At 40.8% G+C, this 261,582-nt stretch overlaps 2 protein-coding genes across 3 annotated transcripts; both read right to left on the reverse strand.

Moving 5' to 3' along the window:
- Window positions 1-10,774: 10,774 nt before the first annotated feature.
- On the reverse strand, window positions 10,775-24,276 carry LOC115794782 (neurexophilin-1). Its single transcript, XM_030750429.1, has 2 exons — window positions 24,196-24,276; window positions 10,775-11,677 (listed from the first exon to the last, which is right to left on the reverse strand). The coding sequence occupies exons 1-2, from the start codon at window positions 24,274-24,276 to the stop codon at window positions 10,889-10,891; spliced, it is 870 nt and encodes a 289-aa protein (XP_030606289.1). The 3' UTR covers window positions 10,775-10,888.
- A 5,670-nt stretch (window positions 24,277-29,946) lies between these two features.
- On the reverse strand, window positions 29,947-225,847 carry thsd7ab (thrombospondin, type I, domain containing 7Ab). 2 transcript variants are annotated; one of them, XM_030750730.1, is made up of 30 exons: window positions 225,476-225,847; window positions 157,513-158,347; window positions 147,100-147,348; window positions 145,877-146,061; window positions 128,539-128,694; window positions 125,787-125,990; window positions 120,868-121,062; window positions 120,454-120,492; window positions 120,109-120,144; window positions 116,989-117,235; window positions 95,914-96,029; window positions 94,450-94,585; window positions 89,979-90,082; window positions 86,714-86,908; window positions 85,202-85,468; window positions 76,611-76,789; window positions 76,012-76,017; window positions 75,403-75,536; window positions 73,947-74,100; window positions 72,459-72,600; window positions 67,221-67,336; window positions 66,550-66,667; window positions 59,556-59,701; window positions 57,654-57,828; window positions 46,883-47,056; window positions 43,613-43,711; window positions 42,002-42,084; window positions 39,617-39,830; window positions 36,301-36,388; window positions 29,947-31,679 (listed from the first exon to the last, which is right to left on the reverse strand). In XM_030750730.1, the coding sequence occupies exons 1-30, from the start codon at window positions 225,624-225,626 to the stop codon at window positions 31,589-31,591; spliced, it is 5,034 nt and encodes a 1,677-aa protein (XP_030606590.1). In that variant the 5' UTR covers window positions 225,627-225,847; the 3' UTR covers window positions 29,947-31,588. The 2 variants fall into 2 exon arrangements, with proteins under 2 accessions (XP_030606590.1, XP_030606591.1); XM_030750731.1 differs by lacking the exons at window positions 120,109-120,144; window positions 120,454-120,492.
- Window positions 225,848-261,582: the final 35,735 nt, after the last annotated feature.

Raw genomic sequence — 261,582 nt, forward strand, 5'->3', positions numbered from 1 at the left:
ATCTCCTCTCCCTGCTGCTGTTTCAGGAAACGCTGTGCACCGTAAAATAGAAACAGATTTTCAACCAGTTGCTCTTTTCCTCTGAGGAGCGGCTGCTCGTGAATCGTTGGGGGGGGCACACTCGTCGCACAGACGCACATGAAAATGTCCACGAGATCAAATACACATTTAACTTTTTATTTTCTGTTCTTAACTGAAATTAAATCTAAACTATTCAGGCATGAGAGCGTCAGCCTTTGTGTGGTGTGGCAGCCTGTTATGGATGGAGATGAGGATTTCTGATAAAGAAAAAAGTGATAAATCAGAGGATAGAAACGGGGCATATTCATGAGCTGTGTAATCCTCTTATATCTTGTGTCATTTTGAAAAGCAAACACATCTTTGCCATCAGTACTTGACTTGACTGTGTCTGGTTTGATAAACCTCACCTCCCCCCTCTGGAGAGAAAAAAAAAGTTAAGATAAGAAACCTGATGAGCAGAAATGTCTAGAGCGTGCATAACTTCTCTCTAAGACACTGCAGTCAGAGGATCACTTGGTGTGTGCAGTGCTGGGAGGATGTTTTAGAGGAGTCATTCTGAGTTGCACGATGATTTTTTAAAATCAGATTTTCATTAGTGGGATTGTGATGCAACTTTCTCCTCTTAGAAATGCGATGCACACAAAATTTTGCCCCTAAGGCCTCTGTCACACATGCCTGGAGACTGGTTGGCGACTCGCTGTCAACGTGGAAACGTGTATTCCCTGACTGGTTGGCGAGGGGTTGTTCACAGTCGTCGGATGAAATTGGTTGCAAAGATGGATGCTCCTTTAGATTGCTTTGGTTGGTAGCAGTTTGTCTCGGTTGCCTGTACTTTGCATGGAAGATGCCAAATTGTCTACAAACATTTGCCAAATATTTGCCAGGTGGGAGTAAAACTGAAGACCGGTCCATTCGGCGAGCTCGAACTCTTTGGTTTGCATCTTTTACCACTGCAACCAGAACACCTCAAAAGAGAAGATGAAGGTTCTCCGTTCTCGGCTAAATGCAAATAATGTCTTTAATTTAAATGATGCATTTTTATTCATTTATAGTAGTTTTTACTTATTTATACTGATTTATCTATAATTTGGGGGTTACCATAGACTCAGCTGACTGAAGAGCCTTGAAGCTGCATTCTTTCTAATGGCCAGCAGGGAACAACTCCTGACCCAGTGCTAGATCCATATATTTAATGTTATTATGAAAGTTGTTTATTTTAAATTCATTTTGGACACAAGAAGCTCAAAATTTTTTTTACCTTAAAAGTGCCACAAAATTATTGTAATTTGAAAAGCACGTTGAATATGGCAGATAAAACCATGTATGTTTATATATATTATATATAATATAATATAATTTTTTTTTTTTTTTTAAATAACCCAACAGTAAAATAATGAAATAGGAAAAACCAATACTTGCATACGTGTTTCATTTACTAATCTGTACTTAACCAACTGCAATGGGGAGCATAAAGATTCAGAATGAGTCTCTGTTTTTAGGAACAATTAATCACCGTTTAAATAATAATTTGTGAGTTGAGCATCTGTTTATCGAGCATGAATCCCTTTGATGCATATTTTATTGCACAGATTCAAATAAACAAAATGCCTTTTTATTTTAGTTGCATCTGAACAATTTACCATAAATGGAGAATCATCATTTTTGATTACCAAATCTTAGTGTTTATAAATCTATCAAAAGAAGCAACTTGAAGACATTATTATTGGCTACAAGATTTTTATGCCCTGTTGTTCCAGATGCAGATCATAATGGAAATTAAATGATTATTTGGTTAATTAAGTAAATAAAACAACTATTGCAGTACGGAAGATTAGATTATAGAAAATAGTTGCTACTTCCAGCCCGGCACACGAGTGAAATGATTAATTGAGCAGATTCCGTCTCTTTCAGTTCACAGGATCAATTGATTTGGTGCTTCAGTCAATAACCATCAAGAGAAAACTGCCGCTCAGTTGATCTCAGTTAATTTACTCAAAAGCTAGTTTTAAGTATTTTATGCTGTTCATTTGTTAAATTATGGCCTCACTGAGACAGACGAAAAAGCCGGGTGTGCAGCATCCTTGGTTTCTCAGTCAGATCCACCTCTCTGTTTGAAAGAAACACAACAAAATGACTTGTACACACACACAAATCTTTTGGGACACCACTGGAACCCACAACAGTGTTCTGACCCAGTGTGAGTGCTATTTTTAATATTACCATATAATTTTAAATGCATTTTATACACAAGAAGCTCAGACTAGCACTAAATAATCCACCAGTAATATAAAACAAAAACTATACATCAATACTCGCTGATTTCTACCCACAGGTAAAGTAAACTCAGCAGTGACCTGATCAATGTTTATGAATGTAAACTGCAGATTTATCAGGATGTCTTACTTCTGAGACTGTAAACCTGTTTTAATTTTATTTGCATTCACTGTAACATGATGAGAACTTTCCCAACACTCGTGCACGTGAGTGCGAAAAATCATGACAATACATGAAAGGGGGGCTTAGCATTCTGGTTAAATGTGAAAATGACTCTTGTCTTATCTAATGGGATAAAAGGTTGGAGACTTGGGAGACATTTGGTGTTGAAAGCAGACACCCAGCAGACAGACATTTGAAAGCGGCCTAATTTCTTTCAGATTCATGATGAGCTGAGCGGCATTAGATCATAGATGTGCACAGAGCAAAATGGGAGAATTAGACAGTCGCTGCTGCTGTCAGCCATTATCCACTGAGGTAAGAATTGACAGGGCTATGGTGTTAACATCCATTAGAGCAATTAGCTGCGGCACATAGGTGTCCTGCATTTTAGGTGTGTGAGGTGGTCTAATAAAAGCCTTAAAAATAATCTGAAATTTCATTCCTTTTCAAAGAAACTGCTCGCCAAATGTAATATAAGCAGTGGGACAGAATTAAATAGAGCGTAAACTTAATTTCATGTTGCCACAATTCATTCGATTCATATGGGCTTAATAGTATTGTTCATTTTCCTGCATATTTAGGGGTGAAGTGTTCGTACCTGGTTATGTCTGGGGGGCATTAATTCTGACTAATGAAATGACTCTATCCTCTGTGGCGTTTTAATCTATTCACTGGGAAAGTAATTGACAAGCCCACAGTATGTGCATTAGGATAGCTCCGGCACCAAAGGACAGCTGTCACTAAAGCAATTAAAATGACAAAGGTTAATTAATTCTCTCCAGTTTTTTACCTGATATGAGACATTCGCAAAGAGTGAGTTTTCATTTTCAGAGGAGTAATAGTGTTTTGAGGAGGGTAATTTATTTGTGGTTTAAAAAAGAAAAAAACACCAGTCATTGTCTGATGGAGCCTTTAATATGTCAATACCTCACACAAAACTGTGCCCCCAGGACAGCTCCAGCCCCAGATTTGAAATGCATTCTGCAGAAGGACATGATCTGAAATGACAATTGCTTGTTTTTGCTTTTTTTTTTTTATTTTTTCAAAGCGAGCTCCTTATTGTTTATCCTGTAGCAATGCAAACAGAATGTGATTTGTTTTTAAATGAGGCGTGCGAGGATGCTTTACGCTTTAATTCGAGCAAAAGTCTGTAAGTAAGTGGAAGCTCTACATTCTCGCTGCGGTTGGGGGTCAAGCGGAAGAAAAACCGAGACGCAAATAATTACTATGCCAACCACCTCTGACACCACGAGAGCAGAACCCAAGAACTTTCTAATCCACCTAAATGTCAAAGCAACGTTCACAGCCCTCCCTCCATGTGAATCTCCACAGGCTGCCAAAAGGCCAGTGGTTAGTCATCTGTTTACTCCTGCAGCTGCTGGGTGTCATTGGGACTCTGAAGGAGAAATCCCATGATTCTCTCTGCCATTTCTGACAGCTCCCGCCCAGACCACATTAATCAGGGATTGTGGGCGAGCTAGGGGATAGAAGGCAGGCATGGATGGCTCCGGCCCAGCACAGCTGAACCGAGGGAGAAGATCTGGGCCCAAAGATAACTTAGCCGTCCAAACGCTGCCGCTCTGCAACGCTGTCGCTTTCATTCATACGCACAGAATTTGTTCAACGGACAAAAGAAACAGCCAGATTTTCCTTTCTTGTAAAACAGAGCTGGGAAGAGGACTCAAACATCTCCTAGTTGTGCACATTGGTGTCTAAGAGAGATTAATTTCTGAGAAGATATATTCCCTGTGTTTTAATTATTGAACTCCACTTCCTACATCTTCTCTGTTAAATTATGTTTTCACTGAGCTGTGCTGAAGGTATAATCTGTGATGTGAAAATGGGAAAAAAAAAGTGCTAAAGCTCACATACAAAGCAAGAAACTGCTCTCGCTTCCAAAATGAGGGACATTTATTAAAAAGATAAATTTATTTAAATATAAGGACTGTTTTAAATCATTAATGTTCTTATATAAATGAGTAACACAACTCCCTATTTGCAATTACAGATAAGAAACCAAAAGAAGGATGTAGCCACCGGTACTGTAATTACAGTCTTTTTTTTCTGTAATGCAGCACGCTGCTGTGCTAAATTCAGTAATCAGATTACAGCTGAAATGATGTCCTTACATGCATTACAAAGGTTCTTCAGTTACCTGCATGATGGGTATAGAAAGGGGGGGGGGGGGGTACCCTTCTCTGCATGTCTGCTCCAGTCAGCTGACTTCAGTTCGTATCCGAGGAGGAGGAAAAATGGTGGCGCGGTCTACAACTTTTAAAGGGTGGAGATGTGGACATTACAGTGTAAATTGCATCCAGGACAGAAACGACTATCTGCTGCCGCTACACTGACTCTTCTGCAAACGTCTGCACAGACAGCATGCTGAGACGAAGGTAGTGTGGAAGAACCCGGAGTGATGTTTAAGCCGAGCGCATGCCGAACCCAGCCAAGCAGCCGGAGCCCGATCTCCAGCAGAAGCAGGGATGAGCAGCCAGGCTTGCAGCATTTCAGCCTCCGTTTCTCCAGCCTGCACCTGTTTCTGTAGCAGAATTGTTGTGAAGTGCTCTTTGGGCTAGTTTTTAACTTTACTGTTGGCTTGTTCATTAACACTACAAGAAAGACCTTGAGTGTGTTCTCATCAGGAGTGGGATTTGTGTCCACGTCTGGGACTGTGGCCTAGCACTCGCGCCATCCATCCATTTTTCTGCTGCGTGTCCGGGTCGGGGGTTGTGGGGGCAGCAGTCTAAGCAGAGATGTCCAGACCTCCCTCTCCCCGGCCACTTCCTCCAGCTGATCCAGTGGGACACAGAAGTTTTCTCGTCCCTTCTGAAGATGTAAACGATGGAGAAAATGATCAGTTTGATGCATCTGGTCTATTATAAATAGTGTCACCTGGCTCTGTTGTTCAGTGACCCAGGAGACACTGGAGAGAGAGAGTCTCTCCAGTGTCTCCTGGGTCTGCTCTAGGGCCTTCCCTGAAAGGCCCTGCTTAGGAGGCATCCTTGTCAGGTGCTTGTTACCTCCTCAACTGGCGCCTTCTGAAGTGGGGGAGTAGCAGCTCTGCTCTAAAACCCTCCTGAGTGACTGAGCTCTCACCCTATCGCTAGGGTATGGACCTTTTAGAGGAAGCTCTTTTCTACTCATTTTCACAGCTTTCGGTCACGACCCACAGCTCGTGGCCATAGTTGAGAGCAGGAATATTGATAAACTGGTAAATTAAAAGCTTCGCTTTCACGTTCACAACTCGCTTCACCACAACAGATCATACAGCATCCTCGCCGCCATAATGCGAATCTCCTGCTCCGCTGTCCTCTCGCTCATGAACCAAGACCCTGAGATACTTCTATATTTTCCCTTAGACTTCTAATCAGATATGAAACCAGACGGTTTGCCCCCTGCTGGCCATTAGAAAGAATGCAGGCTTAAGGCACTTCAGCTTTGGTTTCATGTTTTAGTGTGTGCTGTAAGAAAAACACAAAATGTGAAAAAAAATTTTCATCAAACTTTTAAAATTGCATTAATGAATTTGTTTTTGGCAATTTTGGGGCAGCAAAACGATTTGTAGGTAGAAGACTGAAAAAATAATCATCTCATTGTGTCGATCTGAACTAATTTCTAAATAGAAGAAAATTAGTTTTCATTTGAATCCATTAGGGGTTTAATGGTTCCAAAACAAAGACTGAATTTGTCTTCATGTCCCCCCAGCTCTTCCATCCGATCCACTGCTCATTAACTTACTAATAGAGGAGTTAATAGGACATAAAGTTCCTATAAAAGTTAAGTGCAGAAACTCGGTGCTTGAATGTAATCCCAAACAAACGAGGATGTTTATGAGAAAGTTGTGGCAGAGAACTGCAGGGATCGCTGGTTCAACTGTTAGTGTGGGGGAAGCTGCAGTGTTTAAGGTACAAGATTCTTCAGATGAAATCACCTGAGTCAAAGTGGCACAAATCGGATTTTCGCTCTAGTCGGGTGGCTTCTGCAGGTCCCGAATTTTCCCAACGTTAATTCCAGTAAAATCATCACCTAAATCGGATCATACAAGCCGGATTTTCGCCTACCTCGGATGAAAAATGTGGTCCCATTGTAATACATTACATTGCATAATGCATAAACCAGCTAAAGCCCTCCTTAGCTCCCGCCACGCCCACTTCCAATATCTACAACCTACACAAACTCCATGCATCGGCTCTTCCATGCACAACTACGCACACTAACAACATGTGGAGATTGCCTGAGTGTATAGACAGTCACGTGACGCCTGGATTGGCGGCACTGGGCAAATTCATTTCAAGCGCAGGACTCAAGCGTAAGCTACAAACACGCACTTACAAGCAAAAATATGAGATTATAAAATTTGCAGAAGCAAATCCAGAGATGAAGCAGAAAGACATTGCTGCGAAATTCGACCCCAAACTGTGATATTTTGAAGAATTGGCTTTTATCCGACTTATACAGACTTTTACAAGTCAGGTAAAATTCGATGTGCCATTTGAATTCGACTTAGCCTGTTTTTACTGTATTCCAAAATTAACTAAGAAACATCAGCTACGATGTTGTGTCCAAGACTTCTATGTGCTGCAAAGATATCGGCTGAAATTAGGAGCTATTGCTGGCCCATAATGATCGTTGAGTTAATTTAGCATCCAGTCCACCCTAAAGTGAAACTCTGCACTGTGGTATTTACACGTCACAGGTGAATAGTTGTCTTGCAGTAAATAACATCAGTGACAACCCAAAATAAACTCTTATAAAAGGTTCTGGACCTGCTTTGTTCACGTGTCTGGCTGGTTGGGATGCCTTCATACACAAATCTGTGTGCTGTCCCAGTCATGTATCATCATATTTTTTACTACAGGGGCGGTTATCTGCACTAAAACCTCATTCCTATGGTGAGAGGTTTACCCGCGACACCCCTTAGAGCTCAGTTTTTAGCCACGAGTCAGCTAACAGTTAAAACTGGGGTCTATCTGAGAGAAGAGGTGCAACATCATCTATACAAATATTTTATTTAACCTCCTGATATCTGAACTCTTGTTCGGGATGCCACAGGTCTGTGTTGAGCAGAATGAAGTGTAAGGTGCAGAAGAGTCTTGAGGATGCAGGGCCTTAGAAGGTTAAGAGCCATTTAAACACTGTTAATCACATTTTTCAATAATCAAATCAGATTTTGTGGAACTTTGTGCTGTGCATTAGATTTCTCTCACACACATTGATTGTTTGCCAATTTATCCTGATTGAAACTATACTTAACCATTTATTTCCTTCTGCTTTCATTTGGGACAACCTAATTAAAGTGCTTTGTAATTTGTGCTCTATCAAAGCATAATTTCCTTAGAGGGATACCTACAGTAGGACGGACAGTTACAGGTGGCTGTGTGTAACCTGCCAGGTCAGCTACCAAGCTAAAGCCCCGTGTACGGCCACCCCATTGGTCGTTGCGCACAACAACTGTGAAGCCATCACAGCCTGTAGCCGTTTGTACTGGTTCATTAGGAGCACTGGAGTCACTGCAGACTTCTCCTAAACGAGAGGTGGCGCAAGCTTGTCATTCAGTTTTGAGCGGCTGTGGTTCCACTCGGTGGCAGGTAGCACGTGTACATTGCCCATGAATAATAATTTTAGCCAAACAGTATTTCTTTTGCACTAGCTTCACTTGCTAGTCTGCAAGAAGATCGACTTTTGTCTTTCCCGCTCAGCCTGTAACTGCTCACTGCAGATGGCTGCCCTTCCCTGAGCCTAGTTCTCCTGGGTATCTTTTTAAAAAGGGAGTTCTTCCCTCCCACCGTCACCAGATGAAGCTGAAGTTCTCTCTCTAATATGGTTATTATAACCTAGTTATACCCATCCCTAATAAATACTTAGTTCACCCATCTGTTGATGCTTGCACCAGCTTTTAAAAACATTCTTGAGTGAGCTGAGAGTATGACTCAGAGTATGACGATATGATGAGAGAGACTAAAACGCTCCACAGAGCTGAGAAGGACTGTCCCAAAGGGCAGCTGAGCTTTGGGAATAATCAACAGCAAATAATCACTGAAAGGAGCTCGGAGAGGGAAGTTAGCTGGAGTGTGTGTGTGTGTGTGTGCGCTGAATACCTACCCAAGATATATACAGTACTGTTTGACAATGAGTCAAATCGTTTCACGTATTCAACTCATTGTTACCGATAAATACTGAGCAGAGCTTTAGTTATAATAATGTGTAATTTAAACGATTGTTATTTAGGCCTCAAACAGTCCACATCATAATATGTTGCATTTAGCCTGAGACGACATCAGTCAGGGAACAGATCCATCTCTCAGCAGCTCTCACACCCAACACTTTTGTGCCAGACTGTTTACACTTGTAAGATTATATGCATAATGAGGCTGCATTGTCTCGGGAAAGTGCTGCTTTAATTCTCTGAAGCTGAACAAACTGTCCCTGGCACATTTGGGTAGGGGTGGAGAGATATCAAAGTCACTTTATTGAGATGAAAGAACTGGCCCAAACAGCAATCTGAGACATTAGTCATTCCTTCTTCTTACTGACAGAAACATGCTCTCAATTTACGAGTCAGGTGCTTCCAGTGATTTCTGCCAGCCCTGTTCCTCCGCATCATAAATTCCTTTTTATGCTCACTCATCCCACAGGCAGACCCCTATTCTTCGGCCTGCCTTGTCAGAAAATTCACCCCATGTTGGCATATTGGATGTCATCCAGGCTGCCATTAGCAGTTACTGCGTTGTGTATACCATGGCATACACTGTGAAAGAGCACTGAATTTAAATAGACAGCAGCGACTGTGCCCCTAGGTGCACATTCTTACTTTTTTACAGGTTTTCTATCGGCTCTTTAATTCATTCTTTCTGTGGTGTTGACTCTGCAGAGCTCCCACTTACACTGTGTTCATTTTCTCTAAATGCTTCACGTGGAGCCACTGGCTCCCAATCTATGTAATGAAGGTTTAATAGCCAATTGGAACATCCAATATCATTAGCAGCCGGTGTTAGGCTCATCTCTCTTTTTTTTTTTTTTTTTCTTTCTTTTTTTTTGGATAACCAGAAATGTGAGTGTTTGATAGGTGGGATGTGTGATTAGCACCTGCTGTTTAATGTATGTCCTGCCTCATCTGGAGCTGGGGACCCCTTTTTACCGGTTCTCTGTTTTAACAGTGTTTTTGTTCTGCACTCGATGAAATCATCCTTTCTACAGCTTCCATGTTCTCTTCCATCTTTTCTTCTTCTATGATCTATTTTTAAGCAAACTTTTGACCTTCCTTTTTTCTAATTATCACTTTTCGATAGAAATGATTATTCCAGTGTTTACAAATGGTTATTTTTGGTTTCTGCAGGGCCACCGTGGCTCTGATTTCGTGTCTTCCCACCGGCTGCTTGTCATGTCAGCGATGCAGGAGTCACAGAAATAAAAGCAACACTTAAATGTCTAAAATGGAAATGCAGCACTGAGAAAACCGAGCACAGCGATGTTTGATTACGTTTAAAGAACGGCACAGAAAATGATCTTCTGTTTCTGTCGTCTTGTGTGTCTTCTTCAACTTTTATTTATTGTGACATTTACTTGCTTATGTTTGATCTGTTGCGAGCCCTCCATTTGGTGCCATTTACCGAGCGCCGTCCGTGGCCTTAAACTGCTAAACACACAACACAGAATTAAAATAGAACATACTTTTTTTTTTTTTTTTTTTCTTCTTCTTCTTTCTCTCTCTGTGGCATGACTTGGTGAAGATTATTTTTGACAGCTGCAGTAACAGGAAAATATAGATGGACGTTATTAAGTTGTTTACCACATTCGGGTTCATGCATGGGACATGGATGAGATTCCAACAACAATATCAGAGAGGTACATTCACTCTAACAATCACACCGCGCAAAACAACACCACTCAAAATATGTTTGATTTTTTTCCATTATGCCCTCTAATGCATACTGACAGATTCTTCTTATTTGCATTGACATTTACGTGTTCGCAGTGATTACCAGAGACTGATTGGAGGAGACAGAAAGCATGATTGAGACGGAAATACACCATCAACATAAACAACTAAATTAGCAGGAGAAAACACTGATAAAATTGTTCTCGGGTCTTTGTGTGGAATCCACGATATTTACATAAATACAATCAGCATATTTTTATGGTTGGCTTGAGAATTTCCTTTCGATGTAAGCAGCTATGCATATAAGATGAGTATTGCAAGCCTATAAATGCTTCCCTAAATGCTCTCTTAATGACCTCAGGCTAGGTCTGTTCATTGGAGCAATATCAGTCTTGTGACAAGGATATGTTATTTGTAATAATGCCTGTCGACATCTCAAGTTGGAAATGTCTTGACTCCATTTTCTTTCAAATAATCTGACATTGCTCAGGACCCTGCAGCCTGTCTCTGCATATTTTTTTTTTCCTTCCCCCCCTTTGTCTGGTCATGTGATCACCCAGTAGGGAGGTAGGGGGTGTCACTGTGGTAGTTGTAGTCTGGGCACACCTTCTGCACCAGCTTGTAGTCGGTGCTGTAGAAGGTGATGAAGATGCAGATGACTTTGAAGGGTTTGGAGCACAGCCAGGACACGTGGCTCTGGGTCTGTTCCTGGGGGCAACTCTGCGAGGGGTCGTGGGCACACAGTGAGTTCCTGGTGCCCTTCTCTACCTTTTCGTACTCCACCCTGCAGTTGAACAGCTTGGTCTCTTTGGTCTCCAGGGCCGTCTGCTGCTGCTGCTGCTGGTGATGGTGGTGGTACTGCTGGTGCGGCTGGTGGACCTGGAACTCCACGGCCTTGGTGGGAGGAACAAGTCCCACAGAAACGTTGCCCTGACCGGTCGAGTTGTGTCGAAAGTAGACGCTGAACGTGCCGTTACCGTGATCCACAATTTTGCCAGTGATGAGGAGGTTCAGCTTCACCGTCTTGATGTTGGAATGGAAATCGCCCCAACCAAACATCTTCTTAAACTTTCCAGTCTTGACGATGGGGCGTCTTTTCATCCTTGATCGGGGGTCACGGGGGGCTGAGGTGTTGTAAAGCCATTTCCAGTGCTCCTGCTTAGAGTAAGAGTCTGCTTCATCATAGTTCAGGTCCAGAGAGGTGAAGTTCTCTTTGCCATAGAGGGTTTGGGACAGCAGACGGCTGATGGAGATGGCCTTACTGTTTTCGTCCCAGTAGGCCTTCACTTTGGATTTGGAGCTTTCTCTCAAGTCTGAACTCGGTAAGTCGGCACTGGTGACCTGGAAAATCAAATGAAATGAGCATTAGTTAAAATGTTACACTGAAAAAAAATACTTGGATGTCTTTTAGATGAAACTGAAGTGAATTTTTGCCTCATAATACTCATAAAAATACAGCCGCTGATGTGTTTTTGGGCCCTTTTGCAGTCCCTAATCATTCAATCCAAATGGTCAATAGGAGAACAACTTTCGGGGCGCCTGGGTGGCTTAGTGGTGAAGCCAGCGACCACATACATATGCCGCGTTGCGGTGCAGGCGGCGCGGGTTCGAGTCCCAGCCCGTCGCCAATTTGCCCGTGTGTCTTCCCCTGTATCTTTCCCCCATTTCCTGTCTCTCTCCACTGCCCATAAAAGCTGCTGTGGCCAAAAATGCAAAAAAAAAAAAAAAAAAAAAATAGGAGAACAACTTTCTTTCAAAGTACAATCAATACCTGAAATCAGTTAACAGTAACATATTTTTAGAATTTAACACAAAGATAAATGGAAGAAGATGGATGCGTATACGGTTCCTGTAACGGCCACTTCAGGCTGGCTCCAAAAGCGAGTCATGTGCCACAGACTGTAAGTCCAACCCTACAGCTTTAAAAAGCAGGTTTACAGCCTGGTCCAAAAACAAGGTTTCTGTGGATAATTTCCCCCTTTGTATGAATGATACAGTGAAAGGTACTTCCGGCTGCTCTTATTTCCCAAGGGGCTGCCACAGTGGATGGATCTGCATGTTTGATTTGACACAGATATAACTCCACATGCCTTTCCCTCCTATTTATTCAGGCTTGGGATCAGCTCTAGGAACACACTAGCTTGTGGCTCTCTGAGGCTGTGTTTGCATCTCCTCCTGATCTTGAACCAAGGATCTGACACAGTGGGTGAATTTATTTTTAAAAGATCCATCTGGGTAATCAGGGCCATGCACAAGTGTCCTGATATTGGGACCGATAGCTGTTCTGTTTTGTAGGCCTCGTATCCTCTCGCCTTCTGGATCATTTTTAATGTAATTATCTAAGAAATAAGATGACTTGCTGTGAGTTATAGACCTTTCCAAGAAGTTTGTTAGATCCAGTTAGCAGTGGTGTGTGTCTGTGTGATGCACCTGTGTATGTTATGAAGCTTGCTAGCTAGGCTTGGTAACCTTAGCTGGTATCTTATCTACACTCTTGTCTCTTAAATTAAAAAAAAAAAATGTTTTCCCTTTTAAACAGCATAAAATGATAGAGATCTATCGATATATCATATGAATGTGATAACTGCAGCCTGGCCCATCTTAAATTTTCAGAGCATGCATACATTTGCCTGTGAATAAAAATAAATTTCACGCGAGTCAGACTCGGCCCACAGAGAGATGTCCATTTAAATTAGACTGTCCTCCCAAAAAGGCACCAGTCATTTTCTGCAAATCCCCCAGAACAACATATTTTACATTTTAGAGACAAATCCCTCCAGTGGCGGTTGGAGTTATAAATTTTGCCTGTGAGGAACTAGAGGGAAAATAGTTTGTTGCTGTTTTAACCATGACAGCAAAAGTCTCCGGCAGTCCCCGCTGTAGACAAACCTGATCGAAGTTATAATTTTAATACAAATTAGAATGTTTTCCTAATCTTTCCAAAGCTGACTTTGTGCCTAAACCTTTAAAAGATTTATTTTTCTGCAGTGACTTGTCAAAGAGTTTTGAAAGGCACACAAAAAGCATTTATGCATCGTGTTGGAGGGCATGAACAAATGTCAGATTGGAGGGCTTGTTTAATTACAACTGTCGTGCAGGTATTGCACCAGCTGAGGGTGAAATGCCACGGAGATGTGCATATTTTAATAAATCCTGTAAATATCAGGAATTTGGCAATAGATGGGATATTTTGGGGGCAGGTTATCTGACATGTTTGTATTCAGAATTTGGAAAAGTGATGAAAAACATGTTAGACCAGATAAAAATATTATTTTGTAATTCTCTCTCTATAACATGAATTAATCCTTTGGGGGAGGCCTTTGCAGCTACAGTGGATCCGGCCAACAACACCCTCCATATTACATTCATTGCAGTGGCTGCTGCATACACAAAAAAATTATGATTGAAGATTTGTGGTCAGCTGTTTTATACATGAGATGTTATTTAATACAATCTGCAGTGATGCATTTAATTGCAATCGTGTGAGATTTTAGGGATAAGATATAATTTAATTTATTTATAAGTTGGTCAATTTCTGTGTTTATAGCAGCTGAATCAGCAAACACAATCATTAAGAAAATAAAAATAATAAAAGTAGAATAGCAAAAAAAATGCCTCCATCAAATAGGAGTCGAGTAGAAATGAGCTGAATTCAGCAGAATAAAACGTCACCTATGAAATGAAATAAAATACAGTAGCTCAATAAGTCCAAGATGAAGTGTGAAATAAAAAGCTGACAGTAATATTATAATATAATATAATGAAGTGGCTTTATGACGTCAAATCTCAGAAAATAGAATAAAGCAGTTGAGAGCAGAGTTGTGTTGCGTTGTACAGCGTTAAATATATCCTGCTTTCACCTGCTTCGGGCTCGTGTTTGATCAGCTCAGTGAAGATTGATATCTGCTGTTTGTTCAGCACAGCAGTTGTTATTGTTGTGTTGCTCTAAATTCTTTAACAGTTTGTACTGAAAACAAACTCGGTGCTCCAAATCAGCCGGGAAGCTGCCAATTTTGGAACTTCTGATCAGTTTATGAGAAGTTCAAACACTTTGTGCTCGCTCACGTTGATTGAGACGTTTATTTGTAGAATTTCTATTCTGCTTTGGTTGTTTATTTATTTAATATTAGCTTCCATGCAAGCATAGCCTCTGTGCTTTTTATTATATGACATAAGTGGACGTTCGGTGATTAAATGTTGATCATTTTTTTATGTTAGAAATCACAGATGCATCTTTAATGTTGGTTTTGCCTCATGGCAGGCTGAGGGGATCAATTGGATTTTAATTTCAGTTCCTGTTTGGCTTTCAGGAGTTTTGAAGATGATCATGATACAGGGGTCACTTTTTTTGCATTTGATTTTGATAGTTTCTGTTTTGCCTTCTAAATCAAACAATACTTTCACCCCTCACTCCTCCCTAAAAGCTGAAACTCTCACAGTTAACTTCAGCTCCAGCCAAGATGGCAGAGTCTTTGGCCCACATGATCTGTAGCTGGAGTAAAAGCCATATCCAGGTTTCTGGAGTTGAACCTGTGGAAGCATCGTTAATGGTTTTGGCCCAGTAAACACAGCTGAGGGGTCGGTTGGTACGAGTCCTCATGTCGCCCCCGTCTGCAGCTGCAGACATCAGGCTGGCAGGGGCCCTCGAAACTTTTGGCTTTGCCAGAAACACCGACTAGTCTGGCCCCAACTCACCACTGGTTACTGACTGTTGAAGCTTAACCTCAGGTCATTACTGTAACACTGCTGTGATCATCATTTCAGTTACACTGTGTTTAGACTTTGATCGTTGTGGATGTGTGATATGGTTTCCTGTGTAGCTAAGGGAAGTGCTGAGGTTCAACTGGCTAAAACTCCTGCAGTGATCCATAAATTCCAGCCAGAATTCATGTGGTTATTCAGATGTAGTCCTGTAACTGTGCAGTAATGTGTATTTAAAAAAAAAAAAAAAAAAAAAAACCTGACACGTGTCTTTTAACACACAAAATGTAAATATTGTGTTCAGGTATTCTTAACTTTAGCCGTTCTTTGTGACGGAGTTTATGACTTATCAATCAAGCAGCCTTACTGCTGCTGCTGTTAAAGAATATTATAATGAATACATATCTTTACATGCAATGTTTTTATTAAGCGTAACCTAGGGTTTTTTTTTTTTTTTTTTTTCTTTTTGTAGGGTTGTCCAATATCAGCAGTCTGCCTAGCAACAGCTTTGAGTAGATGTCTGTGCTAACAAGATCAAAATGAGTATCCTTTGCAAATGTAGGAAAACATCAACAAATCCATACGTGTTATCCATCTACAAATACGTCCATCACAAATGGTTTTAATGCTGTGAGAAAGTCTTACAGTGTGTGTGCAACGTCCTAATCAAGATTAAGCCTATTCCTGTCATACATCGAGATGAATGAAGCGCTTCTCGGGCGCAGACGTGATGCAACGGCAGACTATTACCTGCTGAATGTACCCTGAATGGATGATTGATGATTCATTCTGTGTCTCTCCTCTAACAATCACACAGATGAGAGAGCAAAGATTTCCCGCGCACCCCACAGAGGCTTGTGACAGCGATGTCCAAATCCCGTCCGAGGAACGTGACAGCAGATCTATCTGGTCGAAGCGTTTACATTTTGTACCTTCACCCACGATCAATACTCTGAAAATAAGGTCTCCTCTCATTCAGAAAGTTCACCGAATGACTTTGTTGTAGTGTAAGCTGGAGTTCGTGCAGCGCTCTGAGTAAAGTGCGAGGACTGAGATCTTTCTCTGAAACTCCTGTTTATTTTATGCACTTGGATTCAGAGTGGAGGAGTCTGAAAGGATGGCCTGCAGTTGTTTTGAAGAGGCCTCGATGATGAATGACCTGATGTGAACGAAGCGTTACTGGCATTGTGATCTTTCTGCCTCTCTGAATAGAGGAACATAGCCTGAGCATTTTTTTTAAAAGCAGCATGATACTCCAGAGTCAAATCAATACCTTCGTATTCAGCCGAGGTTCAAAGGTAGCAAAACCTTTGCTCTAGTTAGTTTTAATAAGTATAAAGGGAAAATGCAAGAAGCTCACAGCAAGATGTTTGTAGTGACAAGGTGAGGAGAGAAATATGAATTTCAGCAGTTTCCCGGTGCAGTGGGGCAGTTAAACCGTATTAATGAACAGCCCTTTTTGTCTTTCATTGCTGGAAACAAAAGTCTGTCATTGGTGGTGCATTGTAAAAAGATAAAGTGAGTGTGAGGATGAGGGAGACTTTCTTTCCAGGATTTATTGGCACCATTATAGTCAAACATAAAGCTCCTTAGGATGTAAAAGTTCAGTGAAATAGTATCTTGCAGACTGTCAGCCAGGGAGCTGTAAAGTCTATTATGCCATCACAGTTCAGTCCTTTTTCTTTGGTCTGAGAATATTTTACGTTTGCTCTTGTTTCAGTTGTTAAGTTTAAAAGCACCAATGTTTTTCTACCTAATAATAATAATACAGCAGGTAAAGTAATGCATAACCTCATATTTTTAATTTTTATTTACTTTTTAAAACATTGCGTGTTAAAAGGTCAAGTACTAAACTGAACCTGTTATGTTTTTCATTATTTTCGGGCATATTTATACATACTGTTACAAAGGTGGCTGTTCATATGAAAGTTTTAGTTGATGAGGTCAGACTATCCCTGCGAGCCAAAAACTCGGACTGCTCGAAACACTTAGTTTGGAGGCTGTTTGTTCTACTCTCACTTCTGATGTCGTAGAGAGTGGATCTCTTATAGAGCGCAACAGGGACCGCCCACTTTTTTAAGGGCTTCAGTTTCTCCACTGACGCATCAGAAAGTCCTCAGTTTTAAGCCTTGCCTGAAGTCAAACAGGTGACTCATGACCATAAAAAGATATGATTCTGATTTAAAACACAAAAAAAAAATGGAAAGGAAGGACTTTTTTTTTTTAAAAGGCAAAGGTATATGACAGAATTACATAATTACAAAGGTACATGCTTACATTTAGTAATGAACTGCTCATCTTATAACCTATTCCAAATCTCAGATTTTACAGTGAATGACTTGCAGCCTTTATGAGTTTAATCCTTTTCATTATTGTAATGTTTATATGGTTAGTAACATTGTAGCGGTTGCGCTCACTTAGCAGCCCGACTTTGTTGGATTTAAACATTTCCATTCCATTTTTGAATTTAAGAGTGAAGGTAGAGGAGTTCTTTTTGCTGAAACTGGGTTGATAACAGACGTACCATCGTTTCACAATGGCACAGCTTGCCGTAAGTCTGCTTTGGCTGGTTACGACGTTATGGGTCACATCAAAATCCCTATGAAGAATATGAAATGCTCTCAGCACAGAGGAGCTGCCGTTGAGATCTTCTGTTCAGGAGAGAGAGCCAATCAAAAGAGCGCTGCCTGAAAGGGGACAGGTGCTAAATCAGCTTGTTTCAGACTGTGGATGAACTGAGAGTAAATCATTATTTTCAGCTGGGAAGCATACAAAGATACTTCAGAGTTCAAGAATAGAAGTATGTACTGGAAATGAGCGGAGCAGGTCCCCTTCAAGGCATGCAAGCAGTATTTGAATTTTTGTAATTTCTATGTGCATATATAATATAAGTTTTACAATTAGGGGGATGCTGACTGTGAAGTTCTTTGCTGATATGATAAAGGCTTAAAAATGTAATGCGGCCAATAATCATTAATTGATCTTTTTCTGTATATTTTTTTTGATGATATAAATAATTCTTATTTATAAATGTATAAAGACTGTGTTAACATTTACTCAGAAAAGATCGGATGTGCCACAACTGAAAAATGTCAGAAAACAGACCCTATTGGTGCATCCCTAATAAATACAGTGTCATAAACAATAAAGTCATCAAGCCAGTAGCTTGTATCAGACAGTGTATGAAATTGGAGTCTGCATTAAATGAATAAGCATTGCACAACACTAAAAACACAGAATTGTAAATGAGTACAAATACGTCCTCTTTAAGGAAAACCAGGAAGTTGGTCAAATTCAAACTAAGGCCAGTTTAAACATGAATTTGCTTGAAGATGCTTCCAGTAGTAAAGAAAATGAATTAATTGAGTCTAAATGACCTTTGGCCAGTAATCCAAACTGTAAAGCCCATTAATTTTTCTATTCTGAGTTGTTAAAAGACTGTAGTCTCTAATGATCAAATGAAATATCATTTTCAGAGTGCAGTAATTACTGGTGCTTCTCAGTTACAGAGTTTCAGTCTCAGTGGAGTCCCAAAACCAGATCAAGGGATATTAGCAAACTGCTTGGTTAAATGCCTGTCTAGCTAATAATTCAAAGTGTGCGTGTGTGCGCCTGCGTGCGCCTGCAGCATTTTCCGGAGTAAATGTAAAGAATATTTTCCAAACAATGAAAATCCATGTGGGTTTAGGATCTTTATCATTTCTTCAACCAGGAAATTAAATTGCACTCAGTGTGTTGAAAAGCTTCATGATTTCCTGCAACTTCGTGTTTTGAATAATTTTCTAAGAGGATGTGTCACTGGAATCAGATTTTTATTTTATTTTTATTTAAAAAAGGGATTGCTTTACTATTTTCCTCCAAGATTATCAAAATTACATAGCGCATCTGAAGTGTGTGCCCAGTCATCGTCAGACCTAATTCCTTGTTGTGGAAACTCTGCTCTGTTGTCACAGCGTTATGTCTGGTCCCCAAACTGTGACATGCAATTAGCTTTCATCTAAAGCACCTGACAGTCTCTGGATTAGAGCACTCGGAGGCACATTCATAGAGACCCCACTTCACGGATTAGAACCCAACCTGTAATCCAGCCCGGGGAGATTAGGCAGATCAGAGGCAGTCCTGACTAAAGCAACGTTTATATCCAGAACACCCCGACTGACTGCACCAACACTCAGAGGGCCAAGATTTACCTCTCCTTTGCTTTAAAAAACATGCAAGTGGGGCACAAAGAGCGTGTGCTGGATGCATGAATGTGCCTGAAAAAGAGAGCGCAGAGAAGAGAGCGTGAAACTAGAAGAAAGGGACAAACAAACATGGCAGCGTAAAGGTCAACATTCACACTGTGATGGTTCCGGGTTTAACAGATATTGGTTTGTCACTATTGTATTCTGTAAAATATTAAAGTGACAAATAACATTGCACATGGCTAAAGACGGAATTTATTTTGCCTTTTATTAATAGCAAAGCAGTAGTTCACAACCCTAAAACGAAGAAGCGCCCACTTGAGACACTTTGAAATAAACTTTGAGTTAAGTACTTTTTTAGTGATGAGAAACGGCCAGACTATCAGATATTACATGAAAGAAAATCAAAATTAGATCCAAATCTGAAAAAATGAACACATTTGTCTTCCTTTGTTCCCCTTCAGATGAATGCTGTGACCCATTTAGAGGGTCCTCAACCCGAGCGTGGAAACTATCACAGTAAAGGACTTTAAATCTTTAAGTCCAACATAAAATTAAAGATGTTCATTAAATGTTGTCAAATACTGACTGTGAACCAAAATAAGCTTTTTATATAGAAATTGGTCAAATATTATTAATCAAATAATCTCCAACCATTTTGATCACCGTTGAAGCCAAAACATTGATTGTTAAATACATTTTTAAACTAATTTGAAAATGTTAGCTTAAATTTTGTAAAATGCTTTTAAATATAACTAACAACCACAAAAATACACATGAAAAAGAATACCTGTAAAATACCCATAACCATGCGTTTGTGATCCGAATCTATCAAAGATGACCGCTCCCAGTAGTGCTGGGTAAGGCCGTCTCCCCTAAAGGACAAAGTGTGGTAATATTTTAAATTAAAAAAAAAAAAAAAAAAGTTTTTTTTTTTGTTTTGGGATCTTTTTAATCTAAAAAAAAGAATCTAATAAAATTTACAAATATCACTGAAAATAGTTTGTAAATATACAATAAATGATTCAGTCCACAAAAAATGTTTGAATAATAAAAAGTAAAAACAACATAGAACTAGCAGTGAGACAGAATTATATCAAGAACAAGTAAAGAAAAAAAAGATGCATTATGTTCACATAATTGAACCAAATGATTACCTTCCATAGCAGTTAGCACATGGAAGAAAACAAAAACCACAGATCCGTATTTTCAAGATATTTTAATTGGCGGCTATTGACTTCCATACTTCATGTATGTAATATGATTAAATGTTAGCAAACACTTAAAGAGTGGGTCTCATATTTTACATTTTCCTTCTTGCCAACATCCTTGTCCAGAAAATATAAAAAAAATCCACTCATTTCTCTCTTTATTGCACTGAACACAAACTGAACTTTATTTTGTAGCTGAAAATGGCCGGGATAGATGCTGACGAGGGCAGAGTTTGAACTGGAATAAAATTATTTTATTCAAAACTTTAAAACCGAGGGATATTGCTTATCAGCAGCTTTAACTGTTTACCTAAGAACTGCAATTTCATAAAGTTTGAGGACTCAGGAGAGTGAAGCTTTGTCTGCAATATCTGTGTAGCTTCTGTGTTTCCCATAATTTAAACCATTTAAACCCTCCCTGCTTTTCTTCCAAACTTCCTTGGTGGAGGCTAAAAATGTTTTTTTTTATATATATATATATATATATATATATATATATATATATATATATATATATATATATATATATATATATATATATATATATATATGAAATAAAGTCAAAGCCTTGTGGAAAAGCTGCAGTAAATTAATTTTTGAAATGTATAATAAATGCAGTGTTTGCATTCAGAGATACTATATCTCTGTCGCTTTCAAATGCTTTTATTTCACAGCCCAACTTTTCGTCTTACAGTTTGTTATGCAGGAGCCCTCACAAAAAAAAAAAATAAAAAAAATAAAAAAAACTCATTTAACTGTCTGTTAATATAATTCCCAGATTCGGCATATGAGGCAGAATCCCTCAACAAGATAACGCAAACAGCATCGCTATGCACAAGTCCTTTAGGAAATGACTCTGATTGCCAGATGCAGCATATAGGCAGGCTGTTGGACAACTTAAATGCTATCTACTCTTGGCGAGGCTGTGATAAGGCGCAGGCGTCCGCTTTTTGAAACAGGAAGATAAACAACCCCCCCGTTCCCTCAGGAGCTTGGAGGATATTCTATGGGGCCGGACCCCCGAACAGCCAACAAATTCCACCTTTAATAGAACTACCGGAGGAGCCAGATGACTCTGCGGTGGGCTGTACACAAAACCTTGTGAGGAAGAATGAAAGTGTGTGTCAGTTTTCATTTACCTGAATGCTGCGGCTGCTGCTGTGACTGCTGTGCGGGGAGGATTTGTGGGGACGACAGTTCTGCTTTAACAGAGTGAGAATGGAGAGCGGCCGGCCTGATGGCAGATGTGGGTTTCCACTTTGCAATCTTTATTAGGTGCTGTGAGTTCAGCTGCTGCTTAACAGATATTGATTTATCATTATTCTATTTTAATGAATAACAAAAAAAATTGATTTTTTTTTTTCTGCACTTGTCTTTTATTAATAGCTGTGGTTGTTGTGGTTCACCCTGCCTTAAAACATTAGCTCCTAACCTTAAAATGAAGCAGTTCATACTTGTGATGCATCTTTGAATTGCGAGCTGTTCGAGACGTCTCAGATTTTCATTTAAATATTTTTAGCGGTGAGAAACAAAAAGCCAAAAGAATTATATAAAAATGAGAATAAGTGAAGTTGTCTTCTGCAGAGAGATGCTGCGACCTGTTGGCCAGGCCACCAACCCAAGATTGGAAATGAGAAGAGCTGTACCACTGGTTTCAGCCAATACAAATCAGGACTCTATAACATCTATAATCTATCATATTAAAATGTTAAAACCCAACAGAAAATTACAAGATGATCATTAGATGTTAAGTATTTATATAGAGTTTGGAAAAGTTTTGAAAAGTGAGCCCTGCAGCTTTATTTTCTTTTTAAATTTAAGGTATTAAAGTGATGCTCTTATGCAGAGAAGCTTAAAATATGAGGAGCTATTAAGGGGTTAGCGTTTGGCTCAAGGACATGTGGATGTTGTAGGATCAGACTTGTGACTCTTCAGGTGTGAGACTGACTAGCCTCAATAAAAGCTTATATTTAATCTAATTTATGACTTTCAGTTGCTGTGAAACAGACACCTCTAGCACAAGACTCCCACCAGTTGGTTTATGAAATATCTTCCATTTAGAGCCACTTTTCTGTGTTTGACAGTAGACGGAAGAGTAGCGTAAGAGTCCTTAGAGTGTTGATGCTGTCTTTGGAGTATTTTCCAACTGGGCACTTGTCGTCATAGTCATTTACAGTGAATTTAACTCGTCTCGTCTTGTGAGGTCCCTGTGTAGTTGAGCTGATGGACCAGCTGAGGGCATTTGACGCCCACTAAGAGTTTAGATCTGTTTTCTCCCAGTGATATCAAAGTGTTACCTGAGGGGGGTCAGAGATGATGACAAATCACAAAGTGTGTCAAGACATCACAGGCAGCTGTGGATGGAGCTGAGTCCTATCACTGCAGCACTGCTTTGAGAGGCCAGGGCACAATTATTACCATGACTTCTGAGGAGGATAAATACTATACGCGGACAGACTGCGGGATTTTTTTTGGGGGGGGGTTGAAGAAGAAGAAGGGGGGGAGAATCTAGCCACCAGTTTTCCAACTTACCCAGAGGAAAAATGCATAATCATATTATTTCACACACGACTTGGTTCAAAGGCGGCCAAAATAAGTTTGTGAGGTTCCCATGGGTCTGTCAATCTGTTGAAGGAGCTGCAGGCAAAAGCTTAGGATGCACCAAGTACGAAACAATTATGATCATCCCATTAAAGCATAGCGAAGCAATTTGGCAGCTCAGTCTGGGGAAAAAAAAACACACTCCTGTCAAGTGATGCTGTGAGATCAGCTCACACTATCATGATACTATTGTACGTATATCTCACATACTTAATGATTGTTTGTCTTTACATCATGACGAGGGGGGGGGCGTGTTTGTTAATGTTGTTACTTCTGAAACTGAAGAATTGTTGTTTTTCCTTTAAAGCAGGAAGGGCTCCGTAAAGCCAAAAAAAAAAAAAAAAAAAGTGGGAGGGGTGAAATGATTAGTGCGCTTAGTCAGCTGTGAAATTGAGTTTATGGTTTTCAAGACGGTGAATTCAATTCGATAATGGGTATTAAGTTGTAGAGAATAATTAATAGTAATTGACTTCTTTCCATCACTATGCAAATTAAACACAGATAACACCACGGGAGCTTTTTAAGGCCAGTCAAGTTTGTGGGGATTAAGTTTATGGAATTTTTGTTGGAGAGAGGAGTGGCTCCTGTTCTGCTTTGATTGCTTTGTTGACAGATTTATCAGCGGGTGAGGGGTTACTGTCTCTTCAAGGATTAAAGGAATTGGGTTGTCACAAACTGTCAAGGCATTGACTTGGGAGCATTCTGGTATGTTTGCCATAATGGGCTCAGGCTGTTCCCCGCCGTACTGCCAAATATATTCTTATTGGACCGCAGCTGTAAACAGGGGGTGGGGGGTGCAAAGGAAGGATTGAATGAATAGTGCTGAGGGAGAAATATCCAGCGGGTGGATTTGTCAAGATGCAGATTTGGATTTGGAGAGCTTGTTCATGCTGAGATTGGTTAATTCATCGTGATGTTAATGAGTGAATGCATAGATGTGTTAGAAATGGAGCTTCCCAGGACTTAAAAACTGCACTATAACACAGATCACATGTGTTGGAAATGGAAGGAAATATTATCCTTCGATTGGTCACATTATCAGACGGCAACATGAACTCAAAATGATCAAGTCCAGCTTGGGGGACTCATTTGTAGAAATGTCTTTATGAACACTGCAAACATTAATTAAATGGTGTTCAAATCAAAACGACATTTAACTCACCAGAGAGATGACTGACAACAGCATGGCGGCAGCCCACAGACATGTGGTCTTCATGCCTCCTCGTGGAGCGTCTCTCCTCATGCCAAACAGTCCTTGATCTTCTCAGCTGTTGCAAACAAAAAAGAGAGAATCTCCTTCTGACTGAGCCGTTATCAGTTGCCAAACTTGAGGTGGAATAAAGAGTGAAGAAGACGGTCCAGAGGTGCGGGAGAGGAGAGCAGGCTTCTCCAGTTCATTCAGGAAGGGTCAGATGTCTGCTGTTAAAACGCTTCAAGTGAGTACCAGGGTGTTTTCTGACGCAGGGTTTGGAAGAAGCTGCGGTGGGGAACGGAGGTGTTTGTACATCTGAGTGTGGAGGGATGTTTTATATAGCGCGCTCTGAGGTTCAGAGAGAGAGAGAGAGAGTGGGGGAGTGGAGGGGAAGGGACAGAGAGAGAAAAGATGGAACGAAGAAGGGGGAGGGAGAGAAGAGAATGGGGGAGCAGAGAGGGAGGTTCACACTTCTGAGAAGCAACTTTTAACATCATCAAGGGCTGACATCTAGTGGGCAGTCAGCTGCAGTGGATCCTTCTTCTTCTAACTGTACAGCAAACCCAGTGAGATTCAAGAACAGTTCTGTTTGTGTGCATCCTGCACTCGGACCTCCAATTAAGTATTAAAAAGTGCCAATCAAGTATTTATACATCAGCCCTGAGGCAACTGTTTGTTGTGATTTGGTGCTATATAAATAAAATTGAATTTAAAACTACATTTTAACACTGTTGGCACTCTATAATGCTCAAAATACCAATTCATCACTAAGACCATGAAGATATTGTTTTTAAAATTACATGAAGGTACTACACAGTGGTTTCCATTCATAAAAGTCCATAACACCACGTCATTGCACATTCTAAAGCACATATAATCATTGCAAATGCGCTGGGGAAAAAAAAAAATACCACAAATTTGTTTAGTCTGCACTTGGAGAAAGTTTGCAACTTCCGGGAGGTTGAAGCTGGAGAGGTTGATATCCTAACGTTTAATCAGCAGGACGGTCCGACTCTAAAATAATTAGATCCAGTAAAGCAGCTTGATAGCATCTACAGCAGACGCTCCCTGTCCAGGAAATGCCCGTGTCCTTTAAGCTCCACGCCCCCAGTTTGTAGGGCAGGTTATCAGTTTAAAAAGTCTCCCTCAGATCCACAGATGACATCTTGTTGGACACAAACCAAAACCTCAGGACTGATCATGTCTAATTATTCCTACTGATAATATTAATGTCTGTATTTCCACACTGATACAATTCTTGTGTTGTTATTGCCCATAAAAAAAAAAAATGAGTGCTTTCAGTCTTTGGAAGTGTTTCCAGTGGAAGTGGAGTGAAACAAATCCACAGTGCTCATTCTGAAGTTAGTAAGAGGCTTCAGCCGGCAGACTTAAACCAAAATCATGCAGATATATACAGTGTGCTGCAGAGGGCAGATAGGAATACAAAGGGGATTTTGTACTAAAATGCAGAAACTTTGGAAGATCCTTAGGTTATTTAATTAAAGGCTTCTTATCTTATTAACTTTAGATAAACCAAATTTTGCCCCCGTTACTTACATTAAGAGGACGTCCCTTCCTCCCTCTGCTCTGTTCATAGGGGCAGACAGAGCTACATTTACATGATGTCCATGCTGTCTGTGTATTGTGTTGAAGAGGTATCAACTAAAGTTTACTTGAAGCTGAGCTGTACTTTGGAGTAATAGCATGGTGCAGCAAGTCAGTGGCTCAACACTGGCACAGAATTCATGCTATCATACTGAGCCCACTTATTCTGGTTGCTAGAAGAGCACAAAGTGTTTAGTTAAAAGAAAAACAAGAAAATAAATAAACGAACAGTTTGAATAGAAGTCGTCTTTCAAAACAACAAAAAATTACTTAAAATGTAAATTGGAGAAAAGCTCTACAGGCAATTCAATAGAGATTTAAAAAAAACAAACAAAACCTTTTTAAAAACCTTCTATAATGACGGCTTCACCTCTTGCTGCTGATGGTCTTTTATTGTAGTGAATAAATCTAATGGAAACGCCAAATACAGCTGCTTTGTTATTAAGAACTGGTAAAATGAACGACAACATTTTCCTTGAATATTTTCAGCAAATGCACCAAATATGTATTAATACCCAACTGGAAATAGTACTCAAAGAAAGCCCAATTTAGTCCTACTTGAGTAATGTTTGCAATTACCTGAACATGCAGCTGTTAAAGAGAATTATTGAGGCTTTTAAACAAAGAAATCATTTCTGCGTCATCTGTTATTTCAGATTTATGTCTTCGGTATGAACGGACTCTGGGTTCAGAGTCGTGCCGCTGTCAGCTAACTGCAGATACATGAAACTGGATTTAACCCCTCTCTGCGGTTGTTGATTTGGGCCAATTTTCTGCCCGATTTTACATTTCCTCCATTTAATGCTTCATAACTAATGTAACGCAGTTTCTCACAGAACCACGGGAAATGAAAGCGGACGGCTATTAAATTTACAACCATAATTTCCATAATTACTTATCTCTATGAAAATATAAGACACTGAATGCACAGTTTAATTTAAATAAAAGTCTTAGAATAAAATGAATACATTTTAAATTGTTAAACTCTTTAAATTTATTATTTATGGATTTAAACAGATAGGAGTTTGCATTTGAGAAATTTCTTTGTGTTCATGGTGCGGAAAAACTTTGTTGTAATTTAGAAAGTGTGCTCTAGATTAGACAGTGTGTCCACCACAGAGAACATCTTTTCTACCAAAAAATGCAGTGTTCTCTGCACTCTTTCACCACATTTATGTCTCTGCTTTACTCCACTTACCTTTTGTCATGCATAGGCAGTATAAACCAATCAGGCATAACATCATGACCACCTGCCTGATATTGTGTTGGTCCACCTTTTGCTGCCAAAGCAGCCCTGACCTGCTGAGGCATGGACTCCAGTAGAGCCCTGTGGGTGTGCTGTGGTATCTGCACCAAGATGTTAGCAACAGATCCTTTTAAGTCCTGAAAGCTGCGAGGTGGAGCCTCCATGGATCAGGGATGTTTATCCAGCACATCCCACAGATGCTCGATTGGATTGAGATCTGGAGAACATGGCGGCCAAGTCAACACCTCAAACTCATTGTTGTGTTCCTCAAACCATTCCTTTGCTTTGTGGCAGGGTGCATTACCCTGCTGAAAGAGGCCACAGCCATCAGGGGATACCGTTTCCATGAAAAGGTGTACATGGTCTGCAACAATGCTGAGGTAGGTGGTACGTGTCAAAGCAACATCCACATGGATGGTTGGACCCAAGGTTTCCCAGCAGAACATTGCCCAAAAGCATCACACTGCCTCCGGCAGCTTGCCTTCTTCCCATAGTGCATCCTGATGCCAGGTGTTCTCAGGTAAGCGACACACACACACACACACACACACACACACACACACACACACACACACACACACACACACACACACACACACCCGGCCAGCCATGTGATGTGAAAGAAAATGTGATTCGTCAGTCCGGGCCAGTTCTGATGCTCACATGCTCATTGTTGGTACTTTGGGCAGATGATAGGAGTCAGCCTGGGAACCCTGACTGGTGTGCAGCTATGTAGCTCCATACACAGCAAACTGTGTTGTGACACCTTTCTATCAGAACCAGCATCAACTTTTTCAGCAGTTTGAGCCTCAGTAGCTCGTCTGTTGGATCGGACCACACGGGCCAGCCTTCACTCAATAATCCTTGGCCACCCATGACTCTGTCACTGGTTCACCACTGTCCCTTCCTTGGATCACTTTTTGATAGATACTGACCACTGCTGACTGTTTTTCCTGCTTCTGACACATCAGCATTGAAGACAAATGACAAAATGATGCCCGTGGCTGCAGAGGACTTCGGTCCTATAGAAATCTATAGGAAAATGGCCTTTGGCCCTGACCCCAATTAAAACTTTCCTGATGAGTTTATATGTTTTATACCATCTATGGTTTTATTAAAGATGAATGTAGTTGCCTTGAAATCACCCATTGGTATGTGAAGGGCAGAGGGCTGTTTTTTCTATAGATTTGTATGGATCCAGAGGTCTTTTTGCCACACAGGGAGCGCCCACTGGTGGCCATGAGAAAGAATGCATTTTTTTTTTTTTTCTTTTCCCTGAAGCTCCCAAGGACTGCAGATGAAGGCTAAATCTGGCATATTTACATGATGTGCTCATGCTAATTAATATGTGCTGTCCTTTTAAAATAAATATAAACATTCATACTTTTATCCAGAGCATGGTGAAACAGACATGCACATAGAGAGGAGCAGAAGAAAGACTGGTCAAGTAAATATATTTACTCATTCACTGTAAGTCCAATAAGTTTCCCAACAAATATTAAATTATGTAAGACGTAAACATTTCAGGATTTCTGTAAAAGCAGCCAAACAAACGGAAACCTCTGCATCTGAAAAATTAAGCCTGTGTGGAAGTAGCAAGAACTGCAGTTCCTCGACGGGCCACGTGAAGTTGGCTCTAAATCATAGTACATCATAGATGGATGAAGCTTCCTTGATGTCACTCATTCCTGCTTCACCATCATCATCTCGGTGTTCTGAAACCTGATGTGATGAGAGAGGGCGAGTCTGACTGTGAAACTGTGCATGTACCCCAAATAATCCTCCTTTCTGAGAGAGTATGATCTTTTATTCAATGTGACCTGAAATGAGTGGAACCTGCTTTGATGTATGGTCCGAAGACAAGTGGCACTGACAAAAAGACAGGAGGCTGAGCTGGAGATGGCAGAGCTGAAGATGTTAAGATTTTTGTTGGGAGTGACCAAGAAGGGACAGGATTAGAAATGAGTACATCAGAGGGACAGCTCAGTTTGTGCAGTTTGGAGATAAAGTTAAAGAGGCAAGACTGAAATGGCTTGTGCAGATGCGGGATAAAGGATGTTGAATATGGAGCTGCCAGGCAGGAGGAAAAGAGGAAGACCACTGAAGGTACATGGGTGTAGTGGAGGAGGACGAGCAGAGGGCTGGGTGTGACAGAAGAGGATGCTGGAGATAAAAATGAGATGGAGACAGATGATCTGCTGTGGTGACCCCTAAAGGACCCGAAATGAGCGACAGAGACCACAAACTGGAGAGGAAAGTGGTCATAGGTCAAATCAGACTTTCTCCCGTAGATTCCTTTTAGGACCAGAGGTCTTTTTGCAACAGGTATTGCCCCCTGGTGGCCAATAAAAAGAATGCCAGTTTGAGGTTGTGGAAGCAACTCCCAACTGACAAAGCAGTGAGTAAAGGTGGCTAAATCCATCTCATGTGTACAGGTTATTACTCGTGTTTAGTGTATTACTGCCATTATAGTGCTGGGAAAGCGGTGATGGCTGTGATGATGGCGCTCTAGTACAAAATTCAGTTTCCAGCTCCTTTAATGTCAGATTTGATCTTTTTTTTTTTTCCAAAGTGAACTCAAAAACGACTCCGTAACTTTGTGTGTTCACAACCGTGTCCGCATTTATTGTCAGTATTTCTTCCCATACATATAAACAACCTATACAAAATGCCGACTCTTCATTTTCTGCTTCTTTTTGCTTTCCTTTTTTTTTTTTTTTTTTTTTTTTTTGTTTGTCACAACATACAACTGGCATCATGATAACAACAATCAGGAATATCATACACCCAATTTTGCAATAGTCAAACTAAACATTTTCTGTGCAATACAAAATAAATGTACACATACTTTGATCTTTTTTTTTTTTTTCTCCAAAAAATAAAAAAATCGCTGTTATTTACAAAATCCAACAAAAAGAAGTAAACATTCGCCACACCAGTTTGCTTTTACGTTGAACTCGGAAGCGTGTTTTCTTATTAACATGTTGTTATACTTTGTTTGTACAGTTTTCTTTTTAATATTTCATCTCTGTGTAGTGTGAGCACCTATAATACTTACTACGTGAAAAGGTTTCAGAACTGATTCGAACCGTCGACCTAACCTTGAAAGCAAATTTAGTATATTTTTATTTTTTTTTGTCTAAACATACTGTAGTATTGATGTATGCCCCATTCAAGTATTAAAACTGTATTACAGGACTGTTAGTATTCAGTTATCATCAGTAAGGCAGAAAAGACATTTGGATGACATGAATGATTTTAAATTTTGCAGTATCTTTTTTTTTTTTAATTACTCACTGCAAAATGTGAATGTTTGCACACATGAACTGTTATATGTAAAGATTAAAAAAAAAAAAGCCTGAATTTTGATATTTAAAAAAGGTTTTAGAGCAGGCGATGAGTTAATACCTGCTGATATCGTAGTTGCATCTGGGCAGAAATAAAGTGGTGACACCAGACGAAATCTACAAACCACAAAAGCAACTTTACTACAACCAAAAAGTCTGTTGTGAGAAATAAAATCTATACATATATTTACTGGAGATTCACGCCTGTTCTGTTGGACGCGACGCGTCTAAACGTCCCTTCCTGTCGCTGTTGTTTCGCTCGTCATGTTCTCGTGTTGACTGAGGCGCTTCCTCTGCTGTATTATTATTTTTTCTGTCTGTGGAAGAGGCAGTGTTTTATGGCAATATAAGACAGAAGTCACATGTGCATATCATGCTGCACTAATATAGTGCAATGTAGTGCCTGAAACAAAGCAAGGGTGGAGGCAAGCAGGCAGTAGTTTCCATGAACAACTGATTGCAGGCTACTCCTCCATCAGCATCATACAGATTGGTTTATCCCACAAACACAGGCCTGTGTGCCTCCGAATCAAGCGGGGGAAAAAAAAAAGAGAGCGAAGTAATGCCTCCCTTTTGTTCAAGACTGTAAAAGAGATTTGAGTCAAAACCCAGTTGAGGATTGAGAAAAAGGAATCCAAACCTTTTTATGGAGATTTTCCCTCTCCCTCCTCCTCTTCCCTGCGGTGACTTTTGGCAACGTACGAACCGTCGGAGCATCCTAAGCCTCCAGCTACTCAGCATTTTTAGGGACAAGCAGAAAAGGCGCGGGGGAAGAGCTGGAGCCTGTGCTGCCATGTTCAAAGACAGCAGGAGAGCTGGTTCTGTCTTCTGCACCCAGCATTTCCTGTGTCTCAAACAAGTCTGTTAATGCAGGAATACTGGTGTGTAGGGGGCAGGGGAAAAAAAAAAAGGCATTTCTTTGAACACGCTGGAGGTCATGATGGTTCTCGCAGAAGAAAATATTTAAGAAAACAAAAGAGGAGTGAATGAAGCTCTACTTGAAATGGTTAAACCCCACCAGTGTCTCTGCTAAGAGGATTTTCTGTCATTTCTGTGCTCCGTGACGTGCCCGTTCACTGCAAACATCCATGGCCCTCGCTGTAATGGCGTGATGAAGTGGGTCTCTATGACAGGTGAAGTGCTCGGTGAAGCGGCTCGTGGAGGACTACATGTCCGTGTCCCCGTCGTAGGCGAGAGTCAGAGGTTTTAGTCGGTTATTCTGCTGTCTCTGTCTCTGAGGTCTCTTTGGCTTTTTGCTGTATGAAAAGATTAAAAGAGTCAGAAACACAACTGTACTGTAACGTGACACGCTTTATGCTTCGGGTAAATATGGTGGTAATTATGAAACATACAATGCAGGTGGGATAATATCACAAACAGGAGAGGGAAACTGCTTTTGAAAATTTTGATATAAATGTGCTTTGTGTCCTAGTTTTTATTTGCAGATGTAGATTTTTTCTTTTTGTTGTTTTTAATTTGAAAAATAAAGTTAATAGTGAAGCTTCCTAATTATTTCTAGTCAACAAGTTAACCATGAATAAACTATCAAGAATCTAAAGATAGAATTAGTCTCTACTGTTCTAAATCCTGTGAAAACAACAAAACAAGACCTCTTAAAGGACATAAAATTAGTTTACTCATGTGGCAGTCATTTACTTTGGAAGGGGCGTGGCTTGTTTTGACGACTCCCTGAAAGTCGTTCTGACCACTAGCATCGCACGATTTCATTCATTTTTGAAGAAGAGGCCCGAGTTACAGGGAGCCAAATCTGGTGATCAGGGTGGGGGGGCAACAAGTTGTTCTCCTGTGGCCAAAATACTCAATTCGCTGTGAGCCGGCACAGGATGGCACACACCGTAGCTCCTCAGGTGGTTTGTGGTGAATGTTTTCCCTCAGATGTTAAAGCAGGACTCCGGGGGTTATAGCCGGAGACCCAGCTCAGACTATCAGTGATGATCGCTGACGTTAAAGAGAAGCCAGTTTGAAAAATGACCGGACTGATGATTCAAACGCAGCAGCTGCACTGAAAGCAGTCCAAACACGAGAGAACTAATCACCTAACTCTGGATTGCAACTTCTATTAAGTCTTTTTTATTTCAACCACTTCATTATTGGTTTTGATATTTCATGGGATTCAAAATCAGACAAAGCTACAAAAAAAAAACAAAACAAAAAAAAAACTGCAACCAATATGATTTAAAAACTATAAAAAAAAGTGCAGCTGTGCAGCCTAGATTGCACTCGCTGCAGTTTTCAGTTTATTTTATGTGAAAGGTGTTAGTGAGTTAATTTGCAGACAAACTTTTCTACCAGAGAAAAAAAGTAAAGACACGATTTATGCTTTTCTCCGAGCCATCAGTGCTGCCTTAAATATCAGGATGTGTCAAAGTGAGGAGGTGTGTAATGTTTGAAATTTTAATAAGCATTTGATATCCCATAGGGAGTGGCTGTTAAAAACATTAAAGCTAATATTTAGTTCTGTATTGTATCATTTAATTTTTGTTATTAAAATCTATTATCTGGTTTTAGCCAGAAAAAAAGTCTAATTAACACTTCAAAATCTCTCCACAAACATCCTCCCAAAGCCAGAGTACAGAAAAATGTAATGAAATGCTTCAGAGAGGAAATTCAGGACGATCAGAGGAACTCTCGGGGGAATTTCCTGTGAACAGTTTGTCTGAAGAGCTGCAGAGTAAATGACAGCAAACACCTGCATCTTTCATCTGCACTGACTCATGTTCACACTGCAGCTGTAGCTAATGTTTGCTCTTATTGGCAATTAAGCTTTTTCAGTTAAATGATTTGTAGAGCATGTAACTCAAAAGCAGCAAGTGTTGATATTACATTAATAAAAAAAAAATGCTATTGGGACATCTGATCTAAAATAAGTCTTTATAGATTTTTTTTTTTTTCCCAAAGTTGAGAGAAACAAACAATATAAAGTGTTTATCTAGTAACAGGGAAGTGTTACTGTGTTTCCAGTTTTGGCCACAAGTGGGCAGCGTGACATCATTTAACTGAAGCAGCCTCACCTGCAGGCACTATTCACGAGCCTCTTTGAGGTCATCATCTTAGTCTGCTGATATTAACAGGGATTAATAATATTAACCCCTGTTAAAAAGTTAAATGAGGAAAAATGTTTTACATGGCTGCTGAGAAGTATGATGAAAATATGAGCGACAGTGTAGTAATGTACTATTTTTTTTTCTCATTTTCTAAACAAATGGAGTGTAACTATTTTTTTTAATGACTAGATATTGATCTATTGATCAACAGTTACTAATTTAAAACCAACTTTTTATTAACACATGAACATGATTTTTGTCCACATCCTAATAAATGAGGTCATGTGGTTAACGAGTACTTTTAGAGCTTATTGGAAATGTTAAAACTGCTTTTTTTGGCTGAGGTTTCTTTGTGTGGGTATTTTTATTTTGAGTATTTTAGTTTTTTTGTTTTTTTAACTGATGTACAATATTGCTTTGTTCAGTTAAATGAAATGTTATTCATATACTGTAGCGCTTCAAGGCGACTGTGGATGCGATTTCTTGTCAGGGTTTAAGAAGATTTAAGAAGCTCAGTACAGCCATAGAGACACCCCGGTCTTAATAAACACTCACTTTTTAAAATTATATTTAAACATGGCTCTTTTTTTGATGTTTAATTACTGCAGATTTTGTCTGAAGTGCTATATGAATAAACTTTACTTGGTAATGGTATACCTGCTTTTAGTTTAGATATAGGTAACTATAGTAACTGAGACCGTGTGGATGGAGCTGCTGTACCCTTTTGTTTATTGGAGTCCTGTTGTTGAACCCTTGAGCCTGAGTGCTTTGAATGTCAGCATCTTGGTGCTTTGAAGTTTTTTTTTGACTTGACTTTGCAAAATAAGCATCTCACTGTATTCATTAAGACTTAGAACAAAAAGTGATCAAGTGTTTCTTGAGGTCAAGTAACAAAAAAGAAAAAGTTTCAATCTTCTGTTAATGTCTTTGTGGAATTGGAGTCGCCGCCTCCTGCGAGCTGTTAGAAAGAAGGCAGGCTTAAAGCACTTCCATCACTTTACATTTCAGATGTGGAAACTACGTCTGTCTAGACCGAGTCTGTGGGTGGTAGTTGTACTTTTAAACTTTGGTCAGAGCTGACCTTTTCTCCACAGTTTTCAGTCTTTGTTAAGCTGACTGCCTCCTGGCTCCTGCTTTATGTTTAGTGTGCAGACACAGAAGTGGTTTCAAGTTCTTATTTAACGTCTTTAGACCCGAGCTCTTTTTGGGACACATTTTTCTCCTAGCTATTTGGGATTAGTTGGACCTGATGAGTATAAAAACTAACCTTCATCTTTGAATGAAAGTAACTAAATCATTACATAGTTGTTACATACTTACATACATACAAATATGCCCATATGGGGACAGTGGGTATATGTTGAGTATAAAACTTTTCTGCACCTTATACTTCAGTGTATTCAGTAAAGTCCAAATATAATGTCCCCATATGAGGACGCAGGGGCTCAGGAGATTACTGCAGCAGGCAGGTATCAAAGCATGTTTCATTAAATCTAAAAGTGTACCTCCCTCACTGCTGTTCCTCCCAACTTTGTGTTTATATACTACAAAAAATGAGCAAAGCTAAGTGAAAACCCCTGGAGCGAAAAACTGAAGCCAGTGTGGAAGTGTCAAAAACTGCAGGTCCTGGACGGATCACTTGAGGCTGAATCCAAAAGTGAATCGATCCTTTTTACACTCGCGTGTTAAAATGTCTCATTTCCAGCATTAAAAACATGTTTTCAGACTCATAGTTATATTTTCTCTCTCCCTCACAGTGGGTGTTTTTGTTTGTTTTTTTAAATTTGTTTCTTATAGCAAAGCCATTTGTAGACTTATAAGGCATCAAGTTGACGAATGTGTTGACACTAGCTATCTGCTAGGCCTCGTTTCCTCGTGAATACTACGGCTTCCTGTGACCATCGAAACATCTGTACTTCAGTTAAGGTGAAACTCTGGTATTTCATTAGTCTGTTGCTTAGCTCTAATTACCTGATATGTATGACTGTGCATTGCACCTGTACAGTTTATGAATGCAGCTTGTACACCATGTTTTCATTTAAATATGGTATCCTCTAATTTGGGGGAAAAACCTCAATGATTAGGGTTTACTATGCTGTCCTAAACTAATGGTTGATATAATGGGGGTTATGTAGAGCTTTTAGAGACATATTATGGTTTGCAACCAACTGTAATGATAATTTAGCTTTGTGACCTGTGCAGATTTAGTGTGTGATGTAATTAAAATTAAGCAGCAGGTGGAGAAAAGGTGGGGATGTATTCATATCTGTATGTCTAAAAGCTCTAATAGCTCTCTACATAAAGTGAGAGAAACATTTTCTGGGTGGTTTGTCCTCACCTGGACCAGCATCTTCACTCAGCCAGTCAGGCAGGACATGTGACACCTTGAGAAGGGTCACAGGGAAAGCTCAGGGACTCGCAGGTACTTATACTGAAGGGTGTGTCGGGGTGGGGGTGAACCCTCCACATCCTCTTTAGCTGCTGCTGCTTTCAGCTAGCTCTTGGCAATCGGGACAGGTGTAAGTCATCTCATGTGCATTTTGGCCCATCCAGACTGCTGTCCCATTGGTATCAGACTCTTGGGCCTTAAGTGAGCGATGCACCTTAGCACAGTAGCTGCTGCTCTCACATGGGGAGGGGCATGAAGGAAGCAAAAGAAGAAGTAAAGACAAAAAAAAAACAAAAAAAGAAAGCGATAATGTGAAGGAGGGGACGCTTGAACTCAAAGCGGGTGGGGGGGAAATGTGAAGGGTTTGGTTTCATGGATGAGGATGATGATTATAAATAGGGGAGATTAAACTCATCAACTCACCAAGCTAGGTATATCATAGACACTATGAATATGAGGAGCACAAAGGCTCCAGCTGCTACACCATACACCCACATCTTCAGCTTTCCATCTGTGGAGGAGGAGGCCCATCAGTTTGTCTGTTTACACTTGAACACGGCACCAGCAGCCATTAAAAAGAACTCGGTGAAGGTTTCTTCTGCACTTCAGAACAATTAGGGATGCACTGATCCAACTTTTCCCACTTCCAGTAAGGTACAGACGTCTCGGCTCTGAGCGTCTGCCAAAACAGTACTGATCTCATACCAGTGATAAATTAATAAGCTATATTCCTCATGCTAAGGCAGAGACTTGGAGTCATTTTTTTAATGTGAGGAAACGGGCTCAATTTAAGGACCCAAATACAAATAATATATATATCATGCACTGGTCTCCCTTCAGCTCACTGTGAGAGTCATTACTGCATATCCCTGTGATTTACGGTTGCACTAGTTTCTGCTTTTCCTTGTCTGATGTGAGTGCATCATCAACACACACACACACACACACACACACACTAAGTGGAGTAGAACTGACAACTACTTCTTCTGTTGGCTGCTCCACAGCAGATCATGTCTCCAGCTCACCCTCTCCCTACCATCCTCTTGTTATACCATCCCTCTGCATGTCCTCTCTCACTGCATCCGTGACTCTTCCCTGTGGTCGCAGCTCCATCCTCAACATCCTTTGTTCAGTGTATCCACTGTCCCTCCCCTGCACACGTCTAAACCATCTCACCTTTGCCTCTTTAACTTTGTCTCCAGCTGACAAGTGAAATAATCATAAAGTTTATGACACCATGTTTTGTTACTATAATTGTGATTTAATAACTTGCCAATGAGAAGAAAGCATCACTGTTGTTTCAGTCGTGTCGACTCACTCAACCACAGTTTGAGGTGAAATATGTCCAAACTGCTGACAGCTGTGTGATACAGCACAGAAACACTGAATAGATCAGCCTGTTGTCAACAACAACTGATCCAGCTTTTTGGGTCAGGATTGGACCGATGTGATATCCAATCCAAATATTGGATCAGTGCATCCCTTTAAATAAAATAAATACATCAGCCTGTGATTTACAGTGTAATATAAGAATCAGGTACTTAACCGTGGGCACAGTGGAAGAAAACAAGGCAAAAAATACAGCGGACGAGAAACCAGCAGAGCATGTTATTCATAAATTTGTTTTCTCCGAATGCAGCAGGTTGTGTCAGAGCCCGACGGTTAAATAGACCAGGGGCTGATTTCACAGGAGTGATTTGTGATCATTGCTTACACAATGTGTACTGGTGTCCCATTTCACAAACTACTCTCACTCATTCATGGATCACAAGTAGACATTTTTCTTTCTTTTTTTGATTAATGAGTTGAATGTGTCAGGATTACTGGAGTGGTAATTTATTATTAAGCCAGCGTCTTGGAAATCTGGTGAAAAGGGCTCCAGAATGACTTGGAGGACAAAACTACCTCGCTGCAGAGACACTAGCACGGGTGCAAATGTGAGCCAATCAGAAATGCCCAAACAGATTTTAGCCAGAGCCAACAGGAAATCCTGAACACTAGTAAATTTACCCAGTTTTGTTCATTGGGATTTCATTTCCTCACGTATAACAGAAAACAGGAAAATGTCAGATCCTCTCAGAATCGTTGCCTTTAACATATGATGGTTGAGTCTCCCCACAAACACTCATTCTGTGCCAGGACAGTTAGTGACGAGTCCTGCCCAGAACATTTCAGCCTTTAAATTATTATATTTTACATATTTCTAAGCCTGATTGATCAGTATCAGTTTAAAAAGTCTGTTTTAGCTAAACCAGTAACTGTTACTTTATAAAAAAGCAGCACTAACATTGACATCAGAGCAGAAAACCTAAGCTGGCACATACAGGCCAAATCAGTGATGCAGTGGGCATTATAACTGCCAGACCTATACCAATAATTACTTTTCCCAGTTTACAGTTGTGTTTACACAATACCGTAAGTAGCCTGTACTGTAAGTACTCTGTATGTACTCAGGAAGTACCCAGTATTTGCAGATATTAAAGTATAATTTCCTTATGCATACCCAGTAGCTTTTCTCTTGTTTCCAAAATGTATCTGATTCATGCGACACAAAAACACTGTAAATCACAAGCTGTATAATTGAGTAGTACCTTCTTGCCTCTCTATTTAGCAGTACTGCAAAAGAAACAAGCGAGCATTCGGAAGACAAACAATACAAGGGTTACTGTAAGCGATGGCATGTGGATGTGGAAGCGTTTGCTCCGGAGAGACTTTAACTCAATCTGTTCTGCACTCTCGCATCCTAAATGGTTCTTGCATGCATCATCAGTCACAACGCTCCGTGCAGACGCTGCTCTCAAATGTTAATGTAGCGGAAGTCGAGAGCAGGTAGCGAAGCTCCATCCGTGCATCTGAAAGAACTTGTGTGATATTTCATGTGTCGGTTTTATTTCACACACAGCTGCAAGTACAAGCTAACATTAATTCAGCACTGTCAACACTAAATCTGCTGCAAACATACTAAAGTACATTCTGCTGTTATGTGAAAACCTCTCAGCTTTATGTCTTAACTTCACTTCAAGGATTATATGGTGCTCTGCAGGTTGAGAGAACTCTGCAGACGCTGGACTCCGAAATCTTTTTCCCCTTCAGACACACTTAAAGAAACTTGAAATGGAGGCGTTTTCATTATTCTCTGGAGAAATGTTTTATCCACACGTTCTTGACTCGAAGCTTTTACAGATATGCTATCACCGCAATTGGAGGCTTGCTTTGGACGTAATGTGGTAGTTTGATTGTTTCTACTTTCTTCCTGCAACCAATTTAAAATAGTGCCTGGTTCCGTGTGTCTTCATTCCCTTTCATATAGTGGTTATTATAGCAACTAGAGGGGGGAAAAAGGCAGCACATTAAGTAACACATGACATTTAAAAGATTAAAGAAGGGCTGTTATGGCTTTCCTTATTTTCTGTCATATCTCTGTATGATGTCAACGGTGGGGGAGAATTTCCATTATCCTTAATAACTCAGGAAAACCGCTCTGGCTGTGAGCACGCTGCCTCACACATCTTTTATTTAGATCTTCTGTTTGTGAGAGGCTGCCAATCAGAAGGAGACTGGCTGGCAGGGCAGGTGGGCTGCACAGAGGCCATGTACAAGATAAATAAGGATTATTTTGAGCTGTTAACCTTACAAAGCTGCTCTAGTTGAGTCCAATAATAATAAAAACAAAAAAGAGCTGTTTAGTAAACATGGATATGAATCTGCATTAAGTGTAACCTGTGTGTGATGGTCTGACCTGGTCCGTAGGGCTGCAGGTACCAAGTCCGCCCGTTGCGTCCGGGCTGGATGGTGGTGGGCAGTGTGGGGTTAATGGCACGACTGGTCTTCACGTCCCCTTTCTTGTCCCCTGCTGTGGGGATCTCCAGGACGGGGATGGGGGCACACTGGTCCAGCTGCCCAGCCGGTGACAGCACCTCTGTGAAGCCCTCCTCGCACATGCAAATACCAGCCTGCAGGGGGCAGCGCAGATTCATATATAATTTGAGCTGAAGGGACAGTACAGAGCTCGAAGGGATGTTGAACACGGTAACCTGAAAGTGAATTAATTCATGAGGAGTGTTGAGAAGAGGGCCGGCCGTCGGTATGGTAGCGTGGCCGGCCTGTTACTGTTCCAACACGTCCTCAGAGCCACGTGTGGTGACATTTCTCATTCATTTGAAGTCAATCAAGATAAAAGCACAAGCTTCCAGACAAACCCAAAGCGTGGTTTTGACCTGCTGTAGCCTCATTCCCATATACTGTATTTTCTACTAATGCCTGTTTATAATTCAGCAGGAACAGTAATCACTTGTGCTGCAGCCGGAAGCCCATTTAAGCGTTGCTTTGCACCTCTGGTCACACACTGTACCTGAACACTCACAGCTGCACCTATGACCCAGAGTAGCTGCAGTTGTGGTTTAAGTGCTTTGCTCAAAGGCATTTTAAAACTGGTAACTAATGAGGGCTGCTAATTGATTTTCCCCAATGGTCACCAGTTTATTACAGTAACAAGATTTAAACTTGTACTCTACAATATAAGGATGTGCATGAGTAGTCAACCAGACCATTAAATGGTTCTGCCCTCACTAGTCAGCAACAGAAATACTAGACTGTTAAACTACTTATTCATTTTTTTTTTTTTTGTTATTAATGCACACACAGTGGAGAAAGAGCAAACCAGCAGAGCTCTACAGTATTCTGATGTAGAAACTAGCAATGCATAAATGGATTCTGCACAGACATGTGGACACTAACCTGAAAGGAGAGAAGGCTGCTGCCATCACTCGTAATGTTACCTAGAAACGCAGCCTAACAGCATCATATGCACAGTGGTGTTAAAGCTGTGAAGACTGATCGTTGGCTATTAAATGCACCTGCGCTTACAGATGATCCTTAACTTCCATTAGATTGTGTTTAAATTGGACTGTTTCCTGATTTTTAGGGTGTACTCTCACTATGCAAACTGTACCCCCAGTCCACTATTTATTTAGTGTGATTGCTGCATACGGTACCATACCCTGGCCTGCTTGCAGAGGTGGTTAAGGGCACATTTAGGTTGGACACTTGCACACCTAGTCTGACCACCCAAGCATGTAACTCCAGTGATTTCTCAACAACCGCTGCCTCTGTGAAATTGGCCTTAAGTAATAAGGTAGAGAGGATGGTGTGTCACCAATTCCAAAGCAGCTCCAGTAAGGCCACGAAAATACATAAAATCATAAAGTTCGAGATGCTTAGACTGAAGTACAGTATCCTCTGGTTTAGATCAGTAAGCACAGTGTGAGTGCAGGCCGGCAGGAAGGGGGGGGGTAAATCATGGAAGCCTGCTGCAAACACATCCTTTCACTGATTAGTCGGATATTTTGTCAAGGTGTGATTTTATTTATTTATTTATTTGTCGTCATTATCTTGGAGGCTGCAGGTTGTGATACCACAGAACTGCACTCACTGTGCACAGAGGTGTTTTTGTTAATATGCTCTCACTGATATTAACACGGTTGCAAAAATATAAGAAACACCCATCAGTCAGAGTTATGTAATGCAATCAAAGAGCACAGCAGTGACCATAAACGCCTCTCTGGAAAATTGAACAGTATCACCATGATGGATGGAGGATTTCCTGCTGGACTGTTGTCTTACACTGCATTAGGTTTTAGCCTCAGTGTACCTAATAAACTCTGAGTGCAGTTTTTTTTTTTTTTCCCTCCATCCTCGTCCTGGGATTGAATGGGAGACCTCAGAAGTCCTGACCCTGCTTCTCATCTGATCGTTTTGACCCGCTTATTCAGCGGTTACATAAGTCTGCTGGCTCTACGAGCTACTCCAGCTGGTACCCTGCCTTCATTGCTGGGTCAAGAGTTCCTAAAAGCTATCCAAGCCTTTAAAATGGATCGCTTTGTGATTTGCCAGCTGCCGTGTCTGTGAGACACAAACTTATTTACATGATTTTGATGAAGCGCAGTTGAATGACACTATGGAGCAATGGGCTTTACATCTTCATGCTGCTATCATTTTATTCCCTGCTGCATTCAAATTTAATTCAGTGTGTCAGTGTTCATCCAGGGAAGCCGTGCTTTGGGGTTTAAGAAAATTGTTCTTTTATTTCTGATTTTATTGTGATACGAGGATTAAATCCACTCACCTCACTGCAGAAAGACTTTGGCATGAGGCAGGGTGGGTCACAGGAGCCGCTGTCCTCTGGAGCATTCAATGCAGGACAACCTCCTGCGGGGCAAGAGACAACAGCATCAGGCTGAGTACGTGGTGTATGATCAACACAAGCATAATCTGTGTATCCTGATAGATCCGCTGCTCTGTTACTGCATCTATGTGTGTACTTTCATCTGTATCAATAACTCAGTAAAGCCAAAGTGGCCAGGTTTATTTTTACAACAATTTAATGTGTTGATGTGTTAAACAGAGATGAAAAGCTGTACCAGCTGCCATCGCCCACCACCTTTAGCTCCACGTAGAAACAAGTGCTTCGTTTCAGTGCATATAACAGTGTGTTATATTTCTGACATTTAGTGTAAATTTCGCCTCCTACATAAAACTGCCACCAATGGTTCAGACTTACTGTTGAGCTCAAGAGCTGCTGCAGCCTCCAGTTTCTCACTTTAAAGGAAAATTCAGCTGCGCTGTTTGTGCTACAGTATTGTGAATAATAATGTTTAATAATTTTCTCTTAATTGTTCTGTTTTTAAAGAGGACTGAAGCGAAATCCCCTGACAACAGTTTGATCCCTGAAGCTCAAATGTTATCTGATTTTAATGTTTATCTAATTGTTTATTTTATTTATCGAGTTGAAGATGATATATATGAAAATATACTCTTATGAACTAAACAAATTCACTCAATAATAAAGACAATCATTGGTTGCAAAAGCTAAAGTCATACCATACCATAAGTCAAAGGGTGAAAGAACATAAGAAGGAATTCAACTCCTGAGTAACTTTTCTGCAGACCTTTATGCTCATTTACTGCTCCATATTTTTATTCTCTTGCACGACTGATAGGTCATGATAATGCTCATTTCTGTCATTCTGGGCAGCCCTAATTTTATCCATCTAATTAACAGCTTCAGAGCCATCTCTCCTTTGCCACTGCTGTGCTGATGCCACTCAGCCTCTGCAGCCTCTCCTACCGCAGTGAACGCTTTGCTGCTCATGTTTTCAAATGTCCTCAGCAGCTTCTTGCTACATCGGTCCCCTCAGCAGATCATCTGCTAAGAGCCTTGTTTTTTGAGCACACTTTTGAATTTTGAATCCCACACGTCTAAACTCGTCCGGTCTCGTTTCTTTCATCCGAGAAACAAAACTCAAACCTTTTACTGTCAATTTTTAGTACACACTTTAATGTTCTCAGTCCAGAACACATCGAGTCAGCTGCTAACAAAAACTAGCCGGCGCTCACACATCACCCCCATTCTTGCTTCCAGTGAAATTCAGATTGCATCCTAAAGTTTTATTAATTATATAAAAACCTGTGTCTACAGCACACCTGCTAAGACCTTATTCCAGCAGCCGGCCTGTCCAATCATCCGATGTGGGTCTCATTTTAAATTCAAAGGCCGCCGCTCCAAAACTTTGAAACAGTCGTCTGAAGCTCAATCTGCGGTTTCTGCTTTCACAGTTCTCTTTTCTGAAACCAGCTCTTTTACCACCTCCTCACTTTAAGTCACGTTCCTTCTGATTGGTTGCCCCTCTTCAAACAGCGGGCGAGGTCATTGGAGCAGTTTTCTGGAGTTCCTTACCAGTGATGTTGAGTCCGTCTGAGCGCTGACACCAGATCAACGGCCGGGTGGAATTTGGGCCAAAGCTGCTGAACCATTTGTACTCGTAACATTCACCTCCTGAGAGCAAAACACACAAAAACAATCAACAGCTGTTAAGGCCGTACTGTTGAGTCAGGCAGTGGTGTCCATTAATCATACGAGAGACACCAGATTAATAAAGCAGCTGCTAAGTTGTGGTTGTATAATAGTCTCTTGTCACATAATATGACTGTGTCTTCACAAAAGGGTCCAGTTCAATGTTTTAATCTTCAGTAAGAGCTTTTGCTTAATGACTTTTTATCAGTGCTATTATGACTTTATCAATATCTCCATCAGCGCAGTAAATGGCTGTATTTCCCTGTGGAGTCCTGTGTAACCAATCATCAGTCCGGCCAATTCAGCGAGAGTAAATGAACAATTTAACCTTGAACGAAAAAAGAGCTCCATTCTCCACAGAGGCGGGTACAGTATCAGCGCTACGGCTCTATCTCTGCAGCTGAGAGGACTTCACCTTTTATGTTATGTACTTTTCTCATTTCTCTCCTCCTTCCTTGCTCCGCTAGAGCTGAAGTCATTTTTCAAACGTGCTAAGTTATCGTTGAATCGCTCACTTCGGCTGGCACTTCCCACCATCTTTTATGAGCAGACTGGAGTTGTACTACCACAGAAATATTTCTCAGTAGAAGTTTTTTTTTTTTTTTCCCTGGAGGCAGAAATAATGTCAGTCATAGTTCCAGATATGGAAATCTTTGTAAGGGCTGAGAAAGGCGATGGATGGTTTTCAACCATGTTAACTGAAAGGAGAAAAAAAGATTAATTATACCCAAGATTTTTTTTTTTTTTAATGGACTGCATTATAAAGCACTTTTATACCAAACTGTTGAACACATTCAGTCTGCAGTGGCTGCCAAGCAAGGTGCTGTCTGTACCTGTCACAATCATGGCAGCGTGGTCACTAATAAGAGGGGGCGTTAATGTCATTCAGGTTTGCTGGGGCGTGTTTTCAGCTGCTCCCTTAATTCCCAACGGTTCACTGCAGCAGATGGATCCACATGTTTGATTTGGCACAGACTTGCACCCTCCCGTTTATCCAGGCTTGGGACGGTCACTAGGAGTGCTGTGATTGTGGTCTCCTGTGATTCTTGAACCAGAGACCTTTCGTGTGCAAGGCAAATGTGTTAACCACTACAGCATGGAGCCACCTTTCAGGTTTGCTGGTTACTCTGTAAAATCTGGTAACACTTTATAACCACCATGTTTAATAAATGGATATGGCAGTTCATAGCAAATAGTTATTTTACTTCAGCTACTCTGAATTAGACAAGTGGAAGGAGATGGATGGAATCAATGTTATAATTTGTTTTATCTAGTGTGATATAAAACTGTAGCTTTACAAATAAATTTGATTATGAGAGAACATCTATAAATACAGCATTAATGTTGGCATATGTGGGTGTATTTGAAACATCATAAATGTATGTTTGGCTGCTAAAGCAGAAAAATGCTGCAAATCCAGATGTTTTTTCCGCAAATAAGCTGCAGCGCTTCACACACATGTTCAACCAGGCAACACAAAAATATCTGAACAATCACCACAGTGTGCACAATAAGCACCAAAGTTTTGTGTTGCCTATTTATCCATCCATAACCGCTCATCCAGCTAGAATCGCACTAAGCTTGGAGTCGATCCCTGCACCTCTGGGTGAGAGGCGGGAACACCCTGGGCAGGTCGCTGGTCCATCACAAGGATAACAGCAAGAGAAAAATGAAGTCACTCCTACAGCCAATATAGAATCACTTATTAAGCTAACATGCATATCTTTGGACAAAATGATCTCTGCATTGCAAAATTGTATCAGCTTAATGAAACGGTGAATTCTCTGTGAGGTGAGAAAGACCTTTGACACGCGATCAGTGAATCCACTGAGTGCTGATGAGACTTGCATGTTTGTGGTTCCCTGTGGAATAAACGTTACACTGATTTTTACCCGGTCATGTTCTCATCAAATTCTGATTTGAGCAGCTTTAAGCTTTCAGGCAGTTTCAAATTTAAACGCCTCCAAATAGAGAGAACAGTGCGTCATTAAGATTTTGCTTTTATGTCTCTGAAGCTGTTGAGAAGCTGTGAGCAGCTCCTTTGTTGTTTTTGTTCTTCAGATTATTATTATTATTACTGCACTGAAGTAAAACTGCAGGTCAAAATCTAGTCATTCTGTCATTATGGATGTACTGCAGTCACAAAGCGTGGTTAAAAATGAGTGTACTGTAAGACAGCGCAACTTGAACACCGCTTTGCTTTTGTTTTACTGAAGCCTCGAGCTTCACATCAAACCTTTCCCTCCCTCCATCCCCAGCCTCTCTTTCTCCATCACCACCCTCTCCTCTCCTGCCTCCACACTCTCTTCCTCCTCCGCTCTCACTAGTCTTGGATGGGCCACCCCCCCCCACCCCCTCGTGCCTTGAGAGATACTGTGAAACCAGGTCAGGGTAGCGAAGACTGCTGTGGGGCTGTGTACAGTAACGAGGGAGGGAGGTGAGGAAGACTTACAGTATACTGTGTGTTGAGCTTCGTCGTGGTGATTCACAACCTGCGCTGCATCTAATGGGTGATTAATGCAGCTGGGGAGCCGCAGAGATTACTACAGTAAATGAGCATCTGTGTTTCAGCCTTTTGAAAATCTGACTCGAGAAATCCCATCTGGGAGAGCGCCAATTGACCCAGCGTAAAAGGGAAAGAGTAGCAGCCAGTGCTTCATTCTTCTCGATTATGTATCGGATATGATAGGAAAGCAGCCCACTGGTTAGCATTGATGCCTCCAGTGAGGAAAATCTACATGACTCCTGTGTCAGAGCTCTCTTCTCCACGATGCCAGCATGATGTTGTTCAGTAGGTTTCTTTTGGTGTTCTACTTTCCTCTGACAGTCCAAATTCAGAGCGATAGAAGACTAAACAGCCTGCAGGTATGACTCTGAATGTAAGTGCCTTTCTGTGTTAACCCTCTGAAGCACTGACGTGCTCTCCACTGCCTTCAACCCATCACATGCTGCGACTTGACTTCAGTTTACCCTCGCTGTAAATATTACGAATATGCAGATAAATAGAAGGAATAAATGCATCAAAGTTTGGGGCTGCTGGGCTGCAGCGAGCTAATTTGTATTCACAGAAAGTTCACTGTTCAAATAGACTTTGCTTCTGTTAATTTATCAAACTTTCTGGCCAGGAGAGGTTGAAGCTGTCGTGTTTTCCACCTGTGCAAGGCTGGGACTCCCACTCCTGGTCGGGACAGAGCTGCAGGTTTTCAGGCTCCTGAGCCAGCACCGCTCGTGAGCGGACCTGAACCGAGGCGAAGTCGACGCCGGCCTCTTTGGCGCAGATGTTAACGCACGAGCTCCAGTCTGACCACTCCATCAGGTAGCATTCACCTGCAGCAGAGCACAGACAACACACGTCGTATTACTGAGACGGTAGCAATGCTTCACTGCAAAAGGAATTGGACTCCATTTAATTACAGTAATGGATTAATATATATTTTTTTTAATAAAAGCAGCAATTCATCAGTAATAAAATTAATTCACTCCTCTATGACAAAGAAATTAACTTGTACTGCTTATTTTTTTGTCTTTGGCACATCTTAGTTTACAAAACCACCAAAACAGTGACTAACATCATCATTACATTATAATTCAGTGCAAATCATTCAAATTAACAGTCACCTTGCAGTTTTACGCCTCTGCTGATCAGTCAAGTGGTGCTTTTAGTCTGTGTAGTACATAGAGTGAAGACTCTGGAGGGCTACGGTCTCCAATTCAGTATTTAACCAAATAAATAAGGTCACAATCAGACTGTTTTAGAGTTATGATGTTAGATAATGGCCAGAAAAGTGTTGTTTTTTTTTTTCCCCCGGCGATTACGATGAATTGAACCTCTTTTCGCAACCACAGGAGGCGCCCCCTGCTGGCAATCAGAAGGAATGCAGGTTTAAGGGCCTTCCCCATTGCTAGTTATGACCTCGAATCAAATCTCAAATCAGGATCTGACAGGATCGGTATTATCTCTGACTTCACATCTTGATTTACTCCAGCGTTTTGTCGCTCATTAAATTTTTATCATTACTTAATTTTTATCTTCTCATATCTTATTGAACCTCGACTTGTTTTGACTGTCGAACCTACAAAAATATCTGCATTGCAGCTTTAGTGTGGGTGTCTGCAGCAGGAATATGATCTTCCACTTTGGCAGTACAAAAGCGACGAGGTTTAACCTGTTTATCTCTATCTGGATGATCTGGGTGCTGCAGAGATGCATATAGAATATGCATTTAAATATCATATGATAGTTGAGACGCTTTGAAGAGTTTCGTGAGGAGGAAGGTGCAAGGCTGAGTTGCAGGGTGGCTTGGTTTTGATCACAGCTGACAACTGCAGCTCATCAGCGGGGGGAAATAGGACGTGGGTCAAAGGTTGCAGTGCATAAAAGTGTGTGGGGTTGTGACTGTGGAGATGCAACCTGCTTGAATTCCCATGCCAGTCTGGTCTTCCACAAGCAACCCCTTGAATTTCCTCCCAAATCACAGTACAGTACCTCCCTGAACAGAAAACAGGCTGTGCTTTTGATTGCTGTTTGATACTTCAGTGCTCCTGCAGTTTGGCAAAAGGGGCTGGACTGACTTGTTATCTAGGGCACCGTTTCTCAGTGTTTTCCATCTCAGGGACCAGCAGCCATCTGATGAGCTTTTTTTTTTTTTTTTTTTTCCCCCAAATGGGGAAAAAAAAAATTCCCACTAGCGAGAAACACACACCACGCTTAGAGTATAAAATTAATTCAAACTGAGGTACTTTTAAATTAGTCGTGGGTTGAAACAAGGACAGCATGTTTCTTCCACAGTATTATAGAGATATTGAATGATGAACGATCAACGATGAGCCAAAATAGACACACAGCACTTTGGAAATGAACTCCACATTTGTATTTTGTCTCTTGGCAGACATGAGGAACAATAATCCCCCCTTCAGGGACTGCTGACACTGAAAATAACAGCTTTATGTTTAAGCTGCACTATGTGAAAATACACTCTTGTTATCAGGCTGAATCATAAATTGGGGCTTCAGTTTCTCATCTTTTCTTATTGAAATGTTGCAGATTTGCCCTATTTAGCCAAAAGCAGCTCATGTTCACGTCTGCGTGCAGCACAATATGAAGAGCACTTCTGTGGATGTGGGGAGGGGGCAGTAAAGTGTTGAACCTGCAGACCTGATGGACAGATGGAGTCCAGCAGCTGCTGGGCAGAGCGCACTTGTCTGCTCTGCTCTACACTGCAAAGCTACATCAAACCCAGCATCTGACAAGTCTCCATCACCAAACCTGAAAACAACTCATCAGACCCAACCTTTTGAAGTGATAATCCCATCTGTGAGATTTTTTTCCCTTACAGTGGGGGCTGGCATCTCCGGCCCTAAGCTGACATTCTGCTGTTTTTGTGCTGCAGTGCCGAGACATCACCTGTCAGTCAGAGAGCGGTCAGCAGGCTATAGTGACGCTTTTTCTCTTTAGAGGGCAAAATATCTAACAACGCTCCCTTTTTATAGAACAACTGTATTGCCTGACCAGTGCTTCGGCTAAGCCTCACTCACTGCAGGACCTTCATGATTTACTACAACATGAAAGAATGATGACATTTTGTTACACTTGCTTGAAGTGGGAGATTTGGTTACATCTCAGTCCTCAACAACCATGTGACCAGACGAGAACTAACGTGATTTCAGACGGCGCTTTTTTTGTCTCTCTTCTCTTTGTGCCGCCTCCCTCGCTGGAGGAGCTTTAATTGAGGATACACAGGGGGTTTTGTGTGTGTGTGTGTGTGTGTGTGTGTGTGTTTTCACCTGTGACAGATTAAATAAAATGTGCATCATCATGTCATCCTTGTTTCAGACAATCAACTGGTTGATCAGACCTTCTAACCTTCACTTTGTGTGAATTTAATTAATAGTGGCCCTAAATTTTGGTTTTCATGACATTGTTATGCTGGCGTGAGCTCATAAAATACTGCAGTATTAAGCTGTATCAATGCAAAGGCAGCCAGCGCAGCTGTCACACACGCTGCATTTACTTGCTGTAGCTTTGCAGCCATTTTGCTAACAAATACAAAAGAGAACGCAAAGACAGAAATCTAGGATGTGCAAATAGGTGTGCTTAAAATATTAGACTTTTATTTATGGTGCAATAAATAGGTAAAACTTGTGCCTTGCAGTATGTGAGCTGTTTTTTTTTTCTCCCTATTGTTTTCACCCCTGCACCTTCCCTTTGTTGCTGCAGTTTTGTCTGCATTTTTCTAGTTTCTGTAGTAGGAAAAACACGTCTTCAGACTTTCAGTCCTTCGTGCACCTTGGAAGCAGGTGAAGTTGTGCCAGAAACTTCTCCTCTTTATCTGTTGTCTTCTGCTTTGTTTTCATGACTGCTTTCGTAGACAAAACGGTTGCTGCTGCTTTTGTTAAATACCTGCTTCTATTTATTTCCAGGAAAATGCTTCTAGTGCAGCAGGAAAGGACCCACCACTGTTAAAACCTGGGATACCCAATCCTGGCTTTTACAACAACACTCTGTCTCTGAGCTGTAGATACCCTAAAGCTGTGTTCTCAGACTGCTCGCAAAACTATTAGGCCTCCGATGTGTTTAGACTTTATCAGGTTATTTCCATACTGCAAACATTGTTTTCAGCATTTAGATTTTTTTAAGCAGATCTTGTATTTGAGGCAAATTTTATTTTCTAACAAGACTCTAAAATGTGACCAAGAATGGGTTCATTACTTTCTTAGTGTAACACGATGTAACCCTTAACACTAACACACACTCAAATGTAAAGAAAGGTTGACCTCTGCTGAGAGAGGGGGGGGGCACTTTTTCACTTCTGTGGACAGTTTATTGTGACTTCTCATAGTTTTATGAGAATACAAACTTTTTTTTTCTGCTCAGTGTTCAGTCAGCTCCTCTGAGACTTTGACAGTGGCCGTCGGGTAATTTAAGTCCCAAATTTAAAAAAAAGTTATTCAAATAAAGCAATTAATGAGCAAATTAGATTGTAAATTAAACCGTAATATACAGATGCAGGAAGGATAACCAACCTTATTTAGTGCTGTTTCTTTTTTCCTTTTTTTGGGGGGGGGGCTCTACACTCCTGCAGATATTTCATTTTAAAAGCCATCCAAGAGAGGAAATGGCAGGCAGTGCCCTTTCAGCAGCTGGGAAGCGTTTATGTGCAACATCTGCCCAGAAAGCACTAAAGTTCATTGACAGTCACAGTGACAGAAAAGGACAAAATGCATCAGAAATGCTCATTGAGTGTTTTATGATATAAATAAAAACGTCAGCGTGATAGGGCAGATGGCCAGATGTTTCAGTCATCTTGTATTTAAACAAGAAACTTTTAAATGCTGAACTCTACATTAATAACATAAAATTATCAAATCAACAGGAAAAATATCCTAAATATAATTTCAATATAGTATTGTTAAAAACAGACTTTTACACTGACTGGCACCTGTTAAACTACTCGATAACACGAATGTCTAAATCTGCAAATCACAGGGCAGCAGCTCAGTGCATTCAGGCATGTAGACACGGTCACGATGACCTCCTGAAGCTCAAACCAGGAATCAGAATGGGGAAGAAAGGTGAGCCAGGTGACTCTGAATGTGGCACTGTGGCTGGAGCCAGACGGGCTGCTCTGAGTATTTCAGAAACTGCTGAACTGCTGCGATTCTGCTGCAAAACCATCTCTGGGATTTACAGAAAAAGAGAGAAACTATTGCTGAAATCAGAGGTGAATGGCCACACTGGGCTGATGGGCAACATGAACTCAAACACTTGTTAAAACCAAAGTATGCAGAAGAGCATTTCTGAACACACAGCAGCAGAAGACCACACTCGGTGCCACTTCTGTCAGCTAAGAAAATGAGGCTGCAATTAACACAGACTCACCAAAATTGGTCAATGGAAGATGTCCGCATCTTGATTTCTGCTGCGACATTCAGAATTTGGCACGGGGAAATTAGCATCATGGAGGTGTGGCTGACAAATCTGCAGCAACTCTGTGATGCTGTCATGTCAATGTGGACTAAAATTTCTGAGGAACGTTTCCAGCACCTTGTTTAATTTTTGCCACTAAGAATTAAAACAGTTCTGAAAGAAAAAGTGGGACCAGTCCAATTCTAGCAAGGTGTACCTAATGAAGTGACAGTAAGAGTTTATTCCCAGTTCCTTCTGCAGCTCGAGGTAAATAAAGAATTGTAAATATGATGAACCATTGTTGTCACTTTAATTAGCCAAACAGCAGAAAAATCAATTGTAATGACTGTTATGGATTTTGACCTCAAGTCTGATTTTTGTTTTTTAAAGCTGGTTAAATCACACCCCGACTCCTCGACTGTGTGCACTAACCAGAGGGCAGTAAAAAAAAATAAAAAAGGTCCTGCAGTAATTACATGAAAATCTGTGTACAGTATAACATCTCACAGGTTTTGCTTTGTATGGCCATACATCACGTAAATCACACCAGATGTCCGGCACAGCATAAAGACTGCGCAGAGACCTAATCACTCACCGAAATTAAACAAGTCATCCTGTGTGGCTCGACTGTGGGCTGACACTGCCAGATTTGTGGGGTTGTTACTTGCTGGGGTTACCCATGCTGAAAATGCGTGCGCACATGGCACACTAACGAGCGTTGTGTGCAAGCATCCTCCAAAGCCTCAGAGCCTCAGTCTTATTTTTGCTACACTCTGTGTACTTGGGCTCGCTCTGCTTGATGACTGTTACACACCGGAGGGCTGTCACAATACCGCATTTTCAATATGCAATTATCATGGCCAAAACATGTAATAATGCAAAATCAGGCTCAACTTTATTTGTATGTGGTGGTGGCTACAACACTATTACAAGAATGTGAAAAGTGTGCAATTCACTATTACCCTTAAACCAGCATGAACAAAAGTCGCTGATGCATCAAATACTTTGTACCCTTAAAACAAAGCATCACAATGCAGCGAATTAGACCGTCTACAAACTGCAGACGTACCTGTGAGTCAAATGCAGGGCACTTAACAATAGACTGTATACTGGACCCACTGGTTTTTCTGCTTAAATGTTAACAATTAATGTTAACAACCATGTTTGGTAGAGAGGTTAAAGAGCCGAGTTAACTCTGGCAAGCTTGTTTAATGAGATGCATCCAAAAAAATGTATGGCTGCAACCCACAGACACAGATACCTGCTAATTAGCACTAACAGACTAGAATTTTACTCACCAATGAGGCACAAGGGGCATCATTTGCTAACGGTGCGTACACACAAATCTGTGTGTCAATCATGCATATGAATATTTCATGCACAAGTCCGTGATGTATCAATATTTTCATACCTGAATTTATTCGTACGTTAGGGTCAAATTTAGAAGAACGGTCTTTAAACTACTTTTTTTATCGTCACCTTTTGGTCATTATTTATAATTTTCCAAAACTCCATAAGCCACAAAATGCTCAGAATTACAATAAAATTTAAAAATTGCATGTAAAGAAAAAAACTTAATGGAACGGTGTGGGCTTTAATCTTTTTAATTTAAACACGTTACATTCTCTCTTCTCATGCTCTGTAATGGGTTACCGTTCCTGGACTGTGCTGTGCTTACTGAGGAAGGTGGAAGCCTTAACAGTGAAGTTTACCGGGAGCCCACACACACACACACAGACCAGTACACCTACTCTTTGACTCACACCACTCACTGGAACACAAAGTTGAGATGATCAGGGCCTAACGACACCAGGCCAAAAACATTCCCTCTCAGGCAGAAGGAAAAGAAAAGTTACACACATGTAAATAAAGCTTTTAAAACCTGTGGTTATCCCAACTGGGCCTTCATCAGATCTGCTAAGATGCACAGGAAACGATGTCAGACGCCAGCTAAGGAGAAAGAGAATGACAAATGGAAACGCTGTCATCCTTTATGCAGCAGGTTTGTTTGGAGAATTTTCTCCAAGCATGACATCCCAGTGTGCTTCATTCTAAAAACTGGTTCATCCCAAGGGCAAAACCCCCCAAAACAAGCGAAGCAACACAGAGTATGCTGTGCAGTGAGGAGCGCTCAGACCCATCCTTTAACAGCTGTGATCAGTGAAGACTTGGACTCTTTCACATCCTCAAGTTACAGCGGAAGGATTTAGCGGGGTATGGCATTTTGAAATCTTTCCAAAACTAAAACCTCAGCAGAATGAGGAGTAAGAATAAACAGTACTGCACTTTGTACTCTTTGCCGTGTACATCTAATTGGCTTAAGCCCTTAAATAGGAGCCATTTGTCACTTCCAAAGCATTATTCAGCTAAGCCCGTTGTAAGTTCAGAGGTTATATTTAAAAAAGGCCTGTTGGTCGTGGACCCGATCAAGGTCATGGTATGATTAGTTCCTCCATTCTGTTCTGTTTATTGGATTTGGCTACGTTTGCGGCCCCAACCGACATAACCAGGGAAAAAAATATGCTTGGAAAACTCATCTGTCCTCATCGTGAAATTCTGCCCTTAAGTGAGTCAGGGTGTCTACAGGTAGAAGTAAGCAATGCAAGACTTTTTAATGCCACTTTAAATGAAATTTAAGGCCAAAAGGGCAATTTGATTCTTAAGCATTTCCAGGCACCGGCTTTAACCACCAGGAGTAATCGCCATTTCCCGTTAAACCTAATCTTCCCATTTTTGTAGGCTAATGAGCAGCTTGCTAAAAAGGCATTCTTCTTCATCAAGAGGACGCTTTAGTCTCAGATCTGTTCTCCCACAATGCCCTGCATGTGTATTTAAGAGTGATTTCAGCCTGCTCATTGAGCACATGTTAGCCTAACTGTCTCTCTCTTTCTACTCATGAATTTAATTTCCCTGACCTTTTATTGTGAGGTCTTATTTAACAATTTCAAATGCCGCACATAAATCAATTCCAGCTGCCTTTGTGTATGAAATGTGCCATTTTAGCTGGCTCATGCCTCTGCTGCTGCACCGCGTTTCACCCATCTTATAATCAAAACACAAATACATCTCCTTGATCAGCATCTCCATTCATATGTGAGGTGAATAAATGAATAACATCTACACTTCACTGTACAGCATATTGTTATTCAGTGCAGTCATATCTTGGCTCACCATCTTGTCTTTTTTATTTTAAGCCCTGAGGGGTTTTTGTTATCTCGCCCACACAGATTATTGATTGCACCTTTTTTTTTTTTTAAACTATTATTTTATCTGTCTCTCTGTATGTGTGAGTGTGTTTGAATCATTCTGCTTCTGGGTTTCTCTGCTGTACAAAGGAATCAATTGAATTGCAGGGGTCACAGCTTTCATTTAGATTCTCCTCTCCGTCTGTTTCACTGGAAGAGCAGGTGGTCCAAACAGTTTGTGCGTTCCACATAAAACAGAAGATAGTTCCTGATGGCTGTGCCTCTGGCTTGGGCGGACGCTTCGACACACTAACGGGGTTTTGCTGTGGGGAGGGCTGTGAGGGATCGCCCTTTGACTGTCGCTCCAAAGATAACCTCAGCGTGCTTTACTCTCTCCATCTGCTGGGAGAGGTGAAAAGAATCGGTCCTGACTTACAGCTGGAGATAGACACCTTGTAAAATTGGAGAAAATGATAAAACCCCATACGTATGTAGAGTATAGCTGTCGTGATATGAAAAGGTAGAGACAGGAGTGCTCTCTGAGCTGATACAGGCAATGAAACACAGAACCTAAAAGTAAATGAAACTCCCATAAAATGGCACAGTTAGACAAAACTTTGGTCATAATGTAGTCCATTTATTCTGCCTTCAGCTACGCTACTGCCTCTCATTCTAGAGGTCATGATAGATACTGAGCACTGTCAGAATTTCAAGGCAACACAGAGCGCAAACCCACACACAAAAGACCGACTTTCAGTACCTCAAACAACAGCCGCCAAAATCGTTTAGCCATCTGAACTCAGCTGGCTTTTAAAAGTTACACCTATGCCTGTTTTATTGTGTATTTAAGTGCTCATAATGACTTCCTTTTGTGATACATCAAACTGCTGGGAAGTGTCGACTGTGCAGTGCATGGAGATGACGTGTTGAAGCTGAGAGCAGCAACACAAAACAGTTTTGGGGTATCTGTCCGCATGCGACACAATCTCTGCTGCTGTGTTACAAAAACATCTTATTTACAATTTTCTCCTTTACCGTTACTTAAAATGCTGATGTCATAAGTCCTGACCCTTCTTGATTTTTGATTGGTTAGTGAGAAAGCCGTTACACTGCTGAGGGGACTTTTGCAGCAAGAACTTTAACACTGAGCTTTGTAGACTTTACATGGAAAGTATACGACACAGAATCTGCTTTCTGTGGATACAGAGCCTTAAATCACGACTTTAGACTGAAGGTAAATGATTAGTTAAAGGTTTACCTTAACATAACACTTCAGCTATAAGTATGAGCATGTAGACTAACTGACATCTGCATCAGCATCTTCAGTGCATGACAAAAGACCTAAGTAATCGAATAAAGCTCTAGTGTTAACAGCTAATGCTCCTTCTAACTCTGCCTCCTGCTAGCAGTAACAATAGTGAGCACTTGAGGCTGGCTCCAGAAGTCCCCATAGGCTCCAATATTAAAACACCCAGTTTCACAGATATGAAATTATTAGAATTAGAATGAACTTTATTGTCCCACATGGGAAATTTGTCTTGGATAAACAATGCTACACGGCTGCATTCGCATAATAATGCAGCAATTAACATGATTCACAGCCTAGTACAAAAATACACTGTTCAAAACAATTAAAGCACCACTTTGACAACACATCAGATTTCAAAGGGGAAATAAATTATGCTGGATATCTATACTGATGTGGACCGGGTACTGTGTCAGGAATGAAATGATGCCACATCACTTGATGAAAATCAAAGTGAAAAAAATGATGGCAGTCCGCGAGCCGTTCCCTAGCCTGTAGAGGTCTGTGTGTCCCTCCATGGATATGCCTCCCCAGACCATCACTGACCCACCACCAAACTGGTCATGCTGAATGATGTTACTGGCAGCACGATGTTCTCCACGGCTTCTCCAGATCCTTTCAGGTCTGTCACATGTGCTCAGGGTGAACCTGCTCTCATCTGTGAAAAGCACAGGGTGCCAGTGGTGGACCTGCCTATTCTGGTATTCTATGGCAAATACCATTCGGGCTCCACAGTCGTGGGCAGTGAGCGTAGGGCCCACTAGAGGACATCGGGCCTTCAGGCCACCCTCATGAAGTCTGTTTTCATTGTTTGGTCAGAGACATTCACACCAGTGGCTGCTGGAGGTCATTTTGTAGCTCTGCAGTGCTCATCCTGTTCCTCCTTGCACAAAGGAGCAGATACCAGTCCTGCTGATGGGTTAAGGACCTTCTACGACCTTGTCCAGCTCTCCTAGAGTAACTGCCTGTCTCCTGGAATCTCCTCCATGCTCTTGACACTGTGCTGGGAGGCACAGCAACCCTTCTGACAATGATGCAAATGGATGCACCGTCCCGGAGGAGTTGGACTACCCGTGCGACCTCTGTAGGATCCAGGTATTGCCTCATGCTACCAGCAGTGACACTGATTCTAGCCAAATGCAAATTTTGTGAAAACAGTCAGAAAAGATGAGGAGGGAAAAATGTGAGTGGCCTCTGCACGGGCTGCCTCATAGCATATAATACAGCCTGCTCTGTAGTACAGCCCTTCCAAGAAGTTGTGCTCTATTTGCGGTTAGATAGCATCCGTTAACACTGATAAGGCCTCTGTGTACTTATGCGGCAAACGGCAGATTTGTGGGAGCCATTTCTTTTAGAGAATATGAAATCAAAAATGTCATAAATTATTCATTTTAGTCTTTTATAATACAGTTTTTTTTTAAATGATTGTGCATCTAAATGCTTCTATTCTGCCCAATTTTTAGACACAACTTTGTGCTGCATAAGCAACCTTGCAAACCATTTACACCTTGAAGGCAGCATCATTACCTGGACATGGGAGGATACAGGCCTCTTTCAGTCGGATCTGCTTGTCTCCATCGACAGCCAGCTCCAGGCTGCTGCACAGCTCCTCGTCCACCAGGCTGCCCTCGTTGTCAGCGGAGCCATCCGACACGAAGCACGACAGGTTCCTAAAGCGCATGCCGTGTCCACAAACCACACTCTGACAGGACGAACACCACAGAAGACGTGATGAGTTCACACAGTGAGGGAAAGGGGTGTCACACAAACCTGAAGACAGTTCAGTAATCCTAGTAAATTAAACTTATGCCATTTCATTTGACAAACTAAAGTAAAAAAAAAATAAATAAAAATAATTTGCATGTCTTTTAGATTTGGTAAGAGAAGAGGAAAAAGCAGCATCACTAAGCTGAGCTGTAGGATGAAAAGCTGCAGGCTGCACACTTCCAGCTTCTCAGCAAGGTAGCATAACTAATCTGGAAAAATATTATTAAAAAAATGAATATTTTCTATATATTTGCACTGTGTACTTGTACTGTCCTTTATATAAAAAATACAAACACAGATATGTTAAACTGCCATTTTTTAAGCTCTCATTTGTCTGGTAATAACTGTAACAAATGATTAAAGGGGACAATTTTCCACACTTGCATACAGGCAGAAAAATTAAGGTCAGGGCTGGAATCTCATGCAGGACTGCACATGTAGTCCACTTGGTAAAGTGTCTTTGTGGATTTTATTATGTGGGTAAGGCTGGCAGGGAGTTGAGAACACAAAAGCAGTATTGGAAATAACCCCAATACTATAATAATATAGGCAGGCAGGACAGCGTTACTGTCCTTGTTTGGAGTTATTGGGACACTGAGGGAGAGGGAGGGATGGAGAGAGGAAACATCTCTAAAGAGAGGCCTCAAAGATATATCGTTTGCAAACAGAATATCCTGGAGGATTAAATGAAGAATTATGTCTTGTTTAAAAGATTAAAGATTGGGATCTATTAAAAGGTATTTCAAAAATCAGAGGATAATGAGGTTACGCACATATTTTCAATCTAATTTCTGTGTGGAAGTTAAATAAATGGTCCCATTTGTTTTTGTGCAAGAACAAAACCCATCATAGGATCATCTTATCTGACATGTTTTCTGCTCGTGTTTGTATTTGCTTAATTAACATCACCTGGGAGTCCTCCACAGGCCGGGTCCTGATTGGGTTTTAATAAGAGTTTCCCCACCAACGGGATGGGAACGCCACAGGGTGAAGAACATCCATTTCTTTTGGCTGTAGCATTTAAAAGATTAAAAACACTGCAAACTAACACTTTACTTTTCCTGAAGTAAACGCAGACTCCATGAAATGTTGACTGGCTTTGCGTCTCACTCTGAGACACAGTGATAGGCAAAGATTATAAAGGCAGAGATTATAGACGCTTCATTTTTGATTGAGTTAATTGAGGGCAGCAAATGATGTTAATAATAGGTGATATGATACGTCTCTGTGTGTCCCCATAAAACCACATCTATGCTTGCATAGTTTTGCTTTATGTCAAAAGGCATTGCACCGGATGCTTTTAATAATCTGACCTGGTGGCACACAATGCAAAATGATGTGTAGAGACTGCCAAATTTCTTGGCAAAGGTATCGGTTTACAGTAATGCATCAGCATTAAAGATGCATTAGATTGATTTTTTTACTGTCCATCTCTGAAAATAACTGTATGAGTGGGGAAATGATGAGCTTGTTCATCAATACTAAAGACTTCATTATTTTTTTATCAGATGCTCAGACTTCACTCTCCTAAAATCCACCTTTGGCTCAAACTCTTTAAGTATTGATCTCAGCTGAGCCCAAGCTGCATTTCTTGTAGCTGACAGAGGTTGATGCAATTATTTGATGTCCCTGGATTATTGTATAACGTTTGTATTGACGTACCTCTACCCGACACTCGGACCAGGGGCTGTACTGCCAGCGGTAGCAGGGTCTGACAGGACAGGGTTTCCACTGCTCCATCTGAGACGGGCACGGTCGGCCGTCACCCTGAGAGGCCTGAACCACAGACCGCTGCCGCCACATCTTACCTGGAGAGGGGGAAGAACCCACACAGGTTATATTTACCTGTGTATCTCAAATTAGACTTTTAAGTGAGCAGGTTTTTGTCAGCTGATCTACTGGAAAGCCCAGGAACAGTCTTCACTGAGTGAATGTCTGTCCAGGGCTGTTTAATTTTTGGTTTCTATCGTTCTTTGCGATGTTTCCTTCTTCCGGGATATCTACACATATAAACAAGTTTGATTTACCTTTAAAGCATTTCCAGGCATCACCTTAAACTACCAGGAGAAATGATTCTGTTCCAGCCATTTGGCATTACTGTTGTGCTTCGATGCTATGCAGAGCTTTGCAGATGGTCATCTAAATGTTGTAACTGCGTACTGTCACAAGGGGGCAGTGTAAAAAAATATGTGGCACCACCTTTAATGTGGGCTACTCTTGCTTGTATGGGTTTTTTGGAAGGGCTGGACAGTGGACACAAGTACAGTCTTTGACTCTGTGTAGCCACACCTATGTGGAACGTTAGTACTCTTACTGTAAAAGTGGTCTGACAAAATGAAGTATCCATGTGTAATCTTGCTGGAAATTCATGCAGTGACATGGTTAAAAACATCCAAGACAAATCCAAACAAGTTCTAAGACAATTTAACACTTTTTAGACTCAGTCTCAACATTTGCTTTGAGAAGCTGGCGCTGATTTGAGAGAGGGTTTCTGTGTGGGTGAGCGGTGGATGTGTGGGCGGGTGTGAGTTTTACAACTGCTGTGAGCCAAGGTTGTGCTTAGGTTAGGTTCACTGGAGGCAGGTACATCTGATTGCGCCTCCACTCTAGTTTACTTATGCTGCACACTGCAAACTCTCCTGTCATGTTCTCCTGTTTCTCTGTGCAGCTTAGGACCTACTACACATGCTGCAGCCTGAAGGCAGAGGTGGGCTTTCTGGGGCTGGGGTGGCTGTCACACCCTGTGGAAGTTGTCTGGGTGCTAGAGAGGGCAGCAAACTTATGCATGAACTGGCCCTGAACCTGACTTCTATGTTTCTTCCTTTTCTGCAAGTGGGACACTGGACTGGTTTCCCCTAACTTTTTATTTTTAGAGTATTGTTGTTGGGTTTGTTTCCCAGAGTTTAGTGTTTGTATAAAACACGATATTTTACACTCTCCTTAGTCTTTTGCCCATAGCCGACTGTTGCTCAGATCTATAATCGGTGGTTACAATTGTCTAACACTTTAAGAACCTGTAGGCAGCCTGTCCTTCAATATTGGGTCTCATTTTCTTTTGCTGCATAGAGTTTCTTAATTTACTCTGGTTGGTGCACTGTTCACTACTGAAGGAAAGCAACTGATAACAAAAGTCCTGTCCTCTTCCTGTGTTGGTTGCATGATCGAGGCATCATTTTCTCTGGAAATGTAATCAGGATCAGGCAGCATGGTGAAAGTGAGGCTTAAAGGGAACCAATCTAAAGACTAACTGTGTCAATATTCTAAATACACTAATTTGTGAATGAAATATTTACTTCATATGACAAGTTAAAGCAAAAAAAGTCACTTCTGCCTGTTTAAATTTCCAGTGTGTAAATCTCACCACAATTCAAGTGCATAATCCTAGTGGCCTGGCTGTGAGTCTGCTGTGTACCTCAGCTTTTTTTCCCCCTTTTTTAGGACATTCGAACTCAACACTAGTTGGTATAATGTTAGCTTATAACCAGCTGTTGTTATTTTGCTGGAGGGTTGCAGGTCTAATCGGCTGACAGTAAGTAAATGCGACAATACTGGGAATAAACAAACATGTTTATGCACAATCTCATGCGTTAGAGCCATGACTTTAGTTCAGGCTTGAGGTAAGGAAGAAGAGGATGACATTTTTTTTTCTAGTTTCTAGTAGTTCAGTGCAGCTTTGATACTGTTGACCATAACATTTTATTACAGAGATTAGAGCATACTATAGGTATTAAGGTACTGCACTGCAGTGGTTTGAATCATATTTATCTATAGACTCCAATTTGTTCATGTAAATGGGGAGTCTTCTTCACACACTAAGGTTAACTATGGAGTTCCACAGGGTCTGTGCTACGTCCAATTTTACACTATACGTGCTTCCCTTAGGGCAGTATTATTAGAAAACATTGCATCAATTTTCATTGTTATGCAGATGATACTCAGCTTTACCTATCAATGAAGCCAGATGACACACATCAATTAGTTAAACTGCAGGAATGTCTTAAAGACATTAAGGCCTGGATGACCTCTAATTTCCTGCTTCTAAATTCAGATCAAACTGAGGTTCTTGTACTCGGCCCCACAATCTTAGAAACATGGTGTCCAAAACAGATAATCTGGATGGCATTACTTTGGCCTCCAGTAGCACTGAATAGATCCTGGTCCTTTGGTGTTTTCACTTCTCAGATGATAAAACAGGTATGATCTTCATACTGTATCTTGAGTCTGCAGGTGGTAGACATGAATTAAAACTTGCCTCCACGGCACATGAACACTTGAGTTCTACTGTCCTCCACCTTTGGCGTAACAGACATGTAGTTGGTCTCTAGCCATAAAACACAATTAGGCGGAACAGCCCATCTCAGCCAATGTATTCAACATGGTGGCATCCACAAACTGGTGCCCCTCCTATGAATTTTTAATGGATTAATTCTTGGGCAGCACGGTGGTTAGCACTGCTGCCTCACAGTTAGAATACCATCTAGAAGGCCTGGGTTCGATTCCACATTGGCCTGGGCCTCTCTCCCTGTGTCTGCGTGGGTTTCCCCCCAGGTACTCCGGTTTCCTCCCACACATCCAAAGACATGCATTTACTGGGGTTAGGTTAATTGGCCGCTCTAAATTGCCCATAGGTGTGAATGTGAGTGTGGATGGATGTCTGTCTTTATGTGTTGGCCCTGCAACAGGCTGGTGGCCTGTACAAGGTGTACCCTGTACCCTCTCGCCCTATGTCAGCTGGGATAGACTCGAGCCACCCCCCCCCCCCCCCCCCCCCCAAACAGGATAAGCAGAAGAGGATGGATGGATAATTCTAAGTTAATGAGAATGCATTAATTTGTTGGAAGATGTAATTACAAACTAATCATTATATATTTGAGTGCAAAATTCTTTTTTCTATTAAATAAACTCAAAAAATGACTGACTGTACCTTTAAGTACTCCTAAAGTTAGCAAACAGGTTTCTGTGTAACAAACTCTCCATCCCAGCACTGAAATCAGAGTATTTTGTTTTACCAGCATGAGAGAAGATTAATGTCAGGAGGATTTTTCTATGAAGCCTCTGGAGCTTTTGTTTTTTTTTTGTTTTTTTTTAATAAAACAATACAATTAATGCAAGTTCAAAGAGATTTTTTTTTCTGAACAATAAACTAAACACAGAAACACATGCAGTGACCACTGCAGTCACACCATTCCCTCTTATAAACAACTCATTTAAATTCATGTGTACGTGTTTGTTTTGAATGTATTAAATTAATCCTACTGCGCACAATACCACTTCACTTAACAGAGCAGGAGTTTCTAAATGGCATGAAATACTGCACCTTTTTTCCCTTTTGCCATCTTGATTGGTTCTTGGTCAACTTGAGTAAAAAGGCTTTTATTCCACATCACTCAGAAAGCCCTCTTTAAATAAAGCAGAACCCCGGAGACCATTTGATTTAAGTGTAGAATTGATGCTATGAATTAACTGAAAGACTACACAGAAGCCTTTTACACACATTTCTAAAAGCAACCTTCCTGTCTACCTGCTTTAAACTGCCCACTCTCAACCATTTGTTGCATATTCCACTTTCATTTTCACACTGACAATCCAACAAAGTGCTCACCTCAGAATGCACCTTTTCCAACCTACACTGCCTTTCAACACATAGTGTTCCCACACACTCACACACATTCTGTACAATTTCATATCCTACTCCAGTAAAATAACTTCCCCCACACATACAGAGGAAAAAAAAAACATCAAATAAGGTCCCCTCCTTTGGCCTTTTTTTTTTTTTTTTTTTTTTTTACACTATCTTATTCCTTGTGATTTACCAACTATTGCTGTAGTGTCCTTTCTTCAAAGGGCTCCCTCGGCCCCGAGGAGCAGGAAGATATAACGGGACAGAATCAAATGTGTGAACTGCTGGAACAACCACCAAGTAACAGGACGACAAATTTTCTGTAGTTATTTGGAAAGACTGTAACACAGTAACCTTCTCTTAAATAAAGTTTTCCTCCTCTTTGTTTTTGTGAGATTTTCTGGCCAAATGTTTCCAGCAGGAGCAGGAAGACTGACTGTGTGTGTGTGTGTGTGTGTGTGTTTACAATGGTGGATATTAAACATGGCCAAAATTTCAAATAAGAAGGTCAGTGTATGTACAAGTAATCCCCTGTTTTTTCCTCTTGACTCTGTATGTCAGTGAACACATACACTATAGTGTCAAAAGTATTCCCTCACACATCCAGATCATTGAGTTCAGGTGTTCCAGTCACTTCCATGGCCACAGGTGTATAAACCAAGCACCTCGGCATGCAGACTGCATGGGTCGCTCTCAGGGGCTCAGTGGATTCCAGTGTGGTACCGTGATAGGATGATACCTGTGCAACAAGTCCACTCCTGAAATTTTCTCAATACTAAACATTCCACAGCCAGTTGATAGTGTTATAACAAAGTTGAAGCGATTGGGAATTACATCAACTCGGCCACAAAGTGGTAGGCCACATCAAATTATAGAGTGGGGTCATAGGATGCTGAGGGTCATATGCACAGAGGTCACCAACTTTCTGCAGAGTCAATCACTACAGACCTCCAACTTCATGTGACCTTCAGATCAGCTCAAGAACAGAGAGCTTCATGAATGGGTTTCCATGGCCGAGCAGCTGCATCCAAGCCTTCCATCACCAAACTCAATGCAAAGCACTGGATGCAGTGGTGTAAAGCACGCTGACAGTGGACTCTAGAGCAGTGGAGAAGTGTTCTCTGGAGGGATGAATCACACTTCTCCATCTGCCAATCTGATGGAGGAGTCTGGGTTTGGTGGTTGCCAGGGGAACGGTACCTGTCTGACTGCATTGAGCCAAGTGTAAAGTTTGGTGGAGGGGGGGTTATGGTGTGGGGGTGTTTTTCAGGAGTTGGGCTCGGCCCCTTAGTTCCAGTCAAAGGAACTCTTAATGCTTCAGCATATATTTTTTGTATTTTGGACAATTTGATGCTCCAACTCTGTGGGAACAGTTTGGGGATGGCCCCTTCCTGTTCCAACATGGCTGCACACCAGTGCACAAAGCAGCTCCATAAAGACATGGATGAGCCAGTTTGTGTGGAAGAACTTGACTGGCCTGCACAGAGTCCTGACCTCAACCTGATAGAACACCTTTGGGATGGATTAGAGCGGAGACTGTGAGCCAGGCCTTCTCTCCAACATCAGTGTCTGACCTCACAGATGTGCTTCTGGAAGAACGGTCAGAAATTCCCATAAACACTCCTAAACCAGTGGAAAGCCTTCCCAGAACAGTTGAAGCTGTTATAGCTGCAAAGGGTGGGCTGACATCATATTAAACCTTATGGTTTAAGAATGGGATGTTACTCAAGTTTGTGAAAGCAGATGAGTGAATACTTCTGGCAATACAGTGTATATCCATATCATCTCAAACATTTCATCTCTTCTGTTTGTAAGGGGCAGCCACTCAGAAGAAAGCTAGTATAAAGAGAGGAGGGGCTTAAACTGCTTGTTTCAGATGGTCCATGAATGGCAGGGTTGTACCAAGGCCCACTCTAGGATAAATAGAGACTATTTCAAACTCTCCAAGAAGAACAAAAAACTCTCCTACGTGTTTTACTTGCATCACACACATTTACATCTTTGGCCACATGTATTAAGCACTGGCCACTGAGGGTTATTCAGTATCAATTCAGTCTGATTATATGGTGCCAAATCACTACATAATTCTTGTCAGAGCACTTTAGATTGCAAGGTGAAGACCTTACAGTATTATAAAAAGAAATCTAACAATACTATATGAGCAACACTGTCGGAGCACTTGGTAAAAGCTGCCAGAAATAAATTTCCATTTAACAGGAAGAAAATAGAATCAGGTTCAGGGAATGAGACAGAAGATACTCTCCATATGGGGTCACACCAGCTGTGCATGCAATGACTTTTCCTACCATGCCAATCAGCAAACTTGGTCTCATTTTAATCTCAAATACACACCTGTAAAGTCTGTTAAGACTGCATCTTGCATAGACAGAGGGACAGAGTATACCTACCAAAGTGCTAAACTGCCTTTTTGGTAGTTTTTGCTACAGTACAGAGAGACTCAGGAGGTAAAACAATAATAGCTATGTTGTCACAGCAGGAATGTAACGCGGCTGGAAATGGCCTTTTTTTCCCTCATTTTATAGGAAAGTGTAGAGCAGACAGAAAAGTGGGGAGAGGGAGAGAGTGAGTGACACACAGCAAATGGAGTACATGGTACACAGGCCACCTGCTCTCACCTGTGTTAGCTTTATTTGTCTGCTGCAAAGTCAAGAATTTGTTTTCCCATTTGCTATTATGACTGAAGCTTTACAATCTGGCATCCCCTTTTATAACACATTTTAAAACATTTATAGACCATCTTTAATGTATATGTGCTTTATCATTTTTGCCTAATCTTATTTATCTCGTGTGCTTATGTTGGCATTTGCCTGTGCCCCAGTGTTTCCTCATCACTGTACCTGAAAAGAGCGGTGGAAGTAAATCTGTAAGATTATGTGTAATTAATGATGAAAAGGAGGTGCAGTGTTTTGGAAAGTTGTCCTGTTTGTGAAAGGTCACGGATTTTATCCCCCCCCCCCCCCGGTGTCTGATCACTCTGGAAACTGCTCGGGATAAAAGTGCGTCTTAAATTTTTACCTTCTAGACCGCAGGTCTGTGAACACTCTGACCAGGCTGACCACTCCGACATCTGACAGTTGACAGGACACTCGACCACGCAGGAGATGTTCATCTGCCACTTCTTCTCCAAATTCATCTGTAGCATGTGTTTGAAGCGGCATATCATTAAATTCACGTTACAAACAAACACCGACAGTCATTACTCCACAAACTCAAGCTGTTACGGCCAGACAGCAACTTGACCTCTCAGTACCGCAACTCCCAGAAGCCTTTTTTCTGGCATAGGCCAGGCTGCTGGGCAGCTTCCGGCCAGCCGAATCGGAATATAAAGGCTGCTGTGAAAGCCATCCTGACACAGTGCGTTTTTGTGAATGAGCCAGATGATGAAGTGGGCCAAGGGTTAAATAGCTCTGAGCAAGGCTCTGCCACTGCCCGCCGGCTACAATTACAAGGAGCTGACACATTATGAATGAATAAAACGCCCAGCCAGAAGCAACGACAACAATCTCTGCATGGGAATACTCCTGAATATTTCATGTAGCTGTGGGCTCAATAGTACTGGAAGGGTGTGATAATATATTGTAACGAGTTATGTGATTATGTCATTAAGAAAAATTAGTGTGTCAAAGAAAGTAAAATTGGATTTATCCAAGAAACAAAAAGGGAAAGGTACAAGAGGAGACACTCACCTCTTCACAGAATTTTATATCCACCGATTTGCCATCGCTGCGAACACAGTCGAGCATCCGGGTCTTGATGCCGCTTCCACAGACAGCATTCGGACTCAGCTGACAAGTACTCCAGTCTGAAGAGAGACCAAACATATTCACACTTTTTTTTTTAGCAATACTGTAGTAGTTACAGTTACCAGTGCAGCCCGCCATGTATGCATGAACAGCACAGACAGTCCCTTAGAACACAGCATTGGTGATTCTGTGACTTTTACCCACTGCACACAAAGAACATTTTGCCGTTATCCCCTTTGGAAGTAGTCACCTTATAGCCAGTGACACGCCTCTTCCCAGGCTGTGTTTGTTATCCCAGTGGAAGTCCTGTTATATAAATACCACCTGCACGCAGCTTTGTCAAAATGAGGACCTTCAACTTGAAATCCAGAAGCCAAATCTGCTAAGAAAGGCAGATGGGGAGGAGCCAAAAGCCAAAACAAGCTGTGAGCTGCCATGTTGGTTCAGTTCAAGAAGCTGATTCCAAAGAGTCTCCTCCAGACGGTTCAGGGTGTTAGGAGTGAAACTCGGCAATGACGGTCTAATACAGGAAGAAAAATTTGTGCAACACTGGATGTTTGGAAAAAGTGCTACAGAATACTGTAATACTGATCTGAAGGCCTTCGATGGCATAGCCATAGCCAGTCATAGCCAGTGACTGAACATGAAGCTTCTGGTAACCCTGGGTCTGCTGAATGAGATCTTTTCAGTATTCAACGCGATGCACTAAGGACAGTGGTGAAAGTGCAAATATACACCTGGTCATAAAAATGATTCTAATACAGGTCCTGATGTTTGTTTGTGCATCTTCATTTTCAATTCTGACTCCGGGCACATTTCTTGTGTGCAGCAGTGCGGGAACTTTAGATTGTACTTTGTAGTGATGCCCAGCACAAAGTTTTTTTTTTGTTTGTTTTTTAACCACCTGGATTTGTTTTTACACAGTACAAGTATCCGGGGAAAATAATGGGAAAAGTTGCACAGAGAAGCAATCTCGCCTTGTTCCTTTTTCTTTGCTGCACTCAACAAATACAAAATGTCAAGTTTTCTGAGCAACACCAGCTCTCACAGAGAAAACAAAAAAGACCAGATAATAATAAGTTGAATAAATATGCAAAGACTTTGCATCTGCTTTATTTTAAATAGCTAATTTTAGCTTTTTTTTCTGCAAATAACTCAAAATTAACAGCTGTGAACAATCTAACACAGTCAGCACTGCAAAATTACCCTGAATTTTATCAATGCAACTCAAGGAAAAACTAGCAGTGCTGACAGTCAGAGAAAAGTCTCCCACAGCAAGTAAAGTCTGATGTAAATGAGGTCTAAAGTGTTATCACTCTGACCAGATATGATTTGTGTTATTTAACTCAAATGTGTCAAAGTCGCTTTATTCAATTGTGCGATTTCTTTCTAACACTGATTTCTTTTATTATGTTCTACCACAACAACTTAAATAATTCTGCTTTTAATTTTAATGTAATTTTAATGTAAGAAAAGTCCTGAATTTGTAATTTTGGCCACTTGGAGGCAGCAGAAAAAGGTTACGGACACGCTGACAGCAATTTTCACACACCTTTTTATTTCGAGTTTACGTTCCAAAACAATCCTGAAGGAAATTCTGGCTGTTTAGTTACTAAATGCTCCATTACATTTGCCTGCTAGGTGCTAACTTTGTGCACCAAAACCAGCTGCTCAGTCTCAGTCAAATAAAACCTCGATGAGAGCTCTGAGAGTGAACCAACACAGTTGGAAGCTGGAAAGCAAAATAAATGCTCCAAATAACTGAGAGGAATTGTTAAGTTGGGTGATAAGGATCTGTGGGTTTGTGGCTATAAATGGCACTTACTTGATTAACATTAATTTAGCTTTTCATATAGCAGTGTTTGCAGATAAGCAGTCATGTACAAGTTAATCCCAGCATCAAGTGAAATGTGTTTAAAATGACCCTTATAACATGACTGTTATCTGCCGGCTTTGAGAGCACATAACTTCACCACATATCAAATATTTACCAGTGTTCAGCAGGTTGCAGCTGTTGATTTTACCACCCTGAGTGCGAGCAGAGCTGGAAGGCAGGTGAGAGGGTGTCATGATTTAGATGAGAGCAGGAAGGGAAAAGAAGAGGAGGATGCATTGAAGTCACAAGAAACCAGCCTTTCACAAGTGTTCTGCCTCTGTACTTGGATGTATTTTCAGTTCAAGTGAGATGATGTGGAGGGGACAAAACACAAGGAGACGCTGTTCAAATGCTTCAGCTGTCACAAAGTCTTTACACATCAGAGAGAATAAATCCCAAACAGTGAGAAACGACTGTGGTGTGTCTCAGCGTTTTAAGGGGGGAAAACACAAAAATGCATTGTCGCACAATGTTGTCTTATTTTACTCTGAAAGTTGCTTACCTTAAGCTTTTTTTTTTTTTTACAGTGTGCTGATCCACAGTGTCTCCCAGGAAGGACAAGAACAAGTGTTTTTATATAAAACCTCGATTAACTGGCAGAATTTTTTGATATGATTCATTGACACAGTGCAACACGATCAAGTTAATTACTGGTTGCTGACACACACTCAAATTTCCCAGCCATCAGAGAGCAGAAACCAGATAGACCTTTTAGGATACACATGCCAAGCATATAAATGAACCATTTTAGGCTGCCAGATGACTCAGCAGAACAGTGCACATGCCTTATACTCGCCACACTGTTTGACTCCAGCCAATTACCTTTGTTACATTACATACTGCTTCTCCTTCTGCCACCCCTTAAAAATAATCTGTGTGGTTTTGTTGTATTTCTGGAGTCGGACTCTTTATAGCTTCTGGCTGTTTAAGATAACTTTTGATAACAGGTATGTGCAAAGAGGTCATCTAAGGGTTCTAATAGCTCACTTAAAGCCAATAAATCATTGTCTAACTGCATTGCACTGTGTGGCCATTTGGTGTGATTTGAGTTTCCTCCTTTGAAAAATGAGCAGAATCTAAAAGCTGCTTCGGTACAAATTTAGCCCAATAAACATGGAACAGAAAAATTCAGTCTCAGAAGCTGAACTCGGCACCCTGAGAAAACAATTTCTGTGAAGGGAAAAGGCAGCATTTTATTCCAGACTCGGGGTGCCACTGCCTTTAAACAACCACAGTGCTGTTTAAAAAAAAAAAAAAAAGGTGCAACAACAGGGAGGCTGAGGTATCACTCATGAAGAGTGCCATGCCATGAGCGGCTGTTTTTAGCTGCAGTGAGCTCGTTTGCAAGCTCAACTCAGGAAAAATTGTGTCTTCTTCTGCTGAGGAGCTTTGTGGCACTCTGGGGACTGGAAATAGGGAGATCGCAACAAGAAAGAGTGACAGTAAGAGACAGAGAAAAAGACAGCAAGCAAAGGAGAGAAACACTGCAGGAAGGAGCAGCTTGGATGATCTCTGCATCAACAATAGAAAAAGAATACCCAATAATAATTTCTGCTCATGTATTATGTACACAGGATACCTGCATGCCACTGTAAACTCAGCGGTTGGGATAATATGTCACCTCTTCCAAAGAAGAGGGAGGGAGAGGAGGTTGGGCTGCTTGAGTGAGTGCCAAACTCTCCTTTTACTCACTCCTGTTGAAATTGTTTCTTACAGGTTCCAAAATGAAACATTAAATCATAACCTCAATGACGTGTGAGGTGGATCTGTCCTGAGGGTTAGAGGGGGAGGCTGTCGGTTCAAATCTACTTTGAAAATCTTTCTGATTATAGTTAATCGAAAATGTTTTCTGTTCTAAGCAGCCACCACGGAGGTGCCACTGAGCAAGGCATTTAACCACAGTGGCTGACAGCCAATTGCTTTACTTGTACTCTTCCAGGCTTTAATCGTTGTAGCTGCAGAGAAGACAAACATAATCTGTGCTCATTCAACCTCGCCGTGAAAAGATAAACAACAAAGAAAAAAAATGGCCTGCTTTTAGAGATGAGCTTTACAAAAACCAGCTGTGAGCTGGACTCAAAACAGGCCCATTAATGTTGCATAACCATTATACAAGGTTCTGATAAGACCTTGCATGATCTGCAATTATCCTACTAAGTGATAAGGATAATGGCAAAAAATAAATAGATGAACTGTTAATTGATCACTCATCCTGCTGTTAAAACAAAGCGAGTCTGAAATGGATGCTGTGCTTCACAATGCATTTTTTTTTTTAGCTTACATTTAAGGCACTGATTTTCAGATCACTGATTTGGTTCAGCCTCACACACCAATGACAGCAGCCCAAAAATCACACCAGCAGCACTGCTGCCATTTTCAGGAGACACATGACCGTCACATGACAATACAGAGAGGAGTGAAACTAGCCTACACGCTGCCAAGGGGCAACAGTATCCCTGCTAATCATCCTCGTCCACTCAAAGGCATTTATGGAAATAAAGCAGGCAAACCTAAAATGGCCAGAATACTTTTGTTGGCTTTCCAAGGACTTATGATTAATACCACTTTGGTGAGACATCTCAGCTATTTTTAGGAGCTCCTGCGTCACTGTGCCACCATGCAGTTACATCAGTGTGTCTTTGTTTAACATTTACACATTAACTGAACATTAACACTGGTCAGATGTATCACTGCCACAGCAGCTTGGTCGTGGCAGCTTCAGGTAGGAGAGACTCGGGTCCGAATCCCGAACACGCCCAGGAACAAGCTATGCAGATGGTCGATTCCCAGGTGGGATGGAAAAGAGAGCCCTTAGCAGTTCATCTGGGCTAGGTTTTATAGCCTGGAAGGCTCAGGTGAGCCAGGACCTTCTCCAAGGCAGTGTGTGGAGCATCATGCTGTTGTGAGCCATAAATACACATCAAACAATCACAACAATCAGGGACTAAACACAGCCTGACTGCAATAACAACAGCAGAACATTAACAATCCCAGGAGTCTTTGCGTTCTCTGCCACAACACTGTAGGAGACTGCCCCTCTCGGGCTGCTATAATATGTCTGTTTCTTTCTTCCTTCACCATCTTTCTGAGAAAGGACAGTTACTGTGCATTACTGACTGGTGGCTATTTCTTTATTATTAACCAGCACACCATTTTTAGAGACCTTCAGTGTGCCATTTCAACTCATTTGTTGACAACCTACCACTGAGTGTGGATAAGCAGTTAGCTTAGGCTGTAAACGGCATCTGGACTGAATCCAGTGCCCCTGGCTCAGGTCCCCTGCAACTGTATACATTTTCTTTTACCTGTGATGTTGTAGAAGTAGTTGAAACAGTTGAGGTTAAGGCTGCAGGGCTCCTTTTCGCTTTTATCTGGACACTCTCTTCCCACGCTGGGGGGGCGAATGGTGTACGCTGTCCGCATGCGATAGTTACTCCTGGTACAGGGCTGGAACAGAGACTTCCCATTAAAAACCCAAGCCATTAGAATGCATAAATGATTGAACAGTCCATATTGTAGCAAGTGATAAGAAGTGAGTTGAGGCACATCCTTGACCTGGAACAAAGTCATGGTGCTCCTGCAGCAATGGTGTTCATGTTTTTTGATCATTGAAGGCACAAACTGGGTAAATTTAGCTGTTAAAGAATTATTTCTGAAATTATTGGGACAATTAATCTTGCTTATTCCTGGAGGAATGTCTTAAAATGAAGAAATTTCCCAGATCCTGGAATTTGAGGTTTTTTTATCCAGCCGGATATGACAGGAGGGGCTGAAACCGATATTCTGCTGGAATGGTAAATCACCAGACTCTACACGGTCATTGCTCGCAGAGAAGAGAGTTGGGGGGAGAAAATGACAGCCTTTTGAATAACTCCATTGCTGGCACGATGAATAAAACATGCGAGAGGCCCTGCTGGTGCCACTGCAGACTCCATGTCGAGATTGGAATTGTGGGAAGATGGTGCGTCAAGCACTTTGGGAGAGAATGGGGTGTGATTAACAATGGCCAGGGTGCTGCTGTGAGAACAGCAGGTAAAACCAGAGCAGTTAAAGCAGCTTTTTACCATCAAACGGAGGCGTCGGGCGGAGGAGTTGAACAGGATGTTCTGACACCTTTGGAAGTTTTCGCAAAGAGAGGAACGTGCATCGCGTGCGTGCTGTAGCCTGTAGGTGTGTGCTGCCTTTATTACAAATCTGAAGTCATCATTGAAAGGGAAGCTGTCTCAGCTGTAGACCAATATCAGTTATACTTAGAGAAGCTTACGGTGAAATGAATTTTTAATGAACTAAATTCATGGTAGACTTTAGTATCTTATCCATTAATAAATCAAATTCTTTTGTAAGACTGTTTTTGGTTGTCTGCCAAATCATGTTCACAAATTAGCTGTAACATTTTTGGCCCCAGCTTTTATGTTTGCAGCTGAAGTATATGCAGTGTGTGTGTGTGTGTGGCACTACCTGCTCCTGAGTCTTTTCATAATCATATTCCTTCCCTGCAGAATGCACAGCGCCTACAGTGTGATATAGGTGATATTATAAGCCATTTTTCTCCAGCTTCCCAGTTCATATATCTCTTTTATTCCTCTTTGGTGGACGAGAAATAACCTGTTGACAGAGATTCACACACTGCTCACAATGATACAGTGCGGCCACGCTTTGAATTCCTGAACCTCGGAGAAAATATTCCTGACAAGAAAAACGTTTCGGTGTGCTTCAGAGGCATCTGATGTTGCCATATCTGCTCCGTGGCAGACAGCTGAGCTGATGCTTTCTGATATAAGTTCAACTCTCACCAGGGTGCAGCTGCTCCAGGAGCCCCAGTCGCTGAGGACACAGTCCTCAGGGCAGGGCAGCCGGCTCTCCCTGGCCCCCAAGGGCATCTCCTCCGGGTCGCATAGGTAGTCCTCTACAGGCTCAGATGGACCATCGATTGTGTTGAGCATGCACCTGTGGGATTGGGCAAGAAACACTCAGAGTTTGACCTTATTTTAGTAATTCTGCCGTTGTGGTCCAAAGAAATAAATAGTCAGACAGTGTGTTTTAACTGGACAGGGAGCTGGCAGGTACATGAAGTATCTGACAACCTCTGTGCTTCTCACACAGCGGGATGTATCCCCCAGAGTCAGGGAGGTCAGTTCTTTAAAATCTAGTTTCACCTTTTTTGAACTTTTATTTTATGTTTTAAGCAAACAGAAACAAATCCAGCACACAGAATTATTAAGATGATGCAATTTGGGTGTTCCTTTTAAATCAGATCTGGGCTTTCAGAATCTTTTAACATTACAACTCTTTACACCTCAGCAGGCCAGCGTCAGAGATATTTTCACCTGTTCAAAAGAGCAACAACCCATCAGAGGTCGTAAGCATTTTTACTCATTTTGTACATTAGACACTCCAGGAGCCTAATGGACCATCAACAATCATGCAAAGATGCCAAGTCAGTTATTACGAGGGCTGTACATGGTGATATCTTGGCAACCAGAGCTACTCCTGTGTTTGTGTGTTTGAATGCACACAAACAGGTAATTCAGTCTATTTGCAGCAGATCAGCTGAACCATCTGAGACTGCTCAGCACCAGATTCTGTTTTTCCTAAAACAGGAAATTTGAATACAAATGTGTGGGGCAGGAACACAAATTATTGAATAATTAAATATGTCAATAGTCTATAAAGTGTAAAAAAAAAACAAAAACTCATACTCAGTCTACAGTCATATAGAGAAGAGAAGCATCAAATTAACACATTTTGCAACTACAGGAGAGTTTTATTATTTCTTTTCTAAAAGACAAAATATAATTCAGAGAGAATCGCTATAGTGAAAATAAGATTATTTCAATAACTAAAATTTTTTATTTTGCGTTATGGTGGTCTGGGCCTCTGCGCCATAATTCCGTACACATCCATGGAAAGGATAAGGTTTTCCAGACATTGGGCTTTCCATAAGCAGCAAGACCCCGCGTACAGAACAGAGCAGTGTGTTATATGGCATCATATAAAACACTGAATAAGTCAGATTTACTATGAAAAGGAGGCACTGGGGAGTTTGTGGGCTGCAAAGCGGCTTGCAAATGCACAAAAGCTGTAGGCCCCACAGTGCAGCTTAAATAGAGACTCCCATGCGATATTTGCTGTGCAGCAAAAACAGCGGAGCCCTCAGTTACTGTCGGCTGCTGCTGATGGTACCTGTGTACCTGTTATATGTACAAATACTGCAAAACAAATAAAAGCAGGAGGCAAGCTGACAAATACCTGACTCTTCTGGTCTGGACTCCCTCTCCACAGTTTTCTTTCAAATCCACGTTGCTGACTTTCCACACACTCCACGGCTCGGCCACCCACACGTACTGTTTGCAGTCACTCTGACATGGCACCACCTCATACACCTGAAGAAAATAACACACACTTTAAGTTGACAGAGCAGCAAAGCAAATGTAGCAGACTGCAGATTCTTTTCTAAACTTTTTTGCTGCAGGAGAAATCTCGGAGGCTTGCTTAACTAATAAATTTGATCCTCATGGTCAAAAAAGAAAAAAGTGGCCTCTACAAATATATATATATATTTTTATAAATATTTCATCTTAGCCATGCAAGTTTGTCAGTTAAGGTTTGCCTAATACGCAGTGATTCTTTGGCTCAGCTTTCTGAGGTTTAACTCAGCCAACGAGATTATTTCTGCCCCCAGAGAAGCTTTGCCACGGAGAAACGTCTGCATAAATAAAACTCCAGTCTCCTATAGGACCTTGTTTGCTTACAATGATGACATTGTGACTGTGCATTTATCTGTCAGTGACCCACTGACATTGATGACACTTAACATCTGTGATTACATTACAAATACCTGAGGAAAACAGCTCTTACCTGGGCCTGTAGCAATGAGTCATATCCAGCGAGGATTGGGTTGGATTAAAAGGAGACAGATGGATTAATGAGCACATGCCAACTGTTCATACAGTGCAGAACCTATGATTAATACAACTTTCAAGAGGACATAATCAGAAAAGCCCGTGGCGCAAATACCTGTGTGAACTTAGCAAATTCGCACACACTGCCAGGCGTACTTCGACACAACCTTAATCTGCATCCGCTGATACTCTTAGGCCTGGAAAGCATTTCATTTTTGCAAATCACAGAACCTTAAGGAATCAATTGGCACATGTGGGGGCATTAATTCTGTGGAGGGGATCCATTTATAGCACCCGTTGCTTTTTGCAGTGTCGCTGCTCAGAAAAACACGACTGCAGCAATAATGAGCGGAAGGTAAGAGAAAGCGCTGCAGACTCAAGTTTATTGTCATTAATAATTAATTTCTTTCTTTCTCTCTCTAGTACTAGATATGTATAATGTGCAGAATACTTGTAATAACTACAGATATATTGTAGCTCATAAATATTAAAGAAGAAAAGAGCTCAGCCAGCAAATCAGATTCTCGGAGCATCGATGAGTTTCGCTGTCAGTACCTGGTTGATGTGGTCCAGTTTAGGACACGGCCGCCCTCCGTTGTAAGGCTTCTCTCGAAGCCATTTGGAGCGAACTTTGACTCCGCTCCCACAGGACTTGCTGCAGCGCGACCAGTTGGACCATTCGCTGAGTTTGCAGTCTGAAGGACAGGGGATGATGCACGCCTCTTCAATATAACCTGAAAGGGGAGAAGAACTGGTGGGTTTGTGATCTGTAAACTTAAATGGATGATCACCGTGACCTGCAAGTTAGCTGCACACAGCAGAAGAAAAGCCAGAAACACTGCTGTGCCGCTTTTCATGGATTTTCAATAAATTATTGGAGCGCGCGTCGTCTCTTACTAATTATTTCATGAGGAAAAAACATTCACCAGAAAAGATTCACAAGAAATTTCCTTTGAAATAAAACCTTTGTTCTTTCTGCCTCCCACCAGCAGGAGCTCAGTCTCACAGGTTGGAAATGACTGCTTTAGAGAAAAGCATCCACGGTCCCGGTTGTTGAACCCCTTGTTTTCTTTATCTAGTGTAAAGCTATATTTGTCCTAGTTCCAAAAGCATAGTTTTTATTTTCTGTCTAATGTTTCAGATTTATTTAAATGCTGGAAGCAGAAAAAGACCCAGCTGTAAAATATTAACCAATATTTTACAAACTAATCTAAATGCATTTATTGATTTTTAAGCCAAGTGGAATGAAAACAGGGTCCACATTCAAAGACCCAACTGTATGCTCTATTATAGTCAAGTAAAATAAAAATCAAATCTACTAAAGGAGATGTAGGGCCTGGCAGCAAGCTTCATTATTTCAATCTGTTTTCCCACAGCCCACAGAGTCTTGACACCATCAGCAGGGTGGCGCTTTCTTGGATCTTTCTGCATTTCTGGGCTCTGATTTCCTTTGTTTTCACCACTACACAGAGGTCAGGTTTCAGTCAAATGTGATGAAATTTTTCTACAGTCCTGGCTTTGTGTATTACAGCATTTTCAAAAGATTTCTTTGCTCAGAGATGGTCTTTTCGGTGCCTTGAATACATTTTTTTTAAGGCTTATGTAACTGCACTGGTCTGTAAATCAGTTTAGCCTCTGATTAAGAAAATCAATGAAGTGAACGAACTGTTAAAATGTGTTTCACCGGCTGCCTAAACGCTTCCTGTTTCTAATGTGAGCTCCTCCACACTGCTTTTATTTTCAGCGAGAAACATGTGGTGATGATGGGCTCGCTGAGAACACACTTCCCACGATTCAAGAGGAATCCCACACAGGCCAGTCACTCCTCACAAATCAATGCTGTCAAGTGGAGTAGTTTTCTCACTTTTTCTAACCTGGGAAAAGTCTTGCTGTTCCCTCCGTGCTTCACACTGACATCCTAAGCTGCTGAGTACAACACCTGACCACTGAGTGCAGAGTTCTCCAGGATCTCTATGCTGTTAGTAATTCTTCATTCTGTCAGATTTTCTCAATAGGTCCAACAATGTCTCAGTTTCAAAGCTAAACTAAAGTTTAGGCTAACAACTCAGGCCACGACTGGAAAATAACAGGCAGAGAGCTGTGGTGGTGTGATGATGTTGCTTCAAATGCTGGTAAGAAACCTGAGCCCAGTTGGAGCAATATATTCATAGGTTTAGGGCAACAAAACATTACGCAGGTTTGTAATCTTATGGGCAGAGGCTAAAAGGACAGTCACCACCACCACCACCAACCTATGAAATTTGACTGGCCTATCCTGGTGCCTCGTGTGAAACTTCCACATCATCTGTTAGTGGTATTATAACAAAGTGGAAGTGATTGGGAACGACAGCAACTCAGCTACAATGACAGCGCGAGGTCAGCGGATGCTGCAGTTCATAGTGCACAGAGGTCACCAACTTTCTGCAGAGTCAGTCACTACAGACCTCCAACCTTCATGCTGCCTTCAGATTAGCTTACGGAAAAACTATATGGACTCCCCCTCATATGCCTCATGGTAGTGTGGTCTCCTGCCTTCCATTCCCCCAGGACCTTCACATTGCGCCAGTGAACCTAAAGCAAAGGTTGTGTGGAAGGGAGAAATTTGTTATAGAAGTTATTTGGTTTTTGATGAAATGCAAATGCTGGCATGAGCACAATCTTAGCATTGCTTAAGAAAGCCAAGGAACATCCAGACCAATGCCGCCAAAGGTCGTGGCCAAATGGATTGTTAGACTTTAATCATGGGATTTTAAACTTGGCTCAACTGGAGGGGACAGTTGAAGGGTGATCGTGCCACCCAGTCTGCTGGACCAGAACAGAGCAGTGCGTTTTCTTAAAGCTAATAAGATTAGAAAATAAAAGTCTGCTTAATCCAGTCAGAGCTAGAGTTCTGGCAGCACTTTGGCAATAACTACAGTAAATACACCGCGATTCCATCCATACACATGCACACAGTCGTGTCTCCATGGACTTGCATTAATTTGATGAAGCCCAACTTTAACCTTAACCAGAACTATTACTTGCATAATCCGCACTTAGCCTTACCAAACACTAACACATCTCTCCTGAAAATCGAATGATTTACGTAACAGGAACTTGATTTTAGTCCCCACATGTGACTGTAAACAGACTTAGGTCCCCACAACATGAGTAATACCTGGACACACACACACACACACACACACACACACACACACACACACACACACACACACACACACACACACACACACACACACACACACACACTGACCTCCTTTCACTCTGTTGCCCCTGAGCCTGGATCAGCATCTTTACATCCACACCTTGCTGAGTAAAGCCTGACCTCTGAAACAACTCCATTACCTTTGACCCCCACTTCAGTTAAGTCAGGTCATTCTAAAATCACTCACACTATCACTTGGAGGTTCAGGCACTACAAAAGCCACAGCACCTGAGTCTGCAGTCGACTTGTAGTTCAACTTGTTCGGTGTCTTGTCTCCTCTGGGAAGCTTTTGGGTTGAGGCCAGAGAGGAGATCACTCCTGCTGCCTTTGCAAGTAAACGCACAGCTAGGCACAAGTTCCCACTGCAGTCTCCAAAGCAGTCACTGCTGTAGAAAGCTCACTTAGCTGGTAAAAACTGTATTTCACCAAATGATGGGAACAGTCTTAATAATCATATGCTTAAACCTCCTAATAATACCTCTTAAATTGTGTATGTAATATTCTTAGTCAAATAGTATTTATATTGTGTATAAAGTATATAGAATTTATATAGTATTTATATTGTGTCCTTATATTAGTGTTGCTGCAGTAACAAAGCAATTTCTGTAAGGGATCAGAGTGGGGTCAGTGGATGCTGAGGGTCATAGTGTACAGAGGTCACCAACTTTCTGCAGTCAGTCATTACAGACCTCCAAACTTCACGTGGCCTTCAGATCAGCTCAAGAACAGTGTGTAGAGAGCTTCATGGAATGGGTTTCCATGGCCGAGCAGCTGCATCCAAGCCTTACATCACCAAGAATGATGCAAAGCGTTGGATGCAGTGGTGTAAAGCACGCTCTCTGGAGGGATGAATCACACTTCTCCATCTGCCAATCTGATGGAGGAGTCTGGGTTTGGTGGTTGCCAGGGTACTTGTCTGACTGCATTGTTCTGTGTGGGGGTGTTTTTCAGGAGTTGGGCTCGGCCCCTTAGTTCCAGTCAAAGGAACTCTTAATGCTTCAGCAGACCAAGACATTTGGGACAATTTGATGCTCCCAACTCTGTGGGAACAGTTTGGGGATGGCCCCTTCCTGCTCCAACATGACTGCACACCAGTGCACAAAGCAGCTCCATAAAGACATGGATGAGCCAGTTTGGTGTGGAAGAACTTGACTGGCCTGCACAGAGTCCTGACCTCAGCCTGATGCAACACCTTTGGGATGGATTAGAGCGGAGACTGTGAGCCAGGCCTTCTCTCCAACATCAGTGTCTGACCTCACAGATGTGCTTCTGGAAGAACGGTCAGAAATTCCCATAAACACTCAAACCTGTGGAAAGCCTTCCCAGAAGAGTTGAAGCTGTTATAGCTGTAAAGGGTGGGCTGACATCATATTAAACCCTCTGAATTAAGAATGGGATGTTACTCAAGTTTATATGCACATGAAGGCAGATGAGTGAATACTTTGGGTGATTTAACAGGAATGCACCTGTTCTTAGAAACGGTCTTCGTTTCAATAATCACCAACACAATCAACCAAGAACAGCACAAATTATCAGACTGCACACGAGCAGAAGTGATGTGGGTGTGAGTACTTCACACATGCACAGTTTGTTACATTTAACCCGACAAAAATAATACAGTGTAACCATATAGCTTTTATGTGTGTAATAAAGTTAATGCAGCTGTGCCATGTTTCACATTGATCTTATTTTTCCTGCATGCTGTGTGATGCTGAAGGAATTTATTAATGTCAAAGGGAACAAAAAGGACAGCCAATGAATCTAAAGTTTCTACAAAATCCTGAGTATTTTATGCAACGGATACAATGTGGGAGAGAAATAAAAACAAAAAACATTAAAGCTGATTTGTCATGTTCCAAGAGCTCAGTGCGTGCATGCTTTTGAATAAAAATTAGCAAACAAATGCAGTGAAAACCACTTAGTGTAAAAATTGACTGCCTCATATACCTCCATGGCTTGTATGAATCTTATAATCCCCCCCCATCTTCCAATGCCCCAAGTTAAACTCCACTCAATAACAACACTGAGGACCACAAATATTTGGAGCTCTGCTTTAATAATTTGAGATGAGGAAGGATCCAAAGCTTTAGCACCCAGTTCACAGCTGTGAACTGTCCCTCTGTTGTCATTACAAGCTCATTCAAATAACAGCTATCACATTCATCATAAGTGCAGGTGAGGTAAGTAACAGCAGGTTGGAAGAGTCATTAAAACATTCTCCTATCCAAATTCTGCATTCTGAAAGCAAAACTACATACATATGCAACAAGGCCAGCCACAAGAGGAAGTGTGTCCACATGTTTCCTTTGCTAAAGTTTTACTGCATATTTTAATGAGTCACAGCAGTAGTTTTTGCACCAGTGATGAAAACTTTTTCTAAATTTTGCAGTTTTTTTTGAAAAGTATGATAAAAATGTACTTTTGTTATCAGTTTCAATAAAAACAAAAAGAGGAGGAAATTGATTTATTGTCAATAAGGTACAGATAGAAAGACACAAGGCTGAATGCTGCTGGACTGATAATAAGGGGACTTTATAAAAAAAAAAAAAAAGATCTTCTGTTTGCAAGTTATTCTGTCCATCTGGCCAGGAATAAAGTCCAGGCTGCTCACCGTAGCACTGGCATCTGAAACCAAATTTCATCTGCTTGACAGGTGGCCTGGGAGGCTTTAGGTGCACCTTTTGACTCCAGGGATCACCCGACATTACTGCCTGTTACCCCCCTCTGCACCACAATCCTCTTCAAGGTAATAGAGACAGCCTAATCCCTGGATGCTCTGAAAAACAACTGTGGAGGCTTTATGCTCGGGTTGGGGCACAGAGGGAAAAACAGCCGTGACCACAGGCCAGAATGACCCTCTCATGTTCTTTACTAAAATGATCAAACATTGACCTTAGTCCTCAAACCTTCAGGAGATGCTTGCTTTTAAGCTTTAGCCTTTATGACTCCCCCCCCCAAGAACTGCATCCCCTCCTCCTCGTAGTGTTATAGTGCTGAGCCACACTGTAATATGAGGCCAAGGCCCCCTGAGCCACACTGTAATATTAAGTCACAGTGAAGGTCAAGGCATCATGGGTTGTTGATAGCAGCAACGATAAGATATATGAGTAATGTCAATCATATTAGAGATAGGACATTTTCCCCTTCTATATCAGCTTTGGCATAATTTAATGTTACGTATACATTTTTGATGGTATTTGTTATATAATTTGAATAGGTTGTTGCATAGGGTTTTTTTTTGTGTGTGTGTGTAGTTAGACCAATCAGGGTGTGCCTGTTTAAAATGTGGCATTGCAGAAGGGAACACAGGCATCTTTTGCAACAAATTTCCCTCAGAGGGACAAGATTGAACTCAGGAGTGGTGGTTTAAGGAAAAGCTATTTTTTAAAGATTTATTTTGGGGCTTTTTAGCCTTAATTTTCTGATAGGACACAGAGAGGATCGCTGGTGAAAGTATGAGACCTGCTCATCCAAGATCCATACAATTCAGCTGCCAATTGTGGCTTTTTAAGAACCGGAAGAACAGGCAGACACATGTACAGAGCCCCTTCTGTTTATCAGAAAGATCCTTTTGTGGGTGACCGGATTACTGCTGAGCACCAAGTGAATCATGACGTTTTCATTTGGATGTTTCTTGTGCTGCTGATTGCTGCATCCCTGCTGTCAAGGTTGACTTTTGAATTGGCTAAAAAAAATAAACCTGCATAACAAGGTATAATTTGCAAGTCTCACAGCGCTGCTTGCTGTGACTGTAAAAATCTCTGAGTAACAGTTTACTGGAAACAAATGGCACTCAAGACGAGGATTCCCTCATGCAAAAATATTCTCATAGCGGAATAAAGCAACGTGAAAAGTGTGCAAAACCACAAAGCTTGAAATAACACCCACATTTAATGATAAGGCCCTTTTTTCTGGTGATGTCTGTGGAATAAAGAGATAAAAGCAGCACAGTTTGCCTGATCGACGCTGTAGCCGGGGGCATCGTGTCAGCCGCAGAGTCGTGGAAGGACCACGTCTCCTCCTCCATCAAGATTAAAAGTGATGATGGTGGAGATGGAGAGAATGGCTGAGAAATTGAAAGAGGGAGTTGCAGGGAGAACAGTGGAAGACGGCTGAATGAGGGAATAAAAGAGATTTAATGATCCCTTTGAGCTTCGCATGCACTAACGCCAAGCATGTTTTTGTTTTTCTGTGCACCTCAAGGAATATTTCTTTTTTTTTTTTCTTAGCTCAATGATGCTTAAGAACGAATGCATGGCTGCACACGCATGCACTTGCAAACATTCACATAGTGTAAAAATACACAGAATCTGACAAAAGCACACAACACGCACAGCCCCGTCCTTACGATGCGCTCTTGTCACAACCCAAACTCAGATTAACTGACGCATATCTGAATCTGTGACTCACAGAAGGAGACTAAAACCATGTTTATATATGCACAACCCTGATGTATTCATTTGAACATCTCCCGCATTCTATTTCACAGCAATTTCACAACGAGTTTCTGAGCTGGAATTCTTTGCTTGAAGTATTTTGGATCTCAGATAAGACCTTACAATGAGGAGACAAATGATTCTGACAAGAGTGTGCCAGAAAAGGGACACAATTCAGTGTTCAGAATGAGTCCTTAGCATCCATGGGACGGGCTTTCACATGTGCACAAACAAAACATATTTTGCTTCAGATCACTATTTAACAGAATGAAGTTATTCTTGCCTCTGCTGCATTCCATATACTACAGTCTCACCTGAAACCAAGAGGCCAAGGAAGAGGAAAAAACTCCAACTCAAGACTGTAATGAGGATTTCTGAGATCTGCCACCAAATTTTAAACCTTAGTTAACTGAACTAATGGGAAAAAAAAAAATACAAAAACACAAAGTTTTCTCTCGTTTGCATAGACATACAGATAGTTTTAGTCAGAGTGTCTAATTCTAGAGCAGCATCTCTTTTGGAAAACATCATCTTCAGTAAAACGTGCGTTTCAGTAAAACTATCCAGAGTAAATCTTCAGTAATTATGAACATTATTAACAAAAGTGCAGATGGGGGAGTGGATGGCGTGGCTCTGTCTGGCTCAGAGCACCCGCAGGTGGTTTGTCAACATTACTGCTGCACATACATGGAGCCAAAAACCACATTTTACTGGTTTCAGCCCTGATTTTAAAGCAAATGTAGTAGTTAATGATATGTAAAACAGAACCATTTAATGCAGCACTTCCACCCACCATAACGCATACTGTCAATGCAGAAAGGTCTTCGGTGCAGTCGCACGCTGCTGCTACATGTACACTATATAAAGAAGGTTTGACTTTTTTAAAAATACCACTTTAAAGGAAATTTTAGACCAAACGATACATCAAAGCAAATATATGAAAATGAACAAGCAAAGTATCTGGTTGAGTTAGGAACATTGTCCAAAGGTGTCATTGTTTTAAACATATAATGACGGCCTGAAAGTGTTAGATGAACCAACCTTCAGCTGTTCAGCTCATATTCAGTCCACTTATGTTCACTAATTATGACAGACTAAGTGATGCTGTTCCAGAAAAAGCATGGCCTCAGGCACTCATGCAAACAGAAAGATATTCTAATACTACTTCTTCTTTATTAGTAAATGTATCTTTAAAATTTTAAAGCTTTTCTTTTTTTAGGCTCTGTTATGGTTCACCAACTCCTTTGAGCTTTTTTAAATATGCAAAAATATGTTTAAAAAGGGTTGTAGCTCATGTCTAGGTCTGGCTGGGGTCAGCTTTATCCTTGATGGTTTTGTAATACACTGTTAGAAACCCTGTCCAGCAGCTGATGGGGAGAAAACCTGAACAAAGTTCTACTATCCGCCTAATCTGTACCAGACATATTCAGAGGTTTCATTTTACAAAAGGAACAAACTCTGGGACCAAACTCACACACTGACAGCACACATGCAAGCATACCCACCATGACTGTTGCAGCGTGAGGTCTCCACCAGCCTGTTGTCCTGGTCGTAGCACACCATGGCCTGGTAGCGGTAGCCCTGTCCACATTCCTTGATGTCTCCCTGCACCTTCATTCCCAGGACGCTCTCCACTCTGGCTCCCTCAGGCAGGATGCAATCTGACCAGTTCCCCACTGGCTGTGCATTGTACTTATCACAGGGGCAGTACTGCGTCTCACTCAGAGGGTACATTTGTGTGTTCTTGCACTTGTCTTTCTTCTTGCTTCTCCCTGCAGAGCGGAGCAGGATAGAGATTAAGAGAATCATCAGGAGATCTACATGTCTGCTGGCATTGACAGATTTCAGCATGATATGCTGAGGCTGCTTTCAAGGTCTTGTTTACCCACAAAAAAAAAAAAAAAAGGCTAGACAACACAGGAGCTGCTGTGCCCCCATGCATGTGGGATACATGATGATAGATTAGGCTTGCCAAATAGTTTCCAGCATAGTGGGCTCTTACTGAAACAGCTTGATATTTTTTATCCTCACACACGCCAAGCATCGTTAATCACAGATCACTGTGCAAAGAAATACTCCTCTCCTTACAGCAGTCTATAATTAGGAGCTGTTTCCAATGTAAATAAGGAGATAATATGCGGATGACTTTCGCTCTGATGATCCAAGACTTTACCTGCAGTTTTTTGGCATCAAAATAACTTTGAGCCGTGGATTTCCAAATTTATCTTGTGTCAGGACCACAGCTCGTTAGTGCTGATATTGTCTGTAACATGACATCACAGCGACCAACAGGCAGCAGAAATTAATGCATTTTATTCTACCCAGTAATCCAAATCTTACGCTGTCTTCAAGGAAACTGAATGTGTGCAATAAGATTCTTTTAGATTGGGTAGGAAAATTACTAAAGCTAAAAAGAAATACTGACTTAGATATTTTTGTTTCACTAGGAAAATGAACTGGGAGGCACTGGACAGTCGTGGTATTACTAATAATGCTTCTGAACCACAGGATTGTGGATAAACCACAAAATCCTGATGTAAAACTATGAACAATTAAAGCGTATCTTCACTTATGAATTAGTAATGGCTCGTCTGCTCTTTTACACACAGGTGAATGGGTCAAAGGTACTTAACATTCACATCAGGGGATAACAAAACCTTCTCGAATCCACTTTCTCACAGTTTCAAGTTGACTTTGTAACCTCAGTGGGTGCTCATGGAGGCGCCTTAATTCATTACACATGACTGTGATGCACGGGGCATCGCCCAGGTCACAATGATGGATAACAAAGACAGAAGACTTCTTCTAGACTTGTTGCTTTAATCCCAGCTGAACATTTAGCTGTCAAAAACCAAATGCATATGTTTATGACCTTATGTTTCATATAAAGACTCAGCTATTGAAGCGCTGCTCAAATCTTGTGGTGCCTCTCAAATGTTAAACTGCAATGCAAAATAAGTTTGCCTGAAAACGTTTCACAGCAGTGCATTGTTTGTGCCATGCTGCTCTGCCCTCACCTATCAATGCCCTCTTTCTGGTGCGGACCCCCACACAGTCAGCTGTGCAAGACGAGAACTTGGACCAGTTGGTCAGCTGGCAGTCATCCTGGCAGGGGAGCTGACAGCGCTGAGTGATGGCAGGCATGGCCTTGGCAAATTTCAGACACTCGCTGATATCGGCCTGCGTCCCGTCCAGCTGGCGGCAGGACACAGCTGGAAGAATGAGAGGAAGTCGGGTCAAAAGACCCCATTAGAACATTAAACATTGTGCTTTAATGACCGATTGTTCCAACAGATTGATTGGGAGTTTTAAGAGGAATGGAAAGTTAAAGACATTGTTGAGAGGTAATAAAAACTGAGTGTGTTAAGTACATTGGTGTAAAAAAAAAAAACATAATCAAGTAGAGACAAGTCAATGCCATTTTTCATGTTCGATACTGTTACCGAGTCGTAAACAGCACCCTCACATTCCTGTACTCACCTACTGGATAACCTACAGTTAAGAGGACTCTTTGCAACAACTCCTCTGAATCTTAAATTACCACACATTCAGATTTTGTAGACAAAGTCCTATAAAATAAATTGCATCTAAAGCTAAAGATGTCAACCTTGTAAAAGTAGTTAACATTAGTTCTACACTGGGCAAGTCAAACATTAAAAACTGCTTATGTTTTATTTGTGCACAATAAAAATGCAAAAGCAAGGGCCATTCATATTTCATGTAGGTGCTCAGTAGATTCCCTGCAATGAAGCACTTAAATTTCACTTATGTTAAATGTCTAAATTTTACAAACAGTTCAACAAGGTACTTTCAGCTGATCCCTGATTTCCCAAGGGGTCGCCACAGCAGATGGAACCACAGGTTTGACTGGGCACAAATTTTATGCCACATGCCCTTCCTGACACCATCCTCCCATTTATCCAGGCCTGGGACTGACACTTAGAGTACATCAGCTTGTGACTGGCTGATGCTGGGTTGGTATCATCTCCTAGTCTTGAACCTGATCAGTATTTAGGTCAGAAAACTAGACTCAAATAGTTCATTAATGAAATAGTTGAGAAATCAACAGCAAAACAACCAGTTATCCAGTTAATTCTGAATTATTTAAAATATATAAAGTTCAGCTCAGTTAAAGAAGGTCTTAAAGGCAGATTTTCTTTTTTTTTGTTTTTGTTTTTTTTTTAAAGGCAGATTTGGTTACATTTGGAAAGAGCAAAGGTAACTTTCCTCCATTATTTTTGCTCAGCTAAGCAAACTGCCGTCTGTAGCTTCATGATATATAGCTAGTACACAAATAAATGGATAAACTTAGGCTAAAAATGTAGTATTTATAAAAGAAAAGACTGCAGAAGTGATATTTTAGTGATTTATTATTAGCACTATATATATATATATATATATATATATATATATATATATATATATATATATATATATATATATATATATATATATATATACTGCTTGATTCCTTGTTATGGCCACAACCAGAAAACAACAAGTAACTTTGAGGCCATAATTTATAGAGGATACCATACCACTTTATTAGGATGTCACATTGAAGGTTCAATTTACCAACAAATGATTTCACTTATTAGAAAATTATAATTAAACCATTGCTTAGGAGGTGTAAGGAGTCTTAGCCAGGTATGCTATGGGCCCTCGCAATAATTTCTCTATAGAAAAAGCTCTTTCAGGAGTACACAACGCATCTTACATCTGACAGGCCAAGTACTCATTGTGACAAGTAAAATGGCTTTGATATGAGAAATCACTGAAGTGCCCCTTTAATTAGGAGTTCTTAACCCGCTTCGTGAGCACCGTAACTTGAAATATAGATTTAAAAGGAAGCGGATGAAAAATAGATCAGAACTTTACGATTCAGATTAGATCTCAAGGGAGGTTTAATAACAATTAAGAAAAGAGGAGACACAAAAGCATCTCGACCCTCGATTGGTTTAAAGGCCTCAAGTCAATTTGTCTTGGACTGCATCATCCTTTCCTTTGTTCTTTCAATAAAGGGTAGTACTTGTGTTGCTGCAATATTTCATTTTCTTGTGATGCAGACATACTGCAGGGCTGTACCTTCATAGAGAAATCAATCTCTAAGCACATTTCGCTGAACCCCCGTGGGCACTGCTATTGGTTTGGAAAGCCTCCGTCTGCTGTTGTGTTAGGTCAGGTCTTATATTGTGTGTGTGTGTGTGTGTGTGTGTGTGTGTGGGTGTGTGTGAGACAGAGTGGCTGTGTTCAAGAAAGTGAAGGAGAACAGCAGAAGCCCTCTGTTCTGTGTGTTTAATAATGCCACTATAGGGTTGTTCCACCCACTAAGGAAAACCTCTCTCCAGGTAAACAACACAATACAGGAAACACAGACCAGAAAGGACAGCGTGTCTCATTTGATGACAAAATGATTTCTGTCATTTGTAAGTGACAGAAGTGTGAAAACCAGTGCAGGCGAGTCTGAACTTCAGGTGTCACATGGCATCAGGTCACAGAAAAGCTGGAAAAAGAAGGTCTATAACGGACCTTAAAGCATATTCATAAACTGATTCTTCTGTCCATTAATGGAAGCTAGCAAAGGCGAGACAGAAAAATAAGCACTAATAATGGCTTTCCATAGGAGCTGGAACATAATGAAATTGATCATTCTGCGTGACCCCCCTGAAATTGGATTTTTATGAAAGCCTCCTAGGACTGTATGGTGCACCCATTCTCTATAAAATGGCAAGAAAAAAATATGCTTTTAAAGAGGGAGAGCCACAACTCCTTTAAAGTACTTGTCACTTGTGCGTGAAGTCGATATGAACAAGGGTCCTGGCTGCTGCGTGCTATAGGCGAGGTGCAGCATCTTCTCCTAAATTTGAGTACGAGATATTCGATTAAAATTGCATGACAAGAGCCCGAGGTGAAAAAGAAAGCCAGCACTGAAACAAGCCGAACTGTCAAACAAGTCTCAAGAGGAGGATGATAAGGTGTGAGCACATTTCCTTCCTAAACTCTAGAGGATTACAAATAAATAAAAAAATAAAATGAAATATATTTTACTGCTGATGTTTATAGGAGTGTCATCTCCAGTTTGGGCTACGTTGTGTGAGTGGGAGGATTTGATGTGTACTCTAACTAAATTGGCCTATTCTCTAAACCTTGGCACATCCATCTGCTGCTTCATGGCTGGGCTCCAGATGCTCCGAAATGAGCAAAAATTAAATTTACGGTGATTAGGAATGGCTCAGAGAAGATGCAGGGGGAAACAGGGGACAGAAAGATTCGTTTCTATACCTCTTGTCTGGAGCCCTGGTCCACAGGTCTCTTGTGCACCCGGAGTATCCTGTCTGAGAAACCAGGGGACCAGCTGGCACTTCCTCCATTTGTGGGTTTTCCACCTGGAATAAATAAGGTAAGTACAGGCATATTAATGCTAAAATAGTATTCATTATTACTCCAACATCTTGCACTGCATCATGTCAGAGTCTGAATACCATAAGCCAATGTTAGTACAGTAATGCTGGGTTCAGACCACACAGTACCAGCCCAGTTATGGCCACATCTGGATGAGGGACTGGGATAGGGCATACTTGTGAATACTATCATACTTGACAGCTGATGGACTTACCTTCATTCATTCGTGTGTCATCATGAATGAAAACCAACACTGGGACACCTCATGGTTCTCCCCACAGAAAAACAAAGCATGCTGGATTATTTTTAAGCTTTCAACGATGTTTTGTAAGGGTGACCAAAAGGAGCACAGAGTCTTCTACACAGCTGAAAACACGATCAAATAAAGTGGAGTGATGCGGTGTAGCTAGGCAGAACTGTGAAATGCAAGCCTGCCAGTATGATACACACAGCTTTGGTTGCCATTATCAGTTTACATTATTTTCCTGGAAATCATTAATTATCACATACTTCTTGATGACTAGCAGGCCGTGAAAGCGAGCAACTGATTTGGAAACATCGTGTGTCATGTGTCTCAATGCTGAAAAGACAAAAAAAGCAAGTGTGAGCTGCTAGGCAATTATTTTCTTTAGGTGCCAAAGGAAAAATAAGGGGAGCGATCCGCCTAATAAGGCAGGTAACAGTGATTTGTGCTCATAAAATGCATTTTATAAACTAAAAAGCAAGATTTTGACTCTCCCATGGTTAAATGGTTTATCATGTTAGGGTAAGTGTGGCTCTGTGGGACTGTCTAAATCTAGAGTAATGTACAAGCGGCTCTGTGTTATTGTTTAAACTTGTATTCTTCACACAATATCAGGAAACCGTTTCATAAATGTAAAATTCTTTCTGCAGCATGACAACAACCCTGCATGTACAGCCAGAGGAAAAAGGACATGGAGTCCCGCAACAGGTACGCCTGCTGCCACCACCAACCCGCGATGTCATCATCACAGAGTTAGTCTGGGATTACAGACAGAAGACACTAAGACAGCCTAACCTCACAGAAGAACTGCAGTCATGTGTACCAGGAAAACTGGTACTGCTTCAAGAGCAAAGTGTGTTTTTTTCCCTCTTCGTATGATGTTAATTCATCAACAAAAGCTACTTGCAGCACCGCTACTGAATAAATGTTAAACGTGTGTGAAAAAAAGCACATTGCCATTAAATAAAAACAAGGCTGAAATAACTTATTTTGTAAAGCAACCTCTTCTCCATTTTTCAGTGTTTGGACTCTATGTAGGCAAGTAAAGCAGAAAGACACAGCAGCTGTATAGGTACTGTTATCCTGAGCTATGTTATCACAAGTGGCAGCTTTTCCTCATATTGTACAGCCCAAACCTACTTCCTTTGTAAGGCACTAAAAGTACAGCTGTAGTGGTCAAATACTTCCTGTAGTTTACAAAATCAGACGTTATTTGGGAGAACAATCGGAGGACAATTTTTTTTCTAAATAGTGCATGGCTTTTTGTCCTGAGAGGATAGGACAGTGATGCAAAAATTACTGTCTATTTCAATTTTACCCTCTCCTCCTCTGAAATGGCATGCCTTCAGGGAAAATGGCAAGGGTCCTGAACAGAACTTTGTACGCAGGGATCTTTGTCTTTTATTAAAATTAGACTTGACATGAGATTCTCACCCTGTGACAGCTGGAATAGGCTCCGCCCTTCCCTCGTGACCTTGAATTGGATAACCAGAAGGAATTGGATAAATGGATGGATCCAGTTCTACACTGGAACTACTTTTTCACATTTTTTCTTTGTACCATACATCAACCTAACATTTTACTCTAAATGCAATGACAAATTGCCCCTAATCTCCACAATCTCACAAAGTAATCTGTTCTGGACAATGAATGACAGGTTGGGTGAATAAAGGAATGATTTCGACTCATGACCCCAGAGATGACAATGCGCCATGGCCCAGTATCTTTTTAGTGAGTCTCTGATCTTGATAAATCTGTTCTTGAAGCATTTGACACTTCCCATCGCACACATTTAACTTCATTCACTGCAAAGCACAACGCTGTACCCGGAGATTGGGCTGAAAAACTGACAGCTTCTTTAAATGTCATGCGCTCATCCAGCCTTAAGGCAAGATATTTATACTGGTGATCACTATTTGACAGCTCCATTGAACCAAGATTATAATCAATTCACTTCTCTCCAATGATTAAAAAAAAAAAAAATCTAAAATGTACTATTTGTGTTTTGTTTTGATGTCCAGCACCATCCCACAAAAATGTTCAGCATCGGCTGTCAAGTGCAACTAACCCATTTATTATGCCACACTCACATCCCGATTAAGTGAACTATTGCTCCTGTCAGCCTGTCTTTCTTCTAAATATGTCAATAAAAGGAAACTTGCAAATCAACAAATAGGGGTGTTGGTATGAACACAAAGAAACACATCATCACAGTCTTAAAATAATGGCTTAATCCATTTTTTTTAAAGGTTTCTCAGAGAAGACAAAAAACTGAACCAAACATTGAAAATATGATTTATGGAAAAAATAAAACTTAGGTTAAAAGATGACTGAGTTCAGAAACTATGGTGCAAGAGGTTTATCCAGACTCATCTGAAGCTCCTGGAGCTCCTGAATTCAAACTGAAGTTCTTGTGCTCGGCCCCACAAATCATCACAAAACATGGTGTCTAACCAGATACTTACTCTGGATGACATTACTTTGGCCTCCAGTAACACTGTGAGAAATCTTGGAGTCATTTTTGACCAGGATATGTCCTTCAATGCACATATTAAACAAATATGTAGGACTACTTTTTTGCATTTGTGCAATATTTCTAAAATTAGAAACATCCTTTCTCAGAGTGATGCTGAAAAGCTAATTCATGCATTTATTACTTCTAGGCTGGATTATTGTAATTCATTATTATCAGGCTGTCCTAAAAGCTGTCCCGTATTGCACTGAGTGTTTCATTTCATTCACCTTATTTACTCTGTTTATACTTCACTCTGCATTTCTGTCTCTCTTCCACAGCATGTCTTTTCTCCTGTCTCCCCCCTCAGCAGATGACCCCCCCTCCCTGAGCCTGGTTCTGCTGGAGGTTTCTTCCTGTTAAAAGGGAGTTTTTCCTTCCCACTGTCACCAAGTGCTGCTCATAGGGGGTCGTTTTGACTGTTGGGTTTTCTCTGTATTATTGTAGGGTCTTTACCCACAATATAAAGTGCCTTAAGGCGACTGTTTGTTGTGATTTGGCGCTATTTAAATAAAACTGAATTGAATTAAACGACTAGTAAGTTAGTGACCAGGAATTCATGTTAGTTATAGCAACTTGCCACCAAAAGTAAAGGCAGTGCAACTAAATTGCAGAACACACATTTTGATTTATGACATGATTAGACCGTGGTGTGATGGAGAAATTTACCACTTAAATCTTAGAGAACATCCAGGTTTCTTTTTCACAGAATATTACCCCTGTCATCATTTTTTGGTTTACTTTGGATAGCCCTAATAAGCTGCTACAAGCCTCTAAAATTGCAAAAATTATGCTTTTTTTGTCATCTTTAATTAAAATGTCCAGACTTGCACCTTTATTTTCATCTTTTGAATGACATTTATTTAAAAAACTAACAAAAAAAGAAAAAGGTTCATTTGTGGTGGGAAAAAAAAGGTGGTCATTATTATTCTAAAATAAACTCTTGTCACCACAGAAATGTCACAGTGTGGAATTAATAAAGTGGTCTGATTGGATTATTGGATTTTTTCTCCCTCATGGTTCCTCATAAAACAACCTCGTTTCCATTTTCACCATTAAACTGTTCATTTCAGAAAATAGGCTTTGATTTGAACAAAAATTAAACCCAAACAGACTGATCAGACTGGCATAAATATGCAATAAAGCAAAAAGCTGACATTATTTTTATTTCAGTTCAGTGGTTAGTCCATAACCTAACTTTATACTGTTTCTCATGGTGGCAAACAAGGAGTTAACAAGAAAGTGTGCACCTATAAATAAACACATGCAGCTGATATTTTGAGAGGTGGGAGCAGAACGTCAGACTGGCACAGAGTATGCAGGTGTAGAAAAAGTATGTGTCTTTATAGCATATTCAAATATTTTTATATATTTTTTAAAAACCTGGCTGTACATGATAGGTTGCTGGTTTGATTTTTTTGGCCTTTCAGGGCTGCAGTGGAAACCCATTCAAACACAAAAACAAGAACAAACAAAAACTGTGTGATAAGCCTTAAAGGTTTTAAACCCACTCATACACTGTCCACACAACAAAACGTGCAATCAGCAAGAACTGTGCATCTGGCACCAGAAATATGAGACTGTAGTGCTTTTACCTGAAACCAGGACAGATTTTGGGGGTTTCACAGTCCCTCTCCTCCTCGAGCACCTCTGGACATTCCTGCCCTCCGTTAGACGGCGTCTGGATGGTGAGACGTTTCCTCGATTGCTTTTTCTTCACAGCAACACCAGCTGAAGGGACACAGACAATTAATTAATTAAAATAAGAAATGTATGTAGTGTATGGAAAAGTGATGAGAAAAGTGTTAAAGTGAGAAGCTAGCTGCTCTGTTAATAATCCTTAAAGAATGGAATTGGAGACCGCAACTGCCAATTCAAATTGGACAGCTATCGTCGACAACGCACCCTTCTGATTATTGCGAATATCAAGCCAACAACGATGATGCAGAAAAATCCTATTAGACCTTGGAATTGACTCAAATTAAATTTATGGTATTTACATGTGCGGCGATGCCCTCGAGTAGTTCATTAAGTTGAAACAAGCCTCTGGATAGCCCTATATCCTGCTTCAAACCTTTATACGTGGGCAGCATGCAACTCTCTGCACAAGGTTAAGATATCAGCATGATCAAATTAAAATGCACTTCCACCGGTATGGCACGCTTAGACCAGAGAGATTTATGTCACCGTGTCACAAGAGGAGGTCATTAAAATATGGATGATAATGATTTTCAGCTGCAAATCAACTTAATGTTTTTGCCACCACTCAACAGCTTGGGCAATGCCCCCCTAACAAAGGTGACCTCATCTGAAAATGTTTTCCTTTCACTGCTTGAGAACAACACTGAGGAGCACTTCCTGGCCCTTGTAGCCGTGGGCGAGTGAGCTTGCCAGGCCCACTATCAGAGGTCAACCCAGTGGTTGTATTACACGCCAATCTGTCAAATTAATTATCTGTAACGAGACAGGAGTGCATGTGTTTATGAAGCAGCCATTGTCTCCGGCTCAGTGTAGGGCATCTCAACTCTATAGTTGTCCCACTCAGTCAATTAAAATTTGCTTCTGTGTTGTCCACTTTGTAATCTTTTATTATCATGTTATACTTATGTAAGTATGATGGTAAACAGTGTGCATATCTTTTAACTACCAAAGCCTGAATGACTACAAAAGGAGGGAAATTATGCATTTTTTAAAGGTTTCTGGCACAACGTCACCCAGACGGATGAAGAACAAAGTCTAAAGAGGTACAGCAACACTTTTAGCATAAAGAACAACTTTGTTAATGGACTAGTGCAGTTCAGTGTATAAATTAGGGGTGGTGTTTTAAGTACTTCCTCATCCAGAGTTATACACATCATGAGAAAAATAAATGGTAAATTATTTTAAAAAATGGTTTAAAGCGAAAATTGTTGCTGGAGCTTCAACTATGTTCTCTTCTCTTCTCTGTGCGTCTCAGAATCAGGCGTGCCAGAAACTTTGTCTCTACAATATTTCGATTTTTTTAACAGCAGCAAAAAACAATCATCACTGAAGGTGGATCATTTCGCTTTCCACTATACCTGAGTCACATGTAACCGGACACACTGTCCAGTCGCTGAATGGGGTCACAATACAATCCTTCTTGCAGGGCAGCTGGCATGGTCTCATCGTGCTTGGGCGAGGACTGTCTGGACACCTAGGTAAAAACAAGGTCCCTTTATACATTCACCAAAACACACGTGTGAGGTCTGCATACACACACACAAAAAAAACAGTCATGAAAGATTCTAACCCATGATAAAACCAATGGGTCTGTGGGTGCTGAACAAGAGCACTTCTTTTGGACCCATTCACCACATTGGTTGTATTGCATCACCACAGCTCCATGCCGAACAGGCAGCCATATGGAGGTCCACATGGATCCTCACGCTCACCATCTGATGATGAAATTTACATCACTCCGACCCGAGCAGACCCGCAGATGTAGGGAGTTTAATCAAGGCCTTACATCTTCCAGACTTTGGCTTGTGGGTTTAAATTTTTGATAATTTTCAAGCAGCAAAGAGTTATTTTTGTTTCAAGTTTTATTATCCAAAATCACAACATTTTAAATCAGGGAAATCCTCTAAATTCCCCCCAAAATTAATGTAAATCCCTGTGAAAATTAAGAATTCATGTGCAGTGAGCAGAACAGAGCAGTGGGTTTTCAAAGTGGAGTCTGGAAGCCCCTGGGAGACAACAGCCAGGAGTTTCACATAATAATTTAGCTATAAAGTTGTATCACATTACTTAAAAAGGGTCACAAAGAACAAAGGAAGCACTCTTCAGTGAGGCAGGTATTATTATTAAAAAAAAAAAAAGCAAAATCCAGAAAATATTGTTAAGTTTGATGTGGTGCAAGTATAACCAAAGAAAAAACAAATAAGGCACTGTGTTTTCAAGAGAAATTATATTTTTAGTTTACTCTTTGATCACATTGGAGAAAACACACAAAAAAACAGATGACAGGTGCAAATCTACAGATGGGAACCGCTTATACCAAAACAAGCATACTGTGTCCTTTACTCCCACTCATGTTATCTTTGGGCCAACAGAAACCACACAAATCACATCAGTGAGTCTTATTGTGATTAGAACGAAAGCTTTTAGAATAGAAATTGTTTCTGTGGCATCTTAGAGTAAAAATGGTAGCAAAGATAAGATTTAATTATTCAATTATGAGGGAGGTCTTTGGAAAATTGGCTCCCCTGTAAGATATCATTGGCCACAGATCGTTTGAACAAGCATAAAAGGAACTGCAGGATGAAATGTTCATGTAAGTCATCTCACGCTGGGCCCATAAAAATATATCAAGGATCTTTTATTAGCAGTGTTTTTCGGTCCGGTGCTTCATCTGGCTTTATAATAAGGTGCTTTTTAAAAAATGAGGCAAAAGTTGAACTGAGTAACTTTTAGATCTTTTCGCTTCTTTGTATCTTTTACTAAATCATTACACAGATATCAAAGGGGTCGATAATCGTGTTTTTGTGGGTTCTGGCACTGAATTGTAATGTATTTGTGGGTCCACAACAAGCAAATGATTGTGTTGATTTTTGTCCAAACTTGAACCCATTCCATACAGACTTCGGTACTTGTAGCTACAAAGGCTGAGCTGACATTTAACCATGACAGTTAAAAATATAAACCATGAACTCAAGCTGTAATAAATATCAACTGAGAGACTTGATGCACCAACCATCTGGGTACTGCTTGAATACACAACATAATTATTCTCGCCTCAATCTAGGGCAATAAAAACCTCTGTAATTACTTTCACTTTATGACTAATGTATGCCATCTGGATGACAGCACATGAAAGACACAGGAAAGGGATGGTAGTATACCCCAACAGAGCAATGTTAGCATCACAGGAAATGCTCTATACGTTTATTTTACAGTAATTTGTCTCTGCGAGGAAACCGCAACACACTGAGCTAAAACCAGTAGACAGGCCTCAGGATAAAAACTTCTTGTTTAAACGGATTCAGCTATCAGTGAGTAATAATCCTCATGGTCAAGCTGAGGTTTTTCCAGACGGGGGTTATGTTTAATCTTCAGGTCCCCTGTGCATAAATGAGACCAAGATAAATAGGTCACGCCAGACCTGCTGCAAGACATTTATCTGATCTCTCTGCTCCTGCAGTCGAATGTTACGACTCTGTTTCCTCATCCTGCGGCTGACTTTCTGATCATCTGGGTCAGGTTTAATGCTCCTACGAATGAGCGTTCTCCACTGGGTGTTTCATACTCGTTAGCATGGTGTTATCGGGGAAATGATAGGGAGCCTCACTGGCAAAATGTAATAATGCAACAGCAACACAAGGAGAGATTTATTTTTAATACCAATAGACAGAGCTAAATCCCTCTCGAGCGGAACAAATCCTCCGGTGTCTTCACAAAAGTGAATGGTCCCCAGAAAAGAAACAGCTGTGGTGAGGATACATTTATGTCTTCTGCTTTCAACTGATGGCCACGTCCATAAAGAAGGGAATAAACAGATGTCTCTCTCGAGAACACTTCAACATGACGCGAAGCTGTTAAGAACTTGTGAACTCGACCCCAGCACGAATGAAGATTTGATCAATTTCTCAAGAGCCTGTAGGGATCAATATGTTCTCCATCAAGGGAAACCAAGCAGAGAGAGCAGCGTGGAGGCAAGAAACAGCAAAAAGAAATGTTCAAGATCTAAACTGTGAGAAACCAACAGCAGCTCAGTTAGCAAGAAGTAGATCTCTGTATGATCAGTTATTAGGATGCCATGAAACTGGTCTTTCAGCTAAAGGTGCTGAAACATTTCTTACAAATCAAAATGCTACACAAAAATGAACCTTTTCTTAATTTTAAATGCAGGACGTGGTGGCTAATTATGCTTCTGAAAGAAAACACAATCCAGTCAGGACCACTGTAGTCAAAATACGATTGATATTTTATTTGTTCTGGGACCTCCCCTTCCATGTGCTTGCCACACATGCACGTGGAAAGTATTAGGATGGGAGCCCCCCACCCTCCTTGCCCATCTGTGTAGCACAGGGAAGCAGGAAGAGCAGCAGCAAACCCCAGCATGGAAGAAATCAGGCATCAGTGGCAATGGATAAAACATCAACTCAGAAACAGCATGAAAAAGAGGAGCTGGAGGACTTGTCTGCAAGCACTTGCTAACTTCTAGTCGACCAGTAGTAAAACTTGGAAAAAGTGCAACAAAAACTGGAAGCAGAGAACCTCCAAACTAAAAGTTGTGCCACACAGCTGCAACAAACACTTTTCACAAGGTGCAACTTTTACTTTGAAAGAGAACAGTCTCTGTTTCCAGTTTGTGTCACACTTTTTCACAGTTTCTCTGCTGCATGGAGAGCAGCTGGCGAGTACTGAGCATTAAGTGGGCATTTTCCATGCAAAGTACAGGAAACCACGACAATCTGCTAGCAACCAAGGAAAACTGCATACTAGCCCCAGCAAGCATCTGCCAACCCATCGCTACAGAAACATTTTTCCTTAGCGACCGGTGGTCGCTAGAGGGTCACTGACTGTTGTCTGGGCTTGTGTGACTGACACCTTAAATAACATTCCTCATTATGAGATTAACCAAAAGAAAGCTAATGTAGGCTGGCAATCAGATCAGCTGAATAACGCTGATTGATATGCGACCTTGCTAGTAAACACGTTAGTGGGTCACCCAGGCAAACAGAGCCTAGAACATTTGCACGCGACCAGCTGTCAGCTTCTAAGCAACGTGCGGTGAGTGAATCACTTCCAGTGTGTATGCAGCTCAACTGTATGTTTACTTATTGAGTCCTTGAATATTTGTCTAATACAGTCAAACTTTTTCCATCATGCCACGCTTCGCTGGGTAAAATCTCTTCTTGCCCACGTCTGGGGTACGACTCTGTACACAAAAGACAGCAGCCGTGGAGAATTTCGCTAATCGCTATGCTAACATACCTGCTAACATATGCTAATGTGATTTCCTGGTTCCGCCGTGAAAATTAATCCGAAGTTCAAAATTCGTTCTGCATGATTTTTTTCCCAGGTCGTTCGTGCCCCAGCTGTCATGAACCTGTGCCCCACCAATGGGGCGTGCCCCACAGTTTGAGAAACACTAATCTCATACAACCCTCTCTCCATTTCATTTGGGATTACCTTGATATAATGACACAAAGAACTCTTTAACAGAGGAGATTAAACCTCTGACCTCATTAAATTCCATCTTTTTTCTCAAAAATAGTAAAAGTCTGAACACGAGCTAAAGTTCAACCGTTCTGTGAAATCTTAAAAGGGCACATTAGTTCTGTTTAGGTTAAATACTATATCTTAAATACAACTTCACTTTTGCCTGCGATCACGGAGGAACACACTGTGAATACTAAGATAGGCGTTAGAGGATGAAACGACTCATTTCTGAAGTGCAGACTGCCTGCCTTTTTGATTTCACCTTTTCAGTGTTCCCTTTGGGTCTGATGTGCTGGTGAAGGCAGCCTTTAGCACAACAACAGTCTTGATTGGTGTTTCAAATGCCTCAAACAACTCGTGTTTACATTTCCCTGTGAGAATGAACTATGTCTGCTGTTTCTCAGACACAGGTGGAGTCTGATTGAAAAGCACCTTCACATCACATCTTGAGTCAATACTGATCGTTTCTCCCCACAGAAACTGTAATCGTTTCCAAGCCTAAAAGACGTCCTGCTTCCCTCAACAAATAAAACCTAAAAGAGCATTAAACACTTCTTTTTAAAACTTGGAGACAGTATTGCAAACACAACAAAGCATAGGATACTATATCAATTCATTATAAACATGTGGGGGTATATGCTGTATATGATAATGACAAGCTGCTGGTTTTGAGAGGTTCCAAAAGGCACATGAAAAGAAGTGAAATGTACAGTGTTGATTTTTTTTCTGCTGCTGTTACAGGAAAATTGCATCTGTATATTGTAAATTTATGAATGATCTAGTTATAGTATTGTATTTAGGGGATGGAATTGGCCACCCCTGATTCCTCTCATTGTGCTTTTGACCAGCAGGGAAGCAATCTGCTTATCTGTTAATGATTTCCATTTGGGAACCACGCAACAAATTGCCCGGACACATTTCAACCACAGCATCAAGCTAACACTTCAGAAACTTCTTCATACATTTTGACTTTCCTGACACTAAAAGTTGAATTTCTTCAAAAGACCAGGCAGCAAATACGGTTTCCATCTTGTTTTCACAGGTTTAATACACACCTACTCACAGGACGAGCGTCGTTATGATTCGCTTAATTTAGGTGCTGAATCCACCAATTTTTCAAGACGGTCTCATATCAGTTTGTGAAATAGTCACAACCTTTAATTTGTTGAATTTTGTTTCCAGACAAGAAATTTACAGTTGTTTCTTTTTTTGTGTGATCTTCAACATGAATTTCCAAATATTATTTCATGTCCCCGAACATGAGTTTTCACCAATCTGCTCTCATATGTAATGATGCGTCTCCAAGTGCACAAAATTAATCTTTTTATTTTGAAAAGGCGCTAAATTCCACATTTGTAGCTTGCAGGGGTGGTGGGGCAAATCATTTTGATGCTCATACCAGAAACCCAAGTTAGAGTCATACATGTAACCCTAACCCAGATTTACACACAACCTGTGTATCATAACATATGTTATTAATTAAAATGTCACCTGGATAAGTTTAGGCATCAACAATAGAATAGAATAGAATGGCTTTATTGTCATTATACAGGCCGTACAATGAGACTTCGTTAGGGCCAGGAATTAAAAAAAAAAAAAAGCAAAAAAACCTTAGTTAAGGTTAAAAGATTAAAAACTAGGTTTAAGGGGCGCAGCCAGCACGGTGGTCTTGGGTTTGAATCCACTATCTTATCCTCATGTTCTCCCCATGTTTGTGTGGGTTCTCACTGGGTACTCCGGCTTCCTCCCACAGTCCAAACAAACACAGTTAGTGGGGTTAGGTTAATGGGTTATTTTAAGCTGCCTATAGGTGTGACAGAGTGTAAATGGTTGTCTGTCTCTGTGTGTTAGCCCTGTGATCTGTCCAGGGTGTACACTGGCTCTTGCCCTGTGGCAGCCGGGATAGGCTCCTCCACTCCACCCCCACCCCCCCAAACCCTGGATTGGATAAGCAGTAGAAAATGGATAGTTGGGATAGATGGGGGAACATCTTTTATCTTTTAAAAGATAAAGATATTCTACATACAGGGCAATAAGCTGACACATAGCATGTCTCACTCTACAGAGAAAACAAACCTGTTTGAGCCCCACTCCCAATCCCCTCACTTAAGTCTAATTATATTGTAGCCCCACTAATGACGGGTATTATCCAAATTTGGACGATTAAAATTCAATTAAAATCCAGTTTTCAGAAAGAAAGAACAGGCAATGTTTGGTTTTCAGAGCACATCACCAGCCAGAATACTTAGAGCACAATGCCTGGCTGGGAGATTCACTCCGTGTGGGTGTGAAATCAAGCTGTAATATTGTTATTTATGCATTTTTCTATCGTGTATACATTTTATCATTCCAGTGCTTTTTCTTTCTTATTTCTCCTCTGTGTCATTGTTGTTTTTAATATTCAATTTATTTATCCTTGCTTGTCACATTGATTTTATTGTTTGTTCAAGGAGTAAAATTCTTATTTACTAGGCGCTCGGGGTATAACATCCCAGCTGCACAATTTCCAATTCTACAGTTTCCTCTTTCTGCGTCTTCACTTGTGTACATCACTGGGAAATGCTCGTCACTGAAATGAATCCAGTAATAGCATCTGGTTTAAACTGACTTGCTGGTTCCAGTCAGTGTCACAAACTCATTACGATCTTTAAACATAATGATTTGTAGTGAGCCGAAGACATGGAACTGCGAGCTTGTCCCAAAGCACAACATCAAGATGAGCAGCCGGGCTAATGCTCGTGTTTTGCTTGCTGCTATTAACGCGATGAGTAATCTGTTCAGCGAGGGGCTGTTTTCGAAAAAAAATGAGCAGATGGTTGAACAGGATGAAGATTCAAAGCAAAGAACTGTCAGTAGTTTTAAGTGTACATGCACAAAAACATGGTCTGGTGGGAAAAGATAAGGCTTAATTAATTTCATTATCAAAATTATGGACAACAAAACAAGAACATCATTTGTTTAATTTAGCATAAAACTACTGCAGTTCTTCAAGGACCCTTTCACGAGCGTCTTATGGCCCTCTGTCTCGAGGGCTTTTAGCTATCTATTATAGTCAAAAACAGAGTAAACACAACCTCCATTAGAAAACATGGCAGGAAGATGATTGACTGGGCTTAATACAGCCACTGTCGAACATCATAACCATGAATCACTCTTTTTCACAAATTCCACCGCATCAATGTGATTATACAAACACACACAGTCGGTGTGTGTCAGCACACACTGTCAGAATCAATAAGCAGACGTTATTGTTTTTTTCCTCACACCACAACAGCGTTCTCGATGGGGATGATCGCAGCCCAAGCCTGAGGCACTGACATATTTGTCTCTGTTGTGTCTTTGGGCTTTGACAGTCAGTGTTTGTGCATGTGCTGTTTGTGCGTGTGTGTGACTGTGTGTACGAGGGTGACACGCACTGTGTGAGGTTCACTGCCTGAGGCTGTGGGAGGAAGACAGCTCAGATCCATCTGTGAATGAGACAGGACACATCTGCATATGGAGGGTTCAGGCGGCCATGTTTGTTTGTTTTGCTGGGATCCCATGGGTGCACTGATCAAGAATACCTGCCAGTTGGATTGTGCCAGATGAAGACATGTAGACCAGGAAAAAAAAACAAAAAACAAAAAAATCATCCGTGTCTAGTCACTCCTAGGAAATACTGCCAGTGATGAAAACAAGGCCTGGAAACCAGAGGTGTTGCATTATTCTGGACAAGGAAGAAACGGTGCAAAAGAAAGGTGCTTTTTAAAGCACTAAATTAAATCTACAGGAATTAATATGAATTAACAAGAGCAAACTACAGCCAGGTGACAAATTAAGGGAAAAACTAGATACAGTAAATAGTTGGAAAAACGGGAATGCAGATTACTAAGTGGATGAGGGATTAAAAAAAATTGTAAATCTTCTGTTGTGGTCTTTGAATTTTCACTAATCACAACCAAGATGAACATTAAACTTTGGAGCAGTATCAGAGTTCTCCACCACCACTGTAAAATCACCAAATGAGGGAATCCCTCCAACTGTTCCACTGACTTCTGGGATCTATAACATGGGTCACTGAAGCTGAAAACTTGTGATGAGTAAATTCCCACTGTACACACTGGTTCTTATTGATCATCACTTCTTTGCAGGACAAACCTGCAAAATTGGATAAATTCAATCAGAACCACCAAATTCAAAAGACGTTTTTTATTTCCATCTGCAGTAATTTATATTTGTAAGTATAGCTCTGGTCTGAGACCTCCCTAAGGTATGCACAAAGCACAAGTTGGGTGAAATCATTATTTTTTGGAAAGACTGTTTAATCCTTTTAACAGGTCAACTGACGTGCAGGATCTATAACAAGGGTTGCTGAAGTGTTCTCTGGAGCTGTGTGGTGGGCAAATCAACACTGTCACACACTGCTACTAATATGTGTCTTATTAAAAGTAAACCTGATGAATCTTCTCTTGCTCATCTTATCACTTTTTTGGTAATAGAAACATGTTAGAAAGCTCAAACAGCTAAATGAGAGGACATCAGACACTTGTCTGGGACCAAGCAAGAATCATCCCTGTATGTGGAAAGCAGAAGTTGAGGAGCTCAACAACAAAACTGAGCACAGAACAGAGAAGAAACAAATAATAACTGATATGATACCGATTAAGTCATAAAAACAGCTGAGGTGGATTGCAAAGTGGCTTGCATATGCGAAGCACTGGTGGGCAGGCTAAAGCAGCAGCTAATAGCGCCTCCAACAGTAGACTTGCCAATTGGCTGAGCTGCCAGAATTGCAGCAGAGCTTCACTTTGTGGACTCCCTGAATTGACACTATGCTTCATTTCTGCAGGCCCTCTCATTTTAGTCTTTTTCCGGTTATCTCAGGGTGGCAGTTATAGTCCATACACACATATACATTTTCTTCTGCTCATCATTGTAGGGTCTTTACCTGCAATACAAAGTGCCTTGAGGCGACTGTTTGTTGTGATTTGGTGCTATATAAATAAAACTGAATTGAATCTGGGGCCAGGTCATGGGCACAGCAGCATAAGCAGAGAAACCAGGACCTCAGTCTCCCCAACCACCTCCTTCAGCTTATCTGGGGGAACACTGATTCATTCCTGGGCCAGCCAAGAAGTATAATATCTCCAGTATGTCCTGGGTCTATACCAGCGTCTCTTCTTAGTAGGACATGCTCGAAACACCTCACCAACCTCGCCAAGGAGGCATCCTAGTCAGAGGGCTGAACCACCTTAAATGGCTCTTTTCACTGTGGAGGAGTAGTGGATCTTCTCTGAGCCCCTCTCGAATGGCTGCACTCTTCACACCATCTCTCAGGGAGAGACCAGCCACCCTTCGGAGAAAGCTCATTTCTGTCTCCAGAGTCTTGTTCTTTTGGTGACTACCAAAGGTTGTGACCACCATAGGTGAAGGTAGAGCTTTGCTTTTATGTCCAGCTCTCTCTTCACCACGATGGATCGGTGCAGTGTCCAGATCACTGCACCTGCAGCCTCAATCTGTTTATCAATCTTTTGCTTCCCTCTCCAGTCACTCATGACCAAGACCTGAGATGTTTAAACTCCTCCACTTGGGGCAGCACCTCATCCCTGCCCTGGAGTGGTCACTTTAACCTTTTTCTGCCTAAGAACCATGGCCTCTGAACTCTAGTTGCCAATTGTTATACCTGCCTCTTCACACTCTGCTGTAGACCGCTCCAGTGTGAGGCCATGAACTGATGAAGCCAACAGGACCGCATCATCCATAAAAAGCAGCGATGAGATTCTGAGGCCACCAAGGCAGAAGCTTTCCGCCACTTGGCTATGCCTAGAAATTCTGTCCATAAAAATTATGAAGATAATTGGAGACAAAGGGCAGCCCTGGTGGAGTCTAACACCCACCAAAAACAAGTCCGACTTATTGCCTTCAATGGGAACCAAGCTCTGGATATTGCCCCACAACATCCAGAGCCTTTAAGAACTCAGGGTCATCTCATCCACCCTCAGGGGCCCTGCCACCAAGGAGTTGGATGAGTCCTCCTCCTCATCCCCAGACACTGCTTCCTCCACAGAAGGCGTGTCAGTGGGATTAAGTGGGTCCTTGAAGTACTCCTTCCACCACCTGACTATATCCTCAGTTGAAGTCAGCAGCACCCCACCCACACTATACACCATGTGAGTAGAGCACTGCTTTCCCCTCCTGACTCACCTGATGGTTTTCCAGAATTGCTTCGAGGCAGTCTTAAATTCTTTCTCCATGGCGTCACCAAACTTCCCCCACACCCAAGATTTTGCTTCAGCCACTGCCTGAGCCACGTTCCGCATGGCCTACCAGTATCTATCAGCAGCTTCCTTCCCCACCAGAGAGTGGGAATGTTCCATATCCCAATGGTAGGCGATCAGTCCACTAGGCCCTCTGCCCTTGGTTGCCATCTGACACACAATGCATGTCCTGCGGCACTCATCCTCATTCTGAATATACACTGCTCAAAAAAATAAAGGGAACACTCAAATAACACATCCTAGATCTGAATGAATGAAATATTCTCATTGAATACTTTGTTCTGTACAAAGTTGAATGTGCTGACAACAAAATCACACAAAAATCATCAATGGAAATCAAATTTATTAACCAATGGAGGCCTGGATTTGGAGTCACACACAAAATTAAAGTGGAAAAACACACTACAGGCTGATCCAACTTTGATGTAATGTCCTTAAAACAAGTCAAAATGAGGCTCAGTATTGTGTGTGGCCTCCACATGCCTGTATGACCTCCCTACAATGCCTGGGCATGCTCCTGATGAGGTGGCGGATGGTCTCCTGAGGCATCTCCTCCCAGACCTGGACTAAAGCATCCGCCAACTCCTGGACAGTCTGTGGTGCAGCGTGACGTTGGTGGATGGAGCGAGACATGATGTCCCAGATGTGCTCAATCGGATTCAGGTCTGGGGAACGGGCGGGCCAGTCCATAGCTTCAATGCCTTCATCTTGCATGAACTGCTGACACACTCCAGCCACATGAGGTCTAGCATTGTCCTGCATTAGGAGGAACCCAGGGCCAACCGCACCAGCATATGGTCTCACAAGGGGTCTGAGGATCTCATCTCGGTACCTAATGGCAGTCATGCTACCTCTGGCGAGCACATGGAGGGCTGTGCGGCCCTCCAAAGAAATGCCACCCCACACCATTACTGACCCACTGCCAAACCGGTCATGCTGAAGGATGTTGCAGGCAGCAGATCGCTCTCCACGGCGTCTCCAGACTCTGTCACGTCTGTCACATGTGCTTAGTGTGACCCTGCTTTCATCTGTGAAGAGCACAGGGCGCCAGTGGCAAATTTGCCAATCCTGGTGTTCTCTGGCAAATGCCAAGCGTCCTGCACGGTGTTGGGCTGTGAGCACAACCCCCATCTGTGGACGTCGGGCCCTCATGCCATCCTCATGGAGTTGGTTTCTAACCGTTTGTGCAGACACATGCACATTTGTGGCCTGCTGGAGGTCATTTTGCAGGGCTCTGGCAGTGCTCCTCCTGTTCCTCCTTGCACGAAGGCGGAGGTAACGGTCCTGCTGCTGGGTTGTTGCCCTCCTACGGCCTCCTCCACGTCTCCTGGTGTACTGGCCTGTCTCCTGGTGTACTGGCCTGTCTCCTGGTAGCGCCTCCAGCCTCTGGTCACTACGCTGACAGACACAGCAAACCTTCTTGCCACAGTTCGCATTGATGTGCCATCCTGGATGAGCTGCACTACCTGAGCCACTTGTGTGGGTTGTAGAGTCCGTCTCATGCTACCACGAGTGTGAAAGCACCACCAACATTCAAAAGTGACCAAAACATCAGCCAGAAAGCATAGGTACTGAGAAGTGGTCTGTGGTCCCCACCTGCAGAACCACTCCTATATTGAGTGTGTCTTGGTAATTGCCAATAATTTCCACCTGTTGTCTATTCCATTTGCACAACAGCATGTGAAATTGATTGTCAATCAGTTTTGCTTCCTAAGTGGACAGTTTGATTTCACAGAAGTTTGATTTACTTGGAGTTATATTGTGTTGTTTAAGTGTTCCCTTTATTGTTTTGAGCAATGTATATCTAATGGAAGATCAATGAAGTTACTTTATCTTTGCTTCATATTTCATGTTTGTCAAAGCATATTGGATGTTTAGGTCAGGACTGGGATCCTACAAGGTTTGATTTAAAAAAATAACTGTCTCCATAGATACCTTTAGATGGAGAACATTAACAGAAAAAAAGAGGGAATTTCTCTGTGTGAGCTGTGTGTACTCTAATAAAATACATTACAAATGAATGAAAAACAGTGAAGTAAACTTGTCAACTCTCAGTCAACAGGCTGTATATGCCTTATCCTTTTTGATTGCTACTGACGTCTGACTACTGCTCATCCCAGCTGACTGATTGTCTGTGTTTGGTACATGTTGTCACTTCTCAGACTGTCTGTCTTCAAACATGCTGCGCACAAGTTTTAGTTTGTCTTCTCATTGTGTGACGCTGTCTTCTCATTGTGAGAAGCATCTGATTGTTTCTAAATTTATACTGGATCATGACTATCACCACCAAATAAACAGAAATAGCCTATGCTCTGAAAAACAATACAATAAGGAGCCATGAAAGAGATGAAAGTTAATTCCCTTGTGTTCTAAAAGAATCTTAACTTCACTTTTATTCTGTAAAACAAAATGGCTTATGCAACATTGATTATGAGATGACAGAGAGAAGAAGATGATCTGTTATTGACTATCACATGGGTACAGACAAAATGCTAAATGCACAGTTTTGTACAACATTACCATTAAAACTGCTGCTCGTGTTTTTCCCCCTCTATGAAACCGATAAGATTTACCAATAAAACAAAATATGTTTGTTCTGAACCTTTGCAGTCAGTGCTGAGCCCCTTTTTTTATGGAAACTATTATTTAACTGTTTTAGTTTAAGTGGAAACCTGACAAGACAAACTTTAAGAAGCGGTCCTAATTTGAGTTCAAATAAACACTTATCCAAAGCAAGAAACACATTTGAGTCTGGGTCAATAAATTCATGGTTCAAGACTGAACAACAATTATCAAAGTAAAAACAAGAAAACACTGAGTAGATTTAACATGTGAATGAAACAGCTGCCTCATGTGTTAAATTCTATTCAATTAAATTCAATTTTATTTATACAGTGCCAAATCACAACAACACTCACCTCAAGGCACTCTATAGTGTAAGGTAAAGTCTCTACAATAATACATAGAAAACCCCAGTAATCAGATGACCCCCCCCCCCCCCCCCCCCCCTCCTATAAGCGAGCACTTTTTGACAGCAGGAAGGAAAAACTCCCTTTTAACATCTGTGGAAACTGGTTGGGGGTGAAGGGAGTGAGACAGGACAAAAGATTTGCCGACCATCAACCCACACCGACCTCCTTTCAACATGGATTCATTCTACAGCAAATTCTGTAACTCCCTTATCTGCTGTTCATCGTTGTAATTGTCACTGGTGTTCAGTGGATATTCCTGTTGTGTTTCTGCACCTCCTGAAACTGTAAATAACTTTTTTTTATACATTTTGCATCTTCTGCTTTGTCCAAAACTTCTGATGCCTTACCACTCAGTTAATTGTCTCATGTTTCCTTGGAAATTTGTTTCAGTTAAAGTGTTGATTGTCAGACCTCTTTTATAGCAGAGAAATGTACTGGCTGGTATATGCTAATTGGAAACTACATTAAAAGAACCCATCTTGGTGGCAGTCTTTGTCAAGTTAAGCGAAGAGTCAAATTAATTTCGCTGAGAAGTGTGAAAGTTGAGGGCAACAACCAACATTTTTAAGCATTCAAGGCTTAGAAAAAGGGCAAGGTTGTGCAGTCAGAGAGCCTTCTGCTGCAATGCAATCAAGTTTGGACCCCTTCCAGGGACTGTGGCATGAGATAAATCAAACTGAAGACTTTGAACAAGATACAGGGTTTAATTATCATAATGCAACAAAAAATGTACAATGAAACTACAAATGAAATCTCATTATGTTACTCACAGAAAATTATAACGGAATGAATAAATAGCCAAGTCATAAAACTATTTTTGTGGTGGAGTGAGGAGGATGAATTTAATAATTTCACAGCCTAATAAAAGAAACTGCTCTGAAACCTGGTGTAGAGCACTGAGCACATCTGTGCTGCTTGCCAGATGGCAGCTGGGTGAACAGACTGTACAGCTAGAGTGGGTATTGTTTTAGTATCCTTTGGGCTCTGCAGAGAAATCACACCTCACTGATATCACTGATGTGGTTGGGTGATTTTAATCACCTGCTGCAGAACCTTCATATTTTGGGCCGTGCATATCCCTTTCTTTATGTTTGTGATGGTTCCAGTTAGGATGCTTTCTATTGTTCCTCTCTAAAAGTTAAGCACGGTCCTGTTTAAGCTTTCTTTAAGAGTGGAGATGTGTGAGGTTTTCTGTTTGTCCTTGCATCATCTTTTCTAAATCAAACAATTCCTTAGATTTGTTAACATGGTTCTTGTCTATGCGTGACTCTGCAATACCTTTGAGTTTTCCCCCAATTTGAAGTCATATTATTGGCTGTAATCTGGCTGATGAGACTTGGGTAATGTGCAAAATTCACCCTAAAGTTCTCTTCATATCTGTAAATGCAGTCCCAGAGACAGGAACGGGCTGAGTGGATGACTCCTGTGGGCTACAATGTTGAGCAATAGAGTGGAGGAGGTGTGACTACCAATCCAAACTGCCTGCACTCAGTTTGCGAGGAAGTTCAATATCCAATTGCAGAGCATGATATTAAATCCTAGAGTGCAGAGTTTGACAGTCATTGGGGGGTGGGGGGGTATTGAATGCCAAGGTGTTTTTATTTTCAAGGTTTTTGAAGACAGTGTGGACGCAGCATCTTCTGCGGTTGTGTTGGTTCTGAATGTAATCTAGTGAGGGGCCAAGCTGGCAGAGATGTTGTCTTTAATGTGATGAAGAACCAATATCTTAAAGCACTTTTTGTGCCGCAGGGCATTCAGACTCCACACTGCACACCTATGGACAATCACGGCTGTCTCAAAACACTGACAGTGACATGCTAAAAATGTCAGTAATAACATGTTTTAGTACAAGGCCAGGTTATCAGGCCAAACAGACTTACTCATATTCACTCTCAGGAGGATTCTTCTCACAGCCTCTGTGGATACTGATAGTGGCAGGTCCTCTGGAGGTAGAGTCGACTTTACAGCTGACTCTTTGTTGAGGAGATCAAAGCGAGGGCAACATGCAGCCCATCTGGTAACGTGGGCTCACACATGGTGGGGGCGCTCCTGTTTTTGTAGCCTGTGATGCTCTGAATCGCCTGCCACATATCCTTGGTGTTGCTGGTGTTGAGATCTCTCTCCAGTGTCTGCTTTGCCTCCTTGGCCATTAAGTACAAAAGCTTGATCCAGGTTGCTGTGATAGAGCTCAACCTCTGTGAAGATGTGGGCGCAACAATCTCTCGTTTCCAGCTGCTAAGTAAGCCTGAGACTTACTTCATTTTATTTTCCTAGACATGAGCCAGAAGGTAGAGGAATAGCCTTAGGCCTATCTTTTCCCTTTTGATCGCAATGTTTGCGGTGATCTTTGCTTTGGCTGATCTGGCTGCCTTGCCTGAGAATACTGAGGACAGAGATCATCTTAAGGTCTGCTAAACTTAATCCAATCTCTTCAGTTACTTTGCTATGAGTGTATTTCTGTCCAAAATAATCATAAGGGTTGTACAGTCAAACCTGATTTTTAACCCTTTGTCTTCAGGGAAGAGGAAAATAAATAAATTAAATTTTTTTTTTTTTTAAAAAAGGGGGTAAAATATGCAGGTGAAATTTCACCTGCATTATGTGCTTTACAGCTGATCCCAGTTAGTGCACAATGTCATGTGACCTGCAGCCGCGCCATTCAAACAGATTAACGCGGTAGCATACATCAAAACGCGAGCAGAATACACTGGAGGATCGTGTGGCTCTGAAAGTCTGTGCAGGCCAGACATCTAAAACACTGGAGAGGCAGCCGGTAAGAGGAACAGCCTGTAATGCCTCTGATAGAAATGGACATCATAGACACAACGTTCAAGTTTATTGTCTGCTTGCTGCTAATAACCTGTTACATGAATGTGCTTTGACGGTTGTTGTTGTTTACATGTGGGTTTAGCAGTCATTGTATTTGTTTGTAAATTGATTTGGTTCATAGTGGTAACTGTTTGTGCTAGTTGTAGGCTGTAGGTGTTTCTAATTATTTGGCCAATGTTATGCTTTGGAGGGATGGCTATGTCATCATTAAGGTTGTTTGTTTATATATCTTGGTGAATTTTATATATAGTGAAGATACAAGAGGTAAATTCTAATAGGCTATATTTTTAATGGGAGTATTTTTACTTTTGCACATTTTTTGTAAAAATGTTTTGAATCATGTATAATTTTCTTTCCACTTCACAATTGTATACAACTTTGTGTTGGTCTTTCACATTAAATTCCAGTGAAATATATTTATGTTTCTGGTTGTAATGTGACAAAATATGGAAAAGTTCAAGGGGTATGAATACTTTTGCAAGCCACTGTGTGTGTACAGGAAATTAGCAAGAGGAAACCTTCTTCAGCACCATGGACAGCAGCACGGGTCACTGAAGAGAGGTGAAAAGAGCTACAGTACAGGGATAAATGGGAGAAGGCACAAAGACTTCAGGAAGTCAGATGAGCTAGTATCAGGACAGATTCATACTGTACACAGGACTGGGGTGTGTATTATTAAGTGTATTATTTTCTACCAAATTTACTGCCACAGTTTAGGTTTTGACAAGGTTAACAAAAATACAAAAGCACAAATCATGCTTAGGTTTAATTTAGTCCATTTCACAACATTAATCATATGTTACATTAATGTTTCTAGTATGAAGCATGAACACTTTCTCCAAGAAAGCTTTCTAGCAGGAAAGGCTTTCTGCCAGCCCTGAAGGCTAACTTCTCCCACAACCGTGAAAGAATCTGTGGAGAGACTTGTGTTTGACAGCACTCTCAGTATCTGTCATTCTGTTTTTTGCCCCCAGGCAGACAGAAACTCAAGCAGTGATGGTGCATGCACTTTTCCTGAGGTACAACCCATTAAACACAACTCCTAGTTCCATCATCTTTAAGAGGGTGGGACTAGGAGTTGAATGCCAGAAATGCTTCATCCCATTATCTAATGGAAAATCTGGTCTTTCTAATAAATTAAAAAAACAAACAACTGTGTCAGTATATGCTTTTAAGTCCACACACTGCTTATGAAACAAAATTAGACGCCCATACATAAATTCTTCTTCTGGATCTATATTTTAGGTCTCTCTTTTAAGTAGTTTATCTTATGGTTGACAAAATAAGTCCCAGTCAGCCCACTGCTTACTTAATTTAAATTTGTCTGATCTCATGTTCAAGCTCATCTTCTTGTGCACCTCTGGATTGTTTTCAGCACAACTGATATTTTCAGATTCCTCAGATCAAGTCCGATTAAAGTATTCCTTTTTACTTCAGGAATCCGATTGTGATGGTCCATGTGGTGAGTTAAGACTCTGCCTTTGTACACCCCCCCCCAAATAAATGAATTTTCAAAAATCTCAGGATGGCACAGCAGAAGAAAGAATGAAACATCCCCCTCCCAGTCTCACCCCTCGCTTGCTGTAGGGCTTAGAAAACGTAGACTCTTCAACTTAAACTGCTGAAAATGGCACACTCCTGTAGCTGGAGACCCAGTTCTCATTCCCACTGATGATCCTCCACATAAAATTAGGCTCATATGAAGATGACACTGAACATGAGATCAGCCAAATTTAAATCAAGTAAAGTTTTCTGATTTTTATTCTGACCACAACAGACTGGGAGAGCTTCCACTCTGCAGGTGCTACCTGAATCTGTCTGTCAGTCCCCTACCCCATCACCGATATAGGCTACTTGCATTTCTCCACTTGGTGTAGGAACTCCTCCCCATCTCAGATCGAGCACTTCCTCACAATTACAAGTGAGAATCAGATGAGGAAGTGCTAATTCTCATCCCAGCTGCTTTGTAATCAGCTGCCTAGTGTGTGCACGGAGGTCCTGAACATGTTTTCAGTAATAAGGTTTACTTTGTTTCTTTGCTGTGTAGGAGAATTAGTCAAGAATTACAGTAACAATAACCTTTTCAGTATAAACATTATAACAGCATATGATAATACTGATACACCTGACAGACCTTAGTCTTAAATGGGTGTAGATTTGCTTTACAGCCCGGAGTTTGGTCATTCTGTTCGTTTGTTTGCTCTAATGGCCTCTATTTTAAAGCCTGTTACCACGCAGATCTCAGCATCCCCAAAATGATTCACTCATTAAGTAAGTCACAGAAAAAACAATCTCCTTCGAAGGGTGCACAGGCTGAAAATGTCAAACAACTCCTGGGAGTTTTTTAAGGTACCTGTGTGACTTTCATTACTCAAAACCTTGAATAGGGTCAGCTGAGGTTAGTAACAATAACCACCTACTGAGAGGCTGAGCAGGAATCCCCTTTTAATATCTTCTTTTGAATCTTGTCAGGGTTCGGGCAGGCTTGGGGGGATTTTCACCTTTGCTTTCCTTTTCTCTCTATTCTCTCAGGTAGAGAGGTGGGCTGGTCTGTGTTCCACCCGCGGGCGGAGCTGCCTTTCCAAGCTTGCACTCTTGCACCTGCAATGCATCTTCTCATTATTATTAGAATTATTCTGGTGTCCAAGCCGGTGTATTTATGTAACTCAATTCTCTGCCAGATAGTTGAATTGTGGTATTGTGGTAGTTTGGCTCAGTCAGGTTAGTCCTTATTCCTGAGTAATTCATCCTGTAATCTTGAGCCTCTGTTTCTGCCTCAGTTCTTCATCTGGAGCTTTCTTCTCATTCCTAGAAGGCCTTACTTGTATTTCTGTGAAGAGTCAAGTGCTCCCTGCCCATTACCAGCCTTCACCGCTCTCATGAGAAGTCACTCTCAGGACTTACCTGTACCTCACCTGCCTGCCCACTCTCTCCACCAAATCATTTCTGCCAGCCATGGACCCCCAGCCTGCCTCCTGCCCAGCCTGCCTCCTGCCCCCCCCCCCTCCCCCCCCAAGCCAAGCATCTAGACATCACCAAGCAAGAAATTTGGTTTCCACCTCTGTCAAGACAAATCTCAAGTCTACTGGCCCTAACAGCTTCTCTTCTCTCCTGCAGACTTCCCCTGCCCCACTGCTCTCCTGCCCTACTGTAAATAAATCTTTTGGTGATTTGAGTCTGTTTCTTGGGTCTGAAACTGGTAACATCATGACAAATGCTAGTGATATCATTGCATCCTGCTCTTTTGCCCTTGTTGCAAATTATAGTTGATTATATAAAGTTATTGAGCAGTAAAAGGAAAGATGATGGAAACAAATTGACTGAAACCTCTTTCTGTCAGCTACTCAGAGCCATTAGCCTTGACACCTCTGCACCTCCTACTCTCCAAGCCACTGAGCCTGTGTTTATCTGTTGCTCTACCTGTGCCAGCAGTGTGGCTTTAAAATACACACGATTAAAGACTTCCAGGACTTTCACCTCTCATCTGCAGCTGCACTGACTGGGTCAGCTGCTCCAACAGCCACCACTGAACTGGACATTAATCTTCATTTTATCCTGTGTTGTTCTCCATGAATCACATTTCCCTTGTAAAATGCCCAACACGCTCCGACCCTTTAAATAATTGATGTTCCCATCCTCTCCTCAGTGATAACTGTGCTTGGGGATTTTCTTCCGGAATTAGAGCGAGAAACAAAAGAAAATCATTTAACATAAGAGAACACACATTAGGAGACCTTTTGTTTTTATTTTTGCAGAGCCTAAATCAATTTGCTTTGGATTTATTTTCAGCAAAAAGCAACAAATGCGGATCAACTCCTTTTATCTTCTGTTATCAAGCGAATCAACAGAGCATAACGGACACCAGACTAGAGATGAACTTTGTGGCGGATGTTAAAGTAAACGCCCGTGTTTTGAATTCGCCTCGTGCAGTGTGGTCTTCAGAGCTAACCACAAACATCTTGTCTCTCATCTCCCCCATGATTAAATTGCCTTAAAGTATCAATCCCATTTAATTACTGTCATTATCATCAATGAGAAATTACCAGCGCCCAAAACGGCAGGGTTAATTAGACTTTCAGGGACAGAGAGATTATTTATTTATCTGCGGTTGCCTGCAAACGGTAGATAGGACTTGGGAGTTAGCTTCACGTAGCATCTGCTCAGCATCTCGTTGTCATTTCACTTTGCTCCCCCACCCGCCGCCGTCTCTCTCATCTGTCTCTCTCATCTGTCTCTCGCTTTCTGACTTCTCTTTTGTTTTTTAATCTCATCGACTTTCAGCCGCGGTTTTGCAGTGTACAGTTTACCACTGATGTCCTTTAAAGTAAACAGACAAATGATCTACTCAATGTCCCGCCCGCTCCATTACACACCAAAACAAATGCTCATACATTAATGTTTGACCTAGCGTGTAAGATGGGCTTTTTAAATTTACATTTTCTCTATTTTCTGTGTTCATTAAGCAACAACCCAAAACAAAAGAGGTTCTTTAACAAATCATTTCACAACCAAAGCTTCGGCTGTCGGCTTTTTCTCAAAGCTGCTCCAGATTTCACTGATGAGTTTTTTTCCTTTTGAATGTGAAAAGTGTCCAAATCAGCAAAATCAGCTGCTGTAGAGATCTGTTTGAAATGGAAACACACCTCCCCTTGGATCTTCGATAGCATGTGATTGTGAAATACTACTCAAAGCAAGTGGATTTTAGCTCTGAGAACTTAGTAATTTTCATCAAAACGCGGCACTCCAGCAGCTGATTTCACAGTTATATATGGCTACAAATCAGAGAGACAGAAAATAAGCAATCAGTGTTCTGCAGCAGCATTTAAATGGGTATGTGCTGGTTGAACGCCAACATAAACAAGTACTCAAAGGAAGCAGAAATGTAGCTTACTTCTTGGGGGGCACCTGGCCCACGTTCACTCGGACACAGATGACTTTGCGAGTCTGCATTCCCATGGAGCAGGGACCCTGACCGTCACTGCTGGGTCGGACACCCACCGAAGTGTTGAGGGAGGAGGTAGAGGGGTCTTCAGTGCACGGGCCCCAGGGCCCCGTCTGCCAGTGGTAAATCGTGCAGGGGTGTTCGTTACAGTTCCGAACCTCCTGAAGGGCGCTGCTGTTCGGGCAGAGGGCGCCGCCTGGGAATACAAAAACACAGTGAAGATCACAGTTTTAAAAGTGTTTTCATGTAAGGAGGTAAATCCTAGTCAGCCCAGCGCTCTCGGTAATGTAATGATTAAGAGAATCACCCAGCACTACCGCCTTTCAGCAGACTGTGTCAGATTTATGGCCCAAAAGTTCAGTTTTCAGTATAAAAGCTACTTCACATGACATCAGCTACACAGCACCAAATAGCAGACTGAAAGTTTGAAATCAGAATTACCAGCTACAGAGTAATATTTGCATAAATTCTCAAGCAGCAGACATTCCTGTAGCCGGGGTTTTGTCTGTGGACTTGTTTCTGGGACAAATCTGGTCAAATAGTGATGGTGTTTAAAAAAAGTCTCGATTTGGTTAAAAAAAATGACAGTGATAAGTTCTCTTTTCAGTCTTTTACAAAATGCTTTATACCTTACATGTAACAACTTGACAAAAATAATGTTTCTGTTAGCAAGAAAAAGCCAGAGTTTTATTCTTATGGGACCAATCAATATAAAACTTCTAACCCGATCTCTCGATCAATGTCAATATTAATATTATACATATATAGAGCAAGCTTCTAATGCATTGTGACAACCTAATAATCAAAAATCATTTTCTTGCACCTAGGAGCTGGGAACTGTTGAATAAAAAACTAGAACAGAATCTGTAAATGAGCCAGCTTCAAGTCTCGAGAAAGGTGCAAGAATCTGTTTCCCCAGAGGCTAAAACACTGAGGCTGGTGTTGGTTGATTTATATGCATCTGCCTTTTTTCAGGCACTGCAACTACAGCTCAAAATATCATTGTGCTACCCTCCCCCCCAATTTTCATTAAAACTGAATAATGCATAATATAGATGTATTTGATATTGTTTTCACTGACAGCATAATCAGTTCTTGTCTCCTGTTGCCTTTGGGTGTCAAGGTTTTTTTTTTTTTTTGAAGAGAGGGGGGTAAACTTTCTATATTCAGCAATTACATTCCAAAGATAGCACTGGGAATTTCTGATGTTTGAATGAGACATGTATGTTTTTATTTAGAGAACGCGATGGCCAGAAATGAATAAATGTATCATGTTTGTTGACATGCCCAGGAAAACAAAAATGATGAACTTGAGATTTGTCACCTTTTCTTTGGGTTTTTGACCTACAAAGTAGCAGTAAAATAACATCCTTAAATTACTACATACAGTATACATCTTGGGCTGCCAACATTTAATACCTACTACAAATACATGTAGCTACTATAGTTGTAAAGCAGAAAAAATGCTACATTTAACCCGAACAAATGCAAATGTCATGAATTCTGTTTAAGTCAGAATTTTTACAGTTTATTCAGGATTTCGGCTCTTATGCCTATAGGAGGAGTTTAAACGTTTGACAACTATTGCCAGTCACAGGTCAGACTTAAATGAACTACTTTAGTGCACACAACCTTTATCTACTGCTCTTCCCACGGCTGTGCCTACTCTGTGCCCATCTCCCTTGCCCCTCTCTTGTGAGGCAGCAGTCAGTCAGTTGTTGGGTCGATGGGCTGAGAGAGCCATCTCTGTTTCAGAGTAATTGCAGACACTTATGGCTTTCAGGAAAGATTGAGGGGCATTGCAGGACTGAGTTCTTCACACCTGTATTTCTCTGCCCGAGTTGAAAGCGAGCCAGGTCCTAAATGAGCGGCGGCGTGCACACAGTCGGGTCTGAATCACAGACTGCCAACTCTGACAAGCCTCAGCCTAATAGTCACTGAGTATGGCTTCCTTTTTGCTGACTGTGCCACGCCATCTTAACTGACTAACAATGGTGCAGTGCTAGTCCCAACGCTGGCCTGACATGGCATCCCAAATGAGTCTGAGCTGTGGCTGAACGGTGACCTAGAAACTGCTGTTTGCTGGACAATGGGGGAAATGTGAAGCAGCTCACAGGAAACATAACCCACATGATGCAGTAACAAATAAAGCCACCCTATTAAACTGTGTTTGCATATGCAGTTAGGGCCATGCATTTTTAACAAAGATGCAGTTTTTGCAGTTTTGCCTCTGTACACCACCACAGTGGATTTTAAATGAAACAATCAACATGTGATTGAAGTGCAAACTTTCAGCTTTAATTCAAGGGGTTTAACAAAAGCATTGCATTAACTGTATGTACATGGGCTTGAATTAAAGCTGAAAATTGGCACTTCAATCACATATTTATGTGAGCCATTGTGGCAGCCTAAAGAGGAAAAACTGTCTTTGCTCAAAGATTTATGGATCTAACTGTATGTGGGACATGTTGGTAGAGGGTATTTATTAGGCAGGCAGGGTCAAATATTGCTTCTTTATCATTTGTGAGTGTTTCTGGACACTTTTCCATCATTTATTTAAATGCACGCATGTTTGCAAGATAAACTATAATTTGCTGGAGAAACTGCCACTTAGCATGCGCCCTGAATATGATTCAGCTGATGACTATCAAACAGTAAGAGCCACTTGGGCTTTCCAAAGTCCCACCATAATCACCACAGAATTAAATGTAAGCAGTTATGCTAAATAGGTCATTAATTAAGCTTATTAAAATTAGCACAGAATCCCATGCAAACATTGGTGGATGCATATTAATATGAGCCCCATGTCTTATGGTTAGAGTGGCTCCTGTAGTTCCAACCAATTTTTTTTTTTTTCCAAGTCTTCATTAATATGTAACACATGAGCTACAAAAATCTGCCAAGGAGCTCACATTCTAATCAGATAATCTGCTCTGAGGGGGGAAACTTGGTGCAGAGACATAGCTTTCAACTTTCAGGTATTGTTATGTGTTCATAAAACTGTGTCACAGCAGAGTGTGGGTTTAAAACTAATCTAAAGCTACAATTACAATATTTCTACAGATTTACCGTAAAGTTCTGGAAACTTCGGCACCCGTGAAAGACCTTTGATAAATACGGACGTTAGAAATGTTAATGTGGCAGGTGAGGTATGCACCAGGTGAACTAATACTACAGCAGAACAACAGAAAACAGCTAAGAGTTCAGCTATTTCACACATGGCTAACAAGGCTTGACTGAATTACAACTTGCTGAATAAATTCAAAACTCAATTATAAGCTCCCCTAAAGCTGTTATGATAATGTACAAATTTTTTAAAGCTCAAAACAAGCTAACAAGTTTAATTTTTTTGCATGTAGACACATAGCTAGAGGGATACAAGAGCTACCGTCAAACTGCAATTACAAATGTTACCCTCCATCACCGTGATCCACGCCACAACCATCGCAGTGACTGTGAGGAAAACACACACCCAGATGAAACATTCAGACGCATGACAAAAAGGACGGCAGACAAACATGCAGACACTCTCAGAAATTTTAAACCAGAGAGAGAATAAGCATATGCAGAGAAATGATCTTAGAAAGAGATTAAAAAAAAAACCAGTGTCAGGCGAGGAGACAGACCAACAGAAATAATCACCAGGACAGATAAGCAGACTGTTTGAGATAAGGACAAATGCACATGCAGACAAGTGTGAAATCCAGACATTCGAAGACTGACAGCAAAGGACGACTTGAAAGGCTGTGACTAAGCCAATATCCAGGCCTCATCTCCATATATTTTCATACACCATGGACAGAAGATTGTTGGTGGGTTCACATTCACCTTCCCCAGCGTTGTAGGCCAGAACGGAGCGGGTCCTCATCTGCTTGCCCTCGATGGTCTTACTGGAGCACGTCTGAGAGCAAGTGGACCAGGACGTCCAGTCGCTGAGCACGCAGTCTCTTGAGCAAGGCACCTCACAGGTCACAGGCTCTGGAGCTGGGCTAGACGAGCAGAGATTTCTGTCCACCTTCTCACCTGAAGAAAAACAGCAACGCAACAGGGTCAAAGGCGTGCGGTAAGAAAGCAGAAAAGTCGTAAAAATAAACCCATACTGACAGCTCAGTGTGAGGCTGGGGTGACAGCTTGGTAACAGGAGAGCAATCTTGGGGTTTTACTTTTTTGTTTTAATCTGTTTATGATAATCATAAATCACATTTATGCAACGTTGCCCAAAAAAGGCAAAACGCATGCCTGAGTACATTTGGCTGAACTTCCCTTCAAGGCTGTCTGCATGTGCACATCTGGACTACTTTCAGGCAAAAATCCTGGAGCTTTAAAGTATATCATTCAAACTTCTCTGCACCAAAAAATGGTCTATAAGTAAATAAAAAGAACATTAAAAACTGATACAAATTTAAAAAGAGAAATATGAACCAGATAGTGACTCAGCTTTTTTGAGTGTCAGTAAAAAATCCTTTCCTGTATTTTCGAGCATGTGTTCAGTGTGTGGCCCCCACCACAAACACAGTTTATGGAAGCTGGCGTGTCATTTTTGGAAAGATTTGGGAGTAACTCAGCCAATGAAAACATATTTTAGGTTCAAACATCCATTGCAAGAATGACATTATGACCCTCACATTACACTTCAGGACAGAGGAGGCCGGAGCAGCTGAGAAAATGAACAGCTGTGCATCTTAATTGATAGCACAATGTCAAGCACGCAGCCCATTTTAAGTTTTAGAGTCATGATTGTTGTCTTAAGAGGCCTGTTCTCTCTCTGAGATAACTTGGGGAGAAACTTGGGGAGTTTTCCCAAGTGGCAGTATCAACAGAAGGAAATGTGCAGACCAGAAATCATTTAAAAGATTTATTACAGTAAAAGCCTTATTTAATTAAATACTGTATTAGCTTATAAGTACAGTTACTGTAATTTACTAGTAGGTTCCAATTTCATGCATTATCTATTTTGCTTTTTGTCTATTCATACTTCTATTCAGCCAAATGCATTTGATTGCTGTAGTTTCTATTCAGATCAACATTTTACATTAAACTAACACATATCATATGCTTATTAAATACAATGCATTATTAATAATCAAATCAATGTTTGTGGCTTGTCCCACAAGCCCCCCAATGTTAAACTTGTGCAGAGCCTCCAGAGGGATGATGGTAGAAAATTTTATTTTCCTTTTACCTCACAATAATTTGTTCTCCTTTGCAATCTAACCCATACAAAATGACTGCTTTCTGTTGTGAAGCAATATTAAGTATTGGCCTGCTGCTGGTTGTGGTCACACTCTATACTACTGCAGTTGGAAAGATAAATAGAGGAGCTCTCCCAGCTCTCTCCCTGAATGCTGCTGAGGCTGATTGAGACAGGCAGTAGCCGAGATTATGACTGCAGCCATGCGGTGACACAGCTATCACTGTGTCGGCGGCTGCGGTCACAGCTTTGCTTTGGGTGTCATTATTATGGCTATGAAACATTAGTTTATAATGGTTGGGAGTGCACAAATTATTGATATGACTGTGCTGTTTGAGACCTGAGACCTGAAATTAAGCTATTTTTTTCCTGAACTTCTGTGAACTATTGTTAATAAGAAGAAGAAGAAAGAAGAAGAAGAAACAGCCTTTATTGTCCCACAGAGGGGAAATTTGGGTGTAACAGCAGCCGCAGTTATTATAAATATAAGTAAAAATATAATAATTCACACTAAGAAAAGAATATAAATATATATAAAATCAACAAACAATATTAACCTTAATACTACTAATAATAACACTATATACAATGTACATGATGTGCCTGTGTGTTGAACCTTAACAGGCCGGACTATTTACAGTATATTATATATTATCCTACATTGTGTAGGTTATTGTGGTTTTTGTTGGGAGCAGTGATGTTGGGAGCAGTGATGATGATAAATCTGTCATATCTCATAAAAGCACCTGAGTTGTGACAGTTAAAGAGGACCTATTATGTTTTTTGCTATTTCCTCTAATATATAAACTATTACTATGGTGGATTCTTAACTTAAATGTAAAAAAAAAAAAAAAAATTAAAGGTCAAGTATTGACTTCATACTGTTATAAACACTCTGGTTTAGGCTGTTTTTTCCAACTTTTTGCTGTGTATGATGTCAGTGAGACAGGACATTCCTTATATGGTCATCTCAGGCAAACAGATCTGGCTGTCACCATACTGGGATTTTATGCTTCAGCGGGAAATCTACTCTGTAAGTGCATCATAACAGCAAACCCTCTAAAACCGTAGCCTACACTGCAACCTGACCTCTGTAGAAATGTAACTACACGCTGCATCGACGCAGCCGCCAACTACTGCGATTGACCTATTCAGCACTGCTGATTCCTCCCGTGCATTTCCAGCTATGTTTTCACAGTTTTTGAATTTATCAGTGACAGAATAACAATCACCCAGGACACGCTGGGGAGATTGGGGTCCCTCCGGATGAGCTGGAGGAGGTGGCTGGGGAGAGGGAAGCCTGGGCTTCTCTGCTTAGGCTCCTGCCCCCGCGACCCGGCCCCGGATAAGCGGAAGAGGATGGATGGATGGATGGAAAATAACAATCGTTGCCTCAATATAAGGAACAAATCATTGTATGAATATAAGGACTCACAAATGCCAGCAAATTCCTGGAGGGAGATTTCTGAATGAACAAAGAAGTGGAAAAACTTGAGGGAGAAATGTGTTTGCCTTTGGAAAAGACTCACCACACCAAAGAGTAGGGACCCAGAAGGGGAAAAAAGTCCCGGCATTTTGTTAGTTTCTATTGTGGCTGTTAATAATGACACTAATCCTAATAACAGCAATAATAGCAATTTAGATGTAAATGTAAAGTATCACATGATCTCTTCTTTCTGCAGAGAATTTCCCTAATGTGGCAGCGTATTATAACTACACTAATGTCTCCCATATTGACATGACAGATGATTATGACTCTTTTAAATTGATTACTTGAAAAAAATATTCATATTGATGCACTCTTGACTGCGGCTCAGCTCCAAACAAAGTGGCACTGAACATGGAAAGTGCAAATTCACATGGGGTTCCCACATTTTTACACAACTGTTCATGGTTTATTGATGAGCTGCTGGTATCACGCTTAAGTGGATTAAACTAACCCACACATTTGTCTGAGTTGCTTCATGTGCTGCCATGAACGAAGCAGAGAATATTTTCCTCTTTATGCGCTGCACACACAGGAAAATGTAAACCTTTCAATGAGTGAATAGAAATTTCAAGCAAAAGAGAAGCTTCACAAGTCAGACTGGGCCTGACTCTGCATTAAGATGTCACTTTGACAGATACGCAGTGAACCAATCATGACTGAACTAAGAAGGCATGAAAATAAGAAGTGACAAGGGACCCCAGCAGTTTTCAGGCTCACACAGAGGAAACATGAATGAACAGAACACCCACTATGAGAGGAACACCTCCATGCTCAGTATGCAGAGAAGAAACAGCTCCCTGTCTAAGTGGGCAGGCAGTCAGCATGGGGAATATCAATAGCCAGTTTCAATAACATTTGTATCGACCTTCGCCTGTTGTCTGGGGCCCGGCTGTGTGGCCTTTTCTTTTATGGCAGGGACACACTCGGAGAAAAAAAAAATACAGCCAGCATTGCAGTGAAAAAATCTCTGAGGCGAAAAGCAGAGCAAAAAATCCAAACAGAACAAATCAATTTTCATCAGATGAGGGAGTGAATGTGAGCAGGGATCAATCAACCAAAGTCATGGTGAGAAAGAGCAGCGCAGAGTTTCTGGTGTACTCCGGCCGTACAGGGAGGAGTTTCCACCAGACCAGCTTCACTGAGCACCTGCAGCTGATGCATGAAGTGTGATTTGTGGGAGAGGCTAGAAGGACAAATCAGCTTCTCTAGTGGGAAAAACATGAACAAAGTCACTGCACTGCATCATAAATCCAAGATTTACTGAGTAGATTTGCAACTGAATGAGATTCCCAGAGCATCATAGTATAACTTTACATGCTGAATAAATAAACATGCCATGTTATTTGATCTACAGCTCACAGTGCAAAAAACACCCAACTCAATAATATGTTGTGACTTACTTTGTCATACACATGCCTGATAGCTGAAGGCAAGTGGAACTCTAGAAAGCATCTCTGCTCTGTCACCCTTAATATAGAAGATTTACAGTAATAAAGAGAAGCAGTAAAAATCAGGAGCAGCAAAGGGCACATGATACTCCGAGACTCAGGGCCACAGAGGATTGATTTGATTTAAAGTGAGTAAGGTTTAATTGTGCGTGCAGAGAGGAGGACTGTAATGAGAGAGGCGGCAGGAAAGAGGTAGCAACACTGAATCAAGGAAGCGTTAAAGTAGGAGAGGTTTAACAGGGAGAGAGGGGAACGGGAGTAAAGGGAGAGGATTCATCACAAAGTTGATGAATGGCAACCGGGAGCCACGCTGTGGAAATCTCCTCACGTACTGCGCTGTGAGGGTTGCAGGGTAGGTGGACAGGTGACCTTGATAATATAGAATTATTCATTCAAGGTCAAACCTGCAATTTTTTATTGGCGGGTCAAAAACACAACACAGCACAATCCTTGTACTGTGCTGTGTTTTTGACCCAGGAGCAAGCATGAATCTCAGCCAACACACTCTGTCTTTAAGAAAAGTACAGTTAGTTTTTAACAAATGAGTCAGTTTATTTTGAAAATCTGGCTGCTGCACTACTTGAATCATCTACCCGCACATTAAATATTCCTCGCTCACCGTTGCTGTTGACACACTGGACCTGCACGTCCTGAGTGCCAGGGCCGCACTGCTTCGCATCATCAGGAACACACGTATCCAGACTGACCAGCTGCCAGTTGTAACAAGTGGGGTCGTCACACGGCACCGCTTCCACCAGGTGCGGGCAGTTTCCAGGACCTCCCGTCGGCTCGTTTGTAATCTGTCGTTTCCTCAGTTTGAAACCTGCGGTGCAAAGACACTCATCACAATCTTGATGTATGCTGATGACACAGCGCTATATGTACATGGCAAAGATCCTGAACAAGTTGCTGCTAAATGAATGTTCACTATGCAAAAAGTTAGAAACTGGTTGAACAATTCAGGTCTTACTTTGAATCCAGAGAAAACAGTGAGCATGTTCTTCCAGAATAAATGCAAACAAATATTTATGTTGAGGGAAAAGAGTTCAAAAACGCTGATGAGTTTAAATACTTGGAGGTTATTCTAGAGCAGGGGTGACCAAACTCGGCCCATGGGCCGCTTCTGGCCCCAACCCCTACTTCCGGTCCCCGAATTGATGTCAAAAATAACATACAATTTGGCCCTTTAAGTTACTTCTTTGACATTTCGCCTGCCCCTCCAATTAAGAAGGTTAAACGATATACTTTTATGTGTATAACGGACTTTGACTTTTACCAACTTTTTATATTGTGGATTTTATGCTGCTCTGTACACAACCACATATATAAGGGAAAGTCTTACTCCACTACATTTTAAAAGTACAATTCTATTGCTTTATATTTATTAAAACACATAATAAATTCTTTAATCACTGATATTTTAAATACCAAAAAAAAAAAGTCTAGTCTCACCTGTGACAGGTGGGTTTGGGTGCAGTTTTTATAACCAGTTATTTTCCCCTCTAAACTTAACAGATGGTTTCACTTATATAACTGCTTAGAGTGCAACAAAGCCCAGCATGTCATAAAGAAGGATGATTTTGAACTGTTAATAGTTTTATTTTCAGGCAATATTAAAGTAGCGTTCCATGATTAATACTCATTTTGGACTTTTCACATTAGTAAAGTCTGAGTTGATCTGAGCACTTTAAGGCTAATCGATGCTCGTGAGTTTTGTTTGATGGCTGATTTATTGATACAGCTCATTAACGGAAATATGATGAAATCTTCATGATTTCACTTCATGGCATAAGTTTTTGCATGGACATTTTTCTTCATTCACACTGTGAAAAACAGAAAAACTGCCGTATACTGATGCAACAAAGGGACACTTGATACTGAAACTGTAATGAAAAAGTGGCTGCAGTACTCTTCCTGGAAACTGTACGTTTCTTATGCATTTTTAAGAGGATGACCTGCTACTACTGGAAACATTCAGTCATTAAATATTCAGTGTTATTCTCTGAAGCTATGTGGTAAGGTGAAAGCCATTATAAGAATAATATTTTTTCTACTGTAAAAATAAAGATTGCACATTCATTAATGTGTATTCAGACTCAATCAGATTATTATTCTACAGTGTTCTAACTAGAGCGCCTCTTAAAAAACGATAACACAAAGTGATGGATGGCGTACAGACAGCATTTAATTCACTAAAAAAAAAAACAAACACTTTTTTCATTGTTTTTATGCTATAATTATTGGAAACAATAACAAGGAATAATTTAATTTTTGTTGTATTTTCGGCACAAAATAGAGAAACTCAGAATTTATCTCACTGCCAGACGCACGAGAGGGTGACGGAGGAGTGACAAACTATTTTCAGCTTGTTTATCTTCTATAATGAAGACTACACTACAGGCGAGGAGGGGGAGTATTTAGAAAAACACTGAAACAGCTGGTCTGAGATAGTGTCTAATTATTTTAAACCAGTGTAACACAACAGCTTTGATAAAACATAATAATACTTAAAGCGTGACACATTGATCAAAGCATTCAGAGCAAACAAAGGCCAGCAGTTCAGTCAGTCAGAGTACCCCAGTAACCACTGGTCTCTAGGGAAGAATGTGTATTCCCAGACTGGTTGGCAAGTGGTTGCTGGCTGCTGCCAGGTGAGATGAAAGAGGATGCTGCACCAAAAACGTCCTTGTTTGCCTTTGAAAAAGTTTTGCTTTTACTGATGGATTCAATACATTTCAAAAGGCAAAGGTTTTTGAAGGTTAACAGTCTACGTTTGCAATTTGTGTCACACTTTACAGTTTCACTACCACTCGGGAAGCAGCTGGCAGGCGTTTGCAGACAAGTCGGTATCTTCTATGCAGCCACAGCAATCTGCTAGCAACCAGAAAAATTGCAAGGATGTTTTCAGTGCAGCACCTAATTTTAGGAGCTGCCAGCTCCTAGGTGAACCTGGTCCCTAGCATCCTGCGGTTGCCAGGGCGATTTCTGCCAGCAACCACTAGCAAAGAGGTCAGAAAATACACATTTTGCCTGGTGACTGGTGGTTGCCACGGTGTTTCATAAGCACTTTAGGCCTCTGTGTCTGAAGCCCAAGGTGCGTTAGCTGTCCTGCAGTTTCTGCAAAGCTACAGCCTGCTTTGCAGCACACCTCCACCCCAGCTCCTTCTTTGTATGCCATTTCTGATTAAATCAATGTCATGATGCCTGCTCTATTCTGTGAACCCCATGAGGTCTTCCTGCTACCCTCCCAACTTATGCAGAGGTGCAGAACAGAGCCACACTGCCAAATATAAATTAGTGCAATCAGAAAAACAATGGCCTTTTGACTGTAATGGTTCAGACTGAATTATGTATTTGAACCATTTGTGTACCTTTCTTTCCAGCCTGATCATCACAGTTTTCAAAGGTGCAGGGCCCCCAGGCGCCCCATGGTGACACCTCGCAGTCAATGGGACAGGGGATTTGGCACAGCTGGGACCTGTTGGGGATCGGACCCTCGCATAGCCTGTTTTCCACTGGGCGGGAGGCTGTGCAGATAAACAAAAAGGAAACACACAATAAGCAGCAGATAAAATGAGCCTAATTCAGAGGCATTTTTTTTTACCAGCATTGGAATGAGCCGGAACAAGAGACACAAAAATGCTTATTTGCTTTTATTCCTGGCATAAAATCCCTGCAGAGGATAGATGAGAGCCACAGTGAAAAAACAAAACATGCCTGTGAAGTAGACACTATTATCCCTTTGTTTTGTTTATCGTCTCCCTGTTAGCATGTCAGAATGATAAATTAGCAATGATTATCTCGTACAACGCCTTGCTAGCAGCATAAAACATTGTGGAGCCCTGCCCACAGACTCTCAACGGAGACGTGGAAAGAGGAGGCAACAATACAACACTAAAGGTGCAAGAGAACAGGGACAATATCTCGGCTCATGTTTATTCCATGAGGTGTAATTTGGCATCTACTTCTCCTAGTCATGCCATGTTAGATTTAAAAAAAAAAAAAAAAAAGCTCTTTCCATGAAGCTACTGGTAAGTTCACACCGGTCTGAACTCCAACTGCAGGGGAAAAAAAAAAAAAAAAAAAAAAAAAAAAAAGAGATGCTATCACCATGCAACGAACAGCTCTGTGACATCTGTGCAGAATACATTTCTACACGTCTGCGCCGTGATAAATAAATCTGATGTGTGGAGTTCCTGAAGATACTGAGTTAATGCATTTATTCATGCACAAAATTGTGCTAGTGTCATTTGAAAGTAGATGCTTCTGTATCTTCCAGAGCCCCCCACCCCCACCCTTTTGAATCTTATTCAAGAGAGCAGAAGCTGACAGGAAATGTACAGAGAAACAAGGAGAAAGGGGACTTTTGATAGTTTAATTGCATATTTCCCATCCGTATGGATTGCATAAATTTAATGTGATGCATATTTGTCAAACGTAATGCCAGTGTGTTTCAAAAGGGCAATGGCCAAGTTTTTTTTGCTGAAATCAAAGTTGACTGCACAATGTAGCTGCTAAACCATGACACCATCAGCATTTAGACTGATTGCCGTTAAGGTCTGCTTTTACTTTACAATTCCATCAGCCACAGGTACAAAATCTCCTCCGAAAACAAAACCAAACTGCGGCAAAACTGCGACAGAAATTCACTTTTCTTTTGCTGTGGACAAAAACGAACATAACTGTATCAGGTAACGATCAGAGAAGCATTCACAGAAACTACTGTAAATGACCTCAGCTGGAACAGGATATGAACAGCCCTCACACTGAATGTTGGGAGAACTGGCCGATGCTCACATGCCAAAAAAGCTGAAGAGGCGCTCGGAAACCAAATATCCCTCCTCTGAGAGAAACTTTAAAAGAGTGCTGGATATGAAGTTGAGGAGACAACACTTTTCACCGGAGTGTGCAAAAGGAAAAGAAAATGCTTGCAGGTGGTGTACCAGATCCAGATGCTGCACATGTGTTTTTATCTGACAGCACAACCAACAGAATAATTAATTCATGACATGTCCGATGGCAAAGCATACAGGCGTGCCTTGAAATTTTGCCCATTTTTATGCCTCGCACAGAAAACGCTGAAAACTAATTGACAAATACAACCAACTGACTTCGAATGAAAAGCAGTCCGGTCCAACACACTGAACTATTAAATACCCATTTGTTAAACATATGTTTCAATGAAAAATTTTCATTGCATTGTTTTTGGCTTTATTTATGGAAGACCTATGTAATCAAAATAGGATGATCCCACTAAAGCCACCACTCACACTGCAGTTAGCATAAAGTCTGAAACGAGGGGCAAACAGACTGCTCGAGTCTGTAACAGAACATTTTAAGTTTGCTAATTAACATGTTGCACCTTGTTGACTGATTGATTGTTGGTTTGCTGAACCACTCAAGTGTTAAAATGGCAATTTGTCTTGATGACATGAGACATAAGCTTTGGAGGTAATGGAGAGAAGCAGGCTAGCTGTTCCTCCCCGTCTCCAACCAGCTGCCGTCTGTAGCTTCATATTCACCAGACAGATATGAGATTGGGCTTCATCTTTTTATGTAACTTCTAAAGAAAGAAAATAAGTGTGTTGCCCACAATTTTAAATCACCCCTTTAAAGCATGAAGCCAGCAGCACACCAGTTTCATGCTTACAGGTTTCCCTGATTAGAAGGAGTCTGGCTGACTGAGCAGACAGGTCCAACCCTCTGCCTGAAGCTCCCCGCACTGACGGACACTTCTGAGCCTCTTTTCCTGCAGCTACACCAAGAAAAACTGCAAAGCTGAGCCTATAAATCAGGTTTCATTCTACACAGCATTCTGAGTTCAAAATTACAGTACATAGTGGCTAATAAAAACAAGTATAAAACTGTAAAGAACAGTGATTCCCAGCCATAATGACAAGTACCCCAGGAGGAACTTCTGCTCTACTTGGAAATATTAACTTAACAATTACAGGAGGAGACACAATTTAAACTGAATAGCAGCCAAATGTAGTGGATAAATAGTTCAAATACTGAGATATGGATGGTTGAAACTTTTAGCTAACAGTGATTAAAAAGTGTCCAGGTGCAATTTAACATTTCATACTTCAAACTGAAAACAAGCAATGAAAGGTTTTGAAGAGCGCTGTGGGGACATGCCAGACAAGGAAAAAAAAAAGGTTTGGGACCACTGGCTTAACTAAAACTACAGAGATCCTATTTAACAAAATGTTGTTATGCACGCAGTGTAGCATGGTGGTTAGCACTGCGCCTCACAGATAGAAGGTCTGGGTTCGATTCCACCTTGGCCTCTCTGTGTGGAGTTTGCATGTTCTCCCCGTGTCTGTGTGGGTTTCCTCCCACAGTCCAAAGACATGCAGTTACTGGGGTCAGGTTAGTTGGTGATTCTAAATTGCCCATAGGTGTGAGTGGTTGTCTGTCTCTCTGTTTCAGCCATGCTACAGGCTGGTGACCTGTACAGGGTGTACCCTGCCTCTATGACAGCTGGGATAGGCTCCAGCTCCCCCCGTGACCCTGAACAGGATAAGCAGAAGAGGATGGATGGTTGTTATACACAATATAATATCAGGCAAATATTTATTAGTTTTTTCCACAATAACCACTCCGGAGTGTCAGCTATAGGCAGGCTATGTTTTATTTTGATTTGAAGCTGCAGGAGGATAAATTGGCACCATCTGTTGTAACAGGAAGAAGAGCTGCAGTAGTTTTTTGCCCCATAAGGAAATCCACTCACTGTGAAAACTGATTCTTGGTTAAAAACACGATGATGAAAAGTTACATATCAGAATATCAAAGTATGAAAATGGATTAATCTCCAATTTTCAAGTACTGTAATTAATACTGAAGTGGGTTTTTTAAAAGAAGGAATTTAAGGATTCCTAATAAAAAAACATAAAGAACCTCTCCACATGTTCAACCTGAAGCACTTTATTTCCTGTATCCCAACTGTTCCTACAAGACATCTTAAAGCTCTAAAAGTCTCTCATAGGCAGGAGAGCTGAATCATAAATCCCTCAGAACTGTACAGGGAAAGGCAAGAGGGGCTTTTGAAATGCAAAATATCTAATTCCTCTTACAAATACACTGAAAGTCAAATACTGAGTTTGCTGAGCCACTGTTAATCCACATCTTATTGGAGAACTACACTCTCTTCAATCTTTTAACATCAATCCATTTGTGAATACTAAATTGAGGACCAACAGTGTATCAGCCTCTCTGTAAAAAGGAGAAAAAAAATCCCTATATCCTGTTTCTTTGTTAGTCCATTTCATGGTGTACTCTCCAATGAGTTCATTTCTCTATTGTGCAGACTTGACAACGAAAGGGGAAAAAAAAAAATCCTCAATGCGAGTGCGGCTCACTGTCTGCAGCGGTGGAAAACGTCTCGCTCCGTATTCTGTTTGTGGTGGAACAAAGTTTGTCTCACAGTCCCTTCAAAGCTTTAACTTTTCTGCCCAGCTTTATGCAGAAGAAAACAGAACATCGGTGGAGAAGTAGTCATCCCTGCGCTGGATCTGGAAACAACACTGAGCACTCTGACTAAAGAGCAGAAGTCTGAGCTTGTAATTTTGTACAATTGGCTCGCTGTGATTATGAATCTAAAGCATTACAGCAGCTGGGAGAGACCTTAAAGTGCTGTTATAACAAAAAACAAAAAACCCAAAATATTTTGGATTCAATTTTTTGTATTGAAAGAAGGATATGAGAGGAGAAAAAACAGGAAAGGAAGTAGAGAAAGAGTAGAGCAGAGAATAAAAGCAAAAGGAAACAACAACAGAGACAAATAAGAGAAGAAAGGAAAAGTGAGGAGATGATGAGATGAGATGAGATGAGATGAGATGAGATGAGATGAGATGAGATGAGATGAGATGAGATGAGATGAGATGAGATGAGATGAGATGAGATGAGATGAGATGAGGATATTGGGAAAGAAAACAAGTGTAGGAAGAGAAGAGGAACCAGAGAGGACACAAAGATAGAATAAAGATGAGAAGACAAGAAGAGATGAAAGGAGGACTGAGAAAGGACAACAGGGGTAAGCAAGAGGAGATGCAGATAGGTCACAGAAGAGGAAGTAAAAGGAAAAAAAATCGAAGACAACAGGACACATGATTATGACATCACGTGTCCTGTTGTGGAGAGGAAAAGGAGAGTAAGCAAGAGGAGAAGAAACTGAGGATACTGAGGAGAGGAAAGTATTCAGAGGAAAAGAGAGGAGAAAGGAGGCAGGAGGAGAGGACAAGGAGAAGGAGGACAGGCAGTTTAGGATTGGAAAATATAATCAAATACAGGACAGGAGATGAGGGTAGGATGATAGGAAAGGAAACAAGTAGAAAAGGAGAAGAAATATAGAGACAGCAGGAACCAAAGAGGACAAAAGGATAGGATAAAGAAGCAAAGTAAAGACAAGGGATAGAGTGAAGGGGAGTGAAGAAGAGGAAAAAGGTCAAGAGGAGAGGAAATAAAGACTAGCAAGAGGTAAGAAGGGACAGGAGAAAATTAACATTGACAAGAGAGGGGAGGAAGAGAGGGAGCAATGAGAGAGAGGAGAGGAATGGGGGAGAAGTTAGGGAGCAGAGAGAGGGGAAAAGATAAAATGTGAGAGGAAGAGTATAGGAAACAAGGAAAGAGGAAATGGAAATGAGAGAAGAGACAACAAGGATAGAGGAAAAGGATAAAAGTAAGTGGAGGAGGGGAGAATACAGAAAAGGGGGGGGGGGCCCACAGATGTGGGAGGCATAATTTGGGGAGGTGCAGGCGTTGTAACAGCATGACTAAAAACACCTACCTGTAATCTGGAAGGTGATGGATAGGAGAGGGGGGACACTAGGCTTCTGCTGTCTTTGGGTCTGACCCGCTGCAATTACAAGGGAGATAGCGCTATTAGCTACGCACGCACAGGGGAGACAGAGGCACTATCAAGTAAACACAGAGGGAGGGGAAACGGCACGCCAGAGACAGGCAGAGAGCAATGCAACAGCAACAGCAGGAGAGGCCACACAGAGCGGAGCCTCACATCCCAAACATGTTCAATTAAATGCAGATCAAATCTTCAGTTTGAGTAGAAAGCATAAAATAATTGCTGCGTATGGTTCATTTGTTCCAACATGGCCAAATCAGAGGAAAAGCACGTGGACATTGGGAGCATCCCATTTTATCAGGTTAGATAAGAAAGTTGAAACATAAAAAGAAATTAGTTTAGTTTTTTTTTTTTTTTAAACTTAATGGCAGCAGACCAGGTAATGAAAGTGAAAACAGACATTAGCCGTGGTCATGCAGTGTGACTTTTTAGTCTCTCCGTGTATTTAAAGGAGCAATTAAGCAACTGCTGATATGTTCTTGGCTGTATTTGAAAGCAGCAGATCGATTTTACAGCTACAGAGCTAACTGATGCCTGTTTGCTCACTGTAGACATTTTAATTTATTAGCAACAAATCACACCAATAGCTCTTTCAAGGAACTTTACATTGAAAGGTAAAAACCCTAGAACATTATAGAAAGTGCTCAGTGATCCAATGATTCCCTATAAGCAGGCACTTAATGACACTGGGGGAAGAAAAAAAAAATCTACTTTTTATATATATATGCCCACCAACACCTTTAAAGCGGACACATAAATATGTACAAAAAAACAGAAATCCTAAAAAAAGAAGAAGAAAAAAATATTAGTCTCTTTAGCACAAACTGAACTGCAGTCGTGTGTTTGACAAACTCAGCCAGATGCCACAACTCTGCCCAGCTTCCAAGAGTCTTGTCGTCACAGCGGGGTTGCCAGTTTCTGATGCTACACTGTCTGTATATAGACCAAACCCAGAACCTGTCGTTTGATATGATCGCCGCAGGTTGCTGACTGCACCTGCCAGCCCACGCTATAACTGGAAATGCTGCACAGAAGTGCTCTGTGAATGCATAAAATGGCGTTTGTCTAGAAATACTTCCAGCAGCTTTCCTTTTCTCCTTTATGTACACAAATATTCATGAGAAATGGTGTGGCAGAAATATTGTATATTCATCACTTTCTTGGGATTCAGACTGATCATTTCTGTCACTTATTTTGGCGTACACGCTTATAAGTTTCTCACTAAAAAGAAAAACAAATGAATTTGACATGCAAGTCTCCCTAAATTTACAAAATTTGTTTTTTATATTTTTATGTACTGAATAAGAAAAACTCATGAATAAGACTTAAAAGCTTAAAAGATGTTTGTGCACTGAACCATGTTTCTGGAAACAATGGCTTCTGTCTTCAAAATAGACACTATATTGCTCACATTTATATGAACCTGAGTAACATCCTATCCTTAATCCATACGGTTTAATATGATGGTGGTCCACCCTCTGCAGCTATAACAGCTTCAACTCTTCTGGGAAGGCTTTCCACAGGTTTAGGAGTGTTTATGGGAATTTTTGACCACTCTTTCAGAAGCACATCTGTGAGGTCAGACACTGATGTTGGAGAGAAGGCCTGGCTCACAGTCTCCGCTCTAATTCATCCCAAAGGTGTTGCATCAGGCTGAGGTCAGGACTCTGTGCAGGCCAGTCAAGTTCTTCCACACCAAACTGGCTCATCCATGTCTTTATGGAGCTGCTTTGTGCACTGGTGTGCAGTCATGTTGGAACAGGAAGGGGCCATCCCCAAACTGTTCCCACAGAGTTGGAGCATCAGATTGTCCCAAATGTCTTGGTCTGCTGAAGCATTAAGAGTTCCTTTGACTGGAACTAAGGGGCCGAGCCCAACTCCTGAAAAACACCCCCACACCATAACCCCCCCTCCACCAAACTTTACACTTGGCTCAGTGCAGTCATACAGGTACCGTTCCCCTGGCAACCACCAAACCCAGACTCCTCCATCAGATTGGCAGATGGAGAAGTGTGATTCATCCCTGCAGAGAACACGTCTCCACTGCTCTAGAGTCCAGTGTCAGCGTGCTTTACACCACTGCATCAACGCTTTGCACTGAGCTTGGTGATGTAAGGCTTGGATGCAGCTGCCATGGAAACCCATTCCATGAAGCTCTCTGCACACTGTTCTTGAGGTGATCTGAAGGCCACATGAAGTTTGGAGGTCTGTAATGACTGACTCTGCAGAAAGTTGGTGACCTCTGTGCACCATGCACCCTGGGATCCACTGACACTGCTCCTTGATTTTGCACAGCCTACCACTTCGTAGCTACCAGTCACTTCCACTTTGTTATAATCCCACTAACAGTTGAGTGGAAAATATTTAGTAGTGAGGAAATTTCACAACTGGACTCCTGAGAGCAACCCATTCTTTCACAAATATTTGTAGAAGCAGTCTGCAGACCTAGGTGCTTGGTTTTATACACCTGTGGCCATGGAAGTGACTAGAACACCTGAATTCACTGGTTTGGATGAGTGAGTGAATACCTTTGGCTATATATAACTGCATTAATTCTTCATGGCATAGATTCAACAATGTGCTGGAGGCATTCCTCAGAGATTTTGGGCCATTTTGACATGACGGCATCACACAGCTGCTGTAGATTTGTTGGAGACACAACAAATCTACAGTCACGATGCCAATGATGCCAATTCCCATTCCACCAGGCTGTGGTGTTTAAAATGCTCACTTGGTACTAAGGGGCCCAAAGTGTGCCCTTCTGCATACCTTGGTTGTAACGAGTGATTGTTTGAATTACTGTGAGATTCCTATCAGCTCAAAGCCGTCTTGCCATTCTCCTCTGATATCAACAGGGTATTTTCTTCCAGATAACTGCTGCTTACGGGATATTTTCTCTTTTGTGGACCATTCTCTGTAAACTCTAGAGATGGTTAAAGAGGATAATCTCTGTAGATCAGCAATTTCTGAACTACTCAGACCAACCCATCTGGCACCAACAACCATGCCAAGTAACATAAATCTTTCTTCCCCATTCTGATGCTTTGTTTGAACTTCTGCATGTTATTTTGACCACATCCATATGCCTAAATTGCTGAGTTGCTGTCATGTGATTGGCTGATTCTCAGAAGTGGGAAGCAACAAAGTACAAATAATTTGTTACTGTACTTAAGTAGATTTTTTTCAGATATCTGTACTTTACTTGAGTATTTAATTTTCTGACTACTTTCTACTTTTACTCCCTACATTTTTAAACAAGTATCTGTACTTTCTACTCCTTACATTTTCAAAACAGCCTCATTACTTTAGGTTTAACGCGTCTGAGAAAAGTTTGCATTTCTGTCAAACATCAAACGAATATATCTAACGACGAGCCTAAATGGCGGAACAATAACACATAAGAGACAATCGTATTGGCGTATCCTCCATCCCCAGGGATTACTGCATACAAAGAGATTAAAGAGGGAAAACCACATAATTTATGTATCATTTATAGTGCTATAATAGGGGTTACAGTGGGCCGGACCGAGGGCAGATGTCCGTAAGTTGTGCTCGCGGTACATCCAGCATCTTAGCTAGCGCTACTGAAGAGGAGCGAAAATAAAGGGAGAAACTTGTTGCAGGTAATTTTGAATGCAACGTTTCTAAATACTTTTTTGTACACAAAAATATCTGCAGTTTGTCACACAGTGTGTCTGCTAGCTAAAAGAACTGCTGCTGAGAGAAAAAAGAGAGAAGAAAGAGACAGAAGTTCACTCAGAGATGAGACAAGAGGACAGGAGAGGAAGAAGAGAGGTTAGATTTAAAGGTAAGAACTGCAAAACAAACTGAGGTATGTTGACTTTGTGTAATTCAAAGATTGTATGAAAATACTGCAGTTTAGTGTGTGATAAACAGGTCAGCTTGTTGTACTGTATTTACAGTAAAGCTCTGTGTTGGACTGGAGCACAGTGTTTGTGTTCATGGTCAGAGTTACAGGTTACATCAGTGCAGCAGAGATGAGTTTGAATCAAAGCTGCTGATGCTGAGATTCATTCACTGAATCCAACATTTCTACAGCCTGTATGCTGTCAGTGTAGGGGATGGAGATCAGCTCAGATAGCTGTGAAATACTGGGTTACATCTTTGTGACTTCAGTTCATCCACACAGAGCAGTAAACCTCAGAGCAGCAGCAGCAGCAGGTCAGCTGATCACAGCCTGCACACCAACATCATTTACTGCAGCTCACAATAGAAAGCTGTGATCCCCATGCAGAGCCACTACAGCTGATCTTAGGGTTCCTCCACCTTCTGAATCCCACTGTAACCCCTGAGTATCCTCATGTTGGTGTTTAGGTGGAGGCACAGTCACCCTCTACAGAGAACAGAGCTGTGTTTAAATTAACTTTGACAGTTTGTGTCCTACATAACAGATTCAAGCTGAATGCATTCATTAGGAAAAAAATTTAGATTGGAATAACGTTTGTATTCTCATATATAATAAGGTTCAGTTAGCTTTACAGAAAAATAGCTGGTAGAAATGTCCTCCAAAGAGCTACTTTTACTTTCTTACTATGAGTACATTTCAGAGCCTGTACTTTTTTACTTTTACTTAAGTAAAGAAGTTGAAACAGTACTTCAACTTTTACCAAAGTATTTTTTAACTATTACGTAAGTACAGAATGTCTGTATGTTTGCCACTTCTGCTGATTCTATGTTTAAGTTAACAAGCAGTTAAGAGACCAGTGAGTGTAAGTGCACGTATATAATGTTTATATTTACAGTCGTAAACTATTTATGGAGATCATAGTAGAAACACTAAAACATACTATAATGCTTATGATTTATACAGCTTAGAACTGTAACTGTATTCTTACTGTAAGAAACTGCTGTTGTAGATTAATGTAGTTACACTGTAAAATAAGTTAAAAGCCAAAAAAAAAAAAAATGCAGTGCCAGCACTTTCCTGTAATTTAACAGGGAAATGTGATAAGTGTAAGAAAACGGATGGATGGAATTTCTTATAGTACAGGAACATTTTTGAGCTAAGCTAGTTGATCCCCTTGATACTAGCCCGAACGTTAAGCTAGGCTAACTTTGCCCTGCCTCCAGCTATTAATTTAATGGGGAGACATGACACTGATATTCTTTTCATCTTGCCCTTGTAAAGACAGTGAGAAGCACAGGTTTTCAAAATGGAGAACAACTTCTATATGTTCTGCCAGTCTAATCACCTACTGAGATTTCAGTCCCACCTGAGTTCAGAATACATCCACATGCTTCAGCATACCAACTACCAGCGTTACTCATGCTCAGGTGACATTACTGAGGCTGTGATACTGATCTGGGGTCAAATCGATGCTTCTCCCCCATAAAGATTATAGTTAAGATTTAGGAGGTGGTAAGCTCATTTCAGATCCTAGCTTGAGGGCATCTTCTGCCCTTTTGCACAGTGATATTTATGCATGAGACAGGGGGGAACGAGAGCTCTGGTTGCAGCAAACACCACTGAGCCACTGTCTGCCTCTCTGTCTCAGTGGTGTACTGTGAGATTACCCCCTAACAGAGGGAGAAGAAATCCTGCACCAAGAAGATAAGAACTTTGTGAATGTTTGTCTGTGTTCACACGTTCTCACACACAAGTCACACACATCTCTCTCACCTCACTCTCAACATGCTTGTATAGATTATTCTTTAACAGAGTGTATGGACACCTTACATGTACAGCATACTCTCTCTATACATAATAGAACTTCGTCTGGAAGGTTATACATTATTTCTTTTATTACGCGTTTTGAACAGTGTCTGTCTATGGATTTAATCTTGGCTACCTGACTCATTATTCTTTAATCATAGCTGACACACAGAGAACCAAAGGACCACCGATCAATTCGACCACTGTAAAACAAAAAAAGGGTAAAGCAGCTGCACTGCTAACTCTCCCTTTACAACTCATTTCCCTTTACTTTATTCAACATTACATAAAATAAATTAGATTGATATTAGAACCATTCAAGAAATATTGCAAAGCATCAGTGTTGGGACAATAAATCTCTGACAGATGAAACAGCAATGACTTATTTCAGAGCAGTTTTTAAAGCTTTTTCAGCATCAGGTCTAAACACCTGGAGTGGGTTCCACATATTATTCTTCGATTTCTACATTTCTTTCTTTTAAATTCTGAGTCAAACTTATTTCTGCTAACAAAAGCATAAGCAGGGATTGTCTTATGCATAGTCCAATCAGATGGTTTAAGATGGGCTAATTATCTCAAACTTCATTGATCTAGGTGTGATTTTGAAGAATTATATTGTTTAATTAGAAGTTCTGAATAGGAAGCTTACAGTTATGCTAACCTGGCTCACAACATTGTCTACTGGGTTAGTAACAGCATTCTAATCATACAGTTCTCAATAACAAATTATGGCAGTATAAAAATATTTCTGGTGAAACCCGCTTTAGTTGATTGGTGTAGAAATCTCCACTTCTACTCACTTTCTCAGGGAGCCAGTAAATCAAGTGCTTTTGCTAAGCAGTGTCTGTCTGCCGCTCAGCAGTAAGGGTGTACTTAGTCCTCAAAAAACTTTACATGACAATACCTGTTAAAATTACACTACCAAAATTAAAAGAAATTAGTACCAGCACCTGAAAAACAGGTTATTTTATTTTTGACGTTTCTAGATTAAACACCTTCCTTCTACACCTTGACGAAGGCGCAGGTTCATACATGTCAGCATATTTTAATGTTTTTAATGTCTTTATTGGTTTTCAAAACCTAACTAAAATACTTGGACTTGGATGTTTTATCCTATTTTTTGATCATAATCTTGTTTTGAGGAATGTGAGTAATGCTCTAATAGGAACCATATGTTTGGCCAAGCTTCAGTAATTAACCTTTAATAGTATTAAGATATATGTAGCCTGCTTGTGACTAATGTTGAAGGTGTTTAAATGGAAAGTTTGGATGCATCAAAGTGAAGAGATGGTTGTCTCACACCCCAACCCCCCAACACATGTTAGTACCAGATAAGGAACTTCCTGTTGTGTTCAGTTAACGTCACCAGGCAGACAATAGGCAGAGTCGGTTATAAGTAGTGTTCAGAGGAACCGCCCGGTGAGCAGTTCTTTCATGCAACCCTTATTGCGACTTGTTTGTAATTGCTCCAGCTTATAAGTTTATTAAAACCACATTAATCCAGATCATTTCTCCTGGTTATTGTTTAAGAATTTCCTAGAAAGTGGGAATTTTCCTATCATGCTCCTGTTATTTCCTTAACTTCCTCCACCTGCTTGCAAGAGAAGATCATCTTTCTTCATTTGACACCAGCTGCAAGTGGGCATCTCACTTCCTCTTAGACTTTGTCCCTCGCTCTCACGTGATCAGCACAGTTGAGCTCCATAAGCTTAGTTTCAACTAATGTCTTTAGCACCTTCCTTAAGAGGACAGCTTTGACTCTAAGCTGGCTTGACGAGCGTCAGAAATGGAGGCCTTTACACTTGTGTCCACAGACAAGTCAAAGCAGGTCACACAACCAGACAAATCCCAGATGTAAAGGGAGGGGCTGCCGGTAAAAGGTCGTTTAAAATGTTTACATGACAAGCTCACGATATATCCACAGTGTGATGCAGTATTTGAAGACAGAAGATGAAAAGAGAATACTACAGTCACTGTTAATAAAAATCAAGCAGTCATGACACATATTTGGGCATAAACTGAGTCAACATGTTGGCTGCTACAAGCACACGATATGCAGTTATCTGCTACCAACCCACCAAGGGCCTGCAGCTTTTCTATACTATGTGTGTGGGGGATTGGAGGATGCCAGAGTGTCACGTAACAGTGCTTGATCAAATCTATTTGAGTTACCCTTGAGAATTGGACTGATTTGTTTCAGGCTGTGTGATGCTGTAGTATCTGATGTATGCAGCCGTGGGTATACTATAGAGGAAAGACGGTCAACAGCCTCCTGAGATCAATATGTGCTCTTGACAAAATTAGATTTCTTTGACAAATTATCTGTATAAGGTTTATATAATTGAAGAGCAGAGCACAAAAACAACACCGCAAAATAAAATCACTTGGAAAAGCGAGAGCGATCGAGCAGAGGGTTAGTTTAAATGACTTTACTTGTAAACATCCACCAAGTCTGAGTCCCAACTTGGTGTTTCCCCATGCATGTAAGAATAAGCATGTTTCAAATAATCAATTTGTTGCCTAGATTTTTCTGATTGGTTCAAGTAGCAAAACTTGGAAGCCTGACAGGCTTTACAACCCATTCAGAAACGTGTTTATGAACCTGTCAGCAACTATTTGAGACTTTCTGCATGGCATCTGCAACTGTTAGCATGAATGGCACATATACAGCATGTCAATATAAAAGCATACTGATGTTCTAATGTGTTTCTTCTTACACCATCACCAATTCCCAGTGAAATGATCATGAAGTACGTGCTGCAACAACAATGTCACGATACTGTGGGGTATAGAGTACAAGCTTTACAACATAATACTGTCAGTTGTTACAGAAATGGACAGCCATTTATACACCACTTCTCCGGTCCCACTGACCACCAAGTGCTCTACACAATGAGACACATTTACCCTCACATCGTGCTTTATCCTATGCACTTTAAGCACTTTATTGATCTAACACCCACACCTGCAGCCAGTTTAAAAGAACCAGTTACCTCAACAAGCATGTTTTTGGACTGCGGGATGAAATCCCACCAGGCTAGAACACACAAACCCCACACTGCAGCTTCCTGCTGCCAAATTACAGTGCTAACCACTGCATGGAGGTGCACACCATCAAGCTGTCATTCTAGTATTCCTCCTGTAGTGCCTATAGACTTAAGTTGTACTATACACTATACTAATATTACACTAAAGTACTGCGTATTTTAACTATAAACCACCCCTCGAGGTTACTACTGGGACTTGCAGCATGATTTTGCTTAGATGAGTTATGAAAAACGAGACTTTAACTAAAATGAAAAAGAAAACTAGAAACTCAGCGACGCAGTGAGTCATCCGGCTCATGATCCATCACAATTCACAGGTTCTTGTAATATTTGACCCCAGAAAGAAAGTTGTGCTTTGTTGTCATTGGTTGGCTATAATGCACAAACTAATAAGAATTCAAATCCACTGAAAAGTCAGACAGGCTTGGAAACAGTTTTATCCAGGATAAATTAATCCGGTTTCACTAAAACCCGACCAGTCCTCTGGGAGAGTAGTGATTCTTGTAACAATGGAAAAGTGTTGATAAAACAACCAATATGATCTTGACCTTGTGGACAGTTTGGGTGAAAACCCATGATGTGATCATTAAGTCCAACTTTCGCTAAAATCTGACCAGTATTCTGGGAGGAACAGCAAATCTCGTGAACTGTGGAGGGACAGACGATGATGGACACCTCGTCATCTCACAAACTCATCGGTCCTTAAGCCGGATGAGTAAAAAATACTTTAAAATCCTGTAAGACTGCACAGAAGCATCACCATTTTCAGTAAATGTTTCAAATTTCCTGTATTTTCTATTCCCATAATTGATACAGAATATCACTAAAGTTCGGAAGCCATGTTTGCAGAAAAGCCACCCTACTGGCTGTGTGACTCCATATGAAATCAATTAAAATATATGTATAAAAAAATAACTGGATGCAAACAGATCAGAATTTGCTCTGAAGAGAATTAAAATGAAGTAAATGTCCATATTCACATATTAAAACCTCTCTTCAGGTACCAAGGAGCTGGTCCTATTAATAAACAGAGATACAGTAAGAAGAAGTAGTTTTTTTCCCCCCCTTACATTCTGGGGGAAAATGAGAGGAAAACATGGCGCTCCGGCTCTGTCAGATGAGTCAGAGGCTGAGCTGTGGCACAGACAAACTCTGTGCACAGTCACAGGTTGCTGACTTCAGTATATATGTCTGTACAGTCGATTCAGACAAGAGACTAAAAAAAGCAAAAGCTGAAGACTGTGAATGAGTCACTGGCCTCAAAGAAGAAACCTTATATATTAGCACTTTTACAGGAACATATTATATGTTAAAGAGCATATTTTATTACCAATCTGACTTTTCCCTCCATAGAGAGTACTAATCCAATATCAGTGATCTCTTCTTTTCCTAAATGTCACTCTTTGGAATTGACTGGGGCTGTCTTTATGTAATAGAGGGGCACGTCTCTCTTCAATACACCGGGAAAAAGTGAATGCACTGTAGCCCACATTATTTAATCAATCATTAGCAGTCCTGAGGTTAACACCAAAGTAACTCCTCAGAGTTTAGTGTTAGTTTTGCAGTCCATCATTTACCTTTTTTCCCCCCCCAACTAATCCATCAGTTACTATTAATATTTTACTATATTTTTTGTGAGAAAAAAAAAATCCCTGCATGTTTGTTTTGGTTTCTGTCCTTTGCGAGTCACTGCATAGTAGTGTCAACTGCAGCTCAGCTGAGAAGAAGAAAGCTTTTAGTCTGTGGAGGTGTGCATAATTTCGAATTTGTAGGTGAAGAGGACATGAACAACATCACAGTCAAATCATGTTGTACCTGGGTGATAGTAAGTGTCTGACACTTGTAAAGAGATCTACTTCAAATTTTAAGAAGCACTTGCCAAGTAGAGAGGTCTACAACACTGGTGGCCCATTAAGGAGGAGAATGATAAAAGTGCTTCAGCTCCAGCTTATATGTCAGCTAAAAAAAAAAAGTCCTGCTGAGAGTCATGCTAAAATGCTTGTTGCTGGTTATATGGTGGAGGAAAAGCTACCAATATTAACTACCTGTGAAATGAAGCACAGTCAGTACATCTAAAGTGCATCTATAGCAGGCCACACAGCCTCTTTAAAATATAACCAGCCAATGACAAAGGGGTGATTATTCATATCAACTCAAACTAATGACTTTTTTTGAGTTGGTAACAGTGTAACTTTACAGATTGCTTTTAATGTCAGTATTCATGGTCTCAGTCACAAGGCTGAGTCATTCTGAATGCGATATGAGGACCATTTTTTACAATGCGGTTCCCAAAGGATGATCAAGATTTTTTGGGGGGTGGGCCTGCCTTGTGATTGATGCTCAGCTCAGGGCTTCACACTGGGACTTCAGTAACTAGTGTGTGACATCACCGTGCCGACGCCCATCTCTTTTGCCCCACAGGTATAAGGGAACATGTGGTCAGAGATGGATGTTACTCTCAAAAACTGGCAGCTGCAGGCCTCAGTCGCACAGGCCTAGAGATCAGTCAGGTAACCTCTGGTCACTAGGGGAAAATGTGCAATCCCTGACCACTTGGTGTGTAGTTGCTGGCCATCAAATCAATCACAAAGAGTGAAATCAATCACAAAGAGTGTGCTGGACCAAAAACCAGACTGTGATTGCTTTGGTCACTAGCATTTTTGCCTCAGTAACCTGTAGTTTGGAAGACGCTAATTTGTCTACAAATACTGGCAGTGAAACTTTAAAAGGTTCTTAAAAACCTTCAGATTAATAGTTGTTCTATACTGCAACCAACACGTTTCAAAAGGTGAAATTTTTAATTTCACGATTTCACTGAAAATTGGCATCTTCCATGCAAAATACAGGCAATCACAGCTGCAACCAAAGCAATCTTTTATGACCAATTTCACGTAGTGACCGCCAGCAACCATTTTCTAAATGGCCAGTACCTGATCTACAGTATATGATCGGTTCTCTGTCACTGATACCAAACAGGCCAGAACAATCAATACGTTTTTGAGGGTCTGTAATAGGTTCAATGAAGGGAATGGAAATCCCATTTTTTAAAATTCCAAATCAGGCATCAGGTACTAACTCAAAAGTTAATATACATAAAACAGGGTCTTTGGTAATACTGTTGACTTTACCTTTGTCCTTTTCTCGAAGGTCGTTGAGGTATTTTAGAAGCTCAGCGTTGGCCTGGACACAATAAACTTCCCTCGTCTGCAAGCCTCCCCCACAAAGCCCCGTCACGTTGCTACGTCGACGGTCTTGTTGGCTCAGCAATGAGTCGATCCGGCAGTCGCTCCACTCTGTGGTTCTCCAGGTGTAACTACAAGGTGAATGTGCAACAGCACGAAGGATGGACAAGAGTGAGCGAGCAAGCATGGGAGTACTGCAGCGTCAGAATAAGGACATTTACAGTCTTGTAGACCACTTCAGAACAATGCTGCACATTCACAACCAATGTAGTCTACACAGTCTACTGTACAGGCTATACAGGGATGTGGAGCACCATTTTACATCTGCCTGCTTTCCTGTGGTTCCGTAATGATCAGGTCGAGTGGTTATAAACTGGTTTGTTTCGATACAGTCTACTAAAAGCTTGCTAACAACTTCTGAGAGAAAGAAAGAAGTGCTGCCATCTGCAGCCCTGGATACTTGCAACATCTTAGATCCGGCATTAATAAAAAATGAATAGTTATTCTGGCTGTTTCTGGAGCCAACTAGCAGAGGCAGGCACTATTTAATTGTCTAGTTGACTAGTTGCACATATCCTTAACAGAAACATCCAGAAATGCCAGGATGGGATTAGGATCACGTACTCTTATAAGTTGATAAATGCTGAGACTGAGCCATCTGTGAGGACGCTTTTACATTTTTGTGCATGGGTGTGTGTTGTTTGTGGAATTAGAATATCCTCACAGTCTCCGTCCATTTGTCTTTACTCTGTGTCTGGCACCAGCCCAAGCACTTATACTAATCTGTCTCAATATGCCGTCTCACTTACACACATACACACAAATAAACACACACGGGCCACCCAGGAGAGCAAATTAGCTGGGTGGTGTGTGTAAAGAGAACTCAGCAGGAAGCATGTGCAGCCTCAGCCAGGTCAATACCAAACACACTGTATTTGTGCCTGAGCCTTATATGAATCCCTGCAGTGTTTCTTAATCATGCTGTAACTAAAGAGGTCGGTATCATCACAACATTACATCCCTGTGAAACATGAGCTCCTGTTGTGCACCATGCTATGAACCCCACATTTAGACTTTACTCAAAAAAAAAAAACCAAACAAAAAAAAAAACCCTGTTTACTCCCAGCTGTGCTCCCTGAATCTCTTCCCTATCATCAGGAGGAACTCACGTGGCACAGGGCGGTACAGATTCACCCTGAGGTTCACAAGACTCAGATTCCTCGAGAGGTGGGCACTCCGCCCCCTCACCCACGGGGAACTGGAGCACCTGTCTGCTCCGAGTCCGATTGCCTCTGGGAGACTCGGGGTTCACGCAGGTTTTGGTGCAGGGGCTCCAACTGGTCCAGTCGGTAACCTTGCAGTCCTTGGGGAGAACGCATGACTGGATGGTGAGTGGAAGGTCCCTTGGTAAGCACATGCTGGGAAAAGATAAAGAGAGATGACAAAATGTAACTTAGAATATGAATCTACATGAAATCTGACTGCTAGGCAAAATAAACAACTTCTACTTTCAGCTCAAACAGGACTGCTAATGCTGAATGTACGTACTTGTAAATCAGACCTTTGAGAATGAAGTATCATCACCCCCACTAAAACCACAGCTTTCCATTCCTACACTGTGGTATTTATGCAGGTTAATCAAACCTGCGACTAGATGTTTCTCTGTCTGTTGTGCCTGACATACTGCTGCTTTACTCTTAATCCATCCATTCATCCACCCTCTTTCACAACTGCTCATCCAATTCAGGGTTGGGTGGTGGGGTACACCCTGGACAGGCTATCACTACTCTCTTTAAGGTCCACTTAATAGTGAAATTATAAAGTTCACACTATTATTTCCATTATTTACTGTGTGGAAGGGAAAAAAATGGGAGTGAAGTAGCAAACAAACTAATCTCAAATGTGTTCTGTTTAGTTCATTTGCTCAGGTTTTGCTTTACCTTCCTGTTAGCTTGGCGATGCTGTGACACCATGAGTGCAGAGGGTTACTGCATTCATGACTGTCACTGCATCAGCAGACAGGATTGTTCAAAGTAATAAAATATCAGTAACTATGTTTCATTTAGGAGGCTAAAGTGTTAGAATTACAAAAAAAAAAAAATACATATGGAGTTTAGTTGACATAAAAGAGCATCACGGAAAGGGAAAATATTTAAGTTTATTTAATAAGCTCTTTATGTAATCCAAAGGTTTGAATTGGAAAACATTTGAAACGGCCATATTAGAAATGGTCATGACCATATCAGTATGTGCAGCTAATCCATGTGAACCAAAAGCTCCGACCACGCACCGCTTTAAACACGAAGTTTGAGACGGTTTTTTTGTTTTTCCTATCTTTAGCTCTGTGTGATGCCAGTGAGAGCAGACAACCATAACGTGGTCATCTCAGGCACACACCTCTGGCTGTGCGGGGAGAAGCCCACCCACCTGCTGTCCGAGCCGTGGCTTGTTTCAGACAGTGGATGAACTGAGGGGCTGTGGCAAGTATATGATTGTGAATGATGCAAAGCTACTCTAATAGAGTCAAAGAAAAATAAATGGAGCTGGAAATGAGTATAGGAAATCTAGCTTAAGCTGTTCAATTAAAAAATATGAAGAATACTATAAGTCATGCCAATTTATTAGGATAGAATAATCCTGTTGGATATATGTTCACATTTAGCATATAGATACACAGTTCTTGGCAAGAATTGTGTAAGTGAATGCAATGGTATTTTTTTTCTTAATAAAAAAAAAGATTGCCTATCAACATTTTTGAAAACTGCCTGCAGACTCACTGACTTAATGAATCCACTTAACATTTCACTATTATACTTCTTCATCCAAGTAGTGCAGTGTGCAGCTCGCTGACGCGTCACTACAATGGAGCTGCCGTATTCAGCCAGCTCTCAGTTCCACTTTAACGTCAATGTGCCGAGTTGCCCGTCGGTTTATGTCTTTGCATCAGCAGATGCGTGACACCACACATGAAGCTTTGAACTTTCCGCCCTTGACTGCCATTAGCTTCTCATTAGCATACACACCGCATAATCAGTTTCACATTAAGAGTAAAAAAAAAAAGGAGTAGTATGGCACGGTGTGTGTATCAATAAGTGTCAAGTGTTAAGACGGCCAAAACAACCTCTGATCAATCATTCACAAAAATCTTTTGATCATCTAAACAGTATTTAGATGTAATGAATAACCCGTCCTCTTTGGGTGCCCTCCGAATCATTAGAAATTTGCTCTAACTAAAGCCGACTGCTTTCTGGTACTCGTTCTCAATGTCTCTCCCCTTGAGGCAAAGCAGCTGACGAGCTATTAGTGCTAATTACAGCTCTGCTTCATTTAGAAACCTCTCATTTAGACGTTGCCACCACACTTCACCTCCAGCAACTCAGACTTTTGGTATAAATCAGGAAATGTATGAGCTCAGTTGTGCTATGTCTTTTATTTTTTTCTTTTAACTCCTGTGTCTTCACAGATTAAAACACCTCTGCAGTCTTTGAAGTGCTGCTGAAGCGACACTGTGAAAAATCTTAGTTCTGTTTTTCTGCCAAACACGCTCGGTGTGCCGGCTCATCTTGCTTGGGAGGAAAACAATGAGAAATTTAAACAGTGAATGTGGCGCACGGAGGATGATGGCTCGATTTCCTGTCTCAGATGGAACTTCTTGTGTTTTTAAAAGCCCCCTAATGCAGCCAGTGACCCATTTTCTCAGCTACTGGATCCTTTTGAGTCTTTGCCGTTTGTTGTGTGCATGCCCGAGCATTTTGGTGGAGATTTCAAAGTTGTGAAAAGAAGTCATTATTTCTTCATCTCAGTCATTCAGACAGAATGAGGACACAATCAGATTCTATTTAAATAAGTAAGATGATGTCTGAAAAGTGCTGATTCTTATGCCTGTAGGTTTAAAACAGCTGTTTTCAATACTGGACTCCAACACCTGTACATTTGATACTTGAACTTCCCACATTAAAACAGAGCTGCTCTGGAATGGTCAAAAAACATAACTGATGTGGGTCAAGTGATTAAGCAGCCTTTCAAACAATTTACAGCCTCAAAAGAAAAATATCCGAGGGAAGCTGTAGTGCCAAAAAAAGACAGGAAACAAAATGAGCCCCTCCATCAGCGACTTTCTGCATCGAATGAAGTAAGAAATAAGCCCAATCAACAGGACAGAAGCAAAAGTTATAAGAAATTGGCCTGTTTAGGATGAGTCGAGGGCTACGGAGAAAGAAGCGACTCTCTGACAGATGTTCATCAAACAAAATTGTAAATGAAGTGAGCAAGATGTTTGGAGAGCACCCGGTCCGCACACGACTGTTTTTTTATTTGCTGCACTGGGAAGTTTGTTCCACTTTTTTTTTTTTTTTTTTTTGCAAGTGGAAAAAAAAAAAAAGCTATGAATATTTTAGAACAAGAAATAAACAAGTCAAGGATTAATATTTATGTTCCTAAGGGCATGTGAGTTGTTTTCATGGCTCCTTTGAAATATTTGATCCCAGTTAGTGCTGAGAGTTTGGCGCAAACAAAGCATTAATGAATAGATTTAGTACATAATTGATTAAATCTTAGAGAACACGTGGTGTGTGACTGAAATGTGATATGAACAGAGACGTGCTCTACTGACACCGTCACCAAATCCTTCTGAGAGATCAGAGTCGTCGCAAAAGCCCCGAGTGCAAGTTTGAAGAGAGCAGCGATGACATTTTAAGTTAATGTCAGCTGAGGAACAGTAAGTGAGATGATAGATCCAAAGAAGCAGCTCTTTGGAAGAATAATTGATTGCTTTACAGTCCTGTAATAAAGACATCAAAGGTTTACACCAATACATGTTACAGAGTTACTGATACCTGCTTGGTGTGTTCCCCCCCTCACAACTTAAATTAAATTGTCTGGTCTGTGTGCACAAAATCTGCAGATTTGTAAGATCTTAGTGAGCACAAACTTTGAAGAACCAATAAAGTACAGCCTGTTTACAATGTCAAAGTTAGTACATGTACTCGAGCAGTGAAACTTAAAACTTTTCTGTGTTTTCTGTGTTGCAGATAAGATTGCAATAAAATCGAGTTTTACTGTAGTTAACTGTAGCGCGCAGTCATGATCTTGAACACTTGGTGTGAGGTTTTCAGAGCTGTGTGAAGTTACTCTTGTTCTCGTAGCTGCCATGGGGCAAGAGGCAGGGTACTCCCCATACAGTACAGCAGGGCTAACACAGAGAGACACACACTCACATTCACACCTATGGGCAATTTAGAACCACCAATATAACCTAACCCCACTAACTGTATGTCTTTGGACTGTGGGAGGAAACCGGAGTACCCGGAGAAAACCCACACAAACACGGGGAGAACATGCAAACTCCACACAGAAAGGCCTGGATTCGAACCCATACCTTCTTGCTTTGAGGCAACAGTGCTAACCACCACACCACTGTGCTTCTGTCCACCAAGTTAATAATGCAAAATAATCAAGGAGGAACCCAGTTGCGGTCTTGCTAATAGTGACCCTGTGAGAACCCCAGTCTTTGCAAACTCTTACAGTCTGTGATGAAAACCTTATGACATGAATTCTTTAGATGTGACAGAGTACCAGACTTTAGTTCAAAGTGTTCTAGAGCCATAGTAAACATTAGAGGATAAACTGTTTTGTTCTATGATGAAGTCACTGTTAACAAATTGATTTGAAAAAAACAATAAGAAACTAAACTGTTAGGAGACAACAGCATTTCAGCACATGCTTTCCCTATTCGTCATGGGGACTTCTTCACTGAACCAAACCCTGCTCACATGTGATTGGTCAATACCACATACTAGAAAGCTTCTATGACCACAAATTGTGTCCTTCCCCACTGATTCTGCACATTCCCGTCTAGTAAAATAGCGACTGAAAGCCAAAAATCCTCCTGTAGGATTCAGATGTACTCGCTACATGGTAGGAAGAAAAGATGGTGGAATATGGCTGTTTATTTGAAGGATCTGACATTTAACTATAACTAAACTGCAAAGTATTTTGCCTTTGAGCTAACACAAACAAAATAATGACTTATTAATAGACAACAAACAGGACAAAGTTTTGCTGCTAGCCTTTATGGTTGGTGCCCAGTACGGGTCTCTGTTCTGATGTAAAACTGTAGGTTTTCCTCTTGTGTGGCAATATGTGTTAAAAAAAAAAAAATATGATGCATCTTCCTTTGTTCCAACAACATTCATGTCACTTTAGCAGCAATTACAGAGAGAGCAGAAAAAGAAAGCTGCGTGTTACTATTTCCATGCGTATGCATACAGGTGTATCATGTAGAGATGAATGCATTCAAACCACAGGCAGGTAGCAGGCTCTCTACAGCCTCTTGGTGGTATTTACGTTTGGTAAATGGACTGTGTTTATCTAGAGATTTTCTAGTGTTGTAATCTAAAAGCACTTTACTTTGCACTCATTCACACACTCACATTCATACAGCACTTTTTATACTATACAATAAACAACCGTGGTGCACGTCAGATCGGTGGGGAGTGTTTTTGGAACATTTTTATGAAAAAAGAACCACAGTGGGCCTGTGGACTGCAGAGGCTGTTAGAGTATTTGTTATTCACCGCTGCTGTCAATATCAGGTTACTAGAATTAATCAGTGTTTTAACTAAAAGTTGAAGTTTGGAACTTAAAACTGCTGCATCGCAAAATCATTTTAATTTCCTTTTTAAAAATTAGTTTATGCAATATTCTCAATCTTGTTTTGTCCTTTTCTTTCCATCCCACAGGCGATGCAATAAAATGACCACACAAAAGGTTAAATGCTATTTTAACATGCCAGAAACAAATCACCTTTTCACAAACTCGAGCAACATTCAGTGCTTCAATATTTAATATAAAATAACCTCAAAATGCAAACAAATAACTGAATAAAAACCAGGCGGCTACAGTATGTTCACACTTGTCAGATTAAGAAAAGTCTGCTTTACTGACGGACCTCTGACTTCTTTTTTAAAACTATTTCCAGGATTTTTTTAGCGAGGTTCCTGCACACTGTGGAAAACTGCTGCCTCTGAATCCTTTTCATTTTTCTCTGACTTTGCTAGCTGCAGTTCTCACTAAAATAGCCCATCGTTGCTTGGTAGCACACTGAAAAGCTATTCATGGATCAATGTAGATCTATAGCCACAGCAAAAAGAAAGTATAACCTCCAAATTCTAAAGCTTTATTTATCAGGACATAATAAAAGCAAAGTTGGTTCTTAGCAGGTCTTAGGAGGTTTAGGCAGTCTGAAGAGTTCAAATGTTTAACACAATGCGAAGGAGGAAAGACATCAGCAATGATCTTTAAGCAATTGTTGCTCATTAATCTGGGAAGGATTATAAGAGCATTTCTCATTCTACAATGAGAATGATTATTCACAATTAAAGACAAATGCCAATCTTTCCAGGAGTTGATGTCCCAGCAAATTCAGCCCAAGGTCAGACTGCAGTGCTCAGAGAAATTGCAAAAAAAACCCACGAGCAATATCTCAGGATCTACAGGCCTCAGCTAGCATGTTGCTCATGACAGCACAATTAGAAAAAGGCTTATGGCTTGTTTGGAAGTGTTGCCAAGAGGAAGCCTCTTCAGGCAACAGCATAATGATCCCACGCACAGCAGCAAATCTACAACAGAATGGCTGAAAAAAGAAAATCAATGGTCAAAGTCCAGAACTCAACCTGAGTGAAGTGCTGTGGCAGCTGTGCATAATTGACTGAACTTAATGAAATGAAGCAATGCTGTGGGGTAAAATTCCTGCGAAATGATGTGACAGACTGATAAATGATTACTTCAAATTATTGCTGCTAAAAGTGGATCTACAAGCTACTGAATCATTGGGTGCACTTAGTTTCTCAAACACTGCTTCCGCATTTTGGCTTAATTGTTATATAAATTTGCACACGGCACATTGTGTCTTATTGTTCATCTGAGGTTGTATTTACCCAAGTTTAAGAACTCATAAAGACCAGCTATTTTTATCATTTCCTGATATGTAAACTATTGGAACTAACAGTGGGTGTACTTTCTGTTTTACCACGACTGTAATTTCCACATGAGCACTGAAGTTGCAATTATATTGTTTCAACTTGCAGTGAAAAAGTAACTTTATCTTACAGTAGGCATACCTGTTATTAACATAGCATTAAGCACTTTCAAGTAAAGGTAAATTTTGTCCCCACCCAGGACAAAAATAAGCCAGCAGCAGCAAAGATGTGCAGACCAGATGGGGGGAAACAGCAAATCACACCTAGCATACAACACTTGTCTTATCCAGCACACACCCACACAATGACGGATGCACGGGGGCAATTTAGGGGTTCGGTATTTTGCCGAAGGACACTTTGATATGTGACGCAGATAAGCCGGGGACCTTCCAGTGACCTGCTGTAAAACCTCAGCCGCAGTCGCCCGGCTTGGCTTTTTGATTCTGTTACAGCAACGCAATCACGTCAGATCTTCCCAGGATGCAGAATGTGGGCAAGTGTAAATGAGCTCATTAGGGATAATGAGTGATAATATCAATTAGCCAGTCAGAAAAAATAGTTTCTCCCTGACAGTCTGTGGGAGGGACATTAGACTTTAGCACTGCCTGGTATTTACAGAGGAACAATAAGCCTGATGTGTACTTAACAGTTCTGAGAGCAGCATACTGCTATCCTCACTCTGTGGTCATTAATCATGTTTAAAAACATACTGTAAAAGGTTTCTGTTAGTGATGCCCTTCTGTCAGATATAACGATCTCTAGCAGAGAGGGGAGCAAATGTCTGATGGGCATTTCAGGCAGGAGCCAGCGTGAGTGAGATGGAGTTGAGAGCTATTTGATCTATCTTATTTTGAGTCAGACAGTGTAGCTCACAGCTATAATGTCAGGGCAAAAGATTAGATTCCCCATCAGCTTAGCAGTATAAGTGGAAGCACTCGTACAGTTACAGCATGTATTTTGGATAAAAGTACCGACTGAAGGTGTAATTTAGTGACCTATTTGAGTAGTGATTTGTTTGAGATAGTTCCAATTTTTCCCTTTATGATATTGCTTTACAATTACAGACTTCTTTTATCTCCCATTCACAATGGATGCGTCTCTCAAACCAACTTCTTTATCTACATCTTCAGACGTTTCCCTTAGCAGTCTGACTCTTAAATCACACATAATAATACTAGATTGTCCACTTTTGTGTTACATGCCCATGCAGTGTTGTTCTGCAGTTCACGCTAAGCAAAAGAAGATGGAGATTTCCATTTGCAGTAATTGCCCTGGTCCCTACTATGTTCATAATTGGAAAGCTGGAAGTGGGAAGAGGAGCAGGCACACATGACAACAGATCTGACACTGATGAAGTCAAGAAACTGCAAGAAAAGGGGCGCATGGGTGGCTTAGTGGTGAAGCCGGCAACCACATACATATGTTGCGGTGCGGGCGGTGCAGGATCAAGTCCCAGCCTGTTGCCAATTTGCCTGCTTGTCTTCCCCTGTATCTTTCTGCCAATAAAAGCCGCTATGGCCAAAAAAATGCAAAAGAAACAGCAAGAAAAGGAGGAGCTGGAGTGGAGGTGGGTTGCAAAGCAGCCTGAAGTGTGCAGCAGGGAAAAGCAGCTTAAATAGAGTGCCCCCTGTAACAACTGTGACTGCGCTCGGCTTGCCTGAACTAAAGACACGCTCGATTTCTGTTGAATACTTAAAGGTCTCACGGCAGTTCATGAAGTAGTCACAGCTTTGAATGGATCGATTCATCGCAACACAAAGTTTTTTTTTTGTGTTCTGGCACATGAATTTCCCAACATTATTTTCATCAGTCTGCTCTTGTATGTACCAAATTTGTGTCCATGTACAAGAAATGAATATTTTCCACTTTTAGAAGACCAAAAAAAAAAAAAATCTGCATTTGGAGGATGGAGGCATCCGTAGTGGGGCAAATCAATCAATCAATCAATCAATCAATCAATCAATCAGATTTTCACACATCATTTTTGGGCTGACAGGTAAACAGGCAGCTCAACACATCAGGAAAAAGTTAAATCTCAAACAAACCTGCTGACATTCTGGACTTTTAGCCTTCGTCAGAACCCGAGACACAGTGGAGGTCATGTCATTTATACTGGGCCATTTAGCAGGTGATTGGCTTTTAGGGTCATGTGATAATTTACTTCCTGATCTCATAATTTTTTTTTGGATAATATGATGAGGAATAAAAGCAGAACAGTAGTGATTAGGACTGTCGCCTCTTAGGGTTTAAATCCATCTGCTGGTCTTTCGGTGTGGTGTTAGCATGTTCTCCTTGTGCCTCCGTGGGTTCTCTCTGGGTGCCCCGTTCGCCGCCCTATGATAGCGGAATAGGCTCCAGACGTCTCACAATCGGGTTGGATAATAAAACAGACAGATGGATGTTGCAAGTTCTCTCCTGAATATTCAGTGTTTCCGTACTGCATATAAACTTATTTAAAGGAAACACTTTAAGCTAAAAATCATCATTCGGTCCAGCATGTGTCATATACTGAGTACAGAGAGCCAATACGTCTCTCTGTGAGAAGGCAGCTTTGATAGATTGCACCCGCTGGCAGGAAGAGGTACACGTTCAAGTCCAATGAAATGCAGAGTGGCAGGGGAGCCACGTTTAGCCTCGTGATAGTGTTTAGCTGTGACATACATCATATTCCCTGTTTTGTGCTCTCAAATTCCTTTTTAGAGCGCTCTCATTGTTTGTCCAATATAAACTCATCCACATTAGTACGTAAGCATATAGATTACTGATGTTGTATCATAATTAATGAATTGCTTGAGCAACACTTGATTTGTTTGTGCAGACTGGGCCTTTAACTCACATATTCAGCTTACCATAACCTTGTTCCTTCATTGTTTGGCAAGAAAAACATCCTTTTGGTGGCAATTTGAACGATGCTTGATTTGCTCCATTTTTCATGAAACGTATGATTTGAAACCACTGGGCAAAACACTGAAAATTGCCATATTTTGAAAAATACCACACAGAATCATAGTTCAGATTGATCTCATGTCACAAAAAGGAGTTTTTCTTTTCCACTTCCATCCTCAGAAGTTGACGTGAAATACAATGTACGGGGAGTTGTGCCTCATTGCTCTGACAGCACAGCAGTGACAAAGACACAGCAGATAAACATCTTCCCCTGCGTGTCACTTCATGACAGGGTGAAGGAAAACTTTCAGGACAAATTTGGCTTCCTGCTTAGTTGTTAGAAATTCACCGGCTGAAGGACACGTCTACCTAAAAAAAAAAAAATAATTAAATAAACCAAAATAAAAGCTACACAAAAATGTAAGGAGTGGTTGACCTTCTGGCAAAAATAAATAGATAAGAATACAAATACATAGCAGGATCAATAGTTAGCAACACAAAGAAAATATGAAACGAATATGACACATTGTATTGATTACATTAGGCAAAAGGACTGAAAAGCAGGAGGTACATGCTTTAGTTTAAAAATACAGAAAAAGTATTTTCAATAACACCCAACTGTTTAAAAGTTGTGCAGGGCAAAAAAAAAAAAAAACAACAACAACAAAACAAAAAAGAACAAACACACACATCACCAGAAAAAAAGTTGTCACTCACTTGCGTCCCACGGTGCTCCCATTCCTATGGATGCAGGTCACCTCCCGAGTCTGGTAGCCCACCTGGATGTCCCAGAAGGGACTCTCTTGCCGATTAAGGCGGTTCCTGGTCCGCTTCTTCTGGATAAGCTCCCTGGTCTCTGGATCTTTTACTCCTGCCCTCTCCCTGAGCCCCTGCCCTTTACCTTTCCTGCGTTTAGCTTGGCGTGCTGTCCGAGTCTGCTGGAGGGCACAAGGGCTCCACGGTCCAACCCTGAGACTGTACATGCCCTCTGGACCTGTGCAAGGCCCTGGCTTACAAGACTGGAACTCAGTAAGGTTGGGACAGGCAGCACCTCCAAAAAGCGGAGGAACCAGGACACTGCGCACTCTGTTCCTGAGGCCTGTTCCACATGTTTTGGAGCAGGACGTCCATGGCGAGTACTCAGAAACCACACAATCCTGAGGGCAAGGGATCAAACATGCCTGCTCTAGACGGGGCTTGGGTTCAAAGTACTCACAGATGGCATCCTCTGCTGGAGATCCGTCTGATTTGAGTATGCAGCCCACCTCCCGGGTCTGAATGCCCTCTTCGCCTCCACTGCACGTGAACAGCCGTGGGGCCCCAAAGGTCCTTGCTGATACTGGCACACATTCGTTCCAGGCACCCAGTTTCCAGTCATAAAGGTCCTTGTGCCAGTCGCACACACGGAAACAGTTTCTCTGGTTTGAGGGACGCTGGGCTTGGTCACAGTTGGTGTGAAGTGTTGTCCAGCCATCCACATGGGCACACCAGACTGCCCGGCTTTGGCTGCCACCCAGGCCGCAGTCGCTGCCCATACATCTTCCCCATGGACCTGGGAAGGACATGAACAAGCTCAAATCACAGTGAAGAAATATAAAATAATAACTCATTCAGGTTTAAATGACAAGAAAAGCACTTGGGGGCCTTGTAAGAAAACTTGAGAGGAAATTCTAAACACAATCAAGATACAGCTTAAAAGAAGCAGGAAATTATATTAGCAGAAAAAACTTTAGTACTCCAACTGGAGGAAGTAAAACAAAAATAAGTTCATAGTCTGGAATTGTCTGAAAGTGTAGTATGAACAAATAAGCCACAGTTACCCTAATAATGATTAATGGAAGACAATAATGCCACTTCAAGTGTACCTTTAAAGCAAAAATCCATAAGCAAGCATCACTTAATCAAATGTTTGAAACCTAATTCTAAAGAAAGATGGAAAAACCTTCATTTTTATTTTTTCTTTTCTGAGAAAAAGGCACATAATGCATCTTCAAAGATGACACTGTAAATTCACAGACTCCTTTAATACGGCCCTTGATGTAAATGTGCTGAAAAGCTGTCAGCAGATGAAGTGTGAGTGCAGAAAATATGTAATATTAAATAAAAATAACCTGTCGCCTTGATTTCGCATGACACTTGGGTCAGACACAGCGGTTCTTGCTGCATGGCAATAACTGGGTGCCTGCCAAGGAGGTGGTGGTCGGGGGGGTGATTAGGCAATGCAAACACAATGTGCAAAAGCAGAGATTATAGGTGATCAAAGGCAAGCATCTGAAAGCTAATTTGCTGGGGTTGGGAGTTATCTGTGGCATTTATCAAAGTGTATTGGCAATCAGCAGAAATTGCCACAAACATCAATAAACTTATTTATCGGTATGCAAGTATCGGGCAAAGCCTTCCTATTAGCCTCATTTACTTAATGGCAGCACAGACTGAACAAACAGTCCATAACAGGACTACAGGAGGGGAGAGGTCCTGTATACTTGACTTAACAATTAAATATATACAACCAGTATTGATTCAGGAATACCTGCATGGAATCTCAAAGAAAAAAAACAAAAAATGAAGATATTTTATATTTTTCTTACTGGCCGTCATGACATGAGCCCATTAAAATTGGTATTTTAATTTCCTGTTTAGTTCAACTTCTCAACATCCATCAGATCAACAATGACCTGTTTAAAGTTAGGTTAAAATTGCCTATTTGGCTGACCAAAGACAAATATTACAAAGGGGCAAAATGTATGTAAAGGACTCTGTTTGATCGCCAACTTCTAGTTTGTTTAATTTTTTTGTTTTTTTAAAGCATGTTACTAAAGTAGAACCAGACCCCATCCCTAAGTGGTTTACTGGTGGATATCACTGGCCTACTGCCAAAATGCTTTTGAAATAAATGTAGCCAAACTAATTTTGGGTTGCTGGAACTGAAAATGATGCTTAAACTGTCGACCATGATGTTATTTGGTCAGTTCAAAGATCAAAAGTTCTTCACTGAAACCAAAAATGCCTAAAATACATTTTGACCCCTGAATGTTGGGGGGAAAAAACCTGACCAAATGGGGTAGTTGGTAATTTTCAGATGGCCACTCTTCCTAAACTATTTATCCAATTGTTATGAAATTCAGCTTGCATGAATTGGAACTGCATCAAGTATGAAACACAATTTTCAAATTTCACCTCATGGATCTGACCTTCCTAGTAGCAGGAAGTCCATAATGCTGCAGAGTCCTGATATTTTAGGCCTATTAAAATATCCTACAAGTAATATTTTCCATTTTCTATCACAATGTGCTCTTGAGACTACTGTGACTCATAGAACTTACACCGGGGAAATGTATGTAACCTTTGCATTTCCTCTGATCAAATAGGTTTGGTTGTGGAGAAATCCACAGACAGAGTGATGAAACCAACATGTCATAATGTTCTGGATAATTGATGAAAGTGACATTTTGCAGTGCCACAACATCCCACTTCGAGCCAACATCCTGACCTGGTTTGGCCAGCTGGACTCTAAATAAATTCAGTGTAGTTATTTCTCTGCAAATTGATATCAAATGACTGCTTTGTTTTCTAATATGACGTTTCATAAGTCCTTTCTATAGAGACCTTTGTCTGATTTTTAAATTGTTGCAACATTGTAACAATTGTTGCAATGAAAGAAAAGGTGAAATATATCACATGAAGTAACTGTGAACAGATGAGACATAAGCTTTAAATTTATGATTAAAACTCATCCTGTCAAAACTGTCATATCTGGATTCACCACATTTTGACCAGCATGTTACAAGTTAACTTGTTATTGCTCATTCCTTTGTAGAGCATCAGTGAGCCACACTCTAGTGTACTCCTTCACCACAAGGAACAGAAATATCCAATAGCATATGGAAAGTCTTTACTAATCCGCCGCTTAAAATAGTTCCTCAATAAAAGCACCATTTATTTCTGTTTGCTAAAATATGCCCAGGCTTTTTAGGAAAGACAGTTTCTACCTGTGGAACTGTAGAGGCAATAAAATAGTTTAATCAATTCCTTTGTCTTTTCCTAATCACTTTTGACCTTGAAGGAAAGCATCGACATGGAAAGGTAAAAGAGAAATGAAGGGCATCTTACAGGGACTTTGGTGAAGCAGTGAAATGCCATGCTGCTTAATAATGTGGTGGATAACAGTGTAGAACAGTCAGAAATGACCAAACAGGTTCTTATTTCTCAGCCACAGATCTTAGACCTTAAAGGGGCTCCATATTTATTTTCTTGGACTCTACTAAACCAAAGTGTTTGCATGTGGGTGGGGTTTCTGTGTCTGAGATGATCAGATTAGGAATATCCCCTCTGACAGAGCCTAGAGCGGAAAACTGCCTAAAGCCGAGTGTTTAAAGCAGTCTGAAGCCTGAGCCTTTGGTTCTGACCTCATTATTTTAAACTTTTGCCACATTTAATACAAGCATGCACCACTGTAACAGTATAAATATGACAGAAAACATAAGGAAAACTTCCCATTTAACTGAACTTAAAAAAAAAGAAAAAAAAAGAACAGAGGGTCTAATTTATGTTTCACTGCAAAGAAAACTTAGCTGACACTACTAAAACCATCTTAACCCATTCAGCTTAACTCAGCTGGTACACCAAGGAGGCTGGAGAACACTAATTAACACAGGGTGGCTGCACTCTGACCGTTTTATCCAAAGGCTATTGATACTACAAAGGAGAAGAAATCAAACTAATTGGGAAGCTTCAGTTGAACCCCACATTAACCTCTGAGCTAATTGATTTCTATCCATGGCTGGAAGCTGACTTGACTCTTTGCAGGAGATGGACAGTAAGGTACGTCTTGCTGACCTAGGTGCAGATAAAAATCCTGCCCGGCAGACAATCAGGAGCATAATTTAAAAAAAATGAAAGCCTCTGATGAGACTCCTTGTAGCCTCGTCTCCAATGTCAGCAGCTAATATGACAGACAGGAGTCAGTGTGATGCATCATACACAAGAGCCTTAAAGCATATTCAAAAAGGCTGGTTTACCCCTCGGTGTATCCACACATTTGATCTAGAGATCTCTGCCCACTGGGCATCTACAGGCCCAGCTCACTCATTAGTAGAAACTGTGGACTTGAGAAGAAGAAGTGAATTTAGCATTCCCAGTGTCTTCAGGTGTTTGAGTCCATGAGCCTTATATGATGCTTATTTTTAATCCAATAACTGAAACTGTGGCCCAGAAGTTGTTTTCTCCACAAAACAAACTGTCACAGAGAGAGAGAACGTTATCTCGAGAGCTGATATTGAGTTTTCAGGCAGGAGAAATAAAATGAATCCAAAACTTAAAATGCAAGAAAAATCAGACGGGGTCTCTGGCACCAAAATAAAACGCATCCTACTCAAATCTAATCTACCCCAGACAGAAGTTATCTCCTCTAAGACTACTCTCTGGCACTACCCTTCAACGCTCCTCAAACTTAGGCATGTGGAGTTTAAGAGTGAGCAAAGGTCAAAATGCTTTCCTTACTCAACATGATCTAAGCAGGAACAATGGGAGTCTTGTCTGATGCTGTATCCTGACTTATGCATCTTACTCTGCCTCCCAGATGCTGAGACATGTTGCTATGTCTGATCTGTACAACTGCTCCCGTGTTCTGTCACTCTGTTCAGACACAAAGCTGGAATGAGGCCTTTTTTCTCCAAATGTAAATCAATGTGAAAGTTGTGTAGCCTACAGCTAACTTTTCAATATTGCATGCAGGCTGACAGCTTCATTTAACATTCTGAAAACAAAGTGTGTTTCACCTCCATTTATCACAAAGTATTCAAAGAATTATCCATTACTGTCACTGCGTTATACATGACATGTTTTGACAAATGTCTGATTACTAATCTTCTGACACCAAACAGAAAACCAGCGGTTATACAAAAGAGACTTGATTTTGCTGAAGAGACAGTTTTACTTTGGTGATTAAGCAAATCACTCTACTGTGTTCCATTTATATGATTTCTTACTGGATTTAACTTGACTTTAGAAGATAAATACACAAACGCGAGCCCACATTTTGGTGAAACTTAACATTTGCAAGCACTGTGCACACTGCTGCATAGAGTGCAGTGGGCTAGACCACTAAATCTATAACCTAATAAAGCAAAAACTACCTCCGAATTGTTCCCCCTTCCTTTTAGTGTACAGACGTTTAAGTACACATTTAATCTCTGGGATTTCTTAAGAGAAACAACACTTTCACCAAAAATAGTTACAGAAGTAAAGCAAAAAGCCACATTAGTCTTCTGGCTTACAATTAAAAATAAATGCATACAACTACAGAAAAGGTCCTGGCAGCTCATTACCTGAACCTTTATACTGTACTTTAACAGACAGAGTACAGGGCAACAGGCAAAACTGCAACTTTTCTGTTATTTAATGGAATACCGATAATAAAAAAGACTGAATAGTTTTATTGAATTTGGTGTAGAGTGCCAGGCCATGGGTGATGTCTAAAAGTGATGAAAACAGAAGTTTGTGCCCCCCCTTCTTTACAATGTTCACATTTCTGGTTCTGCCATTTCTGGTCATGTTTGACGTCCCTGGTTAACACACTGTGGCTGCAGCAATGAATATCCAAAGTTAAAATGTTCTTCAGCGTGCTCCGATGAAGGCTGAAACATTAGATTTCAGCCTTCCAGTCAGCCAAAACAAATTGGTTGACAGGAGTCTTGTCACCTTTTCCCTCAAGTTTTATGCAAATGCTACCTTTTTGCCTTTGTCTGATTTCTCATATGGTTTTCTGTATTAAATATTTTAGAAACATATTTGATTTATTTCAGACATGCAACGTGTCCACACCTGATGATGGAGATAAACAAAGTGCTGAAATTAGCTCCCTGTGATCCTGGCTGAGCATGAAATATGCAGATTTAAACATTACTCAGTGTGTTTAAAACAGTCAGTCAAAGTAATTACACCTTATTTTTCTCTTATTTTATTAAGCAACAGACATAGTATTACCACAATGAGCTGTAATGCTTTCCTCTGCTCTGATTGCCACTGCTCCTTCAAATAAAAACTACACCCAAAACCTTAAATGCCCACATCAATGTGATATGGGCATTTATGGGTGTTTGACAAATTTACAATACAAAAACAAAAAAACAAAAACATCTAATTAACTCTGAGATACACCTGCCACATTCAATAAAACATTGGAGCAGCTGCAGATGTATATTTTGGAAACTTGTTGATATTTGTTAGATATTTGTGCTCCACCAGCCACCTCTCATTTGCTTTGGAAGGCAAATTAAAAATGCATGCATGTCTGGGGCAGCGACCTCTGTCAGAGTGCTTGTGTTTCTGCTATATAAGCTGTCACCACGCCATAGTAAGACACGACCAGCACTGTAAGAAGGTATGAAGAGATGGTGGCCGGTGACAGAAGGGCTAGTCAGATGACCTGCATGATTAATGTATGAGGGAAAGTGTGGTAAGAGCATAATGCAGTATAAGATAGGAAAATTTATGTAAGCATCATAGTGATGCTATATGAGGTAAATGTCCGGATCATGTGAGTTTCTTAAAAAGGACCCAAAATGGCAGGTAACAAAACCAAGGATTTAATTTCAAGCTAATCAAGACAACAGTCCAAACAAACAGCAGGAGCACAATTACAAAACTCTGGAGATGAGTTTGAGGTGGACACAGCCACGAAAGGCGGATTCTAAGCAGAGAAACCAGCGCTCTCTCTCCCCGGCCACATCCTCCCGCTCATCCCCGGGGACTCAGAGGCATACCCAAGACAGCCGAGACATATCATCTATCCAGTGCATTCTGGGTCTCCCCCAGGGCCTTATCCCAGTAGGACATACCCAGAACACCTCACCTGAGAGGCATCCATGCGGCATCCTAGTCAGAAGCCTGGACCACCTCAGCTGACTCCTTTCGATGTGGAGGAGTAGCAGCAGAATGCAAAACACAAAAGGCAAACCATAGTGTGACACACCTGTGACTTAGGCCACTCCCACCCCTCCAACCACTTAATGCAGGCACTGTAGGTCTCTAAACTGGGACTATATTGTCACAGCTTGTGATAACAAGGAGACACAGGCGGCATCTAAACAAGACTGAATTATATCACATCTTGTATAGTATTATATCGAGAATTACTCTGATTTCCACTTCTGGTTCTGTTTTTTCATAATTCATGACTGCATTGACCATGGAAATATAATTCCTTCTTTCAGAGCAATGCAAAAGCCAAAAGTGCATTAATATGCAGAAAATTAAAAAAACTATAAGGTACTTTGAAGATGAAAAAAAAAAAAATAATAAAAAACCTGAAAGTCACCAAAAAGAAAGGAAATGATCTGCAGGCTCTTTTACCTAACTTCAATCATAACAAAATTATCTATTCTCTGTAATAGTCAGGCCCCAGCAGGTCTCCGGGGAGTCCTCGGGCCTCATAATGGGATCTTTCCTCCGAGCTCTATATGTGAAGTGCAATATCCTCACTGTTGGGGTGAGAGTGTGATCTCTGACTGGGCCTCGAGTGTCTATTTAATGAACAGCTTCTTTGTCCCTGCGGGGTCAGCTTCACTAATGAATGGGTCACTGTACCGCTCGCTCTCGTTCTCTCTGCTTGTGTTTGTTTATTATTTCTCAAATCCGCAGCAACTGGCTCACGCACTCAAAGACAGGACCTCCGGGGTTGAGGTTCATCTCAGGATCATCTCTGCTGTCTGGCTGCCACTTCACTGCGATGTTATAGCCAGCGAATGTGTCTCGCCATCATGTCTAACTATATGAAAAAAGGTCAAATCAAACACAAGCTGGTTTGCCACAATCAGTAAAAATTAGGTTTTCTTGAGACACTCAGGGTCAGCGCACTCTTATATATATATGTGGAAATTTAGCTGCAGCTGAACAATGTCGAAACTCCTGCAGCAGCAGGAGAGCGTCTGAAAGCTGTGGAGTAACACGAAACAGCAGTCTGAAGGGTAAAAGTGAGGTAATGTACACACTGGGTAAGCCTCGGGACTCGGAGCTGGCTCTCTCACACAGTCCCAGTGAAAGGGAATGAATTCAGTCAACTCGTCAGATCAAATCAAATCTCAGAAAGATGATTTTACACAGGTCTGATTTAATGGATCACTACATTTGTTTTATGGATAAGGCTAGTCATAAACAACCCTTGTTTTAGCATTTTCATAGTATTTTAAGGTTTGTAAAAGTGCATCACTCAAATACTGCACTTGAAGCTTCTTTCATGATGAAGAGAGCGCCGACGGTGTTTTAAGTCTCACGCTTGGAAGTCGATTCATCAGTTCCACAGCAGCACTGCAAGATGTCAGTTTGATTATATAAGCTTCACGTTTTTTTTTTCTAAGCTCCAACGCTGCACTTGTGCTGTTTGAGCTGTTGAAAGGCTCCTTTCTAAGAGTTCAGCTCTCCATGCAGCATCACAGTTTATACAGAATTAACCGTTTGAACTACAATGGGATAATTGCATGTTTGCATAGCCTTTGGGAGAACTAAGCATTACCACATTGAACTTGCCATGTTGAGTCACATTAGGCTCCGCAGAGCATTTGTTTGCCAAGAGCTACAAAACAAATCTGCACAAGGCAAAGGCCAAATGTGCATTGTTATTGTGTTTAAAGAGCACAGCCAGCTATAAAAACTGTCCCCAGACAGAAAGCAATGCCATTCATATCATGCCATTTCTGGTGGGGCATGGTCAAAAAGTAATTATTTACAGCACCAGATGGACATTGGGCCTATAGGTCTTAATGGGCCACAGCATGCCTCAAAGGTTACTGTGGAAAAGAGCAAAAGTTAAAGGAGAATAGAAGAGGACCAAAGGCTAGCACTTAACATCTGAAGGAATACTTTGAGCGGCTTAGCATTCATGGATGATTGTTAACCGTGGCCTGCCTTCAGTGTGATTGGTGCCCAGGGCTGTGCAGCACTAAGCCACATTGACTAAAGCTCTCCGCTCACACTTGATCTAAATTTCATTAACTGTAATACCATGATTGTGCTTGCATGGCTTCAAGGAGCTCCTCTGACTCTTTATTCATCGCGTCCAACAGAAGCAGACGTTTTAACAAGTCACACAATATGAAATAAGTCCTCTCCATTTTTATCTGGGCTCCGTTCTGCATGCAGCATCTGCATACGGCATATTACAGCTTAATAAGAGCAACAGGGTGCTGCAATCATTTAATACGCACATCAACTTATTTGTTTAGCCTTGTTAGCATTAGCCAACTTTTCCCAATAGATGACGAGCTGCTGACATCTGTTTTTTTGTCTGACTGTACTGTCCCTCTTCTTTAGGTGGTGAGCCCTTCTCATTAGCAGTTAGTTGTGGTTTGCTCCACACAAGAAGAGATTTTCCTCCTCTCTGTTTATCGTAGGGAAGTCCAACATACTACAGCCCAGGAGCCATAGGGTCCAGTCCGCAACAGTGGTTGGCTTTGCAAAGAAATCATTAATAATTCCCATTTTTTCAATAAAATGCACTATAAGTCGTGATGTGATGCAGTACTACACAAGAGGAGGACTGTATAGAAAAGTACTTCTGGATCTCGACAAGTTTGAATCACAAAAAAAGTCAAATTCTATTGTTGTAAAGTTTGGAAAGACTGTATATGGGACGATTTTGTGCCTGTAAAGATTCACTGTGGTTTGTACATTTTAATGCACCTGTAATGAGACACACTGTTGAAACTGCACTCATTTCTAAAGACATCTCAGGCTGCTCATTACCTATTTTGTAATACATTTTTGTGTCACACTGTTATAATTTCCACCATCTGGATACTGCACAGATGGATATAATTTATTTTTTAGGGTACAGAATCTGCCTACGTGCGAGTGAGTACAAAGTATGGACACAGTAAATCAACAATCATTTACAGCTTTTTGCGTACTGCAGTAATAATGCATGGTAGTCACACAATCTAGTGAAAAAAATGCGCGGCCAGAATAATTAATAATCATTCATTTAATACTTATTACTCCATCTTACAGATGAAAAAGGCTTTCGCTGCCTCAAAGATGTGGTAAGCATATGTTACTGTTTACCTATCAGCCTCTCATTGCCAAGCTACCATTTTACATCACTTCTACCTGGAGTGGTGCTTGGAGCCATATCCAACTCCTGGCCGTCTCTGCACATCCTGCAGATTTGTACTAATCTTAGAACTGCTTCTTATGCTCCAACCACCTGGAATTTTTGCACCCCACAATGCACATTAAAAATAAACTCTCTGGTAATGTTTGATCAGTTTAAATTTATGATCACAAGCCACTTAGCTTCTGTTTGCACCTCGTTTTAAGCGATTTGCCTCTAAATCCCACATCCCTCAGTTCTCTGCTTAACGCATATCTTTTGTTGTTGTGTCTGCACTTGACAACACTGTAAATGTGGGCAAGTCCTCAATGATTTTTTTTTTTTGTTTAAATACATTTTAATAATCTAGTTTTTTCAATGTACAGTAAGATATGGAGCACGAAAACAACACCCATGCAAATGATTTCCAACTTCACCCCCAACACGAGGCTTTCAGCAGGCACAGATCATCTTTTTTTATTACATTTCCATTCATGACGGCAAACAGCATAATTATGTTTCTAAACATCTGGATTTTAGCCGTGGCATAAGACACGACAAACAGCAGAAGCAGCCAAAAGTGAGAACTGGATGACTATTTTCTGTGGTTTACAGATAGTTTGTGTTTTCCTGTTAGCTCACAAACAGCCTCAGAGGATGGAAGAGTGACAAGATAAATTAGAGAACATGCTCCAATCCTAAAAAACACCCACATGCTTTGTGGTGACGATAACGCTACTGGCAACAGCAAAGAAATTCTCAGAATTCTTTGAGTCAAAGGGTCAGGGCCAGGCACAAAGCCAGAGTGAAACACCTGCAGCTTGGAACTCTGCACCACCGTTTGTCACCACAACAACGGCGACAAGAAAGCGTCTGACTTCAAATGAGCCATTCTTGCTTTACAATTTAGGCTGTCAGTGTGCTACACAAACAGTTTCCCACAGCTCTCAGGCAATGGTCTGTGTATGAATCTGCCTGGGAAAATGTCAACACTGTCAGAAGCCAAACTAAAATTAACTCCATGACCTGCCATTGTTACACACTTTCTTATTCAGCCGACCGACATCAACAAAATATTTGCATTTTTAAGACAAGTGGGGGTGAGATATAAAAATAATTGCTTTTGTATTGATCAAAATACGGCCGATGTAAGGAAAATCAAATGAAAAATAAAGGCATGCGCAACGTAATTTTCTTCCAATTAAAGCTTTACACGAGGCAATCTCAAAATATTAAAAGCATGCTAATTAAAAACTGATTGAAAAACTGTAATATCTGACCAACTTGCTTTTATGAGCTGATTAATCACCAAATTCATCAAAAGATTCATTTCCAAAGCAAAAATGCCCAAAACAAACTGCTTCCAGTGTCTGTTTCCTGCACTGTTTGGAGTTTTTGAACTGTTTGGAGGGGTTCTCCGATTGTCTGGGGACAGGCACCACGCGCCACGACAAAATTAAATACAGAATATGAGAGGCACTCCCGTAGTTCAAAAGACACGCTTATTAGGTTAATTGGTGATTCTTAAAGCGGTTGTAGGTGTGAGTGTGAGCTTGAATAGTTATGTTGGATCCAGTTAGATCTAAATTGCATAAGTGGTTAAAAAGAAATAGATGGATACTTAAGAGGAATCAGTGTTAATTTAGACAATCATATCAGAGTTTTTATTGGCCCAGGGGTAAAGTGGGTTGGAGCAAAAGAAATGGCTCTTATAGTATCTGTAGATCCTCAAAGAATAAACTATTACCTGAAGACAGGGTGCCTAAATTGTTCTCTTTTTCTCCATATACCACTTAGCAAGATTTCATGGATTTTGTTTTTATACATTTCCACCTACCCCACTGAAAAGCCTTGCATGGCCATCAGAGCCATGCAGTGCTCCCCTCTTTCTTTGTGCACCTTTTTAATATTGGAGCACATTTGTAAAATCTGTAGATAATATACACGTATAGATGTGAGCATCTTCTTGTGTACCTTGCTTCACATCCAGCGCAGGGCTCCTACTACCAACACTAACTGGAGAAGATTTTCTACTGGCCCAAAGATGATGTGAGTAGTGGGACACAGTTAAGTACATAATATGCTATTGATAGCATATTTTAATATTGGGGTACAATTTTATAATTAGTTGTAAAATAATTTATAATTTAAGTTAATTTGAGGATCCTGCTGGCTATGGGCGTGGATCCCTGTTAGTCTGTAGACCCAACTGTGTCCAGCATGGTGGTGTGCTTGCAGACTGCAGGTGCTCTGCATGTTGTTATTTTGTCCCATTTATGTTTGTGCTACTGTTGTTCATTTAGCTTAGTCATAACATACAGAGAAATTATTTGGAGTTGAGAAATGAAACAGAGTGTTAACAATCAAAACTCGAGGCTACCACGAAAGTGCACCTCCATATGATAAATCCCATAATGCATTTGATTTATAGAGCACTTTCCTACTGACAACTCAAAAGTCACATTTTAACCAAACATTTATACACTTAAAGAACTTTGTCTACCTCACGTTCACGGCCAATTTAGAATCACCAATTAACCCGACATGCGTGTCTGTGGACTGTGTGAGGAAAACACGCAGGCACAGGGAGAGAACGCCTCATAGAAAGGGGGTTTGAACTGGGTACCTTCTTGGTAAAAGACAAATTTAATAACTAAGTGTATCAGACTATTTGTAAATGTCTGTGTTAGAGCCTGTGGTGTAACGATGAACTACTTTTAAATCCATATTTCCAAGGTCATCCATCTGCCATCTAAGAAATGCTGTTAAATTTTGATATTCACCTATAGAGACTCCATAACACATGCTTTCACTTCCTCTCAACTCGATTACTGCAACAGCCTCTTGACCATCTTAATCAGAAATCATTACCTAAACTTCACATTGTGAGATATTTAACACCGACTAAGAAAAGAGATGACTTTTAAAGTCTTTCTACTGGCGGCCAATTGATTTAGAATTGATTTTAAGAGCCTACTCATCACATTTAAAGCACTTCATGGCTTGGCCCCAGATTACTTATCAAACACAGTCTGAAGTCCTCAGAAATGCAACAGCACACCTATCCAAATGGTTATTTTAAATTTTTTACTTGCTCATGTGTTGCAGCAGTCTCTAATTCAGCTTTTTTTTTTTTATTGAGTGAAATGAGAACTGTGACTGAGACCCCGGAGGGTTAAGCTGCTCTTTGCAACACATTTGTATTGCATGGCTTTTATATATAACATTTTAATCTGGGAATTTTCATACAGCATTGTAGCCTTTGTCCAATCTTTTTATTTCATTAGATTTTACCACTTTCACTGCCCTTTTAAAAGTACTTTGTAGTTACTCATTTTCATAAATGCTACACAAATAAATAACCCACCAACTCGACCTTCACACACAAACACTTTTTCTCCTCGCTGAAGGATACACTTGACTGTGAACGATGAGGTGAGGAAACACTCGATGTGGGCATGAATCCAGGATAACGAACTGTATGATATGAGAACAGGAACGCATCCCGATTCACTTTTATATTGTTTCCATTTATTTGGCCTTTCTTGGTGCTGCTGTCACTTTTGTCCTTAAACTCAGCTGTTTCATTTTTAATTTTTATTTACATTTTACAGCTGTTTTATAAGCCAGCAATGGACTAAACTGTATACTGTGTGTATGGGAGCAAAATTAGCAGCTGCTAATGTTGAATCTAATGGTGGATGGAAACAGTGGTCTTTAGTAAGATGGGTATCAGCTCATGCTGTGCTTCTGTTGTCAGTATGCAAACTTTGTTTAAAGAAAATGATGTCTAACCATCCTCAGCAGCACCAGAGCTGCTGTTTGTCTCAGTGTAGAGTAACAAGTCTCACTAATGAGGGAGTAGTTTTTCTTTTGAAAGTCTTTTATTACACAGGATATTACTGATGCTATTATGACAGGAGCCTGGCTGGCTGGCTGGCTGGCTTTCCTGTTGCTTTCATCATGTATTTCTGTATCACAATTAATACTTTAGATACCATGCAGCTCGGAGCTGATCTTGCTTGTATTTGCGTTTTTAAAAGTAGCAGCTGAATGCCAAAAAAAAAGAAAAAAGAAAAATAGAGACACACAAGCAGCAACAATAAAGTCCCCAGAATATTCTTAAAGGTTGTGACAGGGAAAAAGAACACAACCTGAATTTTAAGCAGACACACTGAAGAGAAAACAGAAAAAGCAACAGTGGTCATAGCTGTCACTGGCAGTGGTAACAATAAATAAGGCGAGCACTGTGGCACACTGTTTTATCTTTATTTACCAAATGAATGCTCTTGTTCTGCAGGGAGGTGATACACGTTTTACAAATACTCCTACAACAAACAGCCATCCACTACAACTTCAGCCCGGACCACTGGCCATTGAGCAGCTTCCCAGTTCTACTCTTGTTTACTCGTTGACTCAAATACAAACTGACAGGCCCACGAATGTCTCCCCTAAAGGGGTGTGATAGTTTGGCAAAGGATACAGGGATAGGGAGAGGGGGGCTGGGGGTGAAGGAAGTTTCAGTGCTGCACAAGGAGTGTCAGAGGCTCAGTGAATGTGGCCCGTGGATTAAAGCCTCTGGTCTGTGAGACGCTGCACTGGCAGGTTTTACAAGAGCAGTAGTGACACGCACTGTTCAAGGCTTTTTACTGAGGGCACAAAAACCAGAGAAAGAATGATGAGTACACACAGCAGGGATGCTTGTTTTCCCAGTGGATGATATTCTTCTTGCCAGGGTGTGGTATTTCATCTCCTCCTCAACCCCACAAACATGCAATATGTATGTGACTGGTTGCAGCTATTCAAGGACACCCACAACAACAAAAGCATGATGACAAGTTGTACCACTGAGCCCAAACTAGCTGTCAGCCACACAGCCTCCCTAAACCAGACTCCCAATCTGACATCCCTTTTACTACAGTTTGTCCACCCCCGGTGTGCAGGGGGTGGACACAGCACCATAAACACCTGAGCCATTTAATGGGATCTAAAACAATAACTCTGGGAAAGAAAAAAAAAAAGGTCTTTGTGAATCTTGTAATGTTCGACTTTCGTTGAGGTTGAGAAGGAGAGGCAGATGCTGCATATGGCCATTTTTGTATCCATAATTCATGGAGTGGGTCTGGATTGGATTAAAATGTTCTAACACACACCTGTGAGGTATAAGGAACAGAGCTTTCATTAAATGGCCTATCATGGATGTATTGGGATTGATGTCTACGTTGTCACATGCAGACATTTCGATTTTTTCTTTTTATAATGATGGAAACGGTGCTTAGAGTAATTATGCATATTTTGTGCAGCAGAGTAACCCCAGTGCTGTTGACACTCGCAGCACTGCGTGCAGCACATGTAGCAGAGTAGCATTAAAGATGGGCAGGCAGTGGTGAAGAGTCAAACCCTGTGTTTGCTTTCAGTTTCTAACTCGCTCATGAAAGGCATCAACGAGAAAGATTAAACAATGACTCAGTTTCCCCTTTTCAACATATCTCAAAAAGTGAAATAAAGCACAAATGTGGAAAGTCACCATTGCAGCATTTTACAGATTTCAGAGCTAAACTATCCTGCAGCCCATTCGAGGTAAGTCGGGTCCATTTTGCTAGTATTTCACCAGCGTTCTGAGAGGAGAACGCCATCCATGAATACCAGTGGAAATCCCCTCACTATTATTAAACTGCTAACCAGCCAACCTTGACTGTACCCATCTCATATTTCTGCTTTGGCTGGCCAAGTTGCTAATATTTTGGTTCCACACATCATTCAGTTGCTTCTTCAGGTAGGATCTCATTCCACGTTTAGACGAACTCCAACTCTACCGTCTTGAACTGCAACAAACAACAAGAGTCTTTGCTCTGCTTTGAGAATTTGCTCCCAGCTGGAGAGTCACTATAATCAGAGCCTGCAGCAGGTAAAAAAAAAAAAACTACATTAGTTAATATGTTGGTGCACTAAGCCCACTGAAGCTGCAGCAGAACAAGGACTCCCAGCTACAGTCCATGATGGTGGAACTTTAGTTTATCTGCTGGATGAGAGAGTCATTATACCGGGAGTTGCTTATATTGCTCAGTTATAAATTTGTAAAAGGCACTTGGCAAAAGTATTTGAAGAGCATAAATATAAAATCAATATTACTTGTTAATTCATTTTAGATATCCTGCGCACCTCTTTCTGCACATGTTTTGGCTATGGGTGCAACAAGAAATCCAGACAGTGAACTAGAATCTCTTTTTTGTGCTGTGCCAGAACACTCGGGCATGTACGCATTAACATTTAGTGGTATGCATCCTATAATAAAATATATATAATATTTTTAGTACATTGGTATATGAAAGGTTTGTTTCATCTCCATCCACTGGAAGTGGAAGGAGTTTCTCAAAGCTCTGAAATATTACATTTAAAAAATTCAGCAGAAATCTGTCTTTCCAGGCACAATGTTCCTGCTACTCCGGATAATCCACAGACTTCACTGCCAACAGATTTCACTGGGAAAAGTGCTGACGGAGAAACTAAGGCACTCTTATTGGAAAGAGATGCCGTTTTGAATTTAATTAATTGATAATCGTTACCCACTGGAAGGCAGAAATATCAAGTTCCGATGATCAAATCTCTGCAAACAGATACTATATGAGACAAATATGAGAAAATGTAAATGTAGGGTGAACTGACCTTATAACAATGACAGGAATTTGAAGAAAACAGAGTACCGCAGTACACTACAGGATTACTGAAATACACCCTGCAGGTGTTGATGTTAGTGTGACAATCTGCAGTATTTAAGAGTCCCCGGAACGTGTATCTACATTTTCTCATCTGGTAGCCCAAATCCCCTTTTGACAAAAATATCAGGCCCTGAGCGTGTAGTAGTTGGATAATCTTTTGTATTTTTGTGGATTAAGCTCATGCTGTGTGGATTTTCTTGATGGGGATGCAAAAAAAAAAAAAAAGTGAATGAATCTGTGAATGAATGTACTCGAGGGTAAAGTGCGAGCAACACGGAGCGAGGCTTTGCGGTGGAGTATTAACAGCGTGTGATGCACCTGTTAGGAATGGGAGGTCAGAGGTGAGTCTTTCAGTGTGTCTGTGTGCGCGTGTGTGTGTTTATTCTGTGCAGGTGCTCAGAGGAGTGGTGGCTTCATGACGTTGCTGTCACTTTATTAAGATAAATTGTCCAATCACATGGCGAGATCTCTTGCCCTCAGGAGTGCCAGGATTGGGGATTAGATTACCACCTCCCACAATGCATCACGCTTTACATCACAATCCAATAGGAGAGTGATACTGGGGGGGGGGGGGGGGGGGGGGGGGGTATTCTGCAGCACTGTCTCTTTAAACCAGGGGTTTAAAATGAGCTCTAGGGATGTGCACTGAATCACAACAATGAGAATCTTTGAGATAACGCTGTTAGGTATCACCTAATTTAAAAACACTGCATGTTGGAAGTTCTTCAACAATACATCACTGTGAAATTAGTGGCAGTTGTGAACTTAAATGCTAGTAAACAACAAGGCAAATAAAGGCATTACAAACAGCTCTATGCTTCATGCTTTGATTTAGATTTTATCACATCACTGTTAATAACAGAGAAAACCTGTTCTGTCAGATGGGTAAGGTGGCGTGTAAAGCACATGATGAGAAAATAATGAAACATGACAACAAGAATAAGCTCGCATGGGATATGCAGTGGAACATGACACCAATGGTAATTATTACTGTTCACTGAAGACTGATATCGTAAGTGAAAAGCTAACACAAGCTGCTTTAAGTGTACCAGCAATTCCATTATTTCAGCGCTACGCTCAACCACAATGAGATTCAAGTATTCCCAGACAAGCAGTTCATATCAAGCTATGTGTTGGGGCTGGAACGTTTTCATTTTTCTGCTTCAACAAAGCTTGGAATTACAGAACAATACAATTACAGTCATCCCATAATCCCATTTCAACCACCTATAGTACTATGAAAGACTGTCAGACTCCAGAACACACTGCTCTGTATAAATAACAGCCCAGAATAAGAACAGAAACTTGCTGTGGTTTAAATAACACTGTGCAAACAATTTAGGCAATATAGATGTTTTATTCCTTATAACTGCAGTAAAATCATGAGCTAAGGTGTCTTGACTCTCCTGTACAGCCAAAGCCATAAAGAACCATCTACCTTGCTTTTAAAACGGCACCAGTTCTTTCACTTGTGCAGATTTTTTTTTTCCAAGGTACTTGGCAGGAATGTTGCTCTAAGCACCTTGGAGAATCTGCCATAGTTCTTTTATGGATTTATGCTGTCTCAGTGCCTTCTTTCTCATCATGTAATCCCAGATTGACTCTATGTGGAGATGAGAATTCTCTAGAGGCCATGCTATCTTTGCAAGGCTCCTTGATCGTCTTGCCTCTGATGACAGCTCTTTACGTTTCTGGCTGCATGATTGGGGTTACTGTCATACTGCAAAATGAATATGGGACCCATCAGGTGTTTTGCCGGCAGTATTGTGTGATGGAAAATAATCTAAACATCTAACATGCCTAAAATCAGGTGTGCTAGATGTCGACATTAGTGATCTGGGAGAAGCTGCACCTGTACCACTGATTCAGTGTTAGCACTTCAGCTTGACTCCTTCCATAAGGAGGCAATTTGGAGGTAACCAATATTCTACTGAGGCAGCATCAGTGCTGGTGCAGAGCCAGTTTTGACTTTGTGCCTTTTGAGAACCAACCCACATTTTGGCAAGACAGAACTGAATGTTTTGCATCATTAGGTAGTGGAAGTAAGGGTAATTTCAGTAGGAGAAAAATGGCAGACTGAATCAGTGGGCTGCATCTACAAATTTTTGTTGAATTACTTGGTGGTTCCAACTTTGGGCCGGAAAATATGCTGGGCTGTGACGGACGGTTTGGTAGCAGTATTTTTATGGTGGAAATGTGTGGCCTGACTCTATATTAGGCACCAGTGTTTTGCGGTGTACATGACAATAAACTTCTTGAATCTTGAATCTTGAATCTTGAATACCAGCATCGCACTGGAGCCAAAGAGTTACAATCGTCTGTTTTTTTTTTTGTTTTAAAGAAAAAACTATAATCATGAAGAAAAATGAGAATTTTATATAATAATTCATGCCTAAAGCAATGCAGATGCTGCACTCAAATATGGAAAGTAAAACTGTCAAAAATAAAAAGCCCTGCAGACTGCATGAATGCTTATGTTAATAGGGTTATCAACAGCACTGCCTCATCACTGAGGCTCAAGTAGGTCTGACTATAATTACATTTGGGTATTGTATTAAATTATTGTGTTGCTTTGATACATCATGGTTCCACCATAATTTTTTGGCATCACTCGAAACATCTGCATGGAAAGCTGTAAAAACATAAATGGTAGATGGTGCACTCAGCTTAGAACGCATGCATGTCTCACATAGATGCTGGCCAGGGAAAGCCAGAAAATTCAGACCTTCCCACTTTAGAAGCTGTTGAAGACTCACTCCCTCACCCATCCCAACATTAGTCATTAACAATGAGCAGGACAGCAACTAAAAGGCAAGGTGAATTTTAGTAAAGTAAAGCTCAATAGCACCAGCCAACTCTTTACCAGCATAAATCACATTCAGTGAAGTGAGTTTTCCTCCATATTTTCTCCCATATCTTCCACCTGAAGTAGCTCTACTGCTTCTAAAAAATTCCTTCCTTCCAAAGAGACCTCCTATTAGCTTCCCATTTGTATGCAAATGCACACAGCTTACAAAAAAGTATGCAAAAGGGCTTATTTAAAAAAAAAGATAATGAAACACTATCACCAGAGTCACCAGATGCACATTAGATGTTCAGAACAAAGAACAAAGGGCCACTGGAACCACACGGGAAAAAACAAGGTGCTCCATCTGTGAACCTCTGTGCATTTCGACCAACAACACAATGATGGCACAGTTGGCTCACAGCCACAGTTTAAATCATCTACAGAGCCAGTTTTCAAAAAGAGTTAAATGTGGATCATTCTTCAGCCTGAGAAACACCAGTCCAGATGTGCTCATCGCAGCAGTAACACACTGGCTTATTTCTGTGCGTAAGTGATGGTGTGATTCAAGCTGACAGTTTTAACTTGGCAGATCTATTTGCATGAGCATGAAGAAACAAAACGCCAAAAACTGCTGAGTTTTGCAAAACAGTTCTTTGTTGCAGATCACGCATCCAGTGCATTTTTGAATTGGTTCAACACTGAATACTGAGCTTTCTTTTGGCTGCTCGAGGAATCTGATGACGTGTCTGCTCATTAAAGATACCAGATGGGGAAAATGTCCATATTTAACATACTAAAGGGGATATTACTCCCTGGTTGTAAGGCATTATAGTCTAGCCAAATTAGAAAATGTGAATGCTATTATGTGAATATTCTACACAAGCTTTATTTGCAGCCTATTGTTTTTTTTTTTCAAAATTGTGTGGGTGTATGAGTGGGAAGGCAGCAAAAGCTTGTTTGAGGCTGAATTTAGACAGAATTAAGGGGAGAAAAAACCCACAGCACTGTCAGTGAGAGAAAGGCTTTGAAATTTTGTAATTTATTAAAATTCAGGAAATGAACTCCACTACATCCTTTTGTTTCTGCTAATCAAAGCCCTGGTGATGCAACATAGATGGAAAATTACCGCTTGTCAGTTTGTTAATTCAAGTAACAGTGGGGTTTCATGTTTTACCAAACAGCTAAACATACTGGATTTAAGAAAGTAACACTTCTAGCCCAGTTGCTGAAAAACTTATTGAGGTGCAGGCCCACTTTCTGGGGCCTACGGGGGATCCTTCTTGGACTTGGACTGAGCAGCAGTAGGGAGGTGGGAGGTGTTGGACGGAGAACGTAGATATGTGAGCCAAACTCCATTCAAGACATGCACACATATGCACACATGCGCACACTCTGACATTCACACACACACATGCACGCATGCACAAACACAAGCACACAGCAGGCCAAGGCAGACAGGCTGTGATTGTACCACCACATCGACCCACCGCCTTCTGTTAGCTCTTTTCATGCTTGCCTTTATTTCATGTCATGCTGGAGTGTATGATGAAAATACAGAATAGGAAGGTGAAATCAGGGTGAAACCTTTGAATTTCTTAATCATGCCTCCAGTTTGCAATCAGAAACATTCAACTTTGTTTCATCTCTGTTGCTTTTGATTGTCTTTGTTTTTCATTTACTTTGCGGCAACCTTCCAGACCAACTAACTAAGAATGCAATGGCTCGAATCCCTCAGAAGAGTAAAATAGGTCACATGTAGCTGACAGATGCTGCCTTTAAACTGCTGCATTAGAAATTAAAGGACAGCTCTGTAATCTTACAGACCATGCATACTGCTACACTTTTTCTTTTTTAAACCGAAGCAGTGGACAGACGCCTTCTGTGTGCAGAAAGAAAGTGCAGTGACAAGGCTGAACCTTCAGTGACCCTCCTCACCTTTTCTTCTTGCTAAAACACACAGTGTGATTTATTCATTCTGTAGAGTAAGGTAAGGCAGAGGTAGCTGCTGATCTCTCGGGTTATTCTTTTATAATGACTTTGGGAGGGGGTGGGGGGTTCACAAAGAGTTAAAACTGCTGCTTCTGCTCAGCAGAGTAATGAGACATTTCCAGCCATCTTAGCTACCAAACTGACAGTGTCACTGACTGGTGGTCCACTGGGAGGTCTTGTTAGGATGTTGAGATATAATTGCAAGATATGTTAGCGGGGGGAGACATAAAGAGAGAGGGCAGAAGGCATACATATTAGCATCTTGAGACTCAGTTGCTACTACCTCTAGTATCTGCTGTGAATGGCTGATCATGTGATTATTTATATTTTGCCATGTTATGTACGGTTATTATTTTTAATCTTTTTTTTTTAAAAAAGGCCAACACATTTTGCCTTTGATACCAGTGAATAATATGCTCCCTTTAGTTCTCTTTGTTGATGCTGATATTAAATTGTGAAACAGCCATGGGACAAATGATTGATTACTATAAAACCTGTCAAGGCTCCTTCACTCCCCCAGCTGAGAGAAGACTCCCAGAGCCAAGAATAGATCTGAAGACTGACAGCTGCCTTTCCCATAGGACACCAGCCTCTTGCTTGTGCTAATTTGTGCCAATGCCTACGCATGTGGAGGTGTGAGCATATAATACCAGAGAGGTTTGGGCACAGTTGTCAGAATCGGTCTGCCCTGATTGAGTGAAAAGAATAGGTTTCTGGTGTAGCTATTCAGTGTTATGTTTACTATGCAGCATTCGCATCACGCTAGAGAGAGCGTACAGTATAGACGCCCTTGTTCTGATGCTCATTTTTACCTATAGGAGATCAGTATAAGATGTGGCCCCACTATCTTACAAATCGCTTTTTCCATGTGGGATCCCATAGATAAAGAAATGGCACACAAACAGCTCAATGTCAAGTATGCAACTATAAGAACAAAACCTCTGAATAATTCATCGGAACTGCCGCATGCATTCAGTGTGCCAAGGAATAGGAGTGATACCCCCATCATGGCATCTCTGCAAGATAAAAGAAGCACGGGGTATAGAGCATAGGCGTTATTGTCTGCCTTTCACAGAAGTGGTGAATAGCTGTCAAACTGTGGAGGCACATGAAGGCCTTCTCTGAGATGGGGTGAATTTGATGCAGCAGTACCTGAACGATTCTGCCAGATGAAGGTGGATCCAGCAATCCTACTGGGAGCATTAGTGATCAGCAGGAAGCCCTCTCTCAGTCAACTCAATTTAGCTCATTTAAAAGAAAATCAAGCTGTGCCCTTGCTCACTACACAGCAAGTGGATGTAGTGGTTAACCTTTCTAGAGAGGCTATTTCTGTTTTAGAATCTGAGACTGAAACAGCTTAGCAGCAGGCAGCTGGCCACAGCTCCATTTCACATGACACCAGCATGACAAGTGGCATTACACCTAATCAAATCAAGAGGCAGACATGAACAGGAAGATGCCACCTGGGCTCTGCTGAAATATCCAGAGTGATGACTGGAAGTGATGAAGCTGTGATCTCAAACCTTTCCATCCGGAGGACAGCGCCTGGATACCAACTCTCCGTTCCTCTGACCCCCCCCCCCCTCCCTCACAACCTTCCCACTTGTTATGGCTAGATGGGGGAGATTATAGAGCCTCTGAGAGATGGTTGCTAGGATATTGATGGCAGTCGCAGGATAGTCATGGCTCTGGTTATTTCTCACCTCTTTGTGTAAAGGTCTCCCCATTCAATTTTCTGGAAGACATTAAAGATTTCATTTTTCTGTCAGCAGCTTGAAATTTGTCAAGTTGACAATCACCATGTTACGATGCATTACAAAATGTGTGTCTAAGCTAAAATGAGTATGCAGACATACTGCACACCTGAGTATCAGTAAAATGGCAACAAAGCGGACTTTGAAGCTATAGTGTCAGCTATATTGCCTAGCTAAGTTACACCTAGCTGGTTAATTGGCCATGTCTTGTATTGTGTTTTGCTATTACAGTACAAAGTACTGTCACCTGATTTACTCTTGGCTTAAATAAACAGCGTTTGACACTATATGTAAGTTTAAAGCACCTCATTTAGCCAATCACATGGCAGAAACAGTGCATTTAGTAGAATGCACAACACATCAACCCATGAAGCAGATGGGCTACAGCAGTAGAAGGCCACACTGGGTGCCACCTGTGAGCCAAGAATGGGAAAATGAGGCTACAAGTCACATGGGCTCACACAAACCGGGCATTAAAAGGTTGGAAAAACGTTGCCTGGTCTGATGATTCTTCTCTGAAATTGGTGTAACCACTATGGGCCTCTTAAAATCAATTGAGCATTGATTAAATGCCGTCTACCTGAGTATTGTTGCTGACCATGTCCATTCCTTTATAACCACAGTGTACCCATCCTCTGATTGGTTTGTTATTGGTTGCTTTCATCAGGATAACACACCATGCCACAAAGCTCAGATCATCTCAACCTGGTTTCTTGAACATGACAATAAGTTCACTGTACTCAAATGGTCTCAGTCACCAGATTTCAGTCCAACAGAGCACCTCTGGGTTGTGGAAATTCACATCATGGATGTGCAGTTGACAAATCTGCAGCAACTGTGTAATGCTGTCACGTCAATATGGACCAGCAATGTTACAAGCACCTTGTTGAATCTATGCCACAAAGAATGAAGGCAGTTCTAAAGGTAAAAGGGGTCCAATCTCATATTAGCCAGGTGTACCTAATAAAGTGGTTGGTGAGTGTATATGTGTATGTGAAGTAATTTTGCACCCTAACCGACTAATATATGCACTCAGATCTGATTTTCCTGCTAGAGATTGGGTGAATTAGCCAACCTTCTCCACTCAAGTATTCATATTTTGCTTCATCACTATTACTGTAGCATTCGCTGACATTAGCCAGAACAAAGACAGCTCTCTGAATGGGATTTAATGCCTGAACCCAAACAAAGATCCTTATATGAATTAAATCCCCTTTTGGTCTTGACTGCAATTTTGTCCTGATGGTCACATTTCTGTCTTTTCTTCTTTCATTAATATTAGCTTTCCTGCAAGAACAGAAAAAGTTACATGATATCGGATAATGCCAGCTTGCTTCCTCGCTAACGTGTCTGTTCTGATATCCTGTGTTGGAATCTTTTACTGATGCTAGTGAACAACGAGGGTCTTAGGGGAAAGAAAGAGAAGCAATGGGCCGCAAGACTCAAACGAAAGCACCACATCCATGGGATTTTCACAGAAAATCACAATTAAAAAAAAATAATAATTCAACCAGCTTTTAGGCAACTTCAAGTATCAGAAAAGGTCATTATTATGTTACAGTCTTTTCAAAAATACACGAGAAGTTGTACAAGTTGTACAAAGCACGTTTAAAGCTGCAATTACGCAACATTATTTTGAATGTTTGAGAAATCAATGGACATAATTAACCTTTTAAAAATATCAGTCTGTGGCTTGTGGCACACTTGGAATTATCATATTATTTTAAAGAGCAGATCTTCTAAAAAGCCCCCCAAAGACATAATTTACTTGAGGTAACGGATTGACCAGGGGGCAAATCAATAACAGCAAGAGACTGTTTGTACACTTCAGCAGAAGCATAAATTTCTGTCCAACAACATAAGGTGCCAATGCAGTGTTACTCAGTAGCAGGTTTTAGTGTGCTTTCAGAGCTACTCAGCTGCATGAATAATGGGGAAGCTGCCATCACTTCCATATGGCAGCTCCAGCCATGTGCTTGGATGCATATGCTTACTGTAAGCCATGGTGAAATGGATTGGCTGCAAACATGCTCTAATCATTAATGTTTACCGTCAGTATGAAAAAAAAATAAACACTGCCAATGTGAAAAAGGTCAAAGCAATTAAGCGAAGAGCAGGAAACAAGCAGAGAAGATGAAGTTTGCAAACGAAAAAAAAAAAAAAAAGCCTTACTTTAAGACTAAAACCCATCCTCATTTATTATCCAGGTCCCTCATTAATTCATGTGTTTAATTTCTGCAGTTATGAACTTTTAAGTTTTGCATTTAAGCAACCTTAAATCTGTTGATGTTTGGAGATAAATCCCTATTTTGGATAAAAGCTGCAATATTTATGATTTTACTGTCTCCTATTGTAAACCGACACACTGTAATATACAGTAGTGTATTGTCATGCTGCAACCTGAGTGTATACATCTACTGTGCCAAATACGGAGATTTCTGGCTTTCAAAACTCACTTTCCAGCAAGAACTTTTCATGAAATATTTGGAGTTTCGAGTCACTTTCAAACCTGTTTTCTGCTCAAACTGTCAACAACTCAGTGCAAGAGGACGGCGCCATGAACGAGCTTCTGGCATTACGAGACATTTCGTTCTCAAGCATGCACATCAACAGAGAAAGAAGTATTTTTATACCTGCATTTTGCATGATAATATTTTAGGATATTCTCTTTCTCTCCACTATTATATTCTATCAATTGCATGGTGCTATTAAAAGTTCAGGAGATCTTTACATTTTATCAGTGTTAATAATCACACCCAGGTCTCAAAGACAAGAAAATTTCTATGATCCAATAAACTGTGACATGTTTTTTATTTCTCAAATGACTTATCACTCAGTCATCTGCTCCCTTTAATGCATTTGAAAAAGGACAATGTGCTTTCTGTTGAAAGTGAATAGGACATTTTATTAAAAATAGTGTTTGTAAAGATGTCAAAAGTATATCTTAAATTAGCATTATGTAGCATTAAAAAAAGAGCCAATATATTGATTATTTACATTCTTCACAAATGCCTATAAGTATGGTTAAGATTACAGGGCAGACACAGAAGTTATAGCAAATAACTGGTCAAAAAACATCTAAACTAGTTCAGCTGCCTGACATTTGGACAACTAAACTGAAGATAAGGCTCAAGTTGCAGAATGAAAAGTCAAAGTCAAAAGCCTCTGTCTGATTTACATGCCCATCAACCCCCCCATCAACTGCACTGACCTCCAAATCTTAATTTTCCGTATCACTGCACAAAGGGGACACTGCTTCCTGTATTGGTGCTCAACATTGGCGTAGAATTGTCCAAAACGGATGTAACTCTTCAGGATACTTAGTTAAAAAAAAAAAAAGATAAGATGCATACTGTATATACAGTACCTCTGAGCGACGATGGTCACACATGTAAAAACACAACTTCAACATGCCAAGTATAGCTTAAATGTCTCAGAGCTCTAAGCTGATGCCAGGGATGAGCAAAATGTTGAATATTTCCAACCCATCAACATCAGTCCAACAATCAGTGATTTATTACAGAAATATTTACAGAGGAGGTGTAGACGAGCTCCCATCAGCCTGTGACATTCGTTATGCCTGTACAATGAAGAGCTAATTGATGATAAAAAACCTACTTGAAATCATTTTGGTTTTAAACTGGACAAAATCTGATGACCAACCTAAAAAAAAAAAAAGCCCTACTTGCTGTCTCTAAATGAACTATGTGACAACTCAGAGGAAAATGACCCAAGTGCAGGAAATTAGGTAAAAGTCCAGAAAAATCCAAACCTTTATTCAAGAACAAGCAGCCATTATTCATGGAAAGGCCAGCAGTGATGCAAACACGGAGCAGGTCCATGAAACAATCCAAACAGATCATACACAAAAGATCAAAAGAACACTAGATGATGCTGGAAAATGCTGGAAAACTCGAACCAAATGAACAAAACAAATTATAAAGGGAAACAGGAGTACATAAACTTGGTTGATGACTAACATATTGAACATGAGTGTAATTCAGGAACGACAACACAGGTGAAACTAAACTGGCTGGGGCAAGGCAGTAAAACTGACAGCAACTGACAAGGACCAAATGTTCCAAAATGAAACAGGAAATAACCAAACGAAACATAACAATATTCCAAATACCATGACAAACTAAATGGGAATAGCATAATAACAAGAGTGTAATAAATTGGGCACAGTTTTTGATCTAGTTTTCAAGTATGATCTATAAATTGAAGGTGCTTTCTAGCACTAGTCAACTGGTAATAGACTGGACCTGACCCTGACAGAAACTTGTGCACAAATACATTAAAAATGCTTCTACTGGGTGCCAGAAGTTTAACGAGCTTAGTTAGCAAGCTGCTCCCATAAACTGTCTGGTTGCAATGCTAAGTGGTGCTAAATAATAAACTAATAAAATACTAGCATTTTCTTATCAAACCTGAAGCACAAACTTCTTAGATGGGTGCACAACTTAGCAGGGAATAAATGTTTGTTAGCATTTAATTGTTTGGTTTACAAATCATCCAAAAAAAACTACACAAACAGAGTTGAGAAGTGTAGTTCAGTGACTTGAATTAGCAACCTGAATGTGCACACCAATCAAAGCAGTTAACATCCCCAAATTTAGGCCTTAACGTTAGCTAAACAGGACAAATATTAAAAAGAAATTCACCCTCCAGAGGTGTTTCTGATGGGGAAATAAGCTACAGGGACTATCCAATTAAAGTTAGCACAAAAAAATAAGGAGATTTATGTTTGGTCAATTATTTCTTTGTTGTTACAATGCTTCTAGGCAATAAATTTTATACTGTTGGAAAGCCTGTTTATTTCCCCTTAAATGGAGTCACATTTGTGGAAAAACAAAACGCATTTGTGGGTTAATCAGCAGAGTTAAGTATGTGGGTTGTACCCATGAAAAACTTGCCAAATCTTCAATGCCAGTGCCAAACAGCTTATTCACTATTTGACTCTTGTTTTGTGCCATATATTGGATTGGATGACTAAAGTCTGGAGAAACAAGATATACTGGCAATTTAACAATTTATTCATGATACAAACAGGGGCCTCAGTATCATGTGGCAGAACCATACAAAATTACTTGAAGAATAGAGTTCGGTCTCAGACTGTGGAGATATGGGACTGCCACTGGTTGCTGAAACTCATCTTGATATCTCTCTGCATTGAGATTGCCCCCAATGATGACAAGCCTGACTGTCAGCACCCGGGGCACCAGAAGCTCAAAACAAGTCGAGAGCAGAATAAGCTGTTTGGTATTGTAAGAGAAGATTTGGCAGGTTTGTCATGGGCACAACCCACATACTCATCTCAATGCAAAAGTTTATTTTCCTTACAAATGTGGCACCATTTAAGGGCAAATAAAAGTAAAAGATTTATTGCCACAAAGCATTGTCACAACAAAGAAATTATTCACCAAACACGTTTCATTACTTTTTCTGTTAAGTTTATAAACATGGCATTTTCATGGGTAAAGTTGATCAGTTTAACAGGGGGAGTCAATGGGCGCTGACTCACATTTGGAAACAGCCTCAAGTGGTCATTTGAGGAACTGCAGCCACTCCTGTTCAGTGCCATGCAATAGAAAGTCAGACTCTCTAAAGTAAAAATGAAAATAATCTAATATAATCTAAAAATATCCAGAAAACAAAACACAATGTATAAAAGATCCAGAAAACAAAATGTATAAAAATATATACAGAAAATAAAATGTATTAAAAATACAGAAAATAAGAGAATGTATAAAACTATATATGTTGTAAAAAAAATAAATTAAGTGTATACATATAGTGATGAAGATGGTGAATATTGCACTCGGTGAATGAATATTGCACTAGTGAATGAATACTATATTAGCAAAATAAAACAATGATGCAATATGATTGTGTAATCACCCCCAACCTTTGGTGATAGCATATATTTGAGAATTCAGTGAAAAATAGCAGCAAAATTTGACAAATGGAGTTTGAGGAAGTGGAGAATCCAAATACAGAACTAAAGACAAACCTTTATTGAGGCCAATTAAATACATAACAATAAATCAAAAAGTAGAAGAAAAACACAAAGGTAAAATCCAAAAGGAAATTCAGAACACTGGGAATTCCAGGAAGAAACTAAAGAAACCACACAGGGTACACAATAGGAAAAATACCAAGGACAAAGTACGGCACAACAAGGAACACAGGTAAACTGAGGCAAAAAATACGGATGAGATAATGAGGGAAGTGGAAACAGGAGGGAAACTAAGCACAGCTGAAAATGATTAAGGTAAACGCTAGACAGGAAGTAAAACTAGGCAATGCATGGGAGACAAAATAAAACAGGAAATAAATAGAAACACTGAACATGAGTGAACTTAATAAAGGATACAGAGATGAAGGGAGACACTGAGGGGTCACATTCTAATACAAATAAAGCTGGAACTACTAAAGACTCAAAATATGAAGGGAATACATGCAGAGAAATGAAAATAATAAGTGAACTCAGAATCACAGAGAATACTTAAAGAATTTAACAGTCCAAAAACTCAAAACCACCAGTCAAAGACCCACAATCAAGACCCAAATTGAGACCTTAGAAATCTGTTGATAAATTCAAGTCAAGGAACAAGTTAGGGAACAGTAAAGATAAAAATGAAGCAATGAAGGGGAGAATTCAATTTACTTTTAATTATACAACACTAGCTCACAACTACAGCAATTTAAAGACACTTTACACTGTAAGGCAAAGACCTTACAGTGTTATAAGGAGAAGACTAACAATCATGACTCCAGAAAAGGTATGAAGCTGAGCTGTTTGATATGTTTTGGTCCAACAAGGTCATTCCTTAAAAGCAGATTTTCTCTGGATTGCTATACCTGTACAGTGCATGCATTCATCATGTGGCTCATTTGATTTTTCTTGCTAATACCCTGTCTGCTCAGTCTGTGAAATAACAAGAAGTGACATCACAAGGAATATCATTATGTATAAATGAGCCACCCACTGCCTCAGTTTCCTCCATAAATTAGCAGCGAAAAGAGAACAAAGCTTTCAAAGAAAAGCAGGAAGATATTAAAATCCTCTCTTTTTACTGCAGTGTGAGAGGAGCTAATGGATGGCTCACAGTAAGCTGCAAAAAAAGAATATCACTGTCGGAAAGATCAGGTAGAGCAGGAGGTCCAAGGTGAGGGAGAACACACACACGCATACACATGCACTGCACACATGCCGACTGCTATGAACACATCGGGGGGTGTGAGCTGTAAAAACTGCCACCCTCCATCTGAAGGCGCTGAGATAAATGAGCACACAACTCTCTGTTTCTGCCCTTTGATTTCACTGCTGCACCGCTCCAGGTAAACATCAGAGGAGAGTGAGAGGAGATGGGGCCACTGAGCATGTGATTGCACACAAACACACAATAAATTGAGCCCATACACACTCACAAACAAGGACAGAAGGGAGAAGGAGCTTTTGCTTGCATAATTTCCACATGCATGCACATACTTTGTTTTATGCACAAATGTACACACGCCTCCACCATCCATCTGAAGATGAATTGCTTTGTGTGAGCCTCTGATATTTTTTCTTAACATGGATCAAAATCCAGAGAAAACAATCAGGGAAGAATACTTGAACTTCTTCTATATTTGCAGCTTGACATATACAGTAATCATCGTCACTAAACACAAAAAAATGTTTTTTGACTTCTCCCTGTTTGTCCTCAGAGGAGCGATCAAACAGTTTTCTGTGTAAGCGGAGACAACACAATCGTATTAAACACATACACAGATAATAGCTTCTCTGTAACTGTGAGCGAACAAGCTGCCTGGGGAGCCAATCGATTCTCTCAACTCGCAAAAAAAAGAAAGTCTGTGCTTCGACTCATCTAATGCACACACCTTTTGCTCTTCCTCGACCCAGTTGTAACATCTGGATCATAACACAGTGGAGGTTTAATCAAGGCCAAGCATCGGGACAGGAGGAGAGAGTGTACCGAATCCATTAAATATGGATTAGAGTGGTAATCGCAGGAGAGTGGGACAAGAGGGCAGAGGGGCGTGGGAGTACTGCCAGGTGGGTGAACCAGTGACATGAACCACAACAGGGGTGTACACACACACACACACACCAATAGAAAGAGCATGGGTGTGGCAGCAGTGCCTTAGCATGCAGGCTCAGTATCATCAGTGAGCTAGCTATATGCTAACTTATGGCTCCATCTGTTCAACAGCAAACAAGGGAGCAAAGGAGCAGGCACATGTGAATGAATGCAGCATCTGAGCGCCCACAGCGGCAGAGTGGGTGTCTGGGATTTGTTTGTTTGTGTCTGCCTGTACATGTAGCCCACGGAGGACATCCGCCGCAACGACACATTGCAATCTGGGAATAAATGTAGGTTAATGATGCTGCAGACCAGATGTGTCTCACTCACATGTTGGACACTGTGCAGATGCTACTGGAAAGCGAATGAATGCTTTTACACAAGCAGCTCGTTGTGTAATGTCTATGATTAATAGCACAGGACTACTCGGTCTGAAATTGTGGGTCAGTTTTGTATTTGCATGTCTTTTAAGGTGGAATTACATCAGATCCTCAGATTCACAGTTTGCAGAAGACGTGAAAAATCTATGAATAGATTTGCATTAGAAATCGATTCAGGTTTCAGGATGCTTCAGGGTAGTAATGGATGGCAATACTATAGGAGTTTCACCATTAAAGGGCGTCCAGGATATAAATAGCTCTGTGCTGAAAACAAACAGTCCCAAAAACAAAGGGGCTGCATTGGTGTGTCAGAACTAGAGAGAAAATGAAAAATTGTTTTAATTACAGCTGAAACTATTACTAAATTGAATGAAAATTAACAGGAACACTTTCTGATAATGAATCATTAATTGAGAAGTTGTTCTAGCTTATTAAGAGTGAGTCTTTGGTGCTTTTCTCTGATGCAGAATGTTTAGCTCGAAAACAAATTTAACAAATTATTGAAGCTTCGATTTATCAGATATTTCCAATTCTAAGTCTCAGATTGATTGATAGAAAAATAATAATTGCAGATCCACACTGAGTAGTCACAGAGCTCAACAGTAGACAGAGACAGATAGAGATTTAGTGGCAAAATGTGAACACTTTCATATTACCCCTCTTCAGATGTTAAGTTTTATTTCATTTTAATTTCTGCATAACAAATAGGTCATTTGTAAATATTTTTCACCATAGCATTATTTTAAAAAAAATGAACACTGGCCAATAGAACCAAAATCCTTCTACATGCAACTCTGCTCAAATAACCTCCTGGAGCAAAAGCAGCAAGTTATTTTGAAGCTCCCATTTAAATAAATGGGAAGAGGGATAAACCTCAATTCCAGTGGTCACCGGGGCATGAAAATGCATGTACTGTATCACTAGTCAAACCACAGTATTGTAAGTAAGGGGGTTAACTCTAACTGCCATCATATCTTTTACGTGTTCAAATATCTTCAACCTTTCCCAACCCCAGTACCATGATTGAGAAAATTGTTGTTTATACATTTATACATACATATCAGTTGTTCCCAAACATTTTCAGCAGGGCTTCTTTTCCATCAATAAAAATATCCCTTTCACCCACTTATATACACATCCTTTTTCCACACTGACCGTAATTATTACAAAAAAATGTAAATTCAGTTTCAATGTGGCATCATGAAAACCAGAATGTCAGTGAAGCAGAAGCTCTCATGGCTCAGGATCCTTCGCAATCTACAGGTTATTGTTAGGTTTTATTGTCACTGGATAGTTGTATTGGAAAAAAGGAGGAATGAGAATCAAAATCCAATGAGAAGTCAACAATCCAGGACAAATTATTCTCGGTTCACTAAAATCTGACAGCACTCCAGCAGGAGCAGTGATTGAAAATGGAAAAACACCCATAAAAACAAACAATATGACCTTGACCTCGAACACAGTTTGGGTGAAGACCCATTAGGTGACCACCGTGTGCAAGTTTCACTATAATTTGACTCTAGGATGAGGAGCTGGGTGGATGGATGGATGCCTTGTCATCATGGAAGCTCATTGAACCTGCGGCCTGATTAGCTAAAAACTAAATAGGAAGAAATCACTTTGTGAAGTCTTGCCTTGCTAGCAGTGCAGAACCATCATTTTTACTTAGCCTTGGACAACAAGGCTGTTTTGTCTGTACTTTACTTTCTGCACATGCCAATTTACTGCAAATTCACACAGTTTGTATGTGTAAAACTTTGTGCTTCTAGAATTCACTTCTTCAAATATACAAATATTAACAAAATTAAAACATTAATGAAAACAGTGAAATTATATTAAATCTATTATGCTTTCCTTATTTTCTGTTGATGAATATGTACCATTAACAGGACGAATGTAAATATAAAACATGGCCAAAGTTTCAAATAATGAGCTTAGCTTACAGCATGTACATGGAATTCCTGCAGGCCAAACGCTCAGGTTTCAGAATGCTCCAAATGCTGTTTCTGGCAGGTTTTTTTTTTCTACTCTTGGCTCTGAATGTCATCAAATATAACCTTAATATGGCCACACAAAGCTGTGCCTCTGATGAAAGCTGGCTTAAAGAGAAGGGAGTTAAAATGGCTTGTTTCAGTACTGCACCATATGAAGAATTTTGAACTGTAAATAATCCAAAATTGCTCCAGAAGAATGAAAATATGGATTTGGAAATGAGTAGAATAAGTTCTCTTTATCAGTCATTCTTCATCTACAACTTTTAATCTTATGCTGACCTGATTTTCAGTTGGTAAGTAAGACTGTCAATAAACCCAGCTCATTTGAAATTTGTCTTTGGGTGTGTAAGCCAACTTATATGAATTTTTCCATATCTGAGAGCTTTCCATATTGGTTTCTGTTGGCTTTGGCGAAGACTATCCTCGTTTGGCCACCAGTGTGTTATGCTTCAAGCAGAGTGCTCGGCGAAGTTGTGTTTTGTAGATGAGACCCTTGACAGAACGTTCTTCACTCCAAAGAGTCACTTTCAAAGGCACCCCAGTAGGTGGAGGATCAAAGCAGCTCAATAGCTGCCCTGGACCACCATCTTAAACAACATGTTTTTTTTTTTTTTTTTTGGTGAGAATCAAACACTGCTCTGCAATACTTTCCCCATACTCAGCAACAAGATTGAGAAGAGAAATTTGAAGGAATGACTGGGGAATGTGAGGGTCTGCTTTGATACAGGACTTGGAGAAAACATAAAGTGAAACTATATTTTTGTCAAGATGAGAAGAAAATGGCCCTTTGAACTGCTGTTGCTCATACTCTTTGGCTGATGTTGCTGTATTTACTTTGCTTGATATCGAGAGAGGAAATAAAATCCTAGACAATCTAAACTGAAGTGACAGTGAAACGATCAAACTTGCATGAGACTGTTTTGCCTCAAAGACCAACATGGTATCTTTTTAAAGATGTTTGATGGTGGCAGCTTGAAAGTCAGGCGGTTCTTTTGACGAGCGGGCTTTGACAGACATATCGGGCAATATCGGCGCTAAATTGAATCCGACAGATGGAAATAAATTTCAGATGAAATTGAAAAGTGCTCTTCCTTCTCATCCCTAAAGCCATGCAGGAAAATGCTGCTCTTGGCAATATATGATCAGGGTTAATAAAGAGAGGAGCTCTGACTTGATCAATCATAGCATTTGGCAGCAAAGCACACCAAGGGAGGGCTTATTACTTCTTTCCCTTGCTGCTCCATCCTGAGAGGCTGCATTCATTTTCGCAGTGGGTCTCTTCAGTCTCTGTTGCTCTCTTCCTGTTTCACACCCATTCCATCATCACTATTCTTTCAGTCATTTTCTCTCACTCTCGCCCTAACACATTCCCCCCTTTCCCTTTATAAACAACTGTATCCCAAAAGAGGTCAGCACATATGTGAGAGGCATTAGGGATCTATTCTGACAAGAGAGCATTATAGTTTCAAGCACCACTAAAGGTTAATCCTGTCAATGTCCATGCTCTGTACACTAAAGCCTCTGATAGCCAGTTTAATTTTATAGGGATGATCATGGAGTTTAGAGAAGCAAATGGCAGCAGGAGGAGCTCGAGCAGTCTGAATCGTCCTCTCTGTCATCATCCTCGTGCATTGTCAGCTCCTTAGTTCGAGATAGATAGATAGATAGATAGATAGATAGATATAGATAGATATAGATAGATAGATCAAAATGAAGGAGAAGTGGATAAAGAAGGAAGGGAGAGCTGCATGGCTCTGAAGGCTGATCAGACAGGTGCGCCAGTGGAGAAGGCAGAGGTATAGGAAGAAAGAGGAAAAAAAAAAAAAAAAAAAAAAAAAAAAAAAAAGCTAATCGTGTCATGTAAGTACAGCCATAGAAAGGCAGAGATATGGCCCTCACGTAAGATGTTACACCATATGGATTAAAGTACTGGGCCACTTACTCAAAACACTTACAGGAGCTGCTCAGCCACAGAAACACATGCCATGAAGCTCCCATCGCACAGTTTTTGTGCTGATGTTATTGCCAGAGGAGATTTGGTGGTTATAGAGCAGGGATCCTCAAATCCAGGCCTTGAGGTCCGGTGTCCTGCAGCTTTTAGATGTGTCCCTGATCCAAAACACCTGAATCAAATGAATTACCTCCTCAGTATGCAGTCAAGTTCTCCAGAGTCCTGCTAATGACTTCTATATTTGACTCAGGTGTGTTGAAGCAGAGACATATCTAAAAGGTGCAGGACACCGGACCTTGAGGCCTGGATTTGAGGATCCCTGTTATAGAGTCAGCGGAGAATTGAAGCTCGTTACTGATTGGCTGTCCTTGTGTCTGGCCATGCCTCTGACCATCCCACACAACCCCACAAGGGTGAAGTCCAATACAAGGCCACACACTTACTCGTAGAACTGGAGTCAAGTTATCATCATTTATCTGTGGTTGCTGTTCCCACGCGCACACTCGTTTTAACAGTACAGCCAAGATTTATCAACAAGTCAAAAAATTTGGAACAGTTTATAAGTTATTGATTTTAGAATCAATTAAAGGTTACATAAAAATGATTATTATGTGTGATCAGGTAGGTAGGTAGGTTATTTGCCAGAACTGAAAAATATAAACCTGATGTAAGTCTTGCTACCTCTCTAAAAATCGCCATGTGTACAGAAAAGCAAAGCTGTAGATTTACTGCACAGGTCCATCAGAAGGCAAAATTATAGACTATAAACATATTACTATATAAGAAAACAATGTTCATGTGTTGGGATACTAACAGGACTGTACGACCACCACATCCTTCATACCACCACAGTCTTTAATCAGCCAGAATGAGTAGCTGTGTTTCGTTTGGTTATGAGGTGCACATAGTTATGCTGGAATGGAGCACACAAAGAAAGAAATGAGTGTAAATCTGGTTGTGAGAGGCGACAAGGCTGTGCTGTTTGTCCTTTCCCCTTTTTCTTTCCCTAACAACAGGACTTCCCTCATATTTATATTTTTTGACCTTAACTTTATTCATTTGAGTCACCCAAAGCCCGGGATGTGCCAGCACTGCACCGCACTGTTTAGTTAATTAAAACATGCACAAACAAATAAAAGCTGGAGCTAGACAGAAACAATATAAGATACTAAGGTCAGGGTGCACTTGCTGAGGATAGGAAAGTTAGCGATTGTCTTCATGATTGTCCACAGAGTAATCCACCACAGCATTAAGCTGTAGAGTTTGCAGAAATTCAGTCTCACACATGTAAACAAACCAACATGAGTGGATAAATCTGAAGGGTAATTAGGTTAGACAGCCGAAGAAAAGGATGAAGATCTCTAATGCTTTTAGCAAAATGGCTTCTCCAGTCGGCTAATTTAATTGTTTACTTTCCGTCAGAGTTGAAAAGAAATGTTGAAAATGAGTCATATAAAAATCATGTCTTTTTGAAAGGCTGAAGAGAGACTGCACCTGTTGCCCTGATATGTGATGTGTACTGTTCATTTCTATGAATCTATACAGCAGAGGTGTAAAGTGCAAAGTTAAAGAGCCACAATCAGATTGTCAAGTCTGACGTAATTAGCCATTTCCAAGTCTTCCTTTTCCCAAGAGGAAACAGACTGAGGCACCACCAAGGGTTGAAAACAGTCCAAAGTATTTTGCAAATAAATTGATGAAGTGACTGTTTCCCAAGTGCTGTAATCGCAGGTTCAGACATCAGTGAAGAAGGATTTACGAGTTAGACATTAGCAGTAAACTAGCTAGCTGACATCTAAAGAGAATACGCCATGTTCTGGCTGAAGTACTTTCACACAAACAAAAACATACTGCAATGCTTTAACTTTGGACATGAAAAAGATGAAACACTAACCACGTGGGAATTTTTGGAGGTTAGTGGAGCTAGTTGACTTTGATCTGCCACCCTGTTGCCCGGTACCCTTAGGGTGATATAAACACAGCAGCACAGAGAGCGTCTTTTAGAAGTCTTAGCATGATGGAAAAAGTGTTTTCAATTATAAGGTACAGCACCTTCAAGTACCTGTACGTGCCTGATCAGCAGAGGTAATACCATCTACAACACAAATTAGGCCACAGTCACACATGCCTTGAGATTAGTCAGTGACCCCCTGGCATCACGTGGTCACTAGGAAAAATGTGTATTCCCCGACCGGTTGGCGAATGATTGTTAGAGGCTGCTGGCTTTCGCTTTCACAAAAAGGGTGCGGCACCAAAAAACTCCTTTCAAGTGCTTTGGTTGCTAGTGGATCGTCTCAGCTGCCCATGGTTTACATAGAAGACACTAAGTTGTCTGCAAACACTTGCCAACTGCTCTGTATGGGGCGGTGAAACTTGATAAAGTGCAAAGCAAAGAAGATTTGCTGCAACCAACACATTTCAAAAATCACAACTGGAGACAAATGGTCTCCATTTCTGGTTTGTGTCACACTTTTCAGTTTTGCTTTCGCTCTGTGAGCAGTTGACGAGTGTTTGCGGACAAGTTGGCATCTTCCATGCAAACAGCGGGTGACTGTGATAGCAATCATAAGATTTCTGTTGCAGCACCTAATTTGACCTAGCAACTGTCAGCAACCTCCAGCAACCACTCACCAACCAGTTGGGGAACACGCATTTTTCCCTTGCAACCTGGGGGGGGGGGGGGGTGTCAGTGGGGGGGTCAGTGACCAGTCTCGAGGCCTGTGTGACTGGAGCCTTATCAATGAATATACTGCTGCATGGTTCATGATCCAGGATGTAATCTCCATACTGAAATCTTAGTTGGCTTTGATTATGATTCATCTTTTCTGAAGTACTTGAATATTGGTGTTGAGGACACGTTGAGCCTTCAAGGTTAAAATTACACTCTATTAAGGACTTATGTATTCACTCAGATATAGTATTATCACAAGGTCAGTAACAAGCAGAAAGTCATGTTAATGGGCAGCGTACTGCTAAATAAACCAGAATAATGTTTGAATTACGTTTGACAACAAGCTAATCATGTGATTCAACTGAATATATAATAAGACTTATATAAGAATTATAGAGGGAGGGAGGGGAGGATGGACATTTAAGTACATTTTAATAAATAAAAAATAAATTAAAAATCAATATCATGAAGTGGAAACTCCGATGCTTCCTTATCACTCATGCATAAATATGCTCATCGAAATCTAACATGTTTACATGAGTGCTGGCCTCTTCATTGCCCTCTGCTACAGTATATTGTACAGTCACCACTGAATATGTCTCCCATATCCTGCCTGAGTTATGCTGCTGACAGCTTTCTCTCCAACATTATTCTGAGCTGTAAAATTCTTTTAACATTAAACTCTCTTTCATCAGGAGAAGACAGCCTAGAAACTTCACAACCTTCACCGTCAGTGCAAGAAGCATTGTGACATATTCATGGAGCACAGTGAAACATAAAGAGTGGAGGGGCGGTGATGGATGGATGGGAGATGATGATTTCTGTCTTTGAACCCAGTGGGCCTGGTTTGTGTCCTGCCACAGACTGGTAATTAGCACAAACTCTGGATGATTATAAATGATGATCACCATCAGGTTTTCAGGATTTTAACAAACCAGTTCCAATATTTCAATTCTTCTTTTGTGTGTAACAATACATTCTTCAATTCAGCCAAAACCAATATGAGCACTGCTTCTGCAGACTGCTTCCTCCTTTGGCTGCGGGGAGCAACACAATAGCTTTTATACTCAATTTAAGATAAATTATTGGAAGTGCAGGAAATACTCACTTTATTTGCCTAATTCAGACCCCTGAATCCTTATAAAAGCTTTGGCTTTGAGCGTGTAGCCCATCTTTTAGCTTTCAGTTACGAGTAATGACTTTATTGGCCAATGTGGATCGACTGAAATAAAGTGACCAAAACCATAAACTGATCCCACAAACACCCAATCCAAAGCCTGATATATCTCCTTCCTCTATCATATCGCTCAGTTGTTTTCTAAACACTAATAAAAAGTATCTCTGAGTCACACTGTTGCATTGGATGACAGATTTCTCCATTATGATGAAATATGGCCCTGCATCTTTCACATAGCAGCCCTGCTGTCAAAACTAGAGCAGAAAATAGTAACCAACAAATACTGTTTACTATTGTTTGTTTGCCAAAACCTACAGTGCCCGGGAAATTATTTAGCCCTTTTAAACACATAGAAGTATATCCATAAAGATGCTGAGTGCCACAGAAAAGAAAGAGATTTCACAAAAGTCCTCAAATATCCACAGGCTTAACCTTTAAAGGGATAGTTCACCCTAAAAATCTAATTTACATAGTTTTATTCCTCTGGCATTTGGTGCCATTTATCCATCTAAAGTGTTTTGGTGTGAGTTGCCTGGTTGTAGAAATGTCAGTGTAGTGAATATGATGGAAGGTGATGGCACTCGTCTCATGGTGCCCAAAGCCAAAATACAAAACAATGCTATAAGTGTCCCAAAATCATGATGTAGTCACTCAAAAATAACCCATAAACCTTGCTGTAAGCAGTTTCATGCAGGAACTAATACTTTCAGCTGTCTACATCCACCAATCAAAACAAGCATGGAGCTACTGTAACTCTCATTATAGTAGGTTGTAGCTTTGTAGAAAGAAAGTGGTTCCTACTGTACATGAAACTGCAAACCCAAATGTTCAAAGTAAATAAAAAATGTATATTTTTTTTCAGCTCCTGTGGAATCTTTTTCCTTTTTTTTTAACTCATTATTTTTTACAGTTCATTGATTTTTTTTCAGATTTTTTTTTATTTCTGACTGCAGTCACAGTTGCTGAAATATTTAAAAATGTATTTTTTGGCATTGTGAGCAGCAGAACTTGAGAGCAGTTTTTGAAGAGAAAGCAGACATTTCTGCAGATGGTATCTATTGCTAATAAAACTGGGCAGCTTATTCCAAAAGTACAGAGACTGATAAAGCACGAGAAAAATACGCGTTTGATTTTGGGGTTACCTGTCCCTTTAAGATAGGAAAACTCTACATGTTTTCCTCTTGACATTATGCTTATTTTCAGTTTCCATTGGAGCAAATATACATTTTTGCAGCATCAGACAAGAACTGCAGACAATGAGGCGGCCCTCGCTAGTACCACAGGAAAGTTGAAAAATGTCTTTTAGACTCAAAGTGCAGCAGCAGCCGTTCACCGAGCTGGACGCCTCTAATGGTACATATTTGATAAGTGTGGACAATCTGTGAAAAACTGAGGGGAAAAAAGTAATCTCCCTTCTCTCTCCCACTGCTTCACTCAGTTAAAGTCATCCGTGAATCACACCAACACTACCTCTCTCTCCCTCACCGTCTCTCTCCTCCTTCATTTGCGTTTCATCTGCAGTCTCAAATCGTGTAAACAGCAAAGTGCTGCAGGGTCTTCCGGCTACAGTTTTATTCACTGGGGACCAGACAGTCAATGAGAAAGGCCGTGCAGCACGGACAGGCAGGCTTTAAAGATATTAATCCTCTGTAAATTAACAGTGGACTGAGGGAAGATTTCATCAGAAATGAGCCTCTTTTAAATGGTGCTCATGAAGCGTGGAAAGCTGACCCATTGCTGCCAGTGATACTTACACCGCTCCCACGCTGGCACTTCCTACTGTGATTTAGATGTCTCACTGGTGGGCTGCAGTGTTTTTTTATGACAGAAGGTTTAGCGAGAAATAAAAGAAGCAGATGTGGAAGATCAATGGAGGGGCGGGTCCACCGGAAAACCGCGTGCCCGTTTATGAGAGCACACATGCCAGTTTAGATTGTCCACAGTCTGACTGGAGGGTTCACCAGCGGGCTACAACAGCAGGACTGACCTACATTTCACTCACACACAGACAGACTTGGAGGCACGCGCACGCGCACACGCACACATACACACACACATACACACACACACACACACAATTGCTAGTGTTCAGAGCCTTTTCCACTCCAACAAGAATGGAGCAGAAAAGGCTCTGAAACAACATCTGGATCAACACGGGACACTAAAATTGCCAAGTAAAACCCAGACTCAGAAAATCTGCTCAGGTGTGTCAGCTCTTCGGGGCAGAATGAGCAATTTCACCTGTTTAATGGGGAACTCTGGGATACCCACACTTCTACACACTTAAGTTGCAAAGTGAAGACAGGTTCACGCACAATTTAAAGCAAAGGTAGCACACTGCTGTGTATACTGTAGCAGAGAGGAGAGGCTTGCTGAGATACTGTGATAAATATCATCTTGAGGTATGGAGTTCACTTCAATTTCTCTATGTTTTAGGACAAATATTTTACCTTTTACTCTACAACACATATTTGGTAGCTGCAATTTTCTACCCTGTGGATTCAATCAGACTGAACTCTATGTCTCCAAAATGTTAGCTTGTCTCCCCCATTAAAACTGCACAATATAATATTAAAACAAGAGTAGATATTTTCCCCAAACAATGAGTCACTGTAGCTTTTAACATGTGTAAATCAAACTGGAGTATCTGTGCATTTTTTAGCCTGCTTGCAGTCAGTGATGAACAAACATTACTGGATTTCACCAGTTTATGAAAAAAGCATTTACAGCAGCAGCGCTGACTCAAAATATGCTAAGATATATGCAGACAGTGTGCATGCATATATTGTAGAAGATGTCACCCAGACTTCCTGGTCCACTTTTATTCATTTAAGGAACAAACAACAAAATTACAAGTTGCAACAATGAAGGATAAAATATGGGTAAAAAAGATCTTGAAGGTTGTGGAAGATTGTCCAACCCAACATTAATGCTGCAGATGTGACACACTGGAAGTCATCACAGCTTTTATTTAATTTGTTTTTGAACTATTTTTTAATGTTTTACTTTTTAAACAACACCCCCCCCCCACTCTAGGCTCTGGATTATATATATATATATATATATATATATATATATATATATATATATATATATATATATATATATATATATATATATATATATTTATATTTTTTTTTTTTTTTTTTAACTTTTTTTAATCTGTAATAACACAAAGTTACTCTAGCAGAGTTCAAGAAATACAGAGTTAATATAGAGCATAACAAGATTCCTTTAAAGAGTCAGCTGAAAGCCAACATGAAGTCTTTCAAGTAGTAAATTTCTGAAATAAGCTTTGCTTATGAGATGTCAGAAGGTAGATGAAGGATGAAACAGTACTTCTTAGAAAATGTCAAAGTGCACATAAAAGGCAGTGACATGTAAATACTGCAGGATGCTCCTAAGAGTTGCCTTTATTTATTTTTTGTTTTCTTTGTTTTGTTTTTTGCTACAGCTGCTTTTACATGAACAGAAACTATAATTTTTTTTCTCCTTGTTTCATATTTGCAAGAATCAGATTTCAGTAGGAATGTTACCCCCCCCCCACACACACACACACACACACACCTTCTAAAAGTCTCTTCTCCCTCCCAACAACTGGAAAATAACCACATAATTAACTGTGTGACAGTTTAACATTTTCCAATTAAATAGATGTCAAGGCAGGTATGGTCACAGGTAGTAGGGCAGAGGCTTTGACACATACACATACTCATCATATTATCTGTGTTGCTATGACTACAACTGTCAGCAGCTCACAATTGGGGGTAGAGGGTGTGTGTGTGTGTAGTTGGAGGGGGCAGCTCAAACCTTGACTGACAGTTGTGACAGCTAAATAATCCTCTAGGTCATGCTTTCAGAGAACCACACATACACACACTATTCAGTGAGGCAGGTGAAGGAGGGCTGGGTTGCCGTGTTCGCTCTGCGGCCGCTGGCAGCTGACAAGAACTTCTAATGACACACTGCGCCAGAGAGCTGAGGGTTCTTGTGCATACGGATGCGTGCCGCGTTATTTCTTTATTCATATTTCTCTCGCTGTCCAGGCATAAGACAGAAGCCTGATAACCGCTTGATGTACGGTCCCCTAAACTGCGAGGGAGCTGCTAAATTCTAAGTGGCTAACGAAGAGACGGAGCCTGTGGTTAATACACCGGGGAGAAGAGATATGTGCTCTAACAGTCCCAGAGGGAATGTTTAGCCATTCTACTCTTTATTGCTCCATCACTGCTCGCTTCAACCTCCTCTTTTCTGCAGGTTACTGGAAAAAGAAATCCATCTGGTAAAGTGATAGCAATGTGCTTATCTCATAACTTTTAATAACAGCTCCAAACTGCAAGAAGAAAAGACTCCCGGAGAGTTGACTCAAATGAAATGCATACTGACACGGCTGCTAATGAATTAGCAATGTCATTCAAACAGAAGTTGTACTTCCACAGATGCCACTGATGTGCAACAGTCATACAGGGGAAAAACCATCAAAGAGGCAATGACACCAATCAACTGAGTAAAAATCACACACAAAAAAAGCAGCTGAATGACAGCTTGCCTTTTGTCAACTATAAAACCCACTATTGTGTTTTTCTCCCCTTCACCACCAGCTCACACACAGCAGAAAGATCCCCGTTCTCTAGAGCTTGCTGAGAGTCATTCATGTTAAGTAGAAGGAAAGCAGGTAACCCAGAAAAGTACATTACAATGCTGAGTCACAAAACTGAAAAAAATAAAAACTCCACTGATTGATGATACTGAAGTCTGAGATCATCAAAGGTTGAGTTTTTCATTTAACAGAAAGGTAGCCTGTGTGCCCTACAAAAACTTCTGGCATGGCTGTAATTTCGAAAAATTTAGTTCTCACCCAGAGAGCGTACCGGAAAGTGAGTGAACGCCTGTAGCAAACTGGCAATTTTTCACTACTTCCAGGAGGAAGCGACCCTATTCGTCCCCTACGTCTGGGTTTCCAATAAGGGCCCGTTTGGAAAAACGAAGTGGGAGAATGCAAACACCAAGGTGATGGATGACATTTTCTGTAGATTTGTCTTGCAATTAGTTGAGGTTCAAGTCCTCCAAGACCGTTCAACTCTTTGCAGGCATTTCTTTCATTCATTTCATTCTGTGGACTTTTGGGATTGTTTTGTTCAGCTATACACAGGTAAGGTCGTTGGGGGTGGGGGGTGGAGTCTATCCCAGCTGTCATAGGGTGAGAGGCGGGGTGCACCCTGTACAGGTCGCCAGCCTGTCACAGAGCTAACACAGAGAGGCAGACAACCATTCACACGCACATTGACACCTATGGGCAATTTAGAACAATCAATCAACCTAATCCCAGTAACTGCATGTCTTTGAACTGCGGGAGGAAAGCGGAGTACCCGGAGAAAGCCCACGCAAACATGTGGAGAACACGCAAACTCCACACAGAAAGGCCCGGGCCAAGGTGGATGCAAACCCAGACCTTCTAGCTGTGAGGCAACAGTGCTAACCACCACGCCACCGTGCTGCCCTAGCTCCCATCTTTCTCTTTGACAACTTCTACTTCTATTAGGTCACTAATAACCGGTCTATAGTTAGGGTTGGGTTTGATTTAGCCACATAGGCCAACTAAAAAGGCAACTTGAGAAACTGGAGAATGTTACCCTAAAAAGAAGTCTGATACACTGATTTTAAAAGTTCAGGTTGTCTGTTAATAATTTTTCCTTCATCGCTGCAACAAAAACCTTTCGACTGCTGCCACAGTCACCCATAGTTTGCATGGAAGATGCCAACTTGTCTGCAAACACTTGGCAACTACTCACAGAGTGGTAGTGAAACTGTGAAACATGCAACACAAACTGGAAACAGAGTCGTTCACCTTCAAAGTAAAAGTTGCGACTTTTGAAATGTGTTGGTTGTTTGGTTGTTCTGGTTGGTGAGCGGTTGCTGAAGGAAGTTGGCAGTCACTAGGTGAAACTGATCGCAAAGAAATCAGTTTGCATCGCACTTCTCAAGTTTCACTCTTCTCAGTGAGCAGTTGGCAACTGTTTGCAGACACGTTTGTGTCTTCCATGTAAACTATGAGCAACTACAGCAATCTGCTAGTGGCCAAAACAATCATGAGGCTTTTGTGAGCCAAAAGCTCAGGCATGACGCTTCTCTAAACACTTGGTTTCAAACTTTTTTTTTCTACTCTTGGTTCTGCATGATGTCATTGAGGGCAGATAGCGCTAATATGGACAATCGTTTATGAGGCATAGCCAATAATGAAAAAAGTTGGGTTAAAGACAGCAGGAAGGGACCTAAAACAACTGAGGAGCTGCACCAAGACTCTATGCAAAATAAATAAGGATTATTTTAAAAGGTGAATCATACAAAGCTACTCTAGTTGAGTCCAAAAGTAATAACATGCAGTTGGAAATTAGCATAGTAAGTAATGTAATGATTCAGCTTAGAGCCAACATGGAGTCTTTCAAGTTGTAATTTGCAAAATAAGCTTTACTTATGAGATGTAAGCAAGCGGATTAAGGATGAAATACTTCTTCTTAGGAAATGTCAAAGTGCACATAAAAAGCAGTGACATGCAAACACTGCAGGATGCTCCTAAGAGACGTATAAGCCTGCAGTAAAGTCAGAGGTCGATGTGAACATATGCCTCGTCAGATCACAGGAGTCTCTAAAGTCTTACAACTGTGTTGTTATTGCAATAACTGGTTGGCTTCAAGCCATGAGTCATATATGCACTTGAAGAGCAGAAGAGATGCTTCCTGCTGTATCATTTATAGGATTTTATTTAGTCTGTACTGCTGGGGAAATAAAAATGGAGGTGGTGGAAAAACAAGAAGGTTACACATTAAAAAAAAAAAAAAAGATTTAAAATGTAGTAAATATTTAGGCCATCAAGGGCATTCTGTGTATCTATGGAGGATGATGAAGGGCAGAGTGAAGAACAGCCAGTGGCACCGAGGAGAGAGGTCACACGTGCCATGATGAATTACAGCAGCCGAGGTTGTCTTGGCTGCTTGTTCATTAATGACTCCTCTTAAGGGAGTACAGCACAAAAGGACACATCAACGCGGCATCAGTTCTCATCTGCTCTTTGCAGCGCCTCTGTAGCCTGCTGTGGCTTTCCGATCTAATTGTGTGCTCCCATAATCGAGTACAGCTCGCCTAATCTTAAAATGACAAATGCTAATTTGCATATTTTATGGTCGCACTCTAATTTGATCACAGCACTTAAGAGCGGAGAATGACAGATACGGATTACAAGCATTATCAAAGACTGCATTATTTTAGTATGAAAATGAGACTTGATTATTAAAATTCATACTCAAGTTCTCTACAAACAGCATGTGAAATACTTCACTGCTCTTCATCTGTTTCTGTGCCATATTTGTAGCATACTGATGGCTTATAATAATACGCAGCCAAACAGACACTCCCTGCCAATGCAATATTAGGCTGGATGTGTCTCTGCAAATATCCGTTTGGATTCACAGAGGTTATATATAGTTGTAGAATATGCCTGTCAAGCTTGCATTAACTTTAATAAATATTTAAGACATTAATGCAAAATAATTCAGCAGAGTGTGCACATCATCTACCCACCACCCACCAACCTGACCATGATAAATACTATGGAAACTACAGGTTGGCTCACGGTATTCAAAAACAGATGCCTCGCTGCACGCTATATGTTGTCCATATTTCAAATTAAAGGTCGATTTGGGTTCAATTTAATGCACATTGCTGCAAATAAACACTGTGTGATTTGTGTACACCTCGAGTGCATCTTGTTGAACATTTACACACTTAAAGTCAGTGAGTGTTACTCAAAAAAAAAAAAAAAAAGAATGCATTACACATCACTCTTTATTTACTAAAAAGTAATCTGCTAAACTACTCATGAAATTACTTTTATAATGCAACATTACATTACTCTGAAAGGTCACCTTTCTAACAAGCATTATTTCACTAACCAACATATTTGCACAAATCCCTTTTCTAATAAGGAGGATGTGAAGAAGATATTTCTTTTAGTAGCCTGTTTGAATATTACCATAAAGCTTACAACAAAGCCTGTGAAAAACAGCACATTCTTCTGTAGGATTGATCATTATTCCTGTTGAAAAATCAAGATTTGGCTTCTTAGATGGGGCCAACATTCACTCTACTAGAGCATCATTCTCATGGCTAGTTTTGCAGTAGCATTTTACTTCGCAGGTGTAACCGAGATAACAGTTATTGTTGTTTCTGCTCGTTACCATCGTCACATTCTTGTCCATGTGTGCCATAAATTAGACATAATCCTCACTTCTCAAAAGTCACTGCATCAGCAGGAACTGACATCGAATTATTGCTCAACTGTACATACACCCATCATGCAGACTGTATGACTTACTGTATGTAGTGCAGGTAATTAAGCAATTACTTAATTTGGTACAGTAATGCATTACATTAGTGATTACAGTAACATGTTAATTTAATACATGTTACACCAAACACTGCTCATCATTGACATGAATGTTTTGGGAATGTTACACTTTAAATTTTTGTTTTTATCTGCAGACATTTCTATATGCACAACACACATCTTAAAGAGTAAACCCTCTGATTATTTCAGGTAAATGAACCAAATTCAAGCTTTGTTTACTTTTAATGTTTATGTTGTACAATTATTCTCCTGAAGAAGAAGAGTTCAAAGAAGATGATTAAAACCTTGACATTCATGCTCATGACTGACCACAACTGTGCATTTATTTGACCTAGATTCGGGTTCATTCTCATAGTACATAACTAGACTGTGAAAGCATAGTGACAGTTTCAACCACAGCAACTGTGGACAATGGAAATATGATTCATGAACAGCCATTTGCTAGTCAGGCAACATTGTTTTTTTGTTTGTTTTTTTTAGTTATTTAGAGTCCGTCTTGAATAAAATATATAAAATAGCTTGTTGCAAATACCACATTTGGACTTGACGAGACCTAAAGAAGCATCACGAGTAGGAGGAAGGTCTGGATGAAAGCCAGAGTTGGCCAAAGGCAGCTGAGTACATTTATAATCTGTTTTTAAAGGTAGGCAAGGGCAGGTCTCAAGTCTTCTGAGTTTGTTATGAAGTGTGTGCTTCTCATAGTCCCCATGACTTCAGATGTCAAGTGAGTTCATTCTGTATAGTGAAAGACAGTCAGGGGGGTATTTTGGTCCTAAGCCCAGGGAGATTTAAAGAGGAGCAGGAATAGACCATTTTAAACTCCTTTCTATAAACACACTGAAAGCAGGTGCAGAGACCTGAGACCTCAGACTTGAACTGACCTGAAGTCTTCAGGGAGCTTTTTCTGATAACACAAATGAAATTATTATTAAAATTGTCCAATTCTCACAAAATAAAAACATGGACAAATGGTGCCTGGGCTCCAGAGTTTTCAAAGATTATAATAAGTAGACATTGTTCCTGACCTAATATAGTTATTAATCCATCATAAAACTATCTACTGTAAATCTTAATACAGACAGGTAAATCTGGATGTTGTCCATATCAACCCCTAAAACGGGAATAGTTTCACATGTGGAGGCCACTCACTTGTTTCCCTCCTCATCTTTTCTGACTGTTTTTTTCATTAGTTTTACATGTAGATAGGGTCAGTGTCACTGCTGGTAGCATGAGGCCACACCTGGACCCTACAGAGGTTGCACAGATATTCCAACTCCTTCAGGATGGCACATCAATACGTGCCATTGCCAGAAGGTTTTCTGTGTTTGCAGCACAGTCTCAAGAGCATGAAGAAGATTCTAGGAGACAGGCAGTTACTGTAGGAGAGCTGGACAGGGCTGTAAAAGGTCCTTATCCATCAGCAGGACCAGTATCTGCTTTTTTGCAGAGGAAGAACAGGATGAGCACTGCCAGAGCTACAAAATGCCCTCCAGCAGCCACCGGTGTGAATGTCTCTGACCAAACAATCAGAAACAGACTCTAGGGGGCCCTGTACTCACTGCCTGGCACTCTGGCATTTGCCACAATATACCAAAATTGGCAGGTCCACCACTGGCACCCTGTGCTTTTCACAGATGAGAGCAGGTTCACCCTGAGCACATTACACAGATGTGAAAGGAAAAGCTGTGGAGAATGTTATGCTGCCTGTAACATTGTTCAGGATGACCGGTTTGGCGGTTGGCCAGTGATGGTCTGGGGAGGCACATCCATGGAGGGACACACAGACCTCTGCAGGCTAGGCAACGGCACCCTGACTGCTATTAGGCGTTGGGGTGAAAATCTTGGCACCGTTGTCAGACCTTACACTGGTGCAATGGGTCCTGGGTTCCCCCTGGCCTCATGTGGTGAGAGTATGAAGGAAGTGATACCATTGTCTGGCCCCCATCCTTGCCTGTCCTAAATCCAATAGAACACTTCTGGGACAGTATGTTTTGGTCCATTCAACGCTGCCAGGTTGCATCTGAAGACCAGGAGCTCAGTGATGCCCTCTTCCAGATCTGGGAGGAGATTCCCCACGACACAATCAGTTGTCTCGTTCCCCAACGTTGTCCAGGCATGCATACAAATATGTGGGGGCCATGCAAACTATCGAGTACAATTTGGAGTTGCTGCAATGAAATTTCAGCACAATGGACTAGCCTGCTGCATAATTTTTTCACTATGGTTTTCAGGGTGTTTTTGAAATAAGCCCTGTGTAGGTTAAACATTTTCATTTCCATCAAATGCTGTGGCATCATCATTTGACTGTGGTTGAATTACCCAGTCAACCACAGTCATTGGTTATGCATGTTTCTCCTTTTTGTGCAAACACATCTTGTCCTCATATGCATCTTACATAAATCAGGCCCATTATATTTTTAATACCTCATAGTATCATATTTTATCCCAACAGAGCACTTTGCTCTCAGACTGCAGGCTTTCTTGTGGTTCGTGGGGATCTACATATGATGCACCAAGAATTTCTTCTCTGCTCACCTCTGTGTTCTCCCATAGTTTGTGTGTTTTTCTGCCAGAGGTTTCTTCCTGTTAGAAGGGAGTTCTTCCTCTCCACTGTCCCCAAGTGCTGCTCATGGGGGATTCTCTGACTGTTGGGGTTTCCTCCCTAATATTGCAGGGTCTTTACCTCACAATTTAAAGCACATGTATATTGCAAGGACTCCTGATGTGAATTGATGCTACATAAATATATTCTTACCCCACCACACATTTTATCTGTGTGGCATGTGCTAGTTAGTAATGAAATAAGTGTAAATGAACTTGGCAATTTCTTCTACCTTATCTTCAAAACACAGGTCCTTGATTACTGGCAGAATAGCCTGTTAATGTTTAAAAGCAGTTACTGATGATGGAAATTGTGTTTTATTGGGAATCAGTTAAAAACAAGCAAGAAAAACAACATGTAATGATAAATTAGACAAATCCTTATTGATTATTAGATATAGTTGTAATTAGTAAAGCTCTATATGCCATTCACTGCTGTACCCTTTTAAGACAGATGGTCACTGTGTGCAGATAAAATATTGCCCAGTGAAGCTTTTAGTTTGATTTGATACAGGGAAAGTTGCTCAAAATGCACTCTCAATTAGACACCAAGTGACTAACTTGACTACCTTCCACAAAGACAGGATGGGATAATAACTGAAGGGAAGCAGCCTCTCTCACAAGCTGTCATATGGTTGCTCTGAGCTACATATAACTGGAGGTGTGACCACTAAAGAATTCTCTTACCGAGTGCAACTGCTAAAACTCGTAAAAAGCTGCCTCACTCCACATTGTGCTAAAGAGAAATGCCAACTTTGTCTCTATGGATTACTAGTGTGGCATTACTGGGATTTACTGTGCATGTGTGTGTGTGTGTGTGTGTGTGTGTGTGTGTGTGTGTGTGTGTGCGTGTGTGTGTGTGTGTGTGTGTGTGTGTGTATAATGCTCTAAGTGTCTGCCAGAGATCTAGTGCTTGAAGTGACACCCATGAGTGCAGGCCCACGCCATCCACCCACCGCACAATGGGTAGTGAGAGGAAAAAGCTAATGGATGAACAGATGAATAGAGATTTAAATCAATACATGTACGAAGAGTTGGATGACGTTCAAGAGTGTAGTTTTAGTTATGCAACCATTTAAAAGCAGATAACCTAATTCATTGAGTTTTTAAGTGTATTTTTATAAATACATGCTTGAGCTAACTTTGAGACGTGTGCAAAATTACCTGTACCAACTCCTCTTAAAGAGCCTTGGAGAGGGTGGATGTGACTATGCATGTAAGTATAACCGGTCTGTCTACAGCTGAACTAATGAATTTGTGTCACCTTAGTCTATGCATTTTCCTGTTTGTTTTGGTTAAAATTTATTTTATCACTGAGTAAAAAGGTAATACCAAATTGGCAAGGTTGCCAAGCAAACCCGGCAACTACATCACAGTAGAGGAATTTCATTTTCAAATTAATGAGGTTCTGGCAAGACTCTGAATGTGGTAACAGATTTATGATTTTAACCAATTTATTTGCATGTGCCAGCTTGATCTCAAACTACTACTGTTGCAGCCCTAAATGATAAAACACAATATGGTCTAAGTTACAGCACATCATGGCTACATAAAGTAGGAAGTTTTTTTTTTTTTTAAACCTGATTTGCTATATTGTAGGTCTTCTCTGTACACAGTGTATGTGTGGGTGGGGAGTGACCAGTACTACCAAAACACTGACAGATATTCTTTGCACATAATGTTTGTCGACTGTAGGCATGAAAAGGTAGAGCCTGATCAGCCTACTGGGATATTCATATATGCTCAGCCCTGTCCTGCCTGGGGCCATCTGCTCCCCTCCCTCTAATCCAGGGGCTTGTCACTGGTGATTAGCTAGCTACTCTATCACTCTCTCCCCCTTTACCATTATACATTTCTGGCTTATTATGTTGATACTAATGTTAAAGCATGGTCTGGTGTGCGTTCTCCAGTTAAATTCCTTTGTATGGATATTTGATGCCTACAAATCCTCTATACTTCCTGTCTGCCTCTCACCCTTGCTCCTTCATTACAAACGCCAGGCCTATTATGCTGATGTTAGGACTTAAATGTGCTTAAGTGATCTCTTACTCCATTTTCTCCTTATGCATTTTAACCACCTTTTCCAATTTCCCTCTGCGTGTGCACTTTTGTCAGCACTACGTATTCCCTGGCATTAAAGGGCTGTAAATGCAGATCAATTTCAGGAGCAGTTTCAAGAAGGAAAAAAAGGCAAGCAGGATCGATACAATCAAACGTATTGGCAGGTTTACTCCCATATTGACTTTTAATATCTAGTTCTTTTTGAACTGTGCATGAGAGAGTAATAAGTCTTGCCTACTGAAGGTGTAAAGAGTAGCAATCAATAGGAATGCACAGTGAAAAGGACAGGTTTATTAAACACGATGCACTATGAAGTAAACCTTTACCGTTACTGTCCCCTTGAGTTTACATTGTTAAATTAGTATTTTATTTCATTCCTGATGTCAGTGTGTTGGTTAGCCAGGGGCCTCCACTTGGGAAATATTAACTGTTGGATGGATTTCAATGTAATTTGGTGCCAAAATTCAAATCCCTCTCAAGGTGATTTGTAATAACTTTAGTGAACGTCTCATCTGGCGCTGGTGTAAAGTTGAATTTTTTTAGTGATAATTTGCACAGATAGTGAAGAATCTCTAAACCCTATAGCTTTCACTGTGATGAGTATCAGTGAGAGATACAGCAGGAACTTTATTCCTGATTTTTTTGCATTCAACATGACATTAGTAACCAAATTACATTTTGTTACAAATAATAATGAAGCCAAAAGAAGCTTTAATGAAATAGAATATGTCACCATCTCCTCAATGGACTGACAACCCCTGATTTCTGACTCACTACATTTTCCTTGCCTTTTGTCTTTTTGACTAAAATATCTCTACAACAATCCAATAAGCAGGTGACAACCTTCATGGCTGAACTTTAAAACCTCTGACAATACTTTATTATGAAACACAATCTTCTGGTCAATATGTTTTGTAAGTTTGTGAATAAAAAAAAAACTGCAAAATGGTTCCTTTTTTTCGAGGTTTTGGTTGCTATTTATTTAGCTGATCTTCTTTCTCAGGCCTCCCATCTTTCCAAGTCTTTGTCAACCTCTCCTGTTTCTGTGTGTGCTTCATCTGCCGGTTCCTGTAATTGCTCATGTTTTGAAGTTTTTCTTTCTGTCTGTCTGGTTCTCCATGATTTCTTAATTGCTTCCACCAGTGCCTCTTACACAATAGCACTGTGTCTATATATATATTGTGGTCTCTCCCCGTTCAGCTGTGGCTATCTTCCAGTCTTATTTTGATAGTCTCTCATCTCCTGTGCTTTGACATTAGTTCTACTTCCCTTGTCTCTTTATCTGTGATTAGTTTCAACTGCTCTCCCACTCGTTACCTGTTGCCTCATCTGTGTGTATGTATTGTCTTAGTCTTCCCTCGTCCTTTGTCATGTGCTTCCTCGTGGTTGTGTTTCCTAGTTCCACGTTTCCTGGAGAGTCCAAGTTTCTGGTTTAGTTCTGCCTGTTCTGTAACTGTGTATTCGTATTTTGTGAAAAAGCTCAACATTAAAGCTGCTTAAAGTTTGTCAGTCTCCTGAGTCCTGCCTGCCATGCAGTTATCTTGACCACTCCCTTTGTCTTTGTCAGATTGTTTGCACTCTTTACTAGCATTTTTTGGGAATTTCTTTCTGGATTTTTTTTTTAATCTCATTGGTATTATGCACTACTTTTGTTCACACTCTGTATGGTTATTGGTTACTTTGGTAGTTTGCAGGCTGGAGAGTATTTTTGTCCTTCATATGAGTCCTCATTTTACTACAAACATCCCAAAAACTTATGTTACCTTCATCTCCCTCGGCTGAGAAATGCAGTTAGTACTTTTACGTGAGCGTGCTATCAAAAAGCTAATATGGTACACCGTATACCTGCTCATCATCAGCACTAGATTTGTTATTATGAATATATTTTATATCCAAGCACCGCTGTGTCTAATTACATCCTCACAGAGCTGCTAACATGGACTGCTCTTGTGTTAATTAATACGCTTTAATCACTTTGCACCTCGCAGCCACAACATTAAATCTGCAGGAAAGTGAACAGCGCTGATCATCTTGTTACGATGAAACGTTCTGCTGAGACACTTTGGATCTTGATATTCATGTGGACGTTACTTTGAGACACACCATCCACCTAAACACAAAGACCAAGTACAACCCTGCTGGCAACCTCCCACTATACAGAAAACGGTCTCAGGAATGGCTCAAGAAACAAAGAGCCCAAAGGTTTTGACCAAGCTTTCAAACATCCCTGACCCCAATTTAATTAAGCATCCATAGGATCCTTTGATTGGTTGGTGAATCTCCATCTTGATGTCTCACGCTGAGTGTTTTGGCTGCTATATTGGTGTTTTAAAACCAGACCTGGTTTGAGAAACTGAAGAACTTCACAGTCAAATGGCAGCTTCCTGTCAACTATGTGAAAAGCCTGCTTTATTTTACTTTTGGACCACGATGTGCAAAGTCAATATAAAATTTTGCAATACTTGAAGCTACACCATGGCATTTAGTAAGACTTGAAACTAGTGACTGAGATAATAAACTCTTACTGATATGTGAGGCCCCACCCCACCACCTAAAAAAAAACCCCAAAAATCAAAACATCCCAGCGCTAAACGCCACAGGGCATTTCTACATGTCCAATACTGCTAATGTTTTTACTGTTCCTGCTAATTTTAAACATGCACTAGTACAGCCTGCCCTTGATCATACTGTGCTGGCTAATTGTAGGCATATTTCCAAGCCTCCTTTTCTTTCTAAGGTTTTAGAGAAAATTGTTTTTTGTAAACTGAAACCATTTTTAGATGAGAACAGCATCCTGGAGGTTTTTCAATCAGGTTTTAAAACACTTCATAGCACAGACATCCTTTAATGACATCCTTCCTGCATGTGATTCTGGTAACCATGTTGTTTTGGTTGACTTAACTGCTGCCTTTGGCACAGTAGACCACATTTTAATATCTTGATTGCATCACTTAGTGGGCATAGGTGGCACTGTACTTAAATAGTTTAGGTCTTATCTGTCAGATAGATTTTTTTTTTCCTTTGAATATTCCTGATTCTGAATCCTCTGCTGCTTCTTTGTCATGTGGCATCCCACAGGGCTCAATTCTAGGGCCACTGTTTTTCCTCACTGTATTGGGTTCTATCCTCAGAAGACATGGAACCTCATTTCATTGTTATGCCAATGACTGCAAAATTTATTTGCCCTTGAAGCAGAAGGATGTCCCTTCCATAAAACATCTCCTGGCATCTCTAGATGATTTTAAAGCTTGGGTGGCCTTGAACATTTTAAATTTTAATGAAACCAGAGGTGATGGTGTTTGGACCAGTGGCCCCTGTGAGTCCCCCTGTGTTGACCTAGGACCCTTGGAGGAATATTTGAAACCTGTTATTACTAATCTTGGTTTTAAAGTGGACAGTGATTTTAAATTGGACAGCCAAATTAAAGCAGTGGTTAAGTCTACAGCTTTCACTTAAGGTGACTGGGTGAAATCTTTTCTTTCTAGGCAGCACTTTGAAAGAGTGATCCATGCTTTAAATTTCATCTCATCTGGATTACTGTAACTCACTTTATGTGGGAGTTCTTCACTCGCTACTTTTGCATCTTCAGCTGGTTCAAAATGCTGCTGAGCAACTTTTGATAGGAACTCGCTTCTTCACCTCTACATAGCTCTCATGTCAGCAGACCAGCTGCTCCTGGAAGTACTGAGATCCTGAATGAAGCTCAGAGGGGACAGGGCTTTCTCTATCGTTGCTCCCAAATTGTGGTGTAACCTCTCTCTGCATGTTAGAGAGGCCCCTTCACCAACCACTTTTAAAGTTTGTCTTTTTTCCTTAGCTTTCAACCCCAGCAAGATCTAGTATTAAACTGTAATTTTTTAAAACTCAAAAGAGTTCCTTTTTTTTGGTACATTTTATACTGATACTTTGTATCAGCTGTGGTTGTTTTAAAATGCTATAATAAATAAAGATGGTATGGCATGGCATTTCTACATGTCCAATACAGTTAAGAGCCATTTTAACAGCATAAGATCTACACAATATTAGGCAGGTAGTTTTAATGCTGGGGCTGATTGTGTAACTCCTTCAGCTAATCAAACTGAATGAAAAGAAGAAAGAGCGAAGAAAAAAAAAAAAACAGGTGTGAAAACAGAGTTTCCAGATTTCAACAGACCAACACCATCATACGAGGGATTGGCAAACACCTTCACAAACAATTACCTGAAGCCACTTTCCTGTCGCTGTTGCGTAGTGCACTCAGAGGAATTACTGCACCATTTTTACCCGATGAACCAAGAACACATGGTTGAAAAACAAGAAGGAAAGCATTCATAAATGCTGTCAAAACTGCATCAGCACAGCATGATGCTCAGTGCAAATGCAGTGTGGTTTTACAAGATTCAAACCAACAACAGAAGCTCAATACACTAATGTAGTGTTCTCATGACATTCCGATTGAGCAGCTTTGATATATGACTCCTAAACTGCACTGCATATTAAAGCAGCCTGTGTACAGTTCATTACGTGATCTATAGATGAATTATGGTCTTCCTGCTGTACAACAGCAAGTGCTTTCCCGAGCATCTGCTGTAGTTCTCCATCAGCTTTTCCACTGGGGGTGGGGGTGGGGGGCTTTTATCTTCAAAAAAGATGTGAGGACATGACTGCCCCATGGCTGAGCCAAAAAATAAAAGTGAAAAATAATAAAAATGGATGGCCAGTGGGGAAGATGAAGGATTAATGACAGAGCTTCTGGATAGACAGGAGGATATTTACTTCCAAGCCACCTCCATCTCTTCAGCTTTATTAGAATAGCATCGGGGGAGGCAGCACAGCCTCCTTTCAGGTAAATGTCACTGCTTTCTTCGATGATACTGCAATTCCTCTCAGCCCACTGAAGCTGCCTCATTGCCTTTTGGGAAGTCAAGGGACTGTTTTGAATGCCACCCCCTGACCACGAGAGTGCTTGGTTTCCTCAATATGGGCCGGGTATTTGTTTGTGCTTCAACTTGTGGCTGAGTGCAGATTTGATTCCCTGTTTGTGAAGAGACACCAAAAGGGACATGACCCCATTGTACCAGAAAAACACAAACCCTCTCTGTATTTTAGGGAAGACTCGGGAGAAAAAACATGTAGAATGGAAAATAAAGGAGCAGATGTTTCCCGATTGAGTTTGTGGCTTTGCTCCAAAGAGCCCTTGAGCAAGGCCAATCATATTAGATTTACTCAGAGTCTACCTGGATTTCATTCAGGATTACTACACTTAAATCAAACCAGCAGCTCAAGGGTGCAGCAAAGGTGCAGCAAACATTTGAATACCACTGGCTGACGGGCTTCTCTCGATTCTTAGTTGTGGTTAAGATATAGACACGATTTTGACATCGGCTCGAGCCCGGACATCCTCGTTTGACATTCTACAAAGACAGTTTGGGTTAAAGATGATTTTACATTAACTTTTTATTTATTAGAATAAAATGTAACAGCAAAAAATTCCCAACTGAAAAAGGTAAAGAAACAGAAAAACATACAAACATTCCTGACCCGTGAGAGTCACCGTTTCAGCCATGCTTGTTGTGTATTTGTTTGGGTGGGGACAACAGCAGAACGACCCTTGTACAGACTGGAGCAAGCATGAGTAACATCAGACATTAACATTGATCAAGTCAGACACAGCATGAGAAGGAGGAGCTGCGGTGGAGGTGGGCTGTGAATCAGTCTGCAGCTTAAGTGCCCTAAGTTAGATTTGCCAGTAGGATGCATATAAGAGCATCAGCTAAGCCAGTAGCTGATGTGGGCACTGCACTGAGATCAGCTGATCTGTCAAGACTGCACTGAGCCTGCCTGAATTTACACTATTCTCAATTTATTTGTAAAATTCTGTTATTTTCTTTTTATTATACAGGCTGTTGATTGGGTTATGAATAAAGTTCACAAAAATTTTTTAGTTTAGAATGTTTCCTCTGAACAAGCTGACGTGTGACTCTTAAATAGATTTATAAATAAATATGATTTTAATTTTCTCTCAAGGTCACAGGGCTGAAATGGTAGCACGTTTGTTGGCATGGCCAGAATAAAATTGTGAAATTGTCAACTTTTTCTTAACATTTTGTGCAAGTTGTTCACCTGTCACCTGTATTTAACTTCTGATGGGAAAACGGTGCCTAAAGACCACAGCGTGACCAAAATTGTTCCAACTGTACACAAGGGACTTGTAATTTCATTATCATTGAAACGGCTGCCTTGAAGACAGAGATGAGGGGTTTGCTACCACTCGTAGGCAGCTGCCATGTTCAAAGACACTTGGGTGGAGAGACGCTGATAAGATGGAGTCAATCTGCTATCAGTTTGTGATTGAATGGGGTCAAGCCGGCAATTACATGCGATCTGTTTGTGGTAATATGGTGATTAATTGTGATAAATGCACAGAAATTTAAAATCTGTTTCCATCTACATACACAGAAATTCACATTAACTGCTTACATTCAGAGTCTGGCCAGAACCTCAAAGATTTGAAACTGAAATTTACAAATTCAGTTGCTGCAAGTTGGCGATTTAATTGCTTAATGATATGGGCACTTGGCAAACTTGTTTTTGCACAGGAAGATAACCAGAATGCAACCAGATGAGTACGGCCCCTATTATGATCAGCGTAGAGTCACTCTGATTAATTGTAGCGTGTTGACAATCTGTCTGCATTTATAAATTAGATCGCAATAATTTGCAAACCTTCACCAATCTGCTAGAGACGGATTGCACCACTAGGTTTGGACCGCTATTGTTTGGAGACAGGTTGGCTCCCAACAAGCATCCAGGGGCTGAGCATGTTGCATGCTCACACTCTGGGTAACCAGCTGGTTGCCACAACTACTTGCAATCAGTCACCAAATGCAAAAAAAAAATTAAATGCACCAGGCAACTACTGATTTTTGTTTTTTTTCCCCCTATGGGGAGGTTGCTGTCCTATTTTTGCTCTAGTGTGACTGAGCCATTAGCACATCAGATGAATATACTGGGAAAGTGCATCCTTTTCAGGGATTGAACTACTATCTGCAAACCTTTGGCATCTAGCCTCTGATCCTGTCACTCTACAGAAGGCCACTCCTCAAGGTCACTACAGCAGTGATTGCTCCTGCACATGAACTGGGATGAGAGCCACAAGTTTAATATAGGTGGTTACTGTGATATTGCATATTTACTTTGCAACAATTGTGAGGGCATAAATTAACTGTCACACTGTTAAAACTGAGGATGCATACAAGAAAACAAATAACTGGTCAGTTTTTCTCCATTTTCTGATCTTTTCATAGCAGCACATTACTTTGATATACCAGCTCAAGGCTTATAATCGGAAAGACAACAAGCCTACGCAACATAAATCTATCACTGATCTGCTTATTCATGACCATCCGCAAAGTACACTGGCAGTTGTAGCTGAATGACAAAGCGCTCCATCTAAAATATGATATGAGCCATTTCAATAGGGTGGAATAAAGCAACAGGAATCCTCTTATCTTACTCTAAATAAAGTTTTTTGGATGAAGTGTAATCTCTAATCCCGCCATGCCTCCTATATCAGTAATAGCCAGGTCTTAGTGTAAGCTCTGCCATTTAGATTAAACAAACTCCGGCATCTCTTTGGCATCTTTCTCCACTGGATGGATGGGCAATTTCAAAAGGCGCAGCAGTCTGGAGTGGGAGTGTAGTAGGGTAATATCTCTAAAGCCACAAAACAGATCAATGTGGGTCAAATGTGACGTATTTCGCTGCAAATGCTTTAAAAAAAAAAAAAGAAGTTAAACGGCATGCACGCTGTTGCTGAGCTCTGTGACAGTTTCAGCAACAGTAAAATGCAGATCATTTGAGCTTGAGCTCTACTCAGGTTTTCTCCACTGAGACTAAAAGTAACTTTGAAAAATAGCTTCCTTCTTCTTTTAGGCATAAAGATGCTGAGGCCACATGGCTGTTGTTGTTTCCGCAAGCTGCTGAGTGCTCATTTTCCAGTGGTTGTAGGGTGAGACACACAACAGACACAATTACCCTCCATTTTCACTCTCACTCAACTAAAAAGGAAAACAAAAACATGGGCATACTGAATTAAAATGAAACCCACTGGCACACTCTGTAATGAAAAATGAAATTCCCAAGGAAATTATCTTAATTTATATGCGTGGCCTAAATTTGTTGCCTGTTGCTAAGGAATTTTAACAGTGGCTGGCCAATTACGGACCAGATCCTCGTTTGCCCTCAGGTGCTATGCTAATTAGGGTCAGTGAGGGTCATGTTGTAATGCACTCGCTAAAATGAGGCGGGAGTCTCCAAGGGATATTCTCATTTGGGATGATGCCAGTCACTTTACTGCTGCTATCAGAACTGCAGCTACTCAGTCACATGTCTGTTTGTTTCCAGCTTAATGAAGAGAAAACTGGTAGATATAAGACAGGTACACAGGTATTAGCACGTACCTATTTGAGCCAAAGGATTTCCATGGCCGTAACAACACACCAGACTCTAATTTAAACGTTGAAAAGCGAGTGAGGCTAATACGGAGGTCATTTGAGGACATGAATCAATCAAGTATGCTGGCAAAACAGAATGAGAAGCTGAAAATGTATCCAAAAATAAAAAAATCAGGTCCTTGTAAATATAAATCTAACCTTCCTAAGATTTCTCATGTGGTTCTTTAGCAGAAAATAAGGCTGAAGAGGGGAACTGTGAGCTTAATTAGTCCAAAGCACCTGAAAAAGATCAATATAGTTTGTTTATTTCTATTCATCTCCTCTCTTGTCTTTGGTTACTGCTATCAGTTTGGCTAAAGGTATTTTTTTTCCATATAATGACCTTGACTTGCTGTACTGAACTTTTGAACCCGTCACACCCGCTCTCCCTCAATTTCCTGGATGGCCTCTTCAGTGGGTCCGCCATAATAGCAGGTGATTGTGGAGGAGCCACTAACAACCCTGAGCGAGGATGACATCCTTCACTGCTACAGGCTCTGCAGAAGGAGGAATGTATTTGGCTAACAATGGCTGTCAGCACTAGTTTTCTTTGCACGCGTGCAGTGAAAGGTGACATGGGCGAGATGTGTTGACACACTGCAGCACGTCACAGACCAGAAAGCAGCAATAGTCACCATTGCATGATACCTTGTAGGACTAAACCTGCATTGTTTCTTGAAACTGTCAGGCCATTAGAGAAGCAGGTCCAAAAAAATGTTCTGATCTGCAGGTGCAACCACTCTCAGTAAGCATAACGTGGAACAAGATTACGATAATTAACTAAAAATAAACTAATATCCAAGTGTGGAACTTTAGATATCCGATATGCTTCAGTATATTTCTAACTAACTAGGCACCTCATTCTCTCTCTCTCTCGACAATATAACTTGAAAGAAAGGCAGCTGTGAAATGTAAAAGTGAGGTCAGAGGTCAATTGTGACATATTTTAAATCTCTATATGGTACTTTCTCTATGTTGACAGTGCACACCACACTTGTCAGTTTTGTAAATAAATCATTAAGTTGAACTTTGAAGACCTCGGTGGATGTAAGCCGAATTTTAATGGATTGTTAACATGACCCCCACTGAGCACGGCTGCAAAGTTTGATCAGAATTCATTCAAAACTTTGAGCTGTTGTGTCAACAGCATGCAAACGCTACCAAAAACATTACCTCCTCAGTGGAGGTAATTAAGAGGGGTTTGTTTAAGGAATGTTTAAATGATGTGAATCAGCTACTTGTATTAACGATGTCCATGACTAGTCGCCTGGACGTTTAAATGCTGCTGCCCATCTCAGTGGACACCAGAAGTGCCGTTCAGTTATACGTATTATTCTTACGTTACAATAATACACAAAATCTGTGTATTTGTTTCTCCTCCCTCTCCTAGACCATCATTCTTACCCATATCAGATATGATATGAAAATCTTATATCATTTTTATCTCACCACAATAACATCTAATTTAGATCCACACATGTTGAATAATACATGATATATTATGATGCCATCACACTGCCTGGTAACCATCCAGAAACGGGCTAAAATGGCCTGGTTTTAGCCTTTTGTAGCACCTACAGTACCTCATTAAAGCATTGTATCATTTTCATTTCACAATAACATCGCACTTATATCCACAAAGGATAAATTATGCATACCTAGCAATGACCTAGCACATGGCTAAGTTACCATTTTTTAGCAGTAAGTAATAATAAGCTCAGTTTTGGCCAGGAACATCCATAGTTCGTACTGCAATACCTACACTGAAGTCTTTAAGTTCTTCATTAACTCTGCTTGCATGATCAATAAAGCCCCCCCACCCCCCCAAAAAACATATTTATATATAAACATAAAACCTACCTGCCCATGCACCCTGCCTCTCGCCCTATGACAGCTGGGATAGGCTCCAGCCCCCCCGCGACCCTGAACAGGATGAGCGGAAGCGAATGGATGGATGGATAAAACTAAAACACTGAAACTAATAAAACTAAAAACTAGACCTAAGTAAGCAAATCCAGCCTGGAAACTAAAAGTCAACAAAAATCCATCCATTACATTTCATAACCACTCATCGATTTCAGGGATGCACACGGGGTGACCCCTGTCCCAGCTGATTTTGGGCAAGAGCCAGGGTACACCCTGGACAGGTCACCAAAAAGGAAAACAGAAAATAAATAAAAATATAATCCATATAGGTTAGGTTTTATGAGTAAATACCCCCCGGGGTCTACAGGTGGATGTTGGGGTGGTGCAGCTTAAACAGACACGAGGTGAGTGCATCACGCAGCACAGCCCTGCCATTTAAAGCTATCAGCTTTTGGGGGTTGTTTTTTTACAGCTTAAAATTCTACTCCCATACAGTACATCATTAATTATGAGTCTTTCAAGCATGTGATTTATGAATTGGTTAGTTAACTCGGGAAACAGGAGTTTAACTGTTGATGCTCTACGAGGAGAATACAGAGCAACAGGTGGCAAATCAGCAGCTTGAAGACGACCTACTGGTGTGCGTTTATGTGTACAAACTTTGTTCACGCATAAGGTCCCAAAAAAGCAATCTGTTGCTTAAAATACGAATTTGAACATTTTTAGTTTCCCGGGTGACTGTATTCACAAACATGAATGATTAACAACATTTAAGAGCAATTAGTTGAGCGCATGTCTCAGTTGACTTCACAGGCCTGTGACTCAGAGACACGTGCTGGAAAGTGTGACTTAACTTGATGAGGGAAGACAACAGGTACTTGTGGATTGGCTTGATCAGGATCCAGGGGTGACGTAATCTGAATAACAGATAATCCGGATTTCAGGAAAGATTACGAGTACCCAGTCAGGGAAGATGGAAGGTTGATCAAGAGTGATAAGATCAGGCTGTCAAATCAGTCTGAATTAACACCTGTTGAAGCACATCTTAACATTTCAAAAAGGTAAAATCCACTTCTTTTTTTCTGCTTTTTATACACTGATACACCAAAACGTTACCACCAGAAACAGGTGAAGTGAAATATTGCTTATCATTGTTACAGTGTTATGTGCGCCTGGTAAACTTTGGGTTCTAGCATTCATTTGGATGTTTTTGACGTGTACCCCCCCCAAACTACTAATGGCAATGAGACTGACCACAGCGGCCTCTCCAAACAATGCCACAGCTAACACTGCTCAGGAACACAAAGATCCCAAAAGCACCGAGCCCGGCTCCAAACAGCCCAGATCCTAATCAAACGGAGCATCCATGCAATGCTCCAGACCCACAGACCTCTGTATAAAAGACTGATGTAGCCACGGTGATATCACTCATTGGTATGTGAATTCCCATCTTTCCCCATCTTACACTCTGCTTTATCATTCTTTGTGTGGTAATTTACAAAATGCACATCATGCTGTATTCAATAAGACCTGGCTACTGCGGCCAAAAACTCACCAGCTGAGCGTTGATATCTATGCAACTGGATTTCTACTGCAACCATGTTTGCAAATACTGTTGTTGACCAACTGCATTTCTGATGGCAGCAATCAGCCACACCACAAAAACTGCTCAGGAACAGCTTGAAAAAAAAAAATAAAAAAAGCATGACAATGGGCCACATCCTCCAATCAGCCCAATTCAACTGAGCATCTGTGGGATACACCAGAATAATCCCAATCCCTGGAGGCACCGCATCAAAACCTCCAGGACCCAAAAATTCACCATGCCAGGCACCACAGGACACCCCCAGATGTCCCATATTCATACCCTGATAAGTCAGCGCTGTTTGGTGGGATGAGGCAGACCCGCTCGATGTTAGGCAGGTGGTTTTAATGTTGTGGATAATTGAGGCATTTTAAGATCCACTGAAACATTAACATCCATCAGTATCAAACTGCAATGCCATGTTTAAGGAGCACTTACAGTGAGGCACAGAGCAGATGCCACGATGTCGAGATACTACAGTATGTAATACTCCACCACCTGTAATTGCCTTGTCCTCAGGCAAACATGGGAGGTCTTGACAGCGCAAACCTGGTAACCTTGTTGCTTCAACAACCGAGTCTAATGAAGCACACACATTGTGTCTGAATGGGAAAGCTGCACCTGGTGTGTGTGTGTGTTGGGGTGGGGGGTGTTATTACCTGGGGTACACCAGGATTTGTAAGAGATTGACATTCTGCTGTTGCCTCATGACAATAAAATTTCTCTGGGATTTCATCAGATTTTATTGTTTTATTTGGAAACAGGGCTGTGGAAAAAAGCAATGCAAAATATGGCATGAGTGCTAGACAGGGAAACAAAGTGATAAAGATGCAGAGGAAGAAATGCAGAAATGGTGCACAGTTGTGAGAAAGTGAGAGAAAGAAACATGGTGTGAAAATAGCATCAAAGACGAAGACAAACTCCCAGCAATCTCTGAGGCCCCAGAAAAATCTGTGGTATGCCATTATCACCATCACCATCATCATCATGGTGGCCATAATCATTTTCTTTTTTTCCTTCAGCTATCCTAACGCCACCTGCAGAAATATCACTTGCAGTTGCTGGAGAAGCCCGTCTCCATCTGCTTCATTTGAATAGTATACTCCATGAAGAAGAAGAAAAAATAAAAAAAAATCAGCACTGAACTATCTCACCTTCCAAAACAGATACATCATATTTCCACAGAAGGCAATAAAAGCAATGCAGGCCCAATTCCCCACAGTTTTGAAGACAGGGGCTGTATTTCAGCTAGACTCATCAATATGCAAAACATCAGAGCATTGCTTGCCACAAGAATATTCCCTCCACTGCACACTCTGCAAATGTGCACAAACATCATCGCGTTTTGCTTTTCTTTTCGTTAAAAAAAAAAAAAAAGTTCCATTGCAATGAAAAAGTATGCAAATCTTGCACAAACATAATCACATTTTGATGAAAAGCACCAGGATTCAAAGCAGTAAATTGCCCTATGTGATTTTAATACTCTGCAGGCAATTGTCAAACCAAAGAGACGCAGAAGAAAGAAGACTCCAGGGCTGAAATCAATGCGCTACCTTTTATTTGGGATGAAGTGAACAAACTCCCAACACTGGATTACATTTCAAAGCACAGAGCCTAGAGCTTTCCAGTTGGGATGCCTGTATAGTGTGGGAGAAAGGTGCTGTAGCGTGGGAGAGAGGCATAATCATTATGACCTACAGTAGGGTAGATGTAGGTTAAGTTAGTCCCTCTCTCTGCCTGCAGTGCTCACTCTGCCTTTCTCTTCCTCAAGTCTGTTCCCTGGGCTGTCTTTCCTGGGTTGTTAAATCCCTGCTCCTTTAATCTCCTTACTCAGCTACATCCTCTTTAAAAATGCAGAACCACGGGAGAGACGTGGGATACGTCAACTGGGGACTGGTGCTGAGTAAGGCGGGGCAGGACGTGCAGAGTGGCGGTGTTTGAGTTAGAGAGAGGTGCGACAAAGTTATACAGGCACTGAGAAAATACAACTTTTCAAAAATGTTGAATGAGAAGAGCACACCTTAAATCTGAGCTTTTCTGTTTAACTGAATAATGAAGTGATGACCATTTGATTTTTGCCTTAAAGGACTCCGCAGATATTCCTAAAAATGACTGCAGAGGTTAATTGTTGTGGCTGTTAGTAGTTATCATGGTGACAGTTTGATCTGATCTGTACTCAAGAACCTTAAATTCGTGCTCAGCATCCGTGATTGGCCGCGTTCTTCCTCAAATATCGAGTGTGAGGATATAATTCACCACAGGACTTGATATTCATGTCTCTGATAGACAGTTAAATGCAGCTACATTCACTGTAGAAAACAAGCACGTGTAGAGATCAGAACTACTGTAACCACTCAACAATCTACAATCATCTACACACAGGAACCTCCAAAAAAAAAAAAAAAAAAAAAAAAAAAAAAAAAAAAACACGCCTCCAGATTCAGAGCAGATTTTGTACCAGTACCATCAAACCGGTCGCCAAGCACTATTGCGAGGTAGTGCCTATCAATCACCTGCATGCTGTAAAACACAACAGCAACATTTCAATAACGGTGCATCACCTGAGACTCAGGGAGATGAAAGTAATCTATTCAAAAATGGATCACAGTTGTCCTGCATGCCACATGCGATTCAGCACGAAGGAGCAAGATCCTACTGTAGATTTCTGGGTCATCTTTCAAGTCTTTGCATCTTTGAAGTTCAGCAGTGTGGAGACGTAAACCTCAAAAAAAAAATATAAAAAAAATAAAAAACTGTGACTGCCAAAGTGTGTCATCTGGAAGCCTTTTAGATCTCTGAAACCCAAGAAGTCATGAACATTTCTGTACTAGATCTAAGAAGCTTTTATTTGCACTGATGCATGCATAGATTTAAAAATGTCTTGCTATCACCCCATTTGTGCCACATTATCCACATATAATGAAGTGGAAACATTTATGATAAGCTCTGACTGATTGTGCTGTTGATGCAGCTATGGTATGTGACCTCCCACACAAGCAACACACTAACTCATCAGCAGCTATCATAAATACTCCATATGTAAAGCAAAGGATTACATTTAACCTCTAATTAGTGGTTTCGCTGTACCTGTTTCCCAGAAGTAGACAGACTTCCCATCATCTGTCTGTGCGTGAGCCTCCCAGAAACCACACAACAGCAGCAATGCCACCAAAAGGTACCAGCTCTCCTCTGTCCTTTTTTGGATGGTCCGTCCTGTACCCCTCCACCCCAGCCCCATGGTCCGCCACAGGATAAAAGTAAATCCACTCAGCTCGGAAGGCAGCGACGATGAAAAACAGCAAAAACTCACTCGTCCAATAGGCAAAGAGAAGTGAAGTGTGCTTCAGTTTGAGAGAGGGTGTGAGAGTGAGTGTATGGGAGTGCAAGAGCGGGAAAAATAATAATCTCGTGTACAGTGTTCCTGCAGGAGTTGAGGGTCCAGTACTGTTGTGAAGGACAGAGAGTGCAGTTTCGTTCCCAACTTGGCAGGATGGTCCCAGAGGGAGGCTGTCAGTGACGGGGACTGAGCTGCAGATGGATGGTACAGTCGTCCTCCTCCATCGTATCTGCTTCCTCTGCTGCCGCTGCCGCCTCTGTCCTCTGGCTGTGGAGCAGTGACAGTGGGCGAGTGTCTGCAGTGTTGTTCGCCTCCCTCCCTCTCACTTCCTCTCGCTCACTCTCTCTCTTCCACTCCTATTCGCTCACTCATTTGCTCCTCTCCCTGTGCCACCCTGCGCTTTCATTTTCTACTTCTGGCTTTTTCCTATTTTTCTCTCCTGCTCTCATCTTTTCTCATCTCTCCCCCTCACTTTCCCTTTATTATTACACTCTGCATCTCTAACAAGCTCATTTCTTGCCTTCTCCTCAGTTTTTCCCTTCCTCCCCTTGTTTTCCTTCTCCCGCCTAGGGCACGAGGACAGATACTCCCCCTCCACCTCCTCTTCCACTTGCAGCACTGTAAGGCAACTGGAGACCAGCAGGGCTAGCACTGGTCCAAGGAGCTCCCATAAGCAGTCCTCCCGGGATCAGAGAGACAAGCTGGGTTTAATGCAGAGTGAGGATAAGGGGAAGGGGGGGGGAGCAAGGAGGAGCAAAACACTAAAGCAGAGTGGGAGCGAGCACAGGAAGGATGAGGGTGAGGGGATAACTGCGGTCGTGTGAAGATGAAATTATAGAACAGAAATAAGTGGAAACACAGACTCTCATAACCAACTGAACATACTAACATGCTGGCTTTTTATTTATTTGATATTAGAAATGCTCTGAGGAAGAGGAGCATTATTTTTTTCAAATTGGTGAACATGAGTTTTTTTTTTTGTTTTTTTTTTATTATAGGATGTGGGTGTTTCTAATGGGTAGCTTTACCAGCCATGGCTGAATAGACAAAGAAAAGAGCACCACCATGAGGAACTTCATCCAAAAAAAAAAAAAAAATCCAGGAAAAGTCCCCTTAAGATCCTTTTTGACTAATTTTAATGGTGCGCTCCACTGCCAAATATGTCACTGCAAGTCTGGACCTCTATAATTTAACAGACAAGGCTTCAATTATAAGTTACTAACCCCCCTGCTGAGAATCCAGATCAGGTCACAAATACAAAGTGGTGAAGCTGTATCCTTAAAGAGGACCTGTAATGTTCATTTCCAGCTCCATACATTTGTTCTTGGAGTAAACTAGAGCAGTTTTGCACGATTCACTGTCCAGAACGAGCGGTTTTACCTCCTCCTTTAAAGCCTCCCCTGATTTTAATCCAAATCTCATCTGATTGGCTGCCCCTCACAAAAAAAAAAAAAAAAAAAAAAAAAAAAGAGCAGGTTTTAACAGCAGGTTGGTGCAGCTTCTGCGTTCAAAGCCAGAGCTGTATTAAGGATCTTCTCTCTTTGACAACAAACAGAGCCAAGATAAATGTAATCTTTAATCGAGCATTTAGAGCAGTCTGAAGCCTGAACATTTGATTTACAGGGACTCCTCTTACATATGTGGACCTCATTATTTGACACTTTGGCTGTGTTTAATATGAGCACCCACAACTGTAACACTGTATGTGTCAGAATAAGTAAAAGCAGAACACATTTAAGCAAAAAGAAAAAAAAACAAAAAAACAACTCAAACATGAGTAAATATACACTGATGGATGTGAGACATGAAAAGAACAACAAGAAACAGCAGCATGCATGCACAGAGTGACAAAACATCACCCAGGAATTTAACGCACCAAATTTGTGTAGTTTTAATAATATTTTTGGACAAAAAGGTCACCTACAGTCAAGAAGAATGAGCTGCATCAGTCTTCAGTTACACAGACAATTCTTCGTTACTCATTTTCTCTTGTGTTAAAGTAGAAAAATAGAAAAGTAAATGTCTGCGTATCTGTCAGTCTAATGCAGCAAACAGGAGCAGAGATTACAGTGGTGAAAGAGCGTAGAGAGGGGGAATGAAGAGGTGGAATTCATCTGTCTGAGATGATCTTCCTCTACCGTCTCAACCCCTGACAGTCTGACCTGACTAAGATTGTGTCAGGACACCCGACTGGCAGGCTTTGACCTGAGGACGGTCAACCTGTCATCCTAGTTTTTGCTCAGAGGCCAACATTTGTGTTCAGTGTTTACTCTGAATTGTAGTGATCCCCCCCACCCCCCACCCCCCCCAAAAAATTGGAAATTAAACCCAAACGAAGATGTATAAAGTCCTTTTCATAAACATATTTCTGTTAAATGTACGGCTGTAACATCATTAGACTGTGTTTAGATGCTTCATTCCATAAATTTAAAGAAATGGCACAAAGCAGGGGCAATGTCTTTGTTCTACAAATTATTCTCATGTGCTAATGTGTTTTTGTATGTTTTCTTCCATTAACTTGCCAGAGATCTTACATGACTTACATAATGAACTCAAGTGCCCATGTTATTTAAATGCGCACTGTGCCTTAAATAAAAATAAACATACGGTAAACAGTAATATAGTACCCTCCAAATAGGTATGCGATGCTTTATGTAATAGACTATATTTTTCAGTTTGCAGATTAATGTATTGTTACAGTTTTACTATATGTCGTGGTCCCTGAGTCTGACACCCAGACTTAAGAGTTTGTCCTCTTATAATATGTTTGTTCCTGGTCTGTTTCTTTATATTTATATGCCAGGTTTAGGGGTTTTATCTAGTTCTGTTCATGGTTTCAGTTATATTGTATCCTCTGAGTCTCCCTTATGTTTCCATGTCCGATTTAGCCTTCGCCTCTGTGTTTGGCATTTATATTCTCAGGCCCTCCTAGTTATCAGGTGTTGTTTTCTATCCCTCGTTTAGTAATTACGTTTTCCATGTTCCCCGTTAGATGACGTGAGTTCCGTTGTGTCCAGTCTGTCCATGTCTCATCTCTGTCCTTAGTGTCTCTGTATCCTGTCCCCGTGGCCGTTTGGCTCCCTGTGTAGTTGTGTCTGGTTAATCTCGTCTTCCCCGTTAGGTTATGTCTTGTTTTCTGTACCTTTGGTTCAAGTTAATTCTCTTCCTTCAGTCTTGTCTCCATGTTTGTCTTGGTCTCTGTCAAGTATGCATGTGTGAGTCTGTTTGTTACTTCCTGTTTTAATTTGCTGGTCTTTGGTGTCTTGCATTTTGTATCCAATCCAATCCAGCTTTATTTATGAAGTGCTTTAAAAATCACCCACAGGGTTCAAAGTGCTGTACAACAGAACAATAAAATAAACTCAATAAAATCCATTAAAATACCTGAGAAATACATAATATATGTGAGGAACACAAAATATAAAAAAAAAAAAAAAAAAAAAAAACAGCTCACAGACTCAGTGTTTACTTAGTGTTAAAAGCCAAAGAAAAAAGGTGAGTTTTTAAAAGTGATTTAAAGTGTGCGAGTGATGAGGCCTGTTTAATATGCAGTGGCAGATCAAAAGCCCGGACCCCTCTGAGCTTAAACCTGGTTTTAGGCACCGTCAGAAGCAGCTGGTCTGCTGACCTGAGTGACCAGGTGGGAGTGTAGAAGTGTAGCAGCTCAGAGAGATAAGGTGGGGTTTATTTAGAGATTTAAAAGCAAATAAAAGAATTTTAAAATGGATCCTAAAATGAACGGGAAGCCAGTGAAGTGAAGCTAAAACAGGTGAAATGTGCTCATGTTTGCAGGCACCAGTTAAAAGCCGCCCAGCAGCATTCTGCACCAGTTGAAGGCGAGCAATAGCGGACCCTCTAAGCCCCATATAAAGTGCATTACAGTAATCCAGCCAAGTGGTAACAAAGGTGTGGATTACTGTTTCAGAGTCTCGCCTTTGGAGAATTGGCTTTATTTTGGCCAGTTACCTCAGGTGAAAAAAAGCTTGACTTGACTATAGCATTAATGTAGCCACCAAGCTTCAAGTCAGGATTTATTTTGACTTAAGTTTGTGATTGTTGGTTTGAGATACTGTGCCAGAGAGCCCAGATCTACCAAAGGGGTCACAGAGTTGTTACCATCACCTCTGTTTTTTTCTCATTGAAACTTAGGAAATTTAGAGCCAACCATGCCTTAATGACACCTAAGTATTTAAGTAATTGTGCCACTGAGTAAGAGTCTTTCCTTTTAAGACATCGTCTGCATAGCAGTGGAAAGAATAACCATATTTTCTAAGTACGTGGCCCAGTGGTAATAGATAAAGAGAGAAAAGGAGTGGGCTTAGAACCGAGCCCTGTGGTACCCCACACACACACAAGTGGAGCCGTGGAGGACACAAATTCACCAAGACCAACACAGAAACTCCTTGTATGTAGTTTGACTTCCTCTGTCTCGTTATTCCTGATTTGTTCCCACTCTGTTTCCTCATCTATAAATTGTCTGCGTTTCCCCTTGCTCTTTGTGGTGTTGTCTCAGAGCTGTGTGACTTGTGTGTTCTCTGTTCTTTGAGTCCTAGCTTGCTAGTTGCAGGCTGCTGCCTTTCTGGAGCATCATAATGCTTTCAAAGTCTCAGCATTAAACCTTGTGAATTCACTTCCTGCCTTCCGAGTCCTACATTTGGAATCTAACCCTGCCTGCCACACACACAGCTGTTTATGACTACATGAGGAATACATAATTTTATTACTACATTTGTAGGAAAGCTTAAGCCAAAAGGCACCAACCAACTTACTTTTTCAGATTTTTCTGGTTGTAGAAAGCAGTCCAGCTCTCACAGCCATTTTAAGAAGAGTTTATAGGATTTTTGAGACCCGTGTAATTCCAAGGATGTCACCAGCTCTGCATGGACACAGCCATTGAAGGCAGATTGTACAATTTGGTGGCATGTTGACTCCATTAAAGTATAAAATCTTTGGAACAAATTAAACATGTCTTTTTTTTTTAATGTAGCACCTCTCTAACATGTGGCTGTAGTGGGTCACTGAGATGACCCAAATGCATATTCAATAAAAAAAAAAAACAAGCTTTTATTTCTGATAATATCCAAATTGTCATGTAGCAGCTGCAGCAAGCAAGGTAGAGGACCCCCAATGCAGGACAAAACTAAACTAAAGATTTCCACTTTATTTGCTTGAAACTAGAGCTTAACTTGAACATGAACTAGACCAAAAATCATAAACATGAACAAAGACATAATCACAAGAGGAAACAAAATAACACGACCAGGAACAAGGGGAAACGCAGACAATATATACACAGAGGGACAATCAGGGAACAGACAGCAGGTGAGGAGCACAGCTGAACATAATTACAGAGACAAGACACAGGGACGCAAAACTAAACACTAAGTGCACAAGACAAAGGACTGTCAAAATAAAACATGAAGTAACCAAACATGGCACACGCGGACTGGCACACAGAGGGAACCTAAACACAACACAAAGGGACACAACGGGTAGTAAAACTAAACACAAGACATGAGACATGAGACAAGGGACTAAAACGAGAAACAAAACAGACACAGGAACACCGACAGAACGGGGGGGACATGGAAAGCACAGGAGAAGTGGGAATCAAAACTTTACAGACTTGACACAAGAGGGATAACACAGACACCTGAAGCCACTACGAGAAATACAACATGAGGGAAACAGGAACTAAACACAAATAACTGTAACAAAACTATGACAAACTAACGTCCTAATCAATAAGCTAATGTACAAACAATTCACAGAAGAACCCTAAAGCACACTAGGCGAATGGTCCAGGATCACAACACAAATAGGAGATCACCAAAGACTGCATAAAGTCCTAAACTGAAGTAAAAACCTTTACTCCTTCCATGTGAATTAAGAGGTAAGTAGCAGCCAGATGCTGCTAATCAAATGCACTTGATTAATGGATCAGTAAGGCGAGCAGCAATGATTCAGGTGTGTGTCAACAGAATGCCACAATCTTCCCAGGAGTGGACGTCCCAGAAAAATTCAACTCACAGTCAGACTATGCAACTGCAAAAATAAATAAATAAAAGCCCATATCATCTGAGGTACATGTATATCTCAGACTCTACAGACCTCTGCATGTTAAAGTTCATATCAATTAGGATTGAACAAGTATGGCTTGCTTGGAGAAAGTGTCCTGGCAAAACATGGTAGCACAACTTAGGTTTGCAAAGTTGCATCTGAACAAACCACAGCTGTCAGCGTCTGTGGAGGCAGGAGAAAGCGAGGACACAGAGGCAGGCAGACGGGCTAAACTAAAGAAAGCCTTTGATTTTTGGCCAGTGACATAAGACCACAAACAGAAGATAGCAAGGAATACTGAAAACTACTAGGAGCGCTAGAACCTGGGCACTAGGGAAACACAGGAACATATACAGACTAACAAAGGGAGACTGAGACAACATATATACACAGGAGGGTGATTAGGGGAAGTGGAAATCAGCTGGGGAGAACGAGACGAGTCTGAAATGAATCACAAGAGACGACAGAAAGGAAGTAAACTAAAAGCAAAGCATGAGCGACAAGAGACTGACAAAGTAAAACAGGAAACAGGAGACGGGCACACTGAGGAAATTTATACTGAGGAAGACACACATAGTGAGAGCTAAACTCTGAAGTCACCAGAAAAAAGGAACAAAACTAAATATACTGAAGAAAAAGCTCTTTCTTGGTTTATTTAGTGATACAATATAAGCATTAAATAAACCAAGAAAGAACTAAGAACAAACGGACACATTAAGAATACATGAAGAAAGCATAAACATTAAATAACCAGGGGATCACAAGCGCTAACAAACTAAACTTCAAAGTCCAACAACTGAAAAACACTGGGTCACACGTTTTCCTGTAATGCACAGCACCAACACAGCAACTAAACACAGCGTATCAGCACAAATATTTCATATCAACTGTCAGCATGATGCCAGTACCATGATAAAGAGCCACTTGAGTGGCATTTTGCAAATTGATCTCCCACCCTGCTTTTAAGGTGAGGTAAGGTTAAAACCCCAGATACCCAAAGGAGGTCAGAATACAAAGATTGCTCTATCAGGTCCCAGGAAGCATGCTGAGATGGTTCAGTCATTTGAAGAGATGTCCAATCCAGACTGATATCTTCCTGTACGGTCATTCAACACACATCCACCTGGTTTGGGGACCCAGAACATGCTGGAGGGAAAACATATCTAACCCAGCTTAGCAAGTACTTATTGAAATTACCAAGGAACATCTAAAGCATTAAGCAGAAGGAACTTTAGACTAACCTTCTTATCCTGAGGCCATAACACTTGTGTGCCAACTATCTTTGCTGAAATCGCAATGAACAGTAAGAAGGAATTAACATGGAAGCAGTACAGTTACGTGAAAAATAATCAAAATTATGTCATCTTTGCAGGAAACGCATATTAGGAGATGCCATAACTGTTTTATTAGTTATTATCAAACTCTGTACACTATTGTTAGAGCCCCTTTCCAATATCAGAACATAGGGCTGCACGATTACAGCCAAAATGATTATCACAGTAATTTTGATCAATTATTCACTGATTTTTTTATGTTTTTATTGCACTTTTATGTCAACATAACACTGATTTCTTGAATAAGTTAGTTGTGTTGTTTTGCAGTGCAAACACAACTCTACAGTACTCTTTGCATTTGGTTTGTTCTTGCTTAACATTGCTTGCACTAAATCCAAAGTATTTCCAAACCAATGTGTCATAGACATCGAGTTTTGTGCCCAAGTTTTGCTTATTGTTTATGGTGTAGATGATATTCCTGTTTGGTTTGCCACGTTTATGTTCTCAGGTTCTTAGTTTTTCTAGTTTCTGTTGTTAGTTAATTCCATGGGTTCCAGGTTATCCCGTCTCCCCGTTGTTTAGTCTTTGTTTCCTCATATTAAGTTTACTTGTTTACTTTAGCGTCCGAGTTTAGTTATTCATTTCCTGTTTTACTTTGCTAGTTGTCTCCTGTATTTAGTATCTAGTTTTACTTCCTCCCCTGTTATATAGATTGTGTGCGCCTGTGTCTAATTCCATTCACCCATCCAGAGTGTTTCCAGTTAGTTTGAGACTCTGTTTATATGAGAACCTTCTGTTACATTTTAGCCATTTGTTTACACAATAACATTTTGAATCTCTGAAAATGGCACAATTTGAAAATGGAACATTTCTTAAACACTTCAGTGTCAGTCTCCATCTAATCAAGGAAAACGCAAGTCTTTCATAACAGGAGATTATGGCACGTGCATTATGGTTGTGATTCCTATACTTTTCTGCACATGCGTGAGTAGATCGACAGCAATGTCAATGGCGGAAGTTCTATTTGTGTCGCTCACTCTTTTGAATTTAACTTTTCTTCAACAAAGTGTACATCTGCTACACCATCACCTGGATCCGCATTTCTTACATACGCATGTTGTTGCAATTACAAAACACACCACCAACTTGTGGCCTGGCATGAAAACTACATGCATGCATTACTTTTCAAAAACGAAAATGTAACAAGGCCCATCACCTCCCACGATTAATGAAAATATCAAATTCATTAGATGGGGAATCCCCACTTTCTCCATTTCATTCAATAATGGTCAAGTAGGCATAGGCAATCACAATATGATCACATGATTAGGCTAAGCCAATCAGGCATGAGAAAGAGGCTGTATAACATTAGCCCATATTATCATAGCATTAGTAGCCTGAAATCCTCCATGTTGTTTACGCTACACTTCAGATAAATACAGCCAAAGTGTACAAAGGGTACTAAACATCCAGGAATATGAATATCATTTTGCACATCTTTGAAGAGTAAACAACACACAGGCCAAATTTCATCTCAACTCCTTGTAGTTTTGTAGTCTATAGACCAGAAAAGTAAAACCTCACTGGATGGACAGACATATGAATATCATGTTAAGTAGAAGAATCAAAACCCGAACAGCCAAATCTCTGTGGCCCAGTCTGGCCCATGCACCACACTTTGGCTGTCTGATACGGGCCATAGAAATGCAGCACGTGAACCAAGAATGAACTAAATCAAACATCACTTGAGTTACATCGACTACACCCCCCCAGTACCATACCAATTGTCACATCTTTGCAGATAGTGGTCCACAATACAGGGAGCTTTGGGGGACAGTACAGTGACTTTTATTCAAGTTATTTTAAACATCTAAAAGTACCTCAGTTTCTGCTACTCTGTGACTTGACGCAGCCTCCGTCACCGCCTTTCCCATTAAATGTCAACTGACTCCAGTGCGCTGCTCACAGTCAGCCAGATGGAGAAAAACAGATAAGATGGGACAGATGTGTGTGAAACTGGCATGCTGAAAAGTCACCGCCAGCCACCACCTCAATGCTGCCAGACTAATCTTCAGTAAATGACAAATGCGTCTACTCTACAAATCAGATTTGTCATTTATCTAATTACTGACGGGACATCCTCCCATCAAAAAAATCTAATTTGTAAAGTAGAGAGAGCAGTGAAAGAGGCAGCCACTATCTCCAAACCCCACCCTGCCTTTAGAAAGTAATCACAAGAAAACAGCAGCCCATCAGTCTGACAACACATGGTCAAACACACGTATCACAACACGATCAACACTTAGCTTCAGTAAGTTGGCAAGGACGGGGACGTTGACTGAAATTTGAATGAGATGTCAGACCATTATCTAGCTGTCAACTTCAATCGAGGCGTGCCTTTAAAAGATGTTGAATTTCCCCCACCATTTATCAACAATGGCTGTCCTTATTTAAGACTGCTTTTCAATGACTGACATTCACGTAAAGCATGCGTGTCCTTCATTTTGGTAAAGGTCTATTTGGTCAAGGCTCTGCTGTCATAACAGAACAATGGCAGACATCTATGTAGTTGTCTCTGAATGCAAATGTGCCTGTTGTGCTGTGAGGTTAAATTAGTTCAGAGCTCTTGGTCAGACATTGGCCTGATAGTGTTGTTTTAATTTCACAAAGTACAGGTTCTCTAAAGATCAGTCCTATTAAAGTTATTGCCACTTCACCAGAGGAAAGTTTCCCTGTGCTTAATACCATCAAATCAGGATTTAGGCCATGCGTTACATATAAATGCTTTTCACTGAGAGAGAATGAGCTGGTTTTCTCGATATTATTATGTTTCATGAGTTAATTGAGCCACAAAAAAACGAATTAGACTATTTGTTATGAAAAGACATTTAGTTTTTATTGCATACCGTGTCGCCATCACCAGAATTCAAGAAAAAAAATCTGTTAAGTGTTTGAAACGCGTCTGAATTAAATTGAGTAACAGCCTTAAAGTTGCTAAACAAACAACCTGCATACTTGTTACAGTTGTTCTTCAATTATCTGCAGTAATGTGCAACTGCACCCTCTCCAAAAGCAATTATCCGCTGCTTCTACCCACAGAGTTTGAAGTGCTTTGCTGCCATGTTAGTTCTTTGGAGCCAGAAGTTACCATATTTGGATAAGAGGGTGGAGTGCTAATTTATTAGCTCTATAACTGAACATGAGACACAAACACACATTGATTAATTAGCGCTAAGAAACAGGCACAAGAATTTCACTCACCAAATCTGAAGCACAAACACCCCGGATGGTCTGTCCCTCACAGCAAGCCATGATGTTAATCCGATAATCCATTAGAAATGCTCCAAAAGGTACAAAAAAAGAGTTTTTTGTTTGTTTGGTTAAAAAAAAAAAATCACCCCACTTAGAACTCTGTGGGGAAACTATCCACAGAGGCCAAACTGGTTTTGCAGCTTGTTGTAAACAGGTGTAAAGTTCGACATTTTAACATGAGAACCTACGGATCCCCTTGTGGAGGGAGCCTCAAGTGGCGCCAAGAGGAACTGCAATGAGACTCAACCCCATCTCATGGCAGTTAATATAGTCACAACCTTAAATCTGAACACGAATTTTTGCTTCTTCTTATTTTCATGTTCCTCAACACAGTTTCCTAACATTATTTTGGTTCCCTGTACGTGACTCATTAGTTTGGACTCATACACACTGATTAAAAGGCAAGAAAAAGCTGGTAGTCAGAGGTTGGAGGGGTGGTGGAGGAGTAAGCCATGTTGACTTTTGTGTCACAGACCCAAATTTGAGTCATACCCCTCACAGTTTTTCCGCACTTAATTTGTATGATTCTTAAATATATTATTAAGTACAAACATATTGCTTGGTTAGGTTTGCATGTGATCATATTGTGATTGCCAAAAAAAACACTGCTTCTGACATGTATTTCTTATTGAAATGCAACAGGAAATGTAACAAATCGTCTCAGAGAACAGAAAAAAATTAACCTAATAACCTAAACATATTGACTGCTTCATGAAGTGCTGTGAGACCTATGTCACTTGAGCAGGACACACCAAGGCTGGTGGTCACGTCCTCAGATGAAGCCTTTGGAAATTTTTTCACAGTTTAAAGCATCTGTTAGGAAAGTTATTGAAAAGTAATCAAATCTAATAACTACTCCATCCATCCATTCTCTTCCGCTTATCCTGTTCACGGTCGCGCGGGGGTGGGTGGGCTGGAGCCTATCCCAGCTGACATAGGGCAAGAGGCAGGATACAGGAGAGGCAGGTGGTGGTTAGCACCACTGCCTCACAGCTAGAATGACATCTAGAAGGTCTGGGTTCAATTCCACCTTGGCCTGGGCCTCCCTCTCTCTCTCTCTCGCCGTGTGGAGTTTGCATGTCCTCCCATGTCTGCGTGGGTTTCCTCCCACAGTCCAAAGACATGCAGTTACTGGGGTCAGGTTAACTGGCTACTCTAAATTGCCCGTAGGTGTGAATGTGAGTATGAATGATTGTCTGTCTCTTACTTTCATGATTAAATATCTACAGAGGTTATTATATTTCAAATCTAACCATGCCAACATTGTATGATGACTCAGGTTTATTAGTTTTAGTCATCATTTTTTATCAGTTAGCATTCTGCTGTAGAGAATACATATGTATGATTGCATTACATCACTTATAACTGCACTGCTTCCCTGCTGAAACCTCATTAACGTACAAAATGCCATTATTGTATATTATATTACTTTTTTATGTACCGGCTGCATTACTGATTATATCTATAATTTGTTTTCTCTTCAAGTCTTCCATTATAATTCATTATTGAATATCATTTAGCTATATTTGTCATTCAGGGGCGCTACATTCAGGGGCGCTACATTCAGGGGCCCGTGTCTTGCCTTGGCACACCGTCTGCATGTACCAGTCCTGATTTAAAGACCTACAAAGTCCACACTGGGGGCCTGCACAGGCAGCCGTGGCATAAGTTTCATATTTACAAGCCAGGAGACCGTGGTGCATGCTGGACCTTTTGCTTTCCATTACTGATTTTTAGCCCTGCACCTGAGCTGATCAGGTTTAGAAACCAGGACCTTCTTGGTTAGATTTAGACACTGAAGAACACCTGATTAGGTTTGCAGCACTAAAAACTACCTGGATGGATAAATGAGATTACGTTAAAGCGTGGTCCATTTATATCAGTAGCCATGTATCACGTACCGCCACCAAAGGTCGTCCGCTCTGACAAAACGGCATTCAACATTATTAAACGCCTCGGGAACCGGAATGGGCGGATTTGGCTGAACATTTTTTTTTTTTTGGAACATAATGAACAGACAGATGAATTGTGAGGAACATGATGCTCTTTGAGACGCTTTTGTTATGAGACATTTGGAATGATTTAATTTGACATAAGGGTATTCAAACTGACCAGAATCTCTCTTTTTCACAAAGAACATAAAGCACTGCCTTTTTGTAAACATAGAGGGGCTCTTATACTCAAAAGATGAATTTTTGGGCAGAATGCCCCTTTAAAAGAAAACACAGAGCACATGGTGTACTTTAATGTTCTTCCAAACCAAAATGATATTAGACAAAATGAGAAGCAATAACAGAACTGCATGAATAAGAGATTGAAGCCATTATGATTATGTATAAAGCCAGCATTCGCAGTAATTCATTTTTCAATTAGATGAGGTATTTTTCATAATTTCATCACTCAAGGCTGCTATCATATGTTCTAGGCTCATCTGTAGAAGTACTAACTTTACTATTTGTGCTACTGCTTGAGTAATTTTCTGATGAAACCTTTTCTTACTGTCATCAAATTTGGTGATTAAGAACAAATTGCTCCATACAGTTCTTATAACTGTAAAATAATCCAGATAACTCAGATAATGAAAATAATGTTAGTTTCTTCTGCACAGGAGACATGGCCTTAAAGAGAACCGATCATCTTTTTCCTTATTTTCTGGCATCTATTTTCTGGCCAAACCTTCTGTTCTGGCAGCCAATCAGGAGAGAGTTGGTTTAAAGGGGGAGGAGCTAAAACAGCTCGTTTCAGACAGAAGATGATGTGAGCTCCACGAAGGCCCAGTGTAAGATAAATAAGGATTATTTTTAAATGTAAACCATATAAATCTACGCTTAAAGAGTCCAAAAAAAAAAATGGAATTAGAAATGAGGATAATTGGTTCCCATATAAAATCCCTTGTAAAATGTTTCTGTGGCTGCATCTGTAACAGAATATATTGACACGGTATATTTTTATACACCCACATGCAAAAATCTCTTCTGTGCATGTTTATGGCCATCAGCGGGCCTAATATGGCATGCTTGTTTTACATCATGTGCTCCTGACTGGTGCGAGCTGCAGCTTTTATAGTGGTTTTTATTTTTATATAAATAATACATTTAGATTCTTGTGTTTTTGTATTAATTGCATAAGTTATAATTTACTTTGAATCCACACATGCAAATAAAAGTACTGATGTTGATGTTTAACCTTTTCCTTCTTTCTTTGTGCTACAACAGGCCGCCTTATTGGAGCTTTATAAGTTATTAATTCACCAATAACCCCCTGTTTGTCAAGGTTATGTTTAATTATTCCATAGCGTTACCCTATGCTATTTTCCTCCAAGCAGTTTCCTTATCGAGGATTTGGGGGTTCTTTCCTAATAATTAAAAAGCAGGATAATCTATCAGCAGGCCTAAAGCACTGAGGCCAAGTGTGTGGGTGGGTGATTATATTTATTTGCAATATAAGGCTTGTTGCATGAGATATAAATGATGAAACTTAAAATGGATGTGCACCATGTTTCTTTATAGGTGCTCTCTTTTATGATTTAATTGCAGGTATAATTTATTCTGTGAGGAGATAACGATCTTTTTTAATTCTGAAGGCTCAGCCGGCCCGTGGCCGCAGTTTGACAAACAGCAGGTAGATGTGGAGAAAAGAGCAGATGATTGAGATAATGACAGCGAAAATACAATCACTCAACAAGAGATTATAACTATTAAAATTGATTAATCAAACGCAGTGTATCAAGAAAAAATATTATTGCACTTCTGGTTGTGAATAATAAATCAGCCCTCACGGAGTCCCTGCAGCATGTTACTTTGGAATCAGAGCAAAGTAGCTACAAGATGAGGATTTTCATAACAGCATGAAATCTTCAAATCTGGGTTGTTGTTTTTTTCCTTTTCCTGAGGAGCAAAACAAGGCGATTATAATTCAAAGAGAATGACTCAAAACTTGTTTCAGTAGATATTTTAGTAGATTAGAATATATGCTGGGCAAAGACTAAGGAAACCAAAATTCCTATACCTGGGAAATAAACTTTCCCATGCCCATACTGGCTGTGTATGGATCACATATTGGATCATATGCTAAGGCTGCAGAGGGTGGCTAACATTACAGGAGTCAGTGATGAAGGCCGAACTGCCTAATCTTCTTTTTCAAGGTGACTTTGCTGAATCCCTTCTCTGGACCAATTTTAATTTCTGGAGTCAAAAAGGACTACAAATCAAATTTAAAATAAACGGAAAAAAGTTGACCTTGCTACTTAAGTAAATTTACTTTGACTCGGTGGCTTCCCACCAATTAAAAGTTTGGAAGGAGAGCTTTACTGTACAAAAACTGCAGTCACTGAAGGATGGAGGCGGTGGCATATAAATGACGCTCAGCTGGTACCTAAGGGGCCCAAAGTGTGCCGAGAAAATATCCCCTATGCCATTACACCAGCAGCAGCCTGAACTGTTGATAAAAGGTAAGATGGAACCATGCTTTCACCCTACCATCTGAAGTGCTGTAGCAGCAACAGAGACTCAACAGACCAGGTGACATTTTCCAGTCTTCTCGTGTCCAGTTTTGGTGACTCTGTGAAGTGTAGCCTCAGTTTCCTGTTCTTAGCTGACAGGAGACCACACTTGGTGTGGTCTTCTGCTGCTACAGCCCATCTGCTTCAAGGTTTGCCATGCTGTGCACGAGCAGATATTTGAGTTACTGTTGCCTTCCTATCAGCCCAATTTCCTCTGACCTCTGGCAACAACAAGGCATTTTTACCAAGAGAACGGCCGCTCTCTGGATAGTTTCTGTTTTTTGGATCATTCTCTGGAAACCCTGAAGGTGGTTGGGTGGGAAAATTCCAGTAGATGAGCAGTTTTTCTAATATTCAGAGCGGCTCATCTGGACCCAATAACCGATTCACCTTTCTCCCCCAGTCTCAGGCTTGATGTGAACTTCAGCAGGTCATCTTGACCCTGCCTACATACCTAAATGCATTGAGTTGCTGTCGTGTGATTGGCTGATTGGATAGTTGTATCAACAAGCAGTTGAACTGGTATACCTACTAAAGTGGCCACTGAGTGTAATTTGTAACTGCAAAGTGCTTTTCGAGTCAATATGGAATATTTAAATAACAATAATGGTGGAATAGACTGAAACCATTCATTCAGCTATTAACACAAACTGGAGCAGATTTTTAATACCAGTCAGGATAGTTTTATTACATTATTGGTCAAGATATAAAATTTTGGGTTTTTATAGATTTTAGTCAAATTATGCACAGATTTAATTACATTCATCAAGAAATAATTGCATTACAAAATCCACCATTTTATAACCCAAGAAATTACTAAATAAATGTCCCTCTCTAAAAAGGACAGAAGTAAAAAAATACATTTGAGTCTTTGTTGTCTTGGAGATATTTAAGATCCAAAATGCCATGAGGTAATATTAAAGATATTAATATCACTGAGTGACATTTTTCTAAAATAAGCAAGCTCTTTGGATGATTACAGCAGATTTTCAGGCTGGAGTGCTTGAAGGTTACTGGTTTTAATACATATGCACGTCAACTGTGCTTGAAATTAAAGCGTTATTATGGTGAATTTGGGTTTGTTTACTCACAAACAGAATACATTTATGGGCTAACAAAAAAATTTATCTAGGCTATGCAAATAAGTCTTCCTGCACTACAGAATTGTCCTGTCTATCAGTGGGGTTTCATCCTCTCAGTCAACAGCTTGCAGAGTTTGGAAAACAGCCTCCAACTGAGCACAGACTGAAGGGCAGAGAAAATGGTGCTTCTATAAGTATAGTGATTAGTGTTAATCTCTATGTTTTCGCTGACAGTGAAACATGCCTATAATGCTGTGCTAAGCAAGCTGGTCAGCCATTTAATCTTTTTATCTGAGTTATATTTGAGTCAGAACAGTTTATTGCCTGAAGACGGAGAAAAATGAGGTGCAGCTGATCACAACAAGGAAGGCTGCAGCGATGCAAAGTGTTTTAGGAGCTCCTGTCAGATGTGGTTAGATGCTCTTTTATTTTTGTTTGTTTTTTAACTCACCTCACACAGACCCTTCCCCTTTTTCTGTTACCTGTAACATCAAAACACAGAGTTTAAAACTGTCCTGTCTCTCCCCCCTTACTCCCCAGCCGGTCACACAGGCTTGTTCCGGCTTTCCGCCCTCATTATTAAGTACATTTTTTGACAAAGACACAAACATTCACACTCTTTTACTAACTCACACAAGCACACACACATATACAGTGGCTTGCCAAAGTATTCGTACCCCTTGAACTTTTCCATATTTTGTCACATTACAACCACAAACATAAATATATTTCACTGGAATTTAATGTGAAAGACCAACACAAAGTGGTATACAATTGGGAAGTGGAAAGAAAATTATACATGATTGTTTGGTAGCCCCTTAACTGGCCAGGGCCCGCTGACGGGCCGTTTGCAGTCCCTTTAATATGGCAGGCTAGACCCTCCCATTTTTAATTGACACCTCATTTGGCCAATCATGTAACTGGCTGCACCAAATCACCTGACAAAGCTACGTGACGCCCTCTGAGTATCACTGGCTCTAGAAAACCCATTTCAGAAATCAGAAATCAGAAATCAGAATCTTTATTGTCATTGTACACAGAAGTTGCACAACGAAATTTAAAATGCATTCCTTTTAGGTGCCTCAGACAATAAATAATAAAATAATAAAAATATGAGTGATAAAAATGATTACTAAAATACAGTGCACAATAGTAAACTAAGATGAATTTAGCCCCAATACACACACCAACGCACGCACACAGTCAGCACTACCACCCCACATCACTGTCCAAACCACACAGAGTTCAGTTCAATGATAGCCCTGGCATAAAAGCTGTTCCTCAGTCTGTTTGTTCTGGCCTTCATTGTCCTGAAACGTCTGCCTGATGGCAGTAGCTGAAACAAGGAGTGTCCAGGGTGTGAGGGGTCCTGGAGGATGTTCTGTGCCCTCCTCTGGCAGCGGGCATTGAACAGTTCCTGGAGGGAGGGCAGGGGACAGCCTATGATCTTTTGAGCCGTGTTGAAAAGATCATAGGCTGTCTTCTTAACATGATTGGCCGAATGAGGTGTCAATCAAAATGGGAGGGTCTAGCCTGCCATATAAAATGCACTTCATTCGGCCGGCGGACCAGACGCGGCCAGTTAATTGGCTATGAAATGGTTTTTTCAGAGCCAATAATAACCAGAAGGCGTTATGTAGTTTTTGTGAGGTGATTTTTTTGCTGCCAGTTAAGGGTTAAATGTGTGCATAGTTTTCATGTGTTTTTCTTTCCAGTTCAAATCATCAAATTTTTAGAACATTTTCTGCTTGAACATCTCAGATTTGCATAAAGATTTTATGGCCCAAAGTTTGGATATATATAATCCCATCCGTCCACTTTCATGCCTTTTTTTTTTTTGCATATTAAGATCTGACACTAACTATTAAAGATAAGAGCCTGAATTTTTCGCTGGGCTTCCTTACCATCGAAATGAATCAGGATCCGTAAGTTGGGACAGAAACATCAAAAAAAAATGTCAGAGTTCTGACTAATTAAAAAAAATAAATAAATAAAAATCAATTTTCATTCATATTTCATGCTGGATTGAGCAAATAGCACAAACTGTACCACAAAAAGAAAAATATGCAATTAGAACAAAGTTTTGGAATCTCTGATTATGACTGAGAAAATAATTTTGTTCAATTTGTGCATATTTTTCATTTTCAAGATCTACTCTACCTGCCTGCCATTTAGAGACCTGATATTAAAGTTAAGTTTAAAATACACTATAAGAGGCATTAAAAGCTGAACAAATGTGGATGTAAATTTTTTGTGCATGAAAATAAATATAGCAAAACAATAAAGAGTAATGAAATGGGGATTATTAGATCATTTCACATGAGTATTCTTGCAAGACCAACTTGCTGTGCTCACATAGGAAGCTCAGCCTAAACCCCCAAACCCAACTCCCGGGCCCAACTCGTACTCTAACGTCACAATCAGATAATCAGCATGTCGACTGCTGGAATGGATGCTTCAATTCAATTCAATTCAATTTTATTTATATAGCGCCAAATCACAACAAACTGTCGCCTCAAGGCGCTTTGTATTGTGGGTAAAGACCCTACAATAATACAGAGAAAACCCAACAGTCAAAACGACCCCCTATGAGCAAGCACTTGGCGACAGTGGAAAGGAAAAACTCCCTTTTAACAGGAAGAAACCTCCAGCAGAACCAGGCTCAGGGAGGGGCAGTCATCTGCCGCGACCGGTTGGGCTGAGGGGAGAGAAAGACATGCTGTGGAAGAGAGCCAGAGATTAATATCAATTAATGATTAAATGCAGAGTGGAGTATAAACAAAGAAAATAAGGTGAATGAGAAACAGTGCATTATGTGAACCCCCCAGCAGACTAGGCCTATAGCAGCATAACTAAGGGATGGTTCAGAGTCACCTGATCCAGCCCTAACTATAAGCTTGATCATAAAGGAAAGTTTTAAGCCTAATCTTAAAAATAGAGAGGGTGTCTGTCTCCCGAATCCAAGCTGGAAGCTGGTTCTACAGAAGAGGCGCCTGAAAGCTGAAGGCTCTGCCTCCCATTCTACTCTTAAGTATCCTAGGAACCACAAGTAAGCCAGCAGTCTGAGAGCGAAGTGCTCTGTTGGGGTGATATGGTACTATGAGGTCTTTGAGATAAGATGGTGCCTGATTATTCAAGACCTTGTATGTGAGGAGAAGAATTTTAAATTCTATTCTAGATTTAACAGGGAGCCAATGAAGAGAAGCCAATATGGGAGAAATATGCTCTCTCTTTCTAGTCCCTGTCAGTACTCTAGCTGCAGCATTTTGGATCAGCTGAAGGCTTTTCAGGGAGCTTTTAGGACAGCCTGATAATAATGAATTACAATAGTCCACCCTAGAAGTAATAAATGCATGAATTAGCTTTTCAGCATCACTCTGAGAAAGGATGTTTCTAATTTTAGAAATATTGCGCAAATGCAAAAAAGCGGTCCTACATATTTGTTTAATATGTGCATTGAAGGACATATCCTGGTCAAAAATGACTCCAAGATTTCTCACAGTGTTACTGGAGGCCAAAGTAATGCCATCCAGAGTAAGTATCTGGTTAGACACCATGTTTCTAAGATTTGTGGGGCCGAGAACAAGAATTTCAGTTTTATCTGAATTTAGAAGCAGGAAATTAGAGGTCATCCAGGCCTTAATATCTTTAAGACATTCCTGCAGTTTAACTAATTGATGTGTGTCATCTGGCTTCATTGATAGGTAAAGCTGAGTATCATCTGCATAACAATGAAAATTGATGCAGTGCTTTCTAATAATACTGCCTAAGGGAAGCATGTATAATGTAAATAAAATTGGTCCTAGCACAGAACCCTGTGGAACTCCATAATTAACCTTAGTGTGTGAAGAAGACTCCCCATTTACATGAACAAATTGGAGTCTATGAGATAAATATGATTCAAACCACTGCAGTGCAGTACCTTTAATACCTATAGCAAGCTCTAATCTCTGTAATAAAATGTTATGGTCAACAGTATCAAAAGCTGCACTGAGGTCCAACAGGACAAGAACAGAGATGAGTCCACTGTCAGAGGCTCTAAGAAGATCATTTGTAACCTTCACTAATGCTGTTTCTGTACTGTGATGAATTCTGAAACCTGACTGAAACTCTTCAAATAAACCGTTCCTCTGCAGATGATCAGTGAGCTGTTTTACAACTACTCTTTCAAGAGTCTTTGAGAGAAAAGGAAGGTTGGAGATTGGCCTATAATTAGCTAAGACAGCTGGGTCAAGTGATGGCTTTTTCAAGAACTGTAATGTGTGAAAAAGCTACATTGTTTCATTTTTAATAGCTTTTAGTATATTTTAAACTTAACTTGAATGATCAGAGACCTCCAGGACTGTAGGTCTTGAACTGGTGAGTAGAGTACGTCAGATATCAGTGTGCCATAAAAAGACTGCATGTAATTGGATTGTGAGCCCATTCAATCTCAAACTGATAGCAGACTGATAGCAGTCTCATCACCAGCCTGATGCACTAAAGCAGCTGATTGTCAGAGGGCTGCAGACCTTTCCTTCCCTATATTTGAAGCGACCAGAGGTAACGAGATCACAGGTTCAGTGCACACGGCCCTGATCCTTCTGCTTGTGTCTCCTACCTCTGTTTTTCCTAGTGTGACTGTGGCATAACAGACATGAATCACTGTTATGAATGTGACATAAATCCACCACATTATTCAACCCTATTATTTTTTTTGTAATGACTCACTAAAACATAGGGCCACAGTAATGGTGCAACTGAGGCTGCAAGCAGATTAATGAATATTCTGCTGATTACTGTCTTGGTTAACCCTCTGAGGTCCAAGTAGCTCTAACCCTGCACTGGCAGAATATTTATGATTTCCAGCTTTTGAAATTTGCCCTCCTGAGTTTTGGCAATTGGAGCAAAACAAACAAAAAACTTAACAGCAACAACCCCCACCACCTCCCTCATACACAAATCAAAAATTATGTACGTTTTTTTCCCAAATATAGCGTTAGGATTAGGGATGATTATCATCAGTGACGACTCAGATCTCACAGGGTAAATCAAAGAATTGCTGCAGCTAGAATCTGTCAGCAAACAGTAAAAATATTTACTTATTCATAGGTGACATATTTTTTACTTTATACTTTATATTGTCTCTTCTATATCCTGACAGTTCGTCTTCCTGAATAGATGTGAATAGTAGTGAAAAACAAGCTTCTCTTAATCACCTTTTTGATGATCACATGTGAAAGGAGCAGGTCAAATAACATATGAGACATAAATACTTCAGACAAGGATATATTAACTGCAAACTGTTACATATTAAATGTTTGGCACTAACAGATGTAGAAATGGCCTTTGCTTTGTTTGGTTTTATGCATTTGCTTTGGATCTGTTAGATGATGGCAGTAAAGATGCCGCAGTGGTTGCTTTGCTGTAGGTTTATGTGTTCTACATGATCAGATAAAATAATAATATATTCATTAATCATGTGTGCAGCAAATCTTTATATTTGGACTGTTTAAAAGACAGACTGATCAACAAAAACCTAAGAGTGAGAGTCTGAAAGGAGCAAATCTAAAAGAAATATTGATATATTTACTCACTGCCCAGGTTAGATGGAGACACTCTTCATCAGCGCTGGTCACCTAGAGGTGCACAGATAATGACCTGGGTGATCAGGACAAATCTGTTATACCAAACAGATCAAATGCCTGTGGCTTAGGTGGAGGTGGTGGGGGATGTGGGGTTGTCCAGTCAGGAGTAAGGCCGGGAATGAGGGGGTGTTTTTGATAGGTATAAATCTTTTTTAGCCACATGAGGCCAGTTCCAAAAGCGAGTCCCCACAGATTCCTGTTTTAAGGTGAGCACCTTTATGGCAAAAATAAACGAACTCACAGATTTTGGCCTCTGAAGCTAATTTTCTTATTCAAAACAACTCTGTGGGGGGTTAATTTTTATGTGACTCACCCATTTAAATTAACTTAAGGCTTAATGCTGTGCATTATTAAGCATTTAGTTATATTAAAGACACTCCAAGTTTTGATGACCGAGGGCCAATTCAGGGACTCAGCATACAGTCAAAGTCCTCACAGGAAAAAACCTCAAATGTTGTTCAAACCCTGGTTTTATGGAACAGCATGTTTTTCATGAAAATTACCATTTAATAGCACAGTAAATTACCAGTGCACCTAGCTAACTAACTTTACCCTTTTGTCCAAATATGATCGTGTCCAGTTTAGAGGGAAAAAAAAATGTGACGCCCAAAAAAAGCATCTGATTTGGCAGACAAACTCTCTGGTTTTTGACTCCAAAGCTCGTCTCACAGCAGTAACTCTGTGCATTGTTTTATGAAACTACATAAAGATTCATCTCATTATTTTTATTATTATCTATTCCAGTTCAGGGCAGACTTTGTGTGGGTGACAGCATGACTCACAAAGCAAAGAACAATGACAGTAACATCAAGGCTCAAGTCAGACACTGCAGCGGGGCGAGGGCTCCCTTAAAACTGGGTCTGGAGAGGATGACTCAGGAAGTGGAGAGTGGACACAATTCAGGAACCCTTTGAATTGTCAGGATACCTTTCACTGTGAAATTCACAGCCATGTTGCAATATGTGGCACAAGACACGAACAGACCATTTGTGACACAATGAGATCAGTTTACATCACCGACTGCAGCAGAGAAACAGGCTCTGGGGTGTGAACATCAAAACGTTTACCTTTGTTTGCGCAGATCTTCTTTGCACAGTTTTCAGACCCTGAGTGGAAGTGATGAAAACACAATAATGAAATACAATAACTAAAAATATTCTAAGGTTAATATTGCAAACCAGTTCTGGCAGCGAGCTGCACCAGACTCTGCTACCACTGTAGTGCCATTTGTCACATGACTTCCTGATAAGCCATAAACAGCTGCATAAACTTGTATTGGAGGGGGGGTGGGGGGGTTGATGTGTCTGTATACATGTGCTTGTGGCTGGGCCTCGATCTGGGACGTGCTGAGCCTGTTGGAGCCCTTGTTGCACATGGTCGTGGAGGGTGGGGGGTCTGCCGCTCCCCACTGGTTGTTGCTGCCCCTTCCCCATGGGGGGTGTGGTGTGGCGCCGGATGTTTTCCCGTGGTTACTGACCCCCTCCCTTGAGGGTTGGGGTCGGGTCTGGTCAGCTGCTCGTTGCCTCTGTTTTTCTCTCTTTCAGGTGCAGTTGCTTTTGTTTTACGATAAGCCAGCTGGATGCAGAGACAGCCGGGTCATCGGCTGATAGGCTGGTATTGAGATCATCTGATCTGCTGGGATTTGCAGCAGAGCTCGACTTTGTGGCCTTCCTGAACCAACATTATGTTCCATTTATTTCCTAGAATTAATTTTGTTCTCGATATTATGCAAGTTTTCTTTGTTTTATGTTAATGAATGGTGTCTACATGCCTGCTTTGCCACTTGTGTTTTGATAATGTCACTCCCACCAGGGATACAACAACAGACTGAGAGAACAATAATTTCCCCCCGTGGGTGAGCGGGGGCTCATAACCATCAGCTGAAATCCTGCATGAACACGAGCAACAAGGACAATCAGTAGCAGGAAGGGATTCTTAATATTACATCTAACTTTTGCATCAGCACCACAAAAGCACGTGTTCAGCATTGTAAATAAAGACATCAAATCAAACTTTACATATATTTACGGAAACTTTAGCAGAGTTTGTGTCTTTTATTTATTTTTTTTGTTGCTTTCCCGGCCTTTGTTTCCTCCTGTGGATTGTTCGCCCATCTGTTTGACCTTTCAAGTAAACTTTCCAACACAGTATGCTCAGTAAAAACAGACAGAACTGAACAGACAGCCATGCAGCAAATCAGCCGGGGCCTGATAGTCTTTGAAGCCCTGTCAGTGTTGGGAAAATAAACTTCATAAACTGTGACCAGAATTATATTCGTGCTTCTCCAAAAGCTACTTTGCATCAGGTGTTCCAGTTAAGGAGGATGGACTGGCTTGCAGAGATATCCTTTCCTATGGCGAAGCCTGTTCTTCTTAAGAAAGACTGGTTGGTGTGAACCGTGTCTGGATCACAACAACTTTCCTCCAAAGACCCTGGTGGTCATTACGCCACAATAAGACCAACTGTCTGCAGGAGGAAACTCAGGCCTCTTCCCACTCTCCCCATGAGTGGGCATCATGCAAAGGTCACAGCAAGGGAAGACTGTACTGTCCTGATATGAATACGAACCAAGGGGCACAGCAACAGCTAGCTAAAATTGCTGTTCAGGTGTCAACTGTAAGAAATAAAAACACTGAAAAATAAATTATGTTAATGTATAGAAGTATTGCACATGTATACATGTGAATAATAATCAAATGAATAAATAAATAAAAGAAAAGGAGAAACACTAACAAGAGGAGAGTTTATAGAACTTATCTTAGAAAAGCAAACGTGTCTTTAACAACAGTGCAGTCAGATCATACCACAAAGTCCGCTGCCCTCAGGAAAAACGCAAAATACCACCACAGTGTTCCACAACACAAAAACTTCCTACCTGATTTCCTTGGAATCACCGAAGGTACAAGACTTCAAATTATGTCAAGAAATTTTACAGGACAGAATCGGGGCAGCAGTCCGTGACCTGAAAGCTAAGAAGAGGATGGCTGCAACAATACAATCAGTCAAAGCACCCAAGAAGAATGGCCAAGCCATATTTCTATGTTTGTTAAACTGACCCTGAAAAGGACTGTGAAATCAAGATTTCCCAGAAATGCTGCTCAACAGTTTTATAGTGAGGAATGGCCCAAAATTCCTCCTGAAGGATTTTTAAGTCTCACAAGAAGAAACAAGAAACATCTAACAGAGGATGTTGGTGCTAAAAAGGGTTCAACAATTGTACTTCCTTTTTCTAGCTTGGGCTGTGAGTGACTACCCAATAAATGTTGAATAAAAAAAAAAAAAAGATCAAATATTTTGTAAGTAATTCAGGATAAAAATGTAATAAAAGCTGGATGCCATTCATCAGTTATGTTAAAGATGCTTTGAATTATTGTCATTCAGTTGTTGAACCATCACATATGTGCATGTACATAACCAAATACACATGCATGTGTATCACTGAAGCACACAGTGCTAAGATATGCCTGAAGATCAATTGCAGCACTTCATTTTGGATACAGATTCATATTATTTGGTGTATAGAGGTGTACTTATATTTGCTTACTTATTATTCCCACTGTATATGAGTATTTCTATGTGTACATGTATATGTATATGACTCTGGGTTAGGATGACGGAGTGAGGGATGATTATTTTTAAGTCCAGAGTTTATTGGAAATCATAAAGAACCAACATTGCACCAAAAAAAAAGGAAAATCCAAGAGCAATCAGTTACTGAGTATTCTCCTCCTTTAAGGACAAAAGCAGATACCTGTGTGAATCTCTCAAAGCAATTTACACAAGTGGCACAAAAGAAACTTTCCCAAGAGCCACTTACCTGCAAGTACAAAAGCAATTCATGTCACAGCAAACTAAACTAAAAAAAAACTTACTGCTAAGACATATACAATACAGAAGTCAGTGCAGAACTCTTGAACCATCCCTCATTTCTTTATATGTTACCAGGAAAATGGGAAATACGTGCAGCAGTTTATTAAAACATGTGCAAACATATATGGAAATACAGGATTTAAGGCAAAAACAGAATTTGTACAATTCGAATGAGCTTGAAAATCAATATTTGGTATGACCACCTTTATTCTTTCACACAGCCTGAACTCTCTTTGAGATTTCTTGTAATTTTTTCAGTCTTCAGGAATAGTCCTCCAGGCTTCTTGAAGGACATTCAAAGCTCTTCTCTGGATGTTGGCTGCCTTTTGTTCTGCTCTCTGTCAAGATGATCCCGCACCGCTTCAATAATGTTGAGATCTGGGCTCTGGAGAGGCCAATCTATGACTGAGTGTTCCATTGTGTTGTTTTCAGGCATGCTTTTACTGCATATGTTTAGGATCACTGTCTTGCTGAAAAATGAAGCCACTGCCAATCAGATGCTTTCCAGATGTGTTGCATGGTGGATCAAAATCTGACAGTAAATTTCTGCATTTATAATTCCATCAATTTTCATGAGATCTCAAACACCATTGACTGAAATGCTCCCCCAAACCATGACAGAGCCTCCGCTGTGATTCACAGATGGCTGTAGACATTAACTGCTGTTCCTCTTGGACCTCTTCTGTACATAATGAGAATTGTTTAGTTTGGCATATTTCAGGCTTTTCTCCCTGTTTCCCTTCCTTAAGAACGGCTTCCTGACTGCTTACCTTCCACTTCAATTTCTGATGAAACTTCATCAGAGGGCCCTCTTGTTACTAGGCTAGGCAGGGGCCAGCAAGGGGGCCCCCCGGACTGACAATCTAAACAACTAAATGTTGCTAGTTTTGCTTTAAATGTGGGTGAGAAATACTTGAATAATTGGAAATCAAATTGAAAGTACAGAAATACTATTTTATGTCTGTCAAACTGTGGAATCTTTGGCATTTTTCAGAGCGTCAACTAAAGAAATTTGTGCAAATTATGTGTTTTTGCCACAGACTACTCAGCATTGCCAACTATATTTAGCAATTTTTCAGACCCCGCTGCAGTCAGTCCACATGCTCCACTCCATAGCCACACTGCAAATGACTCGTGTGCACAAAGCCACTGCTGAGCCCGCCCTAGCTGACAGAGCAGGATGTTTGTTCTTCACTGTCACAGTTCTAAACATATTTAGGTTTTTGGTTTTTGTTGTTTTTTCACTTCATTTTTCATCTGTCCAGTGATGTTATTCCTCTCTCCTACAGCCTCAGTTACAACTACATGCACATGATCCATTATGCAAATTAAGTGATGACATCATATAGCGACTTTTAGAACAGCCAATAGTAACTTCCCTTATTAAGGAGTTTGCAACACTGCTGCTAGTAAAAAGTTACTAAAGATACAATTTAAATATTTTTCTCTGCTAAGTTGCTTGTTAAGCAGCAACATGTTGGAACAGTGGTTAGCACTACTGCCTCACAGCAGGAGGGTCCTGGGTTCAAATCCACCATCTGGCTCAGGCCTTTCTGTTTGCCTGAGTTCTCTCTGTGTACTCTGGCTTGTGACCTGTCCAGGGTGCACCTTTCCCCCACCCATGGCAGCAGGGGTAGGCTCCAGCCCCCTCACCCCCAGCTGCCATGGACTGATGAAAGTTTTTTCTTATGTGTACACAACACTGGTACTTTTGCACTGTAGAACAGCTAGTGTTGTGTAATGAGTGTAGGGATGCACGTTAGTGGAAATGTATGCCAGCAATAAACAAAACCAATGAAGTCCAAAACACACAAGGAAGCAACAAGCACACACAGTCACAGTAATGAAAACCATTAAAAGATCAAATATTCATAAAGAAAAGTACAACTGTTTGTGTGATGTAGGTTTAACCTATAATTGTGACTTAGATAAAGATTAGACCACTCTGATTTTCAGAGCCTAGAGTTGTGCTTTAAATCCCCAAAAGGTTAAGGTACAATTAAGATGTATATGTCTGTAAAATGTTTTCCTAGAGTTGGAGATAATCTATCTGAATTTCAGGAGTGAGACTACACCTCATACACCTCTTCCTATTTATGCCTTCCTGCACTACAGGCTGGCTGTTCTCATTTTTACAGTCTCGAGCCCACATCTATATTTATCCCATCTGCCATTCTCTTTCAAGAAACACTGTAAATCTAATTGAGGATGCAGTCCCTGCTAGTGAATTGTTTTTAATGTAGTTAAGCCCTACCATCTGGCCTCGTCTGCATGTGCACACTGTTTCTACCTGACCACTGCATGGTATTTATTTCAAACAGCAAGGCAAGAATACATGAATATACTAAATCTCAATTTAGCAGGTTAATCCATATTTCTTAAGTGGAGATCTGTATTTGGGCAAACTACCTTTATAAGTCTCACCAAAATAAGCCAATCTCGGATTAGTTGACCTATAATCCAGCCTAAAGAACTTGTTAGTCAGTGGATTAATGAGATGAACCCTGAGGTCAGAGCATTTCCAAGTCTTTAGAATAGTTTTTACAAGGTGGCTCACAGAGGTTGACATGCCATCAGGGAAAAGAGCAGCAGACATGTCTAAACATTTGACTAATAGCCATATGGCAAGATAAATCTTTGGGTTCAAATCTGCAAAAAAAAAAAAAAGAAGAAAAAAACATGAGCATCTGCTGGGATACACAGAAAGCTAGATGCTGTCAACACTTATTTTTCTTCCTCCCTGGATACATTTGTGGGCATGCTTTGGCATCTGTTTTTCTTTCCTCATATACACACAAAAGACCTTTTTACAGATATGGATTATGTAACACTGCCAACATGATCAAGCCTTTAAAATTACATTTTGTGTCATTGTCACAGATGTACCTTTTTTAGAGCGACATGACGGCACATTTGCAGAGAGCGGTATGCCGGTGTGATACTTGGCACCAGCAGAATCTACGCAGAGTTAGAAGTTATAGGCTGATGGTGACTGTGGCAGAGGCCTTTGCCACGGTTGGTTCGCCTCAGGAAGAATCAGACTCAGCTTGTTATTTGCACACACAGTTCTTTATCATCACACTTTTCTATACACACACACTTATGCTTATTCCGTTTAATATGATCGGCCGTGGAACGCTGACTGCTCATGAATCAGCCCTCAGCTGCGCGTCTGCCTCCAGCAGTGCACCTACTATATAAGAGGAGAGGTTAATTAGCTATGTAAGACACCCTTCTCAGCTGGCACCGCTCCCAAGCCACATATCTCCACCTCTGCCTCCTACAGATGAGTCAGAAAGCCACACCCCACTGCCACAGTGACTTACACAGGGTTTTCCTGGCTCAAACGATACTATGCAGACAAAATTTTCTATGCAATAAAAACCCTGCTTATATGAGATGGTGTCTTGAAGTTCCAGGACTCCATCCATAAAAATCAAAAACCTTACCTGATTTAAACTTGGTTGATCTCCTCTGCAAGGTCATCACATCTGGGCCAATTTCAGCAAGTCCTGTTCTCTCATCATGCACTTTTGCCTCTGCAGTGAGTGCTGGACCGCATCCAACGTGTCAGACAGCACTGTAAACTTTAATTATTTATTATCACTATCAATTTTAAGAGTTTTGGGAAAGTCACAGGGAGCCAAATTTGGTTAAAGGGTAGGTGGTAATGAAAGATTTTAATGGGTTTGGCCAGAAAACTTTCAGTGTGCTGGCATGGTGGGAAACAAATGCAATGGTTTCCACTGCATGTTTTCCTGGATGTTACAGTAGAACTCTGTGCTGAGACTGACTCAAGGTGTACCACCCAGTGAATGTTAAATAAAGGATGAGTATGTTCCAGTAGCTCTTCCCCAAACTGCTGTTCTAACTGGTAACCTCTTAAAATAGCTGTGGTGATGAATGTGGTCCAAAAATGCACAAGAAAGCCAAATCTAACCGTTTAGTTAAAAAAAAATTTTTTATTAGTATTTTGTTAAAAAGTGAGTTTGTGCACAAGAGTTAAAAATAATTGAGATTGGAATTAATTGTAGGAATGTCTGGGGCGGTGCTAGAACTTTGTTCAACCTATTGTGCTGTTTACAGAGTAAGTTATGTGGTAAAATTAAAAGAAAAGACATTAAAACATTTAAGAGGAGCTAAATACACCCATTCAGGGAGTGTCCCCAAACACACATTGTTCTGATCCAGTTTAGGCCTTTCATCTCGAATGCAGCTCAGTACACAACGGACAACAGCAATATCATAGTGTGAGAGGGAATAAGGTGCTTACTGTAGCCATATGTATCTATTTGAAATTGTTTTGATGCGATGCAATATCGCACTTTCAGAGAGTCAAGGGACTCGGAAAGATGAAAGCATAACAAGACTGAGTCAATAGCCTGATAGCTGCAAAGTAAAGAAACCCAGTCTGTAATACAGAACTACCCCACACACACTGGATAAGATGAATGATTGCACTAAATTGCACCAACTGCTGTTCACCCTCCCTCTAAGGCTGAGCCCAGGCCGCTTGTACCTGCGACCTTAATTTTTTTCGGTCTCTACCCTGAACTCATGACCGCAGGTAAGGGTTGAAACGAAGATCACCTGGTAAATTGAAAGCCTCCCCTTCAAGATCAACGGTCTCTTTCAGGTCACTGCAGTGACAGTAGAGAAGAGAAACTAACGTGACCTTAAATTAGTGCAAAATGCAGTGGAGACTCTCTCACTGAAACAAAATGAAAATGTTCATACCCCCCCTGCAAGGAGTTTCATTCCAGGCCCTTCCCCTTCGGCAATCAGGAAGCGTCAGCGTGCGTTACAACCATCTGAAGCTCCAAACACACACTGGAGAGCACACTTGCATATGAGTGCACACACTTGAATATTGTGTGAGATGCTGATACACTCTTTGGACCCAGAAAACAACTCAAAACAGGAATAAAGAAGCTACTTATGGAAAATCCCTGGAGACAGCTGAGGAAATAAAGAATCCAAACCAAGCAGGCTGACATCTTCAACATAAACAAATTCAGAACTGAGGATGAGGATTTTGTAAACATCTGTCAGCACATATATAATAGTCCTGGCTGGTCTGAAACTGGGACGTGGGACAAGATACGTAGAGACAAGAAATCCATAAGAAGAAGGTTTTACTTATTCCAGGTGATCAATCGCTGTTGACCTCATCAAGCGGTTAGTGGCCAAAGCCAATTAGTCTGATGACACACAGGAACACTTACCAATTTCAATCACAGGGTTGTCACTGTGCAAAAGGCTGCTACTTTATTTAGCTTAGCATTGATTAGGTGCAGCGCACCGCTCAGACTTGACTTTCACCCTGCTATATGAGATACAACAATTTAATCAATTGATGAACTCCCTGACGCGCAATAAAGCCTCAGCAGAAAAGGCAGCATATTAATGCAATCACTCATTTAGAGACATTTATTTAAAACTCTTCTCTGTAAATGAAGACTGTTAATTTGTTCAAAGTTACTTAAACATAAATGCAAGCCACACTACAAACTCTGCATATGTATAATTTGTATAATATTGCAATATGAATTCCTCACTTCAGAGTATGTGTAACTGCGAGTGAAGTTCAAAGTAAGCAGGTTTTGTGAGTTTAAAGTAAAAAAAGATGTCTGAGCTTCTAAAACCATGAAGTTAATGTGTGAGATCATATTCAGGAAAAACTGTCCCTTCTGTTCAGTCTCCATTCCTCTTGGTTAGGATTTTCCCACTCGCCTATTTTAATCATCACTTCCATTTTCCCTCACTGTCAAAAATCAGCTCATTTGAAATTTAAACACCAAATACCCGCCAATCAGCCTCATAGTCCTCGTTCTTTAATTTCACTGTTATCATCCATCTCCGTGTCTTCTGGCTTGTCCAGGACATTTAATAATCTTATTACGCCGCTCTCCGATCACCAGGGTCTAGACCACGGTCATCACAGTTAACTTAAACTCAACTAAAAGCGGGTAAGTGTTAAACATATTTAACTGGCATTCGTGTAGCACTTTCCTGGGCTTCAGCATACAAGCCACACATTCATACAGGGCCTTGTTCTATGTTGTTGACCTAAACCCAGTTTAAAAGCTTCAACAACATGTAGATGAGTAAAGTAAGTAGATAGAAGTCTCTACATGTTTTAGTATTGGACAGAAAAATACATGTAACAAAAAAATGACATGTAAACCAGATGTCAAAACCAGCCCTTCATCTATGGTCTCAACATGTGTGCTGTCATTAAACATGTTTTAAAGGAATCTCATTAACATTTATGTTTCTGTGGTAATCTGATCGCCTTTGAGATGAGCCGGGTACTGATAAATAAAAAATATATATCATGTGAAAAAATTTATATTTAATAACTCAAAGTAAAGAGATTTGCACTGTGGGATATTTCTGTTTGTGCAGTGCGAAATGCTTGCATACATTAATATTCCCCCAGAAACAGCATGCAGAAAGCATACAGTAGAGTACTCAAACCACTCACATACCATTTTAGTTTACCAGTTTAGAACTTTGCTACAAATATAATCCATTTTTCTCCCTGAGTTGTACATAAATGTGAAATTAAGAGCCCATGACAAAAAGCATGATAGAGGCTATTAAATAAAATAGTGGTGATTGGAGCAGAGTTCAATGGATGTGTAGGTGATGGGAACAGAGGTGATGGGGAGGCGTTGCTGGATTTTATGAAAAGAATAGAAATGGCTGTGATGAACATGTATTTTAAGAAGAGGTAGAAACATTTGTTAAGGTGCACGAAGGTGGACTACATCAGAGACAGGAGACTGCAGGGGAGAATGTAGCAAGGCAGCATCTGTAGGATAACTTTGGACATCAAGAAAACGAAGCGAGTGAAAGCAAAGATTAAGTTCTGGAAGTTGACGAAGGAGGAATGTTGTTCATGGAGGAGTTGAGACAGGCTGTGGGTGGTAGTCAAGACTTACCAGATGACTGGGAAAATTCAACTGTAGTGCTGAGGGAAACTGCCAAGAAGCTGTTTCAATGAATCCTCTGGACAGAGGAAAGAGGGCAAGGAGACTTGGTGGTGGAATGAGGAAATACAGGAAAACATTCAAAGGAAGAGGTTTGTAAAGAATAAGTGGGAAACAAAGAAAGTAGACGGGAGTACTGGGAGGCTAAGTGTAAGGAGGAGGCAAAGGTTTATAGGTGAGGCTGGACGCTAAGAAAGGAGAAAAGGGCTTAGCAGAGAGGCTGAGCTGGAAGCATGTACAGCAGGTTAGGGTGATTAGGGACACAAATGGAAATGTGCTAACATGCAAAGAGGGTGTGTTGAGAAGATGGAATACAGAAAATGAGTGAGAGACGAGGACAGATGGAGGAAAGTTAGTGAATCGGGAAGTGCAGGGGATTAGTAAGGAGGAAGTGGGAGCAGCTATGAAGAGGCTGAAGAGTGGAAAGGTGGTTATTCTAGATGGCGTACCTGTGGAGGTATGGAGATGTCTATAAGAGAGGCCAACGGACTTTTTGAGCAGACTGTTTAACGCAGTCCTGGAGAGTGGGAGGATGCCTGAGGAATGGAGAAGAAGTGTACTGGTGCCAGTTTTCGGGAGCAAGGGTGATGTTTCAGAACTGCAGTAACTACAGAGGGATAAAGCTGATGAGCCGTACCATGAAGATATGGGAAAGAGTTGTTTAAGCTAGGTTGAGAAGAGCGGTGATGATCAATTCAACTCAACTCAACTAGCACCAAATCACAACATCAATCACCTCAAGGAGCCAGACTAGAAGTAATGAATGCATGAATTAGTTTTTTTTCAGCATCACTCTGAGACAGGATGTTTCTAATTTTAGAAATGTGGCACAACTGTAAAAAAGCAGTCCTACAGGACATATCCTGGTCAAAAATGACTCCAAAATTTCTCACAGTGTTACTGGAGGCCGAGGTAATGCCATCCAGATTAAGGATCTGGTTCAACACCACATTTCTAAGATTTGTGGGGCCGAGCACAAGAACTTCAGTTTTATCTGAATTTAGCAGGAAAGGTCATGCAGGTGTGCAGAGTGACAGATTCTCACGTGTCAAAGTGAGTCTGGGTAGGATCGGCTCTGAGCCCCTTCTCGTTTGCAATGGTGATGGACAGGTTGACAGATGAGGTCAGGCAGGAATCTCCATGGACTATGATGTTTGCAGATGACATTATGCAGTCTGTAGTGAGAGTAGGGAGCAGGTGGAAGACAGTCTGGAGAGGTGGAGGTATGCACTGGAGAGGAATGAAAGTCAAGCAGAAGCAAGACAGAATACATGTGTGTGAATGGGAGGGAGACAGGCGCAACAGTGAAGATGCAAGTCTAAGACTAAAGCTTGTGGAGGCAGATTAGTTTAAACACCTATGGTCAACCATCCAAAGCAATGAACAGTGCACGCGAGAGGTGAAGAGGAGAGTGCAGGCAGGGTGGAGTGGGTGGAGACAAGTGTCAGGGGTGATTTGTGACAGAAGCATAGCAGCAAGAGTGAAAGGGAAGATTTATAAGCTGGTACCTGCTATGATGTATGGTTTGGAGACAGTGGCACTGACAAAAAGACAGGAGACCGAGCTGGAGGGGGCAGAGTTATTAAGGTAGTGACCAGGATGTACAGCTAAGGCAACTAAGGCTGAGCAATTTGGAGACAAAGTTAGAGAGCAAGATGGAAATGGTTTGGACATGTGCAGAGGAGGGATAGTGGATATATTGGATAAAGGATGTTGAAGCTGGAGCTGCCAGGCAGGAGGAAAAGAGGAAGACCTCAGAGGAAATTCATGGATGTAGTGAAGGAGGGTTGGTGACAGAGGAGGATGGTAGGGACGGGGTGGGATGGAGGCAGTGGTGACCCCTAAAGGGAGCAGCCAAAAGGAGAAGAAAGAGTTCAAGTAAAGTCTTTGTGTGAAGGTTTTCTGATTTTGTAGATTCACTGTAATCTATAATACAGATTTAATAAACTGTTGAAACGGCACTTAAAAAAAAAAAAAAAGATATTCCAGGTTGTTTATCATCTTTTCATAAATAGATGGTTCATTAAATGTGAACATTTACTTGTACTTAAAAAAAAAAAAAAGACAACATGCAATCATTTTACTGCTCCGGCCTACTCGAGATCAGATTGTGTTATTATATATGGCCCATTAAATAAAGCAAGTTTGACACCATTGCATTAGTTAATGTCCGTGTGCATGAAAAGGTTCTCTGTTAAATGCACTCTGTGCTCTTTTGGATTACTTTTTACTGCAGCGAGTGACTTGGCAAAACTGGCGCGTGCAGCTGGAGACGCAGCTCGTGCTTCTCTGAAAAGGGCAAATGAATTATATATTGAGCGTGAGCAGAATTTCCTGTGATTAATTTGATTAGAATTAAAGATACTCATTCGCGTGTGTCAATATCGTGGGTTTGATTTATAAACAAGATTTTCCAAAACTCCTAAGTCGTTCATGTGGGTGTGAAATAAGCCTGTTCCCACTGCCATCCAGCACACAACTGACTCTGAGTGTCTGTGTTGTGTTTGTGTTGTGTGTCAAAGCACATCCGATCTGAACAGCCACCTACCTTCTGAAACTACAGCCTGTAAGACTTGATGAATGCTCACTCATTTGAGGAAATCCCAGAAAGCTGATTCTGTTCATCTGGAGGATCAGCTTCCTGTAAACTTTACATCCAGACGAACAGAATCAGCTTTCTGGTTCAGCCTGTGAGCATTTTTCATTTTTAATATCACTGTTTTCAGATTTCTTAGCCAAACAGTTTTGAGCACTTAAGGCACTTCATTCACCCATTCATACAAGCACCTCTTTCTATTGTTAAGTGCATTTCTATCTAACATACTCTGATGGTTGCATCAGAAAGCAACTTAGGATTCAGTATCCTGCCCAAGGATACTCTGGCATGCAGACTGGAGCAACCAGGGATCAAACCACCAACCTTCTGATCAGTGGGGGACCCGCTCTACCTCCTGAGCTACAACCACACCCCCCATCGAGCCTCTTTGGATTTCCAGTGGACACTTTTAGATAAAATATCAAATCTGTCAGTACTCTAAACAAACTCCTCTATGAGTAGTCACAGCAAATATGGGTCAGTGTCATTATCAGAGGCGAAAAAGGGGCTGAAGCAGAACGAGGTCAGATAGGACTGCTT

The sequence above is a fragment of the Archocentrus centrarchus genome, chromosome 16, assembly GCF_007364275.1.
Source record: "Archocentrus centrarchus isolate MPI-CPG fArcCen1 chromosome 16, fArcCen1, whole genome shotgun sequence".
Lineage (NCBI taxonomy): Eukaryota > Metazoa > Chordata > Actinopteri > Cichliformes > Cichlidae > Archocentrus > Archocentrus centrarchus.

What these genes read in the sequence shown, in the direction of transcription:
- LOC115794782 (XM_030750429.1), bottom strand. Translation starts at nt 24,276, where the DNA reads ATGAGGAGAGACGCTCCACGAGGAGGCATGAAGACCACATGTCTGTGG. An exon ending in TGTTGTCAGTCATCTCTCTG is followed by an intron (nt 11,678 to 24,195) that starts GTGAGTTAAATG and finishes TTGATTTTCCAG; the next exon opens with GTCACCAGTGCCGACTTACC.
- thsd7ab (XM_030750730.1), bottom strand. Translation starts at nt 225,626, where the DNA reads ATGGGGCTGGGGTGGAGGGGTACAGGACGGACCATCCAAAAAAGGACA. An exon ending in TCTGTACCGCCCTGTGCCAC is followed by an intron (nt 146,062 to 147,099) that starts GTGAGTTCCTCC and finishes TTCACCTTGTAG; the next exon opens with TTACACCTGGAGAACCACAG. An exon ending in CAGAAAGAGGGCATTGATAG is followed by an intron (nt 85,469 to 86,713) that starts GTGAGGGCAGAG and finishes TCCGCTCTGCAG; the next exon opens with GGAGAAGCAAGAAGAAAGAC.